The sequence below is a fragment of the Lissotriton vulgaris genome, chromosome 12 (genome assembly GCF_964263255.1).
Source record: "Lissotriton vulgaris chromosome 12, aLisVul1.2, whole genome shotgun sequence".
Taxonomy (NCBI): domain Eukaryota; kingdom Metazoa; phylum Chordata; class Amphibia; order Caudata; family Salamandridae; genus Lissotriton; species Lissotriton vulgaris.
This window is the reverse complement of record NC_141700.1, coordinates 444,992,672-445,281,029: the sequence shown is the minus strand read 5'-3', so window position 1 is coordinate 445,281,029 and position 288,358 is coordinate 444,992,672. Positions and strand designations below refer to the sequence as shown.

General features: G+C 33.6%; 87 non-coding genes across 87 annotated transcripts; all 87 read left to right on the top strand.

Moving 5' to 3' along the window:
* Positions 1-13: 13 nt before the first annotated feature.
* On the top strand, positions 14-87 carry TRNAI-AAU (transfer RNA isoleucine (anticodon AAU)). The gene has a single exon. It is a non-coding gene; the product is annotated as a tRNA-Ile (tRNA).
* Positions 88-4,330: 4,243 nt separating this feature from the next.
* Positions 4,331-4,404, top strand: TRNAI-AAU (transfer RNA isoleucine (anticodon AAU)). The gene has a single exon. It is a non-coding gene; the product is annotated as a tRNA-Ile (tRNA).
* Positions 4,405-8,647: 4,243 nt separating this feature from the next.
* TRNAM-CAU (transfer RNA methionine (anticodon CAU)) lies at positions 8,648-8,721 on the top strand. The gene has a single exon. It is a non-coding gene; the product is annotated as a tRNA-Met (tRNA).
* Positions 8,722-10,368: 1,647 nt separating this feature from the next.
* Positions 10,369-10,442, top strand: TRNAI-AAU (transfer RNA isoleucine (anticodon AAU)). Its single transcript has one exon. It is a non-coding gene; the product is annotated as a tRNA-Ile (tRNA).
* A 3,380-nt stretch (positions 10,443-13,822) lies between these two features.
* Positions 13,823-13,896, top strand: TRNAI-AAU (transfer RNA isoleucine (anticodon AAU)). Its single transcript has one exon. It is a non-coding gene; the product is annotated as a tRNA-Ile (tRNA).
* A 788-nt stretch (positions 13,897-14,684) lies between these two features.
* Positions 14,685-14,758, top strand: TRNAI-AAU (transfer RNA isoleucine (anticodon AAU)). The gene has a single exon. It is a non-coding gene; the product is annotated as a tRNA-Ile (tRNA).
* A 3,890-nt stretch (positions 14,759-18,648) lies between these two features.
* Positions 18,649-18,722, top strand: TRNAI-AAU (transfer RNA isoleucine (anticodon AAU)). The gene has a single exon. It is a non-coding gene; the product is annotated as a tRNA-Ile (tRNA).
* A 789-nt stretch (positions 18,723-19,511) lies between these two features.
* TRNAI-AAU (transfer RNA isoleucine (anticodon AAU)) lies at positions 19,512-19,585 on the top strand. The gene has a single exon. It is a non-coding gene; the product is annotated as a tRNA-Ile (tRNA).
* Positions 19,586-21,238: 1,653 nt separating this feature from the next.
* TRNAI-AAU (transfer RNA isoleucine (anticodon AAU)) lies at positions 21,239-21,312 on the top strand. The gene has a single exon. It is a non-coding gene; the product is annotated as a tRNA-Ile (tRNA).
* A 6,834-nt stretch (positions 21,313-28,146) lies between these two features.
* TRNAI-AAU (transfer RNA isoleucine (anticodon AAU)) lies at positions 28,147-28,220 on the top strand. Its single transcript has one exon. It is a non-coding gene; the product is annotated as a tRNA-Ile (tRNA).
* Positions 28,221-30,732: 2,512 nt separating this feature from the next.
* On the top strand, positions 30,733-30,806 carry TRNAI-AAU (transfer RNA isoleucine (anticodon AAU)). The gene has a single exon. It is a non-coding gene; the product is annotated as a tRNA-Ile (tRNA).
* A 5,104-nt stretch (positions 30,807-35,910) lies between these two features.
* TRNAI-AAU (transfer RNA isoleucine (anticodon AAU)) lies at positions 35,911-35,984 on the top strand. Its single transcript has one exon. It is a non-coding gene; the product is annotated as a tRNA-Ile (tRNA).
* Positions 35,985-36,772: 788 nt separating this feature from the next.
* TRNAI-AAU (transfer RNA isoleucine (anticodon AAU)) lies at positions 36,773-36,846 on the top strand. Its single transcript has one exon. It is a non-coding gene; the product is annotated as a tRNA-Ile (tRNA).
* A 2,515-nt stretch (positions 36,847-39,361) lies between these two features.
* On the top strand, positions 39,362-39,435 carry TRNAI-AAU (transfer RNA isoleucine (anticodon AAU)). The gene has a single exon. It is a non-coding gene; the product is annotated as a tRNA-Ile (tRNA).
* Positions 39,436-54,904: 15,469 nt separating this feature from the next.
* On the top strand, positions 54,905-54,978 carry TRNAI-AAU (transfer RNA isoleucine (anticodon AAU)). The gene has a single exon. It is a non-coding gene; the product is annotated as a tRNA-Ile (tRNA).
* A 2,516-nt stretch (positions 54,979-57,494) lies between these two features.
* TRNAI-AAU (transfer RNA isoleucine (anticodon AAU)) lies at positions 57,495-57,568 on the top strand. Its single transcript has one exon. It is a non-coding gene; the product is annotated as a tRNA-Ile (tRNA).
* Positions 57,569-58,357: 789 nt separating this feature from the next.
* On the top strand, positions 58,358-58,431 carry TRNAI-AAU (transfer RNA isoleucine (anticodon AAU)). Its single transcript has one exon. It is a non-coding gene; the product is annotated as a tRNA-Ile (tRNA).
* A 2,506-nt stretch (positions 58,432-60,937) lies between these two features.
* Positions 60,938-61,011, top strand: TRNAI-AAU (transfer RNA isoleucine (anticodon AAU)). The gene has a single exon. It is a non-coding gene; the product is annotated as a tRNA-Ile (tRNA).
* A 1,651-nt stretch (positions 61,012-62,662) lies between these two features.
* Positions 62,663-62,736, top strand: TRNAI-AAU (transfer RNA isoleucine (anticodon AAU)). Its single transcript has one exon. It is a non-coding gene; the product is annotated as a tRNA-Ile (tRNA).
* Positions 62,737-65,251: 2,515 nt separating this feature from the next.
* Positions 65,252-65,325, top strand: TRNAI-AAU (transfer RNA isoleucine (anticodon AAU)). Its single transcript has one exon. It is a non-coding gene; the product is annotated as a tRNA-Ile (tRNA).
* A 788-nt stretch (positions 65,326-66,113) lies between these two features.
* TRNAI-AAU (transfer RNA isoleucine (anticodon AAU)) lies at positions 66,114-66,187 on the top strand. The gene has a single exon. It is a non-coding gene; the product is annotated as a tRNA-Ile (tRNA).
* Positions 66,188-68,700: 2,513 nt separating this feature from the next.
* TRNAI-AAU (transfer RNA isoleucine (anticodon AAU)) lies at positions 68,701-68,774 on the top strand. Its single transcript has one exon. It is a non-coding gene; the product is annotated as a tRNA-Ile (tRNA).
* A 788-nt stretch (positions 68,775-69,562) lies between these two features.
* TRNAI-AAU (transfer RNA isoleucine (anticodon AAU)) lies at positions 69,563-69,636 on the top strand. Its single transcript has one exon. It is a non-coding gene; the product is annotated as a tRNA-Ile (tRNA).
* Positions 69,637-72,731: 3,095 nt separating this feature from the next.
* TRNAI-AAU (transfer RNA isoleucine (anticodon AAU)) lies at positions 72,732-72,805 on the top strand. Its single transcript has one exon. It is a non-coding gene; the product is annotated as a tRNA-Ile (tRNA).
* A 788-nt stretch (positions 72,806-73,593) lies between these two features.
* Positions 73,594-73,667, top strand: TRNAI-AAU (transfer RNA isoleucine (anticodon AAU)). The gene has a single exon. It is a non-coding gene; the product is annotated as a tRNA-Ile (tRNA).
* Positions 73,668-74,456: 789 nt separating this feature from the next.
* On the top strand, positions 74,457-74,530 carry TRNAI-AAU (transfer RNA isoleucine (anticodon AAU)). The gene has a single exon. It is a non-coding gene; the product is annotated as a tRNA-Ile (tRNA).
* A 1,652-nt stretch (positions 74,531-76,182) lies between these two features.
* TRNAI-AAU (transfer RNA isoleucine (anticodon AAU)) lies at positions 76,183-76,256 on the top strand. The gene has a single exon. It is a non-coding gene; the product is annotated as a tRNA-Ile (tRNA).
* A 1,648-nt stretch (positions 76,257-77,904) lies between these two features.
* TRNAI-AAU (transfer RNA isoleucine (anticodon AAU)) lies at positions 77,905-77,978 on the top strand. The gene has a single exon. It is a non-coding gene; the product is annotated as a tRNA-Ile (tRNA).
* A 788-nt stretch (positions 77,979-78,766) lies between these two features.
* TRNAI-AAU (transfer RNA isoleucine (anticodon AAU)) lies at positions 78,767-78,840 on the top strand. The gene has a single exon. It is a non-coding gene; the product is annotated as a tRNA-Ile (tRNA).
* Positions 78,841-86,827: 7,987 nt separating this feature from the next.
* Positions 86,828-86,901, top strand: TRNAI-AAU (transfer RNA isoleucine (anticodon AAU)). The gene has a single exon. It is a non-coding gene; the product is annotated as a tRNA-Ile (tRNA).
* A 1,650-nt stretch (positions 86,902-88,551) lies between these two features.
* On the top strand, positions 88,552-88,625 carry TRNAI-AAU (transfer RNA isoleucine (anticodon AAU)). Its single transcript has one exon. It is a non-coding gene; the product is annotated as a tRNA-Ile (tRNA).
* Positions 88,626-89,414: 789 nt separating this feature from the next.
* Positions 89,415-89,488, top strand: TRNAI-AAU (transfer RNA isoleucine (anticodon AAU)). Its single transcript has one exon. It is a non-coding gene; the product is annotated as a tRNA-Ile (tRNA).
* Positions 89,489-91,140: 1,652 nt separating this feature from the next.
* TRNAI-AAU (transfer RNA isoleucine (anticodon AAU)) lies at positions 91,141-91,214 on the top strand. Its single transcript has one exon. It is a non-coding gene; the product is annotated as a tRNA-Ile (tRNA).
* A 786-nt stretch (positions 91,215-92,000) lies between these two features.
* TRNAI-AAU (transfer RNA isoleucine (anticodon AAU)) lies at positions 92,001-92,074 on the top strand. Its single transcript has one exon. It is a non-coding gene; the product is annotated as a tRNA-Ile (tRNA).
* Positions 92,075-94,589: 2,515 nt separating this feature from the next.
* TRNAI-AAU (transfer RNA isoleucine (anticodon AAU)) lies at positions 94,590-94,663 on the top strand. Its single transcript has one exon. It is a non-coding gene; the product is annotated as a tRNA-Ile (tRNA).
* A 786-nt stretch (positions 94,664-95,449) lies between these two features.
* TRNAI-AAU (transfer RNA isoleucine (anticodon AAU)) lies at positions 95,450-95,523 on the top strand. Its single transcript has one exon. It is a non-coding gene; the product is annotated as a tRNA-Ile (tRNA).
* A 789-nt stretch (positions 95,524-96,312) lies between these two features.
* On the top strand, positions 96,313-96,386 carry TRNAI-AAU (transfer RNA isoleucine (anticodon AAU)). The gene has a single exon. It is a non-coding gene; the product is annotated as a tRNA-Ile (tRNA).
* Positions 96,387-102,402: 6,016 nt separating this feature from the next.
* On the top strand, positions 102,403-102,476 carry TRNAI-AAU (transfer RNA isoleucine (anticodon AAU)). Its single transcript has one exon. It is a non-coding gene; the product is annotated as a tRNA-Ile (tRNA).
* Positions 102,477-106,435: 3,959 nt separating this feature from the next.
* Positions 106,436-106,509, top strand: TRNAI-AAU (transfer RNA isoleucine (anticodon AAU)). The gene has a single exon. It is a non-coding gene; the product is annotated as a tRNA-Ile (tRNA).
* Positions 106,510-107,298: 789 nt separating this feature from the next.
* On the top strand, positions 107,299-107,372 carry TRNAI-AAU (transfer RNA isoleucine (anticodon AAU)). Its single transcript has one exon. It is a non-coding gene; the product is annotated as a tRNA-Ile (tRNA).
* Positions 107,373-109,606: 2,234 nt separating this feature from the next.
* Positions 109,607-109,680, top strand: TRNAI-AAU (transfer RNA isoleucine (anticodon AAU)). The gene has a single exon. It is a non-coding gene; the product is annotated as a tRNA-Ile (tRNA).
* Positions 109,681-118,342: 8,662 nt separating this feature from the next.
* On the top strand, positions 118,343-118,416 carry TRNAI-AAU (transfer RNA isoleucine (anticodon AAU)). The gene has a single exon. It is a non-coding gene; the product is annotated as a tRNA-Ile (tRNA).
* A 788-nt stretch (positions 118,417-119,204) lies between these two features.
* On the top strand, positions 119,205-119,278 carry TRNAI-AAU (transfer RNA isoleucine (anticodon AAU)). The gene has a single exon. It is a non-coding gene; the product is annotated as a tRNA-Ile (tRNA).
* A 4,538-nt stretch (positions 119,279-123,816) lies between these two features.
* TRNAI-AAU (transfer RNA isoleucine (anticodon AAU)) lies at positions 123,817-123,890 on the top strand. The gene has a single exon. It is a non-coding gene; the product is annotated as a tRNA-Ile (tRNA).
* Positions 123,891-125,539: 1,649 nt separating this feature from the next.
* TRNAI-AAU (transfer RNA isoleucine (anticodon AAU)) lies at positions 125,540-125,613 on the top strand. Its single transcript has one exon. It is a non-coding gene; the product is annotated as a tRNA-Ile (tRNA).
* A 4,539-nt stretch (positions 125,614-130,152) lies between these two features.
* Positions 130,153-130,226, top strand: TRNAI-AAU (transfer RNA isoleucine (anticodon AAU)). The gene has a single exon. It is a non-coding gene; the product is annotated as a tRNA-Ile (tRNA).
* Positions 130,227-133,320: 3,094 nt separating this feature from the next.
* On the top strand, positions 133,321-133,394 carry TRNAI-AAU (transfer RNA isoleucine (anticodon AAU)). Its single transcript has one exon. It is a non-coding gene; the product is annotated as a tRNA-Ile (tRNA).
* A 787-nt stretch (positions 133,395-134,181) lies between these two features.
* Positions 134,182-134,255, top strand: TRNAI-AAU (transfer RNA isoleucine (anticodon AAU)). Its single transcript has one exon. It is a non-coding gene; the product is annotated as a tRNA-Ile (tRNA).
* Positions 134,256-135,041: 786 nt separating this feature from the next.
* Positions 135,042-135,115, top strand: TRNAI-AAU (transfer RNA isoleucine (anticodon AAU)). Its single transcript has one exon. It is a non-coding gene; the product is annotated as a tRNA-Ile (tRNA).
* Positions 135,116-135,901: 786 nt separating this feature from the next.
* Positions 135,902-135,975, top strand: TRNAI-AAU (transfer RNA isoleucine (anticodon AAU)). The gene has a single exon. It is a non-coding gene; the product is annotated as a tRNA-Ile (tRNA).
* A 15,217-nt stretch (positions 135,976-151,192) lies between these two features.
* TRNAI-AAU (transfer RNA isoleucine (anticodon AAU)) lies at positions 151,193-151,266 on the top strand. The gene has a single exon. It is a non-coding gene; the product is annotated as a tRNA-Ile (tRNA).
* Positions 151,267-170,772: 19,506 nt separating this feature from the next.
* On the top strand, positions 170,773-170,846 carry TRNAI-AAU (transfer RNA isoleucine (anticodon AAU)). Its single transcript has one exon. It is a non-coding gene; the product is annotated as a tRNA-Ile (tRNA).
* A 1,653-nt stretch (positions 170,847-172,499) lies between these two features.
* Positions 172,500-172,573, top strand: TRNAI-AAU (transfer RNA isoleucine (anticodon AAU)). The gene has a single exon. It is a non-coding gene; the product is annotated as a tRNA-Ile (tRNA).
* A 784-nt stretch (positions 172,574-173,357) lies between these two features.
* On the top strand, positions 173,358-173,431 carry TRNAI-AAU (transfer RNA isoleucine (anticodon AAU)). Its single transcript has one exon. It is a non-coding gene; the product is annotated as a tRNA-Ile (tRNA).
* Positions 173,432-177,415: 3,984 nt separating this feature from the next.
* TRNAI-AAU (transfer RNA isoleucine (anticodon AAU)) lies at positions 177,416-177,489 on the top strand. The gene has a single exon. It is a non-coding gene; the product is annotated as a tRNA-Ile (tRNA).
* Positions 177,490-179,138: 1,649 nt separating this feature from the next.
* TRNAI-AAU (transfer RNA isoleucine (anticodon AAU)) lies at positions 179,139-179,212 on the top strand. Its single transcript has one exon. It is a non-coding gene; the product is annotated as a tRNA-Ile (tRNA).
* Positions 179,213-180,000: 788 nt separating this feature from the next.
* Positions 180,001-180,074, top strand: TRNAI-AAU (transfer RNA isoleucine (anticodon AAU)). Its single transcript has one exon. It is a non-coding gene; the product is annotated as a tRNA-Ile (tRNA).
* Positions 180,075-181,723: 1,649 nt separating this feature from the next.
* TRNAI-AAU (transfer RNA isoleucine (anticodon AAU)) lies at positions 181,724-181,797 on the top strand. The gene has a single exon. It is a non-coding gene; the product is annotated as a tRNA-Ile (tRNA).
* A 7,125-nt stretch (positions 181,798-188,922) lies between these two features.
* TRNAI-AAU (transfer RNA isoleucine (anticodon AAU)) lies at positions 188,923-188,996 on the top strand. The gene has a single exon. It is a non-coding gene; the product is annotated as a tRNA-Ile (tRNA).
* Positions 188,997-191,507: 2,511 nt separating this feature from the next.
* TRNAI-AAU (transfer RNA isoleucine (anticodon AAU)) lies at positions 191,508-191,581 on the top strand. Its single transcript has one exon. It is a non-coding gene; the product is annotated as a tRNA-Ile (tRNA).
* A 3,376-nt stretch (positions 191,582-194,957) lies between these two features.
* TRNAI-AAU (transfer RNA isoleucine (anticodon AAU)) lies at positions 194,958-195,031 on the top strand. The gene has a single exon. It is a non-coding gene; the product is annotated as a tRNA-Ile (tRNA).
* A 3,956-nt stretch (positions 195,032-198,987) lies between these two features.
* TRNAI-AAU (transfer RNA isoleucine (anticodon AAU)) lies at positions 198,988-199,061 on the top strand. The gene has a single exon. It is a non-coding gene; the product is annotated as a tRNA-Ile (tRNA).
* Positions 199,062-203,886: 4,825 nt separating this feature from the next.
* Positions 203,887-203,960, top strand: TRNAI-AAU (transfer RNA isoleucine (anticodon AAU)). The gene has a single exon. It is a non-coding gene; the product is annotated as a tRNA-Ile (tRNA).
* A 1,651-nt stretch (positions 203,961-205,611) lies between these two features.
* Positions 205,612-205,685, top strand: TRNAI-AAU (transfer RNA isoleucine (anticodon AAU)). Its single transcript has one exon. It is a non-coding gene; the product is annotated as a tRNA-Ile (tRNA).
* A 789-nt stretch (positions 205,686-206,474) lies between these two features.
* On the top strand, positions 206,475-206,548 carry TRNAI-AAU (transfer RNA isoleucine (anticodon AAU)). Its single transcript has one exon. It is a non-coding gene; the product is annotated as a tRNA-Ile (tRNA).
* Positions 206,549-208,201: 1,653 nt separating this feature from the next.
* Positions 208,202-208,275, top strand: TRNAI-AAU (transfer RNA isoleucine (anticodon AAU)). Its single transcript has one exon. It is a non-coding gene; the product is annotated as a tRNA-Ile (tRNA).
* Positions 208,276-209,927: 1,652 nt separating this feature from the next.
* On the top strand, positions 209,928-210,001 carry TRNAI-AAU (transfer RNA isoleucine (anticodon AAU)). Its single transcript has one exon. It is a non-coding gene; the product is annotated as a tRNA-Ile (tRNA).
* Positions 210,002-211,654: 1,653 nt separating this feature from the next.
* Positions 211,655-211,728, top strand: TRNAI-AAU (transfer RNA isoleucine (anticodon AAU)). Its single transcript has one exon. It is a non-coding gene; the product is annotated as a tRNA-Ile (tRNA).
* A 2,515-nt stretch (positions 211,729-214,243) lies between these two features.
* On the top strand, positions 214,244-214,317 carry TRNAI-AAU (transfer RNA isoleucine (anticodon AAU)). The gene has a single exon. It is a non-coding gene; the product is annotated as a tRNA-Ile (tRNA).
* A 1,650-nt stretch (positions 214,318-215,967) lies between these two features.
* TRNAI-AAU (transfer RNA isoleucine (anticodon AAU)) lies at positions 215,968-216,041 on the top strand. Its single transcript has one exon. It is a non-coding gene; the product is annotated as a tRNA-Ile (tRNA).
* A 3,379-nt stretch (positions 216,042-219,420) lies between these two features.
* On the top strand, positions 219,421-219,494 carry TRNAI-AAU (transfer RNA isoleucine (anticodon AAU)). The gene has a single exon. It is a non-coding gene; the product is annotated as a tRNA-Ile (tRNA).
* Positions 219,495-222,010: 2,516 nt separating this feature from the next.
* TRNAI-AAU (transfer RNA isoleucine (anticodon AAU)) lies at positions 222,011-222,084 on the top strand. The gene has a single exon. It is a non-coding gene; the product is annotated as a tRNA-Ile (tRNA).
* Positions 222,085-222,873: 789 nt separating this feature from the next.
* On the top strand, positions 222,874-222,947 carry TRNAI-AAU (transfer RNA isoleucine (anticodon AAU)). The gene has a single exon. It is a non-coding gene; the product is annotated as a tRNA-Ile (tRNA).
* A 3,378-nt stretch (positions 222,948-226,325) lies between these two features.
* Positions 226,326-226,399, top strand: TRNAI-AAU (transfer RNA isoleucine (anticodon AAU)). The gene has a single exon. It is a non-coding gene; the product is annotated as a tRNA-Ile (tRNA).
* Positions 226,400-230,639: 4,240 nt separating this feature from the next.
* On the top strand, positions 230,640-230,713 carry TRNAI-AAU (transfer RNA isoleucine (anticodon AAU)). Its single transcript has one exon. It is a non-coding gene; the product is annotated as a tRNA-Ile (tRNA).
* Positions 230,714-234,090: 3,377 nt separating this feature from the next.
* On the top strand, positions 234,091-234,164 carry TRNAI-AAU (transfer RNA isoleucine (anticodon AAU)). Its single transcript has one exon. It is a non-coding gene; the product is annotated as a tRNA-Ile (tRNA).
* A 789-nt stretch (positions 234,165-234,953) lies between these two features.
* TRNAI-AAU (transfer RNA isoleucine (anticodon AAU)) lies at positions 234,954-235,027 on the top strand. Its single transcript has one exon. It is a non-coding gene; the product is annotated as a tRNA-Ile (tRNA).
* A 789-nt stretch (positions 235,028-235,816) lies between these two features.
* TRNAI-AAU (transfer RNA isoleucine (anticodon AAU)) lies at positions 235,817-235,890 on the top strand. Its single transcript has one exon. It is a non-coding gene; the product is annotated as a tRNA-Ile (tRNA).
* Positions 235,891-236,679: 789 nt separating this feature from the next.
* Positions 236,680-236,753, top strand: TRNAI-AAU (transfer RNA isoleucine (anticodon AAU)). Its single transcript has one exon. It is a non-coding gene; the product is annotated as a tRNA-Ile (tRNA).
* Positions 236,754-244,502: 7,749 nt separating this feature from the next.
* On the top strand, positions 244,503-244,576 carry TRNAI-AAU (transfer RNA isoleucine (anticodon AAU)). Its single transcript has one exon. It is a non-coding gene; the product is annotated as a tRNA-Ile (tRNA).
* A 790-nt stretch (positions 244,577-245,366) lies between these two features.
* On the top strand, positions 245,367-245,440 carry TRNAN-AUU (transfer RNA asparagine (anticodon AUU)). Its single transcript has one exon. It is a non-coding gene; the product is annotated as a tRNA-Asn (tRNA).
* A 2,516-nt stretch (positions 245,441-247,956) lies between these two features.
* TRNAI-AAU (transfer RNA isoleucine (anticodon AAU)) lies at positions 247,957-248,030 on the top strand. The gene has a single exon. It is a non-coding gene; the product is annotated as a tRNA-Ile (tRNA).
* A 4,239-nt stretch (positions 248,031-252,269) lies between these two features.
* Positions 252,270-252,343, top strand: TRNAI-AAU (transfer RNA isoleucine (anticodon AAU)). Its single transcript has one exon. It is a non-coding gene; the product is annotated as a tRNA-Ile (tRNA).
* A 7,698-nt stretch (positions 252,344-260,041) lies between these two features.
* On the top strand, positions 260,042-260,115 carry TRNAI-AAU (transfer RNA isoleucine (anticodon AAU)). The gene has a single exon. It is a non-coding gene; the product is annotated as a tRNA-Ile (tRNA).
* Positions 260,116-263,490: 3,375 nt separating this feature from the next.
* On the top strand, positions 263,491-263,564 carry TRNAI-AAU (transfer RNA isoleucine (anticodon AAU)). The gene has a single exon. It is a non-coding gene; the product is annotated as a tRNA-Ile (tRNA).
* Positions 263,565-266,945: 3,381 nt separating this feature from the next.
* TRNAI-AAU (transfer RNA isoleucine (anticodon AAU)) lies at positions 266,946-267,019 on the top strand. Its single transcript has one exon. It is a non-coding gene; the product is annotated as a tRNA-Ile (tRNA).
* Positions 267,020-286,526: 19,507 nt separating this feature from the next.
* On the top strand, positions 286,527-286,600 carry TRNAI-AAU (transfer RNA isoleucine (anticodon AAU)). Its single transcript has one exon. It is a non-coding gene; the product is annotated as a tRNA-Ile (tRNA).
* The last annotated feature ends 1,758 nt before the right edge of the window (positions 286,601-288,358 follow it).

Below are 288,358 nucleotides of genomic sequence, written 5' to 3'. Positions count from 1 at the left end.
ATTTGTGCAAAATGGCCTGTTAGCTCAGATGGTTAGAGCATGGTGCTAATAACGCCAAGGTCACAGGTTCGATCCCTGTACAGGCCAAGTTTAATTGTTTGAAAAAAGATTAATTTTTCTTGTGTCTCATTTTTGACTGTTTATCACCGTGGATCAAACACTGCTTGAAGGATTGGATGAATACATTTGATATAGTTGTAGAATTAATTATTATTCTGAAAGCTCCTGGAATATCTATTAATGGTTCTAAGTTCTAACTCCAAGTAACTAAATCTCTTATTTATTGCAATTCATTGAGGTCATTTTTGTTTTGTCTCGTTGATGAAATATAAAGATAGTATGAATGTAAACAGCTGAATATAAGCTTTCCAACTATCCCGGGTTAACAATCAGTAGCACTTCATCATCTGCTATTTCTTCAATAGTATGCTATATATTTAGTCAGCCTATTAGTTTAGTCTTTAGAGCAAAAAGTTAAAAATGCCAAGGACATACTTTCAATCAGTCTCCAAGCCAATACTTGATGCTCCTTTAATGTTGAAAATAGATGTATTTTCTTCTGTATCATGTGTATCTCTATATTTCCTTTGAGGGGGAGCTGATAGAATGATTAAATGAATCAATTGCATATAGGTGATGAATTGTTATTTATTGCTAAAACACATGGAAAAAACATTAATGGTTCTAAGTTCTAACACTAAGTATGAAAATCTCTTTTGTATTGTAATTTTTTTAAAGTCATATTAGTTTCTTCATGTTGATATTATATATTTATAACTTCATGGTAAACCTCTGAATTTAAGCTTTCCAAATCTCCCGGGTTAACTATCATTAGCACTTCTTCATATGCTGGACTTCCAAGAGTTTATGCAAAATGGCCTGTTAGCTCAGATGGTTAGAGCGTGGTTCTAATAGTGACAAGGTCACAGGTTAGATCCCTATACAGGCCAAGTTTAATTGTTTGAAAAAAGATTAATTTTTTCCTGCGTCACATTCTTGACTATTTATTACCTTGGATCAAACGCTGCTTGAAGGATTGGATAAATACATTTGATATAGTTGTAGAATTAATTATTATTCTGAAAGCTCCTGGAATATCTATTAATGGTTCTAAGTTCTAACGCCAAGTAACTAAATCTCTTATTTATTGCAATTCATTGAGGTCATTTTTGTTTTGTCTTGTTGATGAAATATAAAGATAGTATGAATGTAAACAGCTGAATATAAGCTTTCCAACTATCCCGGGTTAACAATCAATAGCACTTCATCATCTGCTATTTCTTCAATGGTATGCTATATATTTATTGAGCCTATTAGTTTAGTCTTTAGAGAATAAAGTTAAAAATGCCAAGGACATACCTTTAATCAGTCTCCAAGCCAATACTTGATGCTCCTTTAATGTTGAAAATAGATGTATTTTCTTCTGTATGATGTGTATGTCTATATTTCCTTTGTGGGGAAGCTGATAGAACGATTAGATGAATCAATTGCATATAGGTGATGAATTGTTATGTATTGCTAAAACACATGGAAAAAACATTAATGGTTCTAAGTTCTAACACTAAGTATGAAAATCTCTTTTGTATTGTAATTTTTTTAAAGTCATATTAGTTTCTTCTTGTTGATATTATATATTTATAATTTCATGGTAAACCTCTGAAATTCAGCTATCCAAATCTCCCGGGTTAACTATCATTAGCACTTCTTCACATGCTGGACTTCCAGGAATTTGGGCAAAATGGCTTGTTAGCTCAGATGGTTAGAGCGTGGTGCTAATAACGCCAAGGTCACAGGTTAGATCCCTGTACAGGCCAAGTTTAATTGTTTGAAAAAAGATTAATTTTTCTTGTGTCTCATTTTTGACTGTTTATCACCGTGGATCAAACACTGCTTGAAGGATTGGATGAATACATTTGATATAGTTGTAGAATTAATTATTATTCTGAAAGCTCCTGGAATATCTATTAATGGTTCTAAGTTCTAACTCCAAGTAACTAAATCTCTTCTTTATTGCAATTCATTGAGGTCATTTTTGTTTTGTCTTGTTGATGAAATATAAAGATAGTATGAATGTAAACAGCTGAATATAAGCTTTCCAACTATCCCGGGTTAACAATCAGTAGCACTTCATCATCTGCTATTTCTTCAATAGTATGCTATATATTTAGTGAGCCTATTAGTTTCGTCTTTAGAGCAAAAAGTTAAAAATGCCAAGGACATACTTTCAATCAGTCTCCAAGCCAATACTTGATGCTCCTTTAATGTTGAAAATAGATGTATTTTCTTCTGTATCATGTGTATCTCTATATTTTCTTTGAGGGGAAGCTGATAGAATGATTAAATGAATCAATTGCATATAGGTGATGAATTGTTATTTATTGCTAAAACACATGGAAAAAACATTAATGGTTCTAAGTTCTAACACTAAGTATGAAAATCTCGTTTGTATTGTAATTTTTTTAAAGTCATATTAGTTTCTTCATGTTGATATTATATATTTATAACTTCATGGTAAACCTCTGAAATTAAGCTTTCCAAATCTCCTGGGTTAACTATCATTAGCACTTCTTCATATGCTGGACTTCCAGCAATTTATGCAAAACGGCTTGTTAGCTCAGATGGTTAGAGTGTGGTGCTAATAACGCCAAGGTCACAGGTTCGATCCCTGTACAGGCCAAGTTTAATTGTTTGTAAAAAGATACATTTTTCTTGTGTCTCATTTTTGACTGTTTATCACCTTGGATCAAACGGAGCTTGAAGGATTGGATGAATATATTTCATATAGTTGTAGAATTAATTATTATTCTGAAAGCTCCTGGAATATCTATTAATGAGACTAAGTTCTAACGCCAAGTAACTAAATCTCTTATTTATTGCAATTCATTGAGGTCATTTTTGTTTTGTCTTGTTGATGAAATATAAAGATAGTATGAATGTAAACAGCTGAATATAAGCTTTCCAACTATCCCGGGTTAACAATCAATAGCACTTCATCATCTGCTATTTCTTCAATGGTATGCTATATATTTATTGAGCCTATTAGTTTAGTCTTTAGAGAATAAAGTTAAAAATGCCAAGGACATACCTTCAATCACTCTCCAAGCCAATACTTGATGCTCCTTTAATGTTGAAAATAGATGTATTTTCTTCTGTATCATGTGTATGTCTATATTTCCTTTGTGGGGAAGCTGATAGAACGATTAGATGAATCAATTGCATATAGGTGATGAATTGTTATTTATTGCTAAAACACATGGAAAAAACATTAATGGTTCTAAGTTCTAACACTAAGTATGAAAATCTCTTTTGTACTGTAATTTTTTTAAAGTCATATTAGTTTCTTCTTGTTGATATTATATATTTATAATTTCATGGTAAACCTCTGAAATTCAGCTATCCAAATCTCCCGGGTTAACTATCATTAGCACTTCTTCACATGCTGGACTTCCAGGAATTTGGGCAAAATGGCTTGTTAGCTCAGATGGTTAGAGCGTGGTGCTAATAACGCCAAGGTCACAGGTTAGATCCCTGTACAGGCCAAGTTTAATTGTTTGAAAAAAGATTAATTTTTCTTGTGTCTAATTTTTGACTGTTTATCACCGTGGATCAAACACTGCTTGAAGGATTGGATGAATACATTTGATATAGTTGTAGAATTAATTATTATTCTGAAAGCTCCTGGAATATCTATTAATGGTTCTAAGTTCTAACTCCAAGTAACTAAATCTCTTATTTATTGCAATTCATTGAGGTCATTTTTGTTTTGTCTTGTTGATGAAATATAAAGATAGTATGAATGTAAACAGCTGAATATAAGCTTTCCAACTATCCCGGGTTAACAATCAATAGCACTTCATCATCTGCTATTTCTTCAATGGTATGCTATATATTTATTGAGCCTATTAGTTTAGTCTTTAGAGCATAAAGTTAAAAATGCCAAGGACATACCTTCAATCAGTCTCCAAGCCAATACTTGATGCTCCTTTAATGTTGAAAATAGATGTATTTTCTTCTGTATCATGTGTATGTCTATATTTCCTTTGAGGGGAAGCTGATAGAACTATTAGATGAATCAATTGCATATAGGTGATGAATTGTTATTTATTGCTAAAACACATGGAAAAAACATTAATGGTTCTAAGTTCTAACACTAAGTATGAAAATCTCTTTTGTATTGTAAATTTTTTTAAAGTCATATTAGTTTCTTCATGTTGATATTATATATTTATAACTTCATGGTAAACCTCTGAAATTAAGCTTTCCAAATCTCCCGGGTTAACTATCATTAGCACTTCTTCATATGCTGGACTTCCAGGAATTTGTGCAAAATGGCCTGTTAGCTCAGATGGTTAGAGCATGGTGCTAATAACGCCAAGGTCACAGGTTCGATCCCTGTACAGGCCAAATTTAGTTGTTTGAAAAAAGATTAATTTTTCTTGTGTCTCATTTTTGACTGTTTATCACCTTGGATCAAACGCTGCTTGAAGGATTGGATGAATATATTTAATATAGTTGTAGAATTAATTATTATTCTGAAAGCTCCTGGAATATCTATTAATGGTTCTAAGTTCTAACGCCAAGTAACTTAAACTCTTATTTATTGCAATTTATTGAGGTCATTTTTGTTTTGTCTTGTTGATGAAATATAAAGATAGTATGAATGTAAACAGCTGAATATAAGCTTTCCAACTATCCCGGGTTAACAATCAATAGCACTTCATCATCTGCTATTTCTTCAATGGTATGCTATATATTTATTGAGCCTATTAGTTTAGTCTTTAGAGCATAAAGTTCAAAATGCCAAGGACATACCTTCAATCAGTCTCCAAGCCAATACTTGATGCTCCTTTAATGTTGAAAATAGATGTATTTTCTTCTGTATCATGTGTATCTCTATATTTTCTTTGAGGGGAAGCTGATAGAATGATTAAATGAATCAATTGCATATAGGTGATGAATTGTTATTTATTGCTAAAACACATGGAAAAAACATTAATGGTTCTAAGTTCTAACACTAAGTATGAAAATCTCGTTTGTATTGTAATTTTTTTAAAGTCATATTAGTTTCTTCATGTTGATATTATATATTTATAACTTCATGGTAAACCTCTGAAATTAAGCTTTCCAAATCTCCCGGGTTAACTATCATTAGCACTTCTTCATATGCTGGACTTCCAGCAATTCATGCAAAACGGCCTGTTAGCTCAGATGGTTAGAGTGTGGTGCTAATAACGCCAAGGTCACAGGTTCGATCCCTGTACAGGCCAAGTTTAATTGTTTGTAAAAAGATACATTTTTCTTGTGTCTCATTTTTGACTGTTTATCACCTTGGATCAAACGGAGCTTGAAGGATTGGATGAATATATTTCATATAGTTGTAGAATTAATTATTATTCTGAAAGCTCCTGGAATATCTATTAATGAGACTAAGTTCTAACGACAAGTAACTAAATCTCTTATTTATTGCAATTCATTGAGGTCATTTTTGTTTTGTCTTGTTGATGAAATATAAAGATAGTATGAATGTAAACAGCTGAATATAAGCTTTCCAACTATCCCGGGTTAACAATCAGTAGCACTTCATCATCTGCTATTTCTTCAATAGTATGCTATATATTTAGTGAGCCTATTAGTTTAGTCTTTAGAGCAAAATTTTAAAAATGCCAAGGACATAATTTCAATCAGTCTCCAAGCCAATACTTGATGCTCCTTTAATGTTGAAAATAGATGTATTTTCTTCTGTATCATGTGTATCTTTATATTTCCTTTGAGGGGAAGCTGATAGAATGATTAAATGAATCAATTGCATATAGGTGATGAATTCTTATTTATTGCTAAAACACTTGGAAAAAACATTAATGGTTCTAAGTTCTAACACTAAGTATGAAAATCTCTTTTGTATTGTAAATTTTTTTAAAGTCATATTAGTTTCTTCATGTTGATATTATATATTTATAACTTCATGGTAAACCTCTGAAATTAAGCTTTCCAAATCTCCCGGGTTAACTATCATTAGCACTTCTTCATATGCTGGACTTCCAGGAATTTGTGCAAAATGGCCTGCTAGCTCAGATGGTTAGAGCATGGTGCTAATAACGCCAAGGTCACAGGTTTGATCCCTGTACAGGCCAAATTTAGTTGTTTGAAAAAAGATTAATTTTTCTTGTGTCTCATTTTTGACTGTTTATCACCTTGGATCAAACGCTGCTTGAAGGATTGGATGAATATATTTAATATAGTTGTAGAATTAATTATTATTCTGAAAGCTCCTGGAATATCTATTAAAGGTTCTAAGTTCTAACACCAAGTAACTAAATCTCTTATTTATTGCAATTCATTGAGGTCATTTTTGTTTTGTCTTGTTGATGAAATATAAAGATAGTATGAATGTAAACAGCTGAATATAAGCTTTCCAACTATCCCGGGTTAACAATCGGTAGCACTTCATCATCTGCTATTTCTTCAATAGTATGCTATATATTTAGTGAGCCTATTAGTTTAGTCTTTAGAGCATAAAGTTAAAAATGCCAAGGACATACCTTCAATCAGTCTTCAAGCCAATACTTGATGCTCCTTTAATGTTGAAAATAGATGTATTTTCTTCTGTATCATGTGTATGTCTATATTTCCTTTGAGGGGAAGCTGATAGAACTATTAGATGAATCAATTGCATATAGGTGATGAATTGTTATTTATTGCTAAAACACATGGAAAAAACATTAATGGTTCTAAGTTCTAACACTAAGTATGAAAATCTCTTTTGTATTGTAATTTTTTTAAAGTCATATTAGTTTCTTCATGTTGAAAATATATATTTATAATTTCATGGTAAACCTCTGAAATTCAGCTATCCAAATCTCCCGGGTTAACTATCATTAGCAGTTCTTCACATGCTGGACTTCCAGGAATTTGGGCAAAATGGCTTGTTAGCTCAGATGGTTAGAGCGTGGTGCTAATAACGCCAAGGTCACAGGTTCAATCCCTGTACAGGCCGAGTTTAATTGTTTGTAAAAAGATTAATTTTTCTTGTGTCTAATTTTTGACAGTTTATCACCTTGGATCAAATGCTGCTTGAAGGATTGGATGAATACATTTGATATAGTTGTAGAATTAATTATTATTCTGAAAACTCCTGGAATATCTATTAATGGTTCTAAGTTCTAACTCCAAGTAACTAAATCTCCTATTTATTGCAATTCATTGAGGTCATTTTTGTTTTGTCTTGTTGATGAAATATAAAGATAGTATGAATGTAAACAGCTGAATATAAGCTTTCCAACTATCCCGGGTTAACAATCAGTAGCACTTCATCATCTGCTATTTCTTCAATAGTATGCTATATATTTAGTGAGCCTATTAGTTTAGTCTTTAGAGCAAAATTTTAAAAATGCCAAGGACATAATTTCAATCAGTCTCCAAGCCAATACTTGATGCTCCTTTAATGTTGAAAATAGATGTCTTTTCTTCTGTATCATGTGTATCTTTATATTTCCTTTGAGGGGAAGCTGATAGAATGATTAAATGAATCAATTGCATATAGGTGATGAATTCTTATTTATTGCTAAAACACTTGGAAAAAACATTAATGGTTCTAAGTTCTAACACTAAGTATGAAAATCTCTTTTGTATTGTAAATTTTTTTAAAGTCATATTAGTTTCTTCATGTTGATATTATATATTTATAACTTCATGGTAAACCTCTGAAATTAAGCTTTCCAAATCTCCCGGGTTAACTATCATTAGCACTTCTTCATATGCTGGACTTCCAGGAATTTGTGCAAAATGGCCTGCTAGCTCAGATGGTTAGAGCATGGTGCTAATAATGCCAAGGTCACAGGTTCGATCCCTGTACAGGCCAAATTTAGTTGTTTGAAAAAAGATTAATTTTTCTTGTGTCTCATTTTTGACTGTTTATCACCTTGGATCAAACGCTGCTTGAAGGATTGGATGAATATATTTAATATAGTTGTAGAATTAATTATTATTCTGAAAGCTCCTGGAATATCTATTAAAGGTTCTAAGTTCTAACACCAAGTAACTAAATCTCTTATTTATTGCAATTCATTGAGGTCATTTTTGTTTTGTCTTGTTGATGAAATATAAAGATAGTATGAATGTAAACAGCTGAATATAAGCTTTCCAACTATCCCGGGTTAACAATCGGTAGCACTTCATCATCTGCTATTTCTTCAATAGTATGCTATATATTTAGTGAGCCTATTAGTTTAGTCTTTAGAGCATAAAGTTAAAAATGCCAAGGACATACCTTCAATCAGTCTCCAAGCCAATACTTGATGCTCCTTTAATGTTGAAAATAGATGTATTTTCTTCTGTATCATGTGTATGTCTATATTTCCTTTGAGGGGAAGCTGATAGAACTATTAGATGAATCAATTGCATATAGGTGATGAATTGTTATTTATTGCTAAAACACATGGAAAAAACATTAATGGTTCTAAGTTCTAACACTAAGTATGAAAATCTCTTTTGTATTGTAATTTTTTTAAAGTCATATTAGTTTCTTCATGTTGATATTATATATTTATAATTTCATGGTAAACCTCTGAAATTCAGCTATCCAAATCTCCCGGGTTAACTATCATTAGCAGTTCTTCACATGCTGTACTTCCAGGAATTTGGGCAAAATGGCTTGTTAGCTCAGATGGTTAGAGCGTGGTGCTCATAACGCCAAGGTCACAGGTTCGATCCCTGTACAGGCCAAGTTTAATTGTTTGTAAAAAGATACATTTTTCTTGTGTCTCATTTTTGACTGTTTATCACCTTGGATCAAACGGAGCTTGAAGGATTGGATGAATATATTTCATATAGTTGTAGAATTAATTATTATTCTGAAAGCTCCTGGAATATCTATTAATGAGACTAAGTTCTAACGCCAAGTAACTAAATCTCTTATTTATTGCAATTCATTGAGGTCATTTTTGTTTTGTCTTGTTGATGAAATATAAAGATAGTATGAATGTAAACAGCTGAATATAAGCTTTCCAACTATCCCGGGTTAACAATCGGTAGCACTTCATCATCTGCTATTTCTTCAATAGTATGCTATATATTTAGTGAGCCTATTAGTTTAGTCTTTAGAGTATAAAGTTAAAATGCCAAGGACATACTTTCAATCAGTCTCCAAGCCAATACTTGATGCTCCTTTAATGTTGCAAATAGATGTATTTTCTTCTGTATCATGTGTATGTCTATATTTCCTTTGAGGGGAAGCTGATAGAATGATTAGATGAATCAATTGCATATAGGTGATGAATTATTATTTATTGCTAAAACACATGGAAAAAACATTAATGGTTCTAAGTTCTAACACTAAGTATGAACATCTCTTTTGTATTGTAATTTTTTTAGAGTCATATTAGTTTCTTCATGTTGATATTATATAAGTATAACTTCATGGTAAACCTCTGAAATTAAGCTTTCCAAATCTCCCGGGTTAACTATCACTTCTTCATATGCTGGACTTCCAGGAATTTGTGCAAAACGGCCTGTTAGCTCAGATGGTTAGAGCGTGGTGCTAATTACGCCAAGGTCACAGGTTCAATCCCTGTACAGGCCGAGTTTAATTGTTTGTAAAAAGATAAATTTTTCTTGTGTCTAATTTTTGACTGTTTATCACCTTGGATCAAATGCTGCTTGAAGGATTGGATGAATACATTTGATATAGTTGTAGAATTAATTATTATTCTGAAAGCTCCTGGAATATCTATTAATGGATTCTAAGTTCTAACTCCAAGTAACTAAATCTCCTATTTATTGCAATTCATTGAGGTCATTTTTGTTTTGTCTTGTTGATGAAATATAAAGATAGTATGAATGTAAACAGCTGAATATAAGCTTTCCAACTATCCCGGGTTAACAATCAGTAGCACTTCATCATCTGCTATTTCTTCAATAGTATGCTATATATTTAGTGAGCCTATTAGTTTAGTCTTTAGAGCAAAATTTTAAAAATGCCAAGGACATAATTTCAATCAGTCTCCAAGCCAATACTTGATGCTCCTTTAATGTTGAAAATAGATGTATTTTCTTCTGTATCATGTGTATCTTTATATTTCCTTTGAGGGGAAGCTGATAGAATGATTAAATGAATCAATTGCATATAGGTGATGAATTCTTATTTATTGCTAAAACACATGGAAAAAACATTAATGGTTCTAAGTTCTAACACTAAGTATGAAAATCTCTTTTGTATTGTAAATTTTTTTAAAGTCATATTAGTTTCTTCATGTTGATATTATATATTTATAACTTCATGGTAAACCTCTGAAATTAAGCTTTCCAAATCTCCCGGGTTAACTATCATTAGCACTTCTTCATATGCTGGACTTCCAGGAATTTGTGCAAAATGGCCTGTTAGCTCAGATGGTTAGAGCATGGTGCTAATAACGCCAAGGTCACAGGTTCGATTCCTGTACAGGCCAAATTTAGTTGTTTGAAAAAAGATTAATTTTTCTTGTGTCTCATTTTTGACTGTTTATCACCTTGGATCAAACGCTGCTTGAAGGATTGGATGAATATATTTAATATAGTTGTAGAATTAATTTATTTATCTGAAAGCTCCTGGAATATCTATTAATGGTTCTAAGTTCTAACACCAAGTAACTAAATCTCTTATTTATTGCAATTCATTGAGGTCATTTTTATTTTGTCTTGTTGATGAAATATAAAGATAGTATGAATGTAAACAGCTGAATATAAGCTTTCCAACTATCCCGGGTTAACAATCGGTAGCACTTCATCATCTGCTATTTCTTCAATAGTATGCTATATATTTAGTGAGCCTATTAGTTTAGTCTTTAGAGCAAAAAGTTAAAAATGCCAAGGACATATTTTCAATCAGTCTCCAAGCCAATACTTGATGCTCCTTTAATGTTGAAAATAGATGTATTTTCTTCTGTATCATGTGTATCTCTATATTTCCTTTGAGGGGAAGCTGATAGAATGATTAAATGAATCAATTGCATATAGGTGATGAATTGTTATTTATTGCTAAAACACATGGAAAAAACATTAATGGTTCTAAATTCTAACACTAAGTATGAACATCTCTTTTGTATTGTAATTTTTTTTAAGTCATATTAGTTTCTTCATGTTGATATTATATATTTATAACTTCATGGTAAACCTCTGAAATTAAGCTTTCCAAATCTCCCAGGTTAACTATCATTAGCACTTCTTCATATGCTGGACTTCCAGGAAATTGTGCAAAACGGCCTGTTAGCTCAGATGGTTAGAGCGTGATGCTAATAACGCCAAGGTCACAGGTTCGATCCCTGTACAGGCCAAGTTTAATTGTTTGAAAAAAGATTAATTTTTCTTGTGTCTCATTTTTGACTGTTTATCACCTTGGATCAAACACTGCTTGAAGGATTGGATAAATACATTTGATATAGTTGTAGAATTAATTATTATTCTGAAAGCTCCTGGAATATCTATTAATGGTTCTAAGTTCTAACGCCAAGTAACTTAAACTCTTATTTATTGCAATTTATTGAGGTCATTTTTGTTTTGTCTTGTTGATGAAATATAAAGATAGTATGAATGTAAACAGCTGAATATAAGCTTTCCAACTATCCCGGGTTAACAATCGGTAGCACTTCATCATCTGCTATTTCTTCAATAGTATGCTATATATTTAGTGAGCCTATTAGTTTAGTCTTTAGAGCATAAAGTTAAAAATGCCAAGGACATACCTTCAATCAGTCTTCAAGCCAATACTTGATGCTCCTTTAATGTTGAAAATAGATGTATTTTCTTCTGTATCATGTGTATGTCTATATTTCCTTTGAGGGGAAGCTGATAGAACTATTAGATGAATCAATTGCATATAGGTGATGAATTGTTATTTATCGCTAAAACACATGGAAAAAACATTAATGGTTCTAAGTTCTAACACTAAGTATGAAAATCTCTTTTGTATTGTAATTTTTTTAAAGTCATATTAGTTTCTTCATGTTGATATTATATATTTATAATTTCATGGTAAACCTCTGAAATTCAGCTATCCAAATCTCCCGGGTTAACTATCATTAGCAGTTCTTCACATGCTGGACTTCCAGGAATTTGGGCAAAATGGCTTGTTAGCTCAGATGGTTAGAGCGTGGTGCTAATAACGCCAAGGTCACAGGTTCAATCCCTGTACAGGCCGAGTTTAATTGTTTGTAAAAAGATTAATTTTTCTTGTGTCTAATTTTTGACAGTTTATCACCTTGGATCAAATGCTGCTTGAAGGATTGGATGAATACATTTGATATAGTTGTAGAATTAATTATTATTCTGAAAGCTCCTGGAATATCTATTAATGGTTCTAAGTTCTAACTCCAAGTAACTAAATCTCCTATTTATTGCAATTCATTGAGGTCATTTTTGTTTTGTCTTGTTGATGAAATATAAAGATAGTATGAATGTAAACAGCTGAATATAAGCTTTCCAACTATCCCGGGTTAACAATCAGTAGCACTTCATCATCTGCTATTTCTTCAATAGTATGCTATATATTTAGTGAGCCTATTAGTTTAGTCTTTAGAGCAAAATTTTAAAAATGCCAAGGACATAATTTCAATCAGTCTCCAAGCCAATACTTGATGCTCCTTTAATGTTGAAAATAGATGTATTTTCTTCTGTATCATGTGTATCTTTATATTTCCTTTGAGGGGAAGCTGATAGAATGATTAAATGAATCAATTGCATATAGGTGATGAATTCTTATTTATTGCTAAAACACTTGGAAAAAACATTAATGGTTCTAAGTTCTAACACTAAGTATGAAAATCTCTTTTGTATTGTAAATTTTTTTAAAGTCATATTAGTTTCTTCATGTTCATATTATATATTTATAACTTCATGGTAAACCTCTGAAATTAAGCTTTCCAAATCTCCCGGGTTAACTATCATTAGCACTTCTTCATATGCTGGACTTCCAGGAATTTGTGCAAAATGGCCTGCTAGCTCAGATGGTTAGAGCATGGTGCTAATAACGCCAAGGTCACAGGTTCGATCCCTGTACAGGCCAAATTTAGTTGTTTGAAAAAAGATTAATTTTTCTTGTGTCTCATTTTTGACTGTTTATCACCTTGGATCAAACGCTGCTTGAAGGATTGGATGAATATATTTAATATAGTTGTAGAATTAATTATTATTCTGAAAGCTCCTGGAATATCTATTAAAGGTTCTAAGTTCTAACACCAAGTAACTAAATCTCTTATTTATTGCAATTCATTGAGGTCATTTTTGTTTTGTCTTGTTGATGAAATATAAAGATAGTATGAATGTAAACAGCTGAATATAAGCTTTCCAACTATCCCGGGTTAACAATCGGTAGCACTTCATCATCTGCTATTTCTTCAATAGTATGCTATATATTTAGTGAGCCTATTAGTTTAGTCTTTAGAGCATAAAGTTAAAAATGCCAAGGACATACCTTCAATCAGTCTCCAAGCCAATACTTGATGCTCCTTTAATGTTGAAAATAGATGTATTTTCTTCTGTATCATGTGTATGTCTATATTTCCTTTGAGGGGAAGCTGATAGAACTATTAGATGAATCAATTGCATATAGGTGATGAATTGTTATTTATTGCTAAAACACATGGAAAAAACATTAATGGTTCTAAGTTCTAACACTAAGTATGAAAATCTCTTTTGTATTGTAATTTTTTTAAAGTCATATTAGTTTCTTCATGTTGATATTATATATTTATAATTTCATGGTAAACCTCTGAAATTCAGCTATCCAAATCTCCCGGGTTAACTATCATTAGCAGTTCTTCACATGCTGGACTTCCAGGAATTTGGGCAAAATGGCTTGTTAGCTCAGATGGTTAGAGCGTGGTGCTAATAACGCCAAGGTCACAGGTTCGATCCCTGTACAGGCCAAGTTTAATTGTTTGTAAAAAGATACATTTTTCTTGTGTCTCATTTTTGACTGTTTATCACCTTGGATCAAACGGAGCTTGAAGGATTGGATGAATATATTTCATATAGTTGTAGAATTAATTATTATTCTGAAAGCTCCTGGAATATCTATTAATGAGACTAAGTTCTAACGCCAAGTAACTAAATCTCTTATTTATTGCAATTCATTGAGGTCATTTTTGTTTTGTCTTGTTGATGAAATATAAAGATAGTATGAATGTAAACAGCTGAATATAAGCTTTCCAACTATCCCGGGTTAACAATCAGTAGCACTTCATCATCTGCTATTTCTTCAATAGTATGCTATATATTTAGTGAGCCTATTAGTTTAGTCTTTAGAGTATAAAGTTAAAATGCCAAGGACATACTTTCAATCAGTCTCCAAGCCAATACTTGATGCTCCTTTAATGTTGCAAATAAATGTATTTTCTTCTGTATCATGTGTATGTCTATATTTCCTTTGAGGGGAAGCTGATAGAATGATTAGATGAATCAATTGCATATAGGTGATGAATTATTATTTATTGCTAAAACACATGGAAAAAACATTAATGGTTCTAAGTTCTAACACTAAGTATGAACATCTCTTTTGTATTGTAATTTTTTTAGAGTCATATTAGTTTCTTCATGTTGATATTATATAAGTATAACTTCATGGTAAACCTCTGAAATTCAGCTATCCAAATCTCCCGGGTTAACTATCATTAGCACTTCTTCATATGCTGGACTTCCAGGAATTTGTGCAAAATGGCCTGTTAGCTCAGATGGTTAGAGCATGGTGCTAATAACGCCAAGGTCACAGGTTCGATCCCTGTACAGGCCAAATTTAGTTGTTTGAAAAAAGATTAATTTTTCTTGTGTCTCATTTTTGACTGTTTATCACCTTGGATCAAACGCTGCTTGAAGGATTGGATGAATATATTTAATATAGTTGTAGAATTAATTATTATTCTGAAAGCTCCTGGAATATCTATTAATGGTTCTAAGTTTTAACACCAAGTAACTAAATCTCTTATTTATTGCAATTCATTGAGGTCATTTTTATTTTGTCTTGTTGATGAAATATAAAGATAGTATGAATGTAAACAGCTGAATATAAGCTTTCCAACTATCCCGGGTTAACAATCGGTAGCACTTCATCATCTGCTATTTCTTCAATAGTATGCTATATATTTAGTGAGCCTATTAGTTTAGTCTTTAGAGCAAAAAGTTAAAAATGCCAAGGACATATTTTCAATCAGTCTCCAAGCCAATACTTGATGCTCCTTTAATGTTGAAAATAGATGTATTTTCTTCTGTATCATGTGTATCTCTATATTTCCTTTGAGGGGAAGCTGATAGAATGATTAAATGAATCAATTGCATATAGGTGATGAATTGTTATTTATTGCTAAAACACATGGAAAAAACATTAATGGTTCTAAATTCTAACACTAAGTATGAACATCTCTTTTGTATTGTAATTTTTTTTAAGTCATATTAGTTTCTTCATGTTGATATTATATATTTATAACTTCATGGTAAACCTCTGAAATTAAGCTTTCCAAATCTCCCAGGTTAACTATCATTAGCACTTCTTCATATGCTGGACTTCCAGGAAATTGTGCAAAACGGCCTGTTAGCTCAGATGGTTAGAGCGTTATGTTATGTTATGTTAAATTTGATTTGTAAAGCGCGCGTACGCCCGTAGGCTTCATGGCGCTGTAGGAAGTTTTCCAGAAACACAACACAACAACAGAAGGACAGCCTGAGACATCTAAGGATAGGCTTCTCTAAAGAGCCAGGTCTTAAAGGCTTGTCTGAAGGCCAGAATATCCTCGTGTGACCTTAAAGAAGCTGGCAGGGAATTCCAGAGGGAGGCAGCAAGAAAGTGAAAGGAGCTGCCGCCCTGACGTTGTTTCCTAACAACAGGCACCGTGAGCAGGCTTTTATGACTGGACCGAAGGTTGCGAGAGGGGACATATCTAGCAAGCAAGTTGATGATAAATTTGGGGCCCTTTCCTTGTAGTGCCCTGAAGATAATGCAGCCGGTTTTAAAGGCCGCCCTCTGGGCTATCGGCAGCCAATGCAGATCTGCCAGGCCTGGCCTGATGGACTGCCATTTAGGAAGCCCGCAGACCAGCCTGGCCGCCTGGTTTTGAACTAGCTGCAGCCTCTTGAGCTGCCCGGCTGGAAGACCCAAATATAAACTATTTGAGTAGTCCAGCCTAGACAGCACAAGGGCGATGGTCACCTGTATCAGGGCAGAGTGGGTTAGGAGATGGGCAATCTTTCTAATCTTGCGCAGCTGAAAAAAGCAGGCGGAGACAACTGTCCCTACCTGACTTTTCAAGGAGAGGTCTTCACTAAAGGTGACTCCAAGGCTCTTGACCGTACGGGATTTGGAAGGGGGATTCCCCATCTCCGGAGGCCAAAATTGAGGTCCCCAACTGAGTTCACTCTTCCCAGGCAAGATCAGTTCAGTCTTGCCTGGGTTGAGTTTTAGGTGGTTAAGGCCCATCCACCTCTGGATGTGAGCCATGACCTCCCTAAACTCAGTAACAGCGTCAGGCGAGCCTAAGGGGAAAATCAATTGCAGATCATCTGCATAGTTAAAGATCCACACTTTGAATTTCCTCAAGGAGTACAAGAGGGGACGCAGGTATATATTAAATAGAAGGGGGGACAGGGAAGAGCCCTGAGGGACACCGCAGTCGTTCTTAATTCTAGGGGCTGTGAAGGTGCCCAGTCTCACTGCTTGAGTCCGGTCAGACAAAAATGATTCCACCCAGCTCAGGGCAGCACCTCTGAGGCCTGCCTGTCCGACACGGCCGACCAAAATGGTGTGGTCGACCGTGTCGAATGCAGCAGACAGGTCAAGGAGTACCAGTGCCTGGTGGACATTCCTGTCTGCATTACACCGAAGTGTGTTCTGGACTGCCAGGGTTACCGTCTCGGTCGAATGGCCTGGACGGAACCCAGCTTGATTGGGCTCCAGAACCCCAGTGGTTTCCACAAAGTTGGAAAGACAGTTGGAGACGTGAGCCTCCAATATCTTAGATAAAAACGGCAACAGGGAAATGGGACGGTAATTTGATGAGTCCCGTGGGTCCAGACCCGTTTTTTTTATCAAAGGGATTAACAGGGCGTGTTTGAAACCAGTAGGTACCCTGCCCTGGGCCAATGATTTATTTAATAGAGGTAGGATACCCTGAGGAATAGTCTGACCGATTTCAGAGAAGATGTGGGGGGGGGCAGATGTCATTTGGGGATCCAGACTTAACCCTCGCCAACAGTGAAGAAAAAGTTTTACCATCGATGGCCGGGAAGGCATCTAGTACAAAGGGATTATAAAAGACGTCATCCAAAGGAAGTAACGTTGGGGAGCTAGCAATGCTCGACTTAATGATGACAATTTTTTCTCTGAAAAAATTATTCAGGGAGTCACATAGCTTCTGCGTGGGCGCTATTGAGGGGGCTGTCCTGTCGTTGTCACAGAGTTCATTGACTATATTAAAAATGTCTTTGGACTTGTTAGATGAAGATAAAATTTTTGTAGAAAAGTAGTTAAGTTTGTGTTGGCTTAAAATTTTTTGATATTTTTTCCTAGAAGCGCAGAAAATTTCCCTATCCTGTGGGGAATAAGTGGCTCTCCACTGTCTTTCTTTCTGTCGAACCCCTAGTTTAAGTGCTCTAAGTTCCTGGGTGAACCATTTGTGGGCATCATTACCTCTAATGTTAGACAAGTGTACGGAGGGGGCGAACAGATCTGCTGCATGGAGGAGCCAGGAGGACAGTGCCCTCTCGTCAACCTCCAAGTCTTCGCCTAATAGGGGAAGGGTATTGTTCAACATGTCCATGAACCCAGAACGGTCCATGGATTTCCATTTACGGAGCGTGGTGCTAATAACGCCAAGGTCACAGGTTCGATCCCTGTACAGGCCAAGTTTAATTGTTTGAAAAAAGATTAATTTTTCTTGTGTCTCATTTTTGACTGTTTATCACCTTGGATCAAACACTGCTTGAAGGATTGGATAAATACATTTGATATAGTTGTAGAATTAATTATTATTCTGAAAGCTCCTGGAATATCTATTAATGGTTCTAAGTTCTAACGCCAAGTAACTTAAACTCTTATTTATTGCAATTTATTGAGGTCATTTTTGTTTTGTCTTGTTGATGAAATATAAAGATAGTATGAATGTAAACAGCTGAATATAAGCTTTCCAACTATCCCGGGTTAACAATCAGTAGCACTTCATCATCTGCTATTTCTTCAATAGTATGCTATATATTTAGTGAGCCTATTAGTTTAGTCTTTAGAGAAACATTTTAAAAATGCCAAGGACATAATTTCAATCAGTCTCCAAGCCAATACTTGATGCTCCTTTAATGTTGAAAATAGATGTATTTTCTTCTGTATCATGTGTATCTTTATATTTCCTTTGAGGGGAAGCTGATAGAATGATTAAATGAATCAATTGCATATAGGTGATGAATTCTTATTTATTGCTAAAACACATGGAAAAAACATTAATGGTTCTAAGTTCTAACACTAAGTAGGAAAATCGCTTTTGTATTGTAATTTTTTTAAAGTCATATTAGTTTCTTCATGTTGATATTATATATTTATAACTTCATGGTAAACCTCTGAAATTAAGCTTTCCAAATCTCCCGGGTTAACTATCATTAGCACTTCTTCATATGCTGGACTTCCAGGAATTTGTGCAAAATGGCCTGTTAGCTCAGATGGTTAGAGCATGGTGCTAATAACGCCAAGGTCACAGGTTCGATCCCTGTACAGGCCAAATTTCATTGTTTGAAAAAAGAGTAATTTTTCTTGTGTCTCATTTTTGACTGTTTATCACCTTGGATCAAACGCTGCTTGAAGGATTGGATGAATATATTTAATATAGTTGTAGAATTAATTATTATTCTGAAAGCTCCTGGAATATCTATTAATGGTTCTAAGTTCTAACACCAAGTAACTAAATCTCTTATTTATTGCAATTCATTGAGGTCATTTTTGTTTTGTCTTGTTGATGAAATATAAAGATAGTATGAATGTAAACAGCTGAATATAAGCTTTCCAACTATCCCGGGTTAACAATCGGTAGCACTTCATCATCTGCTATTTCTTCAATAGTATGCTATATATTTAGTGAGCCTATTAGTTTAGTCTTTAGAGCAAAAAGTTAAAAATGCCAAGGACATATTTTCAATCAGTCTCCAAGCCAATACTTGATGCTCCTTTAATGTTGAAAATAGATGTATTTTCTTCTGTATCATGTGTATCTCTATATTTCCTTTGAGGGGAAGCTGATAGAATGATTAAATGAATCAATTGCATATAGGTGATGAATTGTTATTTATTGCTAAAACACATGGAAAAAACATTAATGGTTCTAAGTTCTAACACTAAGTATGAACATCGCTTTTGTATTGTAATTTTTTTAAAGTCATATTAGTTTCTTCATGTTGATATTATATATTTATAACTTCATGGTAAACCTCTGAAATTAAGCTTTCCAAATCTCCCAGGTTAACTATCATTAGCACTTCTTCATATGCTGGACTTCCAAGAAATTGTGCAAAACGGCCTGTTAGCTCAGATGGTTAGAGCGTGGTGCTAATAACGCCAAGGTCACAGGTTCGATCCCTGTACAGGCCAAGTTTAATTGTTTGAAAAAAGATTAATTTTTCTTGTGTCTCATTTTTGACTGTTTATCACCTTGGATCAAACACTGCTTGAAGGATTGGATAAATACATTTGATATAGTTGTAGAATTAATTATTATTCTGAAAGCTCCTGGAATATCTATTAATGGTTCTAAGTTCTAACGCCAAGTAACTTAAACTCTTATTTATTGCAATTTATTGAGGTCATTTTTGTTTTGTCTTGTTGATGAAATATAAAGATAGTATGAATGTAAACAGCTGAATATAAGCTTTCCAACTATCCCGGGTTAACAATCAATAGCACTTCATCATCTGCTATTTCTTCAATGGTATGCTATATATTTATTGAGCCTATTAGTTTAGTCTTTAGAGCATAAAGTTAAAAATGCCAAGGACATACCTTCAATCAGTCTCCAAGCCAATACTTGATGCTCCTTTAATGTTGAAAATAGATGTATTTTCTTCTGTATCATGTGTATGTCTATATTTCCTTTGAGGGGAAGCTGATAGAACTATTAGATGAATCAATTGCATATAGGTGATGAATTGTTATTTATTGCTAAAACACATGGAAAAAACATTAATGGTTCTAAGTTCTAACACTAAGTATGAAAATCTCTTTTGTTTTGTAATTTTTTTAAAGTCATATTAGTTTCTTCATGTTGATATTATATATTTATAATTTCATGGTAAACCTCTGAAATTCAGCTATCCAAATCTCCCGGGTTAACTATCATTAGCAGTTCTTCACATGCTGGACTTCCAGGAATTTGGGCAAAATGGCTTGTTAGCTCAGATGGTTAGAGCGTGGTGCTAATAACGCCAAGGTCACAGGTTAGATCCCTGTACAGGCCAAGTTTAATTGTTTGAAAAAAGATTAATTTTTCTTGTGTCTCATTTTTGACTGTTTATCACCGTGGATCAAACACTGCTTGAAGGATTGGATGAATACATTTGATATAGTTGTAGAATTAATTATTATTCTGAAAGCTCCTGGAATATCTATTAATGGTGCTAAGTTCTAACTCCAAGTAACTAAATCTCCTATTTATTGCAATTCATTGAGGTCATTTTTGTTTTGTCTTGTTGATGAAATATAAAGATAGTATGAATGTAAACAGCTGAATATAAGCTTTCCAACTATCCCGGGTTAACAATCAGTAGCACTTCATCATCTGCTATTTCTTCAATAGTATGCTATATATTTAGTGAGCCTATTAGTTTAGTCTTTAGAGCAAAATTTTAAAAATGCCAAGGACATAATTTCAATCAGTCTCCAAGCCAATACTTGATGCTCCTTTAATGTTGAAAATAGATGTATTTTCTTCTGTATCATGTGTACCTTTATATTTCCTTTGAGGGGAAGCTGATAGAATGATTAAATGAATCAATTGCATATAGGTGATGAATTCTTATTTATTGCTAAAACACATGGAAAAAACATTAATGGTTCTAAGTTCTAACACTAAGTATGAAAATCTCTTTTGTATTGTAAATTTTTTTAAAGTCATATTAGTTTCTTCATGTTGATATTATATATTTATAACTTCATGGTAAACCTCTGAAATTAAGCTTTCCAAATCTCCCGGGTTAACTATCATTAGCAATTCTTCATATGCTGGACTTCCAGGAATTTGTGCAAAATGGCCTGTTAGCTCAGATGGTTAGAGCATGGTGCTAATAACGCCAAGGTCACAGGTTCGATCCCTGTACAGGCCAAATTTAGTTGTTTGAAAAAAGATTAATTTTTCTTGTGTCTCATTTTTGACTGTTTATCACCTTGGATCAAACGCTGCTTGAAGGATTGGATGAATATATTTAATATAGTTGTAGAATTAATTATTATTCTGAAAGCTCCTGGAATATCTATTAATGGTTCTAAGTTCTAACGCCAAGTAACTTAAACTCTTATTTATTGCAATTTATTGAGGTCATTTTTGTTTTGTCTTGTTGATGAAATATAAAGATAGTATGAATGTAAACAGCTGAATATAAGCTTTCCAACTATCCCGGGTTAACAATCAATAGCACTTCATCATCTGCTATTTCTTCAATGGTATGCTATATATTTATTGAGCCTAGTAGTTTAGTCTTTAGAGCATAACGTTCAAAATGCCAAGGACATACCTTCAATCAGTCTCCAAGCCAATACTTGATGCTCCTTTAATGTTGAAAATAGATGTATTTTCTTCTGTATCATGTGTATGTCTATATTTCCTTTGAGGGGAAGCTGATAGAACGATTAGATGAATCAATTGCATATAGGTGATGAATTGTTATTTATTGCTAAAACACATGGAAAAAACATTAATGGTTCTAAGTTCTAACACTAAGTATGAAAATCTCTTTTGTATTGTAATTTTTTTAAAGTCATATTAGTTTCTTCATGTTGATATTATATATTTATAATGTCATGGTAAACCTCTGAAATTCAGCTATCCAAATCTCCCTGGTTAACTATCATTAGCAGTTCTTCACATGCTGGACTTCCAGGAATTTGGGCAAAATGGCTTGTTAGCTCAGATGGTTAGAGCGTGGTGCTAATAACGCCAAGGTCACATGTTAGATCCCTGTACAGGCCAAGTTTAATTGTTTGAAAAAAGATTAATTTTTCTTGTGTCTCATTTTTGACTGTTTATCACCGTGGATCAAACACTGCTTGAAGGATTGGATGAATATATTTAATATAGTTGTAGAATTAATTATTATTCTGAAAGCTCCTGGAATATCTATTAATGGTTCTAAGTTCTAACACCAAGTAACTAAATCTCTTATTTATTGCAATTCATTGAGGTCATTTTTGTTTTGTCTTGTTGATGAAATATAAAGATAGTATGAATGTAAACAGCTGAATATAAGCTTTCCAACTATCCCGGGTTAACAATCGGTAGCACTTCATCATCTGCTATTTCTTCAATAGTATGCTATATATTTAGTGAGCCTATTAGTTTAGTCTTTAGAGCAAAAAGTTAAAAATGCCAAGGACATATTTTCAATCAATCTCCAAGCCAATACTTGATGCTCCTTTAATGTTGAAAATAGATGTATTTTCTTCTGTATCATGTGTATGTCTATATTTCCTTTGAGGGGAAACTGATAGAATGATTAGATGAATCAATTGCATATAGGTGATGAATTATTATTTATTGCTAAAACACATGGAAAAAACATTAATGGTTCTAAGTTCTAACACTAAGTATGAACATCTCTTTTGTATTGTAATTTTTTTAGAGTCATATTAGTTTCTTCATGTTGATATTATATAAGTATAACTTCATGGTAAACCTCTGAAATTAAGCTTTCCAAATCTCCCGGGTTAACTATCATTAGCACTTCTTCATATGCTGGACTTCCAGGAATTTGTGCAAAACGGCCTGTTAGCTCAGATGGTTAGAGCGTGGTGCTAATAACGCTAAGGTCACAGGTTCAATCCCTGTACAGGCCGAGTTTAATTGTTTGTAAAAAGATTAATTTTTCTTGTGTCTAATTTTTGACTGTTTATCACCTTGGATCAAACGCTGCTTGAAGGATTGGATGAATACATTTGATATAGTTGTAGAATTAATTATTATTCTGAAAGCTCCTGGAATATCTATTAATGGTTCTAAGTTCTAACTCCAAGTAACTAAATCTCCTATTTATTGCAATTCACTGAGGTCATTTTTGTTTTGTCTTGTTGATGAAATATAAAGATAGTATGAATGTAAACAGCTGAATATAAGCTTTCCAACTATCCCGGGTTAACAATCAGTAGCACTTCATCATCTGCTATTTCTTCAATAGTATGCTATATATTTAGTGAGCCTATTAGTTTAGCCTTTAGAGCAAAATTTTAAAAATGCCAAGGACATAATTTCAATCAGTCTCCAAGCCAATACTTGATGCTCCTTTAATGTTGAAAATAGATGTATTTTCTTCTGTATCATGTGTATCTTTATATTTCCTTTGAGGGGAAGCTGATAGAATGATTAAATGAATCAATGCATATAGGTGATGAATTCTTATTTATTGCTAAAACACATGGAAAAAACATTAATGGTTCTAAGTTCTAACACTAAGTATGAAAATCTCTTTTGTATTGTAATTTTTTTAAAGTCATATTAGTTTCTTCATGTTGATATTATATATTTATAACTTCATGGTAAACCTCTGAAATTAAGCTTTCCAAATCTCCCGGGTTAACTATCATTAGCACTTCTTAATATGCTGGACTTCCAGGAGTTTGTGCAAAATGGCCTGTTAGCTCAGATGGTTAGAGCATGGTGCTAATAACGCCAAGGTCACATGTTCGATCCCTGTACAGTCCAAATTTAATTGTTTGAAAAAAGGTTAATTTTTCTTGTGTCTCATTTTTGACTGTTTATCACCTTGGATCAAACGCTGCTTCAAGGATTGGATGAATATATTTAATATAGTTGTAGAATTAAATATTATTCTGAAAGCTCCTGGAATATCTATTAATGGTTCTAAGTTCTAACGCCAAGTAACTAAATCTCTTATTTATTGCAATTCATTGAGGTCATTTTTGTTTTGTCTTGTTGATGAAATATAAAGATATTATAAATGTAAACAGCTGAATATAAGCTTTCCAACTATCCCGGGTTAACAATCGGTAGCACTTCATCATCTGCTATTTCTTTAATAGTATGCTATATATTTAGTGAGCCTATTAGTTTAGTCTTTAGAGCAAAAAGTTAAAAATAGCAAGGACATATTTTCAATCAGTCTCCAAGCCAATACTTGATGCTCCTTTAATGTTGAAAATAGATGTATTTTCTTCTGTATCATGTGTATGTCTATATTTCCTTTGAGGGGAAGCTGATAGAACTATTAGATGAATCAATTGCATATAGGTGATGAATTGTTATTTATTGCTAAAACACATGGAAAAAACATTAATGGTTCTAAGTTCTAACACTAAGTATGAAAATCTCTTTTGTTTTGTAATTTTTTTAAAGTCATATTAGTTTCTTCATGTTGATATTATATATTTATAATTTCATGGTAAACCTCTGAAATTCAGCTATCCAAATCTCCCGGGTTAACTATCATTAGCAGTTCTTCACATGCTGGACTTCCAGGAATTTGGGCAAAATGGCTTGTTAGCTCAGATGGTTAGAGCGTGGTGCTAATAACGCCAAGGTCACATGTTAGATCCCTGTACAGGCCAAGTTTAATTGTTTGAAAAAAGATTAATTTTTCTTGTGTCTCATTTTTGACTGTTTATCACCGTGGATCAAACACTGCTTGAAGGATTGGATGAATATATTTAATATAGTTGTAGAATTAATTATTATTCTGAAAGCTCCTGGAATATCTATTAATGGTTCTAAGTTCTAACACCAAGTAACTAAATCTCTTATTTATTGCAATTCATTGAGGTCATTTTTGTTTTGTCTTGTTGATGAAATATAAAGATAGTATGAATGTAAACAGCTGAATATAAGCTTTCCAACTATCCCGGGTTAACAATCGGTAGCACTTCATCATCTGCTATTTCTTCAATAGTATGCTATATATTTAGTGAGCCTATTAGTTTAGTCTTTAGAGCAAAAAGTTAAAAATGCCAAGGACATATTTTCAATCAATCTCCAAGCCAATACTTGATGCTCCTTTAATGTTGAAAATAGATGTATTTTCTTCTGTATCATGTGTATGTCTATATTTCCTTTGAGGGGAAGCTGATAGAATGATTAGATGAATCAATTGCATATAGGTGATGAATTATTATTTATTGCTAAAACACATGGAAAAAACATTAATGGTTCTAAGTTCTAACACTAAGTATGAACATCTCTTTTGTATTGTAATTTTTTTAGAGTCATATTAGTTTCTTTATGTTGATATTATATAAGTATAACTTCATGGTAAACCTCTGAAATTAAGCTTTCCAAATCTCCCGGGTTAACTATCATTAGCACTTCTTCATATGCTGGACTTCCAGGAATTTGTGCAAAACGGCCTGTTAGCTCAGATGGTTAGAGCGTGGTGCTAATAACGCTAAGGTCACAGGTTCAATCCCTGTACAGGCCGAGTTTAATTGTTTGTAAAAAGATTAATTTTTCTTGTGTCTAATTTTTGACTGTTTATCACCTTGGATCAAACGCTGCTTGAAGGATTGGATGAATACATTTGATATAGTTGTAGAAATAATTATTATTCTGAAAGCTCCTGGAATATCTATTAATGGTTCTAAGTTCTAACTCCAAGTAACTAAATCTCCTATTTATTGCAATTCACTGAGGTCATTTTTGTTTTGTCTTGTTGATGAAATATAAAGATAGTATGAATGTAAACAGCTGAATATAATATAAGCTTTCCAACTATCCCGGGTTAACAATCAGTAGCACTTCATCATCTGCTATTTCTTCAATAGTATGCTATATATTTAGTGAGCCTATTAGTTTAGCCTTTAGAGCAAAATTTTAAAAATGCCAAGGACATAATTTCAATCAGTCTCCAAGCCAATACTTGATGCTCCTTTAATGTTGAAAATAGATGTATTTTCTTCTGTATCATGTGTATCTTTATATTTCCTTTGAGGGGAAGCTGATAGAATGATTAAATGAATCAATGCATATAGGTGATGAATTCTTATTTATTGCTAAAACACATGGAAAAAACATTAATGGTTCTAAGTTCTAACACTAAGTATGAAAATCTCTTTTGTATTGTAATTTTTTTAAAGTCATATTAGTTTCTTCATGTTGATATTATATATTTATAACTTCATGGTAAACCTCTGAAATTAAGCTTTCCAAATCTCCCGGGTTAACTATCATTAGCACTTCTTAATATGCTGGACTTCCAGGAGTTTGTGCAAAATGGCCTGTTAGCTCAAATGGTTAGAGCATGGTGCTAATAACGCCAAGGTCACAGGTTCGATCCCTGTACAGGCCAAATTTAATTGTTTGAAAAAAGGTTAATTTTTCTTGTGTCTCATTTTTGACTGTTTATCACCTTGGATCAAACGCTGCTTCAAGGATTGGATGAATATATTTAATATAGTTGTAGAATTAAATATTATTCTGAAAGCTCCTGGAATATCTATTAATGGTTCTAAGTTCTAACGCCAAGTAACTAAATCTCTTATTTATTGCAATTCATTGAGGTCATTTTTGTTTTGTCTTGTTGATGAAATATAAAGATATTATGAATGTAAACAGCTGAATATAAGCTTTCCAACTATCCCGGGTTAACAATCGGTAGCACTTCATCATCTGCTATTTCTTTAATAGTATGCTATATATTTAGTGAGCCTATTAGTTTAGTCTTTAGAGCAAAAAGTTAAAAATAGCAAGGACATATTTTCAATCAGTCTCCAAGCCAATACTTGATGCTCCTTTAATGTTGAAAATAGATGTATTTTCTTCTGTATCATGTGTATGTCTATATTTCCTTTGAGGGGAAGCTGATAGAATGATTAGTTGAATCAATTGCATATAGGTGATGAATTGTTATTTATTGCTAAAACACATGGAAAAAACATTAATGGTTCTAAGTTCTAACACTAAGTATGAAAATCTCTTTTGTATTGTAATTTTTTTAAAGTCATATTAGTTTCTTCATGTTGATATTATATATTTATAATTTCATGGTAAACCTCTGAAATTCAGCTATCCAAATCTCCCGGGTTAACTATCATTAGCAGTTCTTCACATGCTGGACTTCCAAGAATTTGGGCAAAATGGCTTGTTAGCTCAGATGGTTAGAGCGTGGTGCTAATAACGCCAAGGTCACAGGTTAGATCCCTGTACAGGCCAAGTTTAATTGTTTGAAAAAAGATTAATTTTTCTTGTGTCTCATTTTTGACTGTTTATCACCGTGGATCAAACACTGCTTGAAGGATTGGATGAATACATTTGATATAGTTGTAGAATTAATTATTATTCTGAAAGCTCCTGGAATATCTATTAATGGTGCTAAGTTCTAACTCCAAGTAACTAAATCTCCTATTTATTGCAATTCATTGAGGTCATTTTTGTTTTGTCTTGTTGATGAAATATAAAGATAGTATGAATGTAAACAGCTGAATATAAGCTTTCCAACTATCCCGGGTTAACAATCAGTAGCACTTCATCATCTGCTATTTCTTCAATAGTATGCTATATATTTAGTGAGCCTATTAGTTTAGTCTTTAGAGCAAAATTTTAAAAATGCCAAGGACATAATTTCAATCAGTCTCCAAGCCAATACTTGATGCTCCTTTAATGTTGAAAATAGATGTATTTTCTTCTGTATCATGTGTACCTTTATATTTCCTTTGAGGGGAAGCTGATAGAATGATTAAATGAATCAATTGCATATAGGTGATGAATTCTTATTTATTGCTAAAACACATGGAAAAAACATTAATGGTTCTAAGTTCTAACACTAAGTATGAAAATCTCTTTTGTATTGTAAATTTTTTTAAAGTCATATTAGTTTCTTCATGTTGATATTATATATTTATAACTTCATGGTAAACCTCTGAAATTAAGCTTTCCAAATCTCCCGGGTTAACTATCATTAGCAATTCTTCATATGCTGGACTTCCAGGAATTTGTGCAAAATGGCCTGTTAGCTCAGATGGTTAGAGCATGGTGCTAATAACGCCAAGGTCACAGGTTCGATCCCTGTACAGGCCAAATTTAGTTGTTTGAAAAAAGATTAATTTTTCTTGTGTCTCATTTTTGACTGTTTATCACCTTGGATCAAACGCTGCTTGAAGGATTGGATGAATATATTTAATATAGTTGTAGAATTAATTATTATTCTGAAAGCTCCTGGAATATCTATTAATGGTTCTAAGTTCTAACGCCAAGTAACCTAAACTCTTATTTATTGCAATTTATTGAGGTCATTTTTGTTTTGTCTTGTTGATGAAATATAAAGATAGTATGAATGTAAACAGCTGAATATAAGCTTTCCAACTATCCCGGGTTAACAATCAATAGCACTTCATCATCTGCTATTTCTTCAATGGTATGCTATATATTTATTGAGCCTAGTAGTTTAGTCTTTAGAGCATAACGTTCAAAATGCCAAGGACATACCTTCAATCAGTCTCCAAGCCAATACTTGATGCTCCTTTAATGTTGAAAATAGATGTATTTTCTTCTGTATCATGTGTATGTCTATATTTCCTTTGAGGGGAAGCTGATAGAACGATTAGATGAATCAATTGCATATAGGTGATGAATTGTTATTTATTGCTAAAACACATGGAAAAAACATTAATGGTTCTAAGTTCTAACACTAAGTATGAAAATCTCTTTTGTATTGTAATTTTTTTAAAGTCATATTAGTTTCTTCATGTTGATATTATATATTTATAATGTCATGGTAAACCTCTGAAATTCAGCTATCCAAATCTCCCTGGTTAACTATCATTAGCAGTTCTTCACATGCTGGACTTCCAGGAATTTGGGCAAAATGGCTTGTTAGCTCAGATGGTTAGAGCGTGGTGCTAATAACGCCAAGGTCACATGTTAGATCCCTGTACAGGCCAAGTTTAATTGTTTGAAAAAAGATTAATTTTTCTTGTGTCTCATTTTTGACTGTTTATCACCGTGGATCAAACACTGCTTGAAGGATTGGATGAATATATTTAATATAGTTGTGGAATTAATTATTATTCTGAAAGCTCCTGGAATATCTATTAATGGTTCTAAGTTCTAACACCAAGTAACTAAATCTCTTATTTATTGCAATTCATTGAGGTCATTTTTGTTTTGTCTTGTTGATGAAATATAAAGATAGTATGAATGTAAACAGCTGAATATAAGCTTTCCAACTATCCCGGGTTAACAATCGGTAGCACTTCATCATCTGCTATTTCTTCAATAGTATGCTATATATTTAGTGAGCCTATTAGTTTAGTCTTTAGAGCAAAAAGTTAAAAATGCCAAGGACATATTTTCAATCAATCTCCAAGCCAATACTTGATGCTCCTTTAATGTTGAAAATAGATGTATTTTCTTCTGTATCATGTGTATGTCTATATTTCCTTTGAGGGGAAGCTGATAGAATGATTAGATGAATCAATTGCATATAGGTGATGAATTATTATTTATTGCTAAAACACATGGAAAAAACATTAATGGTTCTAAGTTCTAACACTAAGTATGAACATCTCTTTTGTATTGTAATTTTTTTAGAGTCATATTAGTTTCTTCATGTTGATATTATATAAGTATAACTTCATGGTAAACCTCTGAAATTAAGCTTTCCAAATCACCCGGGTTAACTATCATTAGCACTTCTTCATATGCTGGACTTCCAGGAATTTGTGCAAAAGGCCTGTTAGCTCAGATGGTTAGAGCGTGGTGCTAATAACGCTAAGGTCACAGGTTCAATCCCTGTACAGGCCGAGTTTAATTGTTTGTAAAAAGATTAATTTTTCTTGTGTCTAATTTTTGACTGTTTATCACCTTGGATCAAACGCTGCTTGAAGGATTGGATGAATACATTTGATATAGTTGTAGAATTATTTTTATTCTGAAAGCTCCTGGAATATCTATTAATGGTTCTAAGTTCTAACTCCAAGTAACTAAATCTCCTATTTATTGCAATTCACTGAGGTCATTTTTGTTTTGTCTTGTTGATGAAATATAAAGATAGTATGAATGTAAACAGCTGAATATAAGCTTTCCAACTATCCCGGGTTAACAATCAGTAGCACTTCATCATCTGCTATTTCTTCAATAGTATGCTATATATTTAGTGAGCCTATTAGTTTAGCCTTTAGAGCAAAATTTTAAAAATGCCAAGGACATAATTTCAATCAGTCTCCAAGCCAATACTTGATGCTCCTTTAATGTTGAAAATAGATGTATTTTCTTCTGTATCATGTGTATCTTTATATTTCCTTTGAGGGGAAGCTGATACAATGATTAAATGAATCAATGCATATAGGTGATGAATTCTTATTTATTGCTAAAACACATGGAAAAAACATTAATGGTTCTAAGTTCTAACACTAAGTATGAAAATCTCTTTTGTATTGTAATTTTTTTAAAGTCATATTAGTTTCTTCATGTTGATATTATATATTTATAACTTCATGGTAAACCTCTGAAATTAAGCTTTCCAAATCTCCCGGGTTAACTATCATTAGCACTTCTTAATATGCTGGACTTCCAGGAGTTTGTGCAAAATGGCCTGTTAGCTCAGATGGTTAGAGCATGGTGCTAATAACGCCAAGGTCACAGGTTCGATCCCTGTACAGGCCAAATTTAATTGTTTGAAAAAAGATTAATTTTTCTTGTGTCTCATTTTTGACTGTTTATCACCTTGGATCAAACGCTGCTTCAAGGATTGGATGAATATATTTAATATAGTTGTAGAATTAAATATTATTCTGAAAGCTCCTGGAATATCTATTAATGGTTCTAAGTTCTAACACCAAGTAACTAAATCTCTTATTTATTGCAATTCATTGAGGTCATTTTTGTTTTGTCTTGTTGATGAAATATAAAGATAGTATGAATGTAAACAGCTGAATATAAGCTTTCCAACTATCCCGGGTTAACAATCGGTAGCACTTCATCATCTGCTATTTCTTCAATAGTATGCTATATATTTAGTGAGCCTATTAGTTTAGTCTTTAGAGCAAAAAGTTAAAAATGCCAACGACATATTTTCAATCAGTCTCCAAGCCAATACTTGATGCTCCTTTAATGTTGAAAATAGATGTATTTTCTTCTGTATCATGTGTATGTCTATATTTCCTTCGAGGGGAAGCTGATAGAACGATTAGATGAATCAATTGCATATAGGTGATGAATTGTTATTTATTGCTAAAACACATGGAAAAAACATTAATGGTTCTAAGTTCTAACACTAAGTATGAAAATCTCTTTTGTATTGTAATTTTTTTAAAGTCATATTAGTTTCTTCATGTTGATATTATATATTTATAACTTCATGGTAAACCTCTGAAATTAAGCTTTCCAAATCTCCCGGGTTAACTATCATTAGCACTTCTTAATATGCTGGACTTCCAGGAGTTTGTGCAAAATGGCCTGTTAGCTCAGATGGTTAGAGCATGGTGCTAATAACGCCAAGGTCACAGGTTTGATCCCTGTACAGGCCAAATTTAATTGTTTGAAAAAAGGTTAATTTTTCTTGTGTCTCATTTTTGACTGTTTATCACCTTGGATCAAACGCTGCTTCAAGGATTGGATGAATATATTTAATATAGTTGTAGAATTAAATATTATTCTGAAAGCTCCTGGAATATCTATTAATGGTTCTAAGTTCTAACACCAAGTAACTAAATCTCTTATTTATTGCAATTCATTGAGGTCATTTTTGTTTTGTCTTGTTGATGAAATATAAAGATAGTATGAATGTAAACAGCTGAATATAAGCTTTCCAACTATCCCGGGTTAACAATCGGTAGCACTTCATCATCTGCTATTTCTTCAATAGTATGCTATATATTTAGTGAGCCTATTAGTTTAGTCTTTAGAGCAAAAAGTTAAAAATGCCAACGACATATTTTCAATCAGTCTCCAAGCCAATACTTGATGCTCCTTTAATGTTGAAAATAGATGTATTTTCTTCAGTATCATGTGTATGTCTATATTTCCTTTGAGGGGAAGCTGATAGAACGATTAGATGAATCAATTGCATATAGGTGATGAATTGTTATTTATTGCTAAAACACATGGAAAAAACATTAATGGTTCTAAGTTCTAACACTAAGTATGAAAATCTCTTTTGTATTGTAATTTTTTTAAAGTCATATTAGTTTCTTCATGTTGATATTATATATTTATAATTTCATGGTAAACCTCTGAAATTCAGCTATCCAAATCTCCCGGGTTAACTATCATTAGCAGTTCTTCACATGCTGGACTTCCAGGAATTTGCGCAAAATGGCTTGTTAGCTCAGATGGTTAGAGCGTGGTGCTAATAACGCCAAGGTCACAGGTTAGATCCCTGTACAGGCCAAGTTTAATTGTTTGAAAAAAGATTAATTTTTCTTGTGTCTCATTTTTGACTGTTTATCACCGTGGATCAAACACTGCTTGAAGGATTGGATGAATACATTTGATATAGTTGTAGAATTAATTATTATTCTGAAAGCTCCTGGAATATCTATTAATGGTTCTAAGTTCTAACTCCAAGTAACTAAATCTCTTATTTATTGCAATTCATTGAGGTCATTTTTGTTTTGTCTCGTTGATGAAATATAAAGATAGTATGAATGTAAACAGCTGAATATAAGCTTTCCAACTATCCCGGGTTAACAATCAGTAGCACTTCATCATCTGCTATTTCTTCAATAGTATGCTATATATTTAGTGAGCCTATTAGTTTAGTCTTTAGAGCAAAAAGTTAAAAATGCCAAGGACATACTTTCAATCAGTCTCCAAGCCAATACTTGATGCTCCTTTAATGTTGAAAATAGATGTATTTTCTTCTGTATCATGTGTATCTCTATATTTCCTTTGAGGGGGAGCTGATAGAATGATTAAATTAATCAATTGCATATAGGTGATGAATTGTTATTTATTGCTAAAACACATGGAAAAAACATTAATGGTTCTAAGTTCTAACACTAAGTATGAAAATCTCTTTTGTATTGTAAATTTTTTTAAAGTCATATTAGTTTCTTCATGTTGATATTATATATTTATAACTTCATGGTAAACCTCTGAAATTAAGCTTTCCAAATCTCCCGGGTTAACTATCATTAGCACTTCTTCATATGCTGGACTTCCAGGAATTAGTGCAAAACGGCCTGTTAGCTCAGATGGTTAGAGCGTGGTGCTAATAACGCCAAGGTCACAGGATCAATCCCTGTACAGGCCGAGTTTAATTGTTTGTAAAAAGATTAATTTTTCATGTGTCTAATTTTTGACTGTTTATCACCTTGGATCAAATGCTGCTTGAAGGATTGGATGAATACATTTGATATAGTTGTAGAATTAATTATTATTCTGAAAGCTCCTGGAATATCTATTAATGGTTCTAAGTTCTAACTCCAAGTAACTAAATCTCCTATTTATTGCAATTCATTGAGGTCATTTTTGTTTTGTCTTGTTGATGAAATATAAAGATAGTATGAATGTAAACAGCTGAATATAAGCTTTCCAACTATCCCGGGTTAACAATCAGTAGCACTTCATCATCTGCTATTTCTTCAATAGTATGCTATATATTTAGTGAGCCTATTAGTTTAGTCTTTAGAGCAAAATTTTAAAAATGCCAAGGACATAATTTCAATCAGTCTCCAAGCCAATACTTGATGCTCCTTTAATGTTGAAAATAGATGTATTTTCTTCTGTATCATGTGTATCTTTATATTTCCTTTGAGGGGAAGCTGATAGAATGATTAAATGAATCAATTGCATATAGGTGATGAATTCTTATTTATTGCTAAAACACATGGAAAAAACATTAATGGTTCTAAGTTCTAACACTAAGTATGAAAATCTCGTTTGTATTGTATTTTTTTTAAAGTCATATTAGTTTCTTCATGTTGATATTATATATTTATAACTTCATGGTAAACCTCTGAAATTAAGCTTTCCAAATCTCCCGGGTTAACTATCATTAGCACTTCTTCATATGCTGGACTTCCAGCAATTCATGCAAAACGGCCTGTTAGCTCAGATGGTTAGAGTGTGGTGCTAATAACGCCAAGCTCACAGGTTCGATCCCTGTACAGGCCAAGTTTAATTGTTTGTAAAAAGATAAATTTTTCTTGTGTCTCATTTTTGACTGTTTATCACCTTGGATCAAACGGAGCTTGAAGGATTGGATGAATATATTTCATATAGTTGTAGATTTAATTATTATTCTGAAAGCTCCTGGAATATCTATTAATGAGACTAAGTTCTAACGCCAAGTAACTAAATCTCTTATTTATTGCAATTCATTGAGGTCATTTTTGTTTTGTCTTGTTGATGAAATATAAAGATAGTATGAATGTAAACAGCTGAATATAAGCTTTCCAACTATCCCGGGTTAACAATCAGTAGCACTTCATCATCTGCTATTTCTTCAATAGTATGCTATATATTTAGTGAGCCTATTAGTTTAGTCTTTAGAGTATAAAGTTAAAAATGCCAAGGACATACTTTCAATCAGTCTCCAAGCCAATACTTGATGCTCCTTTAATTTTGAAAATAGATGTATTTTCTTCTGTATCATGTGTATGTCTATATTTCCTTTGAGGGGAAGCTGATAGAATGATTAGATGAATCAATTGCATATAGGTGATGAATTATTATTTGTTGCTAAAACACATGGAAAAAACATTAATGGTTCTAAGTTCTAACACTAAGTATGAACATCTCTTTTGTATTGTAATTTTTTAGAGTCATATTAGTTTCTTCATGTTGATATTATATAAGTATAACTTCATGGTAAACCTCTGAAATTAAGCTTTCCAAATCTCCCGGGTTAACTATCATTAGCACTTCTTCATATGCTGGACTTCCAGGAATTTGTGCAAAACGGCCTGTTAGCTCAGATGGTTAGAGTGTGGTGCTAATAACGCTAAGGTCACAGGTTCAATCCCTGTACAGGCCGAGTTTAATTGTTTGTAAAAAGATTAATTTTTCTTGTGTCTAATTTTTGGCTGTTTATCACCTTGGATCAAACGCTGCTTGAAGGATTGGATGAATACATTTGATATAGTTGTAGAATTAATTATTATTCTGAAAGCTCCTGGAATATCTATTAATGGTTCTAAGTTCTAACTCCAAGTAACTAAATCTCTTATTTATTGCAATTCATTGAGGTCATTTTTGTTTTGTCTCGTTGATGAAATATAAAGATAGTATGAATGTAAACAGCTGAATATAAGCTTTCCAACTATCCCGGGTTAACAATCAGTAGCACTTCATCATCTGCTATTTCTTCAATAGTATGCTATATATTTAGTGAGCCTATTAGTTTAGTCTTTAGAGCAAAAAGTTAAAAATGCCAAGGACATACTTTCAATCAGTCTCCAAGCCAATACTTGATGCTCCTTTAATGTTGAAAATAGATGTATTTTCTTCTGTATCATGTGTATCTCTATATTTCCTTTGAGGGGGAGCTGATAGAATGATTAAATGAATCAATTGCATATAGGTGATGAATTGTTATTTATTGCTAAAACACATTTAAAAAAACATTAATGGTTCTAAGTTCTAACACTAAGTATGAAAATCTCTTTTGTATTGTAATTTTTTAAAGTCATATTAGTTTCTTCATGTTGATATTATATATTTATAACTTCATGGTAAACCTCTGAAATTAAGCTTTCCAAATCTCCCGGGTTAACTATCATTAGCACTTCTTCATATGCTGGACTTCCAGGAATTTGTGCAAAATGGCCTGTTAGCTCAGATGGTTAGAGCATGGTGCTAATAACGCCAAGGTCACAGGTTCGATCCCTGTACAGGCCAAATTTAATTGTTTGAAAAAAGAATAATTTTTCTTGTGTCTCATTTTTGACTGTTTATCACCTTGGATCAAACGCTGCTTGAAGGATTGGATGAATATATTTAATATAGTTGTAGAATTAATTATTATTCTGAAAGCTCCTGGAATATCTATTAATGGTTCTAAGTTCTAACACCAAGTAACTAAATCTCTTATTTATTGCAATTCATTGAGGTCATTTTTGTTTTGTCTTGTTGATGAAATATAAAGATAGTATGAATGTAAACAGCTGAATATAAGCTTTCCAACTATCCCGGGTTAACAATTGGTAGCACTTCATCATCTGCTATTTCTTCAATAGTATGCTATATATTTAGTGAGCCTATTAGTTTAGTCTTTAGAGCAAAAAGTTAAAAATGCCAAGGACATATTTTCAATCAGTCTCCAAGCCAATACTTGATGCTCCTTTAATGTTGAAAATAGATGTATTTTCTTCTGTATCATGTCTATCCCTATATTTCCTTTGAGGGGAAGCTGATAGAATGATTAAATGAATCAATTGCATATAGGTGATGAATTGTTATTTATTGCTAAAACACATGGAAAAAACATTAATGGTTCTAAGTTCTAACACTAAGTATGAACATCTCTTTTGTATTGTAATTTTTTTAAGTCATATTAGTTTCTTCATGTTTATATTATATATTTATAACTTCGTGGTAAACCTCTGAAATTAAGCTTTCCAAATCTCCCAGGTTAACTATCATTAGCACTTCTTCATATGCTGGACTTCCAGGAAATTGTGCAAAACGGCCTGTTAGCTCAGATGGTTAGAGCGTGGTGCTAATAACGCCAAGGTCACAGGTTCGATCCCTGTACAGGCCAAGTTTAATTGTTTGAAAAAAGATTAATTTTTCTTGTGTCTCATTTTTGACTGTTTATCACCTTGGATCAAACACTGCTTGAAGGATTGGATAAATACATTTGATATAGTTGTAGAATTAATTATTATTCTGAAAGCTCCTGGAATATCTATTAATGGTTCTAAGTTCTAACGCCAAGTAACTTAAACTCTTATTTATTGCAATTTATTGAGGTCATTTTTGTTTTGTCTTGTTGATGAAATATAAAGATAGTATGAATGTAAACAGCTGAATATAAGCTTTCCAACTATCCCGGGTTAACAATCAATAGCACTTCATCATCTACTATTTCTTCAATGGTATGCTATATATTTATTGAGCCTATTAGTTTAGTCTTTAGAGCATAAAGTTAAAAATGCCAAGGACATACCTTTGATCAGTCTCCAAGCCAATACTTGATGCTCCTTTAATGTTGAAAATAGATGTATTTTCTTCTGTATCATGTGTATGTCTATATTTCCTTTGAGGGGAAGCTGATAGAACGATTAGATGAATCAATTGCATATAGGTGATGAATTGTTATTTATTGCTAAAACACATGGAAAAAAACATTAATGGTTCTAAGTTCTAACACTAAGTATGAAAATCTCTTTTGTATTGTAATTTTTTTAAAGTCATATTAGTTTCTTCATGTTGATATTATATATTTATAATTTCATGGTAAACCTCTGAAATTCAGCTATCCAAATCTCCCGGGTTAACTATCATTAGCAGTTCTTCACATGCTGGACTTCCAGGAATTTGGGCAAAATGGCTTGTTAGCTCAGATGGTTAGAGCGTGGTGCTAATAACGCCAAGGTCACAGGTTAGATCCCTGTACAGTCCAAGTTTAATTGTTTGAAAAAAGATTAATTTTTCTTGTGTCTCATTTTTGACTGTTTATCACCGTGGATCAAACACTGCTTGAAGGATTGGATGAATACATTTGATATAGTTGTAGAATTAATTATTATTCTGAAAGCTCCTGGAATATCTATTAATGGTTCTAAGTTCTAACTCCAAGTAACTAAATCTCTTATTTATTGCAATTCATTGAGGTCATTTTTGTTTTGTCTTGTTGATGAAATATAAAGATAGTATGAATGTAAACAGCTGAATATAAGCTTTCCAACTATCCCGGGTTAACAATCAGTAGCACTTCATCATCTGCTATTTCTTCAATAGTATGCTATATATTTAGTGAGCCTATTAGTTTAGTCTTTAGAGCAAAAAGTTAAAAATGCCAAGGACATACTTTCAATCAGTCTCCAAGCCAATACTTGATGCTCCTTTAATGTTGAAAATAGATGTATTTTCTTCTGTATCATGTGTATCTCTATATTTCCTTTGAGGGGGAGCTGATAGAATGATTAAATGAATCAATTGCATATAGGTGATGAATTGTTATTTATTGCTAAAACACATGGAAAAAACATTAATGGTTCTAAGTTCTAACACTAAGTATGAAAATCTCTTTTGTATTGTAATTTTTTTAAAGTCATATTAGTTTCTTCATGTTGATATTATATATTTATAACTTCATGGTAAACCTCTGAAATTAAGCTTTCCAAATCTCCCGGGTTAACTATCATTAGCACTTCTTCATATGCTGGACTTCCAGCAATTCATGCAAAACGGCCTGTTAGCTCAGATGGTTAGAGTGTGGTGCTAATAACGCCAAGGTCACAGGTTCGATCCCTGTACAGGCCAAGTTTAATTGTTTGTAAAAAGATAAATTTTCTTGTGTCTAATTTTTGACTGTTTATCACCTTCGATCAAACGGAGCTTGAAGGATTGGATGAATATATTTCATATAGTTGTAGAATTAATTATTATTCTGAAAGCTCCTGGAATATCTATTAATGAGTCTAAGTTCTAACGCCAAGTAACTAAATCTCTTATTTATTGCAATTCATTGAGGTCATTTTTGTTTTGTCTTGTTGATGAAATGTAAAGATAGTATGAATGTAAACAGCTGAATATAAGCTTTCCAACTATCCCGGGTTAACAATCAGTAGCACTTCATCATCTGCTATTTCTTCAATAGTATGCTATATATTTAGTGAGCCTATTAGTTTAGTCTTTAGAGCAAAAAGTTAAAAATGCCAAGGACATACTTTCAATCAGTCTCCAAGCCAATACTTGATGCTCCTTTAATGTTGAAAATAGATGTATTTTCTTCTGTATCATGTGTATCTCTATATTTCCTTTGAGGGGGAGCTGATAGAATGATTAAATGAATCAATTGCATATAGGTGATGAATTGTTATTTATTGCTAAAACACATGGAAAAAACATTAATGGTTCTAAGTTCTAACACTAAGTATGAAAATCTCTTTTGTATTGTAATTTTTTTAAAGTCATATTAGTTTCTTCATGTTGATATTATATATTTATAACTTCATGGTAAACCTCTGAAATTAAGCTTTCCAAATCTCCCGGGTTAACTATCATTAGCACTTCTTCATATGCTGGACTTCCAGGAATTTGTGCAAAATGGCCTGTTAGCTCAGATGGTTAGAGCATGGTGCTAATAACGCCAAGGTCACAGGTTCGATCCCTGTACAGGCCAAATTTAATTGTTTGACAAAAGATTAATTTTTCTTGTGTCTCATTTTTGACTGTTTATCACCTTGGATCAAACGCTGCTTGAAGGATTGGATGAATATATTTAATATAGTTGTAGAATTAATTATTATTCTGAAAGCTCCTGGAATATCTATTAATGGTTCTAAGTTCTAACACCAAGTAACTAAATCTCTTATTTATTGCAATTCATTGAGGTCATTTTTGTTTTGTCTTGTTGATGAAATATAAAGATAGTATGAATGTAAACAGCTGAATATAAGCTTTCCAACTATCCCGGGTTAACAATTGGTAGCACTTCATCATCTGCTATTTCTTCAATAGTATGCTATATATTTAGTGAGCCTATTAGTTTAGTCTTTAGAGCAAAAAGTTAAAAATGCCAAGGACATACTTTCAATCAGTCTCCAAGCCAATACTTGATGCTCCTTTAATGTTGAAAATAGATGTATTTTCTTCTGTATCATGTGTATGTCTATATTTCCTTTGAGGGGGAGCTGATAGAATGATTAAATGAATCAATTGCATATCGGTGATGAATTGTTATTTATTGCTAAAACACATGGAAAAAACATTAATGGTTCTAAGATCTAACACTAAGTATGAAAATCTCTTTTGTATTGTAATTTTTTTAAAGTCATATTAGTTTCTTCATGTTGATATTATATATTTATAACTTCATGGTAAACCTCTGAATTTAAGCTTTCCAAATCTCCCGGGTTAACTATCATTAGCACTTCTTCATATGCTGGACTTCCAAGAGTTTATGCAAAATTGCCTGTTAGCTCAGATAGTTAGAGCGTGGTTCTAATAGCGACAAGGTCACAGGTTCGATCCCTATACAGGCGAAGTTTAATTGTTTGAAAAAAGATTAATTTTTTCCTGCCTCACATTCTTGACTATTTATTACCTTGGATCAAACGCTGCTTGAAGGATTGGATAAATACATTTGATATAGTTGTAGAATTAATTATTATTCTGAAAGCTCCTGGAATATCTATTAATGGTTCTAAGTTCTAACTCCAAGTAACTAAATCTCCTATTTATTGCAATTCATTGAGGTCATTTTTGTTTTGTCTTGTTGATGAAATATAAAGATAGTATGAATGTAAACAGCTGAATATAAGCTTTCCAACTATCCCGGGTTAACAATCAGTAGCACTTCATCATCTGCTATTTCTTCAATAGTATGCTATATATTTAGTGAGCCTATTAGTTTAGTCTTTAGAGCAAAATTTTAAAAATGCCAAGGACATAATTTCAATCAGTCTCCTAGCCAATACTTGATGCTCCTTTAATGTTGAAAATAGATGTATTTTCTTCTGTATCATGTGTATCTTTATATTTCCTTTGAGGGGAAGCTGATAGAATGATTAAATGAATCAATTGCATATAGGTGATGAATTCTTATTTATTGCTAAAACACATGGATAAAACATTAATGGTTCTAAGTTCTAACACTAAGTATGAAAATCTCGTTTGTATTGTATTTTTTTTAAAGTCATATTAGTTTCTTCATGTTGATATTATATATTTATAACTTCATGGTAAACCTCTGAAATTAAGCTTTCCAAATCTCCCGGGTTAACTATCATTAGCACTTCTTCATATGCTGGACTTCCAGCAATTCATGCAAAACGGCCTGTTAGCTCAGATGGTTAGAGTGTGGTGCTAATAACGCCAAGCTCACAGGTTCGATCCCTGTACAGGCCAAGTTTAATTGTTTGTAAAAAGATAAATTTTTCTTGTGTCTCATTTTTGACTGTTTATCACCTTGGATCAAACGGAGCTTGAAAGATTGGATGAATATATTTCATATAGTTGTAGAATTAATTATTATTCTGAAAGCTCCTGGAATATCTATTAATGAGACTAAGTTCTAACGCCAAGTAACTAAATCTCTTATTTATTGCAATTCATTGAGGTCATTTATGTTTTGTCTTGTTGATGAAATATAAAGATAGTATGAATGTAAACAGCTGAATATAAGCTTTCCAACTATCCCGGGTTAACAATCAGTAGCACTTCATCATCTGCTATTTCTTCAATAGTATGCTATATATTTAGTGAGCCTATTAGTTTAGTCTTTAGAGTATAAAGTTAAAAATGCCAAGGACATACTTTCAATCAGTCTCCAAGCCAATACTTGATGCTCCTTTAATGTTGAAAATAGATGTATTTTCTTCTGTATCATGTGTATGTCTATATTTCCTTTGAGGGGAAGCTGATAGAATGATTAGATGAATCAATTGCATATAGGTGATGAATTATTATTTATTGCTAAAACACATGGAAAAAACATTAATGGTTCTAAGTTCTAACACTAAGTATGAAAATCTCTTTTGTATTGTAATTTTTTTAAAGTCATATTAGTTTCTTAATGTTGATATTATATATTTATAATTTCATGGTAAACCTCTGAAATTCAGCTATCCAAATCTCCCAAGTTAACTATCATTAGCACTTCTTCACATGCTGGACTTCCAGGAATTTGGGCAAAATGGCTTGTTAGCTCAGATGGTTAGAGCGTGGTGCTAATAACGCCAAGGTCACAGGTTAGATCCCTGTACAGGCCAAGTTTAATTGTTTGAAAAAAGATTAATTTTTCTTGTGTCTCATTTTTGACTGTTTATCACCGTGGATCAAACACTGCTTGAAGGATTGGATAAATACATTTGATATAGTTGTAGAAATAATTATTATTCTGAAAGCTCCTGAAATATCTATTAATGGTTCTAAGTTCTAACGCCAAGTAACTAAATCTCTTATTTATTGCAATTTATTGAGGTCATTTTTGTTTTGTCTTGTTGATGAAATATAAAGATAGTATGAATGTAAACAGCTGAATATAAGCTTTCCAACTATCCCGGGTTAACAATCGGTAGCACTTCATAATCTGCTATTTCTATAATAGTATGCTATATATTTAGTGAGCCTATTAGTTTAGTCTTTAGAGCATAAAGTTAAAAATGCCAAGGACATACTTTCAATCAATCTCCTAGCCAATACTTGATGCTCCTTTAATGTTGAAAATAGATGTATTTTCTTCTGTATCATGTGTATCTCTATATTTTCTTTGAGGGGAAGCTGATAGAATGATTAAATGAATCAATTGCATATAGGTGATCAATTGTTATTTATTGCTAAAACACATGGAAAAAACATTAATGGTTCTAAGTTCTAACACTAAGTATGAAAATCTCTTTTGTATTGTAATTTTTTTAAAGTCATATTAGTTTCTTCATGTTGATATTATATATTTATAACTTCATGGTAAACCTCTGAAATTAAGCTTTCCAAATCTCCCGGGTTAACTATCATTAGCACTTCTTCATATGCTGGACTTCCAGCAATTCATGCAAAACGGCCTGTTAGCTCAGATGGTTAGAGTGTGGTGCTAATAACGCCAAGGTCACAGGTTCGATCCCTGTACAGGCCAAGTTTAATTGTTTGTAAAAAGATAAATTTTTCTTGTGTCTAATTTTTGACTGTTTATCACCTTCGATCAAACGGAGCTTGAAGGATTGGATGAATATATTTCATATAGTTGTAGAATTAATTATTATTCTGAAAGCTCCTGGAATATCTATTAATGAGTCTAAGTTCTAACGCCAAGTAACTAAATCTCTTATTTATTGCAATTCATTGAGGTCATTTTTGTTTTGTCTTGTTGATGAAATGTAAAGATAGTATGAATGTAAACAGCTGAATATAAGCTTTCCAACTATCCCGGGTTAACAATCAGTAGCACTTCATCATCTGCTATTTCTTCAATAGTATGCTATATATTTAGTGAGCCTATTAGTTTAGTCTTTAGAGCAAAAAGTTAAAAATGCCAAGGACATACTTTCAATCAGTCTCCAAGCCAATACTTGATGCTCCTTTAATGTTGAAAATAGATGTATTTTCTTCTGTATCATGTGTATCTCTATATTTCCTTTGAGGGGGAGCTGATAGAATGATTAAATGAATCAATTGCATATAGGTGATGAATTGTTATTTATTGCTAAAACACATGGAAAAAACATTAACGGTTCTAAGTTCTAACACTAAGTATGAAAATCTCTTTTGTATTGTAATTTTTTTAAAGTCATATTAGTTTCTTCAGGTTGATATTATATATTTATAACTTCATGGTAAACCTCTGAATTTAAGCTTTCCAAATCTCCCGGGTTAACTATCATTAGCACTTCTTCATATGCTGGACTTCCAGGAGTTTATGCAAAGTGGCCTGTTATCTCAGATGGTTAGAGCGTGGTTCTAATAGCGACAAGGTCACAGGTTCCATCCCTATACAGGCCAAGTTTAATTGTTTGAAAAAAGATTAATTTTTCTTGTGTCTCATTTTTGACTGTTTATCACCGTGGATCAAACACTGCTTGAAGGATTTGATAAATACATTTGATATAGTTGTAGAAATAATTATTATTCTGAAAGCTCCTGAAATATCTATTAATGGTTCTAAGTTCTAACGCCAAGTAACTAAATCTCTTATTTATTGCAATTTATTGAGGTCATTTTTGTTTTGTCTTGTTGATGAAATATAAAGATAGTATGAATGTAAACAGCTGAATATAAGCTTTCCAACTATCCCGGGTTAACAATCGGTAGCACTTCATCATCTGCTATTTCTTCAATAGTATGCTATATATTTAGTGAGCCTATTAGTTTAGTCTTTAGAGCATAAAGTAAAAAATGCCAAGGACATACTTTCAATCAATCTCCTAGCCAATACTTGATGCTCCTTTAATGTTGAAAATAGATGTATTTTCTTCTGTATCATGTGTATCTCTATATTTTCTTTGAGGGGAAGCTGATAGAATGATTAAATGAATCAATTGCATATAGGTGATCAATTGTTATTTATTGCTAAAACACATGGAAAAAACATTAATGGTTCTAAGTTCTAACACTAAGTATGAAAATCTCTTTTGTATTGTAATTTTTTTAAAGTCATATTAGTTTCTTCATGTTGATATTATATATTTATAACTTCATGGTAAACCTCTGAAATTTAGCTTTCCAAATCTCCCTGGTTAACTATCATTAGCACTTCTTCATATGCTGGACTTCCAGCAATTCATGCAAAACTGCCTGTTAGCTCAGCTGGTTAGAGTGTGGTGCTAATAACGCCAAGGTCACAGGTTCGATCCCTGAACAGGCCAAGTTTCATTGTTTGTAAAAAGATACATTTTTCTTGTGTCTAATTTTTGACTGTTTATCACCTTGGATCAAACGGAGCTTGAAGGATTGGATGAATATATTTCATATAGTTGTAGAATTAATTATTATTCTGAAAGCTCCTGGAATATCTATTAATGAGTCTAAGTTCTAACGCCAAGTAACTAAATCTCTTATTTATTGCAATTCATTGAGGTCATTTTTGTTTTGTCTTGTTGATGAAATATAAAGATAGTATGAATGTAAACAGCTGAATATAAGCTTTCCAACTATCCCGGGTTAACAATCAGTAGCACTTCATCATCTGCTATTTCTTCAATAGTATGCTATATATTTAGTGAGCCTATTAGTTTAGTCTTTAGAGCAAAAAGTTAAAAATGCCAAGGACATACTTTCAATCAGTCTCCAAGCTAATACTTGATGCTCCTTTAATGTTGAAAATAGATGTATTTTCTTCTGTATCATGTGTATCTCTATATTTCCTTTGAGGGGGAGCTGATAGAATGATTAAATGAATCAATTGCATATAGGTGATGAATTGTTATTTATTGCTAAAACACATGGAAAAAACATTAACGGTTCTAAGTTCTAACACTAAGTATGAAAATCTCTTTTGTATTGTAAGTTTTTTTAAAGTCATATTAGTTTCTTCATGTTGATATTATATATTTATAACTTCATGGTAAACCTCTGAATTTAAGCTTTCCAAATCTCCCGGGTTAACTATCATTAGCACTTCTTCATATGCTGGACTTCCAGGAGTTTATGCAAAGTGGCCTGTTAGCTCAGATGGTTAGAGCGTGGTTCTAATAGCGACAAGGTCACAGGTTCGATCCCTATACAGGCCAAGTTTAATTGTTTGAAAAAAGATTAATTTTTTCTTGCGTCTCATTCTTGACTGTTTATTACCTTGGATCAAACGCTGCTTGAAGGATTTGATAAATACATTTGATATAGTTGTAGAATTAATTATTATTCTGAAAGCTCCTGGAATATCTATTAATGGTTCTAAGTTCTAACGCCAAGTAACTTAAACTCTTATTTATTGCAATTTATTGAGGTCATTTTTGTTTTGTCTTGTTGATGAAATATAAAGATAGTATGAATGTAAACAGCTGAATATAAGCTTTCCAACTATCCCGGGTTAACAATCAATAGCACTTCATCATCTGCTATTTCTTCAATGGTATGCTATATATTTATTGAGCCTATTAGTTTAGTCTTTAGAGCATAAAGTTAAAAATGCCAAGGACATACCTTCGATCAGTCTCCAAGCCAATACTTGATGCTCCTTTAATGTTGAAAATAGATGTATTTTCTTCTGTATCATGTGTATGTCTATATTTCCTTTGAGGGGAAGCTGATAGAACGATTAGATGAATCAATTGCATATAGGTGATGAATTGTTATTTATTGCTAAAACACATGGAAAAAACATTAATGGTTCTAAGTTCTAACACTAAGTATGAAAATCTCTTTTGTATTGTAATTTTTTTAAAGTCATATTAGTTTCTTCAGGTTGATATTATATATTTATAATTTCATGGTAAACCTCTGAAATTCAGCTATCCAAATCTCCCGGGTTAACTATCATTAGCAGTTCTTCACATGCTGGACTTCCAGGAATTTGGGCAAAATGGCTTGTTAGCTCAGATGGTTAGAGCGTGGTGCTAATAACGCCAAGGTCACAGGTTAGATCCCTGTACAGGCCAAGTTTAATTGTTTGAAAAAAGATTAATTTTTCTTGTGTCTCATTTTTGACTGTTTATCACCGTGGATCAAACACTGCTTGAAGGATTGGATGAATACATTTGATATAGTTGTAGAATTAATTATTATTCTGAAAGCTCCTGGAATATCTATTAATGGTTCTAAGTTCTAACTCCAAGTAACTAAATCTCTTATTTATTGCAATTCATTGAGGTCATTTTTGTTTTGTCTCGTTGATGAAATATAAAGATAGTATGAATGTAAACAGCTGAATATAAGCTTTCCAACTATCCCGGGTTAACAATCAGTAGCACTTCATCATCTGCTATTTCTTCAATAGTATGCTATATATTTAGTGAGCCTATTAGTTTAGTCTTTAGAGCAAAAAGTTAAAAATGCCAAGGACATACTTTCAATCAATCTCCTAGCCAATACTTGATGCTCCTTTAATGTTTAAAATAGATGTATTTTCTTCTGTATCATGTGTATCTCTATATTTTCTTTGAGGGGAAGCTGATAGAATGATTAAATGAATCAATTGCATATAGGTGATCAATTGTTATTTATTGCTAAAACACATGGAAAAAACATTAATGGTTCTAAGTTCTAACACTAAGTATGAAAATCTATTTTGTATTGTAATTTTTTTAAAGTCATATTAGTTTCTTCATGTTGATATTATATATTTATAACTTCATGGTAAACCTCTGAAATTAAGCTTTCCAAATCTCCCGGGTTAACTATCATTAGCACTTCTTCATATGCTGGACTTCCAGCAATTCATGCAAAACGGCCTGTTAGCTCAGATGGTTAGAGTGTGGTGCTAATAACGCCAAGGTCACAGGTTCGATCCCTGTACAGGCCAAGTTTAATTGTTTGTAAAAAAGATACATTTTTCTTGTGTCTAATTTTTGACTGTTTATCACCTTGGATCAAACGGAGCTTGAAGGATTGGATGAATATATTTCATATAGTTGTAGAATTAATTATTATTCTGAAATCTCCTGGAATATCTATTAATGAGTCTAAGTTCTAACGCCAAGTAACTAAATCTCTTATTTATTGCAATTCATTGAGGTCATTTTTGTTTTGTCTTGTTGATGAAGTATAAAGATAGTATGAATGTAAACAGCTGAATATAAGCTTTCCAACTATCCCGGGTTAACAATCAATAGCACTTCATCATCTGCTATTTCTTCAATGGTATGCTATATATTTATTGAGCCTATTAGTTTAGTCTTTAGAGCATAAAGTTAAAAATGCCAAGGACATACCTTCGATCAGTCTCCAAGCCAATACTTGATGCTCCTTTAATGTTGAAAATAGATGTATTTTCTTCTGTATCATGTGTATGTCTATATTTCCTTTGAGGGGAAGCTGATAGAACGATTAGATGAATCAATTGCATATAGGTGATGAATTGTTATTTATTGCTAAAACACATGGAAAAAACATTAATGGTTCTAAGTTCTAACACTAAGTATGAAAATCTCTTTTGTATTGTAATTTTTTTAAAGTCATATTAGTTTCTTCAGGTTGATATTATATATTTATAATTTCATGGTAAACCTCTGAAATTCAGCTATCCAAATCTCCCGGGTTAACTATCATTAGCAGTTCTTCACATGCTGGACTTCCAGGAATTTGGGCAAAATGGCTTGTTAGCTCAGATGGTTAGAGCGTGGTGCTAATAGCGCCAAGGTCACAGGTTAGATCCCTGTACAGGCCAAGTTTAATTGTTTGAAAAAAGATTAATTTTTCTTGTGTCTCATTTTTGACTGTTTATCACCGTGGATCAAACACTGCTTGAAGGATTGGATGAATACATTTGATATAGTTGTAGAATTAATTATTATTCTGAAAGCTCCTGGAATATCTATTAATGGTTCTAAGTTCTAACTCCAAGTAACTAAATCTCTTATTTATTGCAATTCATTGAGGTCATTTTTGTTTTGTCTCGTTGATGAAATATAAAGATAGTATGAATGTAAACAGCTGAATATAAGCTTTCCAACTATCCCGGGTTAACAATCAGTAGCACTTCATCATCTGCTATTTCTTCAATAGTATGCTATATATTTAGTGAGCCTATTAGTTTAGTCTTTAGAGCAAAAAGTTAAAAATGCCAAGGACATACTTTCAATCAGTCTCCAAGCCAATAATTGATGCTCCTTTAATGTTGAAAATAGATGTATTTTCTTCTGTATCATGTGTATCTCTATATTTCCTTTGAGGGGGAGCTGATAGAATGATTAAATGAATCAATTGCATATCGGTGATGAATTGTTATTTATTGCTAAAACACATGGAAAAAACATTAATGGTTCTAAGATCTAACACTAAGTATGAAAATCTCTTTTGTATTGTAATTTTTTTAAAGTCATATTAGTTTCTTCATGTTGATATTATATATTTATAACTTCATGGTAAACCTCTGAATTTAAGCTTTCCAAATCTCCCGGGTTAACTATCATTAGCACTTCTTCATATGCTGGACTTCCAGGAGTTTATGCAAAATTGCCTGTTAGCTCAGATGGTTAGAGCGTGGTTCTAATCGCGACAAGGTCACAGGTTCGATCCCTATACAGGCGAAGTTTAATTGTTTGAAAAAAGATTAATTTTTTCCTGCCTCACATTCTTGACTATTTATTACCTTGGATCAAACGCTGCTTGAAGGATTGGATAAATACATTTGATATAGTTGTAGAATTAATTATTATTCTGAAAGCTCCTGGAATATCTATTAATGGTTCTAAGTTCTAACGCCAAGTAACTAAATCTCTTATTTATTGCAATTCATTGAGGTCATTTTTGTTTTGTCTTGTTGATGAAATATAAAGATAGTATGAATGTAAACAGCTGAATATAAGCTTTCCAACTATCCCGGGTTAACAATCAATAGCACTTCATCATCTGCTATTTCTTCAATGGTATGCTATATATTTATTGAGCCTATTAGTTTAGTCTTTAGAGCATAAAGTTAAAAATGCCAAGGACATACCTTCAATCAGTCTCCAAGCCAATACTTGATGCTCCTTTAATGTTGAAAATAGATGTATTTTCTTTGTATCATGTGTATGTCTATATTTCCTTTGAGGGGAAGCTGATAGAACGATTAGATGAATCAATTGCATATAGGTGATGAATTGTTATTTATTGCTAAAACACATGGAAAAAACATTAATGGTTCTAAGTTCTAAAACTAAGTATGAAAATCTCTTTTGTATTGTAATTTTTTTAAAGTCATATTAGTTTCTTCATGTTGATATTATATATTTATAATTTCATGGTAAACCTCTGAAATTCAGCTATCCAAATCTCCCGGGTTAACTATCATTAGCACTTCTTCACATGCTGGACTTCCAGGAATTTGGGCAAAATGGCTTGTTAGCTCAGATGGTTAGAGCGTGGTGCTAATAACGCCAAGGTCACAGGTTAGATCCCTGTACAGGCCAAGTTTAATTGTTTGAAAAAAGATTAATTTTTCTTGTGTCTCATTTTTGACTGTTTATCACCGTGGATCAAACACTGCTTGAAGGATTGGATAAATACATTTGATATAGTTGTAGAAATAATTATTATTCTGAAAGCTCCTGAAATATCTATTAATGGTTCTAAGTTCTAACGCCAAGTAACTAAATCTCTTATTTATTGCAATTTATTGAGGTCATTTTTGTTTTGTCTTGTTGATGAAATATAAAGATAGTATGAATGTAAACAGCTGAATATAAGCTTTCCAACTATCCCGGGTTAACAATCGGTAGCACTTCATCATCTGCTATTTCCTAAATAGTATGCTATATATTTAGTGAGCCTATTAGTTTAGTCTTTAGAGCATAAAGTTAAAAATGCCAAGGACATACTTTCAATCAATCTCCTAGCCAATACTTGATGCTCCTTTAATGTTGAAAATAGATGTATTTTCTTCTGTATCATGTGTATCTCTATATTTTCTTTGAGGGGAAGCTGATAGAATGATTAAATGAATCAATTGCATATAGGTGATCAATTGTTATTTATTGCTAAAACACATGGAAAAAACATTAATGGTTCTAAGTTCTAACACTAAGTATGAAAATCTCTTTTGTATTGTAATTTTTTTAAAGTCATATTAGTTTCTTCATGTTGATATTATATATTTATAACTTCATGGTAAACCTCTGAAATTAAGCTTTCCAAATCTCCCGGGTTAACTATCATTAGCACTTCTTCATATGCTGGACTTCCAGCAATTCATGCAAAACGGCCTGTTAGCTCAGATGGTTAGAGTGTGGTGCTAATAACGCCAAGGTCACAGGTTCGATCCCTGTACAGGCCAAGTTTAATTGTTTGTAAAAAAGATACATTTTTCTTGTGTCTAATTTTTGACTGTTTATCACCTTGGATCAAACGGAGCTTGAAGGATTGGATGAATATATTTCATATAGTTGTAGAATTAATTATTATTCTGAAATCTCCTGGAATATCTATTAATGAGTCTAAGTTCTAACGCCAAGTAACTAAATCTCTTATTTATTGCAATTCATTGAGGTCATTTTTGTTTTGTCTTGTTGATGAAGTATAAAGATAGTATGAATGTAAACAGCTGAATATAAGCTTTCCAACTATCCCGGGTTAACAATCAGTAGCACTTCATCATCTGCTATTTCTTCAATAGTATGCTATATATTTAGTGAGCCTATTAGTTTAGTCTTTAGAGCAAAAAGTTAAAAATGCCAAGGACATACTTTCAATCAGTCTCCAAGCCAATACTTGATGCTCCTTTAATGTTGAAAATAGATGTATTTTCTTCTGTATCATGTGTATCTCTATATTTCCTTTGAGGGGGAGCTGATAGAATGATTAAATGAATCAATTGCATATAGGTGATGAATTGTTATTTATTGCTAAAACACATGGAAAAAACATTAACGGTTCTAAGTTCTAACACTAAGTATGAAAATCTCTTTTGTATTGTAATTTTTTTAAAGTCATATTAGTTTCTTCATGTTGATATTATATATATATAACTTCATGGTAAACCTCTGAATTTAAGCTTTCCAAATCTCCCGGGTTAACTATCATTAGCACTTCTTCATATGCTGGACTTCCAGGAGTTTATGCAAAGTGGCCTGTTAGCTCAGATGGTTAGAGCGTGGTTCTAATAGCGACAAGGTCACAGGTTTGATCCCTATACAGGCCAAGTTTAATTGTTTGAAAAAAGATTAATTTTTTCTTGCGTCTCATTCTTGACTGTTTATTACCTTGGATCAAACGCTGCTTGAAGGATTGGATAAATACATTTGATATAGTTGTAGAATTAATTATTATTCTGAAAGCTCCTGGAATATCTATTAATGGTTCTAAGTTCTAACGCCAAGTAACTAAATCTCTTATTTATTGCAATTCATTGAGGTCATTTTTGTTTTGTCTTGTTGATGAAATATAAAGATAGTATGAATGTAAACAGCTGAATATAAGCTTTCCAACTATCCCGGGTTAACAATCGGTAGCACTTCATCATCTGCTATTTCTTCAATAGTATGCTATATATTTAGTGAGCCTATTAGTTTAGTCTTTAGAGCAAAAAGTTAAAAATGCCAAGGACATATTTTCAATCAGTCTCCAAGCCAATACTTGATGCTCCTTTAATGTTGAAAATAGATGTATGTTCTTCTGTATCATGTGTATCTCTATATTTCCTTTGAGGGGAAGCTGATAGAATGATTAAATGAATCAATTGCATATAGGTGATGAATTGTTATTTATTGCTAAAACACATGGAAAAAAAATTAATGGTTCTAAGTTCTAACACTAAGTATGAACATCTCTTTTGTATTGTAATTTTTTTAAACTCATATTAGTTTCATCATGTTGATATTATATATTTATAACTTCATGGTAAACCTCTGAAATTAAGCTTTCCCAATCTCCCGGGTTAACTATCATTAGCACTTCTTCATATGCTGGACTTCCAGCAATTCATGCAAAACGGCCTGTTAGCTCAGATAGTTAGAGTGTGGTGCTAATAACGCCAAGGTCACAGGTTCGATCCCTGTACAGGCCAAGTTTAATTGTTTGTAAAAAGATAAATTTTTCTTGTGTCTAATTTTTGACTGTTTATCACCTTGGATCAAACGGAGCTTGAAGGATTGGATGAATATATTTCATATAGTTGTAGAATTAATTATTATTCTGAAAGCTCCTGGAATATCTATTAATGAGTCTAAGTTCTAACGCCAAGTAACTAAATCTCTTATTTATTGCAATTCATTGAGGTCATTTTTGTTTTGTCTTGTTGATGAAATATAAAGATAGTATGAATGTAAACAGCTGAATATAAGCTTTCCAACTATCCCGGGTTAACAATCAGTAGCACTTCATCATCTGCTATTTCTTCAATAGTATGCTATATATTTAGTGAGCCTATTAGTTTAGTCTTTAGAGCATAAAGTTAAAAATGCCAAGGACATACTTTCAATCAGTCTCCAAGCCAATACTTGATGCTCCTTAAATGTTGAAAATAGATGTATTTTCTTCTGTATCATGTGTATCTTTATATTTCCTTTGAGGGGAAGCTGATAGAATGATTAAATGAATCAATTGCATATAGGTGATGAATTCTTATTTATTGCTAAAACACATGGAAAAAACATTAATGGTTCTAAGTTCTAACACTAAGTATGAAAATCTCTTTTGTATTGTAATTTTTTTAAAGTCATATTAGTTTCTTCATGTTGATATTATATATTTATAACTTCATGGTAAACCTCTGAAATTAAGCTTTCCAAATCTCCCGGGTTAACTATCATTAGCACTTCTTCATATGCTGGACTTCCAGCAATTCATGCAAAACGGCCTGTTAGCTCAGATGGTTAGAGTGTGGTGCTAATAACGCCAAGGTCACAGGTTCGATCCCTGTGCAGGCCAAGTTTAATTGTTTGTAAAAAAGATACATTTTTCTTGTGTCTAATTTTTGACTGTTTATCACCTTGGATCAAACGGAGCTTGAAGGATTGGATGAATATATTTCATATAGTTGTAGAATTAATTATTATTCTGAAAGCTCCTGGAATATCTATTAATGAGTCTAAGTTCTAACGCCAAGTAACTAAATCTCTTATTTATTGCAATTCATTGAGGTCATTTTTGTTTTGTCTTGTTGATGAAGTATAAAGATAGTATGAATGTAAACAGCTGAATATAAGCTTTCCAACTATCCCGGGTTAACAATCAGTAGCACTTCATCATCTGCTATTTCTTCAATAGTATGCTATATATTTAGTGAGCCTATTAGTTTAGTCTTTAGAGCGAAAAGTTAAAAATGCCAAGGACATACTTTCAATCAGTCTCCAAGCCAATACTTGATGCTCCTTTAATGTTGAAAATAGATGTATTTTCTTCTGTATCATGTGTATCTCTATATTTCCTTTGAGGGGGAGCTGATAGAATGATTAAATGAATCAATTGCATATAGGTGATGAATTGTTATTTATTGCTAAAACACATGGAAAAAAACATTAACGGTTCTAAGTTCTAACACTAAGTATGAAAATCTCTTTTGTATTGTAATTTTTTTAAAGTCATATTAGTTTCTTCATGTTGATATTATATATATATAACTTCATGGTAAACCTCTGAAATTCAGCTATCCAAATCTCCCGGGTTAACTATCATTAGCACTTCTTCATATGCTGGACTTCCAGGAGTTTATGCAAAGTGGCCTGTTAGCTCAGATGGTTAGAGCGTGGTTCTAATAGCGACAAGGTCACAGGTTCGATCCCTATACAGACCAAGTTTAATTGTTTGAAAAAAGATTAATTTTTTCTTGCGTCTCATTCTTGACTGTTTATTACCTTGGATCAAACGCTGCTTGAAGGATTGGATAAATACATTTGATATAGTTGTAGAATTAATTATTATTCTGAAAGCTCCTGGAATATCTATTAATGGTTCTAAGTTCTAACGCCAAGTAACTAAATCTCTTATTTATTGCAATTCATTGAGGTCATTTTTGTTTTGTCTTGTTGATGAAATATAAAGATAGTATGAATGTAAACAGCTGAATATAAGCTTTCCAACTATCCCGGGTTAACAATCAGTAGCACTTCATCATCTGCTATTTCTTCAATAGTATGCTATATATTTATTGAGCCTATTAGTTTAGTCTTTAGAGCATAAAGTTAAAAATGCCAAGGACATACTTTCAATCAATCTCCTAGCCAATACTTGATGCTCCTTTAATGTTGAAAATAGATGTATTTTCTTCTGTATCATGTGTATCTCTATATTTCCTTTGAGGGGAAGCTGATAGAATGATTAAATGAATCAATTGCATATAGGTGATGAATTGTTATTTATTGCTAAAACACATGGAAAAAACATTAATGGTTCTAAGTTCTAACACTAAGTATGAACATCTCTTTTGTATTGTAATTTTTTTAAAGTCATATTAGTTTCTTCATGTTGATAATATATATTTATAACTTCATGGTAAACCTCTGAAATTAAGCTTTCCAAATCTCCTGGGTTAACTATCATTAGCACTTCTTCATATGCTGGACTTCCAGGAAAATGTGCAAAATGGCCTGTTAGCTCAGATGGTTAGAGCGTGGTGCTAATAACGCCAAGGTCACAGGTTCGATCCCTGTACAGGCCAAGTTTAATTGTTTGAAAAAAGATTAATTTTTCTTGTGTCTCATTTTTGACTGTTTATCACCTTGGATCAAACACTGCTTGAAGGATTGGATAAATACATTTGATATAGTTGTAGAATTAATTATTATTCTGAAAGCTCCTGGAATATCTATTAATGGTTCTAAGTTCTAACGCCAAGTAACTTAATCTCTTATTTATTGCAATTTATTGAGGTCATTTTTGTTTTGTCTTGTTGATGAAATATAAAGATAGTATGAATGTAAACAGCTGAATATAAGCTTTCCAATTATCCCGGGTTAACAATCAGTAGCACTTCATCATCTGCTATTTCTTCAATAGCATGCTATATATTTAGTGAGCCTATTAGTTTAGTCTTTAGAGCATAAAGGTAAAAATGCCAAGGACATACTTTCAATCAGTCTCCTAGCCAATACTTGATGCTCCTTTAATGTTGAAAATAGATGTATTTTCTTCTGTATCATGTGTATCTCTATATTTCCTTTGAGGGGAAGCTGATAGAATGATTAAATGAATCAATTGCATATAGGTGATGAATTGTTATTTATTGCTAAAACACATGGAAAAAACATTAATGGTTCTAAGTTCTAACACTAAGTATGAAAATCTCTTTTGTATTGTAATTTTTTTTAAGTCATATTAGTTTCTTCATGTTGATAATATATATTTATAAGTTCATGGTAAACCACTGAAATTAAGCTTTCCAAATCTCCCGGGTTAACTATCATTAGCAGTTCTTCACATGCTGGACTTCCAGGAATTTGGGCAAAATGGCTTGTTAGCTCAGATGGTTAGAGCGTGGAGCTAATAACGCCAAGGTCACAGGTTCGATCCCTGTACAGGCCAAGTTTAATTGTTTGAAAAAAGAGTAATTTTTCTTGTGTTTCATTCTTGACTGTTTATCACCTTGGATCAAACGCTGCTTGAAGGATTGGATGAATACATTTGATATAGTTTTAGAATTAATTATTATTCTGAAAGCTCCTGGAATATCTATTAATGGTTCTAAGTTCTAACGCCAAGTAACAAAATCTTCTATTTATTGCAATTTATTTAGGTCATTTTTGTTTTGTCTTGTTGATGAAATATAAAGATAGTATGAATGTAAACAGCTGAATATAAGCTTTCCAACTATCCCGGGTTAACAATCGATAGCACTTCATCATCTGCTATTTCTTCAATGGTATGCTATATATTTATTGAGCCTATTAGTTTAGTCTTTAGAGCATAAAGTTAAAAATGCCAAGGACATACCTTCAATCAGTCTCCAAGCCAATACTTGATGCTCCTTCAATGTTGAAAATAGATGTATTTTCTTCTGTATCATGTGTATCTCTATATTTCCTTTGAGGGGAAGCTGATAGAATGATTAAATGAATCAATTGCATATAGGTGATGAATTGTTATTTATTGCTAAAACACATGGAAAAAACATTAATGGTTCTAAGTTCTAACAATAAGTATGAAAATCTCTTTTGTTTTGTAATTTTTTTAAAGTCATATTAGTTTCTTCATGTTGATATTATATATTTATAATTTCATGGTAAACCTCTGAAATTCAGCTATCCAAATCTCCCGGGTTAACTATCATTAGCAGTTCTTCACATGCTGGACTTCCAGGAATTTGGGCAAAATGGCTTGTTAGCTCAGATGGTTAGAGCGTGGTGCTAATAACGCCAAGGTCACAGGTTAGATCCCTGTACAGGCCAAGTTTAATTGTTTGAAAAAAGATTAATTTTTCTTGTGTCTCATTTTTGACTGTTTATCACCGTGGATCAAACACTGCTTGAAGGATTGGATGAATACATTTGATATAGTTGTAGAATTAATTATTATTCTGAAAGCTCCTGGAATATCTATTAATGGTGCTAAGTTCTAACTCCAAGTAACTAAATCTCCTATTTATTGCAATTCATTGAGGTCATTTTTGTTTTGTCTTGTTGATGAAATATAAAGATAGTATGAATGTAAAAAGCTGAATATAAGCTTTCCAACTATCCCGGGTTAACAATCAGTAGCACTTCATCATCTGCTATTTCTTCAATAGTATGCTATATATTTAGTGAGCCTATTAGTTTAGTCTTTAGAGCAAAATTTTAAAAATGCCAAGGACATAATTTCAATCAGTCTCCAAGCCAATACTTGATGCTCCTTTAATGTTGAAAATAGATGTATTTTCTTCTGTATCATGTGTACCTTTATATTTCCTTTGAGGGGAAGCTGATAGAATGATTAAATGAATCAATTGCATATAGGTGATGAATTCTTATTTATTGCTAAAACACATGGAAAAAACATTAATGGTTCTAAGTTCTAACACTAAGTATGAAAATCTCTTTTGTATTGTAAATTTTTTTAAAGTCATATTAGTTTCTTCATGTTGATATTATATATTTATAACTTCATGGTAAACCTCTGAAATTAAGCTTTCCAAATCTCCCGGGTTAACTATCATTAGCAATTCTTCATATGCTGGACTTCCAGGAATTTGTGCAAAATGGCCTGTTAGCTCAGATGGTTAGAGCATGGTGCTAATAACGCCAAGGTCACAGGTTCGATCCCTGTACAGGCCAAATTTAGTTGTTTGAAAAAAGATTAATTTTTCTTGTGTCTCATTTTTGACTGTTTATCACCTTGGATCATACGCTGCTTGAAGGATTGGATGAATATATTTAATATAGTTGTAGAATTAATTATTATTCTGAAAGCTCCTGGAATATCTATTAATGGTTCTAAGTTCTAACGCCAAGTAACTTAAACTCTTATTTATTGCAATTTATTGAGGTCATTTTTGTTTTGTCTTGTAGATGAAATATAAAGATAGTATGAATGTAAACAGCTGAATATAAGCTTTCCAACTATCCCGGGTTAACAATCGATAGAACTTCATCATCTGCTATTTCTTCAATGGTATGCTATATATTTATTGAGCCTATTAGTTTAGTCTTTAGAGCATAAAGTAAAAAATGCCAAGGACATACTTTCAATCAATCTCCTTGCCAATACTTGATGCTCCTTTAATGTTGAAAATAGATGTATTTTCTTCTGTATCATGTGTATCTCTATATTTCCTTTGAGGGGAAGCTGATAGAATGATTAAATGAATCAATTGCATATAGGTTATGAATTGTTATTTATTGCTAAAACACATGGAAAAAACATTAATGGTTCTAAGTTCTAACACTAAGTATGAACATCTCTTTTGTATTGTAATTTTTTTAAAGTCATATTAGTTTCTTCATGTTGATATTATATATTTATAACTTCATGGTAAACCTCTGAAATTAAGCTTTCCAAATCTCCCGGGTTAACTATCATTAGCACTTCTTCATATGCTGGACTTCCAGGAAATTGTGCAAAACGGCCTGTTAGCTCAGATGGTTAGAGCGTGGTGCTAATAACGCCAAGGTCACAGGTTCGATCCCTGTACAGGCCAAGTTTAATTTTTTGAAAAAAGATAAATTTTTCTTGTGTCTCATTTTTGACTGTTTATCACCTTGGATCAAACACTGCTTGAAGGATTGGATGAATACATTTGATATAGTTGTAGAATTAATTATTATTCTGAAAGCTCCTGGAATATCTATTAATGGTTCTAAGTTCTAACTCCAAGTAACTAAATCTCTTCTTTATTGCAATTCATTGAGGTCATTTTTGTTTTGTCTTGTTGATGAAATATAAAGATAGGATGAATGTAAACAGCTGAATATAAGCTTTCCAACTATCCCGGGTTAACAATCAGTAGCACTTCATCATCTGCTATTTCTTCAATAGTATGCTATATATTTAGTGAGCCTATTAGTTTAGTCTTTAGAGCAAAAAGTTAAAAATAGCAAGGACATATTTTCAATCAGTCTCCAAGCCAATACTTGATGCTCCTTTAATGTTGAAAATAGATGTATTTTCTTCTGTATCCTGTGTATCTCTATATTTCCTTTGAGGGGAAGCTGATAGAATGATTAAATTAATCAATTGCATATAGGTGATGAATTGTTATTTATTGCTAAAACACATGGAAAAAACATTAATGGTTCTAAGTTCTAACACTAAGTATGAACATCTCTTTTGTATTGTAATTTTTTTAAAGTCATATTAGTTTCTTCATGTTGATATTATATATTTATAACTTCATGGTAAACCTCTGAAATTAAGCTTTCCAAATCTCGCGGGTTAACTATCATTAGCACTTCTTCATATGCTGTACTTCCAGGAAATTGTGCAAAACGGCCTGTTAGCCCAGATGGATAGAGCATGGTGCTAAGGTCACAGGTTCGATCCCTGTACAGGCCAAGTTTAATTGTTTGAAAAAAGATTAATTTTTCTTGTGTCTCATTTTTGACTGTTTATCACCTTGGATCAAACACTGCTTGAAGGATTGGATAAATACATTTGATATAGTTGTAGAATTAATTATTATTCTGAAAGCTCCTGGAATATCTATTAATGGTTCTAAGTTCTAACGCCAAGTAACTTAAACTCTTATTTATTGCAATTTATTGAGGTCATTTTTGTTTTGTCTTGTAGATGAAATATAAAGATAGTATGAATGTAAACAGCTGAATATAAGCTTTCCAACTATCCCGGGTTAACAATCGATAGAACTTCATCATCTGCTATTTCTTCAATGGTATGCTATATATTTATTGAGCCTATTAGTTTAGTCTTTAGAGCATAAAGTTAAAAATGCCAAGGACATACTTTCAATCAATCTCCTTGCCAATACTTGATGCTCCTTTAATGTTGAAAATAGATGTATTTTCTTCTGTATCATGTGTATCTCTATATTTCCTTTGAGGGGAAGCTGATAGAATGATTAAATGAATCAATTGCATATAGGTGATGAATTGTTATTTATTGCTAAAACACATGGAAAAAACATTAATGGTTCTAAGTTCTAACACTAAGTATGAACATCTCTTTTGTATTGTAATTTTTTTAAAGTCATATTAGTTTCTTCATGTTGATATTATATATTTATAACTTCATGGTAAACCTCTGAAATTAAGCTTTCCAAATCTCCCGGGTTAACTATCATTAGCACTTCTTCATATGCTGGACTTCCAGGAAATTGTGCAAAACGGCCAGTTAGCTCAGATGGTTAGAGCGTGGTGCTAATAACACCAAGGTCACAGGTTCGATCCCTGTACAGGCCAAGTTTAATTGTTTGAAAAAAGATTAATTTTTCTTGTGTCTCATTTTTGACTGTTTATCACCTTGGATCAAACACTGCTTGAAGGATTGGATGAATACATTTGATATAGTTGTAGAATAAATTATTATTCTGAAAGCTCCTGGAATATCTATTAATGGTTCTAAGTTCTAACTCCAAGTAACTAAATCTCTTCTTTATTGCAATTCATTGAGGTCATTTTTGTTTTGTCTTGTTGATGAAATATAAAGATAGTATGAATGTAAACAGCTGAATATAAGCTTTCCAACTATCCCGGGTTAACAATCAGTAGCACTTCATCATCTGCTATTTCTTCAATAGTATGCTATATATTTAGTGAGCCTATTAGTTTAGTCTTTAGAGCATAAAGTTAAAAATGCCAAGGACATACTTTCAATCAATCTCCTAGCCAATACTTGATGCTCCTTTAATGTTGAAAATAGATGTATTTTCTTCTGTATCATGTGTATCTCTATATTTCCCTTGAGGGGAAGCTGATAGAATGATTAAATGAATCAATTGCATATAGGTGATGAATTGTTATTTATTGCTAAAACACATGGAAAAAACATTAATGGTTCTAAGTTCTAACACTAAGTATGAACATCTCTTTTGTATTTTAATTTTTTTAAAGTCATATTAGTTTCTTCATGTTGATATTATATATTTATAACTTCATGGTAAACCTCTGAAATTAAGCTTTCCAAATCTCCCAGGTTAACTATCATTAGCACTTCTTCATATGCTGGACTTCCAGGAAAATGTGCAAAACGGCCTGTTAGCTCAGATGGTTAGAGCGTGGTGCTAATAACGCCAAGGTCACAGGTTCGATCCCTGTACAGGCCAAGTTTAATTGTTTGAAAAAAGATTAATTTTTCTTGTGTCTCATTTTTGACTGTTTATCACGTTGGATCAAACACTGCTTGAAGGATTGGATAAATACATTTGATATAGTTGTAGAATTAATTATTATTCTGAAAGCTCCTGGAATATCTATTAATGGTTCTAAGTTCTAACGCCAAGTAACTTAAACTCTTATTTATTGCAATTTATTGAGGTCATTTTTGTTTTGTCTTGTTGATGAAATATAAAGATAGTATGAATGTAAACAGCTGAATATAAGCTTTCCAACTATCCCGGGTTAACAATCGATAGAACTTCATCATCTGCTATTTCTTCAATGGTATGCTATATATTTATTGAGCCTATTAGTTTAGTCTTTAGAGCATAAAGTTAAAAATGCCAAGGACATACTTTCAATCAATCTCCTAGCCAATACTTGATGCTCCTTTAATGTTGAAAATAGATGTATTTTCTTCTGTATCATGTGTATCTCTATATTTCCTTTGAGGGGAAGCTGATAGAATGATTAAATGAATCAATTGCATATAGGTGATGAATTGTTATTTATTGCTAAAACACATGGAAAAGCATTAATGGTTCTAAGTTCTAACACTAAGTATGAAAATCTCTTTTGTATTGCAATTTTTTTAAAGTCATATTAGTTTCTTCATGTTGATATTATATATTTATAATTTCATGGTAAACCTCTGAAATTCAGCTATCCAAATCTCCCGGGTTAACTATCATTAGCAGTTCCTCACATGCTGGACTTCCAGGAATTTGGGCAAAAAGGCTTGTTAGCTCAGATGGTTAGAGCGTGGTGCTAATAACGCCAAGGTCACATGTTCGATCCCTGTACAGGCCAAGTTTAATTGTTTGAAAAAAGAGTAATTTTTCTTGTGTTTCATTCTTGACTGTTTATCACCTTGGATCAAACGCTGCTTGAAGGATTGGATGAATACATTTGATATAGTTGTAGAATTAATTATTATTCTGAAAGCTCCTGAAATATCTATTAATGGTTCTAAGTTCTAACGCCAAGTAACTAAATCTCTTATTTATTGCAATTTATTGAGTTCATTTTTGTTTTGTCTTGTTGATGAAATATAAAGATAGTATGAATGTAAACAGCTGAATATAAGCTTTCCAACTATCCCGGGTTAACAATCGATAGCACTTCATCATCTGCTATTTCTTCAATGGTATGCTATATATTTATTGAGCCTATTAGTTTAGTCTTTAGAGCATAAAGTTAAAAATGCCAAGGACATACCTTCAATCAGTCTCCAAGCCAATACTTGATGCTCCTTTAATGTTGAAAATAGATGTATTTTCTTCTGTATCATGTGTATGTCTATATTTCCTTTGAGGGGAAGCTGATAGAATGATTAGATGAATCAATTGTATATAGGTGATGAATTGTTATTTATTGCTAAAACACATGGAAAAAACATTAATGGTTCTAAGTTCTAACACTAAGTATGAACATCTCTTTTGTATTGTAATTTTTTTAAAGTCATATTAGTTTCTTCATGTTGATATTATATATTTATAACTTCATGGTAAACCTCTGAAATTAAGCTTTCCAAATCTCCCGGGTTAACTATCATTAGCACTTCTTCATATGCTGGACTTCCAGGAAATTGTGCAAAACGGCCTGTTAGCTCAGATGGTTAGAGCGTGGTGCTAATAACGCCAAGGTCACAGGTTCGATCCCTGTACAGGCCAAGTTTAATTTTTTGAAAAAAGATTATTTTTTCTTGTGTCTCATTTTTGACTGTTTATCACCTTGGATCAAACACTGCTTGAAGGATTGGATGAATACATTTGATATAGTTGTAGAATTAATTATTATTCTGAAAGCTCCTGGAATATCTATTAATGGTTCTAAGTTCTAACTCCAAGTAACTAAATCTCTTCTTTATTGCAATTCATTGAGGTCATTTTTGTTTTGTCTTGTTGATGAAATATAAAGATAGGATGAATGTAAACAGCTGAATATAAGCTTTCCAACTATCCCGGGTTAACAATCAGTAGCACTTCATCATCTGCTATTTCTTCAATAGTATGCTATATATTTAGTGAGCCTATTAGTTTAGTCTTTAGAGCAAAAAGTTAAAAATAGCAAGGACATATTTTCAATCAGTCTCCAAGCCAATACTTGATGCTCCTTTAATGTTGAAAATAGATGTATTTTCTTCTGTATCATGTGTATGTCTATATTTCCTTTGAGGGGAAGCTGATAGAATGATTAGATGAATCAATTGTATATAGGTGATGAATTGTTATTTATTGCTAAAACACATGGAAAAAACATTAATGGTTCTAAGTTCTAACACTAATTATGAACCTCTCTTTTGTATTGTAATTTTTTTAAAGTCATATTAGTTTCTTCATGTTGATATTATATATTTATAACTTCATGGTAAACCTCTGAAATTAAGCTTTCCAAATCTCCCGGGTTAACTATCATTAGCACTTCTTCATATGCTGGACTTCCAGGAAATTGTGCAAAACGGCCTGTTAGCCCAGATGGATAGAGCATGGTGCTAATAACGCCAAGGTCACAGGTTCGATCCCTGTACAGGCCAAGTTTAATTGTTTGAAAAAAGATTAATTTTTCTTGTGTCTCATTTTTGACTGTTTATCACCTTGGATCAAACACTGCTTGAAGGATTGGATAAATACATTTGATATAGTTGTAGAATTAATTATTATTCTGAAAGCTCACGGAATATCTATTAATGGTTCTAAGTTCTAACGCCAAGTAACTTAAACTCTTATTTATTGCAATTTATTGAGGTCATTTTTGTTTTGTCTTGTAGATGAAATATAAAGATAGTATGAATGTAAACAGCTGAATATAAGCTTTCCAAATATCCCGGGTTAACAATCGATAGAACTTCATCATCTGCTATTTCTTCAATGGTATGCTATATATTTATTGAGCCTATTAGTTTAGTCTTTAGAGCATAAAGTTAAAAATGCCAAGGACATACTTTCAATCAATCTCCTTGCCAATACTTGACGCTCCTTTAATGTTGAAAATAGATGTATTTTCTTCTGTATCATGTGAATCTCTATATTTCCTTTGAGGGGAAGCTGATAGAATGATTAAATGAATCAATTGCATATAGGTGATGAATTGTTATTTATTGCTAAAACACATGGAAAAAACATTAATGGTTCTAAGTTCTAACACTAAGTATGAACATCTCTTTTGTATTGTAATTTTTTTAAAGTCATATTAGTTTCTTCATGTTGATATTATATATTTATAACTTCATGGTAAACCTCTGAAATTAAGCTTTCCAAATCTCCCGGGTTAACTATCATTAGCACTTCTTCATATGCTGGACTTCCAGGAAATTGTGCAAAACGGCCTGTTAGCTCAGATGGTTAGAGCGTGGTGCTAATAACACCAAGGTCACAGGTTTGATCCCTGTACAGGCCAAGTTTAATTGTTTGAAAAAAGATTAATTTTTTTTGTGTCTCATTTTTGACTGTTTATCACCTTGGATCAAACACTGCTTGAAGGATTGGATGAATACATTTGATATAGTTGTAGAATTAATTATTATTCTGAAAGCTCCTGGAATATCTATTAATGGTTCTAAGTTCTAACTCCAAGTAACTAAATCTCTTCTTTATTGCAATTCATTGAGGTCATTTTTGTTTTGTCTTGTTGATGAAATATAAAGATAGTATGAATGTAAACAGCTGAATATAAGCTTTCCAACTATCCCGGGTTAACAATCAGTAGCACTTCATCATCTGCTATTTCTTCAATAGTATGCTATATATTTAGTGAGCCTATTAGTTTAGTCTTTAGAGCATAAAGTTAAAAATGCCAAGGACATACTTTCAATCAATCTCCTAGCCAATACTTGATGCTCCTTTAATGTTGAAAATAGATGTATTTTCTTCTGTATCATGTGTATCTCTATATTGCCTTTGAGGGGAAGCTGATATAATGATTAAATGAATCAATTGCATATAGGTGATGAATTGTTATTTATTGCTAAAACACATGGAAAAAACATTAATGGTTCTAAGTTCTAACACTAAGTATGAACATCTCTTTTGTATTATAATTTTTTTAAAGTCATATTAGTTTCTTCATGTTGATATTATATATTTATAACTTCATGGTAAACCTCTGAAATTAAGCTTTCCAAATCTCCCAGGTTAACTATCATTAGCACTTCTTCATATGCTGGACTTCCAGGAAAATGTGCAAAACGGCCTGTTAGCTCAGATGGTTAGAGCGTGGTGCTAATAACGCCAAGGTCACAGGTTCGATCCCTGTACAGGCCAAGTTTAATTGTTTGAAAAAAGATTAATTTTTCTTGTGTCTCATTTTTGACTGTTTATCACCTTGGATCAAACACTGCTTGAAGGATTGGATAAATACATTTGACATAGTTGTAGAATTAATTATTATTCTGAAAGCTCCTAGAATATCTATTAATGGTTCTAAGTTCTAACGCCAAGTAACTTAAACTCCTATTTATTGCAATTTATTGAGGTCATTTTTGTTTTGTCTTGTTGATGAAATATAAAGATAGTATGAATGTAAACAGCTGAATATAAGCTTTCCAACTATCCCGGGTTAACAATCGATAGAACTTCATCATCTGCTATTTCTTCAATGGTATGCTATATATTTATTGAGCCTATTAGTTTAGTCTTTAGAGCATAAAGTTAAAAATGCCAAGGACATACTTTCAATCAATCTCCTAGCCAATACTTGATGCTCCTTTAATGTTGAAAATAGATGTATTTTCTTCTGTATCATGTGTATCTCTATATTTCCTTTGAGGGGAAGCTGATAGAATGATTAAATGAATCAATTGCATATAGGTGATGAATTGTTATTTATTGCTAAAACACATGGAAAAACATTAATGGTTCTAAGTTCTAACACTAAGTATGAAAATCTCTTTTGTATTGCAATTTTTTTAAAGTCATATTAGTTTCTTCATGTTGATATTATATATTTATAATTTCATGGTAAACCTCTGAAATTCAGCTATCCAAATCTCCCGGGTTAACTATCATTAGCAGTTCTTCACATGCTGGACTTCCAGGAATTTGGGCAAAATGGCTTGTTAGCTCAGATGGTTAGAGCGTGGTGCTAATAACGCCAAGGTCACAGGTTCGATCCCTGTACAGGCCAAGTTTAATTGTTTGAAAAAAGAGTAATTTTTCTTGTGTTTCATTCTTGACTGTTTATCACCTTGGATCAAACGCTGCTTGAAGGATTGGATGAATACATTTGATATAGTTGTAGAATTAATTATTATTCTGAAAGCTCCTGGAATATCTATTAATGGTTCTAAGTTCTAACGCCAAGTAACTAAATCTTCTATTTATTGCAATTTATTGAGGTCATTTTTGTTTTGTCTTGTTGATGAAATATAAAGATAGTATGAATGTAAACAGCTGAATATAAGCTTTCCAACTATCCCGGGTTAACAATCGATAGCACGTCATCATCTGCTATTTCTTCAATGGTATGCTATATATTTATTGAGCCTATTAGTTTAGTCTTTAGAGCATAAAGTTAAAAATGCCAAGGACATACCTTCAATCAGTCTCCAAGCCAATACTTGATGCTCCTTTAATGTTGAAAATAGATGTATTTTCTTCTGTATCATGTGTATGTCTATATTTCCTTTGAGGGGAAGCTGATAGAATGATTAGATGAATCAATTGCATATAGGTGATGAATTGTTATTTATTGCTAAAACACATGGAAAAAACATTTATGGTTCTAAGTTCTAACACTAAGTATGAACATCTCTTTTGTATTGTAATTTTTTTAAAGTCATATTAGTTTCTTCATGTTGATATTATATATTTATAACTTCATGGTAAACCTCTGAAATTAAGCTTTCCAAATCTCCCGGGTTAACTATCATTAGCACTTCTTCATATGCTGGACTTCCAGGAAATTGTGCAAAACGGCCTGTTAGCTCAGATGGTTAGAGCGTGGTGCTAATAACGCCAAGGTGACAGGTTCGATCCCTGTACAGGCCAAGTTTAATTGTTTGAAAAAAGAGTAATTTTTCTTGTGTTTCATTCTTGACTGTTTATCACCTTGGATCAAACGCTGCTTGAAGGATTGGATGAATACATTTGATATAGTTGTAGAATTAATTATTATTCTGAAAGCTCCTGGAATATCTATTAATGGTTCTAAGTTCTAACGCCAAGTAACTAAATCTTCTATTTATTGCAATTTATTGAGGTCATTTTTGTTTTGTCTTGTGATGAAATATAAAGATAGTATGAATGTAAACAGCTGAATATAAGCTTTCCAACTATCCCGGGTTAACAATCAATAGCACTTCATCATCTGCTATTTCTTCAATGGTATGCTATATATTTAGTGAGCCTATTAGTTTAGTCTTTAGAGCAAAAAGTTAAAAATAGCAAGGACATATTTTCAATCAGTCTCCAAGCCAATACTTGATGCTCCTTTAATGTTGAAAATAGATGTATTTTCTTCTGTATCATGTGTATCTCTATATTTCCTTTGAGGGGAAGCTGATAGAATGATAAATGAATCAATTGCATATAGGTGATGAATTGTTATTTATTGCTAAAACACATGGAAAAACATTAATGGTTCTAAGTTCTAACACTAAGTATGAACATCTCTTTTGTATTGTAATTTTTTTAAAGTCATATTAGTTTCTTCATGTTGATATTATATATTTATAACTTCATGGTAAACCTCTGAAATTAAGCTTTCCAAATCTCCCGGGTTAACTATCATTAGCACTTCTTCATATGCTGGACTTCCAGGAAATTGTGCAAAACGGCCTGTTAGCTCAGATGGTTAGAGCGTGGTGTCTAATAACGCCAAGGTCACAGGTTCGATCCCTGTACAGGCCAAGTTTAATTGTTTGAAAAAAGATTAATTTTTCTTGTGTCTCATTTTTGACTGTTTATCACCTTGGATCAAACACTGCATGAAGGATTGGATGAATACATTTGATATAGTTGTAGAATTAATTATTATTCTGAAAGCTCCTGGAATATCTATTAATGGTTCTAAGTTCTAACTCCAAGTAACTAAATCTCTTCTTTATTGCAATTCATTGAGGTCATTTTTTTTTTGTCTTGTTGATGAAATATAAAGATAGTATGAATGTAAACAGCTGAATATAAGCTTTCCAACTATCCCGGGTTAACAATCAGTAGCACTTCATCATCTGCTATTTCTTCAATAGTATGCTATATATTTAGTGAGCCTATTAGTTTAGTCTTTAGAGCATAAAGTTAAAAATGCCAAGGACATACTTTCAATCAGTCTCCAAGCCAATACTTGATGCTCCTTTAATGTTGAAAATAGATGTATTTTCTTCTGTATCATGTGTATCTCTATATTTCCTTTGAGGGGAAGCTGATAGAATGATTAAATGAATCAATTGCATATAGGTGATGAATTGTTATTTATTGCTAAAACACATGGAAAAAACATTAATGGTTCTAAGTTCTAACACTAAGTATGAACATCTCTTTTGTATTGTAATTTTTTTAAAGTCATATTAGTTTCTTCATGTTGATATTATATAAGTATAACTTCATGGTAAACCTCTGAAATTAAGCTTTCCAAATCTCCCGGGTTAACTATCATTAGCACTTCTTCACATGCTGGACTTCCAGGAATTTGGGCAAAATGGCTTGTTAGCTCAGATGGTTAGAGCGTGGTGCTAATAACGCCAAGGTCACAGGTTCGATCCCTGTACAGGCCAAGTTTAATTGTTTGAAAAAAGAGTAATTTTTCTTGTGTTTCATTCTTGACTGTTTATCACCTTGGATCAAACGCTGCTTGAAGGATTGGATGAATACATTTGATATAGTTGTAGAATTAATTATTATTCTGAAAGCTCCTGGAATATCTATTAATGGTTCTAAGTTCTAACGCCAAGTAACTAAATCTTCTATTTATTGCAATTTATTGAGGTCATTTTTGTTTTGTCTTGTTGATGAAATATAAAGATAGTATGAATGTAAACAGCTGAATATAAGCTTTCCAACTATCCCGGGTTAACAATCGATAGCACTTCATCATCTGCTATTTCTTCAATGGTATGCTATATATTTATTGAGCCTATTAGTTTAGTCTTTAGAGCATAAAGTTAAAAATGCCAAGGACATACCTTCAATCAGTCTCCAAGCCAATACTTGATGCTCCTTTAATGTTGAAAATAGATGTATTTTCTTCTGTATCATGTGTATGTCTATATTTCCTTTGAGGGGAAGCTGATAGAATGATTAGATGAATCAATTGCATATAGGTGATGAATTGTTATTTATTGCTAAAACACATGGAAAAACATTAATAGTTCTAAGTTCTAACACTAAGTATGAACATCTCTTTTGTATTGTAATTTTTTTAAAGTCATATTAGTTTCTTCATGTTGATATTATATATTTATAACTTCATGGTAAACCTCTGAAATTAAGCTTTCCAAATCTCCCGGGTTAACTATCATTAGCACTTCTTCATATGCTGGACTTCCAGGAAATTGTGCAAAACGGCCTGTTAGCTCAGATGGTTAGAGCGTGGTGCTAATAACGCCAAGGTCACAGGTTCGATCCCTGTACAGGCCAAGTTTAATTATTTGAAAAAAGATTAATTTTTCTTGTGTCTCATTTTTAACTGTTTATCACCTTGGATCAAACACTGCTTGAAGGATTGGATGAATACATTTGATAAAGTTGTAGAATTAATTATTATTCTGAAAGCTCCTGGAATATCTATTAATGGTTCTAAGTTCTAACTCCAAGTAACTAAATCTCTTCTTTATTGCAATTCATTGAGGTCATTTTTTTTTGTCTTGTTGATGAAATATAAAGATAGTATGAATGTAAACAGCTGAATATAAGCTTTCCAACTATCCCGGGTTAACAATCAGTAGCACTTCATCATCTGCTATTTCTTCAATAGTATGCTATATATTTAGTGAGCCTATTAGTTTAGTCTTTAGAGCAAAAAGTTAAAAATAGCAAGGACATATTTTCAATCAGTCTCCAAGCCAATACTTGATGCTCCTTTAATGTTGAAAATAGATGTATTTTCTTCTGTATCATGTGTATCTCTATATTTCCTTTGAGGGAAAGCTGATAGAATGATTAAATGAATCAATTGCATATAGGTGATGAATTGTTATTTATTGCTAAAACACATGGAAAAAACATTAATGGTTCTAAGTTCTAACACTAAGTATGAACATCTCTTTTGTATTGTAATTTTTTTAAAGTCATATTAGTTTCTTCATGTTGATATTATATATTTATAACTTCATGGTAAACCTCTGAAATTAAGCTTTCCAAATCTCCCAGGTTAACTATCATTAGCACTTCTTCATATGCTGGACTTCCAGGAAATTGTGCAAAACGGCCTGTTAGCTCAGATGGTTAGAGCGTGGTGCTAATAATGCCAAGGTCATAGGTTCGATCCCTGTACAGGCCAAGTTTAATTGTTTGAAAAAAGATTAATTGTTCTTTTGTCTCATTTTTGACTGTTTATCACCTTGGATCAAACACTGATTGAAGGATTGGATAAATACATTTGATATAGTTGTAGAATTAATTATTATTCTGAAAGCTCCTGGAATATCTATTAATGGTTTTAAGTTCTAACACCAAGTAACTAAATCTCTTATTTATTGCAATTTATTGAGGTCATTTTTGTTTTGTCTTGTTGATGAATTATAAAGATAGAATGAATGTAAACAGCTGAATATAAGCTTTCCAACTATCCCGGGTTAACAATCGGTAGCACTTCATCATCTGCTATTTCTTCAATAGTATGCTATATATTTATTGAGCCTATTAGTTTAGTCTTTAGAGCATAAAGTTAAAAATGCCAAGGACATACTTTCAATCAGTCTCCAAGCCAATACTTGATGCTCCTTTAATGTTGAAAATAGATGTATTTTCTTCTGTATCATGTGTATCTCTATATTTCCTTTGAGGGGAAGTTGATAGAATGATTAAATGAATCAATTGCATATAGGTGATGAATTGTTATTTATTGCTAAAACACATGGAAAAAACATTAATGGTTCTAAGTTCTAACACTAAGTATGAACATCTCTTTTGTATTGTAATTATTTTAAAGTCATATTAGTTTCTTCATGTTGATATTATATATTTATAACTTCATGGTAAACCTCTGAAATTAAGCTTTCCAAATCTCCCGGGTTAACTATCATTAGCACTTCTTCATATGCTGGACCTCCAGGAATTTGGGCAAAACGGCCTGTTAGCTCAGATGGTTGGAGCGTGGTGTTAATAAAACCAAGGTCACAGGTTCTATCCCTGTACAGGCCAAGTTTAAATGTTTGTAAAAAGATTAATTTTTCTTTTGTCTCATTTTTGACTGTTTATCACCTTGGATGAAACGCTGCTTGAAGGATTGGATGAATACATTTGATATAGTTGTAGAATTAATTATTATTCTGAAAGCTCCTGGAATATCTATTAATGGTTCTAAGTTCTAACGCTAAGTAACTAAATCTCTTATTTATTGCAATTTATTGAGGTCATTTTTGTTTTGTCTTGTTGATGAAATATAAAGATAGTATGAATGTAAACAGCTGAATATAAGCTTTCCAATTATCCCGGGTTAACAATCAGTAGCACTTCATCATCTGCTATTTCTTCAATAGTATGCTATATATTTAGTGAGCCTATTAGTTTAGTCTTTAGAGCATAAAGGTAAAAATGCCAAGGACATACTTTCAATCAATCTCCAAGCCAATACTTGAAGCTCCTTTAATGTTGAAAATAGATGTATTTTCTTCTGTATCATGTGTATCTCTATATTTTCTTTGAGGGGAAGCCTGTTAGCTCAGATGGTTAGAGCGTGGTGCTAATAACACCAAGGTCACAGGTTCTATCCCTGTACAGGCCAAGTTTAATTGTTTGTAAAAAGATGAATTTTTCTTTTGTCTCATTTTTGACTGTTTATCACCTTGGATGAAACGCTGCTTGAAGGATTGGATGAATACATTTGATATAGTTGTAGAATTAATTATTATTCTGAAAGCTCCTGGAATATCTATTAATGGTTCTAAGTTCTAACGCCAAGTAACTAAATCTCTTATTTATTGCAATTCATTGAGGTCATTTTTGTTTTGTCTTGTTGATGAAATATAAAGATAGTATGAATGTAAACAGCTGAATATAAGCTTTCCAACTATCCCGGGTTAACAATCGGTAGCACTTCATCATCTGCTATTTCTTCAATAGTATGCTATATATTTAGTGAGCCTATTAGTGTAGTCTTTAGAGCAAAAAGTTAAAAATGCCAAGGACATATTTTCAATCAGTCTCCAAGCCAATACTTGATGCTCCTTTAATGTTGAAAATAGATGTATTTTCTTCTGTATCATGTGTATCTCTATATTACCTTTGAGGGGAAGCTGATAGAATGATAAATGAATCAATTGCATATAGGTGATGAATTGTTATTTATTGCTAAAACACATGGAAAAACATTAATGGTTCTAAGTTCTAACACTAAGTATGAACATCTCTTTTGTATTGGAATTTTTTTAAAGTCATATTAGTTTCTTCATGTTGATATTATATATTTATAACTTCATGGTAAACCTCTGAAATTAAGCTTTCCAAATCTCCTGGGTTAACTATCATTAGCACTTCTTCATATGCTGGACTTCCAGGAAATTGTGCAAAATGGCCTGTTAGCTCAGATGGTTAGAGCGTGGTGCTAATAACGCCAAGGTCACAGGTTCGATCCCTGTACAGGCCAAGTTTAATTGTTTGAAAAAAGATTAATTTTTCTTGTGTCTCATTTTTGACTGTTTATCACCTTGGATCAAACACTGCTTGAAGGATTGGATAAATACATTTGATATAGTTGTAGAATTAATTATTATTCTGAAAGCTCACGGAATATCTATTAATGGTTCTAAGTTCTAACGCCAAGTAACTTAAACTCTTATTTATTGCAATTTATTGAGGTCATTTTTGTTTTGTCTTGTAGATGAAATATAAAGATAGTATGAATGTAAACAGCTGAATATAAGCGTTCCAAATATCCCGGGTTAACAATCGATAGAACTTCATCATCTGCTATTTCTTCAATGGTATGCTATATATTTATTGAGCCTATTAGTTTAGTCTTTAGAGCATAAAGTTAAAAATGCCAAGGACATACTTTCAATCAATCTCCTAGCCAATACTTGATGCTCCTTTAATGTTGAAAATAGATGTATTTTCTTCTGTATCATGTGTATCTCTATATTTCCTTTGAGGGGAAGCTGATAGAATGATTAAATGAATCAATTGCATATAGGTGATGAATTGTTATTTATTGCTAAAACACATGGAAAAACATTAATGGTTCTAAGTTCTAACACTAAGTATGAAAATCTCTTTTGTATTGCAATTTTTTTAAAGTCATATTAGTTTCTTCATGTTGATATTATATATTTATAATTTCATGGTAAACCTCTGAAATTCAGCTATCCAAATCTCCCGGGTTAACTATCATTAGCAGTTCTTCACATGCTGGACTTCCAGGAATTTGGGCAAAATGGCTTGTTAGCTCAGATGGTTAGAGCGTGGTGCTAATAACGCCAAGGTCACAGGTTCGATCCCTGTACAGGCCAAGTTTAATTGTTTGAAAAAAGAGTAATTTTTCTTGTGTTTCATTCTTGACTGTTTATCACCTTGGATCAAACGCTGCTTGAAGGATTGGATGAATACATTTGATATAGTTGTAGAATTAATTATTATTCTGAAAGCTCCTGGAATATCTATTAATGGTTCTAAGTTCTAACGCCAAGTAACTAAATCTTCTATTTATTGCAATTTATTGAGGTCATTTTTGTTTTGTCTTGTTGATGAAATATAAAGATAGTATGAATGTAAACAGCTGAATATAAGCTTTCCAACTATCCCGGGTTAACAATCGATAGCACGTCATCATCTGCTATTTCTTCAATGGTATGCTATATATTTATTGAGCCTATTAGTTTAGTCTTTAGAGCATAAAGTTAAAAATGCCAAGGACATACCTTCAATCAGTCTCCAAGCCAATACTTGATGCTCCTTTAATGTTGAAAATAGATGTATTTTCTTCTGTATCATGTGTATGTCTATATTTCCTTTGAGGGGAAGCTGATAGAATGATTAGATGAATCAATTGCATATAGGTGATGAATTGTTATTTATTGCTAAAACACATGGAAAAAACATTTATGGTTCTAAGTTCTAACACTAAGTATGAACATCTCTTTTGTATTGTAATTTTTTTAAAGTCATATTAGTTTCTTCATGTTGATATTATATATTTATAACTTCATGGTAAACCTCTGAAATTAAGCTTTCCAAATCTCCCGGGTTAACTATCATTAGCACTTCTTCATATGCTGGACTTCCAGGAAATTGTGCAAAACGGCTTGTTAGCTCAGATGGTTAGAGCGTGGTGCTAATAACGCCAAGGTCACAGGTTCGATCCCTGTACAGGCCAAGTTTAATTGTTTGAAAAAAGATTAATTTTTCTTGTGTCTCATTTTTGAGTGTTTATCACCTTGGATCAAACACTGCTTGAAGGATTGGATGAATACATTTGATATAGTTGTAGAATTAATTATTATTCTGAAAGCTCCTGGAATATCTATTAATGGTTCTAAGTTCTAACTCCAAGTAACTAAATCTATTCTTTATTGCAATTCATTGAGGTCATTTTTGTTTTGTCTTGTTGATGAAATATAAAGATAGTATGAATGTAAACAGCTGAATATAAGCTTTCCAACTATCCCGGGTTAACAATCAGTAGCACTTCATCATCTGCTATTTCTTCAATAGTATGCTATACATTTAGTGAGCCTATTAGTTTAGTCTTTAGAGCAAAAACTTAAAAATAGCAAGGACATATTTTCAATCAGTCTCCAAGCCAATACTTGATGCTCCTTTAATGTTGAAAATAGATGTATTTTCTTCTGTATCATGTGTATCTCTATATTTCCTTTGAGGGGAAGCTGATAGAATGAATAAATGAATCAATTGCATATAGGTGATGAATTGTTATTTATTGCTAAAACACATGGAAAAAACATTAATGGTTCTAAGTTCTAACACTAAGTATGAACATCTCTTTTGTATTGTAATTTTTTTAAAGTCATATTAGTTTCTTCATGTTGATATTATATATTTATAACTTCATGGTAAACCTCTGAAATTAAGCTTTCCAAATCTCCCGGGTTAACTATCATTAGCACTTCTTCATATGCTGGACTTCCAGGAAATTGTGCAAAACTGCCTGTTAGCTCAGATGGTTAGAGCGTGGTGCTAATAACGCCAAGGTCACAGGTTGGATCCCTGTACAGGCCAAGTTTTATTGTTTGAAAAAAGATTAATTTTTCTTGTGTCTCATTTTTGACTGTTTATCACCTTGGATCAAACACTGCTTGAAGGATTGGATAAATACATTTGATATAGTTGTAGAATTAATTATTATTCTGAAAGCTCCTGGAATATCTATTAATGGTTCTAAGTTCTAACGCCAAGTAACTTAAACTCTTATTTATTGCAATTTATTGAGGTCATTTTTGTTTTGTCTTGTAGATGAATTATAAAGATAGTATGAATGTAAACAGCTGAATATAAGCTTTCCAACTATCCCGGGTTAACAATCGGTAGCACTTCATCATCTGCTATTTCTTCAATAGTATGCTATATATTTATTGAGCCTATTAGTTTAGTCTTTAGAGCATAAAGTTAAAAATGCCAAGGACATACTTTCAATCAGTCTCCAAGCCAATACTTGATGCTCCTTTAATGTTGAAAATAGATGTATTTTCTTCTGTATCATGTGTATCTCTATATTTCCTTTGAGGGGAAGCTGATAGAATGATTAAATGAATCAATTGCATATAGGTGATGAATTGTTATTTATTGCTAAAACACATGGAAAAAACATTAATGGTTCTAAGTTCTAACACTAAGTATGAAAATCTCTTTTGTATTGTAATTTTTTTAGAGTCATATTAGTTTCTTCATGTTGATATTATATAAGTATAACTTCATGGTAAACCTCTGAAATTAAGCTTTCCAAATCTCCCGGGTTAACTATCATTAGCACTTCTTCACATGCTGGACTTCCAGGAATTTGGGCAAAATGGCTTGTTAGCTCAGATGGTTAGAGCGTGGTGCTAATAACGCCAAGGTCACAGGTTCGATCCCTGTACAGGCCAAGTTTAATTGTTTGAAAAAAGAGTAATTTTTCTTGTGTTTCATTCTTGACTGTTTATCACCTTGGATCAAACGCTGCTTGAAGGATTGGATGAATACATTTGATATAGTTGTAGAATTAATTATTATTCTGAAAGCTCCTGGAATATCTATTAATGGTTCTAAGTTCTAACGCCCAGTAACTAAATCTTCTATTTATTGCAATTTATTGAGGTCATTTTTGTTTTGTCTTGTGATGAAATATAAAGATAGTATGAATGTAAACAGCTGAATATAAGCTTTCCAACTATCCCGGGTTAACAATCAATAGCACTTCATCATCTGCTATTTCTTCAATGGTATGCTATATATTTAGTGAGCCTATTAGTTTAGTCTTTAGAGCAAAAAGTTAAAAATAGCAAGGACATATTTTCAATCAGTCTCCAAGCCAATACTTGATGCTCCTTTAATGTTGAAAATAGATGTATTTTCTTCTGTATCATGTGTATCTCTATATTTCCTTTGAGGGGAAGCTGATAGAATGATAAATGAATCAATTGCATATAGGTGATGAATTGTTATTTATTGCTAAAACACATGGAAAAACATTAATGGTTCTAAGTTCTAACACTAAGTATGAACATCTCTTTTGTATTGTAATTTTTTTAAAGTCATATTAGTTTCTTCATGTTGATATTATATATTTATAACTTCATGGTAAACCTCTGAAATTAAGCTTTCCAAATCTCCCGGGTTAACTATCATTAGCACTTCTTCATATGCTGGACTTCCAGGAAATTGTGCAAAATGGCCTATTAGCTCAGATGGTTAGAGCGTGTTGCTAATAACGCCAAGGTCACAGGTTCGATCCCTGTACAGGCCAAGTTTAATTGTTTGAAAAAAGATTAATTTTTCTTGTGTCTCATTTTTGACTGTTTATCACCTTGGATCAAACACTGCTTGAAGGATTGGATGAATACATTTGATATAGTTGTAGAATTAATTATTATTCTGAAAGCCCCTCTAATATCTATTAATGGTTCTAAGTTCTAACTCCAAGTAACTAAATCTCTTCTTTATTGCAATTCATTGAGGTCATTTTTTTTTGTCTTTTTGATGAAATATAAAGATAGTATGAATGTAAACAGCTGAATATAAGCTTTCCAACTATCCCGGGTTAACAATCAGTAGCACTTCATCATCTGCTATTTCTTCAATAGTATGCTATATATTTAGTGAGCCTATTAGTTTAGTCTTTAGAGCATAAAGTTAAAAATGCCAAGGACATACTTTCAATCAGTCTCCAAGCCAATACTTGATGCTCCTTTAATGTTGAAAATAGATGTATTTTCTTCTGTATCATGTGTATCTCTATATTTCCTTTGAGGGGAAGCTGATAGAATGATTAAATGAATCAATTGCATATAGGTGATGAATTGTTATTTATTGCTAAAACACATGGAAAAAGCATTAATGGTTCTAAGTTCTAACACTAAGTATGAACATCTCTTTTGTATTGTAATTTTTTTAAAGTCATATTAGTTTCTTCATGTTGATATTATATAAGTATAACTTCATGGTAAACCTCTGAAATTAAGCTTTCCAAATCTCCCGGGTTAACTATCATTAGCACTTCTTCACATGCTGGACTTCCAGGTATTTGGGCAAAATGGCTTGTTAGCTCAGATGGTTAGAGCGTGGTGCTAATAACGCCAAGGTCACAGGTTCGATCCCTGTACAGGCCAAGTTTAATTGTTTGAAAAAAGAGTAATTTTTCTTGTGTTTCATTCTTGACTGTTTATCACCTTGGATCAAACGCTGCTTGAAGGATTGGATGAATACATTTGATATAGTTGTAGAATTAATTATTATTCTGAAAGCTCCTGGAATATCTATTAATGGTTCTAAGTTCTAACGCCAAGTAACTAAATCTTCTATTTATTGCAATTTATTGAGGTCATTTTTGTTTTGTCTTGTTGATGAAATATAAAGATAGTATGAATGTAAACAGCTGAATATAAGCTTTCCAACTATCCCGGGTTAACAATCGATAGCACTTCATCATCTGCTATTTCTTCAATGGTATGCTATATATTTATTGAGCCTATTAGTTTAGTCTTTAGAGCATAAAGTTAAAAATGCCAAGGACATACCTTCAATCAGTCTCCAAGCCAATACTTGATGCTCCTTTAATGTTGAAAATAGATGTATTTTCTTCTGTATCATGTGTATGTCTATATTTCCTTTGAGGGGAAGCTGATAGAATGATTAGATGAATCAATTGCATATAGGTGATGAATTGTTATTTATTGCTAAAACACATGGAAAAACATTAATAGTTCTAAGTTCTAACACTAAGTATGAACATCTCTTTTGTATTGTAATTTTTTAAAAGTCATATTAGTTTCTTCATGTTGATATTATATATTTATAACTTCATGGTAAACCTCTGAAATTAAGCTTTCCAAATCTCCCGGGTTAACTATCATTAGCACTTCTTCATATGCTGGACTTCCAGGAAATTGTGCAAAACGGCCTGTTAGCTCAGATGGTTAGAGCGTGGTGCTAATAACGCCAAGGTCACAGGTTCGATCCCTGTACAGGCCAAGTTTAATTATTTGAAAAAAGATTAATTTTTCTTGTGTCTCATTTTTAACTGTTTATCACCTTGGATCAAACACTGCTTGAAGGATTGGATGAATACATTTGATAAAGTTGTAGAATTAATTATTATTCTGAAAGCTCCTGGAATATCTATTAATGGTTCTAAGTTCTAACTCCAAGTAACTAAATCTCTTCTTTATTGCAATTCATTGAGGTCATTTTTTTTTGTCTTGTTGATGAAATATAAAGATAGTATGAATGTAAACAGCTGAATATAAGCTTTCCAACTATCCCGGGTTAACAATCAGTAGCACTTCATCATCTGCTATTTCTTCAATAGTATGCTATATATTTAGTGAGCCTATTAGTTTAGTCTTTAGAGCAAAAAGTTAAAAATAGCAAGGACATATTTTCAATCAGTCTCCAAGCCAATACTTGATGCTCCTTTAATGTTGAAAATAGATGTATTTTCTTCTGTATCATGTGTATCTCTATATTTCCTTTGAGGGGAAGCTGATAGAATGATTAAATGAATCAATTGCATATAGGTGATGAATTGTTATTTATTGCTAAAACACATGGAAAAACATTAATGGTTCTAAGTTCTAACACTAAGTATGAACATCTCTTTTGTATTGGAATTTTTTTAAAGTCATATTAGTTTCTTCATGTTGATATTATATATTTATAACTTCATGGTAAACCTCTGAAATTAAGCTTTCCAAATCTCCCGGGTTAACTATCATTAGCACTTCTTCATATGCTGGACTTCCAGGAAATTGTGCAAAACGGCCTGTTAGCTCAGATGGTTAGAGCGTGGTGCTAATAACGCCAAGGTCATAGGTTCGATCCCTGTACAGGCCAAGTTTAATTGTTTGAAAAAAGATTAATTTTTCTTGTGTCTCATTTTTGACTGTTTATCACCTTGGATCAAACACTGCTTGAAGGATTGGATAAATACATTTGATATAGTTGTAGAATTAATTATTATTCTGAAAGCTCCTGGAATATCTATTAATGGTTCTAAGTTCTAACGCTAAGTAACTAAATCTCTTATTTATTGCAATTTATTGAGGTCATTTTTGTTTTGTCTTGTTGATGAAATATAAAGATAGTATGAATGTAAACAGCTGAATATAAGCTTTCCAATTATCCCGGGTTAACAATCGGTAGCACTTCATCATCTGCTATTTCTTCAATAGTATGCTATATATTTAGTGAGCCTATTAGTTTAGTCTTTAGAGCATAAAGGTAAAAATGCCAAGGACATACTTTCAATCAATCTCCAAGCCAATACTTGATGCTCCTTTAATTTTGAAAATAGATGTATTTTCTTCTGTATCATGTGTATCTCTATATTTCCTTTGAGTGGAAGTTGATAGAATGATTAAATGAATCAATTGCATATAGGTGATGAATTGTTATTTATTGCTAAAACACATGGAAAAAACATTAATGGTTCTAAGTTCTAACACTAAGTATGAACATCTCTTTTGTATTGTAATTATTTTAAAGTCATATTAGCTTCTTCATGTTGATATTATATATTTATAACTTCATGGTAAACCTCTGAAATTAAGCTTTCCAAATCTCCCGGGTTAACTATCATTAGCACTTCTTCATATGCTGGACCTCCAGGAATTTGGGCAAAACGGCCTGTTAGCTCAGATGGTTAGAGCGTGGTGTTAATAACACCAAGGTCACAGGTTCTATCCCTGTACAGGCCAAGTTTAATTGTTTGTAAAAAGATTAATTTTTCTTTTGTCTCATTTTTGACTGTTTATCACCTTGGATGAAACGCTGCTTGAAGGATTATATGAATACATTTGATATAGTTGTAGAATTAATTATTATTCTGAAAGCTCCTGGAATATCTATTAATGGTTCTAAGTTCTAACGCTAAGTAACTAAATCTCTTATTTATTGCAATTTATTGAGGTCATTTTTGTTTTGTCTTGTTGATGAAATATAAAGATAGTATGAATGTAAACAGCTGAATATAAGCTTTCCAATTATCCCGGGTTAACAATCAGTACCACTTCATCATCTGCTATTTCTTCAATAGTATGCTATATATTTAGTGAGCCTATTAGTTTAGTCTTTAGAGCATAAAGGTAAAAATGCCAAGGACATACTTTCAATCAATCTCCAAGCCAATACTTGAAGCTCCTTTAATGTTGAAAATAGATGTATTTTCTTCTGTATCATGTGTATCTCTATATTTTCTTTGAGGGGAAGCCTGTTAGCTCAGATGGTTAGAGCGTGGTGCTAATAACACCAAGGTCACAGGTTCTATCCCTGTACAGGCCAAGTTTAATTGTTTGTAAAAAGATTAATTTTTCTTTTGTCTCATTTTTGACTGTTTATCACCTTGGATGAAACGCTGCTTGAAGGATTGGATGAATACATTTGATATAGTTGTAGAATTAATTATTATTCTGAAAGCTCCTGGAATATCTATTAATGGTTCTAAGTTCTAACGCCAAGTAACTAAATCTCTTATTTATTGCAATTCATTGAGGTCATTTTTGTTTTGTCTTGTTGATGAAATATAAAGATAGTATGAATGTAAACAGCTGAATATAAGCTTTCCAACTATCCCGGGTTAACAATCGGTAGCACTTCATCATCTGCTATTTCTTCAATAGTATGCTATATATTTAGTGAGCCTATTAGTGTAGTCTTTAGAGCAAAAAGTTAAAAATGCCAAGGACATATTTTCAATCAGTCTCCAAGCCAATACTTGATGCTCCTTTAATGTTGAAAATAGATGTATTTTCTTCTGTATCATGTGTATCTCTATATTTCCTTTGAGGGGAAGCTGATAGAATGATAAATGAATCAATTGCATATAGGTGATGAATTGTTATTTATTGCTAAAACACATGGAAAAACATTAATGGTTCTAAGTTCTAACACTAAGTATGAACATCTCTTTTGTATTGTAATTTTTTTAAAGTCATATTAGTTTCTTCATGTTGATATTATATATTTATAACTTCATGGTAAACCTCTGAAATTAAGCTTTCCAAATCTCCCGGGTTAACTATCATTAGCACTTCTTCATATGCTGGACTTCCAGGAAATTGTGCAAAACGGCCTGTTAGCTCAGATGGTTAGAGCGTGGTGCTAATAACGCCAAGGTCATTGGTTCGATCCCTGTACAGGCCAAGTTTAATTGTTTGAAAAAAGATTAATTTTTCTTGTGTCTCATTTTTGACTGTTTATCACCTTGGATCAAACACTGCTTGAAGGATTGGATAAATACATTTGATATAGTTGTAGAATTAATTATTATTCTGAAAGCTCCTGGAATATCTATTAATGGTTTTAAGTTCTAACGCCAAGTAACTTAAACTCTTATTTATTGCAATTTATTGAGGTCATTTTTGTTTTGTCTTGTTGATGAAATATAAAGATAGCATGAATGTAAACAGCTGAATATAAGCTTTCCAACTATCCCGGGTTAACAATCAATAGCACTTCATCATCTGCTATTTCTTCAATGGTATGCTATATATTTATTGAGACTATTAGTTTAGTCTTTAGAGCATAAAGTTAAAAATGCCAAGGATATACCTTCAATCAGTCTCCAAGCGAATACTTGATGCTCCTTTAATGTTGAAAATAGATGTATTTTCTTCTGTATCATGTGTATGTCTATATTTCCTTTGAGGGGAAGCTGATAGAACGATTAGATGAATCAATTGCATATAGGTGATGAATTGTTATTTATTGCTAAAACACATAGAAAAAACATTAATGATTCTAAGTTCTAACACTAAGTATGAACATCTCTTTTGTATTGTAATTATTTTAAAGTCATATTAGCTTCTTCATGTTGATATTATATATTTATAACTTCATGGTAAACCTCTGAAATTAAGCTTTCCAAATCTCCCGGCTTAACTATCATTAGCACTTCTTCATATGCTGGACCTCCAGGAATTTGGGCAAAACGGCCTGTTAGCTCAGATGGTTAGAGCGTGGTGTTAATAACACCAAGGTCACAGGTTCTATCCCTGTACAGGCCAAGTTTAATTGTTTGTAAAAAGATTAATTTTTCTTTTGTCTCATTTTTGACTGTTTATCACCTTGGATGAAACGCTGCTTGAAGGAATATATGAATACATTTGATATAGTTGTAGAATTAATTATTATTCTGAAAGCTCCTGGAATATCTAATAATGGTTCTAAGTTCTAACGCTAAGTAACTAAATCTCTTATTTATTGCAATTTATTGAGGTCATTTTTGTTTTGTCTTGTTGATGAAATATAAAGATAGTATGAATGTAAACAGCTGAATATAAGCTTTCCAATTATCCCGGGTTAACAATCAGTACCACTTCATCATCTGCTATTTCTTCAATAGTAAACAATATATTTAGTGAGCCTATTAGTTTAGTCTTTAGAGCATAAAGGTAAAAATGCCAAGGACATACTTTCAATCAATCTCCAAGCCAATACTTGAAGCTCCTTTAATGTTGAAAATAGATGTATTTTCTTCTGTATCATGTGTATCTCTATATTTTCTTTGAGGGGAAGCCTGTTAGCTCAGATGGTTAGAGCGTGGTGCTAATAACACCAAGGTCACAGGTTCTATCCCTGTACAGGCCAAGTTTAATTGTTTGTAAAAAGATTAATTTTTCTTTTGTCTCATTTTTGACTGTTTATCACCTTGGATGAAACGCTGCTTGAAGGATTGGATGAATACATTTGATATAGTTGTAGAATTAATTATTATTCTGAAAGCTCCTGGAATATCTATTAATGGTTCTAAGTTCTAACGCCAAGTAACTAAATCTCTTATTTATTGCAATTCATTGAGGTCATTTTTGTTTTGTCTTGTTGATGAAATATAAAGATAGTATGAATGTAAACAGCTGAATATAAGCTTTCCAACTATCCCGGGTTAACAATCGGTAGCACTTCATCATCTGCTATTTCTTCAATAGTATGCTATATATTTAGTGAGCCTATTAGTGTAGTCTTTAGAGCAAAAAGTTAAAAATGCCAAGGACATATTTTCAATCAGTCTCCAAGCCAATACTTGATGCTCCTTTAATGTTGAAAATAGATGTATTTTCTTCTGTATCATGTGTATCTCTATATTTCCTTTGAGGGGAAGCTGATAGAATGATAAATGAATCAATTGCATATAGGTGATGAATTGTTATTTATTGCTAAAACACATGGAAAAACATTAATGGTTCTAAGTTCTAACACTAAGTATGAACATCTCTTTTGTATTGTAATTTTTTTAAAGTCATATTAGTTTCTTCATGTTGATATTATATATTTATAACTTCATGGTAAACCTCTGAAATTAAGCTTTCCAAATCTCCCGGGTTAACTATCATTAGCACTTCTTCATATGCTGGACTTCCAGGAAATTGTGCAAAACGGCCTGTTAGCTCAGATGGTTAGAGCGTGGTGCTAATAACGCCAAGGTCATTGGTTCGATCCCTGTACAGGCCAAGTTTAATTGTTTGAAAAAAGATTAATTTTTCTTGTGTCTCATTTTTGACTGTTTATCACCTTGGATCAAACACTGCTTGAAGGATTGGATAAATACATTTGATATAGTTGTAGAATTAATTATTATTCTGAAAGCTCCTGGAATATCTATTAATGGTTTTAAGTTCTAACGCCAAGTAACTTAAACTCTTATTTATTGCAATTTATTGAGGTCATTTTTGTTTTGTCTTGTTGATGAAATATAAAGATAGCATGAATGTAAACAGCTGAATATAAGCTTTCCAACTATCCCGGGTTAACAATCAATAGCACTTTATCATCTGCTATTTCTTCAATGGTATGCTATATATTTATTGAGACTATTAGTTTAGTCTTTAGAGCATAAAGTTAAAAATGCCAAGGATATACATTCAATCAGTCTCCAAGCCAATACTTGATGCTCCTTTAATGTTGAAAATAGATGTATTTTCTTCTGTATCATGTGTATGTCTATATTTCCTTTGAGGGGAAGCTGATAGAACGATTAGATGAATCAATTGCATATAGGTGATGAATTGTTATTTATTGCTAAAACACATGGAAAAAACATTAATGATTCTAAGTTCTAACACTAAGTATGAAAATCTCTTTTGTATTGTAATTTTTTTAAAGTCATATTAGTTTCTTCATGTTGATATCATATATTTATAATTTCATGGTAAACCTCTGAAATTCAGCTATCCAAATCTCCCGGGTTAACTATCATTAGCAGTTCTTCACATGCTGGACTTCCAGGAATTTGGGCAAAATGGCTTGTTAGCTCAGATGGTTAGAGCGTGGTGCTAATAACGCCAAGGTCACACGTTCGATCCCTGTACAGGCCAAGTTTAATTGTTTGAAAAAAGAGTAATTTTTCTTGTGTCTCATTTTTGACTGTTTATCACCTTGGATCAAACGCTGCTTGAAGGATTGGATGAATACATTTGATATAGTTGTAGAATTAATTATTATTCTGAAAGCTCCTAGAATATCTATAAATGGTTCTAAGTTCTAACGCCAAGTAACTAAATCTTCTATTTATTGCAATTTATTGAGGTCATTTTTGTTTTGTCTTGTTGATGAAATATAAAGATAGTATGAATGTAAACAGCTGAATATAAGCTTTCCAACTATCCCGGGTTAACAATCAGTAGCACTTCATCATATGCTATTTCTTCAATAGTATGCTATATATTTAGTGAGCCTATTAGTTTAGTCTTTAGAGCAAAAAGTTAAAAATAGCAAGGACATATTTTCAATCAGTCTCCAAGCCAATACTTGATGCTCCTTTAATGTTGAAAATAGATGTATTTTCTTCTGTATCATGTGTATCTCTATATTTCCTTTGAGGGGAAGCTGATAGAATGATTAAATGAATCAATTGCATATAGGTGATGAATTGTTATTTATTGCTAAAACACATGGAAAAAACATTAATGGTTCTAAGTTCTAACACTAAGTATGAACATCTCTTTTGTATTGTAATTTTTTTAAAGTCATATTAGTTTCTTCATGTTGATATTATATATTTATAACTTCATGGTAAACCTCTGAAATTAAGCTTTCCAAATCTCCCGGGTTAACTATCATTAGCACTTCTTCATATGCTGGACTTCCAGGAAATTGTGCAAAACGGCCTGTTAGCTCAGATGGTTAGAGCGTGGTGCTAATAACGCCAAGATCACAGGTTCGATCCCTGTACAGGCCAAGTTTAATTGTTTGAAAAAAGATTAATTTTTCTTGTGTCTCATTTTTGACTGTTTATCACCTTGGATCAAACACTGCTTGAAGGATTGGATAAATACATTTGATATAGTTGTAGAATTAATTATTATTCTGAAAGCTCCTGGAATATCTATTAATGGTTCTAAGTTCTAACGCCAAGTAACTTAAACTCTTATTTATTGCAATTTATTGAGGTCATTTTTGTTTTGTCTTGTAGATGAAATATAAAGATAGTATGAATGTAAACAGCTGAATATAAGCTTTCCAACTATCCCGGGTTAACAATCGATAGAACTTCATCATCTGCTATTTCTTCAATGGTATGCTATATATTTATTGAGCCTATTAGTTTAGTCTTTAGAGCATAACGTTAAAAATGCCAAGGACATACTTTCAATCAATCTCCTAGCCAATACTTGATGCTCCTTTAATGTTGAAAAGAGATGTATTTTCTTCTGTATCATGTGTATCTCTATATTTCCTTTGAGGGGAAGCTGATAGAATGATAAATGAATCAATTGCATATAGGTGATGACTTGTTATTTATTGCTAAAACACATGGAAAAACATTAATGGTTCTAAGTTCTAACACTAAGTATGAACATCTCTTTTGTATTGTAATTTTTTTAAAGTCATATTAGTTTCTTCATGTTGATATTATATATTTATAACTTCATGGTAAACCTCTGAAATTAAGCTTTCCAAATCTCCCGGGTTAACTATCATTAGCACTTCTTCATATGCTGACTTCCAGGAAATTGTGCAAAACGGCCTGTTAGCTCAGATGGTTAGAGCGTGGTGCTAATAACGCCAAGGTCACAGGTTCGATCCCTGTACAGGCCAAGTTTAATTGTTTGAAAAAAGATTAATTTTTCTTGTGTCTCATTTTTGACTGTTTATCACCTTGGATCAAACACTGCTTGAAGGATTGGACGAATACATTTGATATAGTTGTAGAATTCATTATTATTCTGAAAGCTCCTGGAATATCTATTAATGGTTCTAAGTTCTAACTCCAAGTAACTAAATCTCTTCTTTATTGCAATTCATTGAGGTCATTTTTTTTTTGTCTTGTTGATGAACTATAAAGATAGTATGAATGTAAACAGCTGAATAGAAGCTTTCCAACTATCCCGGGTTAACAATCAGTAGCACTTCATCATCTGCTATTTCTTCAATAGTATGCTATATATTTAGTGAGCCTATTAGTTTAGTCTTTAGAGCATAAAGTTAAAAATGCCAAGGATATACTTTCAATCAATCTCCTAGCCAATACTTGATGCTCCTTTAATGTTGAAAATAGATGTATTTTCTTCTGTATCATGTGTATCTCTATATTTCCTTTGAGGGGAAGCTGATAGAATGATTAAATGAATCAATTGCATATAGGTGATGAATTGTAATTTATTGCTAAAACACATGGAAAAAACATTAATGGTTCTAAGTTCTAACACTAAGTATGAACATCTCTTTTGTATTGTAATTTTTTTAAAGTCATATTAGTTTCTTCATGTTGATATTATATATTTATAACTTCATGGTAAACCTCTGAAATTAAGCTTTCCAAATCTCCCAGGTTAACTATCATTAGCACTTCTTCATATGCTGGACTTCCAGTAAATTGTGCAAAACGGCCTGTTAGTTCAGATGGTTAGAGTGTGGTGCTAATAACGCCAAGGTCACAGGTTTGATCCCTGTACAGGCCAAGTTTAATTGTTTGAAAAAAGATTAATTTTTCTTGTGTCTCATTTTTGACTGTTTATCACCTTGGATCAAACACTGCTTGAAGGATTGGATAAATACATTTGATATAGTTGTAGAATTAATTATTATTCTGAAAGCTCCTGGAATATCTATTAATGGTTCTAAGTTCTAACGCCAAGTAACTTAAACTCTTATTTATTGCAATTTATTGAGGTCATTTTTGTTTTGTCTTGTTGATGAAATATGAAGATAGTATGAATGTAAACAGCTGAATATAAGCTTTCCAACTATCCCGGGTTAACAATCGATAGAACTTCATCATCTGCTATTTCTTCAATGGTATGCTATATATTTATTGAGCCTATTAGTTTAGTCTTTAGAGCATAACGTTAAAAATGCCAAGGACATACTTTCAATCAATCTCCTAGCCAATACTTGATGCTCCTTTAATGTTGAAAATAGATGTATTTTCTTCTGTATCATGTGTATCTCTACATTTCCTTTGAGGGGAAGCTGATAGAATGATTAAATGAATCAATTGCATATAGGTGATGAATTGTTATTTATTGCTAAAACACATGGAAAAACATTAATGGTTCTAAGTTCTAACACTAAGTATGAAAATCTCTTTTGTATTGCAATTTTTTAAAGTCATATTAGTTTCTTCATGTTGATATTATATATTTATAATTTCATGGTAAACCTCTGAAATTCAGCTATCCAAATCTCCCGGGTTAACTATCATTAGCAGTTCTTCACATGCTGGACTTCCAGGAATTTGGGCAAAATGGCTTGTTAGCTCAGATGGTTAGAGCGTGGTGCTAATAACGCCAAGGTCACAGGTTCGATCCCTGTACAGGCCAAGTTTAATTGTTTGAAAAAAGAGTAATTTTTCTTGTGTTTCATTCTTGACTGTTTATCACCTTGGATCAAACGCTGCTTGAAGGATTGGATGAATACATTTGATACAGTTGTAGAATTAATTATTATTCTGAAAGCTCCTGGAATATCTATTAATGGTTCTAAGTTCTAACGCCAAGTAACTAAATCTTCTATTTATTGCAATTTATTGAGGTCATTTTTGTTTTGTCTTGTTGATGAAATATAAAGATAGTATGAATGTAAACAGCTGAATATAAGCTTTCCAACTATCCCGGGTTAACAATCGATAGCACTTCATCATCTGCTATTTCTTCAATGGTATGCTATATATTTATTGAGCCTATTAGTTTAGTCTTTAGAGCATAAAGTTAAAAATGCCAAGGACATACCTTCAATCAGTCTCCAAGCCAATACTTGATGCTCCTTTAATGTTGAAAATAGATGTATTTTCTTCTGTATCATGTGTATGTCTATATTTCCTTTGAGGGGAAGCTGATAGAATGATTAGATGAATCAATTGCATATAGGTGATGAATTGTTATTTATTGCTAAAACACATGGAAAAAACATTAATGGTTCTAAGTTCTAACACTAAGTATGAACATCTCTTTTGTATTGTAATTTTTTTAAAGTCATATTAGTTTCTTCATGTTGATATTATATATTTATAACTTCATGGTAAACCTCTGAAATTAAGCTTTCCAAATCTCCCGGGTTAACTATCATTAGCACTTCTTCATATGCTGGACTTCCAGGCAATTGTGCAAAACGGCCTGTTAGCTCAGATGGTTAGAGCGTGGTGCTAATAACGCCAAGGTCACAGGTTCGATCCCTGTACAGGCCAAGTTTAATTGTTTGAAAAAAGATTAATTTTTCTTGTGTCTCATTTTTGACTGTTTATCACCTTGGATCAAACACTGCTTGAAGGATTGGATGAATACATTTGATATAGTTGTAGAATTAATTATTATTCTGAAAGCTCCTGGAATATCTATTAATGGTTCTAAGTTCTAACTCCAAGTAACTAAATCTCTTCTTTATTGCAATTCATTGAGGTCATTTTTGTTGTGTCTTGTTGATGAAATATAAAGATAGTATGAATGTAAACAGCTGAATATAAGCTTTCCAACTATCCCGGGTTAACAATCAGTAGCACTTCATCATCTGCTATTTCTTCAATAGTATGCTATATATTTAGTGAGCCTATTAGTTTAGTCTTTAGAGCAAAAACTTAAAAATAGCAAGGACATACTTTCAATCAATCTCCTAGCCAATACTTGATGCTCCTTTAATGTTGAAAATAGATGTATTTTCTTCTGTATCATGTGTATCTCTATATTTCCTTTGAGGGGAAGCTGATAGAATGATTAAATGAATCATTTGCATATAGGTGATGAATTGTTATTTATTGCTAAAACACATGGAAAAAACATTAATGGTTCTAAGTTCTAACACTAAGTATGAACATCTCTTTTGTATTGTAATTTTTTTAAAGTCATATTAGTTTCTTCATGTTGATATTATATATTTATAACTTCATGGTAAACCTCTGAAATTAAGCTTTCCAAATCTCCCAGGTTAACTATCATTAGCACTTCTTCATATGCTGGACTTCCAGGAAATTGTGCAAAACGGCCTGTTAGCTCAGATGGTTAGAGCGTGGTGCTAATAACGCCAAGGTCATAGGTTCGATCCCTGTACAGGCCAAGTTTATTTGTTTGAAAAAAGATTAATTTTTCTTTTGTCTCATTTTTGACTGTTTATCACCTTGGATCAAACACTGCTTGAAGGATTGGATAAATACATTTGATATAGTTGTAGAATTAATTATTATTCTGAAAGCTCCTGGAATATCTATTAATGGTTCTAAGTTCTAACGCCAAGTAACTTAAACTCTTATTTATTGCAATTTATTGAGGTCATTTTTGTTTTGTCTTGTAGATGAATTATAAAGATAGTATGAATGTAAACAGCTGAATATAAGCTTTCCAACTATCCCGGGTTAACAATCGGTAGCACTTCATCATCTGCTATTTCTTCAATAGTATGCTATATATTTATTGAGCCTATTAGTTTAGTCTTTAGAGCATAAAGTTAAAAATGCCAAGGACATACTTTCAATCAGTCTCCAAGCCAATACTTGATGCTCCTTTAATGTTGAAAATAGATGTATTTTCTTCTGTATCATGTGTATCTCTATATTTCCTTTGAGGGGAAGCTGATAGAATGATTAAATGAATCAATTGCATATAGGTGATGAATTGTTATTTATTGCTAAAACACATGGAAAAAACATTAATGGTTCTAAGTTCTAACACTAAGTATGAAAATCTCTTTTGTATTGTAATTTTTTTAGAGTCATATTAGTTTCTTCATGTTGATATTATATAAGTATAACTTCATGGTAAACCTCTGAAATTAAGCTTTCCAAATCTCCCGGGTTAACTATCATTAGCACTTTTTCACATGCTGGACTTCCAGGAATTTGGGCAAAATGGCTTGTTAGCTCAGATGGTTAGAGCGTGGTGCTAATAACGCCAAGGTCACAGGTTCGATCCCTGTACAGGCCAAGTTTAATTGTTTGAAAAAAAGAGTAATTTTTCTTGTGTTTCATTCTTGACTGTTTATCACCTTGGATCAAACGCTGCTTGAAGGATTGGATGAATACATTTGATATAGTTGTAGAAATTATTATTATTCTGAAAGCTCCTGGAATATCTATTAATGGTTCTAAGTTCTAACGCCAAGTAACTAAATCTTCTATTTATTGCAATTTATTGAGGTCTTTTTTGTTTTGTCTTGTGATGAAATATAAAGATAGTATGAATGTAAACAGCTGAATATAAGCTTTCCAACTATCCCGGGTTAACAATCGATAGCACTTCATCATCTGCTATTTCTTCAATGGTATGCTATATATTTAGTGAGCCTATTAGTTTAGTCTTTAAGCAAAAAGTTAAAAATAGCAAGGACATATTTTCAATCAGTCTCCAAGCCAATACTTGATGCTCCTTTAATGTTGAAAATAGATGTATTTTCTTCTGTATCATGTGTATCTCTATATTTCCTTTGAGGGGCAGCTGATAGAATGATAAATGAATCAATTGCATATAGGTGATGAATTGTTATTTATTGCTAAAACACATGGAAAAACATTAATGGTTCTAAGTTCTAACACTAAGTATGAACATCTCTTTTGTATTGTAATTTTTTTAAAGTCATATTAGTTTCTTCATGTTGATATTATATATTTATAACTTCATGGTAAACCTCTGAAATTAAGCTTTCCAAATCTCCCGGGTTAACTATCATTAGCACTTCTTCATATGCTGGACTTCCAGGAAATTGTGCAAAACGGCCTGTTAGCTCAGATGGTTAGAGCGTGGTGCTAATAACGCCAAGGTCACAGGTTCGATCCCTGTACAGGCCAAGTATAATTGTTTGAAAAAAGATTAATTTTTCTTGTGTCTCATTTTTGACTGTTTATCACCTTGGATCAAACACTGCTTGAAGGACTGGATGAATACATTTGATATAGTTGTAGAATTAATTATTATTCTGAAAGCTCCTGAAATATCTATTAATGGTTCTAAGTTCTAACGCCAAGTAACTTAAACTCTTATTTATTGCAATTTATTGAGGTCATTTTTGTTTTGTCTTGTAGATGAAATATAAAGATAGTATGAATGTAAACAGCTGAATATAAGCTTTCCAACTATCCCGGGTTAACAATCGATAGATCTTCATCATCTGCTATTTCTTCAATGGTATGCTATATATTTATTGAGCCTATTAGTTTAGTCTTTAGAGCATAAAGTTAAAAATGCCAAGGACATACTTTCAATCAATCTCCTAGCCAATACTTGATGCTCCTTTAATGTTGAAAATAGATGTATTTTCTTCTGTATCATGTGTATCTCTATATTTCCTTTGAGGGGAAGCTGATAGAATGATTAAATGAATCATTTGCATATAGGTGATGAATTGTTATTTATTGCTAAAACACATGGAAAAAACATTAATGGTTCTAAGTTCTAACACTAAGTATGAACATCTCTTTTGTATTGTAATTTTTTTAAAGTCATATTAGTTTCTTCATGTTGATATTATATATTTATAACTTCATGGTAAACCTCTGAAATTAAGCTTTCCAAATCTCCCAGGTTAACTATCATTAGCACTTCTTCATATGCTGGACTTCCAGGAAATTGTGCAAAACGGCCTGTTAGCTCAGATGGTTAGAGCGTGGTGCTAATAACGCCAAGGTCATAGGTTCGATCCCTGTACAGACCAAGTTTATTTGTTTGAAAAAAGATTAATTTTTCTTTTGTCTCATTTTTGACTGTTTATCACCTTGGATCAAACACTGCTTGAAGGATTGGATAAATACATTTGATATAGTTGTAGAATTAATTATTATTCTGAAAGCTCCTGGAATATCTATTAATGGTTCTAAGTTCTAACGCCAAGTAACTTAAACTCTTATTTATTGCAATTTATTGAGGTCATTTTTGTTTTGTCTTGTAGATGAATTATAAAGATAGTATGAATGTAAACAGCTGAATATAAGCTTTCCAACTATCCCGGGTTAACAATCGGTAGCACTTCATCATCTGCTATTTCTTCAATAGTATGCTATATATTTATTGAGCCTATTAGTTTAGTCTTTAGAGCATAAAGTTAAAAATGCCAAGGACATACTTTCAATCAGTCTCCAAGCCAATACTTGATGCTCCTTTAATGTTGAAAATAGATGTATTTTCTTCTGTATCATGTGTATCTCTATATTTCCTTTGAGGGGAAGCTGATAGAATGATTAAATGAATCAATTGCATATAGGTGATGAATTGTTATTTATTGCTAAAACACATGGAAAAAACATTAATGGTTCTAAGTTCTAACACTAAGTATGAACATCTCTTTTGTATTGTAATTTTTTTAAAGTCATATTAGTTTCTTCATGTTGATATTATATATTTATAACTTCATGGTAAACCTCTGAAATTAAGCTTTCCAAATCTCCCGGGTTAACTATCATTAGCACTTTTTCATATGCTGGACGTCCAGGAAATTGTGCAAAACGGCCTGTTAGCTCAGATGGTTAGAGCGTGTTGCTAATAACGCCAAGGTCATAGGTTCGATCCCTGTACAGGCCAAGTTTAATTGTTTGGAAAAAGATTAATTTTTCTTGTGTCTCATTTTTGACTGTTTATCACCTTGGATCAAACACTGCTTGAAGGATTGGATAAATACATTTGATATAGTTGTAGAATTAATTATTATTCTGAAAGCTCCTGGAATATCTATTAATGGTTTTAAGTTCTAACGCCAAGTAACTTAAACTCTTATTTATTGCAATTTATTGAGGTCATTTTTGTTTTGTCTTGTTGATGAAATATAAAGATAGTATGAATGTAAACAGCTGAATATAAGCTTTCCAACTATCCCGGGTTAACAATCAATAGCACTTCATCATCTGCTATTTCTTCAATGGTATGCTATATATTTATTGAGCCTATTAGTTTAGTCTTTAGAGCATAAAGTTAAAAATGCCAAGGACATACTTTCAATCAGTCTCCAAGCCAATACTTGATGCTCCTTTAATGTTGAAAATAGATGTATTTTCTTCTGTATCATGTGTATCTCTATATTTCCTTTGAGGGGAAGCTGATAGAATGATTAAATGAATCAATTGCATATAGGTGATGAATTGTTATTTATTGCTAAAACACATGGAAAAAACATTAATGGTTCTAAGTTCTAACACTAAGTATGAAAATCTCTTTTGTATTGTAATTTTTTTAGAGTCATATTAGTTTCTTCATGTTGATATTATATAAGTATAACTTCATGGTAAACCTCTGAAATTAAGCTTTCCAAATCTCCCGGGTTAACTATCATTAGCACTTCTTCACATGCTGGACTTCCAGGAATTTGGGCAAAATGGCTTGTTAGCTCAGATGGTTAGAGCGTGGTGCTAATAACGCCAAGGTCACAGGTTCGATCCCTGTACAGGCCAAGTTTAATTGTTTGAAAAAAGAGTAATTTTTCTTGTGTTTCATTCTTGACTGTTTATCACCTTGGATCAAACGCTGCTTGAAGGATTGGATGAATACATTTGATATAGTTGTAGAAATTATTATTATTCTGAAAGCTCCTGGAATATCTATTAATGGTTCTAAGTTCTAACGCCAAGTAACTAAATCTTCTATTTATTGCAATTTATTGAGGTCTTTTTTGTTTTGTCTTGTGATGAAATATAAAGATAGTATGAATGTAAACAGCTGAATATAAGCTTTCCAACTATCCCGGGTTAACAATCGATAGCACTTCATCATCTGCTATTTCTTCAATGGTATGCTATATATTTAGTGAGCCTATTAGTTTAGTCTTTAGAGCAAAAAGTTAAAAATAGCAAGGACATATTTTCAATCAGTCTCCAAGCCAATACTTGATGCTCCTTTAATGTTGAAAATAGATGTATTTTCTTCTGTATCATGTGTATCTCTATATTTCCTTTGAGGGGCAGCTGATAGAATGATAAATGAATCAATTGCATATAGGTGATGAATTGTTATTTATTGCTAAAACACATGGAAAAACATTAATGGTTCTAAGTTCTAACACTAAGTATGAACATCTCTTTTGTATTGTAATTTTTTTAAAGTCATATTAGTTTCTTCATGTTGATATTATATATTTATAACTTCATGGTAAACCTCTGAAATTAAGCTTTCCAAATCTCCCGGGTTAACTATCATTAGCACTTCTTCATATGCTGGACTTCCAGGAAATTGTGCAAAACGGCCTGTTAGCTCAGATGGTTAGAGCGTGGTGCTAATAACGCCAAGGTCACAGGTTCGATCCCTGTACAGGCCAAGTTTAATTGTTTGAAAAAAGATAAATTTTTCTTGTGTCTCATTTTTGACTGTTTATCACCTTGGATCAAACACTGCTTGAAGGATTGGATGAATACATTTGATATAGTTGTAGAATTAATTATTATTCTGAAAGCTCCTGGAATATCTATTAATGGTTCTAAGTTCTAACTCCAAGTAACTAAATCTCTTCTTTATTGCAATTCATTGAGGTCATTTTTTTTTTGTCTTGTTGATGAAATATAAAGATAGTATGAATGTAAACAGCTGAATATAAGCTTTCCAACTATCCCGGGTTAACAATCAGTAGCACTTCATCATCTGCTATTTCTTCAATAGTATGCTATATATTTAGTGAGCCTATTAGTTTAGTCTTTAGAGCATAAAGTTAAAAATGCCAAGGAAATACTTTCAATCAGTCTCCAAGCCAATACTTGATGCTCCTTTAATGTTGAAAATAGATGTATTTTCTTCTGTATCATGTGTATCTCTATATTTCCTTTGAGGGGAAGCTGATAGAATGATTAAATGAATCAATTGCATATAGGTGATGAATTGTTATTTATTGCTAAAACACATGGAAAAAACATTAATGGTTCTAAGTTCTAACACTACGTATGAACATCTCTTTTGTATTGTAATTTTTTTAAAGTCATATTAGTTTCTTCATGTTGATATTATATAAGTATAACTTCATGGTAAACCTCTGAAATTAAGCTTTCCAAATCTCCCGGGTTAACTATCATTAGCACTTCTTCATATGCTGGACTTCCAGGAAATTGTGCAAAATGGCCTGTTAGCTCAGCTGGTTAGAGCGTGGTGCTAATAACGCCAAGGTCACAGGTTCGATCCCTGTACAGGCCAAGTTTAATTGTTTGAAAAAAGATTAATTTTTCTTGTGTCTCATTTTTGACTGTTTATCACCTTGGATCAAACACTGCTTGAAGGATTGGACAAATACATTTGATATAGTTGTAGAATTCATTATTATTCTGAAAGCTCCTCGAATATCTATTAATGGTTCTAAGTTCTAACTCCAAGTAACTAAATCTCTTCTTTATTGCAATTCATTGAGGTCATTTTTTTTTTGTCTTGTTGATGAAATATAAAGATAGTATGAATGTAAACAGCTGAATATAAGCTTTCCAACTATCCCGGGTTAACAATCAGTAGCACTTCATCATCTGCTATTTCTTCAATAGTATGCTATATATTTAGTGAGCCTATTAGTTTAGTCTTTAGAGCAAAAAGTTAAAAATAGCAAGGACATATTTTCAATCAGTCTCCAAGCCAATACTTGATGCTCCTTTAATGTTGAAAATAGATGTATTTTCTTCTGTATCATGTGTATCTCTATATTTTCTTTGAGGGGAAGCCTGTTAGCTCAGATGGTTAGAGCGTGGTGCTAATAACACCAAGGTCACAGGTTCTATCCCTGTACAGGCCAAGTTTAATTGTTTGTAAAAAGATTAATTTGTCTTTTGTCTCATTTTTGACTGTTTATCACCTTGGATGAAACGCTGCTTGAAGGATTGGATGAATACATTTGATATAGTTGTAGAATTAATTATTATTCTGAAAGCTCCTGGAATATCTATTAATGGTTCTAAGTTCTAACGCCAAGTAACTAAATCTCTTATTTTTTGCAATTCATTGAGGTCATTTTTGTTTTGTCTTGTTGATGAAATATAAAGATAGTATGAATGTAAACAGCTGAATATAAGCTTTCCAACTATCCCGGGTTAACAATCGGTAGCACTTCATCATCTGCTATTTCTTCAATAGTATGCTATATATTTAGTGAGCCTATTAGTGTAGTCTTTAGAGCAAAAAGTTAAAAATGCCAAGGACATATTTTCAATCAGTCTCCAAGCCAATACTTGATGCTCCTTTAATGTTGAAAATAGATGTATTTTCTTCTGTATCATGTGTATCTCTATATTTCCTTTGAGGGGAAGCTGATAGAATGATAAATTAATCAATTGCATATAGGTGATGAATTGTTATTTATTGCTAAAACACATGGAAAAACATTAATGGTTCTAAGTTCTAACACTAAGTATGAACATCTCTTTTGTATTGTAATTTTTTTAAAGTCATATTAGTTTCTTCATGTTGATATTATATATTTATAACTTCATGGTAAACCTCTGAAATTAAGCTTTCCAAATCTCCCGGGTTAACTATCATTAGCACTTTTTCATATGCTGGACGTCCAGGAAATTGTGCAAAACGGCCTGTTAGCTCAGATGGTTAGAGCGTGTTGCTAATAACGCCAAGGTCATAGGTTCGATCCCTGTACAGGCCAAGTTTAATTGTTTGAAAATAGATTAATTTTTCTTGTGTCTCATTTTTGACTGTTTATCACCTTGGATCAAACACTGCTTGAAGGATTGGATAAATACATTTGATATAGTTGTAGAATTAATTATTATTCTGAAAGCTCCTGGAATATCTATTAATGGTTTTAAGTTCTAACGCCAAGTAACTTAAACTCTTATTTATTGCAATTTATTGAGGTCATTTTTGTTTTGTCTTGTTGATGAAATATGAAGATAGTATGAATGTAAACAGCTGAATATAAGCTTTCCAACTATCCCGGGTTAACAATCAATAGCACTTCATCATCTGCTATTTCTTCAATGGTATGCTATATATTTATTGAGCCTATTAGTTTAGTCTTTAGAGCATAAAGTTAAAAATGCCAAGGACATACTTTCAATCAGTCTCCAAGCCAATACTTGATGCTCCTTTAATGTTGAAAATAGATGTATTTTCTTCAGTATCATGTGTATCTCTATATTTCCTTTGAGGGGAAGCTGATAGAATGATTAAATGAATCAATTGCATATAGGTGATGAATTGTTATTTATTGCTAAAACACATGGAAAAAACATTAATGGTTCTAAGTTCTAACACTAAGTATGAACATCTCTTTTGTATTGTAATTATTTTAAAGTCATATTAGTTTCTTCATGTTGATATTATATATTTATAACTTCATGGTAAACCTCTGAAATTAAGCTTTCCAAATCTCCCGGGTTAACTATCATTAGCACTTCTTCATATGCTGGACCTCCAGGAATTTGGGCAAAATGGCCTGTTAGCTCAGATGGTTAGAGCGTGGTGTTAATAACACCAAGGTCACAGGTTCTATCCCTGTACAGGCCAAGTTTAATTGTTTGTAAAAAGATTAATTTTTCTTTTGTCTCATTTTTGACTGTTTATCACCTTGGATGAAACGCTGCTTGAAGGATTGGATGAATACATTTGATATAGTTGTAGAATTAATTATTATTCTGAAAGCTCCTGGAATATCTATTAATGGTTCTAAGTTCTAACGCTAAGTAACTAAATCTCTTATTTATTGCAATTTATTGAGGTCATTTTTGTTTTGTCTTGTTGATGAAATATAAAGATAGTATGATTGTAAACAGCTGAATATAAGCTTTCCAATTATCCCGGGTTAACAATCAGTACCACTTCATCATCTGCTATTTCTTCAATAGTATGCTATATATTTAGTGAGCCTATTAGTTTAGTCTTTAGAGCATAAAGGTAAAAATGCCAAGGACATACTTTCAATCAATCTCCAAGCCAATACTTGAAGCTCCTTTAATGTTGAAAATAGATGTATTTTCTTCTGTATCATGTGTATCTCTATATTTTCTTTGAGGGGAAGCCTGTTAGCTCAGATGGTTAGAGCGCGGTGCTAATAACACCAAGGTCACAGGTTCTATCCCTGTACAGGCCAAGTTTAATTGTTTGTAAAAAGATTAATTTTTCTTTTGTCTCATTTTTGACTGTTTATCACCTTGGATGAAACGCTGCTTGAAGGATTGGATGAATACATTTGATATAGTTGTAGAATTAATTATTATTCTGAAAGCTCCTGGAATATCTATTAATGGTTCTAAGTTCTAACGCCAAGTAACTAAATCTCTTATTTATTGCAATTCATTGAGGTCATTTTTGTTTTGTCTTGTTGATGAAATATAAAGATAGTATGAATGTAAACAGCTGAATATAAGCTTTCCAACTATCCCGGGTTAACAATCGGTAGCACTTCATCATCTGCTATTTCTTCAATAGTATGCTATATATTTAGTGAGCCTATTAGTGTAGTCTTTAGAGCAAAAAGTTAAAAATGCCAAGGACATATTTTCAATCAGTCACCAAGCCAATACTTGATGCTCCTTTAATGTTGAAAATAGATGTATTTTCTTCTGTATCATGTGTATCTCTATATTTCCTTTGAGGGGAAGCTGATAGAATGATAAATGAATCAATTGCATATAGGTGATGAATTGTTATTTATTGCTAAAACACATGGAAAAACATTAATGGTTCTAAGTTCTAACACTAAGTATGAACATCTCTTTTGTATTGTAATTTTTTTAAAGTCATATTAGTTTCTTCATGTTGATATTATATATTTATAACTTCATGGTAAACCTCTGAAATTAAGCTTTCCAAATCTCCCGGGTTAACTATCATTAGCACTTCTTCATATGCTGGACGTCCAGGAAATTGTGCAAAACGGCCTGTTAGCTCAGATGGTTAGAGCGTTGTGCTAATAACGCCAAGGTCACAGGTTCGATCCCTGTACAGGCCAAGTTTAATTGTTTGAAAAAAGAGTAATTTTTCTTGTGTTTCATTCTTGACTGTTTATCACCTTGGATCAAACGCTGCTTGAAGGATTGGATGAATACATTTGATATAGTTGTAGAATTAATTATTATTCTGAAAGCTCCTGGAATATCTATTAATGGTTCTAAGTTCTAACGCCAAGCAACTAAATCTTCTATTTATTGCAATTTATTGAGGTCATTTTTGTTTTGTCTTGTTGATGAAATATAAAGATAGTATGAATGTAAACAGCTGAATATAAGCTTTCCAACTATCCCGGGTTAACAATCGATAGCACTTCATCATCTGCTATTTCTTCAATGGTATGCTATATATTTATTGAGCCTATTAGTTTAGTCTTTAGAGCATAAAGTTAAAAATGCCAAGGACATACCTTCAATCAGTCTCCAAGCCAATACTTGATGCTCCTTTAATGTTGAAAATAGATGTATTTTCTTCTGTATCATGTGTATGTCTATATTTCCTTTGAGGGGAAGCTGATAGAATGATTAGATGAATCAATTGCATATAGGTGATGAATTGTTATTTATTGCTAAAACACATGGAAAAAACATTAATGGTTCTAAGTTCTAACACTAAGTATGAACATCTCTTTTGTATTGTAATTTTTTTTCAAAGTCATATTAGTTTCTTCATGTTGATATTGTATAAGTATAACTTCATGGTAAACCTCTGAAATTGGAAAGGGGCGACCACTCGGTCCCCCCGAACGTATGGCGGAGTACCTCGATCCCCCCGGGAAGCCATTTTTTGGGCGGGAGACGCGTCTCGGCTGGTATGCCCGAAGCGGCGTAGCCGGGGCGCGTTTTTTCCCGCCCTAGAGTGGGCTGGCCTAGACACTGACGCAGCCAGCCACGCCCTCGGGGCAGGCAGGGGCGGGTGTTCGCCCGCCCTGAAGACGGATAAAAAGGGACGCAAGACCAGAAGACGTCCTCTTGTTCTTGTGCTCTGAAGCTGCACCTCCTCGCTACACGTGAGCTCGGGACAGAACGAAGAGCCAATTTTGAGCGTTTTGATCTTTTTCTTTGTCTTCTAGATACTTCGTTGGAGAGATGCCCAAGAAAGGCGCAAAAAGAATGACGACTGATCAGATGGTTCGGGTCCTCTTTAAGGAAATGTCCGACATAAAGAAGAAGCTGGCGGAGCGAGACGGGGAGGACAGATCGGGGCATCCACCGGCTGGAGGGAGACCAAAGAGGCCAAGAAGGGTTCCAGCCGGGGGAGACGTCCCGGTTCCCTCTGCCCCGCTCGAGGCGCCGACCCCGGTACCGATGGAGGGGAACCCGATCCCCGTTGTCGTCACCCCGACATCCAATGAGGATATGCCCCCCGAGCTGGCAGCACAGCTAGCAGCGTGGTTGGGTGATAGTAGTGAGGGCGCCACGGCAGCCGAGGCACAGGCGCTGATGAAACAGTTGCGGGAAAAAAGAGAGGCAGCCAAAATGCCCGCACCGGCTGCGGTGATAGACAAGCCACGAGTGGCGGAAACAGCGTCCGGTTCAGGTAAGCGGCCATTGCCGATCGCAAGGGATGAGTCCGTACCTTCTCGTAGAGAGAAATTGGGGCAACATGTTCCTTTGGCAGTAAAGGAAAAGATTTGGGCGGGGGAATATGTGAATATTTTCTCCTTGCTTGTCGATCATTATGAAATGGAGCATGTTAAGAGTCAGAAGGACCTAATGCATCCGAGTGTTTGGCGCGCAAAAATGGCCGCCTTTAAAGTAAATGAGAATATTGGCAACTGGGGCAATGCGTGGGGAATTTTTACATCCATTTTGGGGGAACGTAGGCCCGAGTTGCTTCCTGAGTTTCCAATTTACCAGTCACGAATTATGGGTTACTCGACAGCGTATCAAGGTAACCATTGGTTCTGTTATGACAACCTTTTCAGGAAAGAAAAGGAGCATAACAAGAGTTTAACGTGGGACTGTTATGATTCTTTGACATGGGATAAAATGAAAGAGTCAGGAATGTTAAAAATGCCGTTAGTAGGTAGCAATGTTGTTGAATACTCCCGCCAAAATGCGGGGACGCCCTTTCGGTCAGGTACGAGCACCGACGATTACTCGAGACCTGCCGGCAATACAGGGAAAAGGGGTTTCTGTTTCAATTTCAACAAGGGTAAATGTACCAGGCCTCCGGGATCGTGTAAATTCAAACACGAATGCAGTACCTGCGGGTCGTCCCATCCTGAGTCCTCGTGCAGAGCTTCCAGGAATTTGGGCAAAATGGCTTGTTAGCTCAGATGGTTAGAGCGTGGTGCTAATAACGCCAAGGTCACAGGTTCGATCCCTGTACAGGCCAAGTTTAATTGTTTGAAAAAAGAGTAATTTTTCTTGTGTTTCATTCTTGACTGTTTATCACCTTGGATCAAACGCTGCTTGAAGGATTGGATGAATACATTTGATATAGTTGTAGAATTAATTATTATTCTGAAAGCTCCTGGAATATCTATTAATGGTTCTAAGTTCTAACGCCAAGCAACTAAATCTTCTATTTATTGCAATTTATTGAGGTCATTTTTGTTTTGTCTTGTTGATGAAATATAAAGATAGTATGAATGTAAACAGCTGAATATAAGCTTTCCAACTATCCCGGGTTAACAATCGATAGCACTTCATCATCTGCTATTTCTTCAATGGTATGCTATATATTTATTGAGCCTATTAGTTTAGTCTTTAGAGCATAAAGTTAAAAATGCCAAGGAGATACCTTCAATCAGTCTCCAAGCCAATACTTGATGCTCCTTTAATGTTGAAAATAGATGTATTTTCTTCTGTATCATGTGTATGTCTATATTTCCTTTGAGGGGAAGCTGATAGAATGATTAGATGAATCAATTGCATATAGGTGATGAATTGTTATTTATTGCTAAAACACATGGAAAAAACATTAATGGTTCTAAGTTCTAACACTAAGTATGAACATCTCTTTTGTATTGTAATTTTTTTAAAGTCATATTAGTTTCTTCATGTTGATATTATATATTTATAACTTCATGGTAAACCTCTGAAATTAAGCTTTCCAAATCTCCCGGGTTAACTATCATTAGCACTTCTTCATATGCTGGACTTCCAGGAAATTGTGCAAAACGGCCTGTTAGCTCAGATGGTTAGAGCGTGGTGCTAATAACGCCAAGGTCACAGGTACGATCCCTGTACAGGCCAAGTTTAATTATTTGGAAAAAGATTAATTTTTCTTGTGTCTCATTTTTGACTGTTTATCACCTTGGATCAAACACTGCTTGAAGGATTGGATGAATACATTTGATATAGTTGTAGAATTAATTATTATTCTGAAAGCTCCTGGAATATCTATTAATGGTTCTAAGTTCTAACTCCAAGTAACTAAATCTTTTCTTTATTGCAATTCATTGAGGTCATTTTTTTTGTCTTGTTGATGAAATATAAAGATAGTATGAATGTAAACAGCTGAATATAAGCTTTCCAACTATCCCGGGTTAACAATCAGTAGCACTTCATCATCTGCTATTTCTTCAATAGTATGCTATATATTTAGTGAGCCTATTAGTTTAGTCTTTGGAGCAAAAAGTTAAAAATAGCAAGGACATATTTTCAATCAGTCTCCAAGCCAATACTTGATGCTCCTTTAATGTTGAAAATAGATGTATTTTCTTCTGTATCATGTGTATCTCTATATTTCCTTTGAGGGGAAGCTGATAGAATGATTAAATGAATCAATTGCATATAGGTGATGAATTGTTATTTATTGCAAAAACACATGGAAAAAACATTAATGGTTCTAAGTTCTAACACTAAGTATGAACATCTCTTTTGTATTGTAATTATTTTAAAGTCATATTAGTTTCTTCATGTTGATATTATATATTTATAACTTCATGGTAAACCTCTGAAATTAAGCTTTCCAAATCTCCCGGGTTAACTATCATTAGCACTTCTTCATATGCTGGACCTCCAGGAATTTGGGCAAAACGGCCTGTTAGCTCAGATGGTTGGAGCGTGGTGTTAATAAAACCAAGGTCACAGGTTCTATCCCTGTACAGGCCAAGTTTAAATGTTTGTAAAAAGATTAATTTTTCTTTTGTCTCATTTTTGACTGTTTATCACCTTGGATGAAATGCTGCTTGAAGGATTGGATGAATACATTTGATATAGTTGTAGAATTAATTATTATTCTGAAAGCTCCTGGAATATCTATTAATGGTTCTAAGTTCTAACGCTAAGTAACTAAATCTCTTATTTATTGCAATTCATTGAGGTCATTTTTGTTTTGTCTTGTTGATGAAATATAAAGATAGTATGAATGTAAACAGCTGAATATAAGCTTTCCAATTATCCCGGGTTAACAATCAGTAGCACTTCATCATCTGCTATTTCTTCAATAGTATGCTATATATTTAGTGAGCCTATTAGTTTAGTCTTTAGAGCATAAAGGTAAAAATGCCAAGGACATACTTTCAATCAATCTCCAAGCCAATACTTGAAGCTCCTTTAATGTTGAAAATAGATGTATTTTCTTCTGTATCATGTGTATCTCTATGTTTTCTTTGAGGGGAAGCCTGTTAGCTCAGATGGTTAGAGCGTGGTGCTAATAACACCAAGGTCACAGGTTCTATCCCTGTACAGGCCAAGTTTAATTGTTTGTAAAAAGATTAATTTTTCTTTTGTCTAATTTTTGACTGTTTATCACCTTGGATGAAACGCTGCTTGAAGGATTGGATGAATACATTTGATATAGTTGTAGAATTAATTATTATTCTGAAAGCTCCTGGAATATCTATTAATGGTTCTAAGTTCTAACGCCAAGTAACTAAATCTCTTATTTATTGCAATTCATTGAGGTCATTTTTGTTTTGTCTTGTTGATGAAATATAAAGATAGTATGAATGTAAACAGCTGAATATAAGCTTTCCAACTATCCCGGGTTAACAATCGGTAGCACTTCATCATCTGCTATTTCTTCAATAGTATGCTATTTATTTAGTGAGCCTATTAGTGTAGTCTTTAGAGCAAAAAGTTAAAAATGCCAAGGACATATTTTCAATCAGTCTCCAAGCCAATACTTGATGCTCCTTTAATGTTGAAAATAGATGTATTTTCTTCTGTATCATGTGTATCTCTATATTTCCTTTGAGGGGAAGCTGATAGAATGATAAATGAATCAATTGCATATAGGTGATGAATTGTTATTTATTGCTAAAACACATGGAAAAACATTAATGGTTCTAAGTTCTAACACTAAGTATGAACATCTCTTTTGTATTGTAATTTTTTTAAAGTCATATTAGTTTCTTCATGTTGATATTATATATTTATAACTTCATGGTAAACCTCTGAAATTAAGCTTTCCAAATCTCCCGGGTTAACTATCATTAGCACTTCTTCATATGCTGGACGTCCAGGAAATTGTGCAAAACGGCCTGTTAGCTCAGGTGGTTAGAGAGTGGTGCTAATAACGCCAAGGTCATAGGTTCGATCCCTGTACAGGCCAAGTTTAATTGTTTGAAAAAAGATTAATTTTTCTTGTGTCTCATTCTTGACTGTTTATCACCTTGGATCAAACGCTGCTTGAAGGATTGGATAAATACATTTGATATAGTTGTAGAATTAATTATTATTCTGAAAGATCCTGGAATATCTATTAATGGTTCTAAGTTCTAACGCCAAGTAACTAAATCTTCTATTTATTGCAATTTATTGAGGTCATTTTTGTTTTGTCTTGTTGATGAAATATAAAGATAGTATGAATGTCAACAGCTGAATATAAGCTTTCCAACTATCCCGGGTTAACAATCGATAGCACTTCATCATCTGCTATTTCTTCAATGGTATGCTATATATTTAGTGAGCCTATTAGTTTAGTCTTTAGAGCAAAAAGTTAAAAATAGCAAGGACATATTTTCAATCAGTCTCCAAGCCAATACTTGATGCTCCTTTAATGTTGAAAATAGATGTATTTTCTTCTGTATCATGTGTATCTCTATATTTCCTTTGAGGGGAAGCTGATAGAATGATTAAATGAATCAATTGCATATAGGTGATGAATTGTTATTTATTGCTAAAACACATGGAAAAAACATTAATGGTTCTAAGTTCTAACACTAAGTATGAACATCTCTTTTGTATTGTAATTTTTTTTCAAAGTCATATTAGTTTCTTCATGTTGATATTGTATAAGTATAACTTCATGGTAAACCTCTGAAATTAAGCTTTCCAAATCTCCCGGGTTAACTATCATTAGCACTTCTTCACATGCTGGACTTCCAGGAATTTGGGCAAAATGGCTTGTTAGCTCAGATGGTTAGAGCGTGGTGCTAATAACGCCAAGGTCACAGGTTCGATCCCTGTACAGGCCAAGTTTAATTGTTTGAAAAAAGAGTAATTTTTCTTGTGTTTCATTCTTGACTGTTTATCACCTTGGATCAAACGCTGCTTGAAGGATTGGATGAATACATTTGATATAGTTGTAGAATTAATTATTATTCTGAAAGCTCCTGGAATATCTATTAATGGTTCTAAGTTCTAACGCCAAGTAACTAAATCTTCTATTTATTGCAATTTATTGAGGTCATTTTTGTTTTGTCTTGTTGATGAAATATAAAGATAGTATGAATGTAAACAGCTGAATATAAGCTTTCCAACTATCCCGGGTTAACAATCGATAGCACTTCATCATCTGCTATTTCTTCAATGGTATGCTATATATTTATTGAGCCTATTAGTTTAGTCTTTAGAGCATAAAGTTAAAAATGCCAAGGACATACCTTCAATCAGTCTCCAAGCCAATACTTGATGCTCCTTTAATGTTGAAAATAGATGTATTTTCTTCTGTATCATGTGTATGTCTATATTTCCTTTGAGGGGAAGCTGATAGAATGATTAGATGAATCAATTGCATATAGGTGATGAATTGTTATTTATTGCTAAAACACATGGAAAAAACATTAATGGTTCTAAGTTCTAACACTAAGTATGAACATCTCTTTTGTATTGTAATTTTTTTAAAGTCATATTAGTTTCTTCATGTTGATATTATATATTTATAACTTCATGGTAAACCTCTGAAATTAAGCTTTCCAAATCTCCCGGGTTAACTATCATTAGCACTTCTTCATATGCTGGACTTCCAAGAAATTGTGCAAAACGGCCTGTTAGCTCAGATGGTTAGAGCGTGGTGCTAATAACGCCAAGGTCACAGGTTCGATCCCTGTACAGGCCAAGTTTAATTATTTGAAAAAAGATTAATTTTTCTTGTGTCTCATTTTTGACTGTTTATCACCTTGGATCAAACACTGCTTGAAGGATTGGATGAATACATTTGATATAGTTGTAGAATTAATTATTATTCTGAAAGCTCCTGGAATATCTATTAATGGTTCTAAGTTCTAACTCCAAGTAACTAAATCTCTTCTTTATTGCAATTCATTGAGGTCATTTTTTTTTGTCTTGTTGATGAAATATAAAGATAGTATGAATGTAAACAGCTGAATATAAGCTTTCCAACTATCCCGGGTTAACAATCAGTAGCACTTCATCATCTGCTATTTCTTCAATAGTATGCTATATATTTAGTGAGCCTATTAGTTTAGTCTTTAGAGCAAAAAGTTAAAAATAGCAAGGACATATTTTCAATCAGTCTCCAAGCCAATACTTGATGCTCCTTTAATGTTGAAAATAGATGTATTTTCTTCTGTATCATGTGTATCTCTATATTTCCTTTGAGGGGAAGCTGATAGAATGATTAAATGAATCAATTGCATATAGGTGATGAATTGTTATTTATTGCAAAAACACATGGAAAAAACATTAATGGTTCTAAGTTCTAACACTAAGTATGAACATCTCTTTTGTATTGTAATTATTTTAAAGTCATATTAGTTTCTTCATGTTGATATTATATATTTATAACTTCATGGTAAACCTCTGAAATTAAGCTTTCCAAATCTCCCGGGTTAACTATCATTAGCACTTCTTCATATGCTGGACCTCCAGGAATTTGGGCAAAACGGCCTGTTAGCTCAGATGGTTGGAGCGTGGTGTTAATAAAACCAAGGTCACAGGTTCTATCCCTGTACAGGCCAAGTTTAAATGTTTGTAAAAAGATTAATTTTTCTTTTGTCTCATTTTTGACTGTTTATCACCTTGGATGAAACGCTGCTTGAAGGATTGGATGAATACATTTGATATAGTTGTAGAATTAATTATTATTCTGAAAGCTCCTGGAATATCTAGTAATGGTTCTAAGTTCTAACGCTAAGTAACTAAATCTCTTATTTATTGCAATTCATTGAGGTCATTTTTGTTTTGTCTTGTTGATGAAATATAAAGATAGTATGAATGTAAACAGCTGAATATAAGCTTTCCAATTATCCCGGGTTAACAATCAGTACCACTTCATCATCTGCTATTTCTTCAATAGTATGCTATATATTTAGTGAGCCTATTAGTTTAGTCTTTAGAGCATAAAGGTAAAAATGCCAAGGACATACTTTCAATCAATCTCCAAGCCAATACTTGAAGCTCCTTTAATGTTGAAAATAGATGTATTTTCTTCTGTATCATGTGTATCTCTATATTTTCTTTGAGGGGAAGCCTGTTAGCTCAGATGGTTAGAGCATGGTGCTAATAACACCAAGGTCACAGGTTCTATCCCTGTACAGGCCAAGTTTAATTGTTTGTAAAAAGATTAATTTTTCTTTTGTCTCATTTTTGACTGTGTATCACCTTGGATGAAACGCTGCTTGAAGGATTGGATAAATACATTTGATATAGTCGTAGAATTAATTATTATTCTGAAAGCTCCTGGAATATCTATTAATGGTTTTAAGTTCTAACGCCAAGTAACTAAATCTTCTATTTATTGCAATTTATTGAGGTCATTTTTGTTTTGTCTTGTTGATGAAATATAAAGATAGTATGAATGTAAACAGCTGAATATAAGCTTTCCAACTATCCCGGGTTAACAATCGATAGCACTTCATCATCTGCTATTTCTTCAATGGTATGCTATATATTTATTGAGCCTATTAGTTTAGTCTTTAGAGCATAAAGTTAAAAATGCCAAGGACATACCTTCAATCAGTCTCCAAGCCAATACTTGATGCTCCTTTAATGTTGAAAATAGATGTATTTTCTTCTGTATCATGTGTATGTCTATATTTCCTTTGAGGGGAAGCTGATAGAATAATTAGATGAATCAATTGCATATAGGTGATGAATTGTTATTTATTGCTAAAACACATGGAAAAAACATTAATGGTTCTAAGTTCTAACACTAAGTATGAACATCTCTTTTGTATTGTAATTTTTTTAAAGTCATATTAGTTTCTTCATGTTGATATTATATATTTATAACTTCATGGTAAACCTCTGAAATTAAGCTTTCCAAATCTCCCGGGTTAACTATCATTAGCACTTCTTCATATGCTGGACTTCCAGGAAATTGTGCAAAACGGCCTGTTAGCTCAGATGGTTAGAGCGTGGTGCTAATAACGCCAAGGTCACAGGTTCGATCCCTGTACAGGCCAAGTTTAATTGTTTGAAAAAAGATTAATTTTTCTTGTGTCTCATTTTTGACTGTTTATCACCTTGGATCAAACACTGCCTGAAGGATTGGATGAATACATTTGATATAGTTGTAGAATTAATTATTATTCTGAAAGCTCCTGGAATATCTATTAATGGTTCTAAGTTCTAACTCCAAGTAACTAAATCTCTTCTTTATTGCAATTCATTGAGGTCATTTTTGTTTTGTCTTGTTGATGAAATATAAAGATAGTATGAATGTAAACAGCTGAATATAAGCTTTCCAACTATCCCGGGTTAACAATCAGTAGCACTTCATCATCTGCTATTTCTTCAATAGTATGCTATATATTTAGTGAGCCTATTAGTTTAGTCTTTAGAGCAAAAAGTTAAAAATAGCAAGGACATATTTTCAATCAGTCTCCAAGCCAATACTTGATGCTCCTTTAATGTTGAAAATAGATGTATTTTCTTCTGTATCATGTGTATCTCTATATTTCCTTTGAGGGGAAGCTGATAGAATGATTAAATGAATCAATTGCATATAGGTGATGAATTGTTATTTATTGCTAAAACACATGGAAAAAACATTAATGGTTCTAAGTTCTAACACTAAGTATGAACATCTCTTTTTTTTTTTTTTTTTTTTAAAGTGTTTTTTATTTGCATCAAAGGGTCACATAAACAATGATAAACAATTCAATTTTCCAACGAAAGAATACAGAAGCAGAAATTAGAAGATAGCAAGATTCCATAATTACCTTTAGATAAGTAAAAATAAACATAGCATTACTTGTACAGTGCAAAGCATACTATAAAGAATCAAAAAAAAAAAAAAAAAAAAAATTGTATCTTTGAAAGACACCTACTAAGACATAAATAGGCCCCATATTCTGTCAATTTTTCGCCTGGCCTGCACTCCTCTTGAATCTGCAATAGCGGCTTCCATACTATAAGTTTCAGTTACTAACCTCCACCATTCTAGAACTGTTGGTGGGTTCTTTTCAATCCAAGCTCTAGCAACAATTAGCCTTCCACAAGTAATTAGAACATTCAGCAGATCTTTAAACCTATCCCCCCCACTAATGCCTACACAAACGTCTGTATTTGAGAGTAAAAAAGGTTGCTCCAGCCTCTCAGTAATAACCTTAGTTATTCCTTCCCAATATTCCTTAAGATGAGGGCAAGTAAGGAACATGTGAACAATATCAGCCCCCCTCAAATCACATTTAGGGCATTTCGTTTTATCTGAATAAGTATTATTTGTTGACCATTTATGTATCCTGTCAGGCGTGTAATATAATTGACATATTGTTTTAAACATCTGCAGTTTTAAGCTGGATGATAGCACTGTTGTGTTTAGGCTTATGAATGTTTTACCAATCAAATCTGTAGGGATATTTATGGCCAATTTCCTATTCCATTTCTCGGTTAAAATGGTAATATCACTGGTCTTGAGATCAGAAAAGAGCTTGTAGCCCAAACTTATGATAGATTTATCATCATCCCTATAAATGCAGTCCCATATCTCAGATTCTGGGATTGTGGTAAGTTCTATTTTTTTCACCAGATAATCTCTGATCTGATAATACTTAAACCTAGCTATTTCTGGTAAGTTGAAGCATAGTTTCATTTTATCAAAAGCCATAAAACCAAGATTGTCATATAAATCCCCCAGAAATCCGATACCAGAGTTTGAAAACACTTGACAAGCTACATCATGAAAAATACTAGGAAATCCGGGGTTGCCCCAAACAGGTGTTTGGCTATGGAGAAGAGAGGTATTGCATTTAGCCATAATAGATCGCCAAATGCTCATAGTATCCTTAATGGTCTTGAATTTTACCCTTTTAAAATAATTGGGGTCGTTCATCCTATACACAAACATATTGACATCTAGTCCTAGTAAAAACTTGTGGAAATATGTGCATTTATCCAGAACAGCTAAGCTGCGGATCCGAGTCATAAATGCTGACCAATAGTATAATTTGAAGTCCGGAAGTAACAATCCTCCTTGACTAAAGGGAAGTTTAAGTAATGATAGAGCACGCCGGGCCTTTTTGTACCCCCATATAAAACTGCCAATTATACCTTCTAACCTGGAAAAGAAAGAATTATTGGCCCGTAGAGGGATTGTACGAAACAGATACAGGAATTTAGGCAAGATTTTCATTTTTATTAAATTTATTCGACCAATGATGTTGATAGGGAGTTTATGCCATTTCTTAAGTTGCATAGCAGTTTCTTTTAATAAGGGCTCATAATTCAATCCTATTATGGAATCAATATCCGCACAAATTTTGACACCTAAGTAAGTGGCTATATTGCTAATTCCAAGGACAGGGGTAGTAGCTTGATAGTTCATGACGATTTGGGTTTTGGTGGTATTGAGTTTGTAGCCAGAAACTGAGCCATAAATGCCAGCTTCTTTTAATATACCCTCCATAGTCTTAGCGACGTCTGGGGTAAAAACAGCTATGTCGTCAGCATATACAGTGATATCTAGTTTTTCTAATCCATTAAAAAAAGGGGAAATTAAAGTTTGATGTTGTAGAGCAATTAAAAAGGGCTCTATTGCAAGAGCAAAAAGTAAAGGTGATAAAGGGCACCCTTGCCTTGTCCCTCTTTTAATAGGGAACAAAGAGGAACATTTTCCCATATATGAAACCTTACCCATTGGATTATCATATAGAGATTGGATCCATCGTAATTGTTTTCCTTTAATCCCGAATGCTTGTAATGTGGCCCACAAAAAACCCCACCCCACCCGGTCAAATGCTTTTTCAGCGTCTAGTAAAATCATACCGAGTGGGGTGTGTTTAATCCGTGCCGCATCAAAGGCTGAAATAGCCATGTTAATGTGTGCTGTGGTGTCCCGTTTAGGGATGAATCCATGTTGTTGGGGAGAGACAAGTTGGGACATATATGGAGCTAATCTAGTAGCCAGTATTTTAGCGAAGATTTTGGCATCACTGTTAATAAGGGAAATAGGCCTATAAGATCCCCTCTCTTGTGGTGCTTTACCTTTTTTCAAAAAGAAAATAATTTGGGTCAGATTCCACGATCTGGGTGCTTGTTGCCCATTACCAATAGCGCTGATCACATCAGCAAATAGTGGTAAAAGTTCTTCAGTGCAATATTTATACATTTCCAAGGGGATAAGATCTTCCCCGACCGCTTTACCCATTGCCAGAGATTTTATTGCACCCCTCACTTCTAAAGGCGTGATCTCGGCCTCTAATTGAGCCGATTGGTCTAAATCTAAGTGCTTAACTTTATTAACATCACTATAATCCTTAATACATTCATCTAAAATAACATCTTCCGGTGTATAAAGAGTTTGATAAAAGGAGGCAAACTGTTGTAAAATTGATTTTGGATCAGAAAATAATTGATTATTGTCCCCTTTAATTTCTTTAACCATGTTAATGGAGCGATCTTCCGCCACTTTGTAAGCTAACAATTTCCCAATTTTATCTCCACTTTCATACTGTTCCATATGATACTTTCTAAGTTTATTAATACTTTTATCCCTCAGAAGGTTTTTAATTGCTGCTTTAAGATCGATTAATCTGAGGTTCAAATCTTCTAAGTTTGAAGCATTGTTACATATGGCCTCAGATATCTGGAGTTCGATATCCCTTATTTCATTTAACCTTTGCTGATTAATATTTCGAAGTTCTTTATTTTGTCGCCATATGTATTGTTGGGTAAATCCCCGTACACTAGCTTTACATGCATCCCAGACTATCCATGGTAAGCTTGATTGTCTGTTGATGTCAATGAATTCCTTTATATGCTCCCTAAGCTGATTTATAAACATGCTGTCAGAAAATAGATAGCGTGGAAAGGAGAAGGAGCGAGTAGTATTTTCCTCCGTTATAAGTGTGAATGTTATAGAGATCGGATTATGATCAGATGTCACCCTTGGATATATGTCCATTGAACATTTACATTTATCAAGAATCAATCCTGATGCCCAGATCATATCAATACGTGAGCACACCTTATGAGCCGCAGAATAAAAAGTATATCCACCTGTATCAGGATATAAAGATCTCCATACATCTTTTAGAAGATGAATTGCTGCCAGATCCAAAATTGCCGCCCTAGTTTTCCTCATCCTTTGAAAAGCATTTTTCCTTGTAATATCCAATTTATAATTCATTATACAATTAAAATCTCCTAGCACAATTATCTCACCCCTCCATCCCAATAATTCCATGTTAATTTGGTCAAAGATTAAAGGTTCATCTTGATTAGAAGCATAAACTCCACATATTGCAAGTCGGACATTTTCTAGCTTTATCTGCGCTATCGCCCATCTCCCCGCTTTATCGGTTAAAGTCTTAATTATTTCACATTTCAGCCCTTTATGCTTTAAAATCGCTACCCCCCTAATAGAAGCATTGAATTCCGTGCTAACTATAAGATCAAATCCTAGTTGTTTAGTAAATTTTTTGTCTTTATAGGCAATATGTGTCTCAGTTAGAACTACTATTTGTGGACTATACATCCTGAGTTCCTCATAGACAAGCCGGCATTTAATTTTGTTGTTTAATCCTGAAACATTCCAGGTTAAGCACTTTATTAAATGCATCCTAAATTATATATTTCCTTCCCTATGTAGCCTGTGTAACCAAAAAAAATAACCACAATCAGAGTCTTGTAAAGTTTCTTGATTTTTTCCTTGTAATTTTTGTGCCCTTTGATGCAGTTTTTGCCCCCAACCATAACTACCCTTAACCCACCCCATGTTCTGATATTACCTCCCCCCACCCCGTGTTTACCTGTGGATCCCCCCTTCCTGTTGACTGCCGTTCACTTGGCAGTAGGTGGGTGGAAAGGACGCTAATCGGGTCCAGGTACTATAGTTAATCCGTGCCATACAGTCCAATATATATTTCTCACTGAGTTTCTTTTGGTTATTTCAATGTCATATAAGCATTAAATTCATGCCCTGCAAAGCATTGATATATATAATGAGAAGCTAGAAAAAAGAGAAAAATTACATCAGTATTTACTTCACATTAGTCTTAAATTCAATCAATCCAATCATCATTTCCCAGTTTTCCAGGAGGTAATTGCTTTTTCAACCTCAACTGCATCAAAGAAAAAATATGAGTGACCATTTTTGATCACTTTAAGCTTTGCAGGCTCTTGCAGATAAGCTTGAAATCCAAGTTCTTTAATCGGATCTATGAACTGTTTTAGCTTCCACCTTTTCTCCAATGATATCTTACTTAAATCCGATCTCACAAAAAAGGTGACTGACTCAATAGTGATTGGGGTATTAGGCCGTGCTTTCAAAGAGATGGCCTGTCGAAGCAGAAAATTGCCAATGTAAATCAAAATAGGTCTTGGAAATTTCCCGCTCTTATCTCTCTGGAATAAGGGTAAACGATGCGCCCGTTGGATCTGTGAATCCCAATCCCAGTCAGAGAGATCAGGAAAAGCCTTCTGAAACAGATGGGTAATGTATGCCCTTGGATCTGCCCCCTCCGCTCCTTCCGCAATACCAAAAACGCGGAGATTCTGCCTTCTATTCCTGTTTTCCAAATCCTCCAGTTTGGCCTGCATCTGGGTTATTTGTGAATCATGCCTATTCAGATCTGCTTCAGAGTTTTGCGATCTCTCCTCCGTAGTGGTCACTCTCTGCTGCAGTTCTTCTATGTCCTGTGACACAGCTCCCAATTTACATGCCATCTCCTGTAAAGAAATTTGAGTTCTACTGTTATCATCTCTCATTTGCTGGTAATGAATTTTAGCTTCTTGTTTCTGTTCGTTTAAGAGGTGTAAGATTGTCTGAAAAGAAGCAGTCACTTCGCCCTGCGGTATCCATTCAGTAGCCCCGGAAGATGAGGCTGAAGCGTTGTCACCCATGCCCCCAGCAGAAGTAGGTTCACCTAGCAGGGTCCTAGCAACCTCAGGAGTAGTAGCTTTCGGTGTATCACACATGTCACCACTTAGGCTATCACTATTGCTGATATTATTGCAATCCATTAACCCAGAAGCAGAAGTTGAAGCAATATTATCTTCAGTGGGTTTCATAGTGGATATAAAAGACTGAGGCTGTGGTTGAACCATGGTATTAACTTCAGTGCCAGCTCCCGTGCTGGCTTCCTTTGATTTCTTTGTAAGAGTAGACTGAATAGGGCTGGGTGGAGCATCACCTTTTGTTTTATCGGTGGATACAATGCCTACGTCATTGGGGCTGTTGCCAGATAAACGTAAAGCCATGGTTTTCACTCCACCTTTAGCCTGCACCCACTGTCTGATAGGGCTGTTTTCAGCGATAGCCTTCAAGACATTTGCCTTTGATTTGCCCGCCATTTTAGCCAGTTTATTCTTACTTTTCCCCTTGGGTTTTTTGGATACTATTTTGCTTTTGTCTTTCGTCAAACATGAATGTATGCTACTCCCCTGCTCGTTGACATCCACATATTCCTCATCTGTTTCACTTATGTCAGCGATAGCATCATTCTCGATTCCTTCTGCTTCAGTAACCTCCCCAGCGCAGCTTTTATCGAGAGAAAGACTAGTAGTAGCATTAGTAGTAGCTGTGGGAGTTATAACGTAAGTGTCAGTGCAGTCAGTGCAGTCAGAAGACTGGAGTGCTTCAGGGTCGCTACGAAGGGCAAAAATACTGCTAATATATTCAGTAGATGTAGCGGTAGTACTAGCGTTGGGATTTAGATCAGTGCTATCTTCCATCACCACAATGTCTGTGCTCCGTATCCCAATATTGCCCTGTGCTGCAGGAGCTGTGATATCAACAGTAACTGTGATAGTATCATTTTGAAAAGGCTTCACGGGGTCCTTTAAGTTATTCTGCTCTCTTTCCGCCCCATCTACAGCATTGCCTCCCTTCTGACCCTTCTGACCCTTATCCGTTTCATTACCTTGTGCCTTTTCAACATTGTTATCCACTGCCACTGCCGCCGTTTCTGCCGCTGCTGTGCCTTTGCCTGCGCCTGCTCCGTTCTGTATCACCTGCCCAGCGCTCTGAGCCAAGCTTTGCGTCGTGTCCGCGATGTTCTTCCTGCTTGCAAGGATCTCGTTTATAGCAGTCACTGACAAAGAAACTGCCGCTGCTCCTGCTCTCCCGCTCGCTGTAGTGTTGCGCGTTGTCCGTGTGGGCGGTTTCGGCGCCATCCTGCCGACGCTCGCTCTCTCTGGTTGGGCTGCTGCCGGTGCTGTGGTGGAACGCAGACCTGGCCAACGGATCGCTGCTGAGGCTAAAGTCGAACCCAGCCTAATCCACGCTACCAAGCTTCCCCAGCCTCGCCGAGACCTTGCAGTTACTTGCTGCTGCTGCTGCGGTAACTCGTTTCCTTTAGCAGGCTTTTTGGCAGCAGTGGTGAAAAATAGCTTCTGAAAGCAGTTCCGGACTTGCCGCAATTTCCACATCACTCGCTGCTCGCCGCTTGCTGTTCACGATATAGCCGAAGCCCTCAAGGTAGGATTCCTCCGTGCTCTATGCTGCACGCTGTAATTTACAATTCAACGCTGTATACGCTGCATACTGTGTCTGTGTCGGGATGTAGCGCTCACTGCGCCGTTGCCGCTTCAGACCTGAACCCGACTTCAGCGCTTCCACTCCTGGCGGTGTCAATCCGCCATCTTGGGACCGAACATCTCTTTTGTATTGTAATTTTTTTAAAGTCATATTAGTTTCTTCATGTTGATATTATATATTTATAACTTCATGGTAAACCTCTGAAATTAAGCTTTCCAAATCTCCCGGGTTAACTATCATTAGCACTTCTTCATATGCTGGACTTCCAGGAAATTGTGCAAAACGGCCTGTTAGCTCAGATGGTTAGAGCGTGGTGCTAATAACGCCAAGATCACAGGTTCGATCCCTGTACAGGCCAAGTTTAATTGTTTGAAAAAAGATTAATTTTTCTTGTGTCTCATTTTTGACTGTTTATCACCTTGGATCAAACACTGCTTGAAGGATTGGATAAATACATTTGATATAGTTGTAGAATTAATTATTATTCTGAAAGCTCCTGGAATATCTATTAATGGTTCTAAGTTCTAACGCCAAGTAACTTAAACTCTTATTTATTGCAATTTATTGAGGTCATTTTTGTTTTGTCTTGTAGATGAAATATAAAGATAGTATGAATGTAAACAGCTGAATATAAGCTTTCCAACTATCCCGGGTTAACAATCGATAGAACTTCATCATCTGCTATTTCTTTAATGGTATGCTATATATTTATTGAGCCTATTAGTTTAGTCTTTAGAGCATAACGTTAAAAATGCCAAGGACATACTTTCAATCAATCTCCTAGCCAATACTTGATGCTCCTTTAATGTTGAAAAGAGATGTATTTTCTTCTGTATCATGTGTATCTCTATATTTCCTTTGAGGGGAAGCTGATAGAATGATAAATGAATCAATTGCATATAGGTGATGACTTGTTATTTATTGCTAAAACACATGGAAAAACATTAATGGTTCTAAGTTCTAACACTAAGTATGAACATCTCTTTTGTATTGTAATTTTTTTAAAGTCATATTAGTTTCTTCATGTTGATATTATATATTTATAACTTCATGGTAAACCTCTGAAATTAAGCTTTCCAAATCTCCCGGGTTAACTATCATTAGCACTTCTTCATATGCTGGACTTCCAGGAAATTGTGCAAAACGGCCTGTTAGCTCAGATGGTTAGAGCGTGGTGCTAATAACGCCAAGGTCACAGGTTCGATCCCTGTACAGGCCAAGTTTAATTGTTTGAAAAAAGATTAATTTTTCTTGTGTCTCATTTTTGACAGTTTATCACCTTGGATCAAACACTGCTTGAAGGATTGGACGAATACATTTGATATAGTTGTAGAATTCATTATTATTCTGAAAGCTCCTGGAATATCTATTAATGGTTCTAAGTTCTAACTCCAAGTAACTAAATCTCTTCTTTATTGCAATTCATTGAGGTCATTTTTTTTTGTCTTGTTGATGAAATATAAAGATAGTATGAATGTAAACAGCTGAATATAAGCTTTCCAACTATCCCGGGTTAACAATCAGTAGCACTTCATCATCTGCTATTTCTTCAATAGTATGCTATATATTTAGTGAGCCTATTAGTTTAGTCTTTAGAGCATAAAGTTAAAAATGCCAAGGATATACTTTCAATCAATCTCCTAGCCAATACTTGATGCTCCTTTAATGTTGAAAATAGATGTATTTTCTTCTGTATCATGTGTATCTCTATATTTCCTTTGAGGGGAAGCTGATAGAATGATTAAATGAATCAATTGCATATAGGTGATGAATTGTTATTTATTGCTAAAACACATGGAAAAAACATTAATGGTTCTAAGTTCTAACACTAAGTATGAACATCTCTTTTGTATTGTAATTTTTTTAAAGTCATATTAGTTTCTTCATGTTGATATTATATATTTATAACTTCATGGTAAACCTCTGAAATTAAGCTTTCCAAATCTCCCAGGTTAACTATCATTAGCACTTCTTCATATGCTGGACTTCCAGGAAATTGTGCAAAACGGCCTGTTAGCTCAGATGGTTAGAGCGTGGTGCTAATAACGCCAAGGTCACAGGTTCGATCCCTGTACAGGCCAAGTTTAATTGTTTGAAAAAAGATTAATTTTTCTTGTGTCTCATTTTTGACTGTTTATCACCTTGGATCAAACACTGCTTGAAGGATTGGACGAATACATTTGATATAGTTGTAGAATTCATTATTATTCTGAAAGCTCCTGGAATATCTATTAATGGTTCTAAGTTCTAACTCCAAGTAACTAAATCTCTTCTTTATTGCAATTCATTGAGGTCATTTTTTTTTGTCTTGTTGATGAAATATAAAGATAGTATGAATGTAAACAGCTGAATATAAGCTTTCCAACTATCCCGGGTTAACAATCAGTAGCACTTCATCATCTGCTATTTCTTCAATAGTATGCTATATATTTAGTGAGCCTATTAGTTTAGTCTTTAGAGCAAAAAGTTAAAAATGCCAAGGACATACTTTCAATCAGTCTCCAAGCCAATACTTGATGCTCCTTTAATGTTGAAAATAGATGTATTTTCTTCTGTATCATGTGTATCTCTATATTTCCTTTGAGTGGAAGTTGATAGAATGATTAAATGAATCAATTGCATATAGGTGATGAATTGTTATTTATTGCTAAAACACATGGAAAAAACATTAATGGTTCTAAGTTCTAACACTAAGTATGAACATCTCTTTTGTATTGTAATTATTTTAAAGTCATATTAGTTTCTTCATGTTGATATTATATATTTATAACTTCATGGTAAACCTCTGAAATTAAGCTTTCCAAATCTCCCGGGTTAACTATCATTAGCACTTCTTCATATGCTGGACCTCCAGGAATTTGGGCAAAACGGCCTGTTAGCTCAGATGGTTAGAGCGTGGTGTTAATAAAACCAAGGTCACAGGTTCTATCCCTGTACAGGCCAAGTTTAATTGTTTGTAAAAAGATTAATTTTTCTTTTGTCTCATTTTTGACTGTTTATCACCTTGGATGAAACGCTGCTTGAAGGATTGGATGAATACATTTGATATAGTTGTAGAATTAATTATTATTCTGAAAGCTCCTGGAATATCTATTAATGGTTCTAAGTTCTAACGCTAAGTAACTAAATCTCTTATTTATTGCAATTTATTGAGGTCATTTTTGTTTTGTCTTGTTGATGAAATATAAAGATAGTATGAATGTAAACAGCTGAATATAAGCTTTCCAATTATCCCGGGTTAACAATCAGTAGCACTTCATCATCTGCTATTTCTTCAATAGTATGCTATATATTTAGTGAGCCTATTAGTTTAGTCTTTAGAGCATAAAGGTAAAAATGCCAAGGACATACTTTCAATCAATCTCCAAGCCAATACTTGAAGCTCCTTTAATGTTGAAAATAGATGTATTTTCTTCTGTATCATGTGTATCTCTATATTTTCTTTGAGGGGAAGCCTGTTAGCTCAGATGGTTAGAGTGTGGTGCTAATAACACCAAGGTCACAGGTTCTATCCCTGTACAGGCCAAGTTTAATTGTTTGTAAAAAGATTAATTTTTCTTTTGTCTCATTTTTGACTGTTTATCACCTTGGATGAAACGCTGCTTGAAGGATTGGATGAATACATTTGATATAGTTGTAGAATTAATTATTATTCTGAAAGCTCCTGGAATATCTATTAATGGTTCTAAGTTCTAACGCCAAGTAACTAAATCTCTTATTTATTGCAATTCATTGAGGTCATTTTTGTTTTGTCTTGTTGATGAAATATAAAGATAGTATGAATGTAAACAGCTGAATTTAAGCTTTCAAACTATCCCGGGTTAACAATCGGTAGCACTTCATCATCTGCTATTTCTTCAATAGTATGCTATATATTTAGTGAGCCTATTAGTGTAGTCTTTAGAGCAAAAAGTTAAAAATGCCAAGGACATATTTTCAATCAGTCTCCAAGCCAATACTTGATGCTCCTTTAATGTTGAAAATAGATGTATTTTCTTCTGTATCATGTGTATCTCTATATTTCCTTTGAGGGGAAGCTGATAGTATGATAAATGAATCAATTGCATATAGGTGATGAATTGTTATTCATTGCTAAAACACATGGAAAAACATTAATGGTTCTAAGTTCTAACACTAAGTATGAACATCTCTTTTGTATTGTAATTTTTTTAAAGTCATATTAGTTTCTTCATGTTGATATTATATATTTATAACTTCATGGTAAACCTCTGAAATTAAGCTTTCCAAATCTCCCGGGTTAACTATCATTAGCACTTCTTCATATGCTGGACTTCCAGGAAATTGTGCAAAACGGCCTGTTAGCTCAGATGGTTAGAGCGTGGTGCTAATAACGCCAAGGTCATAGGTTCGATCCCTGTACAGGCCAAGTTTAATTGTTTGAAAAAAGATTAATTTTTCTTGTGTCTCATTTTTGACTCTTTATCACCTTGGATCAAACACTGCTTGAAGGATTGGATAAATACATTTGATATAGTTGTAGAATTAATTATTATTCTGAAAGCTCCTGGAATATCTATTAATGGTTTTAAGTTCTAACGCCAAGTAACTTAAACTCTTATTTATTGCAATTTATTGAGGTCATTTTTGTTTTGTCTTGTTGATGAATTATAAAGATAGTATGAATGTAAACAGCTGAATATAAGCTTTCCAACTCTCCCGGGTTAACAATCGGTAGCACTTCATCATCTGCTATTTCTTCAATAGTATGCTATATATTTATTGAGCCTATTAGTTTAGTCTTTAGAGCATAAAGTTAAAAATGCCAAGGACATACTTTCAATCAGTCTCCAAGCCAATACTTGATGCTCCTTTAATGTTGAAAATAGATGTATTTTCTTCTGTATCATGTGTATCTCTATATTTCCTTTGAGTAGAAGTTGATAGAATGATTAAATGAATCAATTGCATATAGGTGATGAATTGTTATTTATTGCTAAAACACATGGAAAAAACATTAATGGTTCTAAGTTCTAACACTAAGTATGAACATCTCTTTTGTATTGTAATTATTTTAAAGTCATATTAGTTTCTTCATGTTGATATTATATATTTATAACTTCATGGTAAACCTCTGAAATTAAGCTTTCCAAATCTCCCGGGTTAACTATCATTAGCACTTCTTCATATGCTGGACCTCCAGGAATTTGGGCAAAATGGCCTGTTAGCTCAGATGGTTAGAGCGTGGTGTTAATAACACCAAGGTCACAGGTTCTATCCCTGTACAGGCCAAGTTTAATTGTTTGTAAAAAGATTAATTTTTCTTTTGTCTCATTTTTGACTGTTTATCACCTTGGATGAAACGCTGCTTGAAGGATTGGATGAATACATTTGATATAGTTGTAGAATTAATTATTATTCTGAAAGCTCCTGGAATATCTATTAATGGTTCTAAGTTCTAACGCTAAGTAACTAAATCTCTTATTTATTGCAATTTATTGAGGTCATTTTTGTTTTGTCTTGTGATGAAATATAAAGATAGTATGATTGTAAACAGCTGAATATAAGCTTTCCAATTATCCCGGGTTAACAATCAGTACCACTTCATCATCTGCTATTTCTTCAATAGTATGCTATATATTTAGTGAGCCTATTAGTTTAGTCTTTAGAGCATAAAGGTAAAAATGCCAAGGACATACTTTCAATCAATCTCCAAGCCAATACTTGAAGCTCCTTTAATGTTGAAAATAGATGTATTTTCTTCTGTATCATGTGTATCTCTATATTTTCTTTGAGGGGAAGCCTGTTAGCTCAGATGGTTAGAGCGTGGTGCTAATAACACCAAGGTCACAGGTTCTATCCCTGTACAGGCCAAGTTTAATTGTTTGTAAAAAGATTAATTTTTCTTTTGTCTCATTTTTGACTGTTTATCACCTTGGATGAAACGCTGCTTGAAGGATTGGATGAATACATTTGATATAGTTGTAGAATTAATTATTATTCTGAAAGCTCCTGGAATATCTATTAATGGTTCTAAGTTCTAACGCCAAGTAACTAAATCTCTTATTTATTGCAATTCATTGAGGTCATTTTTGTTTTGTCTTGTTGATGAAATATAAAGATAGTATGAATGTAAACAGCTGAATATAAGCTTTCCAACTATCCCGGGTTAACAATCGGTAGCACTTCATCATCTGCTATTTCTTCAATAGTATGCTATATATTTAGTGAGCCTATTAGTGTAGTCTTTAGAGCAAAAAGTTAAAAATGCCAAGGACATATTTTCAATCAGTCTCCAAGCCAATACTTGATGCTCCTTTAATGTTGAAAATAGATGTATTTTCTTCTGTATCATGTGTATCTCTATATTTCCTTTGAGGGGAAGCTGATAGAATGATAAATGAATCAATTGCATATAGGTGATGAATTGTTATTTATTGCTAAAACACATGGAAAAACATTAATGGTTCTAAGTTCTAACACTAAGTATGAACATCTCTTTTGTATTGTAATTTTTTTTAAGTCATATTAGTTTCTTCATGTTGATATTATATATTTATAACTTCATGGTAAACCTCTGAAATTAAGCTTTCCAAATCTCCCGGGTTAACTATCATTAACACTTCTTCATATGCTGGACGTCCAGGAAATTGTGCAAAACGGCCTGTTAGCTCAGATGGTTAGAGCGTGGTGCTAATAACGCCAAGGTCACAGGTTCGATCCCTGTACAGGCCAAGTTTAATTGTTTGAAAAAAGAGTAATTTTTCTTGTGTTTCATTTTTGACTGTTTATCACCTTGGATCAAACACTGCTTGAAGGATTGGACGAATACATTTGATATATTTGTAGAATTCATTATTATTATGAAAGCTCCTGGAATATCTATTAATGGTTCTAAGTTCTAACTCCAAGTAACTAAATCTCTTCTTTATTGCAATTCATTGAGGTCATTTTTTTTTGTCTTGTTGATGAAATATAAAGATAGTATGAATGTAAACAGCTGAATATAAGCTTTCCAACTATCCCGGGTTAACAATCAGTAGCACTTCATCATCTGCTATTTCTTCAATAGTATGCTATATATTTAGTGAGCCTATTAGTTTAGTCTTTAGAGCAAAACGTTAAAAATGCCAAGGACATACTTTCAATCAGTCTCCAAGCCAATACTTGATGCTCCTTTAATGTTGAAAATAGATGTATTTTCTTCTGTATCATCTGTATCTCTATATTTCCTTTGAGTGGAAGTTGATAGAATGATTAAATGAATCAATTGCATATAGGTGATGAATTGTTATTTATTGCTAAAACACATGGAAAAAACATTAATGGTTCTAAGTTCTAACACTAAGTATGAACATCTCTTTTGTATTGTAATTATTTTAAAGTCATATTAGTTTCTTCATGTTGATATTATATATTTATAACTTCATGGTAAACCTCTGAAATTAAGCTTTCCAAATCTCCCGGGTTAACTATCATTAGCACTTCTTCATATGCTGGACCTCCAGGAATTTGGGCAAAACGGCCTGTTAGCTCAGATGGTTAGAGCGTGGTGTTAATAAAACCAAGGTCACAGGTTCTATCCCTGTACAGGCCAAGTTTAATTGTTTGTAAAAAGATTAATTTTTCTTTTGTCTCATTTTTGACTGTTTATCACCTTGGATGAAACGCTGCTTGAAGGATTGGATGAATACATTTGATATAGTTGTAGAATTAATTATTATTCTGAAAGCTCCTGGAATATCTATTAATGGTTCTAAGTTCTAACGCTAAGTAACTAAATCTCTTATTTATTGCAATTTATTGAGGTCATTTTTGTTTTGTCTTGTTGATGAAATATAAAGATAGTATGAATGTAAACAGCTGAATATAAGCTTTCCAATTATCCCGGGTTAACAATCAGTAGCACTTCATCATCTGCTATTTCTTCAATAGTATGCTATATATTTAGTGAGCCTATTAGTTTAGTCTTTAGAGCATAAAGGTAAAAATGCCAAGGACATACTTTCAATCAATCTCCAAGCCAATACTTGAAGCTCCTTTAATGTTGAAAATAGATGTATTTTCTTCTGTATCATGTGTATCTCTATATTTCCTTTGAGGGGAAGCTGATAGAATGATAAATGAATCAATTGCATATAGGTGATGAATTGTTATTTATTGCTAAAACACATGGAAAAACATTAATGGTTCTAAGTTCTAACACTAAGTATGAACATCTCTTTTGTATTGTAATTTTTTTAAAGTCATATTAGTTTCTTCATGTTGATATTATATATTTATAACTTCATGGTAAACCTCTGAAATTAAGCTTTCCAAATCTCCCGGGTTAACTATCATTAACACTTCTTCATATGCTGGACGTCTAGGAAATTGTGCAAAACGGCCTGTTAGCTCAGATGGTTAGAGCGTGGTGCTAATAACGCCAAGGTCACAGGTTCGATCCCTGTACAGGCCAAGTTTAATTGTTTGAAAAAAGAGTAATTTTTCTTGTGTTTCATTTTTGACTGTTTATCACCTTGGATCAAACACTGCTTGAAGGATTGGACGAATACATTTGATATATTTGTAGAATTCATTATTATTATGAAAGCTCCTGGAATATCTATTAATGGTTCTAAGTTCTAACTCCAAGTAACTAAATCTCTTCTTTATAGCAATTCATTGAGGTCATTTTTTTTTGTCTTGTTGATGAAATATAAAGATAGTATGAATGTAAACAGCTGAATATAAGCTTTCCAACTATCCCGGGTTAACAATCAGTAGCACTTCATCATCTGCTATTTCTTCAATAGTATGCTATATATTTAGTGAGCCTATTAGTTTAGTCTTTAGAGCAAAAAGTTAAAAATGCCAAGGACATACTTTCAATCAGTCTCCAAGCCAATACTTGATGCTCCTTTAATGTTGAAAATAGATGTATTTTCTTCTGTATCATCTGTATCTCTATATTTCCTTTGAGTGGAAGTTGATAGAATGATTAAATGAATCAATTGCATATAGGTGATGAATTGTTATTTATTGCTAAAACACATGGAAAAAACATTAATGGTTCTAAGTTCTAACACTAAGTATGAACATCTCTTTTGTATTGTAATTATTTTAAAGTCATATTAGTTTCTTCATGTTGATATTATATATTTATAACTTCATGGTAAACCTCTGAAATTAAGCTTTCCAAATCTCCCGGGTTAACTATCATTAGCACTTCTTCATATGCTGGACCTCCAGGAATTTGGGCAAAACGGCCTGTTAGCTCAGATGGTTAGAGCGTGGTGTTAATAAAACCAAGGTCACAGGTTCTATCCCTGTACAGGCCAAGTTTAATTGTTTGTAAAAAGATTAATTTTTCTTTTGTCTCATTTTTGACTGTTTATCACCTTGGATGAAACGCTGCTTGAAGGATTGGATGAATACATTTGATATAGTTGTAGAATTAATTATTATTCTGAAAGCTCCTGGAATATCTATTAATGGTTCTAAGTTCTAACGCTAAGTAACTAAATCTCTTATTTATTGCAATTTATTGAGGTCATTTTTGTTTTGTCTTGTTGATGAAATATAAAGATAGTATGAATGTAAACAGCTGAATATAAGCTTTCCAATTATCCCGGGTTAACAATCAGTAGCACTTCATCATCTGCTATTTCTTCAATAGTATGCTATATATTTAGTGAGCCTATTAGTTTAGTCTTTAGAGCATAAAGGTAAAAATGCCAAGGACATACTTTCAATCAATCTCCAAGCCAATACTTGAAGCTCCTTTAATGTTGAAAATAGATGTATTTTCTTCTGTATCATGTGTATCTCTATATTTTCTTTGAGGGGAAGCCTGTTAGCTCAGATGGTTAGAGCGTGGTGCTAATAACACCAAGGTCACAGGTTCTATCCCTGTACAGGCCAAGTTTAATTGTTTGTAAAAAGATTAATTTTTCTTTTGTCTCATTTTTGACTGTTTATCACCTTGGATGAAACGCTGCTTGAAGGATTGGATGAATACATTTGATATAGTTGTAGAATTAATTATTATTCTGAAAGCTCCTGGAATATCTATTAATGGTTCTAAGTTCTAACGCCAAGTAACTAAATCTCTTATTTATTGCAATTCATTGAGGTCATTTTTGTTTTGTCTTGTTGATGAAATATAAAGATAGTATGAATGTAAACAGCTGAATATAAGCTTTCCAACTATCCCGGGTTAACAATCGGTAGCACTTCATCATCTGCTATTTCTTCAATAGTATGCTATATATTTAGTGAGCCTATTAGTATAGTCTTTAGAGCAAAAAGTTAAAAATGCCAAGGACATATTTTCAATCAGTCTCCAAGTCAATACTTGATGCTCCTTTAATGTTGAAAATAGATGTATTTTCTTCTGTATCATGTGTATCTCTATATTTCCTTTGAGGGGAAGCTGATAGAATGATAAATGAATCAATTGCATATAGGTGATGAATTGTTATTCATTGCTAAAACACATGGAAAAACATTAATGGTTCTAAGTTCTAACACTAAGTATGAACATCTCTTTTGTATTGTAATTTTTTTAAAGTCATATTAGTTTCTTCATGTTGATATTATATATTTATAACTTCATGGTAAACCTCTGAAATTAAGCTTTCCAAATCTCCCGGGTTAACTATCATTAGCACTTCTTCATATGCTGGACTTCCAGGAAATTGTGCAAAACGGCCTGTTAGCTCAGATGGTTAGAGCGTGGTGCTAATAACGCCAAGGTCATAGGTTCGATACCTGTACAGGCCAAGTTTAATTGTTTGAAAAAAGATTAATTTTTCTTGTGTCTCATTTTTGACTGTTTATCACCTTGGATCAAACACTGCTTGAAGGATTGGATAAATACATTTGATATAGTTGTAGAATTAATTATTATTCTGAAAGCTCCTGGAATATCTATTAATGGTTTTAAGTTCTAACGCCAAGTAACTTAAACTCTTATTTATTGCAATTTATTGAGGTCATTTTTGTTTTGTCTTGTTGATGAATTATAAAGATAGTATGAATGTAAACAGCTGAATATAAGCTTTCCAACTCTCCCGGGTTAACAATCGGTAGCACTTCATCATCTGCTATTTCTTCAATAGTATGCTATATATTTATTGAGCCTATTAGTTTAGTCTTTAGAGCATAAAGTTAAAAATGCCAAGGACATACTTTCAATCAGTCTCCAAGCCAATACTTGATGCTCCTTTAATGTTGAAAATAGATGTATTTTCTTCTGTATCATGTGTATCTCTATATTTCCTTTGAGTGGAAGTTGATAGAATGATTAAATGAATCAATTGCATATAGGTGATGAATTGTTATTTATTGCTAAAACACATGGAAAAAACATTAATGGTTCTAAGTTCTAACACTAAGTATGAACATCTCTTTTGTATTGTAATTATTTTAAAGTCATATTAGTTTCTTCATGTTGATATTATATATTTATAACTTCATGGTAAACCTCTGAAATTAAGCTTTCCAAATCTCCCGGGTTAACTATCATTAGCACTTCTTCATATGCTGGACCTCCAGGAATTTGGGCAAAATGGCCTGTTAGCTCAGATGGTTAGAGCGTGGTGTTAATAACACCAAGGTCACAGGTTCTATCCCTGTACAGGCCAAGTTTAATTGTTTGTAAAAAGATTAATTTTTCTTTTGTCTCATTTTTGACTGTTTATCACCTTGGATGAAACGCTGCTTGAAGGATTGGATGAATACATTTGATATAGTTGTAGAATTAATTATTATTCTGAAAGCTCCTGGAATATCTATTAATGGTTCTAAGTTCTAACGCTAAGTAACTAAATCTCTTATTTATTGCAATTTATTGAGGTCATTTTTGTTTTGTCTTGTTGATGAAATATAAAGATAGTATGATTGTAAACAGCTGAATATAAGCTTTCCAATTATCCCGGGTTAACAATCAGTACCACTTCATCATCTGCTATTTCTTCAATAGTATGCTATATATTTAGTGAGCCTATTAGTTTAGTCTTTAGAGCATAAAGGTAAAAATGCCAAGGACATACTTTCAATCAATCTCCAAGCCAATACTTGAAGCTCCTTTAATGTTGAAAATAGATGTATTTTCTTCTGTATCATGTGTATCTCTATATTTTCTTCGAGGGGAAGCCTGTTAGCTCAGATGGTTAGAGCGTGGTGCTAATAACACCAAGGTCACAGGTTCTATCCCTGTACAGGCCAAGTTTAATTGTTTGTAAAAAGATTAATTTTTCTTTTGTCTTATTTTTGACTGTTTATCACCTTGGATGAAACGCTGCTTGAAGGATTGGATGAATACATTTGATATAGTTGTAGAATTAATTATTATTCTGAAAGCTCCTGGAATATCTATTAATGGTTCTAAGTTCTAACGCCAAGTAACTAAATCTCTTATTTATTGCAATTCATTGAGGTCATTTTTGTTTTGTCTTGTTGATGAAATATAAAGATAGTATGAATGTAAACAGCTGAATATAAGCTTTCCAACTATCCCGGGTTAACAATCGGTAGCACTTCATCATCTGCTATTTCTTCAATAGTATGCTATATATTTAGTGAGCCTATTAGTGTAGTCTTTAGAGCAAAAAGTTAAAAATGCCAAGGACATATTTTCAATCAGTCTCCAAGCCAATACTTGATGCTCCTTTAATGTTGAAAATAGATGTATTTTCTTCTGTATCATGTGTATCTCTATATTTCCTTTGAGGGGAAGCTGATAGAATGATAAATGAATCAATTGCATAAAGGTGATGAATTGTTATTTATTGCTAAAACACATGGAAAAACATTAATGGTTCTAAGTTCTAACACTAAGTATGAACATCTCTTTTGTATTGTAATTTTTTTAAAGTCATATTAGTTTCTTCATGTTGATATTATATATTTATAACTTCATGGTAAACCTCTGAAATTAAGCTTTCCAAATCTCCCGGGTTAACTATCATTAGCACTTCTTCATATGCTGGACGTCCAGGAAATTGTGCAAAACGGCCTGTTAGCTCAGATGGTTAGAGCGTGGTGCTAATAACGCCAAGGTCACAGGTTCGATCCCTGTACAGGCCAAGTTTAATTGTTTGAAAAAAGAGTAATTTTTCTTGTGTTTCATTCTTGACTGTTTATCACCTTGGATCAAACGCTGCTTGAAGGATTGGATGAATACATTTGATATAGTTGTAGAATTAATTATTATTCTGAAAGCTCCTGGAATATCTATTAATGGTTCTAAGTTCTAACGCCAAGTAACTAAATCTTCTATTTATTGCAATTTATTGAGGTCATTTTTGTTTTGTCTTGTTGATGAAATATAAAGATAGTATGAATGTAAACAGCTGAATATAAGCTTTCCAACTATCCCGGGTTAACAATCGGTAGCACTTCATCATCTGCTATTTCTTCAATAGTATGCTATATATTTAGTGAGCCTATTAGTGTAGTCTTTAGAGCAAAAAGTTAAAAATGCCAAGGACATATTTTCAATCAGTCTCCAAGCCAATACTTGATGCTCCTTTAATGTTGAAAATAGATGTATTTTCTTCTGTATCATGTGTATCTCTATATTTCCTTTGAGGGGAAGCTGATAGAATGATAAATGAATCAATTGCATAAAGGTGATGAATTGTTATTTATTGCTAAAACACATGGAAAAACATTAATGGTTCTAAGTTCTAACACTAAGTATGAACATCTCTTTTGTATTGTAATTTTTTTAAAGTCATATTAGTTTCTTCATGTTGATATTATATATTTATAACTTCATGGTAAACCTCTGAAATTAAGCTTTCCAAATCTCCCGGGTTAACTATCATTAGCACTTCTTCATATGCTGGACTTCCAGGAAATTGTGCAAAACGGCCTGTTAGCTCAGATGGTTAGAGCGTGGTGCTAATAACGCCAAGGTCATAGGTTCGATACCTGTACAGGCCAAGTTTAATTGTTTGAAAAAAGATTAATTTTTCTTGTGTCTCATTTTTGACTGTTTATCACCTTGGATCAAACACTGCTTGAAGGATTGGATAAATACATTTGATATAGTTGTAGAATTAATTATTATTCTGAAAGCTCCTGGAATATCTATTAATGGTTTTAAGTTCTAACGCCAAGTAACTTAAACTCTTATTTATTGCAATTTATTGAGGTCATTTTTGTTTTGTCTTGTTGATGAATTATAAAGATAGTATGAATGTAAACAGCTGAATATAAGCTTTCCAACTCTCCCGGGTTAACAATCGGTAGCACTTCATCATCTGCTATTTCTTCAATAGTATGCTATATATTTATTGAGCCTATTAGTTTAGTCTTTAGAGCATAAAGTTAAAAATGCCAAGGACATACTTTCAATCAGTCTCCAAGCCAATACTTGATGCTCCTTTAATGTTGAAAATAGATGTATTTTCTTCTGTATCATGTGTATCTCTATATTTCCTTTGAGTGGAAGTTGATAGAATGATTAAATGAATCAATTGCATATAGGTGATGAATTGTTATTTATTGCTAAAACACATGGAAAAAACATTAATGGTTCTAAGTTCTAACACTAAGTATGAACATCTCTTTTGTATTGTAATTATTTTAAAGTCATATTAGTTTCTTCATGTTGATATTATATATTTATAACTTCATGGTAAACCTCTGAAATTAAGCTTTCCAAATCTCCCGGGTTAACTATCATTAGCACTTCTTCATATGCTGGACCTCCAGGAATTTGGGCAAAATGGCCTGTTAGCTCAGATGGTTAGAGCGTGGTGTTAATAACACCAAGGTCACAGGTTCTATCCCTGTACAGGCCAAGTTTAATTGTTTGTAAAAAGATTAATTTTTCTTTTGTCTCATTTTTGACTGTTTATCACCTTGGATGAAACGCTGCTTGAAGGATTGGATGAATACATTTGATATAGTTGTAGAATTAATTATTATTCTGAAAGCTCCTGGAATATCTATTAATGGTTCTAAGTTCTAACGCTAAGTAACTAAATCTCTTATTTATTGCAATTTATTGAGGTCATTTTTGTTTTGTCTTGTTGATGAAATATAAAGATAGTATGATTGTAAACAGCTGAATATAAGCTTTCCAATTATCCCGGGTTAACAATCAGTACCACTTCATCATCTGCTATTTCTTCAATAGTATGCTATATATTTAGTGAGCCTATTAGTTTAGTCTTTAGAGCATAAAGGTAAAAATGCCAAGGACATACTTTCAATCAATCTCCAAGCCAATACTTGAAGCTCCTTTAATGTTGAAAATAGATGTATTTTCTTCTGTATCATGTGTATCTCTATATTTTCTTCGAGGGGAAGCCTGTTAGCTCAGATGGTTAGAGCGTGGTGCTAATAACACCAAGGTCACAGGTTCTATCCCTGTACAGGCCAAGTTTAATTGTTTGTAAAAAGATTAATTTTTCTTTTGTCTTATTTTTGACTGTTTATCACCTTGGATGAAACGCTGCTTGAAGGATTGGATGAATACATTTGATATAGTTGTAGAATTAATTATTATTCTGAAAGCTCCTGGAATATCTATTAATGGTTCTAAGTTCTAACGCCAAGTAACTAAATCTCTTATTTATTGCAATTCATTGAGGTCATTTTTGTTTTGTCTTGTTGATGAAATATAAAGATAGTATGAATGTAAACAGCTGAATATAAGCTTTCCAACTATCCCGGGTTAACAATCGGTAGCACTTCATCATCTGCTATTTCTTCAATAGTATGCTATATATTTAGTGAGCCTATTAGTGTAGTCTTTAGAGCAAAAAGTTAAAAATGCCAAGGACATATTTTCAATCAGTCTCCAAGCCAATACTTGATGCTCCTTTAATGTTGAAAATAGATGTATTTTCTTCTGTATCATGTGTATCTCTATATTTCCTTTGAGGGGAAGCTGATAGAATGATAAATGAATCAATTGCATAAAGGTGATGAATTGTTATTTATTGCTAAAACACATGGAAAAACATTAATGGTTCTAAGTTCTAACACTAAGTATGAACATCTCTTTTGTATTGTAATTTTTTTAAAGTCATATTAGTTTCTTCATGTTGATATTATATATTTATAACTTCATGGTAAACCTCTGAAATTAAGCTTTCCAAATCTCCCGGGTTAACTATCATTAGCACTTCTTCATATGCTGGACGTCCAGGAAATTGTGCAAAACGGCCTGTTAGCTCAGATGGTTAGAGCGTGGTGCTAATAACGCCAAGGTCACAGGTTCGATCCCTGTACAGGCCAAGTTTAATTGTTTGAATAAAGAGTAATTTTTCTTGTGTTTCATTCTTGACTGTTTATCACCTTGGATCAAACGCTGCTTGAAGGATTGGATGAATACATTTGATATAGTTGTAGAATTAATTATTATTCTGAAAGCTCCTGGAATATCTATTAATGGTTCTAAGTTCTAACGCCAAGTAACTAAATCTTCTATTTATTGCAATTTATTGAGGTCATTTTTGTTTTGTCTTGTTGATGAAATATAAAGATAGTATGAATGTAAACAGCTGAATATAAGCTTTCCAACTATCCCGGGTTAACAATCGGTAGCACTTCATCATCTGCTATTTCTTCAATAGTATGCTATATATTTAGTGAGCCTATTAGTGTAGTCTTTAGAGCAAAAAGTTAAAAATGCCAAGGACATATTTTCAATCAGTCTCCAAGCCAATACTTGATGCTCCTTTAATGTTGAAAATAGATGTATTTTCTTCTGTATCATGTGTATCTCTATATTTCCTTTGAGGGGAAGCTGATAGAATGATAAATGAATCAATTGCATAAAGGTGATGAATTGTTATTTATTGCTAAAACACATGGAAAAACATTAATGGTTCTAAGTTCTAACACTAAGTATGAACATCTCTTTTGTATTGTAATTTTTTTAAAGTCATATTAGTTTCTTCATGTTGATATTATATATTTATAACTTCATGGTAAACCTCTGAAATTAAGCTTTCCAAATCTCCCGGGTTAACTATCATTAGCACTTCTTCATATGCTGGACGTCCAGGAAATTGTGCAAAACGGCCTGTTAGCTCAGATGGTTAGAGCGTGGTGCTAATAACGCCAAGGTCACAGGTTCGATCCCTGTACAGGCCAAGTTTAATTGTTTGAAAAACGAGTAATTTTTCTTGTGTTTCATTCTTGACTGTTTATCACCTTGGATCAAACGCTGCTTGAAGGATTGGATGAATACATTTGATATAGTTGTAGAATTAATTATTATTCTGAAAGCTCCTGGAATATCTATTAATGGTTCTATGTTCTAACGCCAAGTAACTAAATCTTCTATTTATTGCAATTTATTGAGGTCATTTTTGTTTTGTCTTGTTGATGAAATATAAAGATAGTATGAATGTAAACAGCTGAATATAAGCTTTCCAACTATCCCGGGTTAACATCGATAGCACTTCATCATCTGCTATTTCTTCAATGGTATGCTATATATTTAGTGAGCCTATTAGTTTAGTCTTTAGAGCAAAAAGTTAAAAATAGCAAGGACATATTTTCAATCAGTCTCCAAGCCAATACTTGATGCTCCTTTAATGTTGAAAATAGATGTATTTTCTTCTGTATCATGTGTATCTCTATATTTCCTTTGAGGGGAAGCTGAAAGAATGATAAATGAATCAATTGCATATAGGTGATGAATTGTTATTTATTGCTAAAACACATGGAAAAACATTAATGGTTCTAAGTTCTAACACTAAGTATGAACATCTCTTTTGTATTGTAATTTTTTTAAAGTCATATTAGTTTCTTCATGTTGATATTATATATTTATAACTTCATGGTAAACCTCTGAAATTAAGCTTTCCAAATCTCCCGGGTTAACTATTATTAGCACTTCTTCATATGCTGGACTTCCAGGAAATTGTGCAAAACGGCCTGTTAGCTCAGATGGTTAGAGCGTGGTGCTAATAACGCCAAGGTCACAGGTTCGATCCCTGTACAGGCCAAGTTTAATTATTTGAAAAAAGATTAATTTTTCTTGTGTCTCATTTTTGACTGTTTATCACCTTGGATCAAACACTGCTTGAAGGATTGGATGAATACATTTGATATAGTTGTAGAATTAATTATTATTCTGAAAGCTCCTGGAATATCTATTAATGGTTCTATGTTCTAACGCCAAGTAACTAAATCTTCTATTTATTGCAATTTATTGAGGTCATTTTTGTTTTGTCTTGTTGATGAAATATAAAGATAGTATGAATGTAAACAGCTGAATATAAGCTTTCCAACTATCCCGGGTTAACATCGATAGCACTTCATCATCTGCTATTTCTTCAATGGTATGCTATATATTTAGTGAGCCTATTAGTTTAGTCTTTAGAGCAAAAAGTTAAAAATAGCAAGGACATATTTTCAATCAGTCTCCAAGCCAATACTTGATGCTCCTTTAATGTTGAAAATAGATGTATTTTCTTCTGTATCATGTGTATCTCTATATTTCCTTTGAGGGGAAGCTGATAGAATGATAAATGAATCAATTGCATATAGGTGATGAATTGTTATTTATTGCTAAAACACATGGAAAAACATTAATGGTTCTAAGTTCTAACACTAAGTATGAACATCTCTTTTGTATTGTAATTTTTTTAAAGTCATATTAGTTTCTTCATGTTGATATTATATATTTATAACTTCATGGTAAACCTCTGAAATTAAGCTTTCCAAATCTCCCGGGTTAACTATTATTAGCACTTCTTCATATGCTGGACTTCCAGGAAATTGTGCAAAACGGCCTGTTAGCTCAGATGGTTAGAGCGTGGTGCTAATAACGCCAAGGTCACAGGTTCGATCCCTGTACAGGCCAAGTTTAATTATTTGAAAAAAGATTAATTTTTCTTGTGTCTCATTTTTGACTGTTTATCACCTTGGATCAAACACTGCTTGAAGGATTGGATGAATACATTTGATATAGTTGTAGAATTAATTATTATTCTGAAAGCTCCTGGAATATCTATTAATGGTTCTAAGTTCTAACTCCAAGTAACTAAATCTCTTCTTTATTGCAATTCATTGAGGTCATTTTTTTTTGTCTTGTTGATGAAATATAAAGATAGTATGAATGTAAACAGCTGAATATAAGCTTTCCAACTATCCCGGGTTAACAATCAGTAGCACTTCATCATCTGCTATTTCTTCAATAGTATGCTATATATTTAGTGAGCCTATTAGTTTAGTCTTTAGAGCAAAAAGTAAAAAATAGCAAGGACATATTTTCAATCAGTCTCCAAGCCAATACTTGATGCTCCTTTAATGTTGAAAATAGATGTATTTTCTTCTGTATCATGTGTATCTCTATATTTCCTTTGAGGGGAAGCTGATAGAATGATTAAATGAATCAATTGCATATAGGTGATGAATTGTTATTTTTTGCTAAAACACATGGAAAAAACATTAATGGTTCTAAGTTCTAACACTAAGTATGAACATCTCTTTTGTATTGTAATTTTTTTAAAGTCATATTAGTTTCTTCATGTTGATATTATATATTTATAACTTCATGGTAAACCTCTGAAATTAAGCTTTCCAAATCTCCCAGGTTAACTATCATTAGCACTTCTTCATATGCTGGACTTCCAGGAAATTGTGCAAAACGGCCTGTTAGCTCAGATGGTTAGAGCGTGGTGCTAATAACGCCAAGGTCATAGGTTCGATCCCTGTACAGGCCAAGTTTAATTGTTTGAAAAAAGATTAATTTTTCTTTTGTCTCATTTTTGACTGTTTATCACCTTGGATCAAACACTGCTTGAAGGATTGGATAAATACATTTGATATAGTTGTAGAATTAATTATTATTCTGAAAGCTCCTGGAATATCTATTAATGGTTTTAAGTTCTAACACCAAGTAACTAAATCTCTTATTTATTGCAATTTATTGAGGTCATTTTTGTTTTGTCTTGTTGATGAATTATAAAGATAGTATGAATGTAAACAGCTGAATATAAGCTTTCCAACTATCCCGGGTTAACAATCGGTAGCACTTCATCATCTGCTATTTCTTCAATAGTATGCTATATATTTAGTGAGCCTATTAGTTTAGTCTTTAGAGCATAAAGGTAAAAATGCCAAGGACATACTTTCAATCAATCTCCAAGCCAATACTTGAAGCTCCTTTAATGTTGAAAATAGATGTATTTTCTTCTGTATCATGTGTATCTCTATATTTTCTTTGAGGGGAAGCCTGTTAGCTCAGATGGTTAGAGCGTGGTGCTAATAACACCAATGTCACAGGATCTATCACTGTACAGGCCAAGTTTAATTGTTTGTAAAAAGATTAATTTTTCTTTTGTCTCATTTTTGACTGTTTCTCACCTTGGATGAAACGCTGCTTGAAGGATTGGATGAATACATTTGATATAGTTGTAGAATTAATTATTATTCTGAAAGCTCCTGGAATATCTATTAATGGTTCTAAGTTCTAACGCCAAGTAACTAAATCTCTTATTTATTGCAATTCATTGAGGTCATTTTTGTTTTGTCTTGTTGATGAAATATAAAGATAGTATGAATGTAAACAGCTGAATATAAGCTTTCCAACTATCCCGGGTTAACAATCGGTAGCACTTCATCATCTGCTATTTCTTCAATAGTATGCTATATATTTAGTGAGCCTATTAGTGTAGTCTTTAGAGCAAAAAGTTAAAAATGCCAAGGACATATTTTCAATCAGTCTCCAAGCCAATACTTGATGCTCCTTTAATGTTGAAAATAGATGTATTTTCTTCTGTATCATGTGTATCTCTATATTTCCTTTGAGGGGAAGCTGATAGAATGATAAATGAATCAATTGCATATAGGTGATGAATTGTTATTTATTGCTAAAACACATGGAAAAACATTAATGGCTCTAAGTTCTAACACTAAGTATGAACATCTCTTTTGTATTGTAATTTTTTTAAAGTCATATTAGTTTCTTCATGTTGATATTATATATTTATAACTTCATGGTAAACCTCTGAAATTAAGCTTTCGAAATCTCCCGGGTTACCTATCATTAGCACTTCTTCATATGCTGGACTTCCAGGAAATTGTGCAAAACGGCCTGTTAGCTCAGATGGTTAGAGCGTGGTGCTAATAACGCCAAGGTCATAGGTTCGATCCCTGTACAGGCCAAGTTTAATTGTTTGAAAAAAGATTAATTTTTCTTGTGTCTCATTTTTGACTGTTTATCACCTTGGATCAAACACTGCTTGAAGGATTGGATAAATACATTTGATATAGTTGTAGAATTAATTATTATTCTGAAAGCTCCTAGAATATCTATTAATGGTTTTAAGTTCTAACGCCAAGTAACTTAAACTCTTATTTATTGCAATTTATTGAGGTCATTTTTGTTTTGTCTTGTTGATGAATTATAAAGATAGTATGAATGTAAACAGCTGAATATAAGCTTTCCAACTATCCCGGGTTAACAATCGGTAGCACTTCATCATCTGCTATTTCTTCAATAGTATGCTATATATTTATTGAGCCTATTAGTTTAGTCTTTAGAGCATAAAGTTAAAAATGCCAAGGATATACCTTCAATCAGTCTCCAAGCCAATACTTGATGCTCCTTTAATGTTGAAAATAGATGTATTTTCTTCTGTATCATGTGTATCTCTATATTTCCTTTGAGGGGAAGCTGATAGAATGATTAAATGAATCAATTGCATATAGGTGATGAATTGTTATTTATTGCTAAAACACATGGAAAAAACATTAATGGTTCTAAGTTCTAACACTAAGTATGAACATCTCTTTTGTATTGTAATTTTTTTAAAGTCATATTAGTTTCTTCATGTTGATATTATATATTTATAACTTCATGGTAAACCTCTGAAATTAAGCTTTCCAAATCTCCCAGGTTAACTATCATTAGCACTTCTTCATATGCTGGACTTCCAGGAAATTGTGCAAAACGGCCTGTTAGCTCAGATGGTTAGAGCGTGGTGCTAATAACGCCAAGGTCATAGGTTCGATCCCTGTACAGGCCAAGTTTAATTGTTTGAAAAAAGATTAATTTTTCTTTTGTCTCATTTTTGACTGTTTATCACCTTGGATCAAACACTGCTTGTAGGATTGGATAAATACATTTGATATAGTTGTAGAATTAATTATTATTCTGAAAGCTCCTGGAATATCTATTAATGGTTTTAAATTCTAACACCAAGTAACTAAATCTCTTATTTATTGCAATTTATTGAGGTCATTTTTGTTTTGTCTTGTTGATGAATTATAAAGATAGTATGAATGTAAACAGCTGAATATAAGCTTTCCAACTATCCCGGGTTAACAATCGGTAGCACTTCATCATCTGCTATTTCTTCAATAGTATGCTATATATTTATTGAGCCTATTAGTTTAGTCTTTAGAGCATAAAGTTAAAAATGCCAAGGACATACTTTCAATCAGTCTCCAAGCCAATACTTGATGCTCCTTTAATGTTGAAAATAGATGTATTTTCTTCTGTATCATGTGTATCTCTATATTTCCTTTGAGGGGAAGTTGATAGAATGATTAAATGAATCAATTGCATATAGGTGATGAATTGTTATTTATTGCTAAAACACATGGAAAAACATTAATGGTTCTAAGTTCTAACACTAAGTATGAACATCTCTTTTGTATTGTAATTATTTTAAAGTCATATTAGTTTCTTCATGTTGATATTATATATTTATAACTTCATGGTAAACCTCTGAAATTAAGCTTTCCAAATCTCCCGGGTTAACTATCATTAGCACTTCTTCATATGCTGGACCTCCAGGAATTTGGGCAAAACGGCCTGTTAGCTCAGATGGTTAGAGCGTGGTGTTAATAAAACCAAGGTCACAGGTTCTATCCCTGTACAGGCCAAGTTTAATTGTTTGTAAAAAGATTAATTTTTCTTTTGTCTCATTTTTGACTGTTTATCACCTTGGATGAAACGCTGCTTGAAGGATTGGATGAATACATTTGATATAGTTGTAGAATTAATTATTATTCTGAAAGCTCCTGGAATATCTATTAATGGTTCTAAGTTCTAACGCTAAGTAACTAAATCTCTTATTTATTGCAATTTATTGAGGTCATTTTTGTTTTGTCTTGTTGATGAAATATAAAGATAGTATGAATGTAAACAGCTGAATATAAGCGTTCCAATTATCCCAGGTTAACAATCAGTAGCACTTCATCATCTGCTATTTCTTCAATAGTATGCTATATATTTAGTGAGCCTATTAGTTTAGTCTTTAGAGCATAAAGGTAAAAATGCCAAGGACATACTTTCAATCAATCTCCAAGCCAATACTTGAAGCTCCTTTAATGTTGAAAATAGATGTATTTTCTTCTGTATCATGTGTATCTCTATATTTTCTTTGAGGGGAAGCCTGCTAGCTCAGATGGTTAGAGGGTGGTGCTAATAACACCAAGGGCACAGGATCTATCACTGTACAGGCCAAGTTTAATTGTTTGTAAAAAGATTAATTTTTCTTTTGTCTCATTTTTGACTGTTTATCACCTTGGATGAAACGCTGCTTGAAGGATTGGATGAATACATTTGATATAGTTGTAGAATTAATTATTATTCTGAAAGCTCCTGGAATATCTATTAATGGTTCTAAGTTCTAACGCCAAGTAACTAAATCTCTTATTTATTGCAATTCATTGAGGTCATTTTTGTTTTGTCTTGTTGATGAAATATAAAGATAGTATGAATGTAAACAGCTGAATATAAGCTTTCCAACTATCCCGGGTTAACAATCGGTAGCACTTCATCATCTGCTATTTCTTCAATAGTATGCTATATATTTAGTGAGCCTATTAGTGTAGTCTTTAGAGCAAAAAGTTAAAAATGCCAAGGACATATTTTCAATCAGTCTCCAAGCCAATACTTGATGCTCCTTTAATGTTGAAAATAGATGTATTTTCTTCTGTATCATGTGTATCTCTATATTTCCTTTGAGGGGAAGCTGATAGAATGATAAATGAATCAATTGCATATAGGTGATGTATTGTTATTTATTGCTAAAACACATGAAAAAACATTAATGGTTCTAAGTTCTAACACTAAGTATGAACATCTCTTTTGTATTGTAATTTTTTTAAAGTCATATTAGTTTCTTCATGTTGATATTATATATTTATAACTTCATGGTAAACCTCTGAAATTAAGCTTTCCAAATCTCCCGGGTTAACTATCATTAGCACTTCTTCATATGCTGGACTTCCAGGAAATTGTGCAAAAAGGCCTGTTAGCTCAGATGGTTAGAGCGTGGTGCTAATAACGCCAAGGTCATAGGTTCGATCCCTGTACAGGCCAAGTTTAATTGTTTGAAAAAAGATTAATTTTTCTTGTGTCTCATTTTTGACTGTTTATCACCTTGGATCAAACACTGCTTGAAGGATTGGAAAAATACATTTGATATAGTTGTAGAATTAATTATTATTCTGAAAGCTCCTGGAATATCTATTAATGGTTTTAAGTTCTAACGCCAAGTAACTTAAACTCTTATTTATTGCAATTTATTGAGGTCATTTTTGTTTTGTCTTGTTGATGAATTATAAAGATAGTATGAATGTAAACAGCTGAATATAAGCTTTCCAACTATCCAGGGTTAACAATCGGTAGCACTTCATCATCTGCTATTTCTTCAATAGTATGCTATATATTTATTGAGCCTATTAGTTTAGTCTTTAGAGCATAAAGTTAAAAATGCCAAGGACATACTTTCAATCAGTCTCCAAGCCAATACTTGATGCTCCTTTAATGTTGAAAATAGATGTATTTTCTTCTGTATCATGTGTATCTCTATATTTTCTTTGAGTGGAAGTTGATAGAATGATTAAATGAATCAATTGCATATAGGTGATGAATTGTTATTTATTGCTAAAACACATGGAAAAAACATTAATGGTTCTAATTTCTAACACAAAGTATGAACATCTCTTTTGTATTGTAATTATTTTAAAGTCATATTAGTTTCTTCATGTTGATATTATATATTTATAACTTCATGGTAAACCTCTGAAATTAAGCTTTCCAAATCTCCCGGGTTAACTATCATTAGCACTTCTTCATATGCTGGACCTCCAGGAATTTGGGCAAAACGGCCTGTTAGCTCAGATGGTTAGAGCGTGGTGTTAATAACACCAAGGTCACAGGTTCTATCCCTGTACAGGCCAAGTTTAATTGTTTGTAAAAAGATTAATTTTTCTTTTGTCTCATTTTTGACTGTTTATCACCTTGGATGAAACGCTGCTTGAAGGATTGGATGAATACATTTGATATAGTTGTAGAATTAATTATTATTCTGAAAGCTCCTGGAATATCTATTAATGGTTCTAAGTTCTAACGCTAAGTAACTAAATCTCTTATTTATTGCAATTTATTGAGGTCATTTTTGTTTTGTCTTGTTGATGAAATATAAAGATAGTATGAATGTAAACAGCTGAATATAAGCTTTCCAATTATCCCGGGTTAACAATCAGTACCACTTCATCATCTGCTATTTCTTCAATAGTATGCTATATATTTAGTGAGCCTATTAGTTTAGTCTTTAGAGCATAAAGGTAAAAAAGCAAAGCACATACTTTCAATCAATCTCCAAGCCAATACTTGAAGCTCCTTTAATGTTGAAAATAGATGTATTTTCTTCTGTATCATGTGTATCTCTATATTTTCTTTGAGGGGAAGCCTGTTAGCTCAGATGGTTAGAGCGTGGTGCTAATAACACCAAGGTCACAGGTTCTATCCCTGTACAGGCCAAGTTTAATTGTTTGTAAAAAGATTAATTTTTCTTTTGTCTCATTTTTGACTGTTTATCACCTTGGATGAAACGCTGCTTGAAGGATTGGATAGTGTAGTCTTTAGAGCAAAAAGTTAAAAATGCCAAGGACATATTTTCAATCAATCTCCAAGCCAATACTTGAAGCTCCTTTAATGTTGAAAATAGATGTATTTTCTTCTGTATCATGTGTATCTCTATATTTCCTTTGAGGGGAAGCTGATAGAATGATTAAATGAATCAATTGCATATAGGTGATGAATTGTTATTTATTGCTAAAACACATGGAAAAACATTATTGGTTCTAAGTTCTAACACTAAGTATGAACATCTCTTTTGTATTGTAATTTTTTTAAAGTCATATTAGTTGCTTCATGTTGATATTATATATTTATAACTTCATGGTAAACCTCTGAAATTAAGCTTTCCAAATCTCCCGGGTTAACTATCATTAGCACTTCTTCATATGCTGGACTTCCAGGAAATTGTGCAAAACGACCTGTTAGCTCAGATGGTTAGAGCGTGGTGCTAATAATGCCAAGATCACAGGTTCGATCCCTGTACAGGCCAAGTTTAATTGTTTGAAAAAAGATTAATTTTTCTTGTGTCTCATTTTTGACTGTTTATCACCTTGGATCAAACACTGCTTGAAGGATTGGATAAATACATTTGATATAGTTGTAGAATTAATTATTATTCTGAAAGCTCCTGGAATATCTATTAATGGTTCTAAGTTCTAACGCCAAGTAACTTAAACTCTTATTTATTGCAATTTATTGAGGTCATTTTTGTTTTGTCTTGTAGATGAAATATAAAGATAGTATGAATGTAAACAGCTGAATATAAGCTTTCCAACTATCCCGGGTTAACAATCGATAGAACTTCATCATCTGCTATTTCTTCAATGGTATGCTATATATTTATTGAGCCTATTAGTTTAGTCTTTAGAGCATAACGTTAAAAATGCCAAGGACATACTTTCAATCAATCTCCTAGCCAATACTTGATGCTCCTTTAATGTTGAAAAGAGATGTATTTTCTTCTGTATCATGTGTATCTCTATATTTCCTTTGAGGGGAAGCTGATAGAATGATAAATGAATCAATTGCATATAGGTGATGAATTGTTATTTATTGCTAAAACACATGGAAAAACATTAATGGTTCTAAGTTCTAACACTAAGTATGAACATCTCTTTTGTATTGTAATTTTTTTAAAGTCATATTAGTTTCTTCATGTTGATATTATATATTTATAACTTCATGGTAAAGCTCTGAAATTAAGCTTTCCAAATCTCCCGGGTTAACTATCATTAGCACTTCTTCATATGCTGGACTTCCAGGAAATTGTGCAAAACGGCCTGTTAGCTCAGATGGTTAGAGCGTGGTGCTAATAACACCAAGGTCACAGGTTCTATCCCTGTACAGGCCAAGTTGAATTGTTTGTAAAAAGATTAATTTTTCTTTTGTCTCATTTTTGACTGTTTATCACCTTGGATGAAACGCTGCTTGAAGGATTGGATGAATACATTTGATATAGTTGTAGAATTAATTATTATTCTGAAAGCTCCTGGAATATCTATTAATGGTTCTAAGTTCTAACGCTAAGTAACTAAATCTCTTATTTATTGCAATTTATTGAAGTCATTTTTGTTTTGTCTTGTTGATGAAATATAAAGATAGTATGAATGTAAACAGCTGAGTATAAGCTTTCCAATTATCCCGGGTTAACAATCAGTACCACTTCATCATCTGCTATTTCTTCAATAGTATGCTATATATTTAGTGAGCCTATTAGTTTAGTCTTTAGAGCATAAAGGTAAAAATGCCAAGGACATACTTTCAATCAATCTCCAAGCCAATACTTGAAGCTCCTTTAATGTTGAAAATAGATGTATTTTCTTCTGTATCATGTGTATCTCTATATTTTCTTTGAGGGGAAGCCTGTTAGCTCAGATGGTTAGAGCGTGGTGCTAATAACACCAAGGTCACAGGTTCTATCCCTGTACAGGCCAAGTTTAATTGTTTGTAAAAAGATTAATTTTTCTTTTGTCTCATTTTTGACTGTTTATCACCTTGGATGAAACGCTGCTTGAAGGATTGGATGAATACATTTGATATAGTTGTAGAATTAATTTTTATTCTGAAAGCTCCTGGAATATCTATTAATGGTTCTAAGTTCTAACTCCAAGTAACTAAATCTCTTCTTTATTGCAATTCATTGAGGTCATTTTTTTTTTGTCTTGTTGATGAAATATAAAGATAGTATGAATGTAAACAGCTGAATATAAGCTTTCCAACTATCCCGGGTTAACAATCAGTAGCACTTCATCATCTGCTATTTCTTCAATAGTATGCTATATATTTAGTGAGCCTATTAGTTTAGTCTTTAGAGCAAAAAGTTAAAAATAGCAAGGACATATTTTCAATCAGTCTCCAAGCAAATACTTGATGCTCCTTTAATGTTGAAAATAGATGTATTTTCTTCTGTATCATGTGTATCTCTATATTTCCTTTGAGGGGAAGATGATAGAATGATTAAATGAATCAATTGCATATAGGTGATGAATTGTTATTTATTGCTAAAACACATGGAAAAAACATTAATGGTTCTAAGTTCTAACACTAAGTATGAACATCTCTTTTGTATTGTAATTTTTTTAAAGTCATATTAGTTTCTTCATGTTGATATTATATATTTATAACTTCATGGTAAACCTCTGAAATTAAGCTTTCCAAATCTCCCGGGTTAACTATCATTAGCACTTCTTCATATGCTGGACTTCCAGGAAATTGTGCAAAACGGCCTGTTAGCTCAGATGGTTAGAGCGTGGTGCTAATAACGCCAAGGTCACATGTTTGATCCCTGTACAGGCCAAGTTTAATTATTTGAAAAAAGATTAATTTTTCTTGTGTCTCATTTTTGACTGTTTATCACCTTGGATCAAACACTGCTTGAAGGATTGGATGAATACATTTGATATAGTTGTAGAATTAATTAGTATTCTGAAAGCTCCTGGAATATCTATTAATGGTTCTAAGTTCTAACTCCAAGTAACTAAATCTCTTCTTTATTGCAATTCATTGAGGTCATTTTTTTGTCTTGTTGATGAAATATAAAGATAGTATGAATGTAAACAGCTGAATATAAGCTTTCCAACTATCCCGGGTTAACAATCAGTAGCACTTCATCATCTGCTATTTCTTCAATAGTATGCTATATATTTAGTGAGCCTATTAGTTTAGTCTTTAGAGCAAAAAGTTAAAAATAGCAAGGACATATTTTCAATCAGTCTCCAAGCCAATACTTGATGCTCCTTTAATGTTGAAAATAGATGTATTTTCTTCTGTATCATGTGTATCTCTATATTTCCTTTGAGGGGAAGCTGATAGAATGATTAAATGAATCAATTGCATATAGGTGATGAATTGTTATTTATTGCTAAAACACATGGAAAAAACATTAATGGTTCTAAGTTCTAACACTAAGTATGAACATCTCTTTTGTATTGTAATTTTTTTAAAGTCATATTAGTTTCTTCATGTTGATATTATATATTTATAACTTCATGGTAAACCTCTGAAATTAAGCTTTCCAAATCTCCCAGGTTAACTATCATTAGCACTTCTTCATATGCTGGACTTCCAGGAAATTGTGCAAAACGGCCTGTTAGCTCAGATGGTTAGAGCGTGGTGCTAATAACGCCAAGGTCATAGGTTCGATCCCTGTACAGGCCCATTTAATTGTTTGAAAAAAGATTAATTTTTCTTTTGTCTCATTTTTGACTGTTTATCACCTTGGATCAAACACTGCTTGAAGGATTGGATAAATACATTTGATATAGTTGTAGAATTAATTATTATTCTGAAAGCTCCTGGAATATCTATTAATGGTTTTAAGTTCTAACACCAAGTAACTAAATCTCTTATTTATTGCAATTTATTGAGGTCATTTTTGTTTTGTCTTGTTGATGAATTATAAAGATAGTATGAATGTAAACAGCTGAATATAAGCTTTCCAACTATCCCGGGTTAACAATCGGTAGCACTTCATCATCTGCTATTTCTTCAATAGTATGCTATATATTTATTGAGCCTATTAGTTTAGTCTTTAGAGCATAAAGTTAAAAATGCCAAGGACATACTTTCAATCAGTCTCCAAGCCAATACTTGATGCTCCTTTAATGTTGAAAATAGATGTATTTTCTTCTGTATCATGTGTATCTCTATATTTCCTTTGAGGGGAAGTTGATAGAATGATTAAATGAATCAATTGCATATAGGTGATGAATTGTTATTTATTGCTAAAACACATGGAAAAAACATTAATGGTTCTAAGTTCTAACACTAAGTATGAACATCTCTTTTGTATTGTAATTTTTTTAAAGTCATATTAGTTTCTTCATGTTGATATTATATATTTATAACTTCATGGTAAACCTCTGAAATTAAGCTTTCCAAATCTCCCGGGTTAACTATCATTAGCACTTCTTCATATGCTGGACTTCCAGGAAATTGTGCAAAACGGCCTATTAGCTCAGATGGTTAGAGCGTGGTGTTAATAACACCAAGGTCACAGGTTCTATCCCTGTACAGGCCAAGTTTAATTGTTTGTAAAAAGATTAATTTTTCTTTTGTCTCATTTTTGACTGTTTATCACCTTGGATGAAACGCTGCTTGAAGGATTGGATGAATACATTTGATATAGTTGTAGAATTAATTATTATTCTGAAAGCTCCTGGAATATCTATTAATGGTTCTAAGTTCTAACGCTAAGTAACTAAATCTCTTATTTATTGCAATTTATTGAGGTCATTTTTGTTTTGTCTTGTTGATGAAATATAAAGATAGTATGAATGTAAACAGCTGAATATAAGCTTTCCAATTATCCCGGGTTAACAATCAGTACCACTTCATCATCTGCTATTTCTTCAATAGTATGCTATATATTTAGTGAGCCTATTAGTTTAGTCTTTAGAGCATAAAGGTAAAAAAGCAAAGCACATACTTTCAATCAATCTCCAAGCCAATACTTGAAGCTCCTTTAATGTTGAAAATAGATGTATTTTCTTCTGTATCATGTGTATCTCTATATTTTCTTTGAGGGGAAGCCTGTTAGCTCAGATGGTTAGAGCATGGTGCTAATAACACCAAGGTCACAGGTTCTATCCCTGTACAGGCCAAGTTTAATTGTTTGTAAAAAGATTAATTTTTCTTGTGTCTCATTTTTGACTGTTTATCACCTTGGATCAAACACTGCTTGAAGGATTGGATAAATACATTTGATATAGTTGTAGAATTAATTATTATTCTGAAAGCTCCTGGAATATCTATTAATGGTTTTAAGTTCTAACGCCAAGTAACTTAAACTCTTATTTATTGCAATTTATTGAGGTCATTTTTGTTTTGTCTTGTTGATGAATTATAAAGATAGTATGAATGTAAACAGCTGAATATAAGCTTTCCAACTATCCCGGGTTAACAATCGGTAGCACTTCATCATCTGCTATTTCTTCAATAGTATGCTATATATTTATTGAGCCTATTAGTTTAGTCTTTAGAGCATAAAGTTAAAAATGCCAAGGACATACTTTCAATCAGTCTCCAAGCCAATACTTGATGCTCCTTTAATGTTGAAAATAGATGTATTTTCTTCTGTATCATGTGTATCTCCATATTTCCTTTGAGTGGAAGTTGATAGAATGATTAAATGAATCAATTGCATATAGGTGATGAATTGTTATTTATTGCTAAAACACATGGAAAAAACATTAATGGTTCTAAGTTCTAACACTAAGTATGAACATCTCTTTGTATTGTAATTATTTTAAAGTCATATTAGTTTCTTCATGTTGATATTATATATTTATAACTTCATGGTAAACCTCTGAAATTAAGCTTTCCAAATCTCCCGGGTTAACTGTCATTAGCACTTCTTCATATGCTGGACCTCGAGGAATTTGGGCAAAACGGCCTTTTAGCTCAGATGGTTAGAGCGTGGTGTTAATAACACCAAGGTCACAGGTTCTATCCCTGTACAGGCCAAGTTGAATTGTTTGTAAAAAGATTAATTTTTCTTTTGTCTCATTTTTGACTGTTTATCACCTTGGATGAAACGCTGCTTGAAGGATTGGATGAATACATTTGATATAGTTGTAGAATTAATTATTATTCTGAAAGCTCCTGGAATATCTATTAATGGTTCTAAGTTCTAACGCTAAGTAACTAAATCTCTTATTTATTGCAATTTATTGAAGTCATTTTTGTTTTGTCTTGTTGATGAAATATAAAGATAGTATGAATGTAAACAGCTGAGTATAAGCTTTCCAATTATCCCGGGTTAACAATCAGTACCACTTCATCATCTGCTATTTCTTCAATAGTATGCTATATATTTAGTGAGCCTATTAGTTTAGTCTTTAGAGCATAAAGGTAAAAATGCCAAGGACATACTTTCAATCAATCTCCAAGCCAATACTTGAAGCTCCTTTAATGTTGAAAATAGATGTATTTTCTTCTGTATCATGTGTATCTCTATATTTTCTTTGAGGGGAAGCCTGTTAGCTCAGATGGTTAGAGCGTGGTGCTAATAACACCAAGGTCACAGGTTCTATCCCTGTACAGGCCAAGTTTAATTGTTTGTAAAAAGATTAATTTTTCTTTTGTCTCATTTTTGACTGTTTATCACCTTGGATGAAACGCTGCTTGAAGGATTGGATGAATACATTTGATATAGTTGTAGAATTAATTTTTATTCTGAAAGCTCCTGGAATATCTATTAATGGTTCTAAGTTCTAACGCCAAGTAACTAAATCTCTTATTTATTGCAATTCATTGAGGTCATTTTTGTTTTGTCTTGTTGATGAAATATAAAGATAGTATGAATGTAAACAGCTGAATATAAGCTTTCCAACTATCCCGGGTTAACAATCGGTAGCACTTCATCATCTGCTATTTCTTCAATAGTATGCTATATATTTAGTGAGCCTATTAGTGTAGTCTTTAGAGCAAAAAGTTAAAAATGCCAAGGACATATTTTCAATCAGTCTCCAAGCCAATACTTGATGCTCCTTTAATGTTGAAAATAGATGTATTTTCTTCTGTATCATGTGTATCTCTATATTTCCTTTGAGGGGAAGCTGATAGAATGATTAAATGAATCAATTGCATGTAGGTGATGAATTGTTATTTATTGCTAAAACACATGGAAAAAACATTAATGGTTCTAAGTTCTAACACTAAGTATGAACATCTCTTTTGTATTGTAATTTTTTTAAAGTCATATTAGTTTCTTCATGTTGATATTATATATTTATAACTTCATGGTAAACCTCTGAAATTAAGCTTTTCAAATCTCCCGGGTTAACTATCATTAGCACTTCTTCATATGCTGGACTTCCAGGAAATTGTGCAAAACGGCCTGTTAGCTCAGATGGTTAGAGCGTGGTGCTAATAACGCCAAGATCGCAGGTTCGATCCCTGTACAGGCCAAGTTTAATTGTTTGAAAAAAGATTAATTTTTCTTGTGTCTCATTTTTGACTGTTTATCACCTTGGATCAAACACTGCTTGAAGGATTGGATAAATACATTGGATATAGTTGTAGAATTAATTATTATTCTGAAAGCTCCTGGAATATCTATTAATGGTTCTAAGTTCTAACTCCAAGTAACTTAAACTCTTATTTATTGCAATTTATTGAGGTCATTTTTGTTTTGTCTTGTAGATGAAATATAAAGATAGTATGAATGTAAACAGCTGAATATAAGCTTTCCAACTATCCCGGGTTAACAATCGATAGAACTTCATCATCTGCTATTTCTTCAATGGTATGCTATATATTTAGTGAGCCTATTAGTTTAGTCTTTAGAGCATAACGTTAAAAATGCCAAGGACATACTTTCAATCAATCTCCTAGCCAATACTTGATGCTCCTTTAATGTTGAAAAGAGATGTATTTTCTTCTGTATCATGTGTATCTCTATATTTCCTTTGAGGGGAAGCTGATAGAATGATAAATGAATCAATTGCATATAGGTGATGAATTGTTATTTATTGCTAAAACACATGGAAAAACATTAATGGTTCTAAGTTCTAACACTAAGTATGAACATCTCTTTTGTATTGTAATTTTTTTAAAGTCATATTAGTTTCTTCATGTTGATATTATATATTTATAACTTCATGGTAAACCTCTGAAATTAAGCTTTCCAAATCTCCCGGGTTAACTATCATTAGCACTTCTTCATATGCTGGACTTCCAGGAAATTGTGCAAAACGGCCTGTTAGCTCAGATGGTTAGAGCGTGGTGCTAATAACGCCAAGGTCACAGGTTCGATCCCTGTACAGGCCAAGTTTAATTGTTTGAAAAAATATTAATTTTTCTTGTGTCTCATTTTTGACTGTTTATCACCTTGGATCAAACACTGCTTGAAGGATTGGACGAATACATTTGATATAGTTGTAGAATTCATTATTATTCTGAAAGCTCCTGGAATATCTATTAATGGTTCTAAGTTCTAACTCCAAGTAACTAAATCTCTTCTTTATTGCAATTCATTGAGGTCATTTTTTTTTGTCTTGTTGATGAAATATAAAGATAGTATGAATGTAAACAGCTGAATATAAGCTTTCCAACTATCCCGGGTTAACAATCAGTAGCACTTCATCATCTGCTATTTCTTCAATAGTATGCTATATATTTAGTGAGCCTATTAGTTTAGTCTTTAGAGCAAAAAGTTAAAAATAGCAAGGACATATTTTCAATCAGTCTCCAAGCCAATACTTGATGCTCCTTTAATGTTGAAAATAGATGTATTTTCTTCTGTATCATGTGTATCTCTATATTTCCTTTGAGGGGAAGCTGATAGAATGATTAAATGAATCAATTGCATATAGGTGATGAATTGTTATTTATTGCTAAAACACATGGAAAAAACATTAATGGTTCTAAGTTCTAACACTAAGTATGAACATCTCTTTTGTATTGTAATTTTTTTAAAGTCATATTAGTTTCTTCTAATACCGGGTAGAAGTGGTTGGGACAAAATCCAGGCCGATTTTTTTTTGGGCTATTTCTGACATTTTGCTCTATGTAGCGTTTTCGGGGGCCTGTTTGGGGGGCTTCCTGGTGTTTGTGGGTGAGTTTCGTGGTCTGGGAGCACTGCTGGGACACTCTAATCTTGATTGCATTTGCTTTTCAGGAAATCCGTCGTGCCAACCCCGACTTATGGCCTAGCTACGCAGCGCGTTTGGACCGAAGGCCCTGAAATATTGCAAGTATGAGATTTTGCTTTTGGCCTGTTTGGGGGTGTTATGCTTCTTGGCGGGTGGGTTGCCGGGTCTTGGGGCATTCCTGGGAAGGTCTAATACCGGGTAGAAGTGGTTGGGACAAAATCCAGGCCGATTTTTTTTTGGCCTATTTCTGACATTTTGCTCTATGTAGCGTTTTCGGGGGCCTGTTTGGGGGGCTTCCTGGTGTTTGTGGGTGAGTTTCGTGGTCTGGGAGCACTGCTGGGACACTCTAATCTTGATTGCATTTGCTTTTCAGGAAATCCGTCGTGCCAACCCCGACTTATGGCCTAGCTACGCAGCGCGTTTGGACCGAAGGCCCTGAAATATTGCAAGTATGAGATTTTGCTTTTGGCCTGTTTGGGGGTGTTATGCTTCTTGGCGGGTGGGTTGCCGGGTCTTGGGGCATTCCTGGGAAGGTCTAATACCGGGTAGAAGTGGTTGGGACAAAATCCAGGCCGATTTTTTTTTGGCCTATTTCTGACATTTTGCTCTATGTAGCGTTTTCGGGGGCCTGTTTGGGGGGCTTCCTGGTGTTTGTGGGTGAGTTTCGTGGTCTGGGAGCACTGCTGGGACACTCTAATCTTGATTGCATTTGCTTTTCAGGAAATCCGTCGTGCCAACCCCGACTTATGGCCTAGCTACGCAGCGCGTTTGGACCGAAGGCCCTGAAATATTGCAAGTATGAGATTTTGCTTTTGGCCTGTTTGGGGGTGTTATGCTTCTTGGCGGGTGGGTTGCCGGGTCTTGGGGCATTCCTGGGAAGGTCTAATACCGGGTAGAAGTGGTTGGGACAAAATCCAGGCCGATTTTTTTTTGGCCTATTTCTGACATTTTGCTCTATGTAGCGTTTTCGGGGGCCTGTTTGGGGGGCTTCCTGGTGTTTGTGGGTGAGTTTCGTGGTCTGGGAGCACTGCTGGGACACTCTAATCTTGATTGCATTTGCTTTTCAGGAAATCCGTCGTGCCAACCCCGACTTATGGCCTAGCTACGCAGCGCGTTTGGACCGAAGGCCCTGAAATATTGCAAGTATGAGATTTTGCTTTTGGCCTGTTTGGGGGTGTTATGCTTCTTGGCGGGTGGGTTGCCGGGTCTTGGGGCATTCCTGGGAAGGTCTAATACCGGGTAGAAGTGGTTGGGACAAAATCCAGGCCGATTTTTTTTTGGGCTATTTCTGACATTTTGCTCTATGTAGCGTTTTCGGGGGCCTGTTTGGGGGGCTTCCTGGTGTTTGTGGGTGAGTTTCGTGGTCTGGGAGCACTGCTGGCTATATATACTTTACTTTGCAAGAGGTTTGAAGCAAATCCATGGTGGCAGAGGGGACTTAGGGCCTAGCTGCAGAGCGCGCGCGGAGTGATTTGGGAAATTTGTGAAAAATTGACTAAGTCCCCATTTTTGTACTTTTGCTCTTTGGCTGTTTGGGGGTCTTCTACTCGTTTTCTCCTGGGTTGACGGCTCTGGGGCCATTGCTGGGAAGCTCTAATACCGGATAAAAGTGTTTTGGACAAAATCCCAGGCGGAATTTTTTTTGTGTTTTTGATGACTTGCTTGCCTTTGAGGTGCTCTTAGGGGGGGTTCCGTCTGTTTGTGGGTGAGTTTCGTGGTCTGGGAGCATTGCTGGGACACTCTAATCTTGATTGCATTTGCTTTTCAGGAAATCCGTCGTGCCAACCCCGACTTATGGCCTAGCTACGCAGCGCGTTTGGACCGAAGGCCCTGAAATATTGCAAGTATGAGATTTTGCTTTTGGCCTGTTTGGGGGTGTTATGCTTCTTGGCGGGTGGGTTGCCGGGTCTTGGGGCATTCCTGGGAAGGTCTAATACCGGGTAGAAGTGGTTGGGACAAAATCCAGGCCGATTTTTTTTTGGCCTATTTCTGACATTTTGCTCTATGTAGCATTTTCGGGGGCCTGTTTGGGGGGCTTCCTGGTGTTTGTGGGTGAGTTTCGTGGTTTGGGAGCACTGCTGGGACACTCTAATCTTGATTGCATTTGCTTTTCAGGAAATCCGTCGTGCCAACCCCGACTTATGGCCTAGCTACGCAGCGCGTTTGGACCGAAGGCCCTGAAATATTGCAAGTATGAGATTTTGCTTTTGGCCTGTTTGGGGGTGTTATGCTTCTTGGCGGGTGGGTTGCCGGGTCTTGGGGCATTCCTGGGAAGGTCTAATACCGGGTAGAAGTGGTTGGGACAAAATCCAGGCCGATTTTTTTTTGGGCTATTTCTGACATTTTGCTCTATGTAGCGTTTTCGGGGGCCTGTTTGGGGGGCTTCCTGGTGTTTGTGGGTGAGTTTTGTGGTCTGGGAGCACTGCTGGCTATATATACTTTACTTTGCAAGAGGTTTGAAGCAAATCCATGGTGGCAGAGGGGACTTAGGGCCTAGCTGCAGAGCGCGCGCGGAGTGATTTGGGAAATTTGTGAAAAATTGACTAAGTCCCCATTTTTGTACTTTTGCTCTTTGGCTGTTTGGGGGTCTTCTACTCGTTTTATCCTGGGTTGACGGCTCTGGGGCCATTGCTGGGAAGCTCTAATACCGGATAAAAGTGTTTTGGACCAAATCCCAGGCGGAATTTTTTGTGTGTTTTTGATGACTTGCTTGCCTTTGAGGTGCTCTTAGGGGGGGTTCCGTCTGTTTGTGGGTGAGTTTCGTGGTCTGGGAGCATTGCTGGGACACTCTAATCTTGATTGCATTTGCTTTTCAGGAAATCCGTCGTGCCAACCCCGACTTATGGCCTAGCTACGCAGCGCGTTTGGACCGAAGGCCCTGAAATATTGCAAGTATGAGATTTTGCTTTTGGCCTGTTTGCGGTTGTTATGCTTCTTGGCGGGTGGGTTGCCGGGTCTTGGGGCATTCCTGGGAAGGTCTAATACCGGGTAGAAGTGGTTGGGACAAAATCCAGGCCGATTTTTTTTTGGCCTATTTCTGACATTTTGCTCTATGTAGCGTTTTCGGGGGCCTGTTTGGGGGGCTTCCTGGTGTTTGTGGGTGAGTTTCGTGGTCTGGGAGCACTGCTGGGACACTCTAATCTTGATTGCATTTGCTTTTCAGGAAATCCGTCGTGCCAACCCCGACTTATGGCCTAGCTACGCAGCGCGTTTGGACCGAAGGCCCTGAAATATTGCAAGTATGAGATTTTGCTTTTGGCCTGTTTGGGGGTGTTATGCTTCTTGGCGGGTGGGTTGCCGGGTCTTGGGGCATTCCTGGGAAGGTCTAATACCGGGTAGAAGTGGTTGGGACAAAATCCAGGCCGAATTTTTTTTGGCCTATTTCTGACATTTTGCTCTATGTAGCGTTTTCGGGGGCCTGTTTGGGGGGCTTCCTGGTGTTTGTGGGTGAGTTTCGTGGTCTGGGAGCACTGCTGGGACACTCTAATCTTGATTGCATTTGCTTTTCAGGAAATCCGTCGTGCCAACCCCGACTTATGGCCTAGCTACGCAGCGCGTTTGGACCGAAGGCCCTGAAATATTGCAAGTATGAGATTTTGCTTTTGGCCTGTTTGGGGGTGTTATGCTTCTTGGCGGGTGGGTTGCCGGGTCTTGGGGCATTCCTGGGAAGGTCTAATACCGGGTAGAAGTGGTTGGGACAAAATCCAGGCCGATTTTTTTTTGGCCTATTTCTGACATTTTGCTCTATGTAGCGTTTTCGGGGGCCTGTTTGGGGGGCTTCCTGGTGTTTGTGGGTGAGTTTCGTGGTCTGGGAGCACTGCTGGGACACTCTAATCTTGATTGCATTTGCTTTTCAGGAAATCCGTCGTGCCAACCCCGACTTATGGCCTAGCTACGCAGCGCTTTTGGACTGAAGGCCCTGAAATATTGCAAGTATGAGATTTTGCTTTTGGCCTGTTTGGGGGTGTTATGCTTCTTGGCGGGTGGGTTGCCGGATCTTGGGGCATTCCTGGGAAGGTCTAATACCGGGTAGAAGTGGTTGGGACAAAATCCGCGCGGAAAAGCCTTTAGTTTTGGCACTTTTTGTAACTTAGGGTTCGTTAGGGTTAGCCCTAGCAGCAGGATTGCATGTGTTTCGGGGTGTTCTAGATTTTTCCAACTGAGTTCTGGGGTCTTAGAGCACTCGTGAGAATGTGTAATTTTGGTTGCAAGTCATTTGAAGAAAATCCATGGTGGGAAAGGGGGGATTTGGCATAGTTAAAGAAAGCCTTTGCCACTATTCTTAACTTACGGTTCGTTAGGGTTAGCAGTATTTCTATTGCATGTGTTTGAGTGGGGGGGATTTCGAGTCTTGGAGCGATGCTGGCTATGGCTACTTTTGCTTGGTTGCTTGCAAGTGGTTTGAATGCAATCCACGGTGGGTAATGGGTAATTAGAAGGGGGTACTTCGGCCTACTTTTACTTTCAAAGTAAGTTTTGTCACCAGTTTTCTGCTAGGCCTTGTTTTTTGAGATTTGATTGGGGGTCTTCTACATTTTTGCGACTGGCTTTAGTAAGGGTCTGGGTGGGAGCACTGCTAGGAAGATCTAATTTTGTTCTAAAACACAGTTACAGTACACCTAGCTTGAGGGGCAAGATCCGCTACATTAATTTGCCCATACTTATCCTTCAAAAGGTGACTCAGAGTACGCACTTTCAAAAATATTGTACTGTCTACTAGGAAAATCAAATTGTGACTTTTTGCACTCCACAGCCTACATACCTTATATTTATTTATCAGTGGTGTTGTAATATTATATCACTTCCTGTTTTTCGTTGAATAATTACAGGCCGGGTTTCAGTCTCTGCAATGGGGAAAAAAGGATGGAGTCAGGCTTCACAGTAGCGAGCCACAATTCAGCATCAGGCAGGCAGTGGACAGGGTGTCTTCTGGTGACCAACATCGATGGACGAGGCGTCGGCTGCAATGGAGGAGTGCCGCTAATAGGAGGATTTTTTTTCTCCAGGCAACTTACTTACCACTTCCAACAGGACCACTACAACCACATAGATACAGTATCCCTTGCCTTTTTCTATGACTGTGACTGCATTTCTTGGCTCTCTCTCGGCTTCTACATTGATCCCTTAACACATCACTTAGTCCACTCCACTATCACATCTGCACCACACATAGTCATTTGTAAGTGCTCCTACATAATTCGCAAGTCGCAGCACGCCCCAGGCCGTAGAGGACTGGGATGGCCCCAATGATGAAGCATGCCACCAAGGGGCAACCCTGGTGAGTGAGGGGACACCTAGAAAAAAACCAATTTCTCCTTTTCTATCTACTATACCTTCCAGACCAACCCCACTGAGTGTTGTTGTGAATGGATTTATAGTGACCAGCAAGGCTCTCGGGTATCTGGCTACAGAGACCTTATGTTGAATATCGTTATCAATAATTTACACATAGGCCCTTTACTGTTGCATTCTTTCTTCCACAGTTGTCGAATGTACTACTTACTTTTCACAGACATGCATGCAGTAGTGCATGCACTTTCAAAGATTGATGGATAGGTTTGTACCCAAAGAATTGTTTATGTTCAATTGTTTGTCTATGCTGTGCTTTTTTTTACAGGGTGTCTTCTGGTGACCAACATCGATGGACGAAGCGTCGGCTGCAATGGAGGAGTGCCGCTAATAGGAGGATTTTTTTTCTGCAGGCAACTTACTTACCACTTCCAACAGGACCACTACAACCACATACATACAGTATCCCTTGCCTTTTTCTCTGACTGTGACTGCATTTCTTGGCTCTCTCTAGGCTTCTAAATTGATCCCTTAACACATCACTTAGTCCACTCCACTATCACATCTGCACCACACATAGTCATTTGTAAGTGCTCCTACGTAATTCACAAGTCGCAGCACGCCCCAGGCCGTAGAGGACTGGGATGGCCCCAATGATGAAGCATGTCACCAAGGGGCAACCCTGGTGAGTGAGGGGACACCTAGAAAAAAAGCAATTTCTCCTTTTCTATCTACTATACCTTCTGTCAGGTTACGCAGCCCCTAAGCGCCTACCGTACTATGAAACTACATTTCCCATGAGTAGGCGGGAGACTTGCAGGAAGTTTATCTGGGGAACAGACGCGCTTCCTGTTGCGCGTTATTCTGGTTTCTGTTCTGCACCTGCATGAGAGCGGACGCTCTGCATGCTTTTCTATCGTGTCTCCTGTGGACTATCACCTTCCCCCCCCCCCGAGGCTCAGTGGGGAGCGCTTCCGTGTTCTGTCCTTGGCGGTAGACGGACTTCACGCGTCTTCAGGTAAAGCCGCTCTAAACTCTTCGGCCGCCCGTGCGGTCAGCTGATTACTGCCTGAACGGATTGTTAAGGGAGGTTCTGTGACTGTTTTCTAACAGAATTCTAGCTTTGATGAATTCCTGTTTGGTTGAATTGTGTGTGGCGGAGCACAGTGGCGGTCTATACCACGTGTTAGCGTTCACATCGGGGATCGTTTTTGTACTATTAAAACGGAGCGCGGTAGTAAGGACAACTACGCGTCTCCGTTGTATAACTGTGTATTTCAAAGGACCTCCATAACTGGGCATGTAGTGAGGTAACTACAGGCTACCCCAGTTCTCTTTGTGTAGTGCACCGTGGGGTGTGTTGTTGGCAGAATTCAGTGGTGGTCGCAACAGCAACTACGTTTTTCTGTTTGACCTTCACCAAAGATTCCCTACTGGGTCATTACTTAGAGAGCGCAGTGTTGTAGTTCTTGCTTCCTACACACTACCGTTTCCCTCTTCCTTTTTGTTGGACCATACATCTTTGCTTTGACTATTTGGAACCCCCTTTGTACATTGAGTCCTCTACCATGTTTGTGGTATGTTGTGAGTAGTGGGTTTGATGTCTTAGTATAACGCGAGTGTGTTTGGTGCGACAGGAGTGTGTTCGTTAACTATATGTTTATGTGTTTCTTAGGCCTTCCTCACAGATTGTGGCAGAAGGGCTATAGTATTTCCTATCCAAGGTCATGTTTTCTTGGTGCTCAGGTACTTGTCTACTTCCTTGGTTATTTAGTGAGACTATATGAGAGTACCCTTGTATGTTAGGACAGCACTTCACTGATGCCTGTCTTGTCTTCTGTTACAGGTATCCTTTCCCTGCTGACCCTACCTTTACCCATCCCACATTTTTTATTTTAGTTTGTTATTTTTCTCCCCCGCCTAATGGCTCGAACACCCTGTGTTTACACTTCTGGGTGTTGGTGACATTTGGAGGTGGAACCATATTTGCATCGACTGGATCACGGGGAGTAAACCTGACACCTTCCAGACCAACCCCATTGAGTGTTGTTGTGAATGGATTTATAGTGACCAGCAAGGCTCTCGGGTATCTGGCTACAGAGACCTTATGTTGAATATCGTTATCAATAATTCCACACAGGCCCTGTACTGTCGCATTCTTTCTTTCCACAGTTGTCGAATGTACTACTTACTTTTCACTGACATGCATGCAGTAGTGCATGCACTTTCAAAGATTGATGGATAGGTTTGTACCCAAAGATTTGTTTATGTTCACAATAGTTTGTCTATGCTGTGCTATTTTTTCTTGTCTCCCAAAACCTTTCCCAAAAACCCCCGTACCCATCCATTTTTCAAACCCTAACCCTCTTCCCCCGGGCTGTGTGGTTTTGATTGATGTGTGACTAAATTATTATTACAGCAATAAATCCACACACTTGCTGGGTGGGGAGGATAAGGTGATAGCAACAGGCTGGTGAAGAAATCCGAGGATATATTCTTACTCTGCTTGACAAAGAACCATTGCTAATGTGAAAGAACTTCAACCGAATTAGTACTTATACTTTACCATTTGTTAGGCTACAATGTGGCACTGCTCTACTGTACTTCTGTCACCTGCTATATTCTCAGTTGTACCGTTGAATTGCTCAGGAGGACAAACCAGATTTCATTTTCTTTTTTTTCATAGGCATGCAACTGCCACTGTGTCACACCACTAGTACCACCGCTATGAGGAAATTTTATCCGACCAAGATTGCCAACGTTATTCGGTGTTTCCCGTGGAGCCAGCCCTGGGTCTAGCCCTACTTTCAAACACAAATTACAGGTAAGATAAGCGTTTGGTGGTTTGGGGGTATAATGGAGTATTAGTACGAGAGACGAGAGACTGAAGGTAGTACTACTAAAGTCCTAGGACTCTTGGATTCACTTCACTTAGTCTGTGAGAGGCACTTAGTGTTGAAAACATTTGGGCATTTACACTTAAAGGAAGAAAATGGAACTAAACTTTCAGGAAAACAGTCAACGTTAAACCCCCACCCACCAGGCAAGCAGTAAAAAACAGGTATGCTCAGATAAAGTTTGAAAAAGTATATTTATATCCCTAACAAAATAATCTCCCGCAAGACCCTCCCTAACCCCAACGATTGTCCTTCAAAAGTCCCCAAAAACCCAACTCCCAATTCCCACCCCCCAAAAGTCTCTAAAAAAGGGGCAAGGGACACTATGGGTGGATGCTGTTAACTTTTTGGGCCAGGGCATCATGCTCCTCGCGGAGCAAGGCGAGCTCCTGCTGAAGGCGGGACACCATCAGGGTAGTGCGGCGCAGGCGTGCCTTCACTGCCTTGCAGGTGCAATGCCTGTGAGAGGCAGCTGTTGGCCTTGCTGCTCGGCGGTGGCGTTTGCCTTTGGCAGCCCGGCTCAGTCTGGGTGGACCACTGTGCTGGGTGGCAGCCCGTGGGGCCACGGAGGCCGATGCAGACGACGTTGTTGTAGTTGTCGACTGCACACTTTCCACGTCCTCCAGGGCCACCAGCCGCCGATATTCCGCAACAGTGGCCTCGATCCTCCGTTGCCGGGCCGCTCTAGCCAGCTCCTTCCTCCTTGTTCGTTTGGAAGGAGAACCTATATGAAGAAAGAAAGACATAGTCTGTAACCAATGCTCTTTAAGATTAACTCAATCATTCAGCAGAAATTTGTGTTGCAGTACAACTAGCAACTTGCAAGCGCATTACATAACTATTGAGGCCAGTATCTATCTAACCTCACACTTCTTCATCCTTGCTCTAACATTAGTGGGAGTTTAAGGAACAAATTCTACGAGCACTGTGGACTTCCATTGGAGTCGACTATGAAAGTACACCAGTCTTATTCTTCTTCTTATCTCTTGTTTTGGAAAATTGGTACGTTATTTTCTGCAAGCCGGCATAATGCCAGCGCAGTAAACTTGCACCCGAGAAAAAGAGACGCACGCCATGAGGAGTGACCTAGACTTGCGTTGCCGTTGCGTTACTGTACCCGTCCAGTACATGCAGGTGGTGAATCCCTTCTTTTCTATTACGGGTGGCACTGAGAATACTCTGTTACAACTCAAGGGCTACTGCTTAATTAATTTAACTTTCACCCTACAGTGGAAATGAGTACTAGAAATGGAAAATTGAAGAAGATAAATAATCTGATTATCTATCACTTCACATGGGATGTTTTTGCTTATATATGGGATGACTTTAGGTGCTTTGCTTTTTATTGAGTGACCAGTGATACATCCACACATGAATGACTGAGTACTACTAAACTTATTAAGAGAGGTAGGGAGTGGCCACCATAATAACCGGATCTATGCAGTGCTTGCAATACAAACTACTGCTACTATTTATGGTAGTATTTGGACAAAATTAAAAGTTCTTTTCCTTGCCTTTCCTACACTGGAACGGACGTGCGGGTGCAGTGTTACATGCTCTTCAAAGTTACACTTAGTTCATCCACTGACCGTCTACTCTCTCTAGATCATGGGTACTCACAAACTTTCTCTCAGGGGCTACATTTACAGTGTAGTTTGGGGCCGAGGGCCGCACTGGTGGGGGCGGAGTCAGAGGGGGCGGGGCTAAAGCAAAACGATAACTTGTGACCATGAGGTTGCACACAGGTCCCTGCAGCAGATGCCCTCATCCACTGAGCCACCAGACCCAGCATTTACATACATCTCTCTCCCTCCTGCTCTCCCTCCTGCCCTCCCTCCATCTCTCTCTCCCTCCTGCCCTCCCTCTCCCTCCCCCTCTGTCATCTCACTGTGTGTGTGTCTATCTGTGTCAGCCTTCAGCCCGGGTTGAGACCGCTTCCTCAACGCGCACACACAGACAACAACACCAAAGTACTTAACAGGTCTTTAAAAGACCATTAACATATTATTGAGGCTTTGTTTGTTTTAGCGCCCCTGCTTCTCCACCCTGACAATCACTGCTTGCCCGGCCCCACAGAGCAGAGGCTTTGTTCTATTTCACCTCTTTGTGGCCTTGCATCTCCACTCTGCTCTGTGGGGGCCGGGGGAGCAGTGATTGTCAGAGTGGAGATGCAGGGGCGCTAACAGGTGAAATACAAAAAAGCCTCTGCTCTGTGGGGGCCGGGGGAGCAGTGATTGTCTGCAAGGTCTGCGCACCGCCAAGGAAGGCTTGCCGGGCCACCACCGGCCCGCGGGCCGTACTAGGAGTACCCCTGCTCTAGATACACATATGCTATCTAAGAGTCAGATAGTAGCATGATCCAGGTATATGGACACATACAGTTTCTGTGTCACCCACCCAGGCTGTTGTCCTTCCACCCATCATTGCTTCATCATTCACCCAGCCATGCATCTCATATTCTTGCCTTCCCAGCTAGTCTTCAGTCTCAATAAGTAAGGAATATATAAGAGCTTACCTCTGGCCGCCACCACCACCGTCTCAACTCTCACAGCCGCCGCCGCCGCCTCCTCCCCTGAAGAATCGGCCTCCGCCTCCGTGTCGAGCACCACCACCACCTCCACACTGGCCCCGCCACCAGATGTTCCACCTACAAAGTACATTTAACAATGTTAGAATAAAGCACTCACTAGTCACTAGTATTTGGTCTAGGAATGAAGACATGTGAAAACAATGTAATTTGTGACTGTCTACGTTAAAGTTAAAAAAAATGTCCCTTTTTCCAGGGAAGGTTGTCTTGCTGCACTTTTTGGCACAACTGATGAAGGCTGTTTTTTTAACACGCACCATTTTTCTCCACACAGACAGAAGATGGACTTCTAACAACAAGATCAAGTTGAAACCAGGTGAGAGCTCGGCTCGACCACAAGAAATGTCTTCAATTAATCGTCAGCACTAACCACTTTTCCATTATCAGTTAAACGTTTAGTTTTATTATGACTTCATTTTAATAAATGTGTTTACTTTTAATAAAGCTTTTAAACTTAAATACAATCTGTGTTTTTTGGTCCAGACTAGAGTGACTGAGCGAAAGGTTTTGCAATTTTTGCAAGCATGAGTCCAGATAGAACACTTCAAAAGACATTATGGACAATCCCAGAGGACTGCACTAAGTTGATAGAGCTATTGCTGACTAGAATCATGGGAGTTTCGCCAACCGTGCAATCTTAGTTAGCTACACAGACAGACTAATAAGAATAATCTAGTAATACCACAGGGAGTCATAGTAGAGGCAGGATAAGAATTTAGATACAGTCTACAAGAAGAGCAAAGACAATTTTGAAAAAAGTCAAATGAGGAACGCTAGGAAAAATAGGTACTAGTCTAAAATGAAAACTTACTGGGGCCAGCAGAGGAGCCCTCGCCTGCCCGATCCTGGCCCTGTTGAACAGCATCCGCCGCCTGCTGCTCCTGTGTCCTCCTCTCGCCCCTGGGGGGAGCTGACGTACAACATGAAAGAAAGAACAGAAAACATGGATGATTGTTGCTTGTCAATGTCAACCAAATCAAACATTTCAAAAGAACAATAACAAAATATTTCCGCGAAATTATATTGATTATGGTTACTTTTCATTTATTTGCGGACTTGTGACTTCGAAAGTCACGTAACTCACTAAACAAAGTACTGAAACGTTCACCTAGGACTGGCAGTCCGCAGTCCGCAGGCAAGACGCAAAGTGACAGACAAACTCCATTGTGATTTCAGTCAGATCAGTGACAACACTAACAGTTGCCTGCTACATTACCAGTCATTTAAATAGTCAAACTATCAATCCACCGCCACTATTTTTCTTATTGTCAGGGTTACAAAGGAAGGGGCAGATTTAAGCCCTTGCGGCTCTTTTGCGCCGTTCTTGCGTGACTTTTGTGACGCAGCAGCTAAACAAAAAAGGGCGCCATGGTGCGGCGTATAATATTATAACAACGATGCATCCCGTTATAAAGCCCTGCGCCATCAGGGGGCGTTCCGGCGCAAGGGAGGGCATTCCTGCGCTGGAACACATCCTAATAGTGGCTGAGGGAAATCTACAAAATATCAATCAGTCACCTTTAGGACAATGATGCGTCACACAAACCCTGCACCTGCTTGAAGCAGACGTACGGCTTGACCCAGCATTGGGGAGATAGGGTACCCCAGAGCATTGATGGAGCTGCGCCATCGTTGCGACGCAACTCCAGCAGTAAAGCTTCGGTGACGTTTTGGGCCCATGGTGCGCCGCATTGCAAATACGGCGCACCATGTTTGGTGGTTGTAGCGGGCCGCACAATTAATGGCGCATCCCTGCTACTTTGCAGGGATGCGACGGTAATTGCAATTCTGCCCCTTAGGGGCATACTTACTTACGCGTTCTGGCGCATCTCCAGAGATGCGCCAGATCAAATGCGTCACGCAAAACTACCCTTGCGACACGGCAGATGTGCCTCATTTACAATGCGGCGCGCCCTGGCGCAAGGGTAGGCACTTGCGTGACGCATCTCGTCACGTAAGAGCGGCGCATCGCTGGAGTCACGTCGCCAACGCAATGCAACTCCAGTAATGCTCAGGGCCACCCAATACTTAACATGCTGTGTCAGTCCTTTCGCCTGCTTCGAGCAGACATAAGGAATTGAATTGACGTAGCAGCGTCGCAGAAGTGCCTGCGTTAAATCTTGTACATTTCACGCAGGCAATTTTGCGAGGCGCACAGCCGCTGGACCGCCCACCCTGCGTACTAGGAACGCACCCATTGTGGTGCAGGCCCATGGCTTTATAACGTGACGCATCTCCCTAGATGCGTCATGCTGTAAATGACTCGCAGGGATGCGGCACATTTACGCCGCTGTTGCGTCACGCAAGGCAACGTAAACGTGGCGCAAGGGGCTTGTAAATGTAATCTGCCCCCTAGTGTCTAGCATTACGCAGTTCAGTAAAGTACACTCATACATAATAGTTACTCAGGCCAATGAGACCACGAAATAGAAAACAAATAAGCATAGTAGCAACGCCACTGAGAAGGAGAGCAGTGCACCTGAAATGCACAGAAGATTTTGAAATATAATTTAACTACAATGTAATCGTCATCAGCGGCATTATTGGCTTGCTCCATGTAAAAAACAAATATTTGCAATACAACAACACAGAGCAGGAGAAAACATCATAGTAGTGAGTGATTAAATGGCTACTACTACTCACCAAGCCCGGGGATCTCCAAGCCGAGCTGGTCCAGCAGGTCGCGCTCGCGGTCCAGGAGGTCCGTCCAGCGATGGGTGACCTGGCTGTAGGTGCGCTGGACCCCGTAGAGGTGGGATATGGCCCAGCACACCTTCTCCCACCGCTTCTGGCGCTCCCGCATGTTGTAGCCGCCGGCCGCGATCCTGCCGCCTCCCGCGATGGTCCTGGGCAGGCGGCGCTGGACGAAGTAGACCAGCGCGCCCACTTCCTCCGGGCTGAATATCTCCCGTCGCGTCACCTGCTCCCCCCTCAATCTCCCGCATGCTGTCCTGGCACTGGGTCCAGCACTACTCCCCGCCGCCGCTGCGGCCCTCAAGTGCCTGGGCAGCTTCACGGCGCCTGGCTTGACCATGGTCTGGGCAGGTAAGGTAGGAAGAAGTAGAAAATTAAGAAAGAATAGGATAGGGAAGAAGAAAAGAAAAGAGTTTAAAAAAGTAGTTTAAAAGTAAAGAAAAATAGCAGAAAAGACAAAAATATACAGCTAGGAAAAGAGAGGGATAGATAAGAAGCAAAATCGTAAAAAAAAAACTGAAAACAAGCAAAGGATGGCAAAGATACCAAGAGGATTAAACACCATGCCCAGACACAGGAAATGAATGAAAAACAAGATGGCCGGCGCCCGTTCACGAGCGCGAAAGTAAGTTCGCGCGAGATTTTCCTCGCAATCTCGTGCGAACCTCTAGATTTCCCGCGCGATCTCGTGCGAACCTCTACTCGCAATGCACTTACTGCGCGAGATTATACATAGCGGGCGGAAACGGAAATACGTCACGCAAACAAAATGGCCGCGCCCGTACTTGACCTTGGGGTAAATTTGCGTGTTGCGCTGCAAGCGGCTCGCGAATACTGCAAAAAAACTCGCGAAACAACAAGCCGCAAAAAAATAAAATGCTCATTCGCACGAATTGGCGGCTTCCGCAGTCGGTTTCGCAAGACGCCGCGCCCCGCGAATAGTGCGAAAAAACCGAAAAACGATTTCAGCAAAAGCAAAAGCAATGAGCAGGTGCAAAAGGTCAACCTCATGATTTGTAACGATTCTTTGTAATGCTTCCTGAGGGGGCCCTCCAGAATTCGGTTGCCTGCTTGCAACTATTTTGTGTGACCCTGTTCTGACCTTAACTGTATGCCACAAAGGTCCTGATTTACAGCTAAAGGAGCAGACAAGCAGGTGCCAGGCTGGAACTTTAAATTCTTTCAGTGACACATTAATTATACCCTAATTCATTATTGTCAGTTGGGGCAGGGCAGGTGTTGTAACTAATTTTGCAACAATGAAAGCACTTAGCAAGTGCAAAAGATCACTAATCAGGGCGCACTAAGGAAGCAGGTGCCAGCTAAAAAAATATTCTGTGACACATTAATCAGCCCCAAATTAATTCAGGTCACTTGAGGCAGGGAAGGTGTGCTTTGCTTTGCCGAAAATAATGTACACTGGACAACCAGAGGGTGTGGTGATGAAACAGAGGGTGGCATGGGTGGGCCAGAGGGTGGCATGAGTAGTCAGAGAGTGGCAGTGTGACAGAGAGTGGCAGTGATGAAGAAGAGTGTCCCAAACAGGCTGGACATGCAGAAACAACAAGTTCGCAAAACTTGCGACCCGACAGGTAAGTTCGCAAATTGCGAAATTGTAAAAACCCTCGCGAACTGGCAGAAACACGGGCGAACACAAAAAAAAAAAAAAATCCGCAAATTCGCGGGAATTCGCGGATTTTGCGGATTGCGAATCCGCAAATCCGCAAAATTCGCGAACGCGAGATCCGCAAAATTCGCCCATGCTTACCTGTTAGCTCAGATGGTTAGAGCGTGGTGCTAATAACGCCAAGGTCATAGGTTCGATCCCTGTACAGGCCAAGTTTAATTGTTTGAAAAAAGATTAATTTTTCTTGTGTCTCATTTTTGACTGTTTATCACCTTGGATCAAACACTGCTTGAAGGATTGGATAAATACATTTGATATAGTTGTAGAATTAATTATTATTCTGAAAGCTCCTGGAATATCTATTAATGGTTTTAAGTTCTAACGCCAAGTAACTTAAACTCTTATTTATTGCAATTTATTGAGGTCATTTCTGTTTTGTCTTGTTGATGAAATATAAAGATAGTATGAATGTAAACAGCTGAATATAAGCTTTCCAACTATCCCGGGTTAACAATCAATAGCACTTCATCATCTGCTATTTCTTCAATGGTATGCTATATATTTATTGAGCCTATTAGTTTAGTCTTTAGAGCATAAAGTTAAAAATGCCAAGGATATACCTTCAATCAGTCTCCAAGCCAATACTTGATGCTCCTTTAATGTTGAAAATAGATGTATTTTCTTCTGTATCATGTGTATGTCTATATTTCCTTTGAGGGGAAGCTGATAGAACGATTAGATGAATCAATTGCATATAGGTGATGAATTGTTATTTATTGCTAAAACACATGGAAAAAACATTAATGATTCTAAGTTCTAACACTAAGTATGAAAATCTCTTTTGTATTGTAATTTTTTTAAAGTCATATTAGTTTCTTCATGTTGATATTATATATTTATAACTTCATGGTAAACCTCTGAAATTCAGCTATCCAAATCTCCCGGGTTAACTATCATTAGCAGTTCTTCACATGCTGGACTTCCAGGATTTTGGGCAAAATGGCTTGTTAGCTCAGATGGTTAGAGCGTGGTGCTAATAACGCCAAGGTCACACGTTCGATCCCTTTACAGGCCAAGTTAAATTGTTTGAAAAAAGAGTAATTTTTCTTGTGTTTCATTCTTGACTGTTTATCACCTTGGATCAAACGCTGCTTGAAGGATTGGATGAATACATTTGATATAGTTGTAGAATTAATTATTATTCTGAAAGCTCCTGGAATATCTATTAATGGTTCTAAGTTCTAACGCCAAGTAACTAAATCTTCTATTTATTGCAATTTATTGAGGTCATTTTTGTTTTGTCTTGTTGATGAAATATAAAGATAGTATGAATGTAAACAGCTGAATATAAGCTTTCCAACTATCCCGGGTTAACAATCGATAGCACTTCATCATCTGCTATTTCTTCAATGGTATGCTATATATTTATTGAGCCTATTAGTTTAGTCTTTAGAGCATAAAGTTAAAAATGCCAAGGACATACCTTCAATCAGTCTCCAAGCCAATACTTGATGCTCCTTTAATGTTGAAAATAGATGTATTTTCTTCTGTATCATGTGTATGTCTATATTTCCTTTGAGGGGAAGCTGATAGAATGATTAGATGAATCAATTGCATATAGGTGATGAATTGTTATTTATTGCTAAAACACATGGAAAAAACATTAATGGTTCTAATTTCTAACGCTAAGTATGAACATCTCTTTTGTATTGTATTTTTTTTAAAGTCATATTAGTTTCTTCATGTTGATATTATATATGTATAACTTCATGGTAAACCTCTGAAATTAAGCTTTCCAAATCTCCCGGGTTAACTATCATTAGCACTTCTTCATATGCTGGACTTCCAGGAAATTGTGCAAAACGGCCTGTTAGCTCAGATGCTTAGAGCGTGGTGCTAATAACGCCAAGGTCACAGGTTCGATCCCTGTACAGGCCAAGTTTAATTGTTTGAAAAAAGATTAATTTTTCTTGTGTCTCATTTTTGACTGTTTATCACCTTGGATCAAACACTGCTTGAAGGATTGGATGAATACATTTGATATAGTTGTAGAATTAATTATTATTCTGAAAGCTCCTGGAATATCTATTAATGGTTCTAAGTTCTAACTCCAAGTAACTAAATCTCTTCTTTATTGCAATTCATTGAGGTCATTTTTGTTTTGTCTTGTTGATGAAATATAAAGATAGTATGAATGTAAACAGCTGAATATAAGCTTTCCAACTATCCCGGGTTAACAATCAGTAGCACTTCATCATCTGCTATTTCTTCAATAGTATGATATATATTTAGTGAGCCTATTAGTTTAGTCTTTAGAGCAAAAAGTTAAAAATAGCAAGGACATATTTTCAATCAGTCTCCAAGCCAATACTTGATGCTCCTTTAATGTTGAAAATAGATGTATTTTCTTCTGTATCATGTGTATCTCTATATTTCCTTTGAGGGGAAGCTGATAGAATGATTAAATGAATCAATTGCATATAGGTGATGAATTGTTATTTATTGCTAAAACACATGGAAAAAACATTAATGGTTCTAAGTTCTAACACTAAGTATGAACATCTCTTTTGTATTGTAATGTTTTTAAAGTCATATTAGTTTCTTCATGTTGATATTATATATTTATAACTTCATGGTAAACCTCTGAAATTAAGCTTTCCAAATCTCCGGGGTTAACTATCATTAGCACTTCTTCATATGCTGGACTTCCAGGAAATGGTGCAAAACGGCCTGTTAGCTCAGATGGTTAGAGCGTGGTGCTAATAACGCCAAGATCACAGGTTCGATCCCTGTACAGGCCAAGTTTAATTGTTTGAAAAAAGATTAATTTTTCTTGTGTCTCATTTTTGACTGTTTATCACCTTGGATCAAACACTGCTTGAAGGATTGGATAAATACATTTGATATAGTTGTAGAATTAATTATTATTCTGAAAGCTCCTGGAATATCTATTAATGGTTCTAAGTTCTAACGCCAAGTAACTTAAACTCTTATTTATTGCAATTTATTGAGGTCATTTTTGTTTTGTCTTGTAGATGAAATATAAAGATAGTATGAATGTAAACAGCTGAATATAAGCTTTCCAACTATCCCGGGTTAACAATCGAAAGAACTTCATCATCTGCTATTTCTTCAATGGTATGCTATATATTTATTGAGCCTATTAGTTTAGTCTTTAGAGCATAAAGTTAAAAATGCCAAGGACATACTTTAAATCAATCTCCTAGCCAATACTTGATGCTCCTTTAATGTTGAAAAGAGATGTATTTTCTTCTGTATCATGTGTATCTCTATATTTCCTTTGAGGGGAAGCTGATAGAATGATAAATGAATCAATTGCATATAGGTGATGAATTGTTATTTATTGCTAAAACACATGGAAAAACATTAATGGTTCTAAGTTCTAACACTAAGTATGAACATCTCTTTTGTATTGTAATTTTTTTAAAGTCATATTAGTTTCTTCAAGTTGATATTATATATTTATAACTTCATGGTAAACCTCTGAAATTAAGCTTTCCAAATCTCCCGAGTTAACTATCATTAGCACTTCTTCATATGCTGGACTTCCAGGAAATTGTGCAAAATGGCCTGTTAGCTCAGATGGTTAGAGCGTGGTGCTAATAACGCCAAGGTCACAGGTTCGATCCCTGTACAGGCCAAGTTTAATTGTTTGAAAAAAGATTAATTTTTCTTGTGTCTCATTTTTGACTGTTTATCACCTTGGATCAAACACTGCTTGAAGGATTGGACGAATACATTTGATATAGTTGTAGAATTCATTATTATTCTGAAAGCTCCTGGAATATCTATTAATGGTTCTAAGTTCTAACTCCAAGTAACTAAATCTCTTCTTTATTGCAATTCATTGAGGTCATTTTTTTTTGTCTTGTTGATGAAATATAAAGATAGTATGAACGTAAACAGCTGAATATAAGCTTTCCAACTATCCCGGGTTAACAATCAGTAGCACTTCATCATCTGCTATTTCTTCAATAGTATGCTATATATTTATTGAGCCTATTAGTTTAGTCTTTAGAGCATAAAGTTAAAAATGCCAAGGACATACCTCCAATCAGTCTCCAAGCCCATACTTGATGCTCTTTTAATGTTGAAAATAGATGTATTTTCTTCTGTATCATGTGTATGTCTATATTTCCTTTGAGGGGAAGCTTATAGAACGATTAGTTGAATCAATTGCATATAGGTGATGAATTGTTATTTATTGCTAAAACACATGGAAAAAAACATTAATGGTTCTAAGTTCTAACACTAAGTATGAACATCTCTTTTGTATTGTAATTTTTTTAAAGTCATATTAGTTTCTTCATGTTGATATTATATATTTATAACTTCATGGTAAACCTCTAAAATTAAGCTTTCCAAATCTCCCAGGTTAACTATCATTAGCACTTCTTCATATGCTGGACTTCCAGGAAATTGTGCAAAACGGCCTGTTAGCTCAGATGGTTAGAGCATGGTGCTAATAACGCCAAGGTCACAGGTTCGATCCCTGTACAGGCCGAGTTTAATTGTTTGAAAAAAGATTAATTTTTCTTGTGTTTTATTCTTGACTGTTTTTCACCTTGGATCAAACGCTGCTTGAAGGATTGGATGAATACATTTGATATAGTTGTAGAATTAATTATTATTCTGAAAGCTCCTGGAATATCTATTAATGGTTCTAAGTTCAAACGCCAAGTAACTAAATCTTCTATTTATTGCAATTTATTGAGGTCATTTTTGTTTTGTCTTGTTGATGAAATATAAAGATAGTATGAATGTAAACAGCTGAATATAAGCTTTCCAACTATCCCGGGTTAACAATCGATAGCACTTCATCATCTGCTATTTCTTCAACGGTATGCTATATATTTATTGAGCCTATTAGTTTAGTCTTTAGAGCATAAAGTTAAAAATGTCAAGGACATACCTTCAATCAGTCTCCAAGCCAATACTTGATGCTCCTTTAATGTTGAAAATAGATGTATTTTCTTCTGTATCATGTGTATGTCTATATTTCCTTTGAGGGGAAGCTGATAGAATGATTAGATGAATCAATTGCATATAGGTGATGAATTGTTATTTATTGCTAAAATACATGGAAAAAAACATTAATGGTTCTAAGTTCTAACACTGAGTATGAAAATCTCTTTTGTATTGTAATTTTTTTAAAGTCATATTAGTTTCTTCATGTTGATATTATATATTTATAATTTCATGGTAAACCTCTGAAATTAAGCTTTCCAAATCTCCCGGGTTAACTATCATTAGCACTTCTTCACATGCTGGACTTCCAGGAATTTGTGCAAAATGGCCTGTTAGCTCAGATGGTTAGAGCGTGGTGCTAATAACGCCAAGGTCACAGGTTCGATCCCTGTACAGGCCAAGTTTAATTGTTTGAAAAAAGAGTAATTTTTCTTGTGTCTCATTTTTGACTGTTTATCACCTTGGATCAAACACTGCTTGAAGGATTGGATGAATACATTTGATATAGTTGTAGAATTAATTATTATTCTGAAAGCTCCTGGAATATCTATTAATGGTTCTAAGTTCTAACTCCAAGTAACTAAATCTCTTATTTATTGCAATTCATTGAGGTCATTTTTGTTTTGTCTTGTTGATGAAATATAAAGATAGTATGAATGTAAACAGCTGAATATAAGCTTTCCAACTATCCCGGGTTAACAATCATTAGCACTTCATCATCTGCTATTTCTTCAATAGTATGCTATATATTTAGTGAGCCTATTAGTTTAGTCTTTGGAGCAAAAAGTTAAAAATGCCAAGGACATATTTTCATCAGTCTCCAAGCCAATACTTGATGCTTTAATGTTGAAAATAGATGTATTTTCTTCTGTATCATGTGTATCTCTATATTTCCTTTGAGGGGAAGCTGATAGAATGATTAAATGATTAATTGCACATAGGTGATGAATTGTTATTTATTGCTAAAACACATGGAAAAAACATTAATGGTTCTAAGTTTTAACACTAAGTATGAACATCTCTTTTGTATTGTAATTTTTTTAAAGTCATATTAGTTTCTTCATGTTGATATTATATATTTATAACTTCATGGTAAACCTCTGAATTTAAGCTTTCCAAATCTCCCGGGTTAACTATCATTAGCACTTCTTCATATGCTGGACTTCCAGGAAATTGTGCAAAACGGCCTGTTAGCTCAGATGGTTAGAGCGTGGTGCTAATAACGCCAAGGTCACAGGTTCGATCCCTGTACAGGCCAAGTTTAATTGTTTGAAAAAAGATTAATTTTTCTTGTGTCTCATTTTTGACTGTTTATCACCTTGGATCAAACACTGCTTGAAGGATTGGATAAATACATTTGATATAGTTGTAGAATTAATTATTATTCTGAAAGCTCCTGGAATATCTATTAATGGTTCTAAGTTCTAACGCCAAGTAACTTAAACTCTTATTTATTGCAATTTATTGAGGTCATTTTTGTTTTGTCTTGTTATGTTATGTTATGTTAATGGGTGACTTATATAGCGCACGGCTACTCCAAGGAGTGTCCCGGCGCTTTCTGACCCATTACTGAAAAAGAAGAAGGATAACAGACATAACAGTATTATTGATTAAAAAGCCACGTTTTCAGGGCCTTTCTAAAGGCAAACAAATTGGAGATGTGGCGGAGACCAACGGGAAGAGAGTTCCATAGTCTGGGGGCAAGATGTTTAAAGGAACGTCCACCAATTCTGGCTTTCTTAATGGGAGGCACCATTGCCAAGCCAAGATTTTCCGACCGGAGAGATCTGGTGGGCTTGTAAAAGGAAAGCCGTTTCCTAATGTAAGAAGCCCCTACCAGATGGAGTGCCTTGTGGGCCAGTGTAAGAGCTTTGAATATGATTCGTTTTTTAATCGGAAGCCAGTGCAGGGAGACTAGCAACTCAGAGGCTCTGGCTTGCCGGGGTAGGCCGAAGATGGCTCTAGCCGCAGAGTTTTGCACAACCTGGAGTTTGTGCAAAAGATAATCCGGCAAGCCCAGGTAGAGGATGTTAGAATAGTCAAGCCTGGAACAAATCAGAGCTTGTACTGTCAACTTCCTATGGGCAGCGGGGAGCATAGGAAGGAATTTACGAATCATTTTTAGCAGACCAAAACAGGTACCTGTGAGGCCTGTGATCTGCGTTTTCAAAGCAAGGGTGTTATCAATTTTAACCCCCAGGTTTTTTGCAACCGAAGAAGAGGAGGAAGGGGGGGACATGCTCACTGGCCACCATTCCTGCCAGGGCGGCTCTGCCGGACATCCGAAGAAGAGCACCTCAGATTTATCAGGGTTGCATTTGAGGCTGCTTCGCTGAAACCAGTTGAAGACAGCCCCAAGGCAACCACGGATGCTGATGTTGATGAAATATAAAGATAGTATGAATGTAAACAGCTGAATATAAGCTTTCCAACTATCCCGGGTTAACAATCGATAGCACTTCATCATCTGATATTTCTTCAATGGTATGCTATATATTTATTGAGCCTATTAGTTTAGTCTTTAGAGCATAAAGTTACAAATGCCAAGCACATACCTCCAATCAGTCTCCAAGCCCATACTTGATGCTCTTTTAATGTTGAAAATAGATGTATTTTCTTCTGTATCATGTGTATGTCTATATTTCCTTTGAGGGGAAGCTGATAGAACGATTAGTTGAATCAATTGCATATAGGTGATGAATTGTTATTTATTGCTAAAACACATGGAAAAAACATTAATGGTTCTAAGTTCTAACACTAAGTATGAAAATCTCTTTTGTATTGTAATTTTTTTAAAGTCATATTAGTTTCTTCATGTTGATATTATATATTTATAACTTCATGGTAAACCTCTGAAATTAAGCTTTCCAAATCTCCCGGGTTAACTATCATTAGCACTTCTTCATATGCTGGACCTCCAGGAATTTGGGCAAAACGGCCTGTTAGCTCAGATGGTTAGAGCGTGGTGTTAATAACACCAAGGTCACAGGTTCTATCCCTGTACAGGCCAAGTTTAATTGTTTGTAAAAAGATTAATTTTTCTTTTGTCTCATTTTTGACTGTTTATCACCTTGGATGAAACGCTGCTTGAAGGATTGGATGAATACATTTGATATAGTTGTAGAATTAATTATTATTCTGAAAGCTCCTGGAATATCTATTAATGGTTCTAAGTTCTAACGCTAAGTAACTAAATCTCTTATTTATTGCAATTTATTGAGGTCATTTTTGTTTTGTCTTGTTGATGAAATATAAAGATAGTATGAATGTAAACAGCTGAATATAAGCTTTCCAATTATCCCGGGTTAACAATCAGTACCACTTCATCATCTGCTATTTCTTCAATAGTATGCTATATATTTAGTGAGCCTATTAGTTTAGTCTTTAGAGCATAAAGGTAAAAATGCCAAGGACATACTTTCAATCAATCTCCAAGCCAATACTTGAAGCTCCTTTAATGTTGAAAATAGATGTATTTTCTTCTGTATCATGTGTATCTCTATATTTTCTTTGAGGGGAAGCCTGTTAGCTCAGATGGATAGAGCGTGGTGCTAATAACACCAAGGTCACAGGTTCTATCCCTGTACAGGCCAAGTTTAATTGTTTGTAAAAAGATTAATTTTTCTTTTTGTCTCATTTTTGACTGTTCATCACCTTGGATGAAACGCTGCTTGAAGGATTGGATGAATACATTTGATATAGTTGTAGAATTAATTATTATTCTGAAAGCTCCTGGAATATCTATTAATGGTTCTAAGTTCTAACGCCAAGTAACTAAATCTCTTATTTATTGCAATTCATTGAGGTCATTTTTGTTTTGTCTTGTTGATGAAATATAAAGATAGTATGAATGTAAACAGCTGAATATAAGCTTTCCAACTATCCCGGGTTAACAATCGGTAGCACTTCATCATCTGCTATTTCTTCAATAGTATGCTATATATTTAGTGAGCCTATTAGTGTAGTCTTTAGAGCAAAAAGTTAAAAATGCCAAGGACATATTTTCAATCAGTCTCCAAGCCAATACTTGATGCTCCTTTAATGTTGAAAATAGATGTATTTTCTTCTGTATCATGTGTATCTCTATATTTCCTTTGAGGGGAAGCTGATAGAATGATAAATGAATCAATTGCATATAGGTGATGAATTGTTATTTATTGCTAAAACACATGGAAAAACATTAATGGTTCTAAGTTCTAACACTAAGTATGAACATCTCTTTTGTATTGTAATTTTTTTAAAGTCATATTAGTTTCTTCATGTTGATATTATATATTTATAACTTCATGGTAAACCTCTGAAATTAAGCTTTCCAAATCTCCCGGGTTAACTATCATTAGCACTTCTTCATATGCTGGACTTCCAGGAAATGGTGCAAAACGGCCTGTTAGCTCAGATGGTTAGAGCGTGGTGCTAATAACGCCAAGATCACAGGTTCGATCCCTGTACAGGCCAAGTTTAATTGTTTGAAAAAAGATTAATTTTTCTTGTGTCTCATTTTTGACTGTTTATCACCTTGGATCAAACACTGCTTGAAGGATTGGATAAATACATTTGATATAGTTGTAGAATTAATTATTATTCTGAAAGCTCCTGGAATATCTATTAATGGTTCTAAGTTCTAACGCCAAGTAACTTAAACTCTTATTTATTGCAATTTATTGAGGTCATTTTTGTTTTGTCTTGTAGATGAAATATAAAGATAGTATGAATGTAAACAGCTGAATATAAGCTTTCCAACTATCCCGGGTTAACAATCGATAGAACTTCATCATCTGCTATTTCTTCAATGGTATGCTATATATTTATTGAGCCTATTAGTTTAGTCTTTAGAGCATAAAGTTAAAAATGCCAAGGACATACTTTCAATCAATCTCCTAGCCAATACTTGATGCTCCTTTAATGTTGAAAAGAGATGTATTTTCTTCTGTATCATGTGTATCTCTATATTTCCTTTGAGGGGAAGCTGATAGAATGATAAATGAATCAATTGCATATAGGTGATGAATTGTTATTTATTGCTAAAACACATGGAAAAACATTAATGGTTCTAAGTTCCTTCACTAAGTATGAACATCTCTTTTGTATTGTAATTTTTTTAAAGTCATATTAGTTTCTTCATGTTGATATTATATATTTATAACTTCATGGTAAACCTCTGAAATTAAGCTTTCCAAATCTCCCGGGTTAACTATCATTAGCACTTCTTCATATGCTGGACTTCCAGGAAATTGTGCAAAACGGCCTGTTAGCTCAGTTGGTTAGAGCGTGGTGCTAATAACACCAAGGTCACAGGTTCGATCCCTGTACAGGCCAAGTTTAATTGTTTGAAAAAAGATTAATTTTTCTTGTGTCTCATTTTTGACTGTTTATCACCTTGGATCAAACACTCCTTGAAGGATTGGACGAATACATTTGATATAGTTGTAGAATTAATTATTATTCTGAAAGCTCCTGGAATATCTATTAATGGTTCTAAGTTCTAACTCCAAGTAACTAAATCTCTTCTTTATTGCAATTCATTGAGGTCATTTTTTTTTGTCTTGTTGATGAAATATAAAGATAGTATGAATGTAAACAGCTGAATATAAGCTTTCCAACTATCCCGGGTTAACAATCAGTAGCACTTCATCATCTGCTATTTCTTCAATAGTATGCTATATATTTAGTGAGCCTATTAGTTTAGTCTTTAGAGCAAAAAGTTAAAAATAGCAAGGACATATTTTCAATCAGTCTCCAAGCCAATACTTGATGCTCCTTTAATGTTGAAAATAGATGTATTTTCTTCTGTATCATGTGTATCTCTATATTTCCTTTGAGGGGAAGCTGATAGAATGATTAAATGAATCAATTGCATATAGGTGATGAATTGTTATTTATTGCTAAAACACATGGAAAAAACATTAATGGTTCTAAGTTCTAACACTAAGTATGAACATCTCTTTTGTATTGTAATTTTTTTAAAGTCATATTAGTTTCTTCATGTTGATATTATATATTTATAACTTCATGGTAAACCTCTGAAATTAAGCTTTCCAAATCTCCCAGGTTAACTATCATTAGCACTTCTTCATATGCTGGACTTCCAGGAAATGGTGCAAAACGGCCTGTTAGCTCAGATGGTTAGAGCGTGGTGCTAATAACGCCAAGGTCATAGGTTCGATCCCTGTACAGGCCAAGTTTAATTGTTTGAAAAAAGATTAATTTTTCTTTTGTCTCATTTTTGACTGTTTATCACCTTGGATCAAACACTGCTTGAAGGATTGGATAAATACATTTGATATAGTTGTAGAATTAATTATTATTCTGAAAGCTCCTGGAATATCTATTAATGGTTTTAAGTTCTAACACCAAGTAACTTAAACTCTTATTTATTGCAATTTATTGAGGTCATTTTTGTTTTGTCTTGTAGATGAAATATAAAGATAGTATGAATGTAAACAGCTGAATATAAGCTTTCCAACTATCCCGGGTTAACAATCGATAGAACTTCATCATCTGCTATTTCTTCAATGGTATGCTATATATTTATTGAGCCTATTAGTTTAGTCTTTAGAGCATAAAGTTAAAAATGCCAAGGACATACTTTCAATCAATCTCCTAGCCAATACTTGATGCTCCTTTAATGTTGAAAAGAGATGTATTTTCTTCTGTATCATGTGTATCTCTATATTTCCTTTGAGGGGAAGCTGATAGAATGATAAATGAATCAATTGCATATAGGTGATGAATTGTTATTTATTGCTAAAACACATGGAAAAACATTAATGGTTCTAAGTTCTAACACTAAGTATGAACATCTCTTTTGTATTGTAATTTTTTTAAAGTCATATTAGTTTCTTCATGTTGATATTATATATTTATAACTTCATGGTAAACCTCTGAAATTAAGCTTTCCAAATCTCCCGGGTTAACTATCATTAGCACTTCTTCATATGCTGGACTTCCAGGAAATTGTGCAAAACGGCCTGTTAGCTCAGTTGGTTAGAGCGTGGTGCTAATAACGCCAAGGTCACAGGTTCGATCCCTGTACAGGCCAAGTTTAATTGTTTGAAAAAAGATTAATTTTTCTTGTGTCTCATTTTTGACTGTTTATCACCTTGGATCAAACACTCCTTGAAGGATTGGACGAATACATTTGATATAGTTGTAGAATTCATTATTATTCTGAAAGCTCCTGGAATATCTATTAATGGTTCTAAGTTCTAACTCCAAGTAACTAAATCTCTTCTTTATTGCAATTCATTGAGGTCATTTTTTTTTGTCTTGTTGATGAAATATAAAGATAGTATGAATGTAAACAGCTGAATATAAGCTTTCCAACTATCCCTGGTTAACAATCAGTAGCACTTCATCATCTGCTATTTCTTCAATAGTATGCTATATATTTAGTGAGCCTATTAGTTTAGTCTTTAGAGCAAAAAGTTAAAAATAGCAAGGACATATTTTCAATCAGTCTCCAAGCCAATACTTGATGCTCCTTTAATGTTGAAAATAGATGTATTTTCTTCTGTATCATGTGTATCTCTATATTTCCTTTGAGGGGAAGCTGATAGAATGATTAAATGAATCAATTGCATATAGGTGATCAATTGTTATTTATTGCTAAAACACATGGAAAAAACATTAATGGTGCTAAGTTCTAACACTAAGTATGAACATCTCTTTTGTATTGTAATTTTTTTAAAGTCATATTAGTTTCTTCATGTTGATATTATATATTTATAACTTCATGGTAAACCTCTGAAATTAAGCTTTCCAAATCTCCCGGGTTAACTATCATTAGCACTTCTTCATATGCTGGACTTCCAGGAAATTGTGCAAAACGGCCTGTTAGCTCAGATGGTTAGAGCATGGTGCTAATAACGCCAAGGTCACAGGTTCGATCCCTGTACAGGCCAGGTTTAATTATTTGAAAAAAGATTAATTTTTCTTGTGTCTCATTTTTGACTGTTTATCACCTTGGATCAAACACTGCTTGAAGGATTGGATGAATACATTTGATATAGTTGTAGAATTAATTATTATTCTGAAAGCTCCTGGAATATCTATTAATGGTTCTAAGTTCTAACTCCAAGTAACTAAATCTCTTCTTTATTGCAATTCATTGAGGTCATTTTTTTTTGTCTTGTTGATGAAATATAAAGATAGTATGAATGTAAACAGCTGAATATAAGCTTTCCAACTATCCCGGGTTAACAATCAGTAGCACTTCATCATCTGCTATTTCTTCAATAGTATGCTATATATTTAGTGAGCCTATTAGTTTAGTCTTTAGAGCAAAAAGTTAAAAATAGCAAGGACATATTTTCAATCAGTCTCCAAGCCAATACTTGATGCTCCTTTAATGTTGAAAATAGATGTATTTTCTTCTGTATCATGTGTATCTCTATATTTCCTTTGAGGGGAAGCTGATAGAATGATTAAATGAATCAATTGCATATAGGTGATGAATTGTTATTTATTGCTAAAACACATGGAAAAAACATTAATGGTTCTAAGTTCTAACACTAAGTATGAACATCTCTTTTGTATTGTAATTTTTTTAAAGTCATATTAGTTTCTTCATGTTGATATTATATATTTATAACTTCATGGTAAACCTCTGAAATTAAGCTTTCCAAATCTCCCAGGTTAACTATCATTAGCACTTCTTCATATGCTGGACTTCCAGGAAATGGTGCAAAACGGCCTGTTAGCTCAGATGGTTAGAGCGTGGTGCTAATAACGCCAAGGTCATAGGTTCGATCCCTGTACAGGCCAAGTTTAATTGTTTGAAAAAAGATTAATTTTTCTTTTGTCTCATTTTTGACTGTTTATCACCTTGGATCAAACACTGCTTGAAGGATTGGATAAATACATTTGATATAGTTGTAGAATTAATTATTATTCTGAAAGCTCCTGGAATATCTATTAATGGTTTTAAGTTCTAACACCAAGTAACTTAAACTCTTATTTATTGCAATTTATTGAGGTCATTTTTGTTTTGTCTTGTAGATGAAATATAAAGATAGTATGAATGTAAACATCTGAATATAAGCTTTCCAACTATCCCGGGTTAACAATCGATAGAACTTCATCATCTGCTATTTCTTCAATGGTATGCTATATATTTATTGAGCCTATTAGTTTAGTCTTTAGAGCATAAAGTTAAAAATGCCAAGGACATACTTTCAATCAATCTCCTAGCCAATACTTGATGCTCCTTTAATGTTGAAAAGAGATGTATTTTCTTCTGTATCATGTGTATCTCTATATTTCCTTTGAGGGGAAGCTGATAGAATGATAAATGAATCAATTGCATATAGGTGATGAATTGTTATTTATTGCTAAAACACATGGAAAAACATTAATGGTTCTAAGTTCTAACACTAAGTATGAACATCTCTTTTGTATTGTAATTTTTTTAAAGTCATATTAGTTTCTTCATGTTGATATTATATATTTATAACTTCATGGTAAACCTCTGAAATTAAGCTTTCCAAATCTCCCGGGTTAACTATCATTAGCACTTCTTCATATGCTGGACTTCCAGGAAATTGTGCAAAATGGCCTGTTAGCTCAGATGGTTAGAGCGTGGTGCTAATAACGCCAAGGTCACAGGTTCGATCCCTGTACAGGCCAAGTTTAATTGTTTGAAAAAAGATAAATTTTTCTTGTGTCTCATTTTTGACTGTTTATCACCTTGGATCAAACACTGCTTGAAGGATTGGACGAATACATTTGATATAGTTGTAGAATTCATTATTATTCTGAAAGCTCCTGGAATATCTATTAATGGTTCTAAGTTCTAACTCCAAGTAACTAAATCTCTTCTTTATTGCAATTCATTGAGGTCATTTTTTTTTGTCTTGTTGATGAAATATAAAGATAGTATGAACGTAAACAGCTGAATATAAGCTTTCCAACTATCCCGGGTTAACAATCAGTAGCACTTCATCATCTGCTATTTCTTCAATAGTATGCTATATATTTAGTGAGCCTATTAGTTTAGTCTTTAGAGCAAAAAGTTAAAAATAGCAAGGACATATTTTCAATCAGTCTCCAAGCCAATACTTGATGCTCCTTTAATGTTGAAAATAGATGTATTTTCTTCTGTATCATGTGTATCTCTATATTTCCTTTGAGGGGAAGCTGATAGAATGATTAAATGAATCAATTGCATATAGGTGATGAATTGTTATTTATTGCTAAAACACATGGAAAAAACATTAATGGTTCTAAGTTTTAACACTAAGTATGAACATCTCTTTTGTATTGTAATTTTTTTAAAGTCATATTAGTTTCTTCATGTTGATATTATATATTTATAACTTCATGGTAAACCTCTGAATTTAAGCTTTCCAAATCTCCCGGGTTAACTATCATTAGCACTTCTTCATATGCTGGACTTCCAGGAAATTGTGCAAAACGGCCTGTTAGCTCTAATGGTTAGAGCGTGGTGCTAATAACGCCAAGGTCACAGGTTCGATCCCTGTGCAGGCCAAGTTTAATTGTTTGAAAAAAGATTAATTTTTCTTGTGTCTCATTTTTGACTGTTTATCACCTTGGATCAAACACTGCTTGAAGGATTGGATAAATACATTTGATATAGTTGTAGAATTAATTATTATTCTGAAAGCTCCTGGAATATCTATTAATGGTTCTAAGTTCTAACGCCAAGTAACTTAATCTCTTATTTATTGCAATTTATTGAGGTCATTTTTGTTTTGTCTTGTTGATGAAATATAAAGATAGTATGAATGTAAACAGCTGAATATAAGCTTTCCAACTATCCTGGGTTAACAATCGGTAGCACTTCATCATCTGCTATTTCTTCAATAGTATGCTATATATTTAGTGAGCCTATTAGTTTAGTCTTTAGAGCAAAAAGTTAAAAATGCCAAGGACATATTTTCAATCAGTCTCCAAGCCAATACTTGATGCTCCTTTAATGTTGAAAATAGATGTATTTTCTTCTGTATCATGTGTATCTCTATATTTCCTTTGAGGGGAAGCTGATAGAATGATTAAATGAATCAATTGCATATAGGTGATGAATTGTTATTTATTGCTAAAACACATGGAAAAAACATTAATGGTTCTAAGTTCTAACACTAAGTATGAACATCTCTTTTGTATTGTAATTTTTTTAAAGTCATATTAGTTTCTTCATGTTGATATTATATATTTATAACTTCATGGTAAACCTCTGAAATTAAGCTTTCCAAATCTCCCGGGTTAACTATCATTAGCACTTCTTCATATGCTGGACCTCCAGGAATTTGGGCAAAACGGCCTGTTAGCTCAGATGGTTAGAGCGTGGTGTTAATAACACCAAGGTCACAGGTTCTATCCCTGTACAGGCCAAGTTTAATTGTTTGTAAAAAGATTAATTTTTCTTTTGTCTCATTTTTGACTGTTTATCACCTTGGATGAAACGCTGCTTGAAGGATTGGATGAATACATTTGATATAGTTGTAGAATTAATTATTATTCTGAAAGCTCCTGGAATATCTATTAATGGTTCTAAGTTCTAACGCTAAGTAACTAAATCTCTTATTTATTGCAATTTATTGAGGTCATTTTTGTTTTGTCTTGTTGATGAAATATAAAGATAGTATGAATGTAAACAGCTGAATATAAGCTTTCCAATTATCCCGGGTTAACAATCAGTACCACTTCATCATCTGCTATTTCTTCAATAGTATGCTATATATTTAGTGAGCCTATTAGTTTAGTCTTTAGAGCATAAAGGTAAAAATGCCAAGGACATACTTTCAATCAATCTCCAAGCCAATACTTGAAGCTCCTTTAATGTTGAAAATAGATGTATTTTCTTCTGTATCATGTGTATCTCTATATGTTCTTTGAGGGGAAGCCTGTTAGCTCAGATGGATAGAGCGTGGTGCTAATAACACCAAGGTCACAGGTTCTATCCCTGTACAGGCCAAGTTTAATTGTTTGTAAAAGATTAATTTTTCTTTTGTCTCATTTTTGACTGTTCATCACCTTGGATGAAACGCTGCTTGAAGGATTGGATGAATACATTTGATATAGTTGTAGAATTAATTATTATTCTGAAAGCTCCTGGAATATCTATTAATGGTTCTAAGTTCTAACGCCAAGTAACTAAATCTCTTATTTATTGCAATTCATTGAGGTCATTTTTGTTTTGTCTTGTTGATGAAATATAAAGATAGTATGAATGTAAACAGCTGAATATAAGCTTTCCAACTATCCCGGGTTAACAATCGGTAGCACTTCATCATCTGCTATTTCTTCAATAGTATGCTATATATTTAGTGAGCCTATTAGTGTAGTCTTTAGAGCAAAAAGTTAAAAATGCCAAGGACATATTTTCAATCAGTCTCCAAGCCAATACTTGATGCTCCTTTAATGTTGAAAATAGATGTATTTTCTTCTGTATCATGTGTATCTCTATATTTCCTTTGAGGGGAAGCTGATAGAATGATAAATGAATCAATTGCATAGAGGTGATGAATTGTTATTTATTGCTAAAACACATGGAAAAACATTAATGGTTCTAAGTTCTAACACTAAGTATGAACATCTCTTTTGTATTGTAATTTTTTTAAAGTCATATTAGTTTCTTCATGTTGATATTATATATTTATAACTTCATGGTAAACCTCTGAAATTAAGCTTTCCAAATCTCCCGGGTTAACTATCATTAGCACTTCTTCATATGCTGGACTTCCAGGAAATGGTGCAAAACGGCCTGTTAGCTCAGATGGTTAGAGCGTGGTGCTAATAACGCCAAGATCACAGGTTCAATCCCTGTACAGGCCAAGTTTAATTGTTTGAAAAAAGATTAATTTTTCTTGTGTCTCATTTTTGACTGTTTATCACCTTGGATCAAACACTGCTTGAAGGATTGGATAAATACATTTGATATAGTTGTAGAATTAATTATTATTCTGAAAGCTCCTGGAATATCTATTAATGGTTCTAAGTTCCAACGCCAAGTAACTTAATCTCTTATTTATTGCAATTTATTGAGGTCATTTTTGTTTTGTCTTGTTGATGAAATATAAAGATAGTATGAATGTAAACAGCTGAATATAAGCTTTCCAACTATCCTGGGTTAACAATCGGTAGCACTTCATCATCTGCTATTTCTTCAATAGTATGCTATATATTTAGTGAGCCTATTAGTTTAGTCTTTAGAGCAAAAAGTTAAAAATGCCAAGGACATATTTTCAATCAGTCTCCAAGCCAATACTTGATGCTCCTTTAATGTTGAAAATAGATGTATTTTCTTCTGTATCATGTGTATCTCTATATTTCCTTTGAGGGGAAGCTGATAGAATGATTAAATGAATCAATTGCATATAGGTGATGAATTGTTATTTATTGCTAAAACACATGGAAAAAACATTAATGGTTCTAAGTTCTAACACTAAGTATGAACATCTCTTTTGTATTGTAATTTTTTTAAAGTCATATTAGTTTCTTCATGTTGATATTATATATTTATAACTTCATGGTAAACCTCTGAAATTAAGCTTTCCAAATCTCCCGGGTTAACTATCATTAGCACTTCTTCATATGCTGGACTTCCAGGAAATTGTGCAAAACGGCCTATTAGCTCAGATGGTTAGAGCTTGGTGCTAATAACGCCAAGGTCACAGGTTCGATCCCTGTACAGGCCAAGTTTAATTGTTTGAAAAAAGATTAATTTTTCTTGTGTCGCATTTTTGACTGTTTATCACCATGGATCAAACACTGCTTGAAGGATTGGATAAATACATTTGATATAGTTGTAGAATTAATTATTATTCTGAAAGCTCCTAGAATATCTATTAATGGTTCTAAGTTCTAACGCCAAGTAACTTAAACTCTTATTTATTGCAATTTATTGAGGTCATTTTTGTTTTGTCTTGTTGATGAAATATAAAGATAGTATGAATGTAAACAGCTGAATATAAGCTTTCCAACTATCCCGGGTTAACAATCGATAGCACTTCATCATCTGATATTTCTTCAATGGTATGCTATATATTTATTGAGCCTATTAGTTTAGTCTTTAGAGCATAAAGTTACAAATGCCAAGCACATACCTCCAATCAGTCTCCAAGCCCATACTTGATGCTCTTTTAATGTTGAAAATAGATGTATTTTCTTCTGTATCATGTGTATGTCTATATTTCCTTTGAGGGGAAGCTGATAGAACGATTAGTTGAATCAATTGCATATACGTGATGAATTGTTATTTATTGCTAAAACACATGGAAAAAACATTAATGGTTCTAAGTTCTAACACTAAGTATGAAAATCTCTTTTGTATTGTAATTTTTTTAAAGTCATATTAGTTTCTTCATGTTGATATTATATATTTATAACTTCATGGTAAACCTCTGAAATTAAGCTTTCCAAATCTCCCGGGTTAACTATCATTAGCACTTCTTCATATGCTGGACCTCCAGGAATTTGGGCAAAACGGCCTGTTAGCTCAGATGGTTAGAGCGTGGTGTTAATAACACCAAGGTCACAGGTTCTATCCCTGTACAGGCCAAGTTTAATTGTTTGTAAAAAGATTAATTTTTCTTTTGTCTCATTTTTGACTGTTTATCACCTTGGATGAAACGCTGCTTGAAGGATTGGATGAATACATTTGATATAGTTGTAGAATTAATTATTATTCTGAAAGCTCCTGGAATATCTATTAATGGTTCTAAGTTCTAACGCTAAGTAACTAAATCTCTTATTTATTGCAATTTATTGAGGTCATTTTTGTTTTGTCTTGTTGATGAAATATAAAGATAGTATGAATGTAAACAGCTGAATATAAGCTTTCCAATTATCCCGGGTTAACAATCAGTACCACTTCATCATCTGCTATTTCTTCAATAGTATGCTATATATTTAGTGAGCCTATTAGTTTAGTCTTTAGAGCATAAAGGTAAAAATGCCAAGGACATACTTTCAATCAATCTCCAAGCCAATACTTGAAGCTCCTTTAATGTTGAAAATAGATGTATTTTCTTCTGTATCATGTGTATCTCTATATTTTCTTTGAGGGGAAGCCTGTTAGCTCAGATGGATAGAGCGTGGTGCTAATAACACCAAGGTCACAGGTTCTATCCCTGTACAGGCCAAGTTTAATTGTTTGTAAAAAGATTAATTTTTCTTTTGTCTCATTTTTGACTGTTCATCACCTTGAATGAAACGCTGCTTGAAGGATTGGATGAATACATTTGATATAGTTGTAGAATTAATTATTATTCTGAAAGCTCCTGGAATATCTATTAATGGTTCTAAGTTCTAACGCCAAGTAACTAAATCTCTTATTTATTGCAATTCATTGAGGTCATTTTTGTTTTGTCTTGTTGATGAAATATAAAGATAGTATGAATGTAAACAGCTGAATATAAGCTTTCCAACTATCCCGGGTTAACAATCGGTAGCACTTCATCATCTGCTATTTCTTCAATAGTATGCTATATATTTAGTGAGCCTATTAGTGTAGTCTTTAGAGCAAAAAGTTAAAAATGCCAAGGACATATTTTCAATCAGTCTCCAAGCCAATACTTGATGCTCCTTTAATGTTGAAAATAGATGTATTTTCTTCTGTATCATGTGTATCTCTATATTTCCTTTGAGGGGAAGCTGATAGAATGATAAATGAATCAATTGCATAGAGGTGATGAATTGTTATTTATTGCTAAAACACATGGAAAAACATTAATGGTTCTAAGTTCTAACACTAAGTATGAACATCTCTTTTGTATTGTAATTTTTTTAAAGTCATATTAGTTTCTTCATGTTGATATTATATATTTATAACTTCATGGTAAACCTCTGAAATTAAGCTTTCCAAATCTCCCGGGTTAACTATCATTAGCACTTCTTCATATGCTGGACTTCCAGGAAATGGTGCAAAACGGCCTGTTAGCTCAGATGGTTAGAGCGTGGTGCTAATAACGCCAAGATCACAGGTTCGATCCCTGTACAGGCCAAGTTTAATTGTTTGAAAAAAGACTAATTTTTCTTGTGTCTCATTTTTGACTGTTTATCACCTTGGATCAAACACTGCTTGAAGGATTGGATAAATACATTTGATATAGTTGTAGAATTAATTATTATTCTGAAAGCTCCTGGAATATCTATTAATGGTTCTAAGTTCTAACGCCAAGTAACTTAAACTCTTATTTATTGCAATTTATTGAGGTCATTTTTGTTTTGTCTTGTAGATGAAATATAAAGATAGTATGAATGTAAACAGCTGAATATAAGCTTTCCAACTATCCCGGGTTAACAATCGATAGAACTTCATCATCTGCTATTTCTTCAATGGTATGCTATATATTTATTGAGCCTATTAGTTTAGTCTTTAGAGCATAAAGTTAAAAATGCCAAGGACATACTTTCAATCAATCTCCTAGCCAATACTTGATGCTCCTTTAATGTTGAAAAGAGATGTATTTTCTTCTGTATCATGTGTATCTCTATATTTCCTTTGAGGGGAAGCTGATAGAATGATAAATGAATCAATTGCATATAGGTGATGAATTGTTATTTATTGCTAAAACACATGGAAAAACATTAATGGTTCTAAGTTCTAACACTAAGTATGAACATCTCTTTTGTATTGTAATTTTTTTAAAGTCATATTAGTTTCTTCATGTTGATATTATATATTTATAACTTCATGGTAAACCTCTGAAATTAAGCTTTCCAAATCTCCCGGGTTAACTATCATTAGCACTTCTTCATATGCTGGACTTCCAGGAAATTGTGCAAAATGGCCTGTTAGCTCAGATGGTTAGAGCGTGGTGCTAATAACGCCAAGGTCACAGGTTCGATCCCTGTACAGGCCAAGTTTAATTGTTTGAAAAAAGATTAATTTTTCTTGTGTCTCATTTTTGACTGTTTATCACCTTGGATCAAACACTGCTTGAAGGATTGGACGAATACATTTGATATAGTTGTAGAATTCATTATTATTCTGAAAGCTCCTGGAATATCTATTAATGGTTCTAAGTTCTAACTCCAAGTAACTAAATCTCTTCTTTATTGCAATTCATTGAGGTCATTTTTTTTTGTCTTGTTGATGAAATATAAAGATAGTATGAACGTAAACAGCTGAATATAAGCTTTCCAACTATCCCGGGTTAACAATCAGTAGCACTTCATCATCTGCTATTTCTTCAATAGTATGCTATATATTTAGTGAGCCTATTAGTTTAGTCTTTAGAGCAAAAAGTTAAAAATAGCAAGGACATATTTTCAATCAGTCTCCAAGCCAATACTTGATGCTCCTTTAATGTTGAAAATAGATGTATTTTCTTCTGTATCATGTGTATCTCTATATTTCCTTTGAGGGGAAGCTGATAGAATGATTAAATGAATCAATTGCATATAGGTGATGAATTGTTATTTATTGCTAAAACACATGGAAAAAACATTAATGGTTCTAAGTTCTAACACTAAGTATGAACATCTCTTTTGTATTGTAATTTTTTTAAAGTCATATTAGTTTCTTCATGTTGATATTATATATTTATAACTTCATGGTAAACCTCTGAAATTAAGCTTTCCAAATCTCCCGGGTTAACTATCATTAGCACTTCTTCATATGCTGGACTTCCAGGAAATTGTGCAAAACGGCCTGTTAGCTCAGATGGTTAGAGCTTGGTGCTAATAAGGCCAAGGTCACAGGTTCGATCCCTGTACAGGCCAAGTTTAATTGTTTGAAAAAAGATTAATTTTTCTTGTGTCGCATTTTTGACAGTTTATCACCTTGGATCAAACACTGCTTGAAGGATTGGATAAATACATTTGATATAGTTGTAGAATTAATTATTATTCTGAAAGCTCCTAGAATATCTATTAATGGTTCTAAGTTCTAACGCCAAGTAACTTAAACTCTTATTTATTGCAATTTATTGAGGTCATTTTTGTTTTGTCTTGTTGATGAAATATAAAGAGAGTATGAATGTAAACAGCTGAATATAAGCTTTCCAACTATCCCGGGTTAACAATCAATAGCACTTCATCATCTGCTATTTCTTCAATGGTATGCTATATATTTATTGAGCCTATTAGTTTAGTCTTTAGAGCATAAAGTTAAAAATGCCAAGGACATACCTCCAATCAGTCTCCAAGCCCATACTTGATGCTCTTTTAATGTTGAAAATAGATGTATTTTCTTCTGTATCATGTGTATGTCTATATTTCCTTTGAGGGGAAGCTGATAGAATGATTAAATGAATCAATTGCATATAGGTGATGAATTGTTATTTATTGCTAAAACACACGGAAAAAACATTAATGGTTCTAAGTTCTAACACTAAGTATGAAAATCTCTTTTGTATTGTAATTTTTTTAAAGTCATATTAGTTTCTTCATGTTGATATTATATATTTATAACTTCATGGTAAACCTCTGAATTTAAGCTTTCCAAATCTCCCGGGTTAACTATCATTAGCACTTCTTCATATGCTGGACTTCCAGGCGTTTATGCAAAATGGCCTGTTAGCTCAGATGGTTAGAGCGTGGTTCTAATAGCGACAAGGTCACAGGTTCGATCCCTATACAGGCCAAGTTAAATTGTTTGAAAAAAGATTAATTTTTTCTTGCGTCTCATTCTTGACTGTTTATTACCTTGGATCAAACGCTGCTTGAAGGATTGGATAAATACATTTGATATAGTTGTAGAATTAATTATTATTCTGAAAGCTCCTGGAATATCTATTAATGGTTCTAAGTTCTAACGCCAAGTAACTTAAACTCTTATTTATTGCAATTTATTGAGGTCATTTTTGTTTTGTCTTGTTGATGAAATATAAAGATAGTATGAATGTAAACAGCTGAATATAAGCTTTCCAACTATCCCGGGTTAACAATCGGTAGCACTTCATCATCTGCTATTTCTTCAATAGTATGCTATATATTTAGTGAGCCTATTAGTTTAGTCTTTAGAGCAAAAAGTTAAAAATGCCAAGGACATATTTTCATCAGTCTCCAAGCCAATACTTGATGCTTTAATGTTGAAAATAGATGTATTTTCTTCTGTATCATGTGTATCTCTATATTTCCTTTGAGGGGAAGCTGATAGAATGATTAAATGAATCAATTGCATATAGGTGATGAATTGTTATTTATTGCTAAAACACATGGAAAAAACATTAATGGTTCTAAGTTTTAACACTAAGTATGAACATCTCTTTTGTATTGTAATTTTTTTAAAGTCATATTAGTTTCTTCATGTTGATATTATATATTTATAACTTCATGGTAAACCTCTGAATTTAAGCTTTCCAAATCTCCCGGGTTAACTATCATTAGCACTTCTTCATATGCTGGACTTCCAGGAAATTGTGCAAAACGGCCTGTTAGCTCAGATGGTTAGAGCGTGGTGCTAATAACGCCAAGGTCACAGGTTCGATCCCTGTACAGGCCAAGTTTAATTGTTTGAAAAAAGATTAATTTTTCTTGTGTCTCATTTTTGACTGTTTATCACCTTGGATCAAACACTGCTTGAAGGATTGGATAAATACATTTGATATAGTTGTAGAATTAATTATTATTCTGAAAGCTCCTGGAATATCTATTAATGGTTCTAAGTTCTAACGCCAAGTAACTTAATCTCTTATTTATTGCAATTTATTGAGGTCATTTTTGTTTTGTCTTGTTGATGAAATATAAAGATAGTATGAATGTAAACAGCTGAATATAAGCTTTCCAACTATCCTGGGTTAACAATCGGTAGCACTTCATCATCTGCTATTTCTTCAATAGTATGCTATATATTTAGTGAGCCTATTAGTTTAGTCTTTAGAGCAAAAAGTTAAAAATGCCAAGGACATATTTTCAATCAGTCTCCAAGCCAATACTTGATGCTCCTTTAATGTTGAAAATAGATGTATTTTCTTCTGTATCATGTGTATCTCTATATTTCCTTTGAGGGGAAGCTGATAGAATGATTAAATGAATCAATTGCATATAGGTGATGAATTGTTATTTATTGCTAAAACACATGGAAAAAACATTAATGGTTCTAAGTTCTAACACTAAGTATGAACATCTCTTTTGTATTGTAATTTTTTTAAAGTCATATTAGTTTCTTCATGTTGATATTATATATTTATAACTTCATGGTAAACCTCTGAATTTAAGCTTTCCAAATCTCCCGGGTTAACTATCATTAGCACTTCTTCATATGCTGGACTTCCAGGAAATTGTGCAAAACGGCCTGTTAGCTCAGATGGTTAGAGCGTGGTGCTAATAACGCCAAGGTCACAGGTTAGATCCCTGTACAGGCCAAGTTTAATTGTTTGAAAAAAGATTAATTTTTCTTGTGTCGCATTTTTGACTGTTTATCACCATGGATCAAACACTGCTTGAAGGATTGGATAAATACATTTGATATAGTTGTAGAATTAATTATTATTCTGAAAGCTCCTAGAATATCTATTAATGGTTCTAAGTTCTAACGCCAAGTAACTTAAACTCTTATTTATTGCAATTTATTGAGGTCATTTTTGTTTTGTCTTGTTGATGAAATATAAAGATAGTATGAATGTAAACAGCTGAATATAAGCTTTCCAACTATCCCGGGTTAACAATCAATAGCACTTCATCATCTGCTATTTCTTCAATAGTATGCTATATATTTAGTGAGCCTATTAGTTTAGTCTTTAGAGCAAAAAGTTAAAAATAGCAAGGACATATTTTCAATCAGTCTCCAAGCCAATACTTGATGCTCCTTTAATGTTGAAAATAGATGTATTTTCTTCTGTATCATGTGTATCTCTATATTTCCTTTGAGGGGAAGCTGATAGAATGATTAAATGAATCAATTGCATATAGGTGATGAATTGTTATTTATTGCTAAAACACATGGAAAAAACATTAATGGTTCTAAGTTCTAACACTAAGTATGAACATCTCTTTTGTATTGTAATTTTTTTAAAGTCATATTAGTTTCTTCATGTTGATATTATATATTTATAACTTCATGGTAAACCTCTGAAATTAAGCTTTCCAAATCTCCCGGGTTAACTATCATTAGCACTTCTTCATATGCTGGACTTCCAGGAAATTGTGCAAAACGGCCTGTTAGCTCAGATGGTTAGAGCTTGGTGCTAATAAGGCCAAGGTCACAGGTTCGATCCCTGTACAGGCCAAGTTTAATTGTTTGAAAAAAGATTAATTTTTCTTGTGTCGCATTTTTGACAGTTTATCACCTTGGATCAAACACTGCTTGAAGGATTGGATAAATACATTTGATATAGTTGTAGAATTAATTATTATTCTGAAAGCTCCTAGAATATCTATTAATGGTTCTAAGTTCTAACGCCAAGTAACTTAAACTCTTATTTATTGCAATTTATTGAGGTCATTTTTGTTTTGTCTTGTTGATGAAATATAAAGATAGTATGAATGTAAACAGCTGAATATAAGCTTTCCAACTATCCCGGGTTAACAATCAATAGCACTTCATCATCTGCTATTTCTTCAATGGTATGCTATATATTTATTGAGCCTATTAGTTTAGTCTTTAGAGCATAAAGTTAAAAATGCCAAGGACATACCTCCAATCAGTCTCCAAGCCCATACTTGATGCTCTTTTAATGTTGAAAATAGATGTATTTTCTTCTGTATCATGTGTATGTCTATATTTCCTTTGAGGGGAAGCTGATAGAACGATTAGATGAATCAATTGCATATAGGTGATGAATTGTTATTTATTGCTAAAACACATGGAAAAAACATTAATGATTCTAAGTTCTAACACTAAGTATGAAAATCTCTTTTGTATTGAAATTTTTTTAAAGTCATATTAGTTTCTTCATGTTGATATTATATATTTATAATTTCATGGTAAACCTCTGAAATTCAGCTATCCAAATCTCCCGGGTTAACTATCATTAGCAGTTCTTCACATGCTGGACTTCCAGGAATTTGGGCAAAATGGCTTGTTAGCTCAGATGGTTAGAGCGTGGTGCTAATAACGCCAAGGTCACACGTTCGATCCCTGTACAGGCCAAGTTTAATTGTTTGAAAAAAGATTAATTTTTCTTGTGTTTCATTCTTGACTGTTTATCACCTTGGATCAAACGCTGCTTGAAGGATTGGATGAATACATTTGATATAGTTGTAGAATTAATTATTATTCTGAAAGCTCCTGGAATATCTATTAATGGTTCTAAGTTCTAACGCCAAGTAACTAAATCTTCTATTTATTGCAATTTATTGAGGTCATTTTTGTTTTGTCTTGTTGATGAAATATACAGATAGTATGAATGTAAACAGCTGAATATAAGCTTTCCAACTATCCCGGGTTAACAATCGATAGAACTTCATCATCTGCTATTTCTTCAATGGTATGCTATATATTTATTGAGCCTATTAGTTTAGTCTTTAGAGCATAATGTTAAAAATGCCAAGGACATACTTTCAATCAATCTCCTAGCCAATACTTGATGCTCCTTTAATGTTGAAAAGAGATGTATTTTCTTCTGTATCATGTGTATCTCTATATTTCCTTTGAGGGGAAGCTGATAGAATGATAAATGAATCAATTGCATATAGGTGATGAATTGTTATTTATTGCTAAAACACATGGAAAAACATTAATGGTTCTAAGTTCTAACACTAAGTATGAACATCTCTTTTGTATTGTAATTTTTTTAAAGTCATATTAGTTTCTTCATGTTGATATTATATATTTATAACTTCATGGTAAACCTCTGAAATTAAGCTTTCCAAATCTCCCGGGTTAACTATCATTAGCACTTCTTCATATGCTGGACTTCCAGGAAATTGTGCAAAACGGCCTGTTAGCTCAGTTGGTTAGAGCGTGGTGCTAATAACGCCAAGGTCACAGGTTCGATCCCTGTACAGGCCAAGTTTAATTGTTTGAAAAAAGATTAATTTTTCTTGTGTCTCATTTTTGACTGTTTATCACCTTGGATCAAACACTCCTTGAAGGATTGGACGAATACATTTGATATAGTTGTAGAATTCATTATTATTCTGAAAGCTCCTGGAATATCTATTAATGGTTCTAAGTTCTAACTCCAAGTAACTAAATCTCTTCTTTATTGCAATTCATTGAGGTCATTTTTTTTTGTCTTGTTGATGAAATATAAAGATAGTATGAATGTAAACAGCTGAATATAAGCTTTCCAACTATCCCTGGTTAACAATCAGTAGCACTTCATCATCTGCTATTTCTTCAATAGTATGCTATATATTTAGTGAGCCTATTAGTTTAGTCTTTAGAGCAAAAAGTTAAAAATAGCAAGGACATATTTTCAATCAGTCTCCAAGCCAATACTTGATGCTCCTTTAATGTTGAAAATAGATGTATTTTCTTCTGTATCATGTGTATCTCTATATTTCCTTTGAGGGGAAGCTGATAGAATGATTAAATGAATCAATTGCATATAGGTGATGAATTGTTATTTATTGCTAAAACACATGGAAAAACATTAATGGTTCTAAGTTCTAACACTAAGTATGAACATCTCTTTTGTATTGTAATTTTTTAAAGTCATATTAGTTTCTTCATGTTGATATTATATATTTATAACTTCATGGTAAACCTCTGAAATTCAGCTATCCAAATCTCCCGGGTTAACTATCATTAGCACTTCTTCATATGCTGGACTTCCAGGAAATTGTGCAAAACGGCCTGTTAGCTCAGATGGTTAGAGCCTGGTGCTAATAACGCCAAGGTCATAGGTTCGATCCCTGTACAGGCCAAGTTTAATTGTTTGAAAAAAGATTAATTTTTCTTGTGTCTCATTTTTGACTGTTTATCACCTTGGATCAAACACTGCTTGAAGGATTGGATAAATACATTTGATATAGTTGTAGAATTAATTATTATTCTGAAAGCTCCTGGAATATCTATTAATGGTTTTAAGTTCTAACGCCAAGTAACTTAAACTCTTATTTATTGCAATTTATTGAGGTCATTTTTGTTTTGTCTTGTTGATGAATTATAAAGATAGTATGAATGTAAACAGCTGAATATAAGCTTTCCAACTCTCCCGGGTTAACAATCGGTAGCACTTCATCATCTGCTATTTCTTCAATAGTATGCTATATATTTATTGAGCCTATTAGTTTAGTCTTTAGAGCATAAAGTTAAAAATGCCAAGGACATACTTTCAATCAGTCTCCAAGCCAATACTTGATGCTCCTTTAATGTTGAAAATAGATGTATTTTCTTCTGCATCATGTGTATCTCTATATTTCCTTTGAGTGGAAGTTGATAGAATGATTAAATGAATCAATTGCATATAGGTGATGAATTGTTATTTATTGCTAAAACACATGGAAAAAACATTAATGGTTCTAAGTTCTAACACTAAGTATGAACATCTCTTTTGTATTGTAATTATTTTAAAGTCATATTAGTTTCTTCATGTTGATATTATATATTTATAACTTCATGGTAAACCTCTGAAATTAAGCTTTCCAAATCTCCCGGGTTAACTATCATTAGCACTTCTTCATATGCTGGACCTCCAGGAATTTGGGCAAAATGGCCTGTTAGCTCAGATGGTTAGAGCGTGGTGTTAATAACACCAAGGTCACAGGTTCTATCCCTGTACAGGCCAAGTTTAATTGTTTGTAAAAAGATTAATTTTTCTTTTGTCTCATTTTTGACTGTTTATCACCTTGGATGAAACGCTGCTTGAAGGATTGGATGAATACATTTGATATAGTTGTAGAATTAATTATTATTCTGAAAGCTCCTGGAATATCTATTAATGGTTCTAAGTTCTAACGCTAAGTAACTAAATCTCTTATTTATTGCAATTTATTGAGGTCATTTTTGTTTTGTCTTGTTGATGAAATATAAAGATAGTATGAATGTAAACAGCTGAATATAAGCTTTCCAATTATCCCGGGTTAACAATCAGTACCACTTCATCATCTGCTATTTCTTCAATAGTATGCTATATATTTAGTGAGCCTATTAGTTTAGTCTTTAGAGCATAAAGGTAAAAATGCCAAGGACATACTTTCAATCAACCTCCAAGCCAATACTTGAAGCTCCTTTAATGTTGAAAATAGATGTATTTTCTTCTGTATCATATGTATCTCTATATTTTCATTGAGGGGAAGCCTGTTAGCTCAGATGGTTAGAGCGTGGTGCTAATAACACCAAGGTCACAGGTTCTATCCCTGTACAGGCCAAGTTTAATTGTTTGTAAAAAGATTAATTTTTCTTTTGTCTCATTTTTGACTGTTTATCACCTTGGATGAAACGCTGCTTGAAGGATTGGATGAATACATTTGATATAGTTGTAGAATTAATTAATATTCTGAAAGCTCCTGGAATATCTATTAATGGTTCTAAGTTCTAACGCCAAGTAACTAAATCTCTTATTTATTGCAATTCATTGAGGTCATTTTTGTTTTGTCTTGTTGATGAAATATAAAGATAGTATGAATGTAAACAGCTGAATATAAGCTTTCCAACTATCCCGGGTTAACAATCGGTAGCACTTCATCATCTGCTATTTCTTCAATAGTATGCTATATATTTAGTGAGCCTATTAGTGGAGTCTTTAGAGCAAAAAGTTAAAAATGCCAAGGACATATTTTCAATCAGTCTCCAAGCCAATACTTGATGCTCCTTTAATGTTGAAAATAGATGTATTTTCTTCTGTATCATGTGTATCTCTATATTTCCTTTGAGGGGAAGCTGATAGAATGATAAATGAATCAATTGCATATAGGTGATGAATTGTTATTTATTGCTAAAACACATGGAAACACATTAATGGTTCTAAGTTCTAACACTAAGTATGAACATCTCTTTTGTATTGTAATTTTTTTAAACTCATATTAGTTTCTTCATGTTGATATTATATATTTATAACTTCATGGTAAACCTCTGAAATTAAGCTTTCCAAATCTCCCGGGTTAACTATCATTAGCACTTCTTCATATGCTGGACTTCCAGGAAGTTGTGCAAAACGGCCTGTTAGCTCAGATGGTTAGAGCTTGGTGCTAATAACGCCAAGGTCACAGGTTCGATCCCTGTACAGGCCAAGTTTAATTGTTTGAAAAAAGATTAATTTTTCTTGTGTCGCATTTTTGACAGTTTATCACCTTGGATCAAACACTGCTTGAAGGATTGGATAAATACATTTGATATAGTTGTAGAATTAAGTATTATTCTGAAAGCTCCTAGAATATCTATTAATGGTTCTAAGTTCTAACGCCAAGTAACTTAAACTCTTATTTATTGCAATTTATTGAGGTCATTTTTGTTTTGTCTTGTTGATGAAATATAAAGATAGTATGAATGTAAACAGCTGAATATAAGCTTTCCAACTATCCCGGGTTAACAATCAATAGCACTTCATCATCTGCTATTTCTTCAATGGTATGCTATATATTTATTGAGCCTATTAGTTTAGTCTTTAGAGCATAAAGTTACAAATGCCAAGGACATACCTCCAATCAGTCTCCAAGCCCATACTTGATGCTCTTTTAATGTTGAAAATAGATGTATTTTCTTCTGTATCATGTGTATGTCTATATTTCCTTTGAGGGGAAGCTGATAGAACGATTAGTTGAATCAATTGCATATAGGTGATGAATTGTTATTTATTGCTAAAACACATGGAAAAAACATTAATGGTTCTAAGTTCTAACCCTAGGTATGAACATCTCTTTTGTATTGTAATTTTTTTAAAGTCATATTAGTTTCTTCATGTTGATATTATATATTTATAACTCGATGGTAAACCTCTGAAATTAAGCTTTCCAAATCTCCCAGGTTAACTATCATTAGCACTTCTTCATATGCTGGACTTCCAGGAAATTGTGCGAAACGGCCTGTTAGCTCAGATGGTTAGAGCGTGGTGCTAATAACGCCAAGGTCACAGGTTCGATCCCTGTACAGGCCGAGTTTAATTGTTTGAAAAAAGATAAATTTTTCTTGTGTTTCATTCTTGACTGTTTTTCACCTTGGATCAAACGCTGCTTGAAGGATTGGATGAATACATTTGATATAGTTGTAGAATTAATTATTATTCTGAAAGCTCCTGGAATATCTATTAATGGTTCTAAGTTCAAACGCCAAGTAACTAAATCTTCTATTTATTGCAATTTATTGAGGTCATTTTTGTTTTATCTTGTTGATGAAATATAAAGATAGTATGAATGTAAACAGCTGAATATAAGCTTTCCAACTATCCCGGGTTAACAATCGATAGCACTTCATCATCTGCTATTTCTTCAACGGTATGCTATATATTTATTGAGCCTATTAGTTTAGTCTTTAGAGCATAAAGTTAAAAATGCCAAGGACATACCTTCAATCAGTCTCCAAGCCAATACTTGATGCTCCTTTAATGTTGAAAATAGATGTATTTTCTTCTGTATCATGTGTATGTCTATATTTCCTTTGAGGGGAAGCTGATAGAATGATTAGATGAATCAATTGCATATAGGTGATGAATTGTTATTTATTGCTAAAATACATGGAAAAAAACATTAATGGTTCTAAGTTCTAACACTGAGTATGAAAATCTCTTTTGTATTGTAATTTTTTTAAAGTCATATTAGTTTCTTCATGTTGATATTATATATTTATAATTTCATGGTAAACCTCTGAAATTAAGCTTTCCAAATCTCCCGGGTTAACTATCATTAGCACTTCTTCACATGCTGGACTTCCAGGAATTTGTGCAAAATGGCCTGTTAGCTCAGATGGTTAGAGCGTGGTGCTAATAACGCCAAGGTCACAGGTTCGATCCCTGTACAGGTCAAGTTTAATTGTTTGAAAAAAGATTAATTTTTCTTGTGTCTCATTTTTGACTGTTTATCACCTTGGATCAAACACTGCTTGAAGGATTGGATAAATACATTTGATATAGTTGTAGAATTAATTATTATTCTGAAAGCTCCTGGAATATCTATTAATGGTTTTAAGTTCTAACACCAAGTAACTTAAACTCTTATTTATTGCAATTTATTGAGGTCATTTTTGTTTTGTCTTGTTGATGAAATATAAAGATAGTATGAATGTAAACAGCTGAATATAAGCTTTCCAACTATCCCGGGTTAACAATCAATAGCACTTCATCATCTGCTATTTCTTCAATGGTATGCTATATATTTATTGAGACTATTAGTTTAGTCTTTAGAGCATAAAGTTAAAAATGCCAAGGATATACCTTCAATCAGTCTCCAAGCCAATACTTGATGCTCCTTTAATGTTGAAAATAGATGTATTTTCTTCTGTATCATGTGTATGTCTATATTTCCTTTGAGGGGAAGCTGATAGAACGATTAGATGAATCAATTGCATATAGGTGATGAATTGTTATTTATTGCTAAAACACATGGAAAAAACATTAATGATTCTAAGTTCTAACACTAAGTATGAAAATCTCTTTTGTATTGTAATTTTTTTAAAGTCATATTAGTTTCTTCATGTTGATATTATATATTTATAATTTCATGGTAAACCTCTGAAATTCAGCTATCCAAATCTCCCGGGTTAACTATCATTAGCAGTTCTTCACATGCTGGACTTCCAGGAATTTGGGCAAAATGGCTTGTTAGCTCAGATGGTTAGAGCGTGGTGCTAATAACGCCAAGGTCACACGTTCGATCCCTGTACAGGCCAAGTTTAATTGTTTGAAAAAAGAGTAATTTTTCTTGTGTTTCATTCTTGACTGTTTATCACCTTGGATCAAACGCTGCTTGAAGGATTGGATGAATACATTTGATATAGTTGTAGAATTAATTATTATTCTGAAAGCTCCTGGAATATCTATTAATGGTTCTAAGTTCTAACGCCAAGTAACTAAATCTTCTATTTATTGCAATTTATTGAGGTTATTTTTGTTTTGTCTTGTTGATGAAATATAAAGATAGTATGAATGTAAACAGCTGAATATAAGCTTTCCAACTATCCCGGGTTAACAATCGGTAGCACTTCATCATCTGCTATTTCTTCAATAGTATGCTATATATTTATTGAGCCTATTAGTTTAGTCTTTAGAGCATAAAGTTAAAAATGCCAAGGACATACTTTCAATCAGTCTCCAAGCCAATACTTGATGCTCCTTTAATGTTGAAAATAGATGTATTTTCTTCTGTATCATGTGTATCTCTATATTTCCTTTGAGTGGAAGTTGATAGAATGATTAAATGAATCAATTGCATATAGGTGATGAATTGTTATTTATTGCTAAAACACATGGAAAAAACATTAATGGTTCTAAGTTCTAACACTAAGTATGAACATCTCTTTTGTATTGTAATTATTTTAAAGTCATATTAGTTTCTTCATGTTGATATTATATATTTATAACTTCATGGTAAACCTCTGAAATTAAGCTTTCCAAATCTCCCGGGTTAACTATCATTAGCACTTCTTCATATGCTGGACCTCCAGGAATTTGGGCAAAATGGCCTGTTAGCTCAGATGGTTAGAGCGTGGTGTTAATAACACCAAGGTCACAGGTTCTATCCCTGTACAGGCCAAGTTTAATTGTTTGTAAAAAGATTAATTTTTCTTTTGTCTCATTTTTGACTGTTTATCACCTTGGATGAAACGCTGCTTGAAGGATTGGATGAATACATTTGATATAGTTGTAGAATTAATTATTATTCTGAAAGCTCCTGGAATATCTATTAATGGTTCTAAGTTCTAACGCTAAGTAACTAAATCTCTTATTTATTGCAATTTATTGAGGTCATTTTTGTTTTGTCTTGTTGATGAAATATAAAGATAGTATGAATGTAAACAGCTGAATATAAGCTTTCCAATTATCCCGGGTTAACAATCAGTTCCACTTCATCATCTGCTATTTCTTCAATAGTATGCTATATATTTAGTGAGCCTATTAGTTTAGTCTTTAGAGCATAAAGGTAAAAATGCCAAGGACATACTTTCAATCAATCTCCAAGCCAATACTTGAAGCTCCTTTAATGTTGAAAATAGATGTATTTTCTTCTGTATCATATGTATCTCTATATTTTCTTTGAGGGGAAGCCTGTTAGCTCAGATGGTTGGAGCGTGGTGCTAATAACACCAAGGTCACAGGTTCTATCCCTGTACAGGCCAAGTATAATTGTTTGTAAAAAGGTTAATTTTTCTTTTGTCTCATTTTTGACTGTTTATCACCTTGGATGAAACGCTGCTTGAAGGATTGGATGAATACATTTGATATAGCTGTAGAATTAATTATTATTCTGAAAGCTCCTGGAATATCTATTAATGGTTCTAAGTTCTAACGCCAAGTAACTAAATCTCTTATTTATTGCAATTCATTGAGGTCATTTTTGTTTTGTCTTGTTGATGAAATATAAAGATAGTATGAATGTAAACAGCTGAATATAAGCTTTCCAACTATCCTGGGTTAACAATAGGTAGCACTTCATCATCTGCTATTTCTTCAATAGTATGCTATATATTTAGTGAGCCTATTAGTGTAGTCTTTAGAGCAAAAAGTTAAAAATGCCAAGGACATATTTTCAATCAGTCTCCAAGCCAATACTTGATGCTCCTTTAATGTTGAAAATAGATGTATTTTCTTCTGTATCATGTGTATCTCTATATTTCCTTTGAGGGGAAGTTGATAGAATGATTAAATGAATCAATTGCATATAGGTGATGAATTGTTATTTATTGCTAAAACACATGGAAAAACATTAATGGTTCTAAGTTCTAACACTAAGTATGAACATCTCTTTTGTATTGTAATTTTTTTTAAAGTCATATTAGTTTCTTCATGTTGATATTATATATTTATAACTTCATGGTAAACCTCTGAAATTAAGCTTTCCAAATCTCCCGGGTTAACTATCATTAGCACTTCTTCATATGCTGGACTTCCAGGAAATTGTGCAAAACGGCCTGTTAGCTCAGATGGTTAGAGCTTGGTGCTAATAACGCCAAGGTCACAGGTTCGATCCCTGTACAGGCCAAGTTTAATTGTTTGAAAAAAGATTAATTTTTCTTGTGTCGCATTTTTGACAGTTTATCACCTTGGATCAAACACTGCTTGAAGGATTGGATAAATACATTTGATATAGTTGTAGAATTAATTAATATTCTGAAAGCTCCTAGAATATCTATTAATGGTTCTAAGTTCTAACGCCAAGTAACTTAAACTCTTATTTATTGCAATTTATTGAGGTCATTTTTGTTTTGTCTTGTTGATGAAATATAAAGATAGTATGAATGTAAACAGCTGAATATAAGCTTTCCAACTATCCCGGGTTAACAATCAATAGCACTTCATCATCTGCTATTTCTTCAATGGTATGCTATATATTTATTGAGCCTATTAGTTTAGTCTTTAGAGCATGAAGTTAAAAATGCCAAGGACATACCTCCAATCAGTCTCCAAGCCCATACTTGATGCTCTTTTAATGTTGAAAATAGATGTATTTTCTTCTGTATCATGTGTATGTCTATATTTCCTTTGAGGGGAAGCTGATAGAACGATACGTTGAATCAATTGCATATAGGTGATGAATTGTTATTTATTGCTAAAACACATGGAAAAAACATTAATGGTTCTAAGTTCTAACACTAAGTATGAACATCTCTTTTGTATTGTAATTTTTTTAAAGTCATATTAGTTTCTTCATGTTGATATTATATATTTATAACTTGATGGTAAACCTCTGAAATTAAGCTTTCCAAATCTCCCAGGTTAACTATCATTAGCACTTCTTCATATGCTGGACTTCCAGGAAATTGTGCAAAACGGCCTGTTAGCTCAGATGGTTAGAGCGTGGTGCTAATAACGCCAAGGTCACAGGTTCGATCCCTGTACAGGCCGAGTTTAATTGTTTGAAATAAGATTAATTTTTCTTGTGTTTCATTCTTGACTGTTTTTCACCTTGGATCAAACGCTGCTTGAAGGATTGGATGAATACATTTGATATAGTTGTAGAATTAATTATTATTCTGAAAGCTCCTGGAATATCTATTAATGGTTCTAAGTTCAAACGCCAAGTAACTAAATCTTCTATTTATTGCAATTTATTGAGGTCATTTTTGTTTTGTCTTGTTGATGAAATATAAAGATAGTATGAATGTAAACAGCTGAATATAAGCTTTCCAACTATCCCGGGTTAACAATCGATAGCACTTCATCATCTGCTATTTCTTCAATAGTATGCTATATATTTATTGAGCCTATTAGTTTAGTCTTTAGAGCATAAAGTTAAAAATGCCAAGGACATACTTTCAATCAGTCTCCAAGCCAATACTTGATGCTCCTTTAATGTTGAAAATAGATGTATTTTCTTCTGTATCATGTGTATGTCTATATTTCCTTTGAGGGGAAGCTGATAGAACGATTAGTTGAATCAATTGCATATAGGTGATGAATTGTTATTTATTGCTAAAACACATGGAAAAAACATTAATGGTTCTAAGTTCTAACACTAAGTATGAAAATCTCTTTTGTATTGTAATTTTTTTAAAGTCATATTAGTTTCTTCATGTTGAAAATATATATTTATAAGTTCATGGTAAACCTCTGAAATTAAGCTTTCCAAATCTCCCGGGTTAACTATCATTAGCACTTCTTCATATGCTGGACTTCCAGGAGTTTGTGCAAAATGGCCTGTTAGCTCAGATGGATAGAGCGTGGTGCTAATAATGCCAAGGTCACAGGTTCGATCCCTGTACAGGCCAAGTTTAATTGTTTGAAAAAAGATTAATTTTTCTTGTGTCTCATTTTTGACTGTTTATCACCTTGGATCAAACGCTGCTTGGAGGATTGGATGAATACATTTGATATAGTTGTAGAATTAATTAATTATTCTGAAATCTCCTGAAATATCTATTAATGGTTCTAAGTTCTAACGCCAAGTAACTAAATCTCTTATTTATTGCAATTTATTGAGGTCATTTTTGTTTTGTCTTGTTGATGAAATATAAAGATAGTATGAATGTAAACAGCTGAATATAAGCTTTCCAACTATCCCGGGTTAACAATCGGTAGCACTTCATCATCTGCTATTTCTTCAATAGTATGCTATATATTTAGTGAGCCTATTAGTTTAGTCTTTAGAGCATAAAGTAAAAAATGCCAAGGACACCTTTCAATCAATCTCCTAGCCAATACTTGATGCTCCTTTAATGTTGAAAATAGATGTATTTTCTTCTGTATCATGTGTATCTCTATATTTTCTTTGAGGGGAAGCTGATAGAATGATTAAATGAATCAATTGCATATAGGTGATGAATTGTTATTTATTGCTAAAACACATGAAAAAACATTAATGGTTCTAAGTTCTAACACTAAGTATGAACATCTCTTTTGTATTGTAATTTTTTTAAAGTCATATTAGTTTCTTCATGTTGATATTATATATTTATAACTTCATGGTAAACCTCTGAAATTAAACTTTCCAAATCTCCCAGGTTAACTATCATTAGCACTTCTTTATATGCTGGACTTCCAGGAAATTGTGCAAAACGGCCTGTTAGCTCAGATGGTTAGAGCGTGGTGCTAATAACGCCAAGGTCACAGGTTCGATCCCTGTACAGGCCAAGTTTAATTGTTTGAAAAAAGATTAATTTTTCTTGTGTCTCATTTTTGACTGTTTATCACCTTGGATCAAACACTGCTTGAAGGATTGGATAAATACATTTGATATAGTTGTAGAATTAATTATTAATCTGAAAGCTCCTGGAATATCTATTAATGGTTCTAAGTTCTAAAGCCAAGTAACTTAAACTCTTATTTATTGCAATTTATTGAGGTCATTTTTGTTTTGTCTTGTTGATAAAATATAAAGATAGTATGAATGTAAACAGCTGAATATAAGCTTTCCAACTATCCCGGGTTAACAATCAATAGCACTTCATCATCTGCTATTTCTTCAATGGTATGCTATATATTTATTGAGCCTATTAGTTTAGTCTTTAGAGCATAAAGTTAAAAATGCCAAGGACATACCTTCAATCAGTCTCCAAGCCAATACTTGATGCTCCTTTAATGTTGAAAATAGATGTATTTTCTTCTGTATCATGTGTATGTCTATATTTCCTTTGAGGGGAAGCTGATAGAACGATTAGATGAATCAATTGCATATAGGTGATGAATTGTTATTTATTGCTAAAACACATGGAAAAAAGATTAATGGTTCTAAGTTCTAACACTAAGTATGAAAATCTCTTTTGTATTGTAATTTTTTTAAAGTCATATTAGTTTCTTCATGTTGATATTATATATTTATAATTTCATGGTAAACCTCTGAAATTCAGCTATCCAAATCTCCCGGGTTAACTATCATTAGCAGTTCTTCACATGCTGGACTTCCAGGAATTTGGGCAAAACGGCTTGTTAGCTCAGATGGTTAGAGCGTGGTGCTAATAACGCCAAGGTCACAGGTTCGATCCCTGTACAGGCCAAGTTTAATTGTTTGAAAAAAGATTAATTTTTCTTGTGTTTCATTCTTGACTGTTTATCACCTTGGATCAAACGCTGCTCGAAGGATTGGATGAATACATTTGATATAGTTGTAGAATTAATTATTATTCTGAAAGCTCCTGGAATATCTATTAATGGTTCTAAGTTCAAACGCCAAGTAACTAAATCTTCTATTTATTGCAATTTATTGAGGTCATTTTTGTTTTGTCTTGTTGATGAAATATAAAGATAGTATGAATGTAAACAGCTGAATATAAGCTTTCCAACTATCCCGGGTTAACAATCGATAGCACTTCATCATCTGCTATTTCTTCAACGGTATGCTATATATTTATTGAGCCTATTAGTTTAGTCTTTAGAGCATAAAGTTAAAAATGCCAAGGACATACCTTCAATCAGTCTCCAAGCCAATACTTGATGCTCCTTTAATGTTGAAAATAGATGTATTTTCTTCTGTATCATGTGTATGTCTATATTTCCTTTGAGGGGAAGCTGATAGAATGATTAGATGAATCAATTGCATATAGGTGATGAATTGTTATTTATTGCTAAAACACATGGAAAAAAACATTAATGGTTCTAAGTTCTAACACTAAGTATGAACATCTCTTTTGTATTGTAATTTTTTTAGAGTCATATTAGTTTCTTCATGTTGATATTATATAAGTATAACTTCATGGTAAACCTCTGAAATTAAGCTTTCCAAATCTCCTGGGTTAACTATCATTAGCACTTCTTCATATGCTGGACTTCCAGGAATTTGTGCAAAACGGCCTGTTAGCTCAGATGATTAGAGCGTGGTGCTAATAACGCCAAGGTCACAGGTTCAATCCCTGTACAGGCCGAGTTTAATTGTTTGTAAAAAGATTAATTTTTCTCGTGTCTAATTTTTGACTGTTTATCACCTTGGATCAAACGCTGCTTGAAGGATTGGATGAATACATTTGATATAGTTGTAGAATTAATTATTATTCTGAAAGCTCCTGGAATATCTATTAATGGTTCTAAGTTCTAACTCCAAGTAACTAAATCTCCTATTTATTGCAATTCATTGAGGTCATTTTTGTTTTGTCTTGTTGATGAAATATAAAGATAGTAGGAATGTAAACAGCTGAATATAAGCTTTCCAACTATCCCGGGTTAACAATCAGTAGCACTTCATCATCTGCTATTTCTTCAATAGTATGCTATATATTTAGTGAGCCTATTAGTTTAGTCTTTAGAGCAACATTTTAAAAATGCCAAGGACATAATTTCAATCAGTCTCCAAGCCAATACTTGATGCTCCTTTAATGTTGAAAATAGATGTATTTTCTTCTGTATCATGTGTATCTTTATATTTCCTTTGAGGGGAAGCTGATAGAATGATTAAATTAATCAATTGCATATAGGTGATGAATTGTTATTTATTGCTAAAACACATGGAAAAAACATTAATGGTTCTAAGTTCTAACACTAAGTATGAACATCTCTTTTGTATTGTAATTTTTTTAAAGTCATATTAGTTTCTTCATGTTGATATTATATATTTATAACTTCATGGTAAACCTCTGAAATTAAGCTTTCCAAATCTCCCAGGTTAACTATCATTAGCACTTCTTCATATGCTGGACTTCCAGGAAATTGTGCAAAACGGCCTGTTAGCTCAGATGGTTAGAGCGTGGTGCTAATAACGCCAAGGTCACAGGTTCGATCCCTGTACAGGCCAAGTTTAATTGTTTGAAAAAAGATTAATTTTTCTTGTGTCTCATTTTTGACTGTTTATCACCTTGGATCAAACACTGCTTGAAGGATTGGATAAATACATTTGATATAGTTGTAGAATTAATTATTATTCTGAAAGCTCCTGGAATATCTATTAATGGTTCTAAGTTCTAATGCCAAGTAACTTAAACTCTTATTTATTGCAATTTATTGAGGTCATTTTTGTTTTGTCTTGTTGATGAAATATAAAGATAGTATGAATGTAAACAGCTGAATATAAGCTTTCCAACTATCCCGGGTTAACAATCAATAGCACTTCATCATCTGCTATTTCTTCAATGGTATGCTATATATTTATTGAGCCTATTAGTTTAGTCTTTAGAGCATAAAGTTAAAAATGCCAAGGACATACCTTCAATCAGTCTCCAAGCCAATACTTGATGCTCCTTTAATGTTGAAAATAGATGTATTTTCTTCTGTATCATGTGTATGTCTATATTTCCTTTGAGGGGAAGCTGATAGAAAGATTAGATGAATCAATTGCATATAGGTGATGAATTGTTATTTATTGCTAAAACACATGGAAAAAACATTAATGGTTCTAAGTTCTAACACTAAGTATGAAAATCTCTTTTGTATTGTAATTTTTTTAAAGTCATATTAGTTTCTTCATGTTGATATTATATATTTATAATTTCATGGTAAACCTCTGAAATTCAGCTATCCAAATCTCCCGGGTTAACTATCATTAGCAGTTCTTCACATGCTGGACTTCCAGGAATTTGGGCAAAATGACTTGTTAGCTCAGATGGTTAGAGCGTGGTGCTAATAACGCCAAGGTCACAGGTTAGATCCCTGTACAGGCCGAGTTTAATTGTTTGAAAAAAGATACATTTTTCTTGTGTCTCATTTTTGACTGTTTATCACCTTGGATCAAACACTGCTTGAAGGATTGGATAAATACATTTGATATAGTGGTAGAATTAATTATTATTCTGAAAGCTCCTGGAATATCTATTAATGGTTCTAAGTTCTAACGCCAAGTAACTTAAACTCTTATTTATTGCAATTTATTGAGGTCATTTTTGTTTTGTCTTGTTGATGAAATATAAAGATAGTATGAATGTAAACAGCTGAATATAAGCTTTCCAACTATCCCGGGTTAACAATCAATAGCACTTCATCATCTGCTATTTCTTCAATAGTATGCTATATATTTAGTGATCCTATTAGTTTAGTCTTTAGAGCATGAAGTTAAAAATGCCAAGGACATACTTTTAATCAGTCTCCAAGCCAATACTTGATGCTCCTTTAATGTTGAAAATAGATGTATTTTCTTCTGTATCATGTGTATCTCTATATTTCCTTTGAGGGGAAGCTGATAGAATGATTAAATGAATCAATTGCATATAGGTGATCAATTGTTATTTATTGCTAAAACACATGGAAAAAACATTAATGGTTCTAAGTTCTAACACTAAGTATGAAAATCTCTTTTGTATTGTAATTTTTTTAAAGTCATATTAGTTTCTTCATGTTGATATTATATATTTATAACTTCATGGTAAACCTCTGAAATTCAGCTATCCAAATCTCCCGGGTTAACTATCATTAGCAGTTCTTCACATGCTGGACTTCCAGGAATTTGGGCAAAACGGCTTGTTAGCTCAGATGGTTAGAGCGTGGTGCTAATAACGCCAAGGTCACAGGTTCGATCCCTGTACAGGCCAAGTTTAATTGTTTGAAAAAAGATTAATTTTTCTTGTGTTTCATTCTTGACTGTTTATCACCTTGGATCAAACGCTGCTCGAAGGATTGGATGAATACATTTGATATAGTTGTAGAATTAATTATTATTCTGAAAGCTCCTGGAATATCTATTAATGGTTCTAAGTTCAAACGCCAAGTAACTAAATCTTCTATTTATTGCAATTTATTGAGGTCATTTTTGTTTTGTCTTGTTGATGAAATATAAAGATAGTATGAATGTAAACAGCTGAATATAAGCTTTCCAACTATCCCGGGTTAACAATCGATAGCACTTCATCATCTGCTATTTCTTCAACGGTATGCTATATATTTATTGAGCCTATTAGTTTAGTCTTTAGAGCATAAAGTTAAAAATGCCAAGGACATACCTTCAATCAGTCTCCAAGCCAATACTTGATGCTCCTTTAATGTTGAAAATAGATGTATTTTCTTCTGTATCATGTGTATGTCTATATTTCCTTTGAGGGGAAGCTGATAGAATGATTAGATGAATCAATTGCATATAGGTGATGAATTGTTATTTATTGCTAAAACACATGGAAAAAAACATTAATGGTTCTAAGTTCTAACACTAAGTATGAACATCTCTTTTGTATTGTAATTTTTTTAGAGTCATATTAGTTTCTTCATGTTGATATTATATAAGTATAACTTCATGGTAAACCTCTGAAATTAAGCTTTCCAAATCTCCTGGGTTAACTATCATTAGCACTTCTTCATATGCTGGACTTCCAGGAATTTGTGCAAAACGGCCTGTTAGCTCAGATGATTAGAGCGTGGTGCTAATAACGCCAAGGTCACAGGTTCAATCCCTGTACAGGCCGAGTTTAATTGTTTGTAAAAAGATTAATTTTTCTCGTGTCTAATTTTTGACTGTTTATCACCTTGGATCAAACGCTGCTTGAAGGATTGGATGAATACATTTGATATAGTTGTAGAATTAATTATTATTCTGAAAGCTCCTGGAATATCTATTAATGGTTCTAAGTTCTAACTCCAAGTAACTAAATCTCCTATTTATTGCAATTCATTGAGGTCATTTTTGTTTTGTCTTGTTGATGAAATATAAAGATAGTAGGAATGTAAACAGCTGAATATAAGCTTTCCAACTATCCCGGGTTAACAATCAGTAGCACTTCATCATCTGCTATTTCTTCAATAGTATGCTATATATTTAGTGAGCCTATTAGTTTAGTCTTTAGAGCAACATTTTAAAAATGCCAAGGACATAATTTCAATCAGTCTCCAAGCCAATACTTGATGCTCCTTTAATGTTGAAAATAGATGTATTTTCTTCTGTATCATGTGTATCTTTATATTTCCTTTGAGGGGAAGCTGATAGAATGATTAAATTAATCAATTGCATATAGGTGATGAATTGTTATTTATTGCTAAAACACATGGAAAAAACATTAATGGTTCTAAGTTCTAACACTAAGTATGAACATCTCTTTTGTATTGTAATTTTTTTAAAGTCATATTAGTTTCTTCATGTTGATATTATATATTTATAACTTCATGGTAAACCTCTGAAATTAAGCTTTCCAAATCTCCCAGGTTAACTATCATTAGCACTTCTTCATATGCTGGACTTCCAGGAAATTGTGCAAAACGGCCTGTTAGCTCAGATGGTTAGAGCGTGGTGCTAATAACGCCAAGGTCACAGGTTCGATCCCTGTACAGGCCAAGTTTAATTGTTTGAAAAAAGATTAATTTTTCTTGTGTCTCATTTTTGACTGTTTATCACCTTGGATCAAACACTGCTTGAAGGATTGGATAAATACATTTGATATAGTTGTAGAATTAATTATTATTCTGAAAGCTCCTGGAATATCTATTAATGGTTCTAAGTTCTAATGCCAAGTAACTTAAACTCTTATTTATTGCAATTTATTGAGGTCATTTTTGTTTTGTCTTGTTGATGAAATATAAAGATAGTATGAATGTAAACAGCTGAATATAAGCTTTCCAACTATCCCGGGTTAACAATCAATAGCACTTCATCATCTGCTATTTCTTCAATGGTATGCTATATATTTATTGAGCCTATTAGTTTAGTCTTTAGAGCATAAAGTTAAAAATGCCAAGGACATACCTTCAATCAGTCTCCAAGCCAATACTTGATGCTCCTTTAATGTTGAAAATAGATGTATTTTCTTCTGTATCATGTGTATGTCTATATTTCCTTTGAGGGGAAGCTGATAGAAAGATTAGATGAATCAATTGCATATAGGTGATGAATTGTTATTTATTGCTAAAACACATGGAAAAAACATTAATGGTTCTAAGTTCTAACACTAAGTATGAAAATCTCTTTTGTATTGTAATTTTTTTAAAGTCATATTAGTTTCTTCATGTTGATATTATATATTTATAATTTCATGGTAAACCTCTGAAATTCAGCTATCCAAATCTCCCGGGTTAACTATCATTAGCAGTTCTTCACATGCTGGACTTCCAGGAATTTGGGCAAAATGACTTGTTAGCTCAGATGGTTAGAGCGTGGTGCTAATAACGCCAAGGTCACAGGTTAGATCCCTGTACAGGCCGAGTTTAATTGTTTGAAAAAAGATACATTTTTCTTGTGTCTCATTTTTGACTGTTTATCACCTTGGATCAAACACTGCTTGAAGGATTGGATAAATACATTTGATATAGTGGTAGAATTAATTATTATTCTGAAAGCTCCTGGAATATCTATTAATGGTTCTAAGTTCTAACGCCAAGTAACTTAAACTCTTATTTATTGCAATTTATTGAGGTCATTTTTGTTTTGTCTTGTTGATGAAATATAAAGATAGTATGAATGTAAACAGCTGAATATAAGCTTTCCAACTATCCCGGGTTAACAATCAATAGCACTTCATCATCTGCTATTTCTTCAATAGTATGCTATATATTTAGTGATCCTATTAGTTTAGTCTTTAGAGCATGAAGTTAAAAATGCCAAGGACATACTTTTAATCAGTCTCCAAGCCAATACTTGATGCTCCTTTAATGTTGAAAATAGATGTATTTTCTTCTGTATCATGTGTATCTCTATATTTCCTTTGAGGGGAAGCTGATAGAATGATTAAATGAATCAATTGCATATAGGTGATCAATTGTTATTTATTGCTAAAACACATGGAAAAAACATTAATGGTTCTAAGTTCTAACACTAAGTATGAAAATCTCTTTTGTATTGTAATTTTTTTAAAGTCATATTAGTTTCTTCATGTTGATATTATATATTTATAACTTCATGGTAAACCTCTGAAATTAAGCTTTCCAAATCTCCCGGGTTAACTATCATTAGCACTTCTTCATATGCTGGACTTCCAGCAATTCATGCAAAACGGCCTGTTAGCTCAGATGGTTAGAGTGTGATGCTAATAACGCCAAGGTCACAGGTTCGATCCCTGTACAGGCCAAGTTTAATTGTTTGTAAAAAGATACATTTTTCGTGTGTCTCATTTTTGACTGTTTATCACCTTGGATCAAATGGAGCTTGAAGGATTGGATGAATATATTTCATATAGTTGTAGAATTAATTATTATTCTGAAAGCTCCTGGAATATCTATTAATGAGTCTAAGTTCTAACGCCAAGTATCTAAATCTCTTATTTATTGCAATTCATTGAGGTCATTTTTGTTTTGTCTTGTTGATGAAATATAAAGATAGTATGAATGTAAACAGCTGAATATAAGCTTTCCAACTATCCCGGGTTAACAATCAGTAGCACTTCATCATCTGCTATTTCTTCAATAGTATGCTATATATTTAGTGATCCTATTAGTTTAGTCTTTAGAGCATGAAGTTAAAAATGCCAAGGACATACTTTTAATCAGTCTCCAAGCCAATACTTGATGCTCCTTTAATGTTGAAAATAGATGTATTTTCTTCTGTATCATGTGTATGTCTATATTTCCTTTGAGGGGAAGCTGATAGAATGATTAGATGAATCAATTGCATATAGGTGATGAATTATTATTTATTGCTAAAACACATGGAAAAAACATTAATGGTTCTAAGTTCTAACACTAAGTACGAACATCTCTTTTGTATTGTAATTTTTTTAGAGTCATATTAGTTTCTTCATGTTGATATTATATAAGTATAACTTCATGGTAAACCTCTGAAATTAAGCTTTCCAAATCTCCCCGGTTATCTATCATTAGCACTTCTTCATATGCTGGACTTCCAGGAATTTGTGCAAAATGGCCTGTTAGCTCAGATGGTTAGAGCATGGTGCTAATAACGCCAAGGTCACAGGTTCGATCCCTGTACAGGCCAAATTTAATTGTTTGAAAAAAGATTAATTTTTCTTGTGTCTCATTTTTGACTGTTTATCACCTTGGATCAAACGCTGCTTGAAGGATTGGATAATATATTTAATATAGTTGTAGAATTAATTATTATTCTGAAAGCTCCTGGAATATCTATTAATGGTTCTAAGTTCTAACACCAAGTAACTAAATCTCTTATTTATTGCAATTCATTGAGGTCATTTTTGTTTTGTCTTGTTGATGAAATATAAAGATAGTATGAATGTAAACAGCTGAATATAAGCTTTCCAACTATCCCGGGTTAACAATCGGTAGCACTTCATCATCTGCTATTTCTTCAACAGTATGCTATATATTTAGTGAGCCTATTAGTTTAGTCTTTAGAGCAAAAAGTTAAAAATGCCAAGGACATATTTTCAATCAGTCTCCTAACCAATACTTGATGCTCCTTTAATGTTGAAAATAGATGTATTTTCTTCTGTATCATGTGTATCTCTATATTTCCTTTGAGGGGAAGCTGATAGAATGATTAAATGAATCAATTGCATATAGGTGATGAATTGTTATTTATTGCTAAAACACATGGAAAAAACATTAATGGTTCTAAGTTCTAACACTAAGAATGAACATCTCTTTTGTATTGTAATTTTTTTAAAGTCATATTAGTTTCTTCATGTTGATATTATATATTTATAACTTCATGGTAAACCTCTGAAATTAAGCTTTCCAAATCTCCCAGGTTAACTATCATTAGCACTTCTTCATATGCTGGACTTCCAGGAAATTGTGCAAAACGGCCTGTTAGCTCAGATGGTTAGAGCGTGGTGCTAATAACGCCAAGGTCACAGGTTCGATCCCTGTACAAGCCGAGTTTAATTGTTTGAAAAAAGATACATTTTTCTTGTGTCTCATTTTTGACTGTTTATCACCTTGAATCAAACACTGCTTGAAGGATTGGATAAATACATTTTATATAGTGGTAGAATTAATTATTATTCTGAAAGCTCCTGGAATATCTATTAATGGTTCTAAGTTCTAACGCCAAGTAACTTAAACTCTTATTTATTGCAATTTATTGAGGTCATTTTTGTTTTGTCTTGTTGATGAAATATAAAGATAGTATGAATGTAAACAGCTGAATATAAGCTTTCCAACTATCCCGGGTTAACAATCGGTAGCACTTCATCATCTGCTATTTCTTCAATAGTATGCTATATATTTAGTGAGCCTATTAGTTTAGTCTTTAGAGCATAAAGTTAAAAATGCCGAGGACATACTTTCAATCAATCTCCTAGCCAATACTTGATGCTCCTTTAATGTTGAAAATAGATGTATTTTCTTCTGTATCATGTGTATCTCTATATTTCCTTTGAGGGGAAGCTGATAGAATGATTAAATGAATCAATTGCATATAGGTGATGAATTGTTATTTATTGCTAAAACACATGGAAAAAACATTAATGGTTCTAAGTTCTAACACTAAGTATGAACATCTCTTTTGTATTGTAATTTTTTAAAGTCATATTAGTTTCTTCATGTTGATATTATATATTTATAACTTCATGGTAAACCTCTGAAATTAAGCTTTCCAAATCTCCCAGGTTAACTATCATTAGCACTTCTTCATATGCTGGACTTCCAGGAAATTGTGCAAAATGGCCTGTTAGCTCAGATGGTTAGAGCGTGGTGCTAATAACGCCAAGGTCACAGGTTCGATCCCTGTACAGGCCAAGTTTAATTGTATGAAAAAAGATTAATTTTTCTTGTGTCTCATTTTTGACTGTTTATCACCTTGGATCAAACACTGCTTGAAGGATTGGATAAATACATTTGATATAGTTGTAGAATTAATTATTATTCTGAAAGCTCCTGGAATATCTATTAATGGTTCTAAGTTCTAACGCCAAGTAACTTAAACTCTTATTTATTGCAATTTATTGAGGTCATTTTTGTTTTGTCTTGTTGATGAAATATAAAGATAGTATGAATGTAAACAGCTGAATATAAGCTTTCCAACTATCCCGGGTTAACAATCAATAGCACTTCATCATCTGCTATTTCTTCAATGGTATGCTATATATTTATTGAGCCTATTAGTTTAGTCTTTAGAGCATAAAGTTAAAAATGCCAAGGACATACCTTCAATCAGTCTCCAAGCCAATACTTGATGCTCCTTTAATGTTGAAAATAGATGTATTTTCTTCTGTATCATGTGTATGTCTATATTTCCTTTGAGGGGAAGCTGATAGAACGATTAGATGAATCAATTGCATATAGGTGATGAATTGTTATTTATTGCTAAAACACATGGAAAAAACATTAATGGTTCTAAGTTCTAACACTAAGTATGAAAATCTCTTTTGTATTGTAATTTTTTTAAAGTCATATTAGTTTCTTCATGTTGATATTATATATTTATAATTTCATGGTAAACCTCTGAAATTCAGCTATCCAAATCTCCCGGGTTAACTATCATTAGCAGTTCTTCACATGCTGGACTTCCAGGAATTTGGGCAAAATGGCTTGTTAGCTCAGATGGTTAGAGCGTGGTGCTAATAACGCCAAGGTCACAGGTTAGATCCCTGTACAGGCCAAGTTTAATTGTTTGAAAAAAGATTAATTTTTCTTGTGTCTTTTTTTTGACTGTTTATCACCGTGGATCAAACACTGCTTGAAGGATTGGATGAATACATTTGATATAGTTGTAGAATTAATTATTATTCTGAAAGCTCCTGGAATATCTATTAATGGTTCTAAGTTCTAACTCCAAGTAACTAAATCTATTATTTATTGCAATTCATTGAGGTAATTTTTGTTTTGTCTTTTTGATGAAATATAAAGATAGTATGAATGTAAACAGCTGAATATAAGCTTTCCAACCATCCCGGGTTAACAATCAGTAGCACTTCATCATCTGCTATTTCTTCAATAGTATGCTATATATTTAGTGAGCCTATTAGTTTAGTCTTTAGAGCAAAAAGTAAAAAATGCCAAGGACATACTTTCAATCAGTCTCCAAGCCAATACTTGATGCTCCTTTAATGTTGAAAATAGATGTATTTTCTTCTGTATCATGTGTATCTCTATATTTCCTTTGAGGGGGAGCTGATAGAATGATTAAATGAATCAATTGCATATAGGTGATGAATTGTTATTTATTGCTAAAACACACGGAAAAAACATTAATGGTTCTAAGTTCTAACACTAAGTATGAAAATCTCTTTTGTATTGTAATTTTTTTAAAGTCATATTAGTTTCTTCATGTTGATATTATATATTTATAACTTCATGGTAAACCTCTGAATTTAAGCTTTCCAAATCTCCCGGGTTAACTATCATTAGCACTTCTTCATATGCTGGACTTCCAGGAGTTTATGCAAAATGGCCTGTTAGCTCAGATGGTTAGAGCGTGGTTCTAATAGCGACAAGGTCACAGGTTCGATCCCTATACAGGCCAAGTTAAATTGTTTGAAAAAAGATTAATTTTTTCTTGCGTCTCATTCTTGACTGTTTATTACCTTGGATCAAACGCTGCTTGAAGGATTGGATAAATACATTTGATATAGTTGTAGAATTAATTATTATTCTGAAAGCTCCTGGAATATCTATTAATGGTTCTAAGTTCTAACGCCAAGTAACTTAAACTCTTATTTATTGCAATTTATTGAGGTCATTTTTGTTTTGTCTTGTTGATGAAATATAAAGATAGTATGAATGTAAACAGCTGAATATAAGCTTTCCAACTATCCCGGGTTAACAATCGGTAGCACTTCATCATCTGCTATTTCTTCAATAGTATGCTATATATTTAGTGAGCCTATTAGTTTAGTCTTTAGAGCATAAAGTAAAAAATGCCAAGGACATACTTTCAATCAATCTCCTAGCCAATACTTGATGCTCCTTTAATGTTGAAAATAGATGTATTTTCTTCTGTATCATGTGTATCTCTATATTTTCTTTGAGGGGAAGCTGATAGAATGATTAAAAGAATCAATTGCATATAGGTGATGAATTGTTATTTATTGCTAAAACACATGGAAAAAACATTAATGGTTCTAAGTTCTAACACTAAGTATGAAAATCTCTTTTGTATTGTAATATTTTTAAAGTCATATTAGTTTCTTCATGTTGATATTATATATTTATAACTTCATGGTAAACCTCTGAAATTAAGCTTTCCAAATATCCCGGGTTAACTATCATTAGCACTTCTTCATATGCTGGACTTCCAGCAATTCATGCAAAACGGCCTGTTAGCTCAGATGGTTAGAGTGTGATGCTAATAACGCCAAGGTCACAGGTTCGATCCCTGTACAGGCCAAGTTTAATTGTTTGTAAAAAGATAAATTTTTCGTGTGTCTCATTTTTGACTGTTTATCACCTTGGATCAAACGGAGCTTGAAGGATTGGATGAATATATTTCATATAGTTGTAGAATTAATTATTATTCTGAAAGCTCCTGGAATATCTATTAATGAGTCTAAGTTCTAACGCCAAGTAACTAAATCTCTTATTTATTGCAATTCATTGAGGTCATTTTTGTTTTGTCTTGTTGATGAAATATAAAGATAGTATGAATGTAAACAGCTGAATATAAGCTTTCCAACTATCCCGGGTTAACAATCAGTAGCACTTCATCATCTGCTATTTCTTCAATAGTATGCTATATATTTAGTGATCCTATTAGTTTAGTCTTTAGAGCATAAAGTTAAAAATGCCAAGGACATACTTTTAATCAGTCTCCAAGCCAATACTTGATGCTCCTTTAATGTTGAAAATAGATGTATTTTCTTCTGTATCATGTGTATGTCTATATTTCCTTTGAGGGGAAGCTGATAGAATGATTAGATGAATCAATTGCATATAGGTGATGAATTATTATTTATTGCTAAAACACATGGAAAAAACATTAATGGTTCTAAGTTCTAACACTAAGTATGAACATCTCTTTTGTATTGTAATTTTTTTAGAGTCATATTAGTTTCTTCATGTTGATATTATATAAGTATAACTTCATGGTAAACCTCTGAAATTAAGCTTTCCAAATCTCCCCGGTTAACTATCATTAGCACTTCTTCATATGCTGGACTTCCAGGAATTTGTGCAAAATGGCCTGTTAGCTCAGATGGTTAGAGCATGGTGCTAATAACGCCAAGGTCACAGGTTCGATCCCTGTACAGGCCAAATTTAATTGTTTGAAAAAAGATTAATTTTTCTTGTGTCTCATTTTTGACTGTTTATCACCGTGGATCAAACACTGCTTGAAGGATTGGATGAATACATTTGATATAGTTGTAGAATTAATTATTATTCTGAAAGCTCCTGGAATATCTATTAATGGTTCTAAGTTCTAACTCCAAGTAACTAAATCTATTATTTATTGCAATTCATTGAGGTAATTTTTGTTTTGTCTTTTTGATGAAATATAAAGATAGTATGAATGTAAACAGCTGAATATAAGCTTTCCAACCATCCCGGGTTAACAATCAGTAGCACTTCATCATCTGCTATTTCTTCAATAGTATGCTATATATTTAGTGAGCCTATTAGTTTAGTCTTTAGAGCAAAAAGTAAAAAATGCCAAGGACATACTTTCAATCAGTCTCCAAGCCAATACTTGATGCTCCTTTAATGTTGAAAATAGATGTATTTTCTTCTGTATCATGTGTATCTCTATATTTCCTTTGAGGGGGAGCTGATAGAATGATTAAATGAATCAATTGCATACAGGTGATGAATTGTTATTTATTGCTAAAACACACGGAAAAAACATTAATGGTTCTAAGTTCTAACACTAAGTATGAAAATCTCTTTTGTATTGTAATTTTTTTAAAGTCATATTAATTTCTTCATGTTGATATTATATATTTATAACTTCATGGTAAACCTCTGAATTTAAGCTTTCCAAATCTCCCGGGTTAACTATCATTAGCACTTCTTCATATGCTGGACTTCCAGGAGTTTATGCAAAATGGCCTGTTAGCTCAGATGGTTAGAGCGTGGTTCTAATAGCGACAAGGTCACAGGTTCGATCCCTATACAGGCCAAGTTAAATTGTTTGAAAAAAGATTAATTTTTTCTTGCGTCTCATTCTTGACTGTTTATTACCTTGGATCAAACGCTGCTTGAAGGATTGGATAAATACATTTGATATAGTTGTAGAATTAATTATTATTCTGAAAGCTCCTGGAATATCTATTAATGGTTCGAAGTTCTAACGCCAAGTAACTTAAACTCTTATTTATTGCAATTTATTGAGGTCATTTTTGTTTTGTCTTGTTGATGAAATATAAAGATAGTATGAATGTAAACAGCTGAATATAAGCTTTCCAACTATCCCGGGTTAACAATCGGTAGCACTTCATCATCTGCTATTTCTTCAATAGTATGCTATATATTTAGTGAGCCTATTAGTTTAGTCTTTAGAGCATAAAGTTAAAAATGCCAAGGACATACTTTCAATCAATCTCCTAGCCAATACTTGATGCTCCTTTAATGTTGAAAATAGATGTATTTTCTTCTGTATCATGTGTATCTCTATATTTTCTTTGAGGGGAAGCTGATAGAATGATTAAAAGAATCAATTGCATATAGGTGATGAATTGTTATTTATTGCTAAAACACATGGAAAAAACATTAATGGTTCTAAGTTCTAACACTAAGTATGAAAATCTCTTTTGTATTGTAATTTTTTTAAAGTCATATTAGTTTCTTCATGTTGATATTATATATTTATAACTTCATGGTAAACCTCTGAAATTAAGCTTTCCAAATCTCCCGGGTTAACTATCATTAGCACTTCTTCATATGCTGGACTTCCAGCAATTCATGCAAAACGGCCTGTTAGCTCAGATGGTTAGAGTGTGATGCTAATAACGCCAAGGTCACAGGTTCGATCCCTGTACAGGCCAAGTTTAATTGTTTGTAAAAAGATACATTTTTCGTGTGTCTCATTTTTGACTGTTTATCACCTTGGATCAAACGGAGCTTGAAGGATTGGATGAATATATTTCATATAGTTGTAGAATTAATTATTATTCTGAAAGCTCCTGGAATATCTATTAATGAGTCTAAGTTCTAACGCCAAGTATCTAAATCTCTTATTTATTGCAATTCATTGAGGTCATTTTTGTTTTGTCTTGTTGATGAAATATAAATATAGTATGAATGTAAACAGCTGAATATAAGCTTTCCAACTATCCCGGGTTAACAATCAGTAGCACTTCATCATCTGCTATTTCTTCAATAGTATGCTATATATTTAGTGATCCTATTAGTTTAGTCTTTAGAGCATGAAGTTAAAAATGCCAAGGACATACTTTTAATCAGTCTCCAAGCCAATACTTGATGCTCCTTTAATGTTGAAAATAGATGTATTTTCTTCTGTATCATGTGTATGTCTATATTTCCTTTGAGGGGAAGCTGATAGAATGATTAGATGAATCAATTGCATATAGGTGATGAATTATTATTTATTGCTAAAACACATGGAAAAAACATTAATGGTTCTAAGTTCTAACACTAAGTATGAACATCTCTTTTGTATTGTAATTTTTTTAGAGTCATATTAGTTTCTTCATGTTGATATTATATAAGTATAACTTCATGGTAAACCTCTGAAATTAAGCTTTCCAAATCTCCCCGGTTAACTATCATTAGCACTTCTTCATATGCTGGACTTCCAGGAATTTGTGCAAAATGGCCTGTTAGCTCAGATGGTTAGAGCATGGTGCTAATAACGCCAAGGTCACAGGTTCGATCCCTGTACAGGCCAAATTTAATTGTTTGAAAAAAGATTAATTTTTCTTGTGTCTCATTTTTGACTGTTTATCACCTTGGATCAAACGCTGCTTGAAGGATTGGATGAATATATTTAATATAGTTGTAGAATTAATTATTATTCTGAAAGCTCCTGGAATATCTATTAATGGTTCTAAGTTCTAACACCAAGTAACTAAATCTCTTATTTATTGCAATTCATTGAGGTCATTTTTGTTTTGTCTTGTTGATGAAATATAAAGATAGTATGAATGTAAACAGCTGAATATAAGCTTTCCAACTATCCCGGGTTAACAATCGGTAGCACTTCATCATCTGCTATTTCTTCAACAGTATGCTATATATTTAGTGAGCCTATTAGTTTAGTCTTTAGAGCAAAAAGTTAAAAATGCCAAGGACATATTTTCAATCAGTCTCCAAGCCAATACTTGATGCTCCTTTAATGTTGAAAATAGATGTATTTTCTTCTGTATCATGTGTATCTCTATATTTCCTTTGAGGGGAAGCTGATAGAATGATTAAATGAATCAATTGCATATAGGTGATGAATTGTTATTTATTGCTAAAACACATGGAAAAAACATTAATGGTTCTAAGTTCTAACACTAAGAATGAACATCTCTTTTGTATTGTAATTTTTTTAAAGTCATATTAGTTTCTTCATGTTGATATTATATATTTATAACTTCATGGTAAACCTCTGAAATTAAGCTTTCCAAATCTCCCAGGTTAACTATCATTAGCACTTCTTCATATGCTGGACTTCCAGGAAATTGTGCAAAACGGCCTGTTAGCTCAGATGGTTAGAGCGTGGTGCTAATAACGCCAAGGTCACAGGTTCGATCCCTGTACAGGCCGAGTTTAATTGTTTGAAAAAAGATAAATTTTTCTTGTGTCTCATTTTTGACTGTTTATCACCTTGGATCAAACACTGCTTGAAGGATTGGATAAATACATTTGATATAGTGGTAGAATTAATTATTATTCTGAAAGCTCCTGGAATATCTATTAATGGTTCTAAGTTCTAACGCCAAGTAACTTAAACTCTTATTTATTGCAATTTATTGAGGTCATTTTTGTTTTGTCTTGTTGATGAAATATAAAGATAGTATGAATGTAAACAGCTGAATATAAGCTTTCCAACTATCCCGGGTTAACAATCGGTAGCACTTCATCATCTGCTATTTCTTCAATAGTATGCTATATATTTAGTGAGCCTATTAGTTTAGTCTTTAGAGCATAAAGTTAAAAATGCCAAGGACATACTTTCAATCAATCTCCTAGCCAATACTTGATGCTCCTTTAATGTTGAAAATAGATGTATTTTCTTCTGTATCATGTGTATCTCTATATTTCCTTTGAGGGGAAGCTGATAGAATGATTAAATGAATCAATTGCATATAGGTGATGAATTGTTATTTATTGCTAAAACACATGGAAAAAACATTAATGGTTCTAAGTTCTAACACTAAGTATGAACATCTCTTTTGTATTGTAATTTTTTAAAGTCATATTAGTTTCTTCATGTTGATATTATATATTTATAACTTCATGGTAAACCTCTGAAATTAAGCTTTCCAAATCTCCCGGGTTAACTATCATTAGCAGTTCTTCACATGCTGGACTTCCAGGAATTTGGGCAAAATGGCTTGTTAGCTCAGATGGTTAGAGCGTGGTGCTAATAACGCCAAGGTCACAGGTTAGATCCCTGTACAGGCCAAGTTTAATTGTTTGAAAAAAGATTAATTTTTCTTGTGTCTCATTTTTGACTGTTTATCACCGTGGATCAAACACTGCTTGAAGGATTGGATGAATACATTTGATATAGTTGTAGAATTAATTATTATTCTGAAAGCTCCTGGAATATCTATTAATGGTTCTAAGTTCTAACTCCAAGTAACTAAATCTATTATTTATTGCAATTCATTGAGGTAATTTTTGTTTTGTCTTTTTGATGAAATATAAAGATAGTATGAATGTAAACAGCTGAATATAAGCTTTCCAACCATCCCGGGTTAACAATCAGTAGCACTTCATCATCTGCTATTTCTTCAATAGTATGCTATATATTTAGTGAGCCTATTAGTTTAGTCTTTAGAGCAAAAAGTAAAAAATGCCAAGGACATACTTTCAATCAGTCTCCAAGCCAATACTTGATGCTCCTTTAATGTTGAAAATAGATGTATTTTCTTCTGTATCATGTGTATCTCTATATTTCCTTTGAGGGGGAGCTGATAGAATGATTAAATGAATCAATTGCATATAGGTGATGAATTGTTATTTATTGCTAAAACACACGGAAAAAACATTATTGGTTCTAAGTTCTAACACTAAGTATGAAAATCTCTTTTGTATTGTAATTTTTTAAAAGTCATATTAGTTTCTTCATGTTGATATTATATATTTATAACTTCATGGTAAACCTCTGAATTTAAGCTTTCCAAATCTCCCGGGTTAACTATCATTAGCACTTCTTCATATGCTGGACTTCCAGGAGTTTATGCAAAATGGCCTGTTAGCTCAGATGGTTAGAGCGTGGTTCTAATAGCGACAAGGTCACAGGTTCGATCCCTATACAGGCCAAGTTAAATTGTTTGAAAAAAGATTAATTTTTTCTTGCGTCTCATTCTTGACTGTTTATTACCTTGGATCAAACGCTGCTTGAAGGATTGGATAAATACATTTGATATAGTTGTAGAATTAATTATTATTCTGAAAGCTCCTGGAATATCTATTAATGGTTCTAAGTTCTAACGCCAAGTAACTTAAACTCTTATTTATTGCAATTTATTGAGGTCATTTTTGTTTTGTCTTGTTGATGAAATATAAAGATAGTATGAATGTAAACAGCTGAATATAAGCTTTCCAACTATCCCGGGTTAACAATCGGTAGCACTTCATCATCTGCTATTTCTTCAATAGTATGCTATATATTTAGTGAGCCTATTAGTTTAGTCTTTAGAGCATAAAGTTAAAAATGCCAAGGACATACTTTCAATCAATCTCCTAGCCAATACTTGATGCTCCTTTAATGTTGAAAATAGATGTATTTTCTTCTGTATCATGTGTATCTCTATATTTTCTTTGAGGGGAAGCTGATAGAATGATTAAAAGAATCAATTGCATATAGGTGATGAATTGTTATTTATTGCTAAAACACATGGAAAAAACATTAATGGTTCTAAGTTCTAACACTAAGTATGAAAATCTCTTTTGTATTGTAATTTTTTTAAAGTCATATTAGTTTCTTCATGTTGATATTATATATTTATAACTTCATGGTAAACCTCTGAAATTAAGCTTTCCAAATCTCCCGGGTTAACTATCATTAGCACTTCTTCATATGCTGGACTTCCAGCAATTCATGCAAGACGGCCTGTTAGCTCAGATGGTTAGAGTGTGATGCTAATAACGCCAAGGTCACAGGTTCGATCCCTGTACAGGCCAAGTTTAATTGTTTGTAAAAAGATAAATTTTTCGTGTGTCTCATTTTTGACTGTTTATCATCTTGGATCAAACGGAGCTTGAAGGATTGGATGAATATATTTCATATAGTTGTAGAATTAATTATTATTCTGAAAGCTCCTGGAATATCTATTAATGAGTCTAAGTTCTAACGCCAAGTAACTAAATCTCTTATTTATTGCAATTCATTGAGGTCATTTTTGTTTTGTCTTGTTGATGAAATATAAAGATAGTATGAATGTAAACAGCTGAATATAAGCTTTCCAACTATCCCGGGTTAACAATCAGTAGCACTTCATCATCTGCTATTTCTTCAATAGTATGCTATATATTTAGTGATCCTATTAGTTTAGTCTTTAGAGCATGAAGTTAAAAATGCCAAGGACATACTTTTAATCAGTCTCCAAGCCAATACTTGATGCTCCTTTAATGTTGAAAATAGATGTATTTTCTTCTGTATCATGTGTATGTCTATATTTCCTTTGAGGGGAAGCTGATAGAATGATTAGATGAATCAATTGCATATAGGTGATGAATTATTATTTATTGCTAAAACACATGGAAAAAACATTAATGGTTCTAAGTTCTAACACTAAGTATGAACATCTCTTTTGTATTGTAATTTTTTTAGAGTCATATTAGTTTCTTCATGTTGATATTATATAAGTATAACTTCATGGTAAACCTCTGAAATTAAGCTTTCCAAATCTCCCCGGTTAACTATCATTAGCACTTCTTCATATGCTGGACTTCCAGGAATTTGTGCAAAATGGCCTGTTAGCTCAGATGGTTAGAGCATGGTGCTAATAACGCCAAGGTCACAGGTTCGATCCCTGTACAGGCCAAATTTAATTGTTTGAAAAAAGATTAATTTTTCTTGTGTCTCATTTTTGACTGTTTATCACCTTGGATCAAACGCTGCTTGAAGGATTGGATGAATATATTTAATATAGTTGTAGAATTAATTATTATTCTGAAAGCTCCTGGAATATCTATTAATGGTTCTAAGTTGTAACACCAAGTAACTAAATCTCTTATTTATTGCAATTCATTGAGGTCATTTTTGTTTTGTCTTGTTGATGAAATATAAAGATAGTATGAATGTAAACAGCTGAATATAAGCTTTCCAACTATCCCGGGTTAACAATCGGTAGCACTTCATCATCTGCTATTTCTTCAACAGTATGCTATATATTTAGTGAGCCTATTAGTTTAGTCTTTAGAGCAAAAAGTTAAAAATGCCAAGGACATATTTTCAATCAGTCTCCAAGCCAATACTTGATGCTCCTTTAATGTTGAAAATAGATGTATTTTCTTCTGTATCATGTGTATCTCTATATTTCCTTTGAGGGGAAGCTGATAGAATGATTAAATGAATCAATTGCATATAGGTGATGAATTGTTATTTATTGCTAAAACACATGGAAAAAACATTAATGGTTCTAAGTTCTAACACTAAGAATGAACATCTCTTTTGTATTGTAATTTTTTTAAAGTCATATTAGTTTCTTCATGTTGATATTATATATTTATAACTTCATGGTAAACCTCTGAAATTAAGCTTTCCAAATCTCCCAGGTTAACTATCATTAGCACTTCTTCATATGCTGGACTTCCAGGAAATTGTGCAAAACGGCCTGTTAGCTCAGATGGTTAGAGCGTGGTGCTAATAACGCCAAGGTGACAGGTTCGATCCCTGTACAGGCCGAGTTTAATTGTTTGAAAAAAGATACATTTTTCTTGTGTCTCATTTTTGACTGTTTATCACCTTGGATCAAACACTGCTTGAAGGATTGGATAAATACATTTGATATAGTGGTAGAATTAATTATTATTCTGAAAGCTCCTGGAATATCTATTAATGGTTCTAAGTTCTAACGCCAAGTAACTTAAACTCTTATTTATTGCAATTTATTGAGGTCATTTTTGTTTTGTCTTGTTGATGAAATATAAAGATAGTATGAATGTAAACAGCTGAATATAAGCTTTCCAACTATCCCGGGTTAACAATCGGTAGCACTTCATCATCTGCTATTTCTTCAATAGTATGCTATATATTTAGTGAGCCTATTAGTTTAGTCTTTAGAGCATAAAGTTAAAAATGCCAAGGACATACTTTCAATCAATCTCCTAGCCAATACTTGATGCTCCTTTAATGTTGAAAATAGATGTATTTTCTTCTGTATCATGTGTATCTCTATATTTCCTTTGAGGGGAAGCTGATAGAATGATTAAATGAATCAATTGCATATAGGTGATGAATTGTTATTTATTGCTAAAACACATGGAAAAAACATTAATGGTTCTAAGTTCTAACACTAAGTATGAACATCTCTTTTGTATTGTAATTTTTTAAAGTCATATTAGTTTCTTCATGTTGATATTATATATTTATAACTTCATGGTAAACCTCTGAAATTCAGCTATCCAAATCTCCCGGGTTAACTATCATTAGCAGTTCTTCACATGCTGGACTTCCAGGAATTTGGGCAAAATGGCTTGTTAGCTCAGATGGTTAGAGCGTGGTGCTAATAACGCCAAGGTCACAGGTTAGATCCCTGTACAGGCCAAGTTTAATTGTTTGAAAAAAGATTAATTTTTCTTGTGTCTCATTTTTGACTGTTTATCACCGTGGATCAAACACTGCTTGAAGGATTGGATGAATACATTTGATATAGTTGTAGAATTAATTATTATTCTGAAAGCTCCTGGAATATCTATTAATGGTTCTAAGTTCTAACTCCAAGTAACTAAATCTATTATTTATTGCAATTCATTGAGGTAATTTTTGTTTTGTCTTTTTGATGAAATATAAAGATAGTATGAATGTAAACAGCTGAATATAAGCTTTCCAACCATCCCGGGTTAACAATCAGTAGCACTTCATCATCTGCTATTTCTTCAATAGTATGCTATATATTTAGTGAGCCTATTAGTTTAGTCTTTAGAGCAAAAAGTAAAAAATGCCAAGGACATACTTTCAATCAGTCTCCAAGCCAATACTTGATGCTCCTTTAATGTTGAAAATAGATGTATTTTCTTCTGTATCATGTGTATCTCTATATTTCCTTTGAGGGGGAGCTGATAGAATGATTAAATGAATCAATTGCATATAGGTGATGAATTGTTATTTATTGCTAAAACACACGGAAAAAACATTAATGGTTCTAAGTTCTAACACTAAGTATGAAAATCTCTTTTGTATTGTAATTTTTTTAAAGTCATATTAGTTTCTTCATGTTGATATTATATATTTATAACTTCATGGTAAACCTCTGAATTTAAGCTTTCCAAATCTCCCGGGTTAACTATCATTAGCACTTCTTCATATGCTGGACTTCCAGGAGTTTATGCAAAATGGCCTGTTAGCTCAGATGGTTAGAGCGTGGTTCTAATAGCGACAAGGTCACAGGTTCGATCCCTATACAGGCCAAGTTAAATTGTTTGAAAAAAGATTAATTTTTTCTTGCGTCTCATTCTTGACTGTTTATTACCTTGGATCAAACGCTGCTTGAAGGATTGGATAAATACATTTGATATAGTTGTAGAATTAATTATTATTCTGAAAGCTCCTGGAATATCTATTAATGGTTCTAAGTTCTAACGCCAAGTAACTTAAACTCTTATTTATTGCAATTTATTGAGGTCATTTTTGTTTTGTCTTGTTGATGAAATATAAAGATAGTATGAATGTAAACAGCTGAATATAAGCTTTCCAACTATCCCGGGTTAACAATCGGTAGCACTTCATCATCTGCTATTTCTTCAATAGTATGCTATATATTTAGTGAGCCTATTAGTTTAGTCTTTAGAGCATAAAGTTAAAAATGCCAAGGACATACTTTCAATCAATCTCCTAGCCAATACTTGATGCTCCTTTAATGTTGAAAATAGATGTTTTTTCTTCTGTATCATGTGTATCTCTATATTTTCTTTGAGGGGAAGCTGATAGAATGATTAAAAGAATCAATTGCATATAGGTGATGAATTGTTATTTATTGCTAAAACACATGGAAAAAACATTAATGGTTCTAAGTTCTAACACTAAGTATGAAAATCTCTTTTGTATTGTAATTTTTTTAAAGTCATATTAGTTTCTTCATGTTGATATTATATATTTATAACTTCATGGTAAACCTCTGAAATTAAGCTTTCCAAATCTCCCGGGTTAACTATCATTAGCACTTCTTCATATGCTGGACTTCCAGCAATTCATGCAAAACGGCCTGTTAGCTCAGATGGTTAGAGTGTGATGCTAATAACGCCAAGGTCACAGGTTCGATCCCTGTACAGGCCAAGTTTAATTGTTTGTAAAAAGATAAATTTTTCGTGTGTCTCATTTTTGACTGTTTATCACCTTGGATCAAACGGAGCTTGAAGGATTGGATGAATATATTTCATATAGTTGTAGAATTAATTATTATTCTGAAAGCTCCTGGAATATCTATTAATGAGTCTAAGTTCTAACGCCAAGTAACTAAATCTCTTATTTATTGCAATTCATTGAGGTCATTTTTGTTTTGTCTTGTTGATGAAATATAAAGATAGTATGAATGTAAACAGCTGAATATAAGCTTTCCAACTATCCCGGGTTAACAATCAGTAGCACTTCATCATCTGCTATTTCTTCAATAGTATGCTATATATTTAGTGATCCTATTAGTTTAGTCTTTAGAGCATAAAGTTAAAAATGCCAAGGACATACTTTTAATCAGTCTCCAAGCCAATACTTGATGCTCCTTTAATGTTGAAAATAGATGTATTTTCTTCTGTATCATGTGTATGTCTATATTTCCTTTGAGGGGAAGCTGATAGAATGATTAGATGAATCAATTGCATATAGGTGATGAATTATTATTTATTGCTAAAACACACGGAAAAAACATTAATGGTTCTAAGTTCTAACACTAAGTATGAACATCTCTTTTGTATTGTAATTTTTTAAAGTCATATTAGTTTCTTCATGTTGATATTATATATTTATAACTTCATGGTAAACCTCTGAAATTAAGCTTTCCAAATCTCCCAGGTTAACTATCATTAGCACTTCTTCATATGCTGGACTTCCAGAAAATTGTGCAAAACGGCCTGTTAGCTCAGATGGTTAGAGCGTGGTGCTAATAACGCCAAGGTCACAGGTTCGATCCCTGTACAGGCCAAGTTTAATTGTATGAAAAAAGATTAATTTTTCTTGTGTCTCATTCTTGACTGTTTATCACCTTGGATCAAACACTGCTTGAAGGATTGGATAAATACATTTGATATAGTTGTAGAATTAATTATTATTCTGAAAGCTCCTGGAATATCTATTAATGGTTCTAAGTTCTAACGCCAAGTAACTTAAACTCTTATTTATTGCAATTTATTGAGGTCATTTTTGTTTTGTCTTGTTGATGAAATATAAAGATAGTATGAATGTAAACAGCTGAATATAAGCTTTCCAACTATCCCGGGTTAACAATCAATAGCACTTCATCATCTGCTATTTCTTCAATGGTATGCTATATATTTATTGAGCCTATTAGTTTAGTCTTTAGAGCATAAAGTTAAAAATGCCAAGGACATACCTTCAATCAGTCTCCAAGCCAATACTTGATGCTCCTTTAATGTTGAAAATAGATGTATTTTCTTCTGTATCATGTGTATGTCTATATTTCCTTTGAGGGGAAGCTGATAGAACGATTAGATGAATCAATTGCATATAGGTGATGAATTGTTATTTATTGCTAAAACACATGGAAAAAACATTAATGGTTCTAAGTTCTAACACTAAGTATGAAAATCTCTTTTGTATTGTAATTTTTTTAAAGTCATATTAGTTTCTTCATGTTGATATTATATATTTATAATTTCATGGTAAACCTCTGAAATTCAGCTATCCAAATCTCCCGGGTTAACTATCATTAGCAGTTCTTCACATGCTGGACTTCCAGGAATTTGGGCAAAATGGCTTGTTAGCTCAGATGGTTAGAGCGTGGTGCTAATAACGCCAAGGTCACAGGTTAGATCCCTGTACAGGCCAAGTTTAATTGTTTGAAAAAAGATTAATTTTTCTTGTGTCTCATTTTTGACTGTTTATCACCGTGGATCAAACACTGCTTGAAGGATTGGATGAATACATTTGATATAGTTGTAGAATTAATTATTATTCTGAAAGCTCCTGGAATATCTATTAATGGTTCTAAGTTCTAACTCCAAGTAACTAAATCTATTATTTATTGCAATTCATTGAGGTAATTTTTGTTTTGTCTTTTTGATGAAATATAAAGATAGTATGAATGTAAACAGCTGAATATAAGCTTTCCAACCATCCCGGGTTAACAATCAGTAGCACTTCATCATCTGCTATTTCTTCAATAGTATGCTATATATTTAGTGAGCCTATTAGTTTAGTCTTTAGAGCAAAAAGTAAAAAATGCCAAGGACATACTTTCAATCAGTCTCCAAGCCAATACTTGATGCTCCTTTAATGTTGAAAATAGATGTATTTTCTTCTGTATCATGTGTATCTCTATATTTCCTTTGAGGGGGAGCTGATAGAATGATTAAATGAATCAATTGCATATAGGTGATGAATTGTTATTTATTGCTAAAACACACGGAAAAAACATTAATGGTTCTAAGTTCTAACACTAAGTATGAAAATCTCTTTTGTATTGTAATTTTTTAAAAGTCATATTAGTTTCTTCATGTTGATATTATATATTTATAACTTCATGGTAAACCTCTGAATTTAAGCTTTCCAAATCTCCCGGGTTAACTATCATTAGCACTTCTTCATATGCTGGACTTCCAGGAGTTTATGCAAAATGGCCTGTTAGCTCAGATGGTTAGAGCGTGGTTCTAATAGCGACAAGGTCACAGGTTCGATCCCTATACAGGCCAAGTTAAATTGTTTGAAAAAAGATTAATTTTTTCTTGCGTCTCATTCTTGACTGTTTATTACCTTGGATCAAACGCTGCTTGAAGGATTGGATAAATACATTTGATATAGTTGTAGAATTAATTATTATTCTGAAAGCTCCTGGAATATCTATTAATGGTTCTAAGTTCTAACGCCAAGTAACTTAAACTCTTATTTATTGCAATTTATTGAGGTCATTTTTGTTTTGTCTTGTTGATGAAATATAAAGATAGTATGAATGTAAACAGCTGAATATAAGCTTTCCAACTATCCCGGGTTAACAATCGGTAGCACTTCATCATCTGCTATTTCTTCAATAGTATGCTATATATTTAGTGAGCCTATTAGTTTAGTCTTTAGAGCATAAAGTTAAAAATGCCAAGGACATACTTTCAATCAATCTCCTAGCCAATACTTGATGCTCCTTTAATGTCGAAAATAGATGTATTTTCTTCTGTATCATGTGTATCTCTATATTTTCTTTGAGGGGAAGCTGATAGAATGATTAAAAGAATCAATTGCATATAGGTGATGAATTGTTATTTATTGCTAAAACACATGGAAAAAACATTAATGGTTCTAAGTTCTAACACTAAGTATGAAAATCTCTTTTGTATTGTAATTTTTTCAAAGTCATATTAGTTTCTTCATGTTGATATTATATATTTATAACTTCATGGTAAACCTCTGAAATTAAGCTTTCCAAATCTCCCGGGTTAACTATCATTAGCACTTCTTCATATGCTGGACTTCCAGCAATTCATGCAAAACGGCCTGTTAGCTCAGATGGTTAGAGTGTGGTGCTAATAAGCCAAGGTCACAGGTTCGATCCCTGTACAGGCCAAGTTTAATTGTTTGTAAAAAGATAAATTTTTCGTGTGTCTCATTTTTGACTGTTTATCACCTTGGATCAAACGGAGCTTGAAGGATTGGATGAATATATTTCATATAGTTGTAGAATTAATTATTATTCTGAAAGCTCCTGGAATATCTATTAATGAGTCTAAGTTCTAACGCCAAGTAACTAAATCTCTTATTTATTGCAATTCATTGAGGTCATTTTTGTTTTGTCTTGTTGATGAAATATAAAGATAGTATGAATGTAAACAGCTGAATATAAGCTTTCCAACTATCCCGGGTTAACAATCAGTAGCACTTCATCATCTGCTATTTCTTCAATAGTATGCTATATATTTAGTGATCCTATTAGTTTAGTCTTTAGAGCATAAAGTTAAAAATGCCAAGGACATACTTTTAATCAGTCTCCAAGCCAATACTTGATGCTCCTTTAATGTTGAAAATAGATGTATTTTCTTCTGTATCATGTGTATGTCTATATTTCCTTTGAGGGGAAGCTGATAGAATGATTAGATGAATCAATTGCATATAGGTGATGAATTATTATTTATTGCTAAAACACATGGAAAAACATTAATGGTTCTAAGTTCTAACACTAAGTATGAACATCTCTTTTGTATTGTAATTTTTTTAGAGTCATATTAGTTTCTTCATGTTGATATTATATAAGTATAACTTCATGGTAAACCTCTGAAATTAAGCTTTCCAAATCTCCCGGGTTAACTATCATTAGCACTTCTTCATATGCTGGACTTCCAGCAATTTGTGCAAAATGGCCTGTTAGCTCAGATGGTTAGAGCATGGTGCTAATAACGCCAAGGTCACAGGTTCGATCCCTGTACAGGCCAAATTTAATTGTTTGAAAAAAGATTAATTTTTCTTGTGTCTCATTTTTGACTGTTTATCACCTTGGATCAAACGCTGCTTGAAGGATTGGATGAATATATTTAATATAGTTGTAGAATTAATTATTATTCTGAAAGCTCCTGGAATATCTATTAATGGTTCTAAGTTCTATCACCAAGTAACTAAATCTCTTATTTATTGCAATTCATTGAGGTCATTTTTGTTTTGTCTTGTTGATGAAATATAAAGATAGTATGAATGTAAACAGCTGAATATAAGCTTTCCAACTATCCCGGGTTAACAATCGGTAGCACTTCATCATCTGCTATTTCTTCAACAGTATGCTATATATTTAGTGAGCCTATTAGTTTAGTCTTTAGAGCAAAAAGTTAAAAATGCCAAGGACATATTTTCAATCAGTCTCCAAGCCAATACTTGATGCTCCTTTAATGTTGAAAATAGATGTATTTTCTTCTGTATCATGTGTATCTCTATATTTCCTTTGAGGGGAAGCTGATAGAATGATTAAATTAATCAATTGCATATAGGTGATGAATTGTTATTTATTGCTAAAACACATGGAAAAAACATTAATGGTTCTAAGTTCTAACACTAAGTATGAACATCTCTTTTGTATTGTAATTTTTTTAAAGTCATATTAGTTTCTTCATGTTGATATTATATATTTATAACTTCATGGTAAACCTCTGAAATTAAGCTTTCCAAATCTCCCAGGTTAACTATCATTAGCACTTCTTCATATGCTGGACTTCCAGGAAATTGTGCAAAACGGCCTGTTAGCTCAGATGGTTAGAGCGTGGTGCTAATAACGCCAAGGTCACAGGTTCGATCCCTGTACAGGCCAAGTTTAATTGTTTGAAAAAAGATTAATTTTTCTTGTGTCTCATTTTTGACTGTTTATCACCTTGGATCAAACACTGCTTGAAGGATTGGATAAATACATTTGATATAGTTGTAGAATTAATTATTATTCTGAAAGCTCCTGGAATATCTATTAATGGTTCTAAGTTCTAATGCCAAGTAAATTAAACTCTTATTTATTGCAATTTATTGAGGTCATTTTTGTTTTGTCTTGTTGATGAAATATAAAGATAGTATGAATGTAAACAGCTGAATATAAGCTTTCCAACTATCCCGGGTTAACAATCAATAGCACTTCATCATCTGCTATTTCTTCAATGGTATGCTATATATTTATTGAGCCTATTAGTTTAGTCTTTAGAGCATAAAGTTAAAAATGCCAAGGACATACCTTCAATCAGTCTCCAAGCCAATACTTGATGCTCCTTTAATGTTGAAAATAGATGTATTTTCTTCTGTATCATGTGTATGTCTATATTTCCTTTGAGGGGAAGCTGATAGAATGATTAAATGAATCAATTGCATATAGGTGATGAATTGTTATTTATTGCTAAAACACATGGAAAAAACATTAATGGTTCTAAGTTCTAACACTAAGTATGAAAATCTCTTTTGTATTGTAATTTTTTTAAAGTCATATTAGTTTCTTCATGTTGATAATATATATTTATAAGTTCATGGTAAACCTCTGAAATTAAGCTTTCCAAATCTCCCGGGTTAACTATCATTAGCACTTCTTCATATGCTGGACTTCCAGGAGTTTATGCAAAATGGCCTGTTAGCTCAGATGGTTAGAGCGTGGTGCTAATAACGCCAAGGTCACAGGTTCGATCCCTGTACAGGCCAAGTTTAATTGTTTGAAAAAAGATTAATTTTTCTTGTGTCTCATTTTTGACTGTTTATCACCTTGGATCAAACGCTGCTTGGAGGATTGGATGAATACATTTGATATAGTTGTAGAATTAATTATTATTCGGAAAGCTCCTAAAATATCTATTAATGGTTCTAAGTTCTAACGCCAAGTAACTAAATCTCTTATTTATTGCAATTTATTGAGGTCATTTTTGTTTTGTCTTGTTGATGAAATATAAAGATAGTATGAATGTAAACAGCTGAATATAAGCTTTCCAACTATCCCGGGTTAACAATCGGTAGCACTTCATCATCTGCTATTTCTTCAATAGTATGCTATATATTTAGTGAGCCTATTAGTTTAGTCTTTAGAGCATAAAGTTAAAAATGCCAAGGATATACTTTCAATCAGTCTCCTAGCCAATACTTGATGCTCCTTTAATGTTGAAAATAGATGTATTTTCTTCTGTATCATGTGTATCTCTATATTTCCTTTGAGGGGAAGCTGATAGAATGATTAAATGAATCAATTGCATATAGGTGATGAATTGTTATTTATTGCTAAAACACATGGAAAAAACATTAATGGTTCTAACTTCTAACACTAAGTATGAACATCTCTTTTGTATTGTAATTTTTTTAAAGTCATATTAGTTTCTTCATGTTGATATTATATATTTATAACTTCATGGTAAACCTCTGAAATTAAGCTTTCCAAATCTCCCGGGTTAACTATCATTTGCACTTCTTCATATGCTGGACTTCCAGGAAATTGTGCAAAACGGCCTGTTAGCTCAGATGGTTAGAGCGTGGTGCTAATAACGCCAAGGTCACAGGTTCGATCCCTGTACAGGCCAAGTTTATTTTTATTTTTTTTTTATTTTTTTTATTGAAAGTTCATGACAATAGTATATCCAATAAATACAAGAAAAACACATTAATACATAGAGACAAAATAAGTATACATCAAAGATATTAAAAACAGGTAAGAAAAACTGATAATGTAGGAAGAGTGATAATATATCTGTGGAGGACAGGAGGGAATTTCTACATAGGTACTAAGAACTGAGGCACGTAATTTTCGACCGCCTCCATGCTGCAACGGGCGACCACAACCTTAGCCCCATATCCCTGGATTTCACTCCCTTCAGTGCATACAGCTCCGATTCGATGTTATGAATCCCGAGCAGCCTGCAGATCCACATCTGAAAGGATGGGGCATCAGAGTCTTTCCATGCAGCAGCAATTAATATTCTAAAAACAGCTATTGCTAAAAACACAAGTGCCTCAGCCTCGATGCTTAAACCCTGTTTGGCGTCAAACCCGAATATTAAAAGTGTAGGGGATAGATCGATCTTGACAGCTAGCAGCCCCTCTAAAAACTTTGCAATTTCGTTCTTAATTGGCCCTAGCTTTTCACAGCTGCAAAACATGTGAGGCAGATCCGCAGGGCCCTTACCACATCTAGGACAGTTGTTATCCACTCTCTTACCCCAATCATACAGTTTTGCCGGTGTATAGTATAAGTTAAATAGGGTTTTAAAATGCTGTGCTCTTAGGTTTGATGAGCGTAAAAACCTTTTATCCATAAGGATGGCTCTATCCAGATCAATATCGGGATCGTTCAGTTTCCCAGCCCAGGTAGCCTCTGTCTTGAGCATATCATCCGGCAGAGTTCCCCAGAATATTGCATATATTTTCCTTATACGGCGACCGCCACCCTTCAAATAATCTAATAGTATACATTCTTTTGATATATCTATCACAGGTCTTTTGGATTTAATTGTGTTAGTCAATTGTATATATTTGAAATCTTGAGGGCCTTGAAGTGAATATCGTGTCTTTAGGAGTTCAAGAGGCCTCAGAACATTCTTTACCATAACTTGACCCAATGTAGTGATTCCCTGCATTTCCCAGTGTCTCCAAGAACCATCTCTGCTTAAATGCGGGAATAACCCTGATTTCCAAAGAAGAGTATGTTTATTAAACTTAGGAATACTCTGGTTCTTTTGTATTGCCAGCCATACCACCCGGATATCTTCCAATATTTTGTAGCCTGGGGATTTGAAAAAACGTTTATCATAGTTCCTTAACAGTATACCATACGCCTCATTTCCTAGTACTAACTGGTATATGGATGGGATAGTACACTGGGAATGTATTGTATCAGCAGGGAAAAAAAGTATAGCCATATCAGTGAGGAGACAAGACCAGTGATATAATTTTAAGTTAGGTATACCCAATCCTCCCTGTTCCTGGGGTAGAGACATAAATTTAATTGATCTCCTCACCTTACCGTATTGCCAAAGGAAGTTCATAAAAATAGCCTCCATCTCCCTGATCAGGATATCGTCTATTTTGAAGGGGATTGACCTAAACTTATATAGGATTTTTGGGAACATTGCCATTTTAATGACATTGGCCCTACCTATAATTGATAAGTGTAGAGTATCGATTCTTTTTAGGTCCTGTTTCATTTTCAACAGTAGTGGTGAGAAGTTATCTTTAATGATTTCCTGTATCTGGGTATTAATTGTGATTCCCAGATATACTACCGAATCCACATATCTATCATCCAATTTAGCTATTTGGTTTGAGCATAATACCTGTGTTTTTGCCACATTAAGTCTATATCCAGAGACATTCCCAAAATCAGAGGTGATGTTGATTATTTCTCTCATAGCACTAGCTGGATCAACAGTGGTGATAGCTATGTCGTCCGCATATGCGAGGATTTTGGTTTCAAGACCATTGATGATAATTGGTTTAATATTAATATTGCTCATAATGCGGCAAATCAGGGGATCGATATAAAGTGCAAATAGGATGGGTGAGCACGGACACCCTTGTCTCGTCCCTCTTGAAATCTGAATAGGGTTGGAGGCCTCGCCCATTGACTGAATGCTAGCTATTGGATTGTGATACATGGCCTTAATACCCTGAAGAAAACGGGGACCAAATCCTTTGCCGACCAATACTTCCCAGAGAAAGCTCCACCTGACCCGGTCGAACGCTTTCTCTGCGTCGAGGAGGATCATCGCGATCCCCCCCTCCCCCCGAGCATGCAAGTCAAACAAAGTTATGGCTCTTTTGATATGGTCGGTGGTACCTCTGCCAGGGATAAAGCCATGCTGCCAGGGAGAGACAAGGCCCGCAATGATCCTACCCATCCGTGAGGCCAATATTTTAGCGTAAAGTTTATTATCGCTATTAATTAGTGATATAGGCCGATAGGAGCCCGGGCTCTCCTTGGGTTTGCCCTTTTTATGAAAGACAACGATATTGGTTTTAGTCCAGGATTCAGGTATAATACCTGTGTTGATAACCCCATTAAATAGATCTAGCAAGAGAGGGGCCGTTTCTTCCCTCAGGCATTTATAAACTTCAAGAGGTATAAAATCGGGCCCTGCTGCCTTACCAGCAGAAAGATCTTTTAGTGCCTGGAGAAGCTCCTCCATAGAAATTTCCTGTTCTAAGGATTCCCTCTCATTGGACGTCAGATTAAGACCTGTATCCTGCCAATTAATACCAGGATGTGCTGTATCTGCCTCCTCCTTATAGAGGACCTGATAGAATCGCCTAAAGACCTCTATAATTTCTATTGGTTTTGTATACATCTGCTCGCCCTCTTTGATCTCAGTAATAATATTTTTTGAGGTGGCCTGTCTTATCCGAAGCGCTAGAGCCCTGCCAGCATTCTCGCCTGTTTCATACATGCCTAATCTACGGGTCTGATATTCTTCTGCAGCCTTCTTTGCTAAATGTCGCTGAATATCTGCTTTTATAGTATTTAGGCTCTCTAGGCTCTGTGACCCCTGGCTCTCATGACAGACATCCCTCCTGTGTTGCTCCTCTGCCTTCACCAGTTTAACCAAAAGACATTCCCTATCCCCCTTCATTTTTTTCCAAAGCCGTGCAGAGAAGCTAATAGTCTCCCCTCTTAGACCAGCCTTAAAACTATCCCAGACCATACCGCGGGAAGCGCTATATCTATTAGCATCAAAAAAGGACTTGGACCACTCCTTCATATGTTTTAAATAGTCGCTATCCACTAGTAGTTTCCTGTCAAAAGACCATGGCCTCATTTTTTCCCCTGGTTTGGTGATAGAAAAATTCAAAACAAGAGGATTATGGTCCGAGATTAGTTTTGGCAGCATTGAAATTTCGACATTACTATATTGTGTGGCTGAGACAAAAATATAATCCAATTTTGTGTATTTATTAAATGGGTGTGAAAAGTATGTAAATCCCGGATCATTTTTCTTTTGGTTACCCCAGACATCCTTCAGGCCATAAGAGTGCAATATAGAGGACACTGCCCTAAATACTCTAGGCTTACGACCGCTATATGGGGTGTTACCTGTAAAGTTGGCTGAGATATTAAGATCACCGCAAAATACCATGGGTGCTGGCCAGTTAGTAAGCTCCCGTTCAATGTGATCCATCACCCCTGGATCGTCCAGATTAGACCCGTATACTGAGCATAGAGTGATGCCTAATTTTAATTCACAAATTGCCCATCTTCCCAACGGATCAGCTTTTGATTTTCTAGCACCTCCCAGTCCTACCCGGCCTAATATGGCGACCCCCCTGATGGTTGAGGTCTGTGAGGAACAAGACAAAATTTCATACCCCCTTATGTTCAGCCAATATTTCTTTTTCCATGGTAGGTGAGTCTCTTGTATACACAGAATATCGGCCCTGATTAATTTGACATACTCCTCAAATTTTTCCCTCTTTTTCCAATCATTCAGTCCTCCTATATTGAGACTGATTATCTTAATCCTTGACATATCCCTGAAGAGAGACGAGCCAACATACTAACCAGTCACTTTTTATCCTAAATCTGACATCAACAAGTTTATCCACTTTCAACAACTCCCATATATCAATAGACATGTTTATTGCATGAACTTTCTTTTTGCTTTGGTTTCGCCCTCCCCCTCCCCCCCCTCCCTCGAGGTTGCCCCCCCTCCCCTCCCCCCCAATCCCAACGTACTCCCTGGTGAGGCGCGCAGACTTGTCTGTGCGTGTGATGGGTGTGGCCCTACGCTGGACACAGTGCAATCAATAAATCCAAACTTCGACCTTAAACCTTATGTGTACCCACAAATCTCCATAACGTGACACATTTCCCTTTATGAAATTTATGAAATTCAAACTTAGGCTTAGACCAAACTAACCCCAAGACTTCAACCAGTGACATAAATTAAAGCCTTAGCCTTTGTTGATTGCCATTAGTAATATAACATACTATAGAGAGTCTAGGAACTCCTTAGCCTTAATTTCCGAGGAAAAGTATATAGCCTTTCCTAGATGGATTATCTTCAACTGAGCTGGATTGATGAGATAGATCTGCACTCCTTTATTATGGAATGGTTTGATTAATTGTCTTAATCGCCATCGGCGTTCCACGGTGGTATGGCAGAAATCCGGCCTGACAAAGAAGGACCCTCCTTCAAAGGTTCTTTTAGCGTCTGGCCTGGCTTTCTCTGCAATGGACTGGCGAAGAAGAAAATTGCCTATATAGATTAGGATCGCTCTAGGCTTATCCCCTTCTCTAGCGTTTTTTCTCAGTCTGAAGGGTGTCCTGTGTGCTCTCTGTATTTCAGTGGTCCAGTTCCATCCGGCAATATCTGGAAAGGCTTTCTCGAATATTTTAACAATGAACATTTTGGCATCCTGACCCTCGGCCCCTTCTGGAATGCCCAGGACCCTGAGATTGTTCCTTCTTTGCCGATTCTCCAAGTCCTCCAGCTTCCACTGGATGTCGATAGCTTGAGCTCCCAGTGTTTCGACTTTATTTGTGGCTGCGGCCGCCTCAGCTTCAGTGGCGACTACCCTCTCCTCTAGATTTGAGACCCTGTCTCCAACGTTTACCCAGGCTTTTGACATCTTTCTAACCACTGCTTTCATTTTTCTTATTGCAGCTTGGGATTTAAGACTGTCTGAACGGGTTTCTTCTCTGTGTGCCGTTATCCCCTGTTGGATTGATTCCATCATCGCCATCATTGACAACTGCGCCGTATCGTTGTGCCTTATATCACCCGTGGCCAGGTTAGCGCTCCCTTGCAAAGATGTCGTAGGAGAGTGGTCCCACGTGAGTGCAGTGTGGTCCCTTTGGGGGGGCACGTTTTTGATAATAGATGACGGTAGTCCTGCCTCACTGTCGCTCTCTGTCTCCGGATTACTACCATCGATATCTGAGCTATGTGGCTCGTCATCATCATCCTCTGACCAGTTGGCCTCCTCTGTGACAGAGAAGAAGCACTCGCTGGGGGTCTTTTCTTTTTCCGCCTCACCATGTGTGACCCCAAGGTGAATTGTACTAGCTGTAGAGTCGGCAGGTAGACCCCTATGTACCTCTAGGGCAGTGCATATCTCGGCTGTTGTTGAACCTCCTTGATTGCCCACAATGTTGGCTGGTGGGGCTGCTAACTCTTCTGTTGGGAGGTTCAATGGGAGGTTCAATGGGAGGTTCGTCGCACATTGTGAGGATACTGAGGTGATAGCCTCAGTGCTGCCGGCGGCTCCAAAATCATCAGTCCTCAATTCAGCCATTAGAGACTCTGATTGAATCGTCTGGATCATGTCCCTGCTTGCGGCAGCCTCCCCAGCTTCCTCCACCTGAGTTGACTGGGGGAACAGTGCCTGCGGATGAGTCTGCTGTAACTGCTGCTGCTGCGGATTCGGGACTAATAGTGCGACTGGTTGCGGTGCAAGAGTTGTACCTGGATCCACTTCTGAGATAATGGCTGGTGTTGGTGGAGAAAGCAACTCAGGTAAAAGAGATAGAACGGGTAGTGAAGATGACCCCGGTAATCCAGACGCCGAGGCTGCCAAAACTAACTCACTGTCCTTCAATTTTTTTTTCTTTCATTCCGATTCAGCATTTCCACCACGCTGACAGTCGCTGTGGCTGTAGCTTGTCGGGTTCTGGCTGAGGGTGGACGCATTTCTTTAGGGGTGTTCTGTCCTACGGGCTGTAAAGGTTTTGCCCGCCCTAATCCGGCTTCCAATGCAGGACCTTCCACCTCGGTATTTGCCATAGAGTCTGAGCCTAGAGCATTGTCTGCGCTGCCACCATCAGCCGTGCCTTTCTTTTTTGTCTTGCCCCCAGTATTGCTTTTAGGAGCCATAGATAGTGCCAATATTATGAGGAGAGAAACCCTCTGCCTCACCTTAACTGTAACTGTAACTGTTACTCCGCTGCGGTGACCCCCTCCACCTCCTTTCACCAACCTGACGTGACTGATGAGTCTATAGGGTCTGACCGAGCTGCTGCCGCCGTTTCCGCTGTTTCTGCCGTTTCTGCCGTCTCTGCTCCGTTTCCCAAGTCTCGCCGGCTCCGATCGGCTCCGCCTCCGGGCTCCGCGAGCTCCGCGAGCCCTGCCTTGCGCCAGCCCTCCTCCAAACGAAGCCTCAGCCAGGCGCCGCTGCAGACCCATGCGGAGCAACACGGCGTGGAGATCACCGACAAGCACCATTGATCCCGTCACGATCACAAAAGGTAAACACCGGGTGAACTTTTGCCGCTTTGCCGCGGCCGCTGAAATGCTGAAATGCAACTTTCGTTCCCTCGTTCCCTCGTCGCTTTGAAGGTTGTTATGACTTCATGTCTATCTATCTCCTATGGCATTAGCTTTGCTCCATGTGTCCATATGTCCAGCCGGTCAGTGTAACACCAGTATATTCACCGTCCTAATGCTCAAAGAGATGATGGCATCTATAATCACAGCATCACCGCACTGTGCACTGTGTCTGGCGCTGCCGCTCAGCCGCTTGTCACGGCCGCCATCTTCCCCCCGTACAGGCCAAGTTTAATTGTTTGAAAAAAGATTCATTTTTCTTGTGTCTCATTTTTGACTGTTTATCACCTTGGATCAAACACTGCTTGAAGGATTGGATAAATACATTTGATATAGTTGTAGAATTAATTATTATTCTGAAGGCTCCTGGAATATCTATTAATGGTTCTAAGTTGTAACGCCAAGTAACTTAAACTCTTATTTATTGCAATTTATTGATGTCATTTTTGTTTTGTCTTGTTGATGAAATATAAAGATAGTATGAATGTAAACAGCTGAGTATAAGCTTTCCAACTATCCCGGGTTAACAATCGATAGCACTTCATCATCTGCTATTTCTTCAATGGTATGCTATATATTTATTGCGCCTATTAGTTTAGTCTTTAGAGCATAAAGTTAAAAATGCCTAGGACATACCTTCAATCAGTCTCCAAGCCAATACTTGATGCTCCTTTAATGTTGAAAATAGATGTATTTTCTTCTGTATCATGTGTATGTCTATGTTTCCTTTGAGGGGAAGCTGATAGAACGATTAGATGAATCAATTGCATATAGGTGATGAATTGTTATTTATTGCTAAAACACATGGAAAAAACATTAATGGTTCTAAGTTCTAACACTAAGTATGAAAATCTCTTTTGTATTGTAATTTTTTTAAAATCATATTAGTTTCTTCATGTTGATATTATATATTTATAATTTCATGGTAAACCTCTGAAATTCAGCTATCCAAATCTCCCGGGTTAACTATCATTAGCAGTTCTTCACATGCTGGACTTCCAGGAATTTGGGCAAAATGGCTTGTTAGCTCAGATGGTTAGAGCGTGGTGCTAATAACGCCAAGGTCACAGGTTCGATCCCTGTACAGGCCAAGTTTAATTGTTTGAAAAAAGAGTAATTTTTCTTGTGTCTCATTTTTGACTGTTTATCACCTTGGATCAAACACTGCTTGAAGGATTGGATGAATACATTTGATATAGTTGTAGAATTAATTATTATTCTGAAAGCTCCTGGAATATCTATTAATGGTTCTAAGTTCTAACTCCAAGTAACTAAATCTCTTCTTTATTGCAATTCATTGAGGTCATTTTTGTTTTGTCTTGTTGATGAAATATAAAGATAGTATGAATGTAATCAGCTGAATATAAGCTTTCCAACTATCCCGGGTTAAAAATCAGTAGCACTTCATCATCTGCTATTTCTTCAATAGTATGCTATATATTTAGTGAGCCTATTAGTTTAGTCTTTAGAGCATAAAGGTAAAAATGCCAAGGACATACTTTCAATCAGTCTCCAAGCCAATACTTGATGCTCCTTTAATGTTGAAAATAGATGTATTTTCTTCTGTATCATGTGTATCTCTATATTTCCTTTGAGGGGAAGCTGATAGAATGATTAAATGAATCAATTGCATATAGGTGATGAATTGTTATTTATTGCTAAAACACATGGAAAAAAACATTAATGGTTCTAAGTTCTAACACTAAGTATGAAAATCTCTTTTGTATTGTAATTTTTTTAAAGTCATATTAGTTTCTTCATGTTGATAATATATATTTATAAGTTCATGGTAAACCTCTGAAATTCAGCTTTCCAAATCTCCCGGGTTAACTATCATTAGCACTTCTTCATATGCTGGACTTCCAGGAATTTATGAAAAATGGCCTGTTAGCTCAGATGGTTAGAGCGTGGTGCTATTAACGCCAAAGTCACAGGTTCGATCCCTGTACAGGCCAAGTTTAATTGTTTGAAAAAAGATTAATTTTTCTTGTGTCTCATTTTTGACTGTTTATCACCTTGGATCAAACGCTGCTTGGAGGATTGGATGAATACATTTGATATAGTTGTAGAATTAATTATTATTCGGAAAGCTCCTAAAATATCTATTAATGGTTCTAAGTTCTAACGCCAAGTAACTAAATCTCTTATTTATTGCAATTTATTGAGGTCATTTTTGTTTTGTCTTGTTGATGAAATATAAAGATAGTATGAATGTAAACAGCTGAATATAAGCTTTCCAACTATCCCGGGTTAACAATCGGTAGCACTTCATCATCTGCTATTTCTTCAATAGTATGCTATATATTTAGTGAGCCTATTAGTTTAGTCTTTAGAGCATAAAGTTAAAAATGCCAAGGACATACTTTCAATCAGTCTCCTAGCCAATACTTGATGCTCCTTTAATGTTGAAAATAGATGTATTTTCTTCTGTATCATGTGTATCTCTATATTTTCTTTGAGGGGAAGCTGATAGAATGATTAAATGAATCAATTGCATATAGGTGATGAATTGTTATTTATTGCTAAAACACATGGAAAAAACATTAATGGTTCTAAGTTCTAACACTAAGTATGAAAATTTCTTTTGTATTGTGATTTTTTTAAAGTCATATTAGTTTCTTCATGTTGATATTATATATTTATAACTTCATGGTAAACCTCTGAAATTAAGCTTTCCAAATCTCCCGGGTTAACTATCATTAGCACTTCTTCATATGCTGGACTTCCAGCTATTCATGCAAAACGGCCTGTTAGCTCAGATGGTTGGAGCGTGGTGCTAATAACGCCAAGGTCACAGGTTCGATCCCTGTACAGGCCAAGTTTAATTGTTTGTAAAAAGATACATTTTTCTTGTGTCTCATTTTTGACTGTTTATCACCTTGGATCAAACGGAGCTTGAAGGATTGGATGAATATATTTCATATGGTTGTAGAATTAATTATTATTCTGAGAGCTCCTGGAATATCTATTAATGGTTCTAAGTTATAACGCCAAGTAACTCAAACTCTTATTTATTGCAATTTATTGAGGTCATTTTTGTTTTGTCTTGTTGATAAAATATAAAGATAGTATGAATGTAAACAGCTGAATATAAGCTTTCCAACTATCCCGGGTTAACAATCAATAGCACTTCATCATCTGCTATTTCTTCAATGGTATGCTATATATTTATTGAGCCTATTAGTTTAGTCTTTAGAGCATAAAGTTAAAAATGCCAAGGACATACCTTCAATCAGTCTCCAAGCCAATACTTGATGCTCCTTTAATGTTGAAAATAGATGTATTTTCTTCTGTATCATGTGTATGTCTATATTTCCTTTGAGGGGAAGCTGATAGAACGATTAGATGAATCAATTGCATATAGGTGATGAATTGTTATTTATTGCTAAAACACATGGAAAAAAGATTAATGGTTCTAAGTTCTAACACTAAGTATGAAAATCTCTTTTGTGTTGTAATTTTTTTAAAGTCATAGTAGTTTCTTCATGGTGATATTATATATTTATAATTTCATGGTAAACCTCTGAAATTCAGCTATCCAAATCTCCCGGGTTAACTATCATTAGCAGTTCTTCACATGCTGGACTTCCAGGAATTTGGGCAAAACGGCTTGTTAGCTCAGATGGTTAGAGCGTGGTGCTAATAACGCCAAGGTCACAGGTTCGATCAATGTACAGGCCAAGTTTAATTGTTTGAAAAAAGATTAATTTTTCTTGTGTTTCATTCTTGACTGTTTATCACCTTGGATCAAACGCTGCTTGAAGGATTGGATGAATACATTTGATATAGTTGTAGAATTAATTATTATTCTGAAAGCTCCTGGAATATCTATTAATGGTTCTAAGTTCAAACGCCAAGTAACTAAATCTTCTATTTATTGCAATTTATTGAGGTCATTTTTGTTTTGTCTTGTTGATGAAATATAAAGATAGTATGAATGTAAACAGCTGAATATAAGCTTTCCAACTATCCCGGGTTAACAATCGATAGCACTTCATCATCTGCTATTTCTTCAACGGTATGCTATATATTTATTGAGCCTATTAGTTTAGTCTTTAGAGCATAAAGTTAAAAATGCCAAGGACATACCTTCAATCAGTCTCCAAGCCAATACTTGATGCTCCTTTAATGTTGAAAATAGATGTATTTTCTTCTGTATCATGTGTATGTCTATATTTCCTTTGAGGGGAAGCTGATAGAATGATTAGATGAATCAATTGCATATAGGTGATGGATTGTTATTTATTGCTAAAACACATGGAAAAAAACATTAATGGTTCTAAGTTCTAACACTGAGTATGAAAATCTCTTTTGTATTGTAATTTTTTTAAAGTCATATTAGTTTCTTCATGTTGGTATTATATATTTATAATTTCATGGTAAACCTCTGAAATTAAGCTTTCCAAATCTCCCGGGTTAACTATCATTAGCACTTCTTCACATGCTGGACTTCCAGGAATTTGTAAAAAATGGCCTGTTAGCTCAGATGGTTAGAGCGTGGTGCTAATAACGCCAAGGTCACAGGTTCGATCCCTGTACAGGCCAAGTTTAATTGTTTGAAAAAAGAGTAATTTTTCTTGTGTCTCATTTTTGACTGTTTATCACCTTGAATCAAACACTGCTTGAAGGATTGGATGAATACATTTGATATAGTTGTAGAATTAATTATTATTCTGAAAGCTCCTGGAATATCTATTAATGGTTCTAAGTTCTAACTCCAAGTAACTAAATCTCTTATTTATTGCAATTCATTGAGGTCATTTTTGTTTTGTCTTGTTGATGAAATATAAAGATAGTATGAATGTAAACAGCTGAATATAAGCTTTCCAACTATCCCGGGTTAACAATCAGTAGCACTTCATCATCTGCTATTTCTTCAATAGTATGCTATATATTTAGTGAGCCTATTAGTTTAGTCTTTAGAGCAAAAAGTAAAAAATGCCAAGGACATATTTTCATCAGTCTCCAAGCCAATACTTGATCCTTTAATGTTGAAAATAGATGTATTTTCTTCTGTATCATGTGTATGTCTATATTTCCTTTGAGGGGAAGCTGATAGAACGATTAGTTGAATCAATTGCATATAGGTGATGAATTGTTATTTATTGCTAAAACACATGGAAAAAACATTAATGGTTCTAAGTTCTAACACTAAGTATGAAAATCTCTTTTGTATTGTAATTTTTTTAAAGTCATATTAGTTTCTTCATGTTGAAAATATATATTTATAAGTTCATGGTAAACCTCTGAAATTAAGCTTTCCAAATCTCCCGGGTTAACTATCATCAGCACTTCTTCATATGCTGGACTTCCAGGAGTTTATGCAAAATGGCCTGTTAGCTCAGATGGATAGAGCGTGGTGCTAATAACGCCAAGGTCACAGGTTCGATCCCTGTACAGGCCAAGTTTAATTGTTTGAAAAAAGATTAATTTTTCTTGTGTCTCATTTTTGACTGTTTATCACCTTGGATCAAACGCTGCTTGGAGGATTGGATGAATACATTTGATATAGTTGTAGAATTAATTATTATTCTGAAAGCTCCTGAAATATCTATTAATGGTTCTAAGTTCTAACGCCAAGTAACTAAATCTCTTATTTATTGCAATTTATTGAGGTCATTTATGTTTCGTCTTGTTGATGAAATATAAAGATAGTATGAATGTAAACAGCTGAATATAAGCTTTCCAACTATCCCGGGTTAACAATCGGTAGCACTTCATCATCTGCTATTTCTTCAATAGTATGCTATATATTTAGTGATCCTATTAGTTTAGTCTTTAGAGCATAAAGTTAAAAATGCCAAGGACATACTTTCAATCAATCTCCTAGCCAATACTTGATGCTCCTTTAATGTTGAAAATAGATGTATTTTCTTCTGTATCATGTGTATCTCTATATTTTCTTTGAGGGGAAGCTGATAGAATGATTAAATGAATCAATTGCATATAGGTGATGAATTGTTATTTATTGCTAAAACACATGGAAAAAACATTAATGGTTCTAAGTTCTAACACTAAGTATGAACATCTCTTTTGTATTGTAATTTTTTTAAAGTCATATTAGTTTCTTCATGTTGATATTATATATTTATAACTTCATGGTAAACCACTGAAATTAAGCTTTCCAAATCTCCCAGGTTAACTATCATTAGCACTTCTTCATATGCTGGACTTCCAGGAAATTGTGCAAAATGGCCTGTTAGCTCAGATGGTTAGAGCGTGGTGCTAATAACGCCAAGGTCACAGGTTCGATCCCTGTACAGGACAAGTTTAATTGTTTGAAAAAAGATTAATTTTTCTTGTGTCTCATTTTTGACTGTTTATCACCTTGGATCAAACACTGCTTGAAGGATTGGATAAATACATTTGATATAGTTGTAGAATTAATTATTATTCTGAAAGCTCCTGGAATATCTATTAATGGTTCTAAGTTCTAACGCCAAGTAACTTAAACTCTTATTGATTGCAATTTATTGAGGTCAGTTTTTGTTTTGTCTTGTTGATAAAATATAAAGATAGTATGAATGTAAACAGCTGAATATAAGCTTTCCAACTATCCCGGGTTAACAATCAATAGCACTTCATCATCTGCTATTTCTTCAATGGTATGCTATATATTTATTGAGCCTATTAGTTTAGTCTTTAGAGCATAAAGTTAAAAATGTCAAGGACATACCTTCAATCAGTCTCCAAGCCAATACTTGATGCTCCTTTAATGTTGAAAATAGATTTATTTTCTTCTGTATCATGTGTATGTCTATATTTCCTTTGAGGGGAAGCTGATAGAACGATTAGATGAATCAATTGCATATAGGTGATGAATTGTTATTTATTGCTAAAACACATGGAAAAAAGATTAATGGTTCTAAGTTCTAACACTAAGTATGAACATCTCTTTTGTATTGTAATTTTTTTAAAGTCATATTAGTTTCTTCATGTTGATATTATATATTTATAATTTCATGGTAAACCTCTGAAATTCAGCTATCCAAATCTCCCGGGTTAACTATCATTAGCAGTTCTTCACATGCTGGACTTCCAGGAATTTGGGCAAAACAGCTTTTTAGCTCAGATGGTTAGAGCGTGGTGCTAATAACGCCAATGTCACAGGTTCGATCCCTGTACAGGCCAAGTTTAATTGTTTGAAAAAAGATTAGTTTTTCTTGTGTTTCATTCTTGACTGTTTATCACCTTGGATCAAACGCTGCTTGAAGGATTGGATGAATACATTTGATATAGTTGTAGAATTAATTATTATTCTGAAAGCTCCTGGAATATCTATTAATGGTTCTAAGTTCAAACGCCAAGTAACTAAATCTTCTATTTATTGCAATTTATTGAGGTCATTTTTGTTTTGTCTTGTTGATGAAATATAAAGATAGTATGAATGTAAACAGCTGAATATAAGCTTTCCAACTATCCCGGGTTAACAATCGATAGCACTTCATCATCTGCTATTTCTTCAACGGTATGCTATATATTTATTGAGCCTATTAGTTTAGTCTTTAGAGCATAAAGTTAAAAATGCCAAGGACATACCTTCAATCAGTCTCCAAGCCAATACTTGATGCTCCTTTAATGTTGAAAATAGATGTATTTTCTTCTGTATCATGTGTATGTCTATATTTCCTTTGAGGGGAAGCTGATAGAATGATTAGATGAATCAATTGCATATAGGTGATGAATTGGTATTTATTGCTAAAACACATGGAAAAAAACATTAATGGTTCTAAGTTCTAACACTGAGTATGAAAATCTCTTTTGTATTGTAATTTTTTTAAAGTCATATTAGTTTCTTTATGTTGAAAATATATATTTATAAGTTCATGGTAAACCTCTGAAATTAAGCTTTCCAAATCTCCCGGGTTAACTATCATTAGCACTTCTTCATATGCTGGACTTCCAGGAGTTTATGCAAAATGGCCTGTTAGCTCAGATGGTTAGAGGGTGGTGCTAATAACGCCAAGGTCACAGGTTTGATCCTTGTACAGGCCAAGTTTAATTGTTTGAAAAAAGAGTAATTTTTCTTGTGTCTCATTTTTGACTGTTTATCACCTTGGATCAAACACTGCTTGAAGGATTGGATGAATACATTTGATATAGTTGTAGAATTAATTATTATTCTGAAAGCTCCTGGAATATCTATTAATGGTTTTAAGTTCTAACTCCAAGTAACTAAATCTCTTATTTATTGCAATTCATTGAGGTCATTTTTGTTTTGTCTTGTAGATGAAATATAAAGATAGTATGAATGTAAACAGCTGAATATAAGCTTTCCAACTATCCCGGGTTAACAATCAGTAGCACTTCATCATCTGCTATTTCTTCAATAGTATGCTATATATTTAGTGATCCTATTAGTTTAGTCTTTAGAGCATAAAGTTAAAAATGCCAAGGACATACTTTCAATCAATCTCCTAGCCAATACTTGATGCTCCTTTAATGTTGAAAATAGATGTATTTTCTTCTGTATCATGTGTATCTCTATATTTTCTTTGAGGGGAAGCTGATAGAATGATTAAATGAATCAATTGCATATAGGTGATGAATTGTTATTTATTGCTAAAACACATGGAAAAAACATTAATGGTTCTAAGTTCTAACACTAAGTATGAACATCTCTTTTGTATTGTAATTTTTTTAAAGTCATATTAGTTTCTTCATGTTGATATTATATATTTATAACTTCATGGTAAACCACTGAAATTAAGCTTTCCAAATCTCCCAGGTTAACTATCATTAGCACTTCTTCATATGCTGGACTTCCAGGAAATTGTGCAAAATGGCCTGTTAGCTCAGATGGTTAGAGCGTGGTGCTAATAACGCCAAGGTCACAGGTTCGATCCCTGTACAGGCCAAGTTTAATTGTTTGACAAAAGATTAATTTTTCTTGTGTCTCATTTTTGACTGTTTATCACCTTGGATCAAACACTGCTTGAAGGATTGGATAAATACATTTGATATAGTTGTAGAATTAATTATTATTCTGAAAGCTCCTGGAATATCTATTAATGGTTCTAAGTTCTAACGCCAAGTAACTTAAACTCTTATTGATTGCAATTTATTGAGGTCAGTTTTTGTTTTGTCTTGTTGATAAAATATAAAGATAGTATGAATGTAAACAGCTGAATATAAGCTTTCCAACTATCCCGGGTTAACAATCAATAGCACTTCATCATCTGCTATTTCTTCAATGGTATGCTATATATTTATTGAGCCTATTAGTTTAGTCTTTAGAGCATAAAGTTAAAAATGTCAAGGACATACCTTCAATCAGTCTCCAAGCCAATACTTGATGCTCCTTTAATGTTGAAAATAGATTTATTTTCTTCTGTATCATGTGTATGTCTATATTTCCTTTGAGGGGAAGCTGATAGAACGATTAGATGAATCAATTGCATATAGGTGATGAATTGTTATTTATTGCTAAAACACATGGAAAAAAGATTAATGGTTCTAAGTTCTAACACTAAGTATGAAAATCTCTTTTGTATTGTAATTTTTTTAAAGTCATATTAGTTTCTTCATGTTGATATTATATATTTATAATTTCATGGTAAACCTCTGAAATTCAGCTATCCAAATCTCCCGGGTTAACTATCATTAGCAGTTCTTCACATGCTGGACTTCCAGGAATTTGGGCAAAACGGCTTTTTAGCTCAGATGGTTAGAGCGTGGTGCTAATAACGCCAATGTCACAGGTTCGATCCCTGTACAGGCCAAGTTTAATTGTTTGAAAAAAGATTAGTTTTTCTTGTGTTTCATTCTTGACTGTTTATCACCTTGGATCAAACGCTGCTTGAAGGATTGGATGAATACATTTGATATAGTTGTAGAATTAATTATTATTCTGAAAGCTCCTGGAATATCTATTAATGGTTCTAAGTTCAAACGCCAAGTAACTAAATCTTCTATTTATTGCAATTTATTGAGGTCATTTTTGTTTTGTCTTGTTGATTAAATATAAAGATAGTATGAATGTAAACAGCTGAATATAAGCTTTCCAACTATCCCGGGTTAACAATCGATAGCACTTCATCATCTGCTATTTCTTCAACGGTATGCTATATATTTATTGAGCCTATTAGTTTAGTCTTTAGAGCATAAAGTTAAAAATGCCAAGGACATACCTTCAATCAGTCTCCAAGCCAATACTTGATGCTCCTTTAATGTTGAAAATAGATGTATTTTCTTCTGTATCATGTGTATGTCTATATTTCCTTTGAGGGGAAGCTGATAGAATGATTAGATGAATCAATTGCATATAGGTGATGAATTGGTATTTATTGCTAAAACACATGGAAAAAAACATTAATGGTTCTAAGTTCTAACACTGAGTATGAAAATCTCTTTTGTATTGTAATTTTTTTAAAGTCATATTAGTTTCTTTATGTTGAAAATATATATTTATAAGTTCATGGTAAACCTCTGAAATTAAGCTTTCCAAATCTCCCGGGTTAACTATCATTAGCACTTCTTCATATGCTGGACTTCCAGGAGTTTATGCAAAATTGCCTGTTAGCTCAGATGGTTAGAGGGTGGTGCTAATAACGCCAAGGTCACAGGTTTGATCCTTGTACAGGCCAAGTTTAATTGTTTGAAAAAAGAGTAATTTTTCTTGTGTCTCATTTTTGACTGTTTATCACCTTGGATCAAACACTGCTTGAAGGATTGGATGAATACATTTGATATAGTTGTAGAATTAATTATTATTCTGAAAGCTCCTGGAATATCTATTAATGGTTTTAAGTTCTAACTCCAAGTAACTAAATCTCTTATTTATTGCAATTCATTGAGGTCATTTTTGTTTTGTCTTGTAGATGAAATATAAAGATAGTATGAATGTAAACAGCTGAATATAAGCTTTCCAACTATCCCGGGTTAACAATCAGTAGCACTTCATCATCTGCTATTTCTTCAATAGTATGCTATATATTTAGTGATCCTATTAGTTTAGTCTTTAGAGCATAAAGTTAAAAATGCCAAGGACATACTTTCAATCAATCTCCTAGCCAATACTTGATGCTCCTTTAATGTTGAAAATAGATGTATTTTCTTCTGTATCATGTGTATCTCTATATTTTCTTTGAGGGGAAGCTGATAGAATGATTAAATGAATCAATTGCATATAGGTGATGAATTGTTATTTATTGCTAAAACACATGGAAAAAACATTAATGGTTCTAAGTTCTAACACTAAGTATGAACATCTCTTTTGTATTGTAATTTTTTTAAAGTCATATTAGTTTCTTCATGTTGATATTATATATTTATAACTTCATGGTAAACCACTGAAATTAAGCTTTCCAAATCTCCCAGGTTAACTATCATTAGCACTTCTTCATATGCTGGACTTCCAGGAAATTGTGCAAAATGGCCTGTTAGCTCAGATGGTTAGAGCGTGGTGCTAATAACGCCAAGGTCACAGGTTCGATCCCTGTACAGGCGAAGTTTAATTGTTTGACAAAAGATTAATTTTTCTTGTGTCTCATTTTTGACTGTTTATCACCTTGGATCAAACACTGCTTGAAGGATTGGATAAATACATTTGATATAGTTGTAGAATTAATTATTATTCTGAAAGCTCCTGGAATATCTATTAATGGTTCTAAGTTCTAACGCCAAGTAACTTAAACTCTTATTGATTGCAATTTATTGAGGTCAGTTTTTGTTTTGTCTTGTTGATAAAATATAAAGATAGTATGAATGTAAACAGCTGAATATAAGCTTTCCAACTATCCCGGGTTAACAATCAATAGCACTTCATCATCTGCTATTTCTTCAATGGTATGCTATATATTTATTGAGCCTATTAGTTTAGTCTTTAGAGCATAAAGTTAAAAATGTCAAGGACATACCTTCAATCAGTCTCCAAGCCAATACTTGATGCTCCTTTAATGTTGAAAATAGATTTATTTTCTTCTGTATCATGTGTATGTCTATATTTCCTTTGAGGGGAAGCTGATAGAACGATTAGATGAATCAATTGCATATAGGTGATGAATTGTTATTTATTGCTAAAACACATGGAAAAAAGATTAATGGTTCTAAGTTCTAACACTAAGTATGAAAATCTCTTTTGTATTGTAATTTTTTTAAAGTCATATTAGTTTCTTCATGTGGATATTATATATTTATAATTTCATGGTAAACCTCTGAAATTCAGCTATCCAAATCTCCCGGGTTAACTATCATTAGCAGTTCTTCACATGCTGGACTTCCAGGAATTTGGGCAAAACGGCTTGTTAGCTCAGATGGTTAGAGCGTGGTGCTAATAACGCCAATGTCACAGGTTCGATCCCTGTACAGGCCAAGTTTAATTGTTTAAAAATAGATTAATTTTTCTTGTGTTTCATTCTTGACTGTTTATCACCTTGGATCAAACGCTGCTTGAAGGATTGGATGAATACATTTGATATAGTTGTAGAATTAATTATTATTCTGAAGGCTCCTGGAATATCTATTAATGGTTCTAAGTTCAAACGCCAAGTAACTAAATCTTCTATTTATTGCAATTTATTGAGGTCATTTTTGTTTTGTCTTGTTGATGAAATATAAAGATAGTATGAATGTAAACAGCTGAATATAAGCTTTCCAACTATCCCGGGTTAACAATCGATAGCACTTCATCATCTGCTATTTCTTCAACGGTATGCTATATATTTATTGAGCCTATTAGTTTAGTCTTTAGAGCATAAAGTTAAAAATGCCAAGGACATACCTTCAATCAGTCTCCAAGCCAATACTTGATGCTCCTTTAATGTTGAAAATAGATGTATTTTCTTCTGTATCATGTGTATGTCTATATTTCCTTTGAGGGGAAGCTGATAGAATGATTAGATGAATCAATTGCATATAGGTGATGAATTGGTATTTATTGCTAAAACACATGGAAAAAAACATTAATGGTTCTAAGTTCTAACACTGAGTATGAAAATCTCTTTTGTATTGTAATTTTTTTAAAGTCATATTAGTTTCTTTATGTTGAAAAGATATATTTATAAGTTCATGGTAAACCTCTGAAATTAAGCTTTCCAAATCTCCCGGGTTAACTATCATTAGCACTTCTTCATATGCTGGACTTCCAGGAGTTTATGCAAAATGGCCTGTTAGCTCAGATGGTTAGAGCGTGGTGCTAATAACGCCAAGGTCACAGGTTTGATCCTTGTACAGGCCAAGTTTAATTGTTTGAAAAAAGAGTAATTTTTCTTGTGTCTCATTTTTGACTGTTTATCACCTTGGATCAAACACTGCTTGAAGGATTGGATGAATACATTTGATATAGTTGTAGAATTAATTATTATTCTGAAAGCTCCTGGAATATCTATTAATGGTTCTAAGTTCTAACTCCAAGTAACTAAATCTCTTATTTATTGCAATTCATTGAGGTCATTTTTGTTTTGTCTTGTAGATGAAATATAAAGATAGTATGAATGTAAACAGCTGAATATAAGCTTTCCAACTATCCCGGGTTAACAATCAGTAGCACTTCATCATCTGCTATTTCTTCAATAGTATGCTATATATTTAGTGAGCCTATTAGTTTAGTCTTTAGAGCATAAAGGTAAAAATGCCAAGGACATACTTTCAATCAGTCTCCAAGCCAATACTTGATGCTCCTTTAATGTTGAAAATAGATGTATTTTCTTCTGTATCATGTGTATCTCTATATTTCCTTTGAGGGGAAGCTGATAGAATGATTAAATGAATCAATTGCATATAGGTGATGAATTGTAATTTATTGCTAAAACACATGGAAAAAACATTAATGGTTCTAAGTTCTAACACTAAGTATGAAAATCTCTTTTGTATTGTAATTTTTTTAAAGTCATATTAGTTTCTTCATGTTGATAATATATATTTATAAGTTCATGGTAAACCTCTGAAATTCAGCTTTCCAAATCTCCCGGGTTAACTATCATTAGCACTTCTTCATATGCTGGACTTCCAGGAATTTATGAAAAATGGCCTGTTAGCTCAGATGGTTAGAGCGTGGTGCTAATAATGCCAAAGTCACAGGTTCGATCCCTGTACAGGCCAAGTTTAATTGTTTGAAAAAAGATTAATTTTTCTTGTGTCTCATTTTTGACTGTTTATCACCTTGGATCAAACGCTGCTTGGAGGATTGGATGAATACATTTGATATAGTTGTAGAATTAATTATTATTCGGAAAGCTCCTAAAATATCTATTAATGGTTCTAAGTTCTAACGCCAAGTAACTAAATCTCTTATTTATTGCAATTTATTGAGGTCATTTTTGTTTTGTCTTGTTGATGAAATATAAAGATAGTATGAATGTAAACAGCTGAATATAAGCTTTCCAACTATCCCGGGTTAACAATCGGTAGCACTTCATCATCTGCTATTTCTTCAATAGTATGCTATATATTTAGTGAGCCTATTAGTTTAGTCTTTAGAGCATAACGTTAAAAATGCCAAGGACATACTTTCAATCAGTCTCCTAGCCAATACTTGATGCTCCTTTAATGTTGAAAATAGATGTATTTTCTTCTGTATCATGTGTATCTCTATATTTTCTTTGAGGGGAAGCTGATAGAATGATTAAATGAATCAATTGCATATAGGTGATGAATTGTTATTTATTGCTAAAACACATGGAAAAAACATTAATGGTTCTAAGTTCTAACACTAAGTATGAAAATTTCTTTTGTATTGTGATTTTTTTAAAGTCATATTAGTTTCTTCATGTTGATATTATATATTTATAACTTCATGGTAAACCTCTGAAATTAAGCTTTCCAAATCTCCCGGGTTAACTATCATTAGCACTTCTTCATATGCTGGACTTCCAGCTATTCATGCAAAACGGCCTGTTAGCTCAGATGGTTGGAGCGTGGTGCTAATAACGTCAAGGTCACAGGTTCGATCCCTGTACAGGCCAAGTTTAATTGTTTGTAAAAAGATACATTTTTCTTGTGTCTCATTTTTGACTGTTTATCACCTTGGATCAAACGGAGCTTGAAGGATTGGATGAATATATTTCATATGGTTGTAGAATTAATTATTATTCTGAGAGCTCCTGGAATATCTATTAATGGTTCTAAGTTCTAACGCCAAGTAACTCAAACTCTTATTTATTGCAATTTATTGAGGTCATTTTTGTTTTGTCTTGTTGATAAAATATAAAGATAGTATGAATGTAAACAGCTGAATATAAGCTTTCCAACTATCCCGGGTTAACAATCAATAGCACTTCATCATCTGCTATTTCTTCAATGGTATGCTATATATTTATTGAGCCTATTAGTTTAGTCTTTAGAGCATAAAGTTAAAAATGCCAAGGACATACCTTCAATCAGTCTCCAAGCCAATACTTGATGCTCCTTTAATGTTGAAAATAGATGTATTTTCTTCTGTATCATGTGTATGTCTATATTTCCTTTGAGGGGAAGCTGATAGAACGATTAGATGAATCAATTGCATATAGGTGATGAATTGTTATTTATTGCTAAAACACATGGAAAAAAGGTTAATGGTTCTAAGTTCTAACACTAAGTATGAAAATCTCTTTTGTGTTTTAATTTTTTTAAAGTCATAGTAGTTTCTTCATGGTGATATTATATATTTATAATTTCATGGTAAACCTCTGAAATTCAGCTATCCAAATCTCCCGGGTTAACTATCATTAGCAGTTCTTCACATGCTGGACTTCCAGGAATTTGGGCAAAACGGCTTGTTAGCTCAGATGGTTAGAGCGTGGTGCTAATAACACCAAGGTCACAGGTTCGATCAATGTACAGGCCAAGTTTAATTGTTTGAAAAAAGATTAATATTTCTTGTGTTTCATTCTTGACTGTTTATCACCTTGGATCAAACGCTGCTTGAAGGATTGGATGAATACATTTGATATAGTTGTAGAATTAATTATTATTCTGAAAGCTCCTGGAATATCTATTAATGGTTCTAAGTTCAAACGCCAAGTAACTAAATCTTCTATTTATTGCAATTTATTGAGGTCATTTTTGTTTTGTCTTGTTGATGAAATATAAAGATAGTATGAATGTAAACAGCTGAATATAAGCTTTCCAACTATCCCGGGTTAACAATCGATAGCACTTCATCATCTGCTATTTCTTCAACGGTATGCTATATATTTATTGAGCCTATTAGTTTAGTCTTTAGAGCATAAAGTTAAAAATGCCAAGGACATACCTTCAATCAGTCTCCAAGCCAATACTTGATGCTCCTTTAATGTTGAAAATAGATGTATTTTCTTCTGTATCATGTGTATGTCTATATTTCCTTTGAGGGGAAGCTGATAGAATGATTAGATGAATCAATTGCATATAGGTGATGAATTGTTATTTATTGCTAAAACACATGGAAAAAAACATTAATGGTTCTAAGTTCTAACACTGAGTATGAAAATCTCTTTTGTATTGTAATTTTTTTAAAGTCATATTAGTTTCTTCATGTTGGTATTATATATTTATAATTTCATGGTAAACCTCTGAAATTAAGCTTTCCAAATCTCCAGGGTTAACTATCATTAGCACTTCTTCACATGCTGGACTTCCAGGAATTTGTGAAAAATGGCCTGTTAGCTCAGATGGTTAGAGCGTGGTGCTAATAACGCCAAGGTCACAGGTTCGATCCCTGTACAGGCCAAGTTTAATTGTTTGAAAAAAGAGTAATTTTTCTTGTGTCTCATTTTTGACTGTTTATCACCTTGAATCAAACACTGCTTGAAGGATTGGATGAATACATTTGATATAGTTGTAGAATTAATTATTATTCTGAAAGCTCCTGGAATATCTATTAATGGTTCTAAGTTCTAACTCCAAGTAACTAAATCTCTTATTTATTGCAATTCATTGAGGTCATTTTTGTTTTGTCTTGTTGATGAAATATAAAGATAGTATGAATGTAAACAGCTGAATATAAGCTTTCCAACTATCCCGGGTTAACAATCAGTAGCACTTCATCATCTGCTATTTCTTCAATAGTATGCTATATATTTAGTGAGCCTATTAGTTTAGTCTTTAGAGCAAAAAGTAAAAAATGCCAAGGACATATTTTCATCAGTCTCCAAGCCAATACTTGATCCTTTAATGTTGAAAATAGATGTATTTTCTTCTGTATCATGTGTATGTCTATATTTCCTTTGAGGGGAAGCTGATAGAACGATTAGTTGAATCAATTGCATATAGGTGATGAATTGTTATTTATTGCTAAAACACATGGAAAAAACATTAATGGTTCTAAGTTCTAACACTAAGTATGAAAATCTCTTTTGTATTGTAATTTTTTTAAAGTCATATTAGTTTCTTCATGTTGAAAATATATATTTATAAGTTCATGGTAAACCTCTGAAATTAAGCTTTCCAAATCTCCCGGGTTAACTATCATTAGCACTTCTTCATATGCTGGACTTCCAGGAGTTTATGCAAAATGGCCTGTTAGCTCAGATGGATAGAGCGTGGTGCTAATAACGCCAAGGTCACAGGTTCGATCCCTGTACAGGCCAAGTTTAATTGTTTGAAAAAAGATTAATTTTTCTTGTGTCTCATTTTTGACTGTTTATCACCTTGGATCAAACGCTGCTTGGAGGATTGGATGAATACATTTGATATAGTTGTAGAATTAATTATTATTCTGAAAGCTCCTGAAATATCTATTAATGGTTCTAAGTTCTAACGCCAAGTAACTAAATCTCTTATTTATTGCAATTTATTGAGGTCATTTATGTTTCGTCTTGTTGATGAAATATAAAGATAGTATGAATGTAAACAGCTGAATATAAGCTTTCCAACTATCCCGGGTTAACAATCGGTAGCACTTCATCATCTGCTATTTCTTCAATAGTATGCTATATATTTAGTGATCCTATTAGTTTAGTCTTTAGAGCATAAAGTTAAAAATGCCAAGGACATACTTTCAATCAATCTCCTAGCCAATACTTGATGCTCCTTTAATGTTGAAAATAGATGTATTTTCTTCTGTATCATGTGTATCTCTATATTTTCTTTGAGGGGAAGCTGATAGAATGATTAAATGAATCAATTGCATATAGGTGATGAATTGTTATTTATTGCTAAAACACATGGAAAAAACATTAATGGTTCTAAGTTCTAACACTAAGTATGAACATCTCTTTTGTATTGTAATTTTTTTAAAGTCATATTAGTTTCTTCATGTTGATATTATATATTTATAACTTCATGGTAAACCACTGAAATTAAGCTTTCCAAATCTCCCAGGTTAACTATCATTAGCACTTCTTCATATGCTGGACTTCCAGGAAATTGTGCAAAATGGCCTGTTAGCTCAGATGGTTAGAGCGTGGTGCTAATAACGCCAAGGTCACAGGTTCGATCCCTGTACAGGACAAGTTTAATTGTTTGAAAAAAGATTAATTTTTCTTGTGTCTCATTTTTGACTGTTTATCACCTTGGATCAAACACTGCTTGAAGGATTGGATAAATACATTTGATATAGTTGTAGAATTAATTATTATTCTGAAAGCTCCTGGAATATCTATTAATGGTTCTAAGTTCTAACGCCAAGTAACTTAAACTCTTATTGATTGCAATTTATTGAGGTCAGTTTTTGTTTTGTCTTGTTGATAAAATATAAAGATAGTATGAATGTAAACAGCTGAATATAAGCTTTCCAACTATCCCGGGTTAACAATCAATAGCACTTCATCATCTGCTATTTCTTCAATGGTATGCTATATATTTATTGAGCCTATTAGTTTAGTCTTTAGAGCATAAAGTTAAAAATGTCAAGGACATACCTTCAATCAGTCTCCAAGCCAATACTTGATGCTCCTTTAATGTTGAAAATAGATTTATTTTCTTCTGTATCATGTGTATGTCTATATTTCCTTTGAGGGGAAGCTGATAGAACGATTAGATGAATCAATTGCATATAGGTGATGAATTGTTATTTATTGCTAAAACACATGGAAAAAAGATTAATGGTTCTAAGTTCTAACACTAAGTATGAAAATCTCTTTTGTATTGTAATTTTTTTAAAGTCATATTAATTTCTTCATGTTGATATTATATATTTATAATTTCATGGTAAACCTCTGAAATTCAGCTATCCAAATCTCCCGGGTTAACTATCATTAGCAGTTCTTCACATGCTGGACTTCCAGGAATTTGGGCAAAACGGCTTTTTAGCTCAGATGGTTAGAGCGTGGTGCTAATAACGCCAATGTCACAGGTTCGATCCCTGTACAGGCCAAGTTTAATTGTTTGAAAAAAGATTAATTTTTCTTGTGTTTCATTCTTGACTGTTTATCACCTTGGATCAAACGCTGCTTGAAGGATTGGATGAATACATTTGATATAGTTGTAGAATTAATTATTATTCTGAAAGCTCCTGGAATATCTATTAATGGTTCTAAGTTCAAACGCCAAGTAACTAAATCTTCTATTTATTGCAATTTATTGAGGTCATTTTTGTTTTGTCTTGTTGATGAAATATAAAGATAGTATGAATGTAAACAGCTGAATATAAGCTTTCCAACTATCCCGGGTTAACAATCGATAGCACTTCATCATCTGCTATTTCTTCAACGGTATGCTATATATTTATTGAGCCTATTAGTTTAGTCTTTAGAGCATAAAGTTAAAAATGCCAAGGACATACCTTCAATCAGTCTCCAAGCCAATACTTGATGCTCCTTTAATGTTGAAAATAGATGTATTTTCTTCTGTATCATGTGTATGTCTATATTTCCTTTGAGGGGAAGCTGATAGAATGATTAAATGAATCAATTGCATATAGGTGATGAATTGTTATTTATTGCTAAAACACATGGAAAAAACATTAATGGTTCTAAGTTCTAACACTAAGTATGAACATCTCTTTTGTATTGTAATTTTTTTAAAGTCATATTAGTTTCTTCATGTTGATATTATATATTTATAACTTCATGGTAAACCACTGACATTAAGCTTTCCAAATCTCCCAGGTTAACTATCATTAGCACTTCTTCATATGCTGGACTTCCAGGAAATTGTGCAAAATGGCCTGTTAGCTCAGATGGTTAGAGCGTGGTGCTAATAACGCCAAGGTCACAGGTTCGATCCCTGTACAGGCCAAGTTTAATTGTTTGAAAAAAGAGTAATTTTTCTTGTGTCTCATTTTTGACTGTTTATCACCTTGGATCAAACACTGCTTGAAGGATTGGATAAATACATTTGATATAGTTGTAGAATTAATTATTATTCTGAAAGCTCCTGGAATATCTATTAATGGTTCTAAGTTCTAACGCCAAGTAACTTAAACTCTTATTGATTGCAATTTATTGAGGTCAGTTTTTGTTTTGTCTTGTTGATAAAATATAAAGATAGTATGAATGTAAACAGCTGAATATAAGCTTTCCAACTATCCCGGGTTAACAATCAATAGCACTTCATCATCTGCTATTTCTTCAATGGTATGCTATATATTTATTGAGCCTATTAGTTTAGTCTTTAGAGCATAAAGTTAAAAATGTCAAGGACATACCTTCAATCAGTCTCCAAGCCAATACTTGATGCTCCTTTAATGTTGAAAATAGATTTATTTTCTTCTGTATCATGTGTATGTCTATATTTCCTTTGAGGGGAAGCTGATAGAACGATTAGATGAATCAATTGCATATAGGTGATGAATTGTTATTTATTGCTAAAACACATGGAAAAAAGATTAATGGTTCTAAGTTCTAACACTAAGTATGAAAATCTCTTTTGTATTGTAATTTTTTTAAAGTCATATTAGTTTCTTCATGTTGATATTATATATTTATAATTTCATGGTAAACCTCTGAAATTCAGCTATCCAAATCTCCCGGGTTAACTATCATTAGCAGTTCTTCACATGCTGGACTTCCAGGAATTTGGGCAAAACGGCTTGTTAGCTCAGATGGTTAGAGCGTGGTGCTAATAACGCCAATGTCACAGGTTCGATCCCTGTACAGGCCAAGTTTAATTGTTTGAAAAAAGATTAATTTTTCTTGTGTTTCATTCTTGACTGTTTATCACCTTGGATCAAACGCTGCTTGAAGGATTGGATGAATACATTTGATATAGTTGTAGAATTAATTATTATTCTGAAAGCTCCTGGAATATCTATTAATGGTTCTAAGTTCAAACGCCAAGTAACTAAATCTTCTATTTATTGCAATTTATTGAGGTCATTTTTGTTTTGTCTTGTTGATGAAATATAAAGATAGTATGAATGTAAACAGCTGAATATAAGCTTTCCAACTATCCCGGGTTAACAATCGATAGCACTTAATCATCTGCTATTTCTTCAACGGTATGCTATATATTTATTTAGCCTATTAGTTTAGTCTTTAGAGCATAAAGTTAAAAATGCCAAGGACATACCTTCAATCAGTCTCCAAGCCAATACTTGATGCTCCTTTAATGTTGAAAATAGATGTATTTTCTTCTGTATCATGTGTATGTCTATATTTCCTTTGAGGGGAAGCTGATAGAATGATTAGATGAATCAATTGCATATAGGTGATGAATTGGTATTTATTGCTAAAACACATGGAAAAAAACATTAATGGTTCTAAGTTCTAACACTGAGTATGAAAATCTCTTTTGTATTGTAATTTTTTTAAAGTCATATTAGTTTCTTTATGTTGAAAATATATATTTATAAGTTCATGGTAAACCTCTGAAATTAAGCTTTCCAAATCTCCCGGGTTAACTATCATTAGCACTTCTTCATATGCTGGACTTCCAGGAGTTTATGCAAAATGGCCTGTTAGCTCAGATGGTTAGAGCGTGGTGCTAATAACGCCAAGGTCACAGGTTTGATCCTTGTACAGGCAAGGTTTAATTGTTTGAAAAAAGAGTAATTTTTCTTGTGTCTCATTTTTGACTGTTTATCACCTTGGATCAAACACTGCTTGAAGGATTGGATGAATACATTTGATATAGTTGTAGAATTAATTATTATTCTGAAAGCTCCTGGAATATCTATTAATGGTTTTAAGTTCTAACTCCAAGTAACTAAATCTCTTATTTATTGCAATTCATTGAGGTCATTTTTGTTTTGTCTTGTAGATGAAATATAAAGATAGTATGAATGTAAACAGCTGAATATAAGCTTTCCAACTATCCCGGGTTAACAATCAGTAGCACTTCATCATCTGCTATTTCTTCAATAGTATGCTATATATTTAGTGATCCTATTAGTTTAGTCTTTAGAGCATAAAGTTAAAAATGCCAAGGACATACTTTCAATCAATCTCCTAGCCAATACTTGATGCTCCTTTAATGTTGAAAATAGATGTATTTTCTTCTGTATCATGTGTATCTCTATATTTTCTTTGAGGGGAAGCTGATAGAATGATTAAATGAATCAATTGCATATAGGTGATGAATTGTTATTTATTGCTAAAACACATGGAAAAAACATTAATGGTTCTAAGTTCTAACACTAAGTATGAACATCTCTTTTGTATTGTAATTTTTTTAAAGTCATATTAGTTTCTTCATGTTGATATTATATATTTATAACTTCATGGTAAACCACTGAAATTAAGCTTTCCAAATCTCCCAGGTTAACTATCATTAGCACTTCTTCATATGCTGGACTTCCAGGAAATTGTGCAAAATGGCCTGTTAGCTCAGATGGTTAGAGCCTGGTGCTAATAACGCCAAGGTCACAGGTTCGATCCCTGTACAGGCCAAGTTTAATTGTTTGAAAAAAGATTAATTTTTCTTGTGTCTCATTTTTGACTGTTTATCACCTTGGATCAAACACTGCTTGAAGGATTGGATAAATACATTTGATATAGTTGTAGAATTAATTATTATTCTGAAAGCTCCTGGAATATCTATTAATGGTTCTAAGTTCTAACGCCAAGTAACTTAAACTCTTATTGATTGCAATTTATTGAGGTCAGTTTTTGTTTTGTCTTGTTGATAAAATATAAAGATAGTATGAATGTAAACAGCTGAATATAAGCTTTCCAACTATCCCGGGTTAACAATCAATAGCACTTCATCATCTGCTATTTCTTCAATGGTATGCTATATATTTATTGAGCCTATTAGTTTAGTCTTTAGAGCATAAAGTTAAAAATGTCAAGGACATACCTTCAATCAGTCTCCAAGCCAATACTTGATGCTCCTTTAATGTTGAAAATAGATGTATTTTCTTCTGTATCATGTGTATGTCTATATTTCCTTTGAGGGGAAGCTGATAGAACGATTAGATGAATCAATTGCATATAGGTGATGAATTGTTATTTATTGCTAAAACACATGGAAAAAAGATTAATGGTTCTAAGTTCTAACACTAAGTATGAAAATCTCTTTTGTATTGTAATTTTTTTAAAGTCATATTAGTTTCTTCATGTTGATATTATATATTTATAATTTCATGGTAAACCTCTGAAATTCAGCTATCCAAATCTTCCGGGTTAACTATCATTAGCAGTTCTTCACATGCTGGACTTCCAGGAATTTGGGCAAAACGGCTTGTTAGCTCAGATGGTTAGAGCGTGGTGCTAATAACGCCAAGGTCACAGGTTCGATCCCTGTACAGGCCAAGTTTAATTGTTTGAAAAAAGATTAATTTTTCCTGTGTTTCATTCTTGACTGTTTATCACCTTGGATCAAACGCTGCTTGAAGGATTGGATGAATACATTTGATATAGTTGTAGAATTAATTATTATTCTGAAAGCTCCTGAAATATCTATTAATGGTTCTAAGTTCAAACGCCAAGTAACTAAATCTTCTATTTATTGCAATTTATTGAGGTCATTTTTGTTTTGTCTTGTTGATGAAATATAAAGATAGTATGAATGTAAACAGCTGAATATAAGCTTTCCAACTATCCCAGGTTAACAATCGATAGCACTTCATCATCTGCTATTTCTTCAACGGTATGCTATATATTTATTGAGCCTATTAGTTTAGTCTTTAGAGCATAAAGTTAAAAATGCCAAGGACATACCTTCAATCAGTCTCCAAGCCAATACTTGATGCTCCTTTAATGTTGAAAATAGATGTATTTTCTTCTGTATTATGTGTATGTCTATATTTCCTTTGAGGGGAAGCTGATAGAATGATTAGATGAATCAATTGCATATAGGTGATGAATTGTTATTTATTGCTAAAACACATGGAAAAAAACATTAATGGTTCTAAGTTCTAACACTGAGTATGAAAATCTCTTTTGTATTGTAATTTTTTTAAAGTCATATTAGTTTCTTTATGTTGAAAATATATATTTATAAGTTCATGGTAAACCTCTGAAATTAAGCTTTCCAAATCTCCCGGGTTAACTATCATTAGCACTTCTTCATATGCTGGACTTCCAGGAGTTTATGCAAAATGGCCTGTTAGCTCAGATGGTTAGAGTGTGGTGCTAATGACGCCAAGGTCACAGGTTTGATCCTTGTACAGGCCAAGTTTAATTGTTTGAAAAAAGAGTAATTTTTCTTGTGTCTCATTTTTGACTGTTTATCACCTTGGATCAAACACTGCTTGAAGGATTGGATGAATACATTTGATATAGTTGTAGAATTAATTATTATTCTGAAAGCTCCTGGAATATCTATTAATGGTTTTAAGTTCTAACTCCAAGTAACTAAATCTCTTATTTATTGCAATTCATTGAGGTCATTTTTGTTTTGTCTTGTAGATGAAATATAAAGATAGTATGAATGTAAACAGCTGAATATAAGCTTTTCAACTATCCCGGGTTAACAATCAGTAGCACTTCATCATCTGCTATTTCTTCAATAGTATGCTATATATTTAGTGATCCTATTAGTTTAGTCTTTAGAGCATAAAGTTAAAAATGCCAAGGACATACTTTCAATCAATCTCCTAGCCAATACTTGATGCTCCTTTAATGTTGAAAATAGATGTATTTTCTTCTGTATCATGTGTATCTCTATATTTTCTTTGAGGGGAAGCTGATAGAATGATTAAATGAATCAATTGCATATAGGTGATGAATTGTTATTTATTGCTAAAACACATGGAAAAAACATTAATGGTTCTAAGTTCTAACACTAAGTATGAACATCTCTTTTGTATTGTAATTTTTTTAAAGTCATATTAGTTTCTTCATGTTGATATTATATATTTATAACTTCATGGTAAACCACTGAAATTAAGCTTTCCAAATCTCCCAGGTTAACTATCATTAGCACTTCTTCATATGCTGGACTTCCAGGAAATTGTGCAAAATGGCCTGTTAGCTCAGATGGTTAGAGCCTGGTGCTAATAACGCCAAGGTCACAGGTTCGATCCCTGTACAGGCCAAGTTTAATTGTTTGAAAAAAGATTAATTTTTCTTGTGTCTCATTTTTGACTGTTTATCACCTTGGATCAAACACTGCTTGAAGGATTGGATAAATACATTTGATATAGTTGTAGAATTAATTATTATTCTGAAAGCTCCTGGAATATCTATTAATGGTTCTAAGTTCTAACGCCAAGTAACTTAAACTCTTATTGATTGCAATTTATTGAGGTCAGTTTTTGTTTTGTCTTGTTGATAAAATATAAAGATAGTATGAATGTAAACAGCTGAATATAAGCTTTTTAACTATCCTGGGTTAACAATCGGTAGCACTTCATCATCTGCTATTTCTTCAATAGTATGCTATATATTTAGTGAGCCTATTAGTTTAGTCTTTAGAGCAAAAAGTTAAAAATGCCAAGGACATATTTTCAATCAGTCTCCAAGCCAATACTTGATGCTCCTTTAATGTTGAAAATAGATGTATTTTCTTCTGTATCATGTGTATCTCTATATTTCCTTTGAGGGGAAGCTGATAGAATGATTAAATGAATCAATTGCATATAGGTGATGAATTGTTATTTATTGCTAAAACACATGGAAAAAACATTAATGGTTCTAAGTTCTAACACTAAGTATGAAAATCTCGTTTGTATTGTAATTTTTTTAAAGTCATATTAGTTTCTTCATGTTGATATTATATAAGTATAACTTCATGGTAAACCTCTGAAATTAAGCTTTCCCAATCTCCAGGGTTAACTATCATTAGCACTTCTTCATATGCTGGACTTCCAGGAATTTGTGCAAAATGGCCTGTTAGCTCAGATGATTAGAGCATGGAGCTAATAACACCAAGGTCACAGGTTCGATCCCTGTACAGGCCAAGTTTAATTGTTGGAAAAAGATTAATTTTTCTTGTGTCTCATTTTTGACTGTTTATCACCTTGGATCAAACGCTGCTTGAAGGATTGGATGAATACATTTGATATAGTTGTAGAATTAATTATTATTCTGGAAGCTCCTGGAATATCTATTAATGGTTCTAAGTTCTAACGCCAAGTAACTAAATCTCTTATTGATTGCAATTTATTGAGGTCATTTTTGTTTTGTCTTGTTGATGAAATATAAAGATAGTATGAATGTAAACAGCTGAATATAAGCTTTCCAACTATCCCGTGTTAACAATCGGTAGCACTTCATCATCTGCTATTTCTTCAATGGTATGCTATATATTTATTGAGCCTATTAGTTTAGTCTTTAGAGCATAACGTTAAAAATGCCAAGGACATACTTTCAATCAGTCTCCAAGCCAATACTTGATGCTCCTTTCATGTTGAAAAAAGATGTATTTTCTTCTGTATCATGTGTATGTCTTTATTTCCTTTGAGGGGAAGCTGATAGAATGATTAGATGAATCAATTGCATATAGGTGATGAATTGTTATTTATTGCTAAAACACATGGAAAAAACATTAATGGTTCTAAGTTCTAACACTAAGTATGAAAATCTCGTTTGTATTGTAATTTTTTTAAAGTCATATTAGTTTCTTCATGTTGATATTATATAAGTATAACTTCATGGTAAACCTCTGAAATTAAGCTTTCCCAATCTCCAGGGTTAACTATCATTAGCACTTCTTCATATGCTGGACTTCCAGGAATTTGTGCAAAATGGCCTGTTAGCTCAGATGGTTAGAGCATGGAGCTAATAACACCAAGGTCACAGGTTTGATCCCTGTACAGGCCAAGTTTAATTGTTGGAAAAAGATAAATTTTTCTTTTGTCTCATTTTTGACTGTTTATCACCTTGGATCAAACGCTGTTTGAAGGATTGGATGAATACATTTGATATAGTTGTAGAATTAATTATTATTCTGGAAGCTCCTGGAATATCTATTAATGGTTCTAAGTTCTAACGCCAAGTAACTAAATCTCTTATTTATTGCAATTTATTGAGGTCATTTTTGTTTTTTCTTGTTGATGAAATATAAAGATAGTATGTATGTAAACAGCTGAATATAAGCTTTCCAACTATCCCGGGTTAACAATCGGTAGCACTTCATCATCTGCTATTTCTTCAATGGTATGCTATATATTTATTGAGCCTATTAGTTTAGTCTTCAGAGCATAAAGTTAAAAATGCCAAGGACATACTTTCAATCAGTCTCCAAGCCAATACTTGATGCTGCTTTAATGTTGAAAATAGATGTATTTTCTTCTGTATCATGTGTATGTCTATATTTCCTTTGAGGGGAAGCTGATAGAATGATTAGATGAATCAATTGCATATAGGTGATGAATTGTTATTTATTGCTAAAACACATGGAAAAAACATTAATGGTTCTAAGTTCTAACACTAAGTATGAAAATCTCTTTTGTATTGTAATTTTTTTAAAGTCATATTAGTTTCTTCATGTTGATATTATATAAGTATAACTTCATGGTAAACCTCTGAAATTAAGCTTTCCCCTTCTCCAGGGTTAACTATCATTAGCACTTCTTCATATGCTGGACTTCCAGGAATTTGTGCAAAATGGCCTGTTAGCTCAGATGGTTAGAGCGTGGAGCTAATAACACCAAGGTCACAGGTTCGATCCCTGTACAGGCCAAGAGTAATTGTTGGAAAAAGATTAATTTTTCTTGTGTCTCTTTTTTGACTGTTTATCACCTTGGATCAAACGCTGCTTGAAGGATTGGATGAATACATTTGATATAGTTGTAGAATTAATTATTATTCTGAAAGCTCCTGGAATATCTATTAATGGTTCTAAGTTCTAACGCCAAGTAACTAAATCTTTTATTGATTGCAATTTATTGAGGTCATTTTTGTTTTGTCTTGTTGATGAAATATAAAGATAGTATGAATGTAAACAGCTGAATATAAGCTTTCCAACTATCCCGTGTTAACAATCGGTAGCACTTCATCATCTGCTATTCCTTCAATGGTAAGCTATATATTTATTGAGCCTATTAGTTTAGTCTTTAGAGCATAACGTTAAAAATGCCAAGGACATACTTTCAATCAGTCTCCAAGCCAATACTTGATGCTCCTTTAATGTTGAAAAAAGATGTATTTTCTTCTGTATCATGTGTATGTCTATATTTCCTTTGAGGGGAAGCTGATAGAATGATTAGATGAATCAATTGCATATAGGTGATGAATTGTTATTTATTGCTAAAACACATGGAAAAAACATTAATGGTTCTAAGTTCTAACACTAAGTATGAAAATCTCGTTTGTATTGTAATTTTTTTAAAGTCATATTAGTTTCTTCATGTTGATATTATATAAGTATAACTTCATGGTAAACCTCTGAAATTAAGCTTTCCCAATCTCCAGGGTTAACTATCATTAGCACTTCTTCGTATGCTGGACTTCCAGGAATTTGTGCAAAATGGCCTGTTAGCTCAGATGGTTAGAGCATGGAGCTAATAACACCAAGGTCACAGGTTCGATCCCTGTACAGGCCAAGTTTAATTGTTGGAAAAAGATTAATTTTTCTTGTGTCTCATTTTTGACTGTTTATCACCTTGGATCAAACGCTGCTTGAAGGATTGGATGAATACATTTGATATAGTTGTAGAATCAATTATTATTCTGGAAGCTCCTGGAATATCTATTAATGGTTCTAAGTTCTAACGCCAAGTAACTAAATCTCTTATTTATTGCAATTTATTGAGGTCATTTTTGTTTTTTCTTGTTGATGAAATATAAAGATAGTATGAATGTAAACAGCTGAATATAAGCTTTCCAACTATCCCGGGTTAACAATCGGTAGCACTTCATCATCTGCTATTTCTTCAATGGTATGCTATATATTTATTGAGCCTATTAGTTTAGTCTTCAGAGCATAAAGTTAAAAATGCCAAGGACATACTTTCAATCAGTCTCCAAGCCAATACTTGATGCTCCTTTAATGTTGAAAATAGATGTATTTTCTTCTGTATCATGTGTATGTCTATATTTCCTTTGAGGGGAAGCTGATAGAATGATTAGATGAATCAATTGCATATAGGTGATGAATTGTTATTTATTGCTAAAACACATGGAAAAAACATTAATGGTTCTAAGTTCTAACACTAAGTATGAAAATCTCTTTTGTATTGTAATTTTTTTAAAGTCATATTAGTTTCTTCATGTTGATATTATATAAGTATAACTTCATGGTAAACCTCTGAAATTAAGCTTTCCCAATCTCCAGGGTTAACTATCATTAGCACTTCTTCATATGCTGGACTTCCAGGAATTTGTGCAAAATGGCCTGTTAGCTCAGATGGTTAGAGTGTGGAGCTAATAACACCAAGGTCACAGGTTCGATCCCTGTACAGGCCAAGTTTAATTGTTGGAAAAAGAATACTTTTTCTTGTGTCTCATTTTTGACTGTTTATCACCTTGGATCAAACGCTGCTTGAAGGATTGGATGAATACATTTGATATAGTTGTAGAATTAATTATTATTCTGGAAGCTCCTGGAATATCTATTAATGGTTCTAAGTTCTAACGCCAAGTAACTAAATCTCTTATTGATTGCAATTTATTGAGGTCATTTTTGTTTTGTCTTGTTGATGAAATATAAAGATAGTATGAATGTAAACAGCTGAATATAAGCTTTCCAACTATCCCGTGTTAACAATCGGTAGCACTTCATCATCTGCTATTTCTTCAATGGTATGCTATATATTTATTGAGCCTATTAGTTTAGTCTTTAGAGCATAACGTTAAAAATGCCAAGGACATACTTTCAATCAGTCTCCAAGCCAATACTTGATGCTCCTTTAATGTTGAAAAAAGATGTATTTTCTTCTGTATCATATGTATGTCTATATTTCCTTTGAGGGGAAGCTGATAGAATGATTAGATGAATCAATTGCATATAGGTGATGAATTGTTATTTATTGCTAAAACACATGGAAAAAACATTAATGGTTCTAAGTTCTAACACTAAGTATGAAAATCTCGTTTGTATTGTAATTTTTTTAAAGTCATATTAGTTTCTTCATGTTGATATTATATAAGTATAACTTCATGGTAAACCTCTGAAATTAAGCTTTCCCAATCTCCAGGGTTAACTATCATTAGCACTTCTTCATATGCTGGACTTCCAGGAATTTGTGCAAAATGGCCTGTTAGCTCAGATGGTTAGAGCATGGAGCTAATAACACCAAGGTCACAGGTTCGATCCCTGTACAGGCCAAGTTTAATTGTTGGAAAAAGATTAATTTTTCTTGTGTCTCATTTTTGACTGTTTATCACCTTGGATCAAACGCTGCTTGAAGGATTGGATGAATACATTTGATATAGTTGTAGAATTAATTATTATTCTGGAAGCTCCTGGAATATCTATTAATGGTTCTAAGTTCTAACGCCAAGTAACTAAATCTCTTATTTATTGCAATTTATTGAGGTCATTTTTGTTTTTTCTTGTTGATGAAATATAAAGATAGTATGAATGTAAACAGCTGAATATAAGCTTTCCAACTATCCCGGGTTAACAATCGGTAGCACTTCATCATCTGCTATTTCTTCAATGGTATGCTATATATTTATTGAGCCTATTAGTTTAGTCTTCAGAGCATAAAGTTAAAAATGCCAAGGACATACTTTCAATCAGTCTCCAAGCCAATACTTGATGCTCCTTTAATGTTGAAAATAGATGTATTTTCTTCTGTATCATGTGTATGTCTATATTTCCTTTGAGGGGAAGCTGATAGAATGATTAGATGAATCAATTGCATATAGGTGATGAATTGTTATTTATTGCTAAAACACATGGAAAAAACATTAATGGTTCTAAGTTCTAACACTAAGTATGAAAATCTCTTTTGTATTGTAATTTTTTTAAAGTCATATTAGTTTCTTCATGTTGATATTATATAAGTATAACTTCATGGTAAACCTCTGAAATTAAGCTTTCCCAATCTCCAGGGTTAACTATCATTAGCACTTCTTCATATGCTGGACTTCCAGGAATTTGTGCAAAATGGCCTGTTAGCTCAGATGGTTAGAGTGTGGAGCTAATAACACCAAGGTCACAGGTTCGATCCCTGTACAGGCCAAGTTAAATTGTTTGTAAAAAGATTAATTTTTCTTGTGTCTCATTTTTGACTGTTTATCACCTTGGATGAAACGCTGCTTGAAGGATTGGATGAATACATTTGATATAGTTGTAGAATTAATTATTATTCTGAAAGCTCCTGGAATATCTATTAATGGTTCTAAGTTCTAACGCCAAGTAACTAAATCTCTTATTTATTGCATTCATTGAGGTCATTTTTGTTTTGTCTTGATGAAATATAAAGATAGCATGAATGTAAACAGCTGAATATAAGCTTTATAACTATCCCGGGTTAACAATCAGTAGCACTTCATCATCTGCTATTTCTTCAATAGTATGCTATATATTTAGTGAGCCTATTAGTTTAGTCTTTAGAGCATAAAGTAAAAAATGCCAAGGACATACTTTCAATCAGTCTCCAAGCCAACACTTGATGCTCCTTTAATGTTGAAAATATATGTATTTTCTTCTGTATCATGTGTATCTCTATATTTCCTTTGAGGGGAAGCTGATAGAATGATTAGATGAATCAATTGCATATAGGTGAAATTGTTATTTATTGCTAAAACACATGGAAAAACGTTAATGGTTCTAAGTTCTAACACTAAGTATGAAAATCTCTTTTGTATTGTAATTTTTTTAAAGTCATATTAGTTTCTTCATGTTGATATTATATATTTATAACTTCATGGTAAACCTCTGAAATTAAGCTTTCCCAATCTCCAGGGTTAACTATCATTAGCACTTCTTCATATCCTGGACTTCCAGGAATTTATGCAAAATGGCCTGTTAGCTCATATGGTTAGAGCGTGGAGCTAATAACACCAAGGTCACAGGTTCGATCCCTGTACAGGCCAAGTTTAATTGTTTGGAAAAAGATTATTTTTTCTTGTGTCTCATTTTTGACTGTTTATCACCTTGGATCAAACGCTGCTTGAAGGATTGGATGAATACATTTGATATAGTTGTAGAATTAATTATTATTCTGAAAGCTCCTGGAATATCTATTAATGGTTCTAAGTTCTAACGCCAAGTAACTAAATCTCTTCTTTATTGCAATTTATTGAGGTCATTTATGTTTTGTCTTGTTGATGAAATATAAAGATAGTATGAATGTAAACAGCTGAATATAAGCTTTCCAACTATCACGGGTTAACAATCGGTAGCACTTCATCATCTGCTATTTCTTCAATAGTATGCTATATATTTATTGAGCCTATTAGTTTAGTCTTTAGAGCATAAAGTAAAAAATGCCAAGGACATACTTTCAATCAGTCTCCAAGCCAATACTTTATGCTCCTTTAATGTTAAAAATAGATGTATTTTCTTCTGTATCATGTGTATCTCTATATTTCCTTTGAGGGGAAGCTGATAGAATGATTAAATGAATCAATTGCATATAGGTGAAATTGTTATTTATTGCTAAAACACATGGAAAAACATTAATGGTTCTAAGTTCTATCACTAAGTATGAAAATCTCTTTTGCATTGTAAGTTTTTTAAAGTCATATTAGTTTCTTCATGTTGATATTATATATTTATAACTTCATGGTAAACCTCTGAAATTAAGCTTTCCAAATCTCCCGGGTTAACTATCAATATCACTTCGTCCTATATGCTGGACTTCCAGGAATTTGTGCAAAATTGCCTGTTAGCTCAGATGGTTAGACCGTGGTGCTAATAACACCAAGGTCACAGGTTCGATCCCTGTACAGGCCAAGTTTAATTGTTTGAAAAAAGATTAATTTTTCTTGTGTCTCATTTTTGACTGTTTATCACCTTTGATCAAACGCTGCTTGAAGGATTGGATGAATACATTTGATATAGTTGTAGAATTAATTATTAATCTGAAAGCTCCTGGAATATCTATTAATGGTTCTAAGTTCTAACGCCAAGTAAGTAAATGTCTTATTTATTGCAATTTATTGAGGTCCTTTTTGTTTTGTCTTGTTGATGAAATATAAAGATAGTATGAATGTAAACAGCTGAATATAAGCTTTCCAACTATCCCAGGTTAACAATCGGTAGCACTTCATCATCTGCTATTTCTTCAATGGCATGCTATATATTTATTGAGCCTATTAGTTTAGTCTTTAGAGCATGAAGTAAAAAATGCCAAGGACATACTTTCAATCAGTCTCCAAGCCAATACGTGATGCTCCTTTAATGTTGAAAATAGATGTATTTTCTTCTGTATCATGTGTATGTCTATATTTCCTTTGAGGGGAAGCTGATAGAATGATTAGATGAATAAATTGCATATAGGTGATGAATTGGTATTTATTTCTAAAACACATGGAAAAAAGAATTAATGGTTCTAAGTTCTAACACTAAGTATGAAAATCTCTTTTGTATTGTAATTTTTTTAAAGTCATATTAGTTTCTTCATGTTGATATTATATAAGTATAACTTCATGGTAAACCTCTGAAATTAAGCTTTCCAAATCTCCCGGGTTAACTATCATTAGCTCTTCTTCATATGCTGGACTTCCAGGAATTTGTGCAAAACTGCCTGTTAGCTCAGATGGTTAGAGCGTGTTGCTAATAACACCAAGGTCACAGGTTCGATCCCTGTACAGGCTAAGTTTAATTGTTTGTAAAAAGATTATTTTTCTTGTGTCTCATTTTTGACTGTTAATCACCTTGGATGAAACGCTGCTTGAAGGATTGGATGAATACATTTGATACAGTTGTAGAATTATTTATTATTCTGAAAGCTCCTGGAATATATATTAATGGTTCTAAGTTCTAACACCAAGTAACTAAATCTCTTATTTATTGCAGTTCATTGAGGTCATTTTTGTTTTGTCTTGTTGATGAAATGTAAAGATAGTATGAATGTAAACAGCTGAATATAAGCTTTCCAACTATCCCAGGTTAACAATCAGTAGCACTTCATCATCTGCTATTTCTTCAATAGTATGCTATATATTTAGTGAGCCTATTAGTTTAGTCTTTAGAGCATAAAGTAAAAAATGCCAAGGACATACTTTCAATCAGTCTCCAAGCCAACACTTGATGCTCCTTTAATGTTGCAAATAGATGTATTTTCTTCTGTATCATGTGTATCTCTATATTTCCTTTGACGGGAAGCTGATAGAATGATTAGATGAATCAATTGCATATAGGTGAAATTGTTATTTATTGCTAAAACACATGGAAAAAACGTTAATGGTTCTAAGTTCTAACACTAAGTATGAAAATCTCTTTTGTATTGTAATTTTTTTAAAGTCATATTAGTTTCTTCATGTTGATATTATATATTTATAACTTCATGGTAAACCTCTGAAATTAAGCTTTCCCAATCTCCAGGGTTAACTATCATTAGCACTTCTTCATATCCTGGACTTCCAGGAATTTGAGCTAAACGGCCTGTTAGCTCAGATGGTTAGAGCGTGGAGCTAATAACACCAAGGTCACAGGTTCGATCCGTGTACAGGCCAAGTTTAATTGTTTGGAAAAAGATTAATTTTTCTTGTGTCTCATTTTTGACTGTTTATCACCTTGGATCAAACGCTGCTTGAAGGATTGGATGAATATATTTGATATAGTTGTAGAATTAATTATTATTCTGAAAGCTCCTGGAATATCTATCAATGGTTCTAAGTTCTAACGCCAAGTAACTAAATCTCTTATTTATTGCAATTTATTGAGATCATTTTTGTTTTGTCTTGTTGATGAAATATAAAGATAGTATGAATGAAAACAGCTGAATATAAGCTCTCCAACTATCCCGGGTTAACAATCGGTAGCACTTCATCATCTGCTATTTCTTCAATGGTATGCTATATATTTATTGAGCCTATTAGTTTAGTCTTTAGAGCATAAAGTTAAAAATGCCAAGGACATACTTTCAATCAGTCTCCAAGCCATTACTTGATGCTCCATTAATGTTGAAAATAGATGTATTTTCTTCTGTATCATGTGTATGTCTATATTTCCTTTGAGGGGAAGCTGATAGAATGATTAGATGAATCAATTGCATATAGGTGATGAATTGTTATTTATTGCTAAAACACATGGAAAAACATTAATGGTTCTAAGTTCTAACACTAAGTATGAAAATCTCTTTTGTATTGTAATTTTTTTAAAGTCATATTAGTTTCTTCATGTTGATATTATATAAGTATAACTTCATGGTAAACCTCTGAAATTAAGCTTTCCCAATCTCCAGGGTTAACTATCATTAGCACTTCTTCATATGCTGGACTTCCAGGAATTTGTGCAAAATGCCCTGTTAGCTCAGATGGTTAGAGCGTGGAGCTAATAACACCAAGGTCACAGGTTCGATCCCTGTACAGGCCAAGTTTAATTGTTGGAAAAAGATTAATTTTTCTTTTGTCTCATTTTTGACTGTTTATCACCTTGGATCAAACGCTGCTTGAAGGATTGGATGAATACATTTGATATAGTTGTAGAATTAATTATTATTCTGGAAGCTCCTGGAATATCTATTAATGGTTCTAAGTTCTAACGCCAAGTAACTAAATCTCTTATTTATTGCAATTTATTGAGGTCATTTTTGTTTTTTCTTGTTGATGAAATATAAAGATAGTATGAATGTAAACAGCTGAATATAAGCTTTCCAACTATCCCGGGTTAACAATCGGTAGCACTTCATCATCTGCTATTTCTTCAATGGTATGCTATATATTTATTGAGCCTATTAGTTTAGTCTTTAGAGCATAAAGTTAAAAATGCCAAGGACATACTTTCAATCAGTCTCCAAGCCAATACTTGATGCTCCTTTAATGTTGAAAATAGATGTATTTTCTTCTGTATCATGTGTATGTCTATATTTCCTTTGAGGGGAAGCTGATAGAATGATTAGATGAATCAATTGCATATAGGTGATGAATTGTTATTTATTGCTAAAACACATGGAAAAAACATTAATGGTTCTAAGTTCTATCACTAAGTATGAAAATCCCTTTTGCATTGTAAGTTTTTTAAAGTCATATTAGTTTCTTAATGTTGATATTATATATTTATAACTTCATGGTAAACCTCTGAAATTAAGCTTTCCAAATCTCCCGGGTTAACTATCAATATCACTTCGTCCTATATGCTGGACTTCCAGGAATTTGTGCAAAACCGCCTGTTAGCTCAGATGGTTAGAGTGTGTTGCTAATAACGCCAAGGACACAGGTTCGATCCCTGTACAGGCCAAGTTTAATTGTTTGTAAAAAGATTAATTTTTCTTGTGTCTCATTTTTGACTGTTAATCACCTTGGATGAAACGCTGCTTGAAGGATTGGATGAATACATTTGATATAGTTGTAGAATTATTTATTATTCTGAAAGCTCCTGGAATATCTATTAATGGTTCTAAGTTCTAACGCCAAGTAACTACATCTCTTATTTATTGCAATTCATTGAGGTCATTTTTGTTTTGTCTTGTTGATGAAATCTAAAGATAGTATGAATGTAAACAGCTGAATATAAGCTTTCCAACTATCCCGGGTTAACAATCGGTAGCACTTCATCATCTGCTATTTCTTCAATAGTATGCTATATTTTTGGTGAGCCTATTAGTTTAGTCTTTAGGGCATAACGTTAAAAATGCCAAGGACATACTTTCAATCAGTCTCCAAGCCAATACGTGATGCTCCTTTAATGTTGAAAACAGATGTATTTTCTTCTGTATCATGTGTATCTCTATATTTCCTTTGAGGGGAAGCTGATAGAATGATTAGATGAATCAATTGCATATAGGTGAAATTGTTATTTATTGCTAAAACACATGGAAAAAACGTTAATGGTTCTAAGTTCTAACACTAAGTATGAAAATCTCTTTTGTATTGTAATTATAATTCCAGGATTTTCAGCAAAACAGCCTGTTAGCTCAGATGGTTAGGGCGTGGTGCTAATAACACCAAGGTTCCAGGTTCGATCCCTGTACAGGCCAATTTTAATTGTTGGAAAAAGATTAATTTTTCTTTTGTCTCATTTTTGACTGTTTATCACCTTGGATCAAACGCTGCTTGAAGGATTGTATGAATACATTTGATATAGTTGTAGAATTAATTATTATTCTGGAAGCTCCTGGAATATCTATTAATGGTTCTAAGTTCTAACGCCAAGTAACTAAATCTCTTATTTATTGCAATTTATTGAGGTCATTTTTGTTTTTTCTTGTTGATGAAATATAAAGATAGTATGAATGTAAACAGCTGAATATAAGCTTTCCAACTATCCCGGGTTAACAATCGGTAGCACTTCATCATCTGCTATTTCTTCAATGGTATGCTATATATTTATTGAGCCTATTAGTTTAGTCTTTAGAGCATAAAGTTAAAAATGCCAAGGACATACTTTCAATCAGTCTCCAAGCCAATACTTGATGCTCCTTTATTGTTGAAAATAGATGTATTTTCTTCTGTATCATGTGTATGTCTATATTTCCTTTGAGGGGAAGCTGATAGAATGATTAGATGAATCAATTGCATATAGGTGATGAATTGTTATTTATTGCTAAAACACATGGAAAAAACATTAATGGTTCTAAGTTCTATCACTAAGTATGAAAATCTCTTTTGCATTGTAAGTTTTTTAAAGTCATATTAGTTTCTTAATGTTGATATTATATATTTATAACTTCATGGTAAACCTCTGAAATTAAGCTTTCCAAATCTCCCGGGTTAACTATCAATATCACTTCGTCCTATATGCTGGACTTCCAGGAATTTGTGCAAAACTGCCTGTTAGCTCAGATGGTTAGAGTGTGTTGCTAATAACGCCAAGGACACAGGTTCGATCCCTGTACAGGCCAAGTTTAATTGTTTGTAAAAAGATTAATTTTTCTTGTGTCTCATTTTTGACTGTTAATCACCTTGGATGAAACGCTGCTTGAAGGATTGGATGAATACATTTGATATAGTTGTAGAATTATTTATTATTCTGAAAGCTCCTGGAATATCTATTAATGGTTCTAAGTTCTAACGCCAAGTAACTACATCTCTTATTTATTGCAATTCATTGAGGTCATTTTTGTTTTGTCTTGTTGATGAAATGTAAAGATAGTATGAATGTAAACAGCTGAATATAAGCTTTCCAACTATCCCAAGTTAACAATCGGTAGCACTTCATCATCTGCTATTTCTTCAATAGTATGCTATATTTTTGGTGAGCCTATTAGTTTAGTCTTTAGGGCATAAAGTTAAAAATGCCAAGGACATACTTTCAATCAGTCTCCAAGCCAATACGTGATGCTCCTTTAATGTTGAAAACAGATGTATTTTCTTCTGTATCATGTGTATCTCTATATTTCCTTTGAGGGGAAGCTGATAGAATGATTAGATGAATCAATTGCATATAGGTGAAATTGTTATTTATTGCTAAAACACATGGAAAAAACGTTAATGGTTCTAAGTTCTAACACTAAGTATGAAAATCTCTTTTGTATTGTAATTATAATTCCAGGAATTTCAGCAAAACGGCCTGTTAGCTCAGATGGTTAGGGCGTGGTGCTAATAACACCAAGGTCCCAGGTTCGATCCCTGTACAGGCCAAGTTCAATTGCTTGTAAATAGATTAATTTTTCTTGTGTCTCATTTTTGACTGTTTATCAACTTGGAACAAACGCTGCTTGAAGGATTGGATGAATACATTTCATATAGTTGTAGAATTAATTATTATTTTAAAAGCTCCTGGAATATCTATTAATGGTTCTAAGTTCTAACGCCAAGTAACTAAATCTCTTATTTATTGCAATTCATCGAGGTCATTTTTGTTTTGTCTTGTTGCTGAAATATAAAGATAGTATGAATGTAAACAGCTGAATATAAGCTTTCCAACTATCCCGGGTTAACAATCGGTAGCACTTCATCATCTGCTATTTCTTCAATGGTCTGCTATATATTTATTGAGCCTATTAGTTTAGTCTTTAGAGCATAAAGTAAAAAATGCCAAGGACATACTTTCAATCAGTCTCCAAGCCAATACTTGATGCTCCATTAATGTTGAAAATAGATGTATTTTCTTCTGTATCATGTGTATCTCTATATTTCCTTTGAGGGGAAGCTGATAGAATGATTAGATGAATCAATTGCATATAGGGGAAATTGTTATTTATTGCTAAAACACATGGAAAAAATGTTAATGGTTCTAAGTTCTAACACTAAGTATAAAAATCTCTTTTGTATTGTAATTTTTTTAAAGTCATATTAGTTTCTTCATGTTGATATTATATATTTATAACTTCATGGTAAACCTCTGAAATTAAGCTTTCCAAATCTCCCGGGTTAACTATCAATAGCACTTCGTCTTATATGCTGGACTTCCAGGAACTTGAGTAAAATGGCATGTTAGCTCAGATGGTTAGAGCGTGGTGCTAATAACGCAAAGGTCACAGGGTCGATCCCTGTACAGGCCAAGTTTAATTCTTTGAAAAAAGATTAATTTTCTTGTGTCTCATTTTTGACTGTTTATCACCTTTGATCAAACGCTGCTTGAAGGATTGGATGAATACATTTGATATAGTTGTAGAATTAATTATTATTCTGAAAGCTCCTGGAATATCTATTAATGGTTCTAAGTTCTAACGCCAAGTAACTAAATCTCTTATTTATTGCAATTTATTGAGGTCATTTTTGTTTTGTCTTGTTGATGAAATATAAAGATAGTATGAATGTAAACAGCTGAATATAAGCTTTCCAACTATCCCCGGTTAACAATCGGTAGCACTTCATCATCTGCTATTTCTTCAATGGTATGCTATATATTTAGCATACCATTGGTTTAGTCTTTAGAGCATAAAGTAAAAAATGCCAAGGACATACTTTCAATCAGTCTCCAAGCCAATACTTGATGCTCCTTTAATGTTGAAAATAGATGTATTTTCTTCTGTATCATGTGTATCTCTATATTTCCTTTGAGGGGAAGCTGATAGAATGATTAGATGAATCAATTGCATATAGGTGAAATTGTTATTTATTGCTAAAACACATGGAAAAAATGTTAATGGTTCTAAGTTCTAACACTAAGTATAAAAATCTCTTTTGTATTGTAATTTTTTTAAAGTCATATTAGTTTCTTCATGTTGATATTATATATTTATAACTTCATGGGAAACCTCTGAAATTAAGCTTTCCAAATCTCCCGGGTTAACTATCATTAGCACTTCTTCATATGCTGGACTTCCAGGAATTCATGCAAAACGGCCTGTTAGCTCAGATGGTTAGAGCGTGGTGCTAATAATGCCAAGGTCACAGGTTCGGTCCCTGTACAGGCCAAGTTCAATTGTTTGTAAAAAGATTAATTTTTCTTGTGTCTCATTTTTGACTGTTTATCAACTTGGAACAAACACTGCTTGAAGGATTGGATGAATACATTTCATATAGTTGTAGAATTAATTATTATTTTGAAAGCTCCTGGAATATCTATTAATGGTTCTAAGTTCTAACGCCAAGTAACTCAATCTCTTATTTATTGCATTCATTGAGGTCATTTTTGTTTTGTCTTGTTGATGAAATATAAAGATAGCATGAATGTAAACAGCTGAATATAAGCTTTCCAACTATCCCGGGTTAACAATCAATAGCACTTCATCATCTGCTATTTCTTCAATAGTATGCTATATATTTAGTGAGCCTATTAGTTTAGTCTTTAGAGCAAAAAGTTAAAAATGCCAAGGACATACTTTCAATCAGTCTCCAAGCCAATACTTGATGCTCCTTTAATGTTGAAAATAGATGTATTTTCTTCTGTATCATGTGTATCTCTATATTTCCTTTGAGGGGAAGCTGATAGAATGATTAAATGAATCAATTGCATATAGGTGATGAATTGTTATTTATTGCTAAAACACATGGAAAAAACATTAATGTTCTGAGTTCTAACACTAAGTATGAAAATCTCTGTTGTATTGTAATTTTTTTAAAGTCATATAAGTTTCTTCATGTTGATATTATATATTTATAACTTCATGGTAAACCTGTGAAATTAAGCTTTCCAAATCTCCCGGGTTAACTATCAATAGCACTTCGTCTTATATGCTGGACTTCCAGGAATTTGTGCAAAATGGCATGTTAGCTCAGATGGTTAGAGCGTGGTGCTAATAACGCCAAGGTCACAGGTTCGATCCCTGTACAGGCAAAGTTTAATTGTTTGAAAAAAGATTAATTTTTCTTGTGTCTCATTTTTGACTGTTTATCACCTTGGATCAAACGCTGCTTGAAGGATTGGATGAATACATTTGATATAGTTGTAGAATTAATTATTATTCTGGAAGCTCCTGGAATATCTATTAATGGTTCTAAGTTCTAACGCCAAGTAACTAAATCTCTTATTTATTGCAATTTATTGAGGTCATTTTTGTTTTGTCTTGTTGATGAAATATAAAGATAGTATGAATGTAAACAGCTGAATATAAGCTTTCCAACTATCCCGGGTTAACAATCGGTAGCACTTCATCATCTGCTATTTCTTCAACGGTATGCTATATATTTATTGAGCCTATTAGTTTAGTCTTTAGAGCATAAAGTTAAAAATGCCAAGGACATACTTTCAATCAGTCTCCAAGCCAATACTTGATGCTCCTTTAATGTTGAAAATAGATGTATTTTCTTCTGTATCATGTGTATGTCTATATTTCCTTTGAGGGGAAGCTGATAGAATGATTAGATGAATCAATTGCATATAGGTGATGAATTGTTATTTATTGCTAAAACACATGGAAAAAACATTAATGGTTCTAAGTTCTAACACTAAGTATGAAAATCTCTTTTGTATTGTAATTTTTTTAAAGTCATATTAGTTTCTTCATGTTGATATTATATAAGTATAACTTCATGGTAAACCTCTGAAATTAAGCTTTCCAAATCTCCCGGGTTAACTATCATTAGCACTTCTTCATATGCTGGACTTCTAGGAATTTCTGCAGAACGGCCTGTTAGCTCAGATGGTTAGAGCGTGGTGCTAATAATGCCAAGGTCACAGGTTCAATCCCTGTACAGGCCAAGTTCTATTGTTTGTAAAAAGATTAATTTTTCTTGTGTCTCATTTTTGACTGTTTATCACCTTGGATGAAATGCTGCTTGAAGGATTGGATGAATACGTTTGATATAGTTGTAGAATTAATTATTATTCTGAAAGCTCCTGGAATATCTATTAATGATTCTAAGTTCTAACGCCAAGTAACTAAATCTCTTATTTATTGCATTCATTGAGGTCATTTTTGTTTTGTCTTGTTGATGAAATATAAAGATAGCATGAATGTAAACAGCTGAATATAAGCTTTCCAACTATCCCGGGTTAACAATCAGTAGCACTTTATCATCTGCTATTTCTTCAATAGTATGCTATATATTTAGTGAGCCTATTAGTTTAGTCTTTAGAGCATAAAGTAAAAAATGCCAAGGACATACTTTCAATCAGTCTCCAAGCCAATACTTGATGCTCCATTAATGTTGAAAATAGATGTATTTTCTTCTGTATCATGTGTATCTCTATATTTCCTTTGAGGGGAAGCTGATAGAATGATTAGATGAATCAATTGCATATAGGTGAAATTGTTATTTATTGCTAAAATACATGGAAAAAACATTAATGGTTCTAAGTTCTAACACTAAGTATGAAAATCTCTTTTGTATTGTAATTTTTTTTAAGCCATATTAGTTTCTTCATGTTGATATTATATATTTATAACTTCATGGTAAACCTCTGAAATTAAGCTTTCCAAATCTCCCGGGTTAACTATCATTAGCACTTCTTTATATGCTGGACTGCCAGGAATTCATGCTAAACGGCCTGTTAGCTCAGATGGTTAGAGCGTGGTGCTAATAACGCCAAGGTCACAGGTTCGATCCCTGTACAGGCCAAATTCAATTGTTTGTAAAAAGATTAATTTTTCTTGTGTCTCATTTTTGACTGTTTATCACCTTGGATCAAACGCTGCTTGAAGGATAGGATGAATACATTTCATATAGTTGTAGAATTAATTATTATTTTGAAAGCTCCTGGAATATCTATTAATGGTTCTAAGTTCTAACGCCAAGTAACTAAATCTCTTATTTATTGCATTCATTGAGGTCATTTTTGTTTTGTCTTGTTGATGAAATATAAAGATAGCATGAATGTAAACATCTGAATATAAGCTTTCCAACTATCCTGGGTTAACAATCAGTAGCACTTCATCATCTGCTATTTCTTCAATAGTATGCTATATATTTAGTGAGCCTATTAGTTTAGTCTTTAGAGCATAAAGTTAAAAATGCCAAGGACATACTTTCAATCAGTCTCCAAGCCATTACTTGATGCTCCATTAATGTTGAAAATAGATGTATTTTCTTCTGTATCATGTGTATCTCTATATTTCCTTTGAGAGGAAGCTGATAGAATGATTAGATGAATCAATTGCATATAGATGAAATTGTTATTTATTGCTAAAAACGTTAATGGTTCTAAGTTCTAACACTAAGTATGAAAATCTCTTTTGTATTGTAATTTTTTTAAAGTCATATTAGTTTCTTCATGTTGATTACCTACTGGCGGTCGCCAGTAGGTATATATAGTTAGGATTTTTTCCCTATGGGATTTCTGAAAATTCTATGTCTAATAACTTTGGCGTTTGTGGATGGAATCGGTTGAAATTTTCAGGAAAATGGCACATTTTGTTTCTGAGCAGCTCCTGGAAATTTGGGGGGGGTTCGTCAAGGGGGGGCTGAGAAAAAAGGGGGGTCCCAAAACGCGTTTTTAACATTGAGTTTTCCATAGGGCGGTTGGACTCACTTTTAGCCCGAACGGCTGAATGGATTTACACGAAACTTGGCAAAATTGTAGGGACTGTTAGCCCGATGTGCCTTTGCTAGGTCTCAATATATGTGCTTCAGTGGATTTTGAGAAATTAACGTTTAAATCAAGATATATATCTGTAACAGCGGTCCGGGCAGCGATCCGGTTCGCGTACTTTTCGCGTAACGGAACTTTGCGCACGGAAAGCTGATTGGCTCTTCGGTGTCTGTCAACATTCTAAACAGTCCGGTGCAGCCGCCATCTTGTCTCTCGGTAGGATCGAGAGATAAGAGGAGGCCAAAACAAAGGGGGAAATTTCCATAAGGGGGCATAGTAGATCCTCCCTGACCCCCTAGGTTTTATGTGGAGGTTTTAAAAGGGCCCAGCAGGGTTCAAAAACATTTTTTCTTGGTTTTTTTTCCGCGTTGAGCGCCTAGTACGCGAACCGGAAAGCGTTCTAGGCAGCGTACTATAAGGATAATAGAATGATATACTTTTCAAAGACTAAATGTTAATTGTTTGTTGTTTTGTTTGTTGTTTTTGTTGTTTTTTTTTGTTTTCTTTATTTTTAATTTTTTTTTTTTATTTTGATTGTTTTTCATAATTTATTAAACTTTCTAACATTTCAGTGTCTGAAATGTCATTATTTTCTTGAAATATTGTTTGCAAGCTGTGAGCTTGTAAAATGTCCTCATTTGCAAGGAGGGCATCTACTGCTTGGACACATTGCAGCAGTTCATTATCCAAGCTTTGATCCATAAATTCCATGTCAATTTGTTCAATCAATTCCTGGCTGCTTTCTTGCAGGTCCATTTCAAAAGAAACTTGGTTTTCGCCTTCCATTT